Source organism: Acipenser ruthenus, chromosome 2, assembly GCF_902713425.1.
Source record: "Acipenser ruthenus chromosome 2, fAciRut3.2 maternal haplotype, whole genome shotgun sequence".
Lineage (NCBI taxonomy): Eukaryota > Metazoa > Chordata > Actinopteri > Acipenseriformes > Acipenseridae > Acipenser > Acipenser ruthenus.
In genome coordinates this window covers 78,652,503-78,940,860 of record NC_081190.1, presented here as the reverse complement: position 1 = coordinate 78,940,860, position 288,358 = coordinate 78,652,503, and the positions used below count along the sequence as shown (strand labels likewise).

Here is a 288,358-nt window from a genome sequence, read left to right as displayed (position 1 = left end):
ACTCATTTCTTAGCTAAATTTAACACATTTACTGCCCTTGCTTTAAATTGAAATAATTGCAGGCAAGACAAAAATGTTAATGATTATCTAAGAGTGCTAATGGGATGCTTGGAATTTGCACAAAAAAAGGTACAGAAGTCAAGAATAAAAAATAGAATGAACAACTCTGCAAATGCATTACATAATATGTAAAAGTTTTAATTTTACTAGAACTAGAACTAAGTAAACCAGGAATGGATGTTTTTGTGAACCATAACAAGCAATCCCTGTAAAAATGTAAGGGGAATAACATATTCAAAATATGAAGCCCAATGTGAAGATACTTTCAGGGCATGTAGTCAGTATTATTTATATGGTCAAAGGGAGAAAAATGTGGCAGTGAAACAATACAGTTATTACTGGACAACACCTGCAATAGAATTGAATGATGCAATCTATATTAATACATGAGTGGTAAATTGATATGTGTATGTCATTAACATAATAATACTAATCCAATTACAGGAAGGAGCCAGGAGTATAGCCAGGAGTCACTGGGTTAGTACATTTGGAAGCAATGCCTACCTTTGCAGCCTCAGTAAGGGTCTGGTGCTTCTCAGCTTCCTCACCAGAATTCTGCTGCAGCCTGAAACCCAGCTCTTAAAGCTGCTGTGCCTGTTCATTGAGCAGCATTTGGGCCTGCTGCTGTCTTAGCAGGGCATTGTTCAGTTCTTGGCACACATATTCAAACCTCTCTAAAAGGAACCATTGCCTAAAACAGAAGACATCCACACAGATTGTCTTCACTCCAAGAATAAATTATATATACATATATGTTGTTAATTATTGTGTATGAATAAATTACAGTGTATATTTAGGAAAGCAGTATTGAGGATATAAGGTGAACAAGTCAGTTTGCTAAAATTCTACTGAATACAGAAAAACTTATTGTTGTAGATTTACCTTTTCATCTCCTCTGAGCCTCATAACTAACTCTTCAGCCTCAAACTGTACTGACGCTTTCAGCGCTAAATATTTCAACTCAGCTGAATGCATGGGCTCAAATGGAGGCTCCATGAGTGCATTAAGCACAACGTTTAACCTTCAGCCTGGAACAATATTATTCATAGATGGCCGAAGCCGCCGAGCCCTGTTCAATAATTGTCCTGAAATGGCTGCCAGATAGACCTTTAACATTTCCCCTCGTCAAAAAGGTCCTGCAAAAATTGTAGTATTACTGCTATGGGACAAGTTGTGCGGTCGAACCCACAAGGCTGACACCACGTCTGAAAGAAACTCCAGTTGTACCCATACTGGGAACGTGTGGATGCTGTTCTGGCATTTTATAGGGTGTCAATAACCCTATTGAACAGACCCAGACGCCGCAAATGCAGCTGTTCAGCGGCCAGACCCAGAGCTGCAGGCTTGATGGGCTGGGATGCCATAAAAGTCCCCCATGCCTGACTGAGCAGGTCGGGGCACTTGGGCAGTCTCCACGGCTGGCGGCTCAGGAGCTGCATCAGGGTTGAAAACCAGTCTCCTTGGCCAATAAGGGGCTACTAGGAGCACCATGGCCCAGTCCTGCCTGATTTTCTCTAGACACAGTGGGAGCAGGGCGAGCAGTGGGAAGGCATATAAGTGTGCCATGATGGCATCTACTGCCAGCGGGTCCCGCCTCCTATTATGGAGCACCAGAGGGGACAGTGGGTCAATTCCTGGGAGGCAAAGAGATCTATTTCTGCTCTCCCAAACCTCTCCCAAATGAGGCTTACCACCTTGGGGTAAAACCTCCACTCTGAGGCGCTGGGAACTCTCCTTGAGAGGAAGTCCGCCGCCCAGTTTGTTACCCTGGGCAGATGTACTGCCCACAGTGAGAGGAGGTTCTCGTCTGCCCAGAGCAAAAGCTTGTGAGCCACACGATGGAGACTGGGCAACCTGAGGCCGCCCTGGTGGTTGATGTAAGCCACCACTGTTGTGTTGTACGGACAAGCACATGTCTCCCTTGAATCTCCTGCAAAAAATTCTGCAGGCCAGGTTCTCCAAAATATTGATGTGGAGACCCTGCCAAGGCGGGTTCCACACACCTTTCACACCCCTGCCATTCCACACAGCGTCCCAGCCCAGGCTGGAAGCATCCATGGTGACGACCTCCCTTCTGGTGACACTGCCCAGCACTACGCCGAGGCGTAGATGGGCAGATTGTTTCCACCAAGAGATCACCTTTAGACAATTTATTTTTTCCTCAAATTGAGGGTGGGAAATTTGGGCTGTGTCTTAAATAGGAAGAAATACGGTACTCTTAACATGGTCAGATATAATGATCATACCTTCATGGGTACAGTGGCAGGCATTCCTGCTTTAATATCCTTGAATTCAATTTGTGCAGCCCATGTCCCAGCCACCTCACCAGGGTTCCCTTCTTTAATGGATTTGGCAGATTCCCCAGAGCCATTATGCATTTCAACACTCAGCTGATCCATGAGCTTGGAAAAGGAGTTCTGAGCAGCGCTTACCAATATGTGGCTTGCAGACTGAGCCCTGGGATCTGAAAGATCAGTTATTTAGGTGATACAAAGAGATTATAAAATTGTGTATACAACTTCATTAAACAATATCAAGCTTGTCATTTCTTATATTCTTATACAATTTGAATTCTTAAGTACTACTCATAATAAACCTATAATGTTGTAATTTTGTAGGAAATTGTTGAATTATTTATTGAAAGTAGTACAGCGCCATGTGACAGGAATACAAGTGATAGTGTCTTGTTTGGTAGTGCAACAATGATTTTCATAATATAGCTATTGTACAATATTAGGAAATATGAACATATGTATGTTTTTTTACAAAAGAATGTAGCGAAACAACAAAAACCAGCAGAACCCGCAGTAACAAAATCTGGCATAAGAAATTGGGTGACTGCTGAATCTTACAGAAAGTGCATGAAAAAAGCATATTTATTTCACAAAGTTGAATTTAAAGTGCATACAAATGAAAACCTTGAATATGTGACAAGCCTATTCACAAACTGACAAAAGTTAAGTGTAGAGAGACTTCTAAAATAATCTTTATAGCAAGTCTGTGAACAACCAGTCAGTTTGAATACCTTTTTTGGGCCATTCTAAAGAAACAAAAAGGTACAGGAATTCAGACAAGATGAAACACTGAGACAGTGAACGTTTCGACCTTGAACAGTCATTGAATGTTCGTATTTCGGTTCAGGAAGAATCTTTTCATAAAGCTGTCCTGGTAACACACAACAGTATTCATATACCATTTATCTCCTAATGTTGGGGTTTATTCCTTTTCAAATACATTATCACTGCTTTATGGCTACTTTATTTATTAAATAAATAAATAAAATCAAAAAGTGGTCATTTCATAGTTGCACTACATTCAGTACATTTAGTACTTCAAGTCCAGAGTAAGGTACTTCACTACTTGGAACTGTGTCCCACAGTCCAGTGACTGCATTATATTTATGACTCCTGTAGTCCAGTGGAGAAGCTTCACAGTTTATGGCTGAGCAAGAGAGGCAAAAGTCTGCTTACAGCTTTTAATTTAGTGTCACAGAAAACAGGCTACTTGCAGCTTATGACTGGGCCCTACAGTAACAACACTGTTCTCACAGCTCATCATTTAGCTCTTCATCTCTGTTGCCATATATTTATGTCTCGAAACAAGGTGCTATAATTTACCTTGCATTCTGGGGCAATTAAAATTTTACAGGCACAATTACTTATTTCCCCATAGACATGGGTAATCATCTTCTGTGCATAATGGGTTTACGGATCCAACGTGCCAAACACGTCCTGCTTACTGCAAGGTCTGTAATTATTAATTGTGTTTAATGTTGATACATAAAATTGTCAGTGCTCTTAATACTAATTATTATTTTAGATAATTTTAATGGGTTTTATTTATGATTTCATAAAGACATTCATTTCTTGCTCTGAGACAGGTTCTTATCTGTCATGTTATCTTACATGTAATCTAGATGGGTTAAGAGACGAGAGACCAGCAAACCTGAAGCTGTAAATACTTTAAGTACTTAGTGGTACTTTGGGGTGCACGTATTACTGCTGATTTATAGGCTGCTTTTCTAAAGCAAAGATGTGCTATTTCACACACCAGGAAGTCCTGTCACAGAAATCCTGCATCAGCCAGTGAGCATTTTCAAAGTTAATGCATTTAAAAAGTACTTGTTGGCAGGTATTAAATAAATCAAAACACACCTATTTATTAATGTGCTGATTTCAAAACAAGAAAAGCTGCCCTACCCTCACATTTACAACTTAGTGTTTTAAAAGCAGACTGGAAGCAAATTTTCCTCTCATCCGGGGTACTGACATTTTTACTAACATACTGAGGCCGTAAACTGACAATGAAAATATGTTTAAAAACTAGCAAATGCAACTCATTCGTACATGCCCTCTTTTCTGGACCACCTGCAACCCCAACAACCTCAGAAGTAATCATTTATTACGTGTCCACCTCTGACATGCTGATTCAGCCTGCACCTGTTTTGAGGGTCAGACAGATAGGGCAAATGCATGCTGCTAAAGCAATAGGACTTGACAATAATTTAGGAGCATCTGTACATCATCTATAAGTCAGGAGACTCAAATATCTTAAATGTCAAATCAAGTCTAGGTGTGTGAATTATGGCAATTTTGTTTAAAATATGCAAGACTGATTTCCTCCCCAACTCATCTTATCTGTGGGGTAACTTGACAACCTTCTGTAAGACCAGAGAACACCACAGCGGTGGTCGCCAGTTAAGATATGTAAAAAAAAAGTCAAGATTCCTCACATGGAATCTTTATTCTAATTTTTGTCAACGCATTTTTACTTGGTGGATTAACTTATTTTCCAAAACATTAGGCTAGCCTATGTTGTTAGTTTCTCCGTTCAGATTGAAAGGTAATATTAAACATCAACAAAATGTGCAAGAAATGTTAACATTGCATTTGTTTATTTACTAAATAGGATTAAAATAGGCGGTGAAAAAATCTAGATATAGGTTAAAACATCAGGGTATATGTTGATTAAATCACCCCCTTAGTTTCTTGTAAATCTAACTATATTTTTGATTGAGTGTAAATAAACTGGATTTCAGAAAAATACTGTCTGTAAATTGGCTGAAAAATGGTTTGATTCCACTCTTTAGGGCAGGGGTGGCCAACTCTGGTCCTGGAGAGCTGCATTACTTGAACCAACTATTTTCATAATTGATACACACTAACATTTTTTCCAGGTCCTTAGCCCATGAAGATTTAAAGATACCCAGAAAACCTGCAGGATTGTGGCTCTCCTGGACCAGGGTTGGCCTGCTTAGCATCCTCGTGTCTTGGTACTTGTCCCTCCCAAGTTACGGAATTATGATTTCGTGTCTACCAATGGACTTATTAATCTTCTGCTAAGGTCACTGAAATTGATAACTGCATGGTAAGAGTTAAATGTCTGCAAATGTAGTTAATTCTGTTGCAAAGGAAGTCTTTTTTTTACTGTAAACCGTTCAAATAAAAAAAAAAAAAAAAAAAACAGCTTTCAGAGATTTATCTTAGGCTCCAGCTTGCACACAAAAGGCTGCTGGAAATATCTAATTCATTTTACTCCAAAACATTACAAGTATTTTTGTATTCACAAAAACAAATGTCTTGAGAAGGGATAACTTTCTGCCTAAGAGGTTGATTTTTTTGTCAATTGGCTATATCTATTCAAAAGTTTTTCTTGATGCCCACCATGAATCTGACATTTTTATACAGCAGTATAACTTTTAACTTTAATCCGCTGTACATAATTAATAAGTATGCCATGCTTTGTTCACTAAAGTACACTATATTTGTGTTCTATTGGAGTCCAGGATCACTTTGAAGGGAAAACAAAACAAAACAAAAATATCATCCAAGCAGACAAAGCAACATCTCTGAGAAACATAGTCCCAGGGACAGTGTGTAATTCAGCAGGTATCTGAGAGAGTGCACTACCTGGCTTCTGACAGTATAAAGACTTCTATAAATTCACTAAATTATTTATACTGCAATGCACATGTCAAAATTCCTTAGTCAGACAACAATAGAACTGTGTACAAATCAAACAATTAATACACAGACAATAGAAGAAACATGTTTGACGGCTACCTATCAATCAGGGCTGCTCTGATTAATAGATTAATCGCACCAATTAATCAAATAAAGAGTTCATCGTAATTACAATTTAATCATGCAGAATTTTATTTTTGTACATAAAACAAAATCAACCAATAGAAGATCTGCATTTTCTCCACGGCAGTCCAATCATAAGTGAGCGGAGACGGGACATAAACACTTGAAGGTCTTTAGAAGGTTTAACCAATGGGAGAGTGTGGCAGGGCAGAAGCCCTACACATGGGAAATATGTAGTTTTATTGTATATTTTTGCGTTATTTGTTGTACATTGATTTAATTAACTGTTTAACTGCCGTGGCGCTCTGCCGGGGACGATTACCTGTCTGCGTGGAGCAGCAGCTGAAAGCAATGAGCTGTTCCAGCAGGCAGGTGGGCGTGTCTCGGCAGAGCGTTAGTATAAAAACATAGCGATCACTGTGATCGGGGCTGCTGCAAGGCCTGCCGTTTTCACGGCACCTTTGATTTATAGTTTGTTGTATTGTGTTTTATTTTGAGTTTTTGTACAGTCATGTATCATCCTCTGTGCGCTACCATCGCTGGTAGCGTCACATGACATTATTGTTTACTTTTTGTTTATGTTCATTGATTAAATCCCGTGCGCCTGTGTCGGCATATCAACGTCAATCTCTACCTCAGTCTCGTCTGTGTTCTCCTCGGCCGCCTGAGGCAAGTATACCAGGACTCTACCACAGAGAGTCAAAGATGTCCAATCATGAGTGAGACATAAATATGCTAGGGTAGGGTGTAAGAATAGCTGAATTTTGCACAATACTGCTTCTTATAGAGACCGTTATTGAGAATTATATTGAGAACTTTGAAGTAATATTTCAAATTGCTTTTTAAAAATTAAAAAAAAAATGTCTTAAGACAACTGAGACATTGTAGCTGATTTGGGTACGAATCAATTTTCAAGAAGAACTTTCTCAGAAAAAAATGGAGGTATACACCACAAATATCTGAACTGACACAGGATGGGAAGGGATATGCTCACCATTTCCAAAATTGAAATTATGAAAGGTATCCATGGCTTACCGGTAGCTATCAATCAAAAGTATACTGCTGGAACTGTATTTTGTTCAGTACAGAAAAGGCGATATGGAACAGGACTGGCTACAGCAATCTAGGATGTCTAACCAAGTCAGCACAAAAACAGAAGTGTTCCCAAAGTCACTAGCGAACCACTGTTACACTCAAAACCTTTGGACAAACCCGGATTGATGTTCAACTGGATGAGCAAAAACGTAGGGATACAAATACATTATAACGAGCAAGAAAAACTGTAAGGTTCTTAAACGTTTGATTCATTCTCTTGTTTACCTTGGCAAGGTGGGCTTTCTTGAGTAATAGCTTCCTTCTTGCCACCCTACAATACAGGCCAGATTTGTGGAGTGCTTGGGATATTGTTGTCACATGCACACTTTGACCAGCCATAAAAGCCTGTAGCTCTTGCAAAGTTGTCGTTGGCCCCTTGGTAGCCTCTCTGATCAGTCTCCTTCTTGCTCGGTCATCCAGTTTGGAGGGAAGGCCTGATCTAAGCAGGGTCTTGGTGGTGCCATACACCTTCCACTTCTAAATAATCGTCTTGACCGTGCTCCAAGGGCTGTATTCAAGGCCTTTGATATTTTTTATACCCATCTCCTGATCTGTGCCTTTCGACAACTTTGTCCCTGAGTTCTTTTGAAATGCACTACCCAGCAGAAGGAACCTACAGGAACTGCTGAATTTATCCTGAAATCATGTGAATCACTACAATTTAACACAGATGGAGGCCACTTAACTTGGTGTGTGATTTTGAAGGCGATTGGTTACACCTGAGCTAATTTAGGATTGCTATTACAAGGGGGGTGGACACTTATCCAACCACGCTATTTCAGTTTTTATTTTTAATTAATTTTCTACAAATTTCTAGAATATTTTTTTCACTTGGAAGTTGTGGGGTAGGATGTGTAGATCAATGAAGATGCTGACCGAAGATGCTGTCTCTTCTTTTATGTTTCACTCTTTGCTTGTTTGATATTTTACATTTCACAATTTGATCAAAATAATATGATCAAAGACCTCAATAACCTTTCATTTCGTTCTTTGATAATTTGTAAATGCTTATATCGCGAAATGGTTATTTTTTTCAGGTGACTGACTGAATCCTGACTATGAGTGTAACAGTACATATATATATATATATATATTTATGAAACCTTAGATTTAGCTCAAAGAGCCATCTGCCCAACGTTTCGATATGTTGTACATATCTTTCTCAAGGGAGTCTGTGTTTGAATTAAAACATTGGAGGTATTTATAGGTTTTGACGGCATGACAACTACTTGTTATTGTTTATATTCAAATCCATGATTTATTCTTACATTATGTAATGGTGTTCTATATATTGTGACATCATTTTTACTTATATCTTTAAATCTGTATTAATTATAATTAACATTATTTTATATAAACTTATATTTATATTATCATGCAATGCTGGCTCTGAGGATCAGTCTTGATTTGGCCTCCCCAGCGCATCAGCATGCACAACTTTTGAATGAATTGTATTTATTTATTTATTTATTTATTTATTTATTTATTTAAATGTTATATATTTATTGAAGTTAATTAGTTCATTCTTTTCTGTTGAGTACCGCTGGCATAATTGTGTTCAGTCTATTTATCCATTTGCTTTCTTTTATTCTTCTATATGTCGCATTGTCTAATTTTAGCTGTTCTAAGACTTTACATCATTTATGTCATGTCCTTGACTGGTGAAGTGCTGTACTATTGGTTCATTCATTTTTTTTATTTCTAATTAATGAAAGGTGGTTCTGAATTATTTTATATAAAGTTGTTCCAGTCTCTCCAACATATTTTATTTCATCACATTTTTCACAGGCTATTCCATAAACAACACTGCTATTTTTACAGTAGGTAATCATTTTTAGTGGATATGTGGTGTTCTTATGTTTAATTACATTTTTACTTTTGTCCATGTATTTACACACTTTAAAGTCAAAGTAGATACTATAATCCACTGATAAATCAGTGAAATTGTCAGGTATGGGATCTGTAGTTTTTAATGTGTGATTAACACTGGCAGTGTACACCAATAAACTACATTACGATTGAGCTATGACAGTTTAGATCTGTGTTTTTTTTTTGTGTTTTATACTGTCAGCTAAAAAAAAAAAATCATGTTTATTTTTTATAGTCAACCTTTAGGAATTTCTAGTGGCACACGTGCGGCTAAATTAAAATTTACCTTTGCACAAGCACATTTTTTAGTGGCATATTGTTCTAGCATCTTCATGCACGGGAAATGAATGAAAACTTACTGTTGAATTGTACTATGCTGAAGCTAAGCACAACAGAACACAGCAGTTTCCTTCTCATCATTGATACATGCTTTTGTAGTTGTGCCTGAACTACAACACCTCCCTTTTCTCACAGAAATTAAACAAACAAGTAAAAAAAGGGGGGGAAAAGGATATAAAACAGGATTTCAAATAATCCGCTCGTTTGATGTAAATTGAGATACTGGTATCCTGAAATGTGAGGTCACTTGGTGCAAGTAGTGTATACAATGGTTAAATAATCCTTTAGTGTGTGGTGTTTGCCTACGAGACTGACCATGATTGGTACGTATAGGGTTTGTTGTATATTAATATAAAATAAACTTGATTATACTGCGTTTATAGTTTTAGTCGTACTAGCAATAAAAAGTGTATGTTTGCGAGCGTACGTTAATTTAAATTTTTAATCCCACGATATTGCGATATGGAAATTATCAATATCAAACGATAGCGATATCATATCAAAATATCGATCTGTCCATCCCTAGAAATTAGTAGGGCTGCAATGAAGGGTACATTTTGACCTTCGAAGGTTCGGAACACATTACTACTGTTATATAGAACAGTAATCATGTTTTTGTAATTTAAATAAAAATGCACGTTGTTTATTGACAAGTAATTGATGCTGTTTGTGATATATACAGGAAGCTTGCATTGCAGCAGCAGCTTACTGCGGCCAATTAAAATAACTGCAGCGGACTTTGGTAAAACAAAGCTTTAATTAACAGTCACCGTTCCAAGTAGCTTATCAGTCACATTTTACTACTATTAAAAATATTAATAATAATATGAACTTAAGCTTGTCAGGTGACCCCGTAGATTGGTTGTGCCTCCATGATACATCAACAGTTGCTTGCACAAAAAAAACCCCAAACAGCAGAGGATTTGAGACATTTCTTTTAATACAGCTTACGCTATACAACACTTTGCTGTCGAGATGGCAAATGAAGAAATGAAAGGTTTGCCTCTGGATAACATAAGCTGGAGGGGGAAGGGCAGACGGTTCTCAGTTTTCGATATTAAAATTATTAGTGTTAGCGTGTATTTTCTATGTTTCAAACATATTCTACCATAGCACTTCTCCTACAATGTCTTGTACACTAGGTACCACCCTAGTGCTTTGGATACTATACCCTGCTCCATACACGGCAGCGGTGCCATATAGAGTTGCTACGTATAACGATTTGGTAGCGGATTTTAATACAACAACTTTTGTTTACGTAATATGCATTATACAAATCAAAAGATCTAATTGTTGCATGTAAGTGACATTTAATGTGTGATTTATAGTATTTACACATTGCCAAACAGTTTCTGTTAAGAGAGAAAAATAATAATATAAAATAAAAAAAACAGTGCGTGTACACCACCTGAAGAGTCTTCAAAGGTTTAAAACTACCTTCAAATTCCTGACTAGTGAAACCATATAACACAGCCCTAGAAATTAGGTTTATACGTTTTAAGTAATGCAAGATATTTTATATCATTTAAATAGAATATCATTAAGTTATTAAAGTTATGTATGTACAGCAAAATAATGTAATAATTAAGTAAAATGTAAATATCTAACCAAGATGAGAACGCACTGAGATTTACATTTAATTTCTAAGGGGGTGCTGGTAGACAGCATGCATTCTGGTACTTGCAGCCCTTACTTATACAGACAACTGTGACAATGACCTTCACGGCTTGGCTGTCTATTAAGGAGCACGAAAGATGGTTGTGTGGATGGAAAGCATCGTTTTAGTGTTCAGTACCTCATTTATCTACTTTGGCTAGTGCTAGGACAAATATCTGAATGAACATTTTTTTACATGTATTCGAAGGCAAAAGAAAATGCCTGGGTTTGTCAGAAATTATTTTATTAAATTACTTTGTCTGTGTGAGATTGCACATATATATATATATATATATATATATATATATATATATATATATATATATATATATATATATATATGGCGGCGGGATTTACTCTGCTGGAGCCACAGCTCGCTCTCTCTTGCTTGTGCCCTGACTGTCAGCTAAGATCAGCCACACGCTCTAGTGGGTGTTGCTGTTCACTCCATTTGCTAAATAAAATTTGCTAAATGTATATATAAAGAAGCAGGTCAATGATATAGGTCATACTTTTAAAAGAAATGACTCATAGTAAATCAACAAATTTTCATGATTTAATGATGCAATCCTAGTTTTTGTTAAGTGGAATGCAAAAAAAGAGAAATAAAACAGTGAGTACATTTTTGTTTCATTGTACAACACCCCTTTTTCACAGTTATTTTATTTGAAGTGTTTATTCAATTTAAAACTAATGTTATTACTTCATGAAAATTTGTCTATGGCCACTTTGTTTATTGCAAAGACATAACGGTAGTGATTTTTTTTTTTTTTAAATGTTCTCTACTTTGTTTTTACTTACAATACACACAAGATTTAACTACTGTATTGCTTTCTTTGCTTTGTTTCATAGTTAATTCACTTGGGTAAAGTAAGGCCTTTCTTACTTCTGGGACATTTTTCAACTTTAATACAGTGTTAAACATAATGGCTTTGATGACGTTTTGAAAATGAATGAATATCCAAACAAATATTTAAATCTTGAACGAATATTCGAACATGAAAGTTCCGTGTTCGTCCCAGCACTAAGTTTGGCACACTTTCCAGTATTTAAATTAGATCTGGCCTATTGTTCTGTATCTTTAACCCATTACAACTCAGCATGCAATTCTCATAAGTTGTAACAGTGATATGGATAGGAATGCAGACCAAAAAAGTACATACTTCTTGATAGTTGAGTTGGCTTTGCTCCACCCATGAAGACAGTCAGGCCTGGAAGTTCCTGGAAGCCATGTGCCCATGAGAAGAGATATCGTGAAGCCTTCCCTAACCTCTGGAAGCGTCTGGCCGCGATCACAGCCAAAGCCTTTCCAAAAACTCTCATTAGTCCTTTAGTCTGCAGTCTTGTAATGTACTGCCCCACTTCTCCTCTTTTTTTGTCCTCCGAGGATAACACAAGGACCAGAGTCTCTATCTGTTTTTTAAATGCAAGGTGGCATTAACCTGCTCCAGCAGCATGTCCTTTTGGCTAGATATAGCGCACAGGTTACAGTAGAGGGGGTAAAGGGCCTCTGCTATCAATGCGCAGGCAGACAGGTAAGACCTGCTTGAGATGCAAGAGTTCAAGTGCCATCTGATGCCTGATCTTCTCTAGATTAGCCACTTTCTCTTTGGCTTTATCAGCTACTACCTGACAGTTCTGTAAAGTATCAGAGTCACATTAATGTTGAGACTGAAAATATTACATTGAATTACTAAACTTTTCCCCCATTTTCACCAACATGTTAAAATTGCCATCCTACATTATGTCAACTTGCAGATACAGGTTCTAAAAGTTATAAAACTCATCCCACATTTTCTTTTAGGGTTAGTTTCTTTTCCTCAGAGAGAATGGTTTAAATGTTGCTTTTCTGGATAGAGACAGCATGAGATATTTAGAAAATATCTGTCTAGCTGCCCCCCACTGTGCAAATATAAAATACAGCCAAAGAGTTGTTAGAAACATGAAAATGATTAGGAAAAAAGAATACCTGGCTGATATTGCTGCACATTAAACAGTACTGGTATATATACGATATACAAATGTATTTTGAGCCAAATTTACAGTGACCCAACATACATAAAATGTATAAGGTCATTTAACAGTGTTTGCGTTCTAAGCTTTGAGAAAGTTTTACTGCCATGCCTTAAAGTGAAAGTGAGGGGTTACCTAATCCCTACAAGAAATGCCACTTTTCTGACCTCCACTACAAATTTAAAAAATCAAAATTCGCCCATTACATATTTACTGAAACTACTAGGCAACCATTTCCTTTAACTTAAAGTTATCATCAATTTCAATGTCATCAACAATGAGCATTCAGAGCGTTAGTGTTTCAAATAACACAAGGATTTAAGTCACAGGGGTCTATTCAATTGATCTAAATGGTGGCAGGTCTAAATGCTGTCGTTCAGATCACTAAAATAGGGCATTCCTTGGTGTGTTAGATAGGTTTACTGACAGTAAGAGAATCACATGCACTGTTCGATTTTTAATTTTAAAATGGACCCTATTGTTATTTAGAGATGCCATAGAATAGATCCCAACATACATAGCCTTAGCATTATATAATACATAATATAATACATAGCCTTAGCATTATATAATACATAATATAATACATAGCCATAGCATTCTTTTTGGTTATTCTTTGCTTCATACATTTAAATATAAAAAGGCCCTGCAATTTTGAATGTAAAATGTTTAACAGTCTGCTCACTGTACCTGTTCTCTGGCATTAACTTCCCCAGTCAAGGCAGAATAATGCTGCTCCAAGTCTTTCTTCCGCTTCTGCCAGCCAGCTTTGCGCTCTTTGACTTGCTTTGCCTGTTTGCAGAACGTGTTTTCCTGGGTCTGCTGCTCCTTCATCGCATCATCTCTCTTCTTACAAGCATACTCTAGATGGGATATCTTAGAGAGAAGCAGAAAAGACCATCAATATTTTCGCTAAACCTAGAATGAGTGTGTGCTTTGAAAAAACTCTTCCCAGGCAATAGTTGTGACTGCATTCATCAGTACAGACCAGTGGTTCCCAACCTTTTCCAAGATAAGACAGCATTTGTGTTTAGTAAGGCTGCCACCTTTAAACATGGAAGCTCCTCAGTTAGATTACTCTCAATAAACCTTAAAAGAAAGAAAATTCCAAAACTCTAAATTAAAATTAATCTGACTAGTCTGTATCAATTATCTGTGGTTTGTTTTTGGATTGTGTTGCAATCACATGCCAACACTTACAACACTGCTTATTAAGTAGTAGTAAAATAGTTTTCTGAGTAGTAAAATAGTTTTCTCTAAAATTGATAGTCATGATACATATGGTTCCGTTTTAACAGCAAGGCATATAGATGGTTTGCCGATATACAGCATTACAGTAGAATTAGCAGATTAAAAGGCTGGATGTGTGGAAACCAGTAGCTGTTGGAATTATGGTAATTACTGAGGGACTACTCATTTGGTTACCTTTTTTTTTAATAGATTATAATTAGAATTTAAATAAAGAAAAAACACATTTTGGTTGTGGGAGTTTAAAGTTGGTATTATTAAACTGGGTCACATTGTTTTAATAATTGTGCACTTTGACACTTAAGTTGCAAGGCCAGCCTTTCATATAGTCCCTAAACACTGAAGTGAAAAAATTACACAAACATGGTACAAAAGAGCAATCATATATTCGCTGGAGAGGAACTGACACTAACGAAACCTGACTCGAGAATCTCAAGACACTTTTCAGGCAGCATTATTTAAAAAAAAAAAAAAAAGTCTATTAAAACTGTTAATTTTCAAAGCCTCCCAAAATAATAAAAATATTCCATTCTGAAAATTGGAATTAAGGGAAATAGGTAAAGTTTAACTTTTCCCCCAGGTGATCCCCAGTGATTATAGAGGGTGCTACATCCAGGTTACGACTCCAGTTCTGACAGCGTCTTAAAGTGGAACTATAAAAGGGGAACCAATCATGCTAATAAACATTGAACAGTAGCACACGTCATCACTATTGTTCTGCTTGGTGGAAACAAAGCATTCAATTCCATTATAAGAAATAGTAATTGTTGGTTTCCATGTGTTTGTTTAGATTTTTCTAGCTGTTTGATAACTATGCATTTGTTGCAGCAGTACTACTTAATGTCTTGAAGTCAAAGATGTGTTTGCAAGCACCAAGGAACGAAATAACTGACGGCACCGGCAGCAATTGCTTCAATGCCCAAGATACTTGCTGCAACGCCTCTCAAATTTAAAAAAAAACTTACGGCAAAAGTGCCAACTCAAAAACGTTTAAAAAGAAAGAAGGAAGAAGAGCTGTCTAAAGCAGCAGCTAAGTGTTCTAGGATTTACACAATGTTCAGGTAAGAAATGGGTGCACAACAGATAATAATATTAATGTGAACTTACATCAAGTACTGCAGAAATTGTTTGTGCCATCATATGTTAAGAGCCACTTGTACAGTTTGCATTCCACTGTGTTTGGATCATTTAGGCATTTCATAAAAAAATCCAGTTGAACTTGCTTACCCTAAGTTATGAAACACATGACATTGAGGTTTTCAAAAAAGCTTTAATTAAAGGACACAGACAAGCGCTATATTTAACTCTTGTTAAAAGTGTGACAGACTTTAGTAAACATACCCTGAATATATATGAGGCCTCCCTCTCATTCCAAAATTGATATGATAAATTTTGGTTTTATTTCGGCGATCGGGTTGTCTAATTTCATAATTTACTTCACCAATTTCCCGAACCACCTCATATGGCCCCTGCCACTTAGCATACAACTTAGATTCTGATGTGGGAAGTAGCAACAGTACTTTATCACCTGGCCAAAAAGTCAGAATACGTGCTTGTTTATTGTACTGTTGCTCCTGGCGATGCTGAGCTAGTTTTAGGTTCTCCTGTGCCAAATGACCAACCAATGCTAGGCGGTCTCTTAACATAATTACATATTTGACTATGTTTTTGGAGGTTTTTGTTTGCTCCTCCCACCCTTCTTTCACAAGATCAAGGATACCTCGTGGTTGCCTCCCATACAGCAGCTCAAAGGGAGAAAACCCGGTCGAACTCTGAGGCACCTCTATCACTGCAAACATTAGGTAAGGGAGGAGTTTAGCCCAATGTTTTTGCTCTTGGTTGACAAACTGCTTCAGCATCTGTTTCAAGGTCTGATTAAAACGTTCCACCAAACCATCCGTCTGCGGGCGATAAACGGAGGTTCGGATCGACTTAATTTGCAATAATTTGTATAACTCTTTCAAACATTGTGACATGAAGTTCGTTCCGTGATCAGTGAGGATTTCATTTGGAATCCCTACTCTCGATATAATGGTTACTAACTCTTTAGCAATGGCTGTGGCACTAGTGGATCTCAATGGTACTGCCTCTGGATATCTGGTCACGTAGTCCACCACTACCAAAATGTGCGTATATCCAGAATCAGACTGGCTCAATGGACCCACTATGTCCATAGCAATGCGTTCAAAAGGAAGTGAGATCAGGGGCAGTGGGACCAGCGGGGCCGGGCGAACCCGCCCCGGCGCTACTTGCTGGCATTCCGCTACATATCGCGCCACCTCACTAAAAACTCCCATCCAATAAAATCGAGCCAATATTCGTTCCCAAGTCTTATCGATACCTAAATGGCCCGAACAGGGGACATCGTGAGCCAACCTCATGATCTCACATCGAAAAGACTGGGGAATGAGTAGTTGTGTTACAATCTAGCTTGTGCTCGTGGCATGGGATACTCTATAAGTAAGTGCCCGACAATAATGTGGTGGGGATATGTAAGCGGCCGGCTATCCTCTACATCCTTCCCCTCGATAGACCAAACCTGCCCCCAGATGTGTGGCAGCGAAGGATTGTTCTTTTGCTCCAACGCTAGGTCCACATCTCGGTCCCACAATTTCGGGATATCGAGCGGAGCTAAAGTAGCTTCAGCACTAGGGGCCTCAGTAACCTGCCCCCGCAGGTCACACTGGGTCCCAACCCCCTTCCCCTTACATTTGACAGATCCTGAGGCTTCCCCCACCAAACCCCAGTCTTGTTTCATTAATGTTCCTTCCCATTTTCCAACCCTTCGCTCTCTTTTTGGTTTTTTTGGGCGAAATAGAGAGTGGAACAAATCGGTGTGCAGCGGGAAAATATTCCCAATAGTCTCCCCCGCTGCTCACATGGTCTTACCGACTGGCTTTACCGTTCTGTTAATCATGTTGTCAAAATGCGGCCATTCTCGACCTAAAATAACTGGATATGGCAGCTTCTCTGCCACAGCCACAATTACGCGGCGGGCATGACATCCAACTGTCAAATCTAATTTGGTGAGGGGGTAGTCCTTGTTATCCCCATGAATACAGGAAGTGACCACGACCTCTCGTGACCACCAAGGTACCCCCTTCAATAGAGCTCGTCTAATCAAAGTCTGCTCACATCCTGAGTCCACTAAGGCGTGGGTGCTCACCTCACCAACCCGTACATTAACAACACAAGGCCCCTCCCAATCATTACCCCAGGACTTACCTGGTGCTGTCAGGACATAGTGGGTGGTCACCCCACACTCCATGGCCGCCGGACAGTTCCGCGCCAGGTGACCGACCTCCTGACACCGTTAACAGGTGGGTCTAAAGGGTGCCCACGGAGCCTGCGTGTCCCGTTGCCGATGTGGCAGCGGGGAGGGGTACTCTGCTCTTACCTCGCTGGGGGTCGCCCTCGCTCTCCATGGGGTGACGCTGCAGTGCTGGTCCGTGGGTGGTGGGGGTGAAGCGTGGTGGTGGTGGTGCCGCCGCTCGCGGCCTATTGGAGGCAGGAGTAGGTAGGGTGACCACTGGAGCGGTAGGCAGGGCGTTCTCCTATCCTTCGGCCAATCTGACTGCCACATCCAGCGTGGTGGGACGGTGGCGACTGACCCAGTTCCGGGTGTCCGGCCCCAGCACCTTCACAAATTGCTCGATCGCGATGAGCTCAGTCACCTTTTCCGCATCACTGGTGCCGGGGTAGAGCCACCGGGTCACGTGGTCCACCAGTTGTTGCGCCACCACGTGGGGTCGCAGTCCTGGGGGTCGCTGGTATTCCCGGAAACCGGCGACGGTGGGTTTCTTCAGTGATGTCTAATCGCTGGAAAATGGCCTGCCACACTCGATCATAATTGAGGGCATCTTCATTCGTCAAGGCTTGTTAGGCTGCCTGGGCCTCCCCAATCAGATTGGGGCCCAACTGGGTAGCCCACCAATCCCGAGGCCACTGTGCTGCCGTAGCCTGCCTTTCAAAGGCTATTAAGTAGACCTCGGGATCATCCTCCAGCGACATCTTCACCACCCTTATCCTTGGTACGGATGGCGCTGGTTCAGTCGCCGGTCCTCCCCCCCGATTGGCCTCCAGAAACATGGCGTGCATCCGCTCCATCATGGCCGCCATTCCTTCCTGATGTCTGCGCTCCTGTGCCTCCAATATTGCTCCCAACGCGGCGGCGTCCATCCCGAATCCCTCTTCTGAACACCAACTGTGACAGGATGAATGGTGCAGTGCAAAAGATGTGGAATGTCCAGACTGTTGTCTCCCAAAGAATAATCCTTTTTAATAATTAACAAAAATATCACAAAAATAATCCAAATGAAAAATAATAATATATCCCGCTATCAGTGATGATATTGGGGTAAAACAGCAACAAGTCCCCACTCAAAAAAAGGTAAACAAAAGACACTCCTTAAACCACAATCCTCTGTGCACGAAACTGTGCTCTTCTCCTTCGGGGATCGTGGTGCGTGCGCTGTGCTGTGTTGTGCTCTGTGGTGAGGGCGTGCTCTGGGGTACGTGCTGGCTCCGCGGCTACAGCCTCCCATCCTCCTGCTCCTCTGACGACAAACACAAACAAACACGTAATACAAAATAGAAAACAAAACACCAGCTCCGGCCGGTCGTCTTTTAATTTCTTAGCGCAAGGGGAGGTTTTGACATAGCTGCTTCCCCTTTGTACCCAGCAAACTCCTCCCTGCAGTCAGCGCGTCACCATTAGTTTCTCCAATAGAGGGCTGCCCCGCAGCTGACCGCAATGGAATCGTCCTGAGTACTTGCAGCTACGCGCCCCTCCTAATATGGTCACCTTCCGGTTTCCACCTACCACCAAGGTGGCAGATCTAGGAGGCAGCATACCTTCCCCCTTACACAGCGCCCTTTCTAATCGGGAGGGAGATTTACAGCATCAATCCTTTCTCTCTCTATCACAGTGTCGTAATTACTTTTTGGATGTTTTTTAAATTATGTATTTATGGTATATTAATATAGGGGTTACCAAATGGGGCAGAGAACCCATTTATATAACATTCATATGGGGGGGTCTGCAAGCCAAGACAAATTGGGAACACCTTCATTAATGTACATTTCTAATTCTTCTGGACAATCATGGCCATTTTAGTCATTTTTCTTTCATGACATTTGTTTAAATATTTGAGATAGATAGTGAAATATTTTTAAAGCCTTAAATTATAAGTGTGACCCTCTGTGAGGGTTTCAACTACCCAGTGTTCCTTTCTGTGGCAGGACTTCTACATTTGAAATGTATTTGCTTACGATTGTAAGTCGCCCTGGATAAGGGCGTCTGCTAAGAAATAAATAATAATAATAATTGACTACAATAGCATTTGAGTTAAGTATATTGGAAAAATGATGTACATTTATTAATTATTATTTATTTATTTCTTTCTTAGCAGACACCCTTACCCAGGACAACTTACAGTTGTATACAAGAAATAAATAATCAAGAATTACAAGCTTTACAGCCTCGGAATAAATGTGTGTTTGTCATTGCCGTAATTATTTTATAAAGAAAGGGCTTTAAATTGCACTCGTGTAAAACTGGTCTATGGTTAATGGTAGTAATTTTTCTGTGAAATGCTAAGCTATCAGTGTTCTACAAGAAGAGAAAGGTCAAGCACCATGCGTAATATAATACATGACTTGTAGCCAGTGGCTGCAAATGAAAATACATCTACTGTTGGCACTTGTTTAGCAGACAAGTAGAGAGTCAATTAGCCAATCTTTTGATCAACCGTACTGTCTAATCAACCGAACGCACCTGTAATCACGTGATTAAATATGTGTGGTGTATTACGCACACAGCTTCTGCTAAAACGGCTATGAGATTTAGCTGCCAAAAAAAAAGGACCAGCAGACTGAGGCAAATGAAAGTTACAGAATTATTCAGACCACCAAAACCTTAGATGGAGCATTATGTGCTTTAAATTGTTGCAGTTAAGCAAATTATATCAGTCACCTTGTTCTTGATTTTTCTTCTATTTCGTCAGTAAGGGCTGAGGACCCTCTCTGGAGCTCTCTCCCCCCTCTAGTGCGTACAGCTCCCACAGTCGCTCACTTCAAATCAACTCTCAAAACCCACTTGTTCTCTCTTGCTTTCAATGCTCTTTAGCCTATATCTGTTACTAGGTGCTGTCTAAACTGCTATTTCAGGGTTTTCACTCTTACAATCTTACTTGTATGATTCTGTATGGCACACGCATCCGCAATGTTTAGAATTCACATCCTAGTCTTGTATCTAATGTATTATGCCTGTATTTAATGTATTTGCATTGATTTGTACTGTTTGTATTTAATGTACTATGCCCTGTATTTAATGTATTATGCATTGTTCCTCACTATCTTGTAAAGTGCTTTGTGATGGTGGTCCACTATGAAAGGTGCTATATAAAATAAATATTGATTGATTGATTGATATATCATCAGTAGGTACTCGTGTACTAAGTAAAGTACTTGTGTGTGTTAACTTTATTCTATACATTATTAAAGGTACAGCAGTTGTTATTAATATCTGTTTGATTATCCATACAAAATTGATTATGCAAACTAGCATCGGCCCCAATTAGTTCAGATAATTGACTCCCTACTGTACTTTTTGATTTTGGCATTTTTGGAATATATATTATGATTGAATTTGAGTGGTCATTCATTCAAGTGCACAACAATTAACATACTGATTAAATTTGGTGAAGCATGAGAATGGTGTGTGTAATAAACATTTAAGGGCCAATACACACCAGATGCAAACTGAACACATTTTTTTTAAGACAAGTTGCATTATTTGAGGAAAAAAGATAGGTAACTCCCTAAACTCATTCTGTCAGTGTATCCCTGTTCTGGTAAGTCAGTTACCATATTTTAAATCTATATTATATATCTATATTTATAGCCTGTTGTAGCCTGTTTAAAATTAAACATTCACATTCATGGTATTGAGATCATATGCAAAACCTGTGCGTGAAGCTTGTCAAAGCCGCAGTGTAAAACACGGAGATCAGGATTCAACCACTGTAAAAGATTTGAGTGAATTATTTGACAAATATTGTAATACTATACTTTGGTATAGATATAGATATAAAACCCAAATGGTGCTGCATCAACATCAGTGGCCAAGTAGCACCTACTCTAATAGATGCTCTTATCTAAATAACCGCCCAGGTAAAGACAAGATTGAGAAAGTAAGCACCCAGCTGCTATTTCGAGCAACTACAGTAATTAGAAGAACTGCTAGCCTGCTCTTTGCTGGTACACTTTAGGTATCCAAAACCAGTTTGTAAAAGTAAAAAATTGCTACATTATACCCTAGCACTCAAGGAAAACAATTACCCTCACTTTGCTAATTAGTTAAGTATCAGGCACCTTAAGCCTGCTGCTCATTACTTGGGAGGGCACAGATATTGTGCAATTGCAAATTGTGCAACTGCAAATTTTCACTGAATTTTGCACTTATAATATAAATGTTTATATGTGCTTACATTGCATGGGTTGCAAATACAGTGATCACCCTTTATGACGCTATAGTGGGGAGCCATAGTTACAAGACCGTGCTATTTGTGTTCCGCCTTATAAAACGAGTATAAAAGGGCTACTGTAATGGCATTATGGAGCAAATGGGAGCCACGACCCTACTGTGTTGTAACCGATTTCGCACTATAACGAGGCGTGTTATAACGTGTGAGCACTGTACATCATTTCTGGTTTTGTGCTGTGATTAAGAGCAGGTTTATTGCTCAAAATGAACGCCCTCTTTGATTGCTTCATCAGTACGCGTAATTTATGTTCCGTTAATTAGGTCCCTGTGGCTAATACTGGCTAGTAGCATTAGCAAGTCCGGTGCAAGAAAGTGGAGCGAAGAGACTTCATGCAGACATCAGTCACATTTACATGCCCACAGCAATGGCATCAAACTGAGTTGTGACAAGTCATAATTAATGCTACTAAATTATTAACAGACAAATCTGTTTTTAAATGAGCCAAGTGTCAGTCCTTCTTTATGATACAGGGATGAGTACAAATGTCATTAAATATAAATCGGGTGCCTGTCGTGCCCGCAAGGATGTTTTACCTTCTCATTAGCTCTGTGGAGGTCAGATGTCAAGGCGTCAACGTGCTCCTGCAGGACTGTGCACAGCTCTGGCCAGGAGAATCTCCCCAGCAAGCCCTCTGGTTGTTTTATTAACACACAGCCCACTGCCAAACGCTGGTAAAGATTATGGAGAAAGGTCAGCTTGTCCTGTGAGGAAAGAGTGGGATTGTTAGAAAACACCACATGAAAAAGCAGCTAGTGTTGTTATAGTATGTACTTTTAAAAAAGCAGTGCATGTATTGTTTTGTTTAAAAGATGCCTACTACATATACAGTCGTACAAAAAAACTTAAAAATAAGTAGCATCACCATTGCTCACATTTTTCTGGTCTTGAATATATTTTTATTCTTAGTTATTTGTTTATCATTTGTATATATTTCAAAGACAACATTACAGAATGAAGAAAGGCTGTGTCTTTACAGGTACATATTAAAATCCTGTGCTATCAGTCAATCAGATCAATCAGACCATGTAGCCTTCAGCACATGAAAGGATTATATATCGGGGAGCAATTAAAGGAAATATTTAATCTGTAGCGTTATACTTGAAAATAAAATCCATAAAATGAAAAAAACAAGGGGGGAAAAAAATCAACAGATTTTCATCACAATAAATGTTAATAAGTAGAAGGAAAATAGATAATTTTCCTGAGTAATGATCATACTTAAATGCCAAGAAGTGTCCATATTTGTTGACGTTCCAAGCTTAAAGTGAAAACTGTCAGACTTTGATGTTAAAAGTCCTGGTATGTGGTAGCTGATTCTGCTTATTAATAACAAAAACACATAGGCCTATAGCTTCTTAAATTGTTTTATTGATTTTTCCTCGTTTTTTACAAAAATATAATGGGTTATGAACAAAGCACATGGCAATATACTGAACTATCTGTAGATATAACCAGTGAAAAGGAAAACAGAAAATGACAATTAAACAAATAAAACAGATACATATGCATATAAACTAAATATAATAAGTAAACAAATAAACACCATTATTATAATAATAATAATAAAATAAAAAAACAAATAAAAAATAAAGAAGTGCCAGTGTCTTAACCCAGTCTCCCTGTGGTTCCAGATGTCTAATATCTGTGTGACGCAAGTCACTCACTAAAGTTTACAAGTGTTTTTTAAGTGGATTAGGTTGCCACTCTGTATGGGTTGGTACACTAAGGATGCCCAAGGAGGCCCAAATAACTAGACCACCTTTGCACAAATATCTCTATTTTGTTGTTAACTAGCCTATACGAAAGTAGCTCATAGGCTGCAATACTACCCAGCTGTGACTGCCAATCATGTAGAGAGGGGGCTTCTGTGGATTTCCACCCTCCCACCAAAAGTTTTCTCCCAATCAATAGCGCAGTCTGTATCCTGTCTGCTTTGTAGACATTAAGGTATGCAAATAAGGAGGGGTCCCCCAGAATGTGAAGTCTGGGGCAGTAAGGAAGGTCCATCTTAACCACATCCTGCAGGACTTTGTGAACCTCCAACCAGAATTTTTTATTTCGGGGACAAGCCCATATAATATGAACCAGTGTCCCCTCCTCTACTTGACACTTCCAACAATCTGGAGAATCCTTTGGGCCTAGTCTATGTAGCCTGGAGGAGGTCCAGTAAAATCTATTCCAAATCTTAAACTGGACAAGTCTGCTCCGCAACTCTCGACATTGTTTTTATAACATTAGACTTTTCTTTCCCAGTGAAAGAAATTGAAATCACGCTCCCATACAGATTGTAATGCTGAAACCGATGTATATGCCTTTGTAGGAGCAGAGCATAGTAAGCAGAAGCTGCATGTCCCTTGTCAAAAATCTCCAAGATTTTGTAAAGGGTCTCTGCACACTGTGCTGGGTTAGTACTTGAACCAAAGACTTTTCACAGCAGGTGTCTGTTGCAGTTACCTCCAGAAGTGGGACTGCGGCAAATCAAATTGTTGTTCTAATCTTTCAAATTATTTTATTATATTATTTTCATATTATATATATATATATGTATATATATATATATATATATATATATATATATATATATATATATATATATATATATATATATATATACAGTGCCTTGCAAAACTATTCAGACCCCTGACCAATTCTTTCATACTACTGAATTACAAATGGTACATTGAAATTTCGTTCTGTTTGATATTTTATTTTAAAACACTGAAACTCAAAATCAATTATTGTAAGGTGACATTGGTTCATGCGTCCTTCACAAAGACAAATCTGCCCGATTCCAGCCTTGCTGAAGCACCCCCAGATGAGTCCAATTTTCAGCTTTGCCCAACACCTAGTCGTCTAATGGTTAGACGGAGACCTGGAGAGGCCTACAAGCCACAGCGTCTCGCACCCACTGTGAAATGTGGTGGAGGATCGGTGATGATCTGGGGGTGCTTCAGCAAGGCTGGAATCGGGCAGCTTTGGCATGAATCAAGCCAAGTACAAGGTTGTCCTGGAAGAAAACCTGCTTCCTTCTGCTCTGACAATGTTCCCCAACTCTGAGGATTGGTTTTTCCAGCAGGACAATGCTCCATGCCACACAGCCAGGTCAATCAAGGTGTGGATGGAGGACCACCAGATCAAGACCCTGTCATGGCCAGCCCAATCTCCAGACCTGAACCCCATTGAAAACCTCTAGAATGTGATCAAGAGGAAGATGGATGGTCACAAGCCATCAAACAAAGCCGAGCTAAATGACAATATTTTTATTTGGAATTTGGGAGAAATGTTGTCAGTAGTTTATAGAATAAAACAAAAATGTTCATTTTACCCAAACACATACCTATAAATAGTAAAACCAGAGAAACTGATAATTTTGCAGTGGTCTCTTAATTTTTTCCAGAGCTGTGTGTATATATATATATATATATATATATATATATATATATATATAAATCAACAATTGCAATTTCATATTTAGAGGTGCCCTCAGAACCATACGTGTGCAGGTGTTGTGAATTCATGCAGATACAATGAAACGGTCATTAAAATTTCTAAAAAATATAAAATGTTGCCAAGTTATAATAACGTCAACCTTGATTGTACTGTGGGTGGGAATGCACAGTTAATTAGTACTTTATCAGTATTACAGTTCCATCAGCAGTAGCTGCAGCAAGTTGAAATCATCTGGATGCATGAGGGTTACAAAATGTGCCATTGCCATTTCTCATCTAATTAGGATGTAAACATTTCATATTGGTTGCCTAAAAAACTTTTACTGCTTGCACAAAATACAATTTTGCTTCACCTGTCTGCTTGCTGTTAACAGTGTGAGGTGGAAATACATTTACTTTTAGCCAAATCATACCTATTCATATTTGACTAATCTTTTATTAGCACTTGTGACTTGGCAGTCACCCCTGCATGTTTCTAAAACTATGCATTCAAGCTAGGGTTGTGTGTAATAGAATATCTAATTTAATAGAATGGAACACATTGGATTTTCTGGTGGATCAACACAGTAGATATTTGCGAAGTGGTGGGGTCATGGCTGCTCTCCAGCTTTGATTTATGTGCTCTCCCCACCCCCTTCCCCTTCTGCTTCTCACTGGTTGAAATTAACTAACTGTATCCAAAGTCTTGCTTTTTAAAAAACGTATCCACATGGTATAACTCGAGATATGTTGAGGTCAAAATATTGACAAAGTTTTAGGTTTAAGTAAAGTCATGACACATTCACTTCCCTGGATAAATGCAGAATGGTTGTTTGACATTTAATTGTTCCATTTCACTCCACTTGGACCACTTTCTTATATGTGTATATAGTCATTGGGTCTATCAAAGCATTTCTGCTTAAGAGGACAAGATACGGAACAGCAAGAAAAAAACATTCAAGCAACAGACTAACCTACTGACCATATACAATATTTTAATTCCCTTATTTTGTTGAAGATACACGCTGGGTTTTAAGAAACATGACTATTGTTTGTAGTGTCTGTAGTATCTGAATGTCCAACCCAGCACTTGAAAGCTCTAAAATGTGTAAAAAAAAAAAAAAAAAAAAAAAAAAACTCAATACAATTAAAAGGTCTTGGTGGGGTGGCTTGCGTGCCTTCGTGACCTTTTGAGCTATGCTGGCTGGAGTCTCCCGATCCTCCAGGTTGGGGGTTTAGAGTAAAACAACACTTGTTACATAAACTCTCAGAAGAAATTCAAAGGATTCATGCTGTCAGGGAAGCTTGAGGCAGAAGATAGCCAGTATGACTGGCGCAAGTGAAAGCCGGAAGGAAGCTGGAATGTAAGGACAATGCTGAACACAGCAAGAACAGCCCAAGTCCTGAAAGAAATGAAGACATACAAATTACACATTCTGGGAATCAGTGAATGCAGATGGACACATTTTGGGAAGTGCATCACCTTGACTGCGGAGGCAATCCTGTATTCTGGCAGAGACAACAACCATCACACCGCTGGAGTTGCCTTGATTCTTAAGAAAGGGATCGAAAAGTCACTGCTAGAATGGAAAGCAATCAATGCCAGGCTACTTAGAGCCAGATTTAATGGTAAGCACTACAAACTTAAAATCATCCAATGCTACTCACCAACCAACGATGCAGAACCAGAGGAGAAGGAGACTTTCTATGACACAATGCAGGCGGAGAAAGAGAAAGTACCTGCAAACAACGTCCTCATTGTCATGGTTGACCTGAATGCAAAGGTGGGGTCAGACAGTACTGGAAGAGAGAGAACCATGGGTACCCAGGGCTGCGGCACCATGAATGAAAATGGAGAAAGGCTGTGTGACTTTTGTGGTATGAACAGCATGGTGATAGGTGGATCTTTGAGCACAAAAACATCCCCAAGCTGACATGGATTTCCCCTAACGCCAGAGACCAAAATCAAATTGACCACATCATGATCAACAGTAAGTGGCGGAGATTATTGCTGGATGTCCGCGTCAAAAGAGGAGCTGACGTCAGTAGTGACCACCATCTACTCCAGGCAACGATCAAGCTAAAACTTAGGAAGATAGACTCATGCAAACAGACAAGACACAAGCTACTGCCTTCACAGTAAAAGTAAAGAACAGGTTTCAAATACTAGAAATAAAAACAGTCGCCTCTGAACAAATACACAAAAAGTGGAATAACATCAAGGAAGTCTACAATCAAATCAGCAAAGAAATGCTCGGCATTAAAACAAGACATCACAAAGACCGGATCAGCACCGCTACATGGGGAAAACATACAAGAAAGAAAACATCTTAAAAATAAAATCAATCAAACCAAGTCTGAGAGACTAAAAGAACAATTTCGAATACAGTACTGTGAAGTGAACAAGATGATCAAGAAGTCAGATAGAAGTGATAAAAGGAAATAAATGGAAGACCTAGCAAACACAGCAGAGACAGCTGCTGCCAGATACGAGATGAGCAAGGTGTATAAAATGACCAAGCAGATTTGTGGAGGTACACGCTGCAGGATAAACACCTCTGTCACAGGTAAAGATGGAAAGCTATTAACCTCTGAACAGGAACAAGAACGAAGATGGACAGAGCACGTTAAGGAAGTTCTAAACAGACCAGATCCTGAACATCCAGCAGACATCCAACCAGCAGAAAGATACCTAGACCTTGAAACATTTTCACTAACAAGAGAAGAAATCAGAGCTGCAATATCAATAAAAGTATTTTAAACTAATTTTCTCAGTATTTACAAATAAATATGTAGATGTATTATTTTTGAATAATTTACATGTTAAACCAGATCACATATAAACATTCACCACACATTTTTTTAGTGTGTCGTGTACCCAGACTATTTCTTTGTTTTATTTATTTTATTTTGTCTCCACAAAAGGAGGAACAGCAGACAGTATTTCCTTTTCATGAAAAGCCACAGTTGTGTTTTTTTTTAATGTACTCGTGCTGTATTCGTGTCGTTTGTTTCGCTCCCGGTGTGCATAGCCCTTAAGTCTAGGTCAGTGGCATAGCTATCAGCAAAAATCTTGATCCGTCACCAGCACTACCCCCTCCCAAAACAAAATCTAGTGGTCTAGGTCAAGGTTTTTCAGCAGGGGTCTCACTGGTGTGAACACTTGGGGGTTGACATGTCTGAACTGTTAGTATGAATTAACATTCGGATGAACGGTGTACAAAAAAACAGCAATACATGTACATATATTGCACTCTAAAGATTTATTTAAACATTAGCAAACCCCCAAACACTGTGTTTCCACTGTGTTACACTGAAGCATTTTATGACAAAACAGTTCAAACTCTGTTGTATCCGTGAGTTTTTCATTTGTTAAGCAATGCTGCCAGATGCCATGTTGTTCTTAAAAATCTATACAGCCATCCATCACTAGCTTTAAAACTTGTTCTCTGGTCCTGAAATTGGAGTGCCCTTTTCCCTATCTTGCATGAACCACATGTTCAAGCTTTTTCTCTTGCATCGTCTTGTCAGAGTTTCATAACAGTGCTGTGGCCATGCTTGATTCCATGGTACTTGAGCAATTTGTGCCAGTAATTGTGGACTTTCCCCACACTATACTCTTTAACAAGTTAAACAGCATGTTCTGCCATTTCCAACCATTCAGTAATTTTTCAGCTAGAGTAAGTACTGTCCGTTTTTGTTTGTCAGCCATTTGGAATTTGTTGGGAACATGCTTACAGTGCGGTTAATAAGGCGATTCGTATCAAAGGGGTTCGAAGTAATGGGCCTCTACTATGTGTATGTAATGTGTGTGTATCTGTGCATTATTTTATAATGCTCACATGCAGTTACACTGGTCGTACATGTCACAGGCGTAAACATTAAAAAAAAAAAAAAAAATTGCCTAAGTAGGGTAAGTTAACTCACTCTAAATTTGGCTTGCATAGCATGTTGATATACCAGTGGCTCCACAACAATCTTTCCACAGGTTCACATAATACTTTTGGTAAAAAAAAAAAATAATTAAAAAATTGCAATGCTGAACAAATGGGTGGTGCCTCTGCTGTTCTTTATGCTGTCAAGACTGGTACAAAAGTTGTTCTGCATTGGTAGTTAATGAATAATATTTGGGGGACCAATGCACTTGTGCTGTGAATTGCTCATTGAAATGAGAAACAATTTATACTAACCTCTGGCAAGCATTGGGGAACACTGGTTTTCCTGTATTTTGTTCCTATCAGATGCAACATGAAAGGATTAAAAGCTACTGTGCATTTGAGCTGCACAACAGAACCTTGTGGGTGAAATGGAGACTTCTTTTTCAGCCACATGCCTCATGCTTAACATCTTGGAAACATCATCTCCAGCCCTTCTTTACCTCAGATTATCTGAATCAGGCCAAACTATCTGGGTCACACATGGGACTGGACTTGAGCCAGACTTGAGCCACCCCCCTGTTTAGATTTCAAACCCCCAAAACGTAATCAAATATTCTATCATAATAGTAATAAGAAAAAGACTCAGGTTTAGGGTTCATTTCCATCTTGTTCAGAGCACTGAAACTGAAAAGGCTGAATGCTAATACCGCACTCTTTAAACTTTGCTTTAATGTTAAATTAGTTATCATTGCAATGTGTTAAAAAATATACTCTGTATCACCTACATTTGTTTTCCTATTATTTGTGTTTCTTTGTGATTCTGTATTGTTGGTTATGCCTAAAATCGTTATTTCCATACATACTACTGAAAAGAATCCTTGGTTGATTGTGGGAAGGCATATTAGTATTGCACTTTGCAGTAAAGTCCATAGGTGAAATATTGTGTACTGGAGCTTGTAAGTTGCTGATATACTGCAATTAAACAGATAATTAATTGAATATTAGAAAAATATAGTTTTAACATACATGTCATGTAATTTAAATGTACATATGTACTGTATTATTGAAAACTAAAGCCGAGTTATTATATTGGCAAGAAAAATAGCAATTCAAATGATACGCTTTATTTTGACAATTAATTTCACTTGTAGTTATACAGTATGAATGTGTTTGTAGTTTGAGATTTTCTTATTCTGTGATTTCAATATTGCTTTCTGGGTTACAAATATTATTAATAAAGCTCAGCTGTCATGCCATCAACTACAGGAATGGTAAATTAAAGTTGTTATTCGGCTAATTTCATTTATTAATTGCAGAATGTGTTTATTAACTTTATTTTTGTCAGTTTTCAATAAATAATTCTGTTTTTAATACAGTAAACCAGAATATCTGAAACCATTTTAGATCATTAAGGTTAACCAGTAGTTCATGGGATGGCAGTACCATGTTAGAAGTCTGTTTATTGCTCTAGTGATCATGACCAGGAAACAAATGATACGTTACTTTTGGCAAAACTTTAATAAAATATGCAACACATCAGTTCCATGCTCAGTACTTGAAGCGAAATTGAGGTATACTAGTAGAAGTACAGTACTGGGATGTTGCTTAACCATCTAAAATTGGTTGAAGAATGCAACTCTGAATACTGCAGGACAGATAATATGTTGCAGCTTAGAAAATAATTTGTCTGGAATAGTAAAGAGCATGCTGCAAAGAGAAAATAAATCAGAAATGTAATAGCAGAGATGATTACAAAGGCCACTTGGTGTGGTAGAGATAGAAGAAAAGAAAAATCCAGAAGTAATTCAGCTTTTTAACTTTTTTTCCCAGTCTGTTCACACTCAGCCCTGGGAATGTACAATACTAGAAGAGTAACTGTATTTTAACTGACAGCAAGTTTATACCCAAGTGTATAAACACATGCGCCTATATTACTAGTCTAATAAAGAACTTTTTTTTAGAACAAAACCCTAGAAGGTAAATGGAGTTCATGGTCCGTATAAAATATAAATCATGTTGCCTGTTGACACATTTTCTGAAACAAGGATGTCATTTCTGTTCTGATTCTTGTAACTGGTTTGTCTTTATTAAAAAAAAAAAAAAAAAAGGTGGGAACTATTAGGAGAGAAATTACATTATCTCAGTTTTTTTTTTATCCTACCTGACTAGACCACAAATGTATCATCAAAAACAAACTCAGTTTTTTTTAATTCTCCATCTTGATGTGATTGTTCAGACAACTCTTAATGCTTATGCCAACTGAGCTAGAGGCAGACATTCTTTCCACTTCTTATGCAATGTGGAGTTTAAATCTTGTCCATATGAATCTATTAGAATAGTTGTGCACATGAGCTATTGATTAAAGCAAAGGAAAAAAGAAGCCTGGGTATAATGTAAAGTCAGCATGTCTACAGAATGATGGTTAGGCTTAACATGTGTAAATTGGTTTTGGATATTGAAGTTTATGATCCAAAGGCCAAAGTGTGATTAGCATGCATGGATTCTCGCAGCCCAAGCAAACTGAGCCCAAATGGTGACGCTTGGATTTAGCAACAAGGACTGAACTTGTGTTCTCAATCTTTGAGTTCATACTTCATGAGCTCTTTCTGCTACTGGGTATTTTTGATAATACATACATGTTGAACATTTTAGTGTATATTTTGTGTATATTAGGCATACTTTTTGGGGCAAATGTTTGGATATAAATGAATCAAAAACAAATTCAGGCACAAGTGCAATGAAGAAAACATACCATTACCATGAGTGCTAGGTATTCCAGTTTTTATAAGTGAATTTGATGCAGTTTTACCTTTAAAATATTTTATGGAAAAAAAAAAAAAACACTTGATAAACATCAGATTTCCCTAGCTTTTTATGAAACATAACCAAACTAAATGGATGTGTTAATTAGAGTCCTGTTATTTAAAGAGATCACTTGAGTTAAACTGAAAATAAAAAAAGATTTTGTTTTAATTAAATTATTTTTTTTATCTGAGCTGATGTCTAAATAATTTATTATCTATACAGTATTTCAAAATATGCAGTGATTAGCAATTTAAATGTCTGCAGGCAATCTTATAGCTTCATACAAATTACAGTTGGTTTGCAAGACCCTCAATCAGATGTTCAACATGTTATTGAGTCCCTCTTGTATGAAGTAAGCTTATACATATATAATGCACGTTAATTAGTACTGTTTATTTATTTATATTACCATCCAAATGAGGTTTAAGTTGCCACTAGCTAGACCAAAGATGCATGTTCCTGGTACCACTTTTATTTAGATGGTGTTTATTCTATTTATAGATTTGGCTAGAAAATAATATATTTTGGAGTTCTTCCTTTTTTCTTTTTCTTTTTTATATAAAAGCCTGTGAGGTATTAGGACACAAGTCCCTTCACAGTAAACATCACCAGACCATCTCAAACCCAAGCAGAGGGAATGTAGCATATAATGTGAACCAGGTCTCTTCAAGATGGCATTTGGTTATTAAAACTGAGGTTAAACTGGCTAAATAAATCAGAAAGTCCCAATATCGTCTGCAAAATCTGTGTGACGACCCATTTAAACCATTAGGGACATAGCTAATGTGTAGGTATGGGGGCTGAACTTCTGAAGAAGGGACTAATATTGGCAGTGGCACTAATAATCAGATTATTTTCATAATTATAGTAATTACTGTAATGTTTTTAACAATGAGCAAAACCAAACACAATGGATGTATTATATATAAGTGCAATTTATAGTGCCCAAAGTATTTTAATACATTTACACACAACAATAAACAAAAGTATGTCCGTGCAGTTAGAAGCTATAGGCCTGGGAGTCATGTGTTGCAGGTGAGAAGATGGCTGCCTAACTTTGAAGCTCTGTGCCCCTGCATCGAAAATCTTAAAGCATCCTGATCAATAGAGCCCTAACATGACTAAACAGAATGCCAAAAGACAAACTAACCTCCTGAGATGCAATGGCTGACCGACATAAGTCAGACTGCCTCCTCAAAGAAAAAAAAACGACGAAAGAGAAAAATCCCCTTCAACCAACAGAACCAGAAACGGAACAAGATGGCGACAGGGCAGATGCACAGCCTGAAACAAACAATAACGCTAGGGACATTGCAAATATCTATGCGGTACTGTGGCAATGTGCCCCGCCCCTGTGTGCATTTGTGTGTTATATGTTGCATGTAGTGTGTTAATGTTGGTGTATTGTAGTTGGTACATGGGAGATAATGCGGGTAATGAGCACTAGTGTTTAAAATGTGTAATTGTATTTAGGCACGGGGATTGCAATTCACTTCACGTGCATTTAAAGTGTGTAATAATATGTGAGCACAGGGTTGCACAGAATTAGTTCACGTGCTGGGATTCAAGTGAATAACACTATGTAACACAATTTTTGTTCCTGGGTAGTAAGTGTTATTTCCTAATTGCTTATGCCTCAAAAGTATAGAAAATGGCTATTATTCCCCACAAACTTTGCTTTTGTAACCAGGACAGTGATATTTTGAAATTTACCTATTTCCAATGAGAAAATGGGCGAATTTGTGTCTTTTCGTTCACATAAAGTCAGAAAAAAACAACATATGAATCCAAATTAACATGTATTTATACTAAAGTAATACAAAAATGACTACAAAAGATTTAGAAGTGAGTAGTTTTTCGAGATTTACGATTATACTGTAAATCACTTTCACGAATCAGCCCCCAAATGTAGTCTCCCATCATGTTCTCGTTATACTGTCCTTGGTAGCGGCGTTCAAAGTCCAGTATATTCTGGTGGAAGCGCTCTCCTTGCTCCTCCGAGTACGCTCCCATGTTCTCCTTGAATTTAGCAAGATGAGCATCAAGGATATGGACTTTGAGGAACATCCTACAGCCCATTGTGCCGTAGTTCTTCACCAGAGTCTCAACCAGCTCCACATAGTTTTCAGCCTTGTGATTGCCCAGGAAGCCCCGAACCACTGCGACAAAGCTGTTCCAAGCCGCTTTCTCCTTACTAGTGAGCTTCTTGGGGAATTCATTGCACTCCAGGATCTTCTTTATCTGTGGTCCGACGAAGACACCGGCTTTGACCTTTGCCTCAGACAGCTTAGGGAAGAAGTCTTGAAGGTACTTGAAGGCTGCCGACTCCTTATCTAGAGCTCTGCCAAATTCTTTCATAAGGCCCAATTTGATGTGCAGTGGTGGCATCAGCACCTTCCGGGGGTCCACCAGTGGCTCCCACTTGACGTTGTTCCTCCCCACAGAGAACTCGGTCCGCTGTGGCCAGTCCCGTCTGTGGTAGTGCTCCTTGGTGTCCCTGCTGTCCCAAAGGCAAAGATAGCAGGGAAACTGGGTAAAACCGCCTTGGAGACCCATCAGGAATGCCACCATTTTGAAGTCTCCTATGACCTTGATGCCATCTCAGAAAAATGCAGATATGTATCCACTTAGGCAGCTGGAACTAAACTGAACTGGTGGGCTTAAGGCCCCTGTATTTATACTACTATTTATATTACTGGAAAGTTCTAGAAAGTTCTAGAAGTTACTCCAAGTTTACTCAGCACTGAATCTATCTGGAATGTTCTGGAAAATAGGTAAATTTCAAAATATCACTGTCCTGGTCACAAAAGCAAAGTTTGTGGGGAATAATAGCCATTTTCTATACTTTTGAGGCATAAGCAATTAGGAAATAACACTTACTACCCAGGAACCAAAAAAAAAAAAATAATTTGTTACACAGTGTAATTAATTAGTAATTGAATCCCAGCACAACAGTATATATAGATGCACGTTTTACTCACTCGGGGTTGTGTGTTCGGTGAGTGGAGAACGGGTGTGGAGAAGGAGAAAATAAAAAGTAAAATAAAGTAAATATAAGTTGTTTAGACTCACCGTGTTTGTTTGTCTGTTCGTCCACTGTTTGTTTAGTGTTAATCTGTGTTAATACGTCTATTTATTTTGGCCTCAAGTGCCGTGTCCTGTTTTCTGTTTAAACCTTTTATTTTACAATTAAACACTGAGCGCCGCAGCGTCTCAGTTTCACTGCAAGTACTGCCTGTCTGTGTGATACTTTCTGGTCTGACGTCACCACTAAAGCCAGCTTGTCACAGGTACTGAAAAATATGTCAGACAATCTATGCAGCGTAAAACTATTAAAGCCTCTATGGCCGCAGTAGAGGGGAAACTTTCTGATATAATGACATGAGTGCAGGGGGTTGAAAACAGGGTTGAGGCCCTGGAGGAGGCTCAGGAAGAAATGAAGGCTGATCCTTCTGCCTCCCAGTCTGAATTGGAGAACCTTCGCAGCAAGCTGGACGACACTGAAAATAGAAATTGTCTCAATAACCTCCTGAGGGGATCGAAGCTGGGGACAGGATTCATTTCTTAAGAAAAACTGGGTTTGGAGGAGGATTACGGGAAACTAGAAATGGACAGAGCTCATCGGTCCCTGTGACCGCTCCCTGCTCCAGACCAATGTCCGAGGCACATCATTGCAAGATTTCTGTGATTTTCAAGATCGGGAATTAGTCCTCCGTGCTGCCAGAAAGAAAGAGGAGATTCGCTGGGAAGGACAGCGAATATTAGTCTTCCCAGACCTATTAAGAGCCATACAAGAAAAACTGTGGAAACTTATTTCAACCAAGAAATTACTACATGAGCATAACATAAAATTTGCCCTTCTCTATCCGGCTACACTGAGGATTAACAAGAAGTGGGAACCCAACATTTTGAAGACCCGGAGAAAGCTATACAGTATGTGCGTTCCTTAGTCTAATTGGAACTGGGATACAAACACTTTATAATGTTCATGAACATGCCTACCCCTATCGACTTGAAACATGTTTATGTTTTGTTATGCTCAAATTGTTATTTAATTTTTTCATATTCTATAATGGGGTTAAGCAAAAAGAAAAAAAAGAAACACACATGTTTTATATCTGTACAGCTATAAGAATCTATTAATGAATGTTTTTTTTTTAATTATTCATTATTGTTGTTTAATTATTCATATTTGTTTACTTTATGGATTTGTGTTTTTCTTTTTTTTATCAGCCCTCAAATTTTGAAAAACTGGTTATTTATAGCGCTACAAAAATATAATTTCATTATTACTGTCATCATTAACAATGTTAGAATCTGCTGCATACGGTAACGACAGTGAATTGAAGGGCACAGTGGTGGTTTGCTAAGTGGCATCCAGAGTAATTTATTTAATCACTGGGCTCAGTCACTTATATATATGTACATAGGTTTGTGTGTTTATGTTTATGCAGATATATGTGAATATAGGCATGTATTTCTGTCTGGGTATGCACATTATATATATATATATATATATATATATATATATATATATATATATATATATATATATATATATATATGTATATATATACTTTTTTAACTACATTCTTTTGATTTGATTTATTTTATTTTAAATTTAAATTTAGTTTAGTTTAATTTAAAATGCTGTTCAATAATCAGTTAAAGTCTGAGGAAATGAGGGGGTGGGACAAATCGGTGGATACTAACAATGCTCAAAACATAGAGAGAGGTAGTAAAGGAGAAGAAAAATAGCACTGGAATAGATTGCTACAATAAGCGCTGATATAATAGCACTGTTCAAGTGGTGTTCAGTGCGATCTAATGTCAAAATATATATTGAGAGGTTCCAGAGATGATTTACAGTGTTTAACATGATAAGATTTACACTGATATGTACACATTATTAATGCAGTATTTTAACTAAGAGTTCTAAACTTAAACATATTGAAATACATTATATGAGTGATACTGATAGCTGGGATTAATAGTGGATCTTTTAAAAGAGGGGAAAAAAGTGGATGTCGTGAGGATCGATTAGGATGTGGGGGCACGGTTTGAGTGGTGGATCCCACTAGGAGAATCACGGACCTTAAAGTTTCACTAATGATTTTATTTTTTTTATCTAGTTGAATGTGCAGTTATTGTTTTTTTTTCCTTATCTTTTTTGTGCCAGTTGTAGTTATTATATTGCATATAGTCGGTTTCCAGATGTCTGTTTACCCTATGCAAGCCTCTAAAAATAATGGATTAGGTATTGCCTCGTGGAATGTGAAGGGCTTAAACCACCCTATTCAGAGAAAGGAGGTATTATCCAGTCTTAAGTCATCAAAGTGTGATCTTGCATTTTTACAGGAGACATTTCTTGGAAGGGGAGGCAAAGAAATTATGCAGAGACTGGGTCGGACATGTATCTTTTAGTGCGAGTACCAGCAAGAGCAAGGGGGTTGCCATTTTAGTCAATGGCAACTATCATACCAGCGGTGAGGGCTCGAGCGGGGAATCTTGTGACTGAGTCGTGCAAAATAAATCAAACTTTTAGGGATTATATTCTTCTGAGGCATCAGCACAGAAAGGTGAGGTGCAATCTTTCTTTGACAAGTTGGGTCTACCTGGACTAGATGACCAAGGAGGAAGTAATGGAGGCAATGAGGGGCTTGCCTTCGAACAAGGCCCCAAATCTACATGGTTTCACAGGGGAATTCTATAAATGTTACATCACTGAATTGGCTCCCATGCTATTAAACATGTTCACAGAATCATCTAGAAACAACTCCTTACCAACCACCTTGTCTCCAGCGCTTATTTCACTTATACTTAAAAAAAGGCAAGGACCTGCATCGGTGCTCAAGCTACAGACCCATCAGTCTGAATAGTAATGATGGGAAAATGTTATAAATTCTCTCTTGCTGTCTGGGCAAAATCATGACAAAATTGATTCACCCTGACCATGTAGGGTTTAGTAGGCTCTGATGCTCATCTGACAATATTAGGCGTCTGATTGGTATTATGTGGGCTGCACAAAAAGCTGACTCAATGGCTACTATGTCATTGGACACAGAGAAGTCCTTTGACAGGGTGGAGTGGGAGTATTTATTCTTTACTTTACAATCATTTGGTATTGGTCCTAATTTTATTCACTGGGTGCAATTGATATAGCAACACTCAACTGCAGCAGTTTTAACAAATTACTTAATGTCCCTGCAGTTTAACCTGGGAAGGGGCACCAGACAGTGATGCCCTCTCACTATTCGCTCTAGCATTGGAACCACTTGCTGCTGCTGTTCACATAAACCCCTCTTTCCCAGGTGTTCAGGCGGGAGGTTCAACACATAAGCTTATGTTCTATGCCGACGATATCCTGTTCATGTCCGACCCAGAGAACTCTAGTCCAGCCATACTTAAAGTGCTGAATGCATTCTCCAAATTCTCAGGATGCAGAATTAACTGGGCAAAGCCCAAACATCCTTCTCTCCCAAATATCTATTCCAGTCAGGCTCATTTCAATGACCAAGGAACGGTATAAAATACCCAGGCCTTACAATTCCACCCAAATTAGATTCATTAGTTTCATGCAATATTGAACCCTTGTTAGATGAAATTACAGCTGATTTTACTAGATAGTCTTCTTTGTTTTTGTCTCTATGGGGAAAAGCTAGTATTATTAAAATGAAAAGTGTACCTAAATTAAACTATTTATTGTATAATCTCCCTATTAAGATCCCAGACAAATACTTTTTTCAATTTGATATACTGTGTAACCAGTTTCTATGGAATGGGAAACATCCTAGACTTCATTTGAGAACATTACAAAGGCTTGTGGATGGAGGAGGGTTGGGGATTCCTAAATTAATATTATATCATTATGTATTTGTCTAAAAACATATAGCACACTGGTCCTCTCCCCCTGAGAGGGCACCCCCTTGGTTTAGTATAGAGAGGTTTGCCTCTGGCTCCCCCCCCCCCCATGCTCTGTTACAAGTAAATTATCTCCATTGGGCCAAACCCATACAATCTTATCATACTCTCAACAGATTTGGAGGACGATGGGAAGAATTATTTGTTACAACCCTTATTTAATTGATTCAGCAGGGATCTGAATTTTCTAGATTGTGTATTGGTAATTCTCCCTGTTTATGGAAAGACTGGTATCACAAGGGCATTCATATTATAAGGGATATATACAGTGCCTTGCAAAAGTATTCAGACCCCTGACCAATTCTCTCATATTACTGAATTACAAATGGTATATTGAAATTTTGTTTTGTTTGATATTTTATTTTAAAACACTGAAACTCAAAATCAATTATTGTAAGGTGACATTGGTTTTATGTTGGGAAATATTTTTAAGAAAAATAAAAAAAAAACTGAAATGTCTTGCTTGCGTAAGTATTCAACCCCTGTGCTGTGGAAGCTCCCAGTTTACACCGATGAAAGAAATTGCCCTAACGAGGACACAATTACCTTACCATTGGCCTTCTACAGAAGTTAGAGATAAAGTAATATAAATACATAGATTAGGGAAAGGGTACAAAATAATATCCAAGTGTTTGGATATCCCAGTGAGCACAGTTGGATCAATAATGAGGAAGTGGAAGCTGCATCACACCACCCAGGCACTGCCAAGAAAAGGCCGTCCCTCAAAACTCAGAGCTCAAACAAGAAGGAGAATTGTGAGAGAAGCCACAAAGAGGCCAACAATCACTTTGAAGGAGCTACAGAGTTCAGTGGCTGGGAATGGAGTAATGGTGCACCAGTCAACCATATCAAGAGCTCTGCATAACACTGGCCTGTATGGGAGGGTGGCAAGAAAGAAGCTGTTACTCAAAAAGCACCATCTGAAAGCACGTCTGGAGTTTGCCAGAAAGCATGAGAGTGACCCAGCTGCGATGTGGGGAAAAGGTTTTGTGGTCAGATGAGACCAAGATAGAGCTTTTTGGCCAAAACTCAAAGCGCTATGTGTGGCGCAAACCTAACACTGCCCATGCCTCAAGACACACCATCCCTACAGTGAAGTATGAAGGTGGGAGCATCATGCTGTGGGGATGCTTCTCATCAGCAGGGACTGGGCATCTTGTTAAAATTGAAGGAAGAATGGATGGAGCAAAATACAGGGAAACACTGCAAGAGAACCTGCTTCAGTCCGCTAAAAAACTGAAGCTTGGGAGGAAATTCACCTTTCAGCAGGACAATGATCCCAAGCACAAGGCCAAAGCAACATTGGAGTGGCTCAAGAACAAAAAGGTGAATGTCCTACAGTGGCCCAGTAAAAGTCCTGATCTCAATCCCATTGAGAATCTGTGGCACTATTTGAAAATTGCGGTCCACAAGCGTCGTCCAACCAACCTGAACAACCTGGAGCAAATCTGCCAAAAAGAATGGGCCAAAATCACTCCGACACTGTGTGCAAAGCTGGTACATACTTACCCCAAAAGACTTAAAGCTGTTATTGCAGCGAAAGGTGGCTCTACCAAATATTAATGTGTGGGGGTTGAATACTTATGCAAGCAAGATATTTCAGTTTTTTTATTTTTCTTAAAAATATTTCCCAACATAAAACCAATGTCACCTTACAATAATTGATTTTGAGTTTCAGTGTTTTAAAATAAAATATCAAACAGAACGAAATTTCAATGTACCATTTGTAATTCAGTAATATGAGAGAATTGGTCAGGGGTCTGAATACTTTTGCAAGGCATTGTATATATATATATATATAATTAGTTTTTGTGGGGAAAAAAAACTAACATGATTAACCAAACCTTCTGTTAACAGTAATACCTCTGAATCCTTCTGGTGAACCTTAGTAAGCTTCTGGATTTCATTTTCAGCTTTCATGGCACACATGTTCTCTGTATCCCAGTGGTGCCGCACATTCTGCAGCTCCATTTCAGCTTTGCCTACGAGGGCCTCTCTATCTGCGCATTCAGAACGCAGTACACTTAACTCCTTGCTGGCATCAGAAAGGTTCTGTTGCACTTCCTAATATGGTATTGGAAAAAAGAATGAAACTACTAGTAAAGTGACATATTTGCCCAGTGATTTTCTACCCAGGCAGTTCATTATTTATTATATACCAGTATGTAATGACTTTAGATGTGATGTAATATGCTGGACTGATAGCATAACAGACGGAGGGGCCTCTGCTTATCCACACACCAAGACAAAACAGAATCTTTAGATTTAGTGAAGAGAGTACAGCCAAGCCAAATATATTTAAATCTTCTCTCCATACATGGAAAGTGAGACGTTTTTCTTGATAAACAAAATATTCATTATTATTTGCTCCTACATTGGATAAGCCACTATAGCTAATGCTACAGGTAAAGTGGGACAATACCTCCAAAAAAGGGGGAGCTGCCACCGTATTTTAAGCTATCCAAAGACTTTCACTTTTTCTTTTTTGTGTTCCTCTTGGTTTCACATCTATAACATTTCCACAAAAGGAAAAATGAACATTCCTCACCTCCACCTCTTTGTTTTGTGCCTGAAACATCAACAATAGTGTTTTTTTTAATCGCTTTGTCAAAAATAAAAGTTGTTTACAAAATTAAGCAAAAACCTACACCAATAAAATGTTATTTTAAACAAGACCAACTAGCTGCAGAGTCTTAGAAAATTCAGTGATCTACAGTAATTATATGTCAAATACTGTATACTTCAAGAATACAAATCTAACCTGAAATGCATAAAATAAAACTGGAAATAACATTTTTCACATACTGTACAGGCCCCTACAGATTTGTATACCTACAGATTATGCTACATGCCAGTAATACTTAAGTATTATATTTGACCTTGGGGTTCATTTCCACGAGAGAGGAAAGAGAATGTGAGCTACTTTTACTGGCTGAAAAAACAACAACTCCAAAGCTTAACTTTAATTAGTCTAGTGTATCTGTTGCTTTACAAATAGTGCCCATATTATTCCCACAGTATTTCAATCAGGCAAAACACCACATACTATAATTAAGCTTCCCATATCTTCGTTATAGGTCATTACCACTTTCTTGAGTAAATGTACTGTTGTGAGTGAAATGCTGTGTGTATTTTTCTTTATTGTACAAGAAAGCCAATACTGCCCCATTTTTTATTTTTTATTTTCTTTTGTATCTGTGTAGGTCACTTGAGTGTTGCGCAGCCCCTTGCACAGTAGGACACAATTCCAGGGTCAGTCATTCGCTGTCCTACTAGGGAGTCATGTGGCAGGTCATCTGTGGGACCTCAACAGCTTGTGATTTATTTTCCTTGACAGTTCATTCTTCTTTCTGTCAAACAGTTCCCTTTACATTTCTTCAGAGCCACCCCCTTAGTCGTCCCACTGCTGTCTCTGGCACACATTCTCAACTAAGCACACTCCTTAGCCAAAGCCTGCTGAGTCGACCCTTCTACACTGCTGAGGATCATGTGACATTCATCTTCCCTAGTAACAATTCACTGTGGGCAACGTGTTCCTACTTACTCGGAGGCTTTCCTCTCAAGGCCTCAACAGAGACTTTTAAACTACCGACTCTGCTACTTCAGAGTCCTGTACAGGCCAGATCAGATAGTTCTTAGTACCTTTAGAGGCGTAATTATTTCCCTCAGTTACTTGTAACTGTGCTCGTTGCCCTGCCAAATCCCCCCGAGCACATAAGACATGGCCTTTTCATTAAAAAGTGGCTAACAGAGGCAAACTAGCACAAATTGGAGGCTTTTTGATAAATTGGCTTCCCCTGCAGCCCTGTGAAGTTGGAAAGCAACAGTCAGAGGACAAATTAAATAAGACTTTTAAAAGACTAAGGAAATGTGTTGGCAGTCTAGTATGCAACTACTGTATTTAAGCCAGGTACTCAGTTTTCAATGTTTAAGGAACTCCACTTACAATGTATATTTGATATACTTTAATTTGATATACTTTAATGTCATCATGTGTTGTTTTAAAAGGTTCCTTGTCCATTGATTCTCTATTGTGGTACTTCAAAGTTTCCAATAATAGCCCTGGTTATTATTATTATTATTATTTATTTCTTAGCTGACGCCCTTATCCAGGGCGACTTACAATTGTTACAAGATATTACATTATTTTTACATACAATTACCCATTTATACAGTTGGGTTTTTACTGGAGCAATCTAGGTAAAGTACCTTGCTCAAGGGTACAGCAGCAGTGTCCCCACCAAGGATTGAACCCACGACCCTCCGGTCAAGAGTCCAGAGCCCTAACCACTACTCCACACTGCTGCCCTTAGGCTGTGCGGGGCCCTAGGCAGTGATGATTAAGTGTGGGGCCCAGAACATCAAATGAATCCTACAGTAGCAACCGTATCTTAAAGTTAGTATATAGGTGCATCATGTAATCATATAAACTAATGTTAAGATATGGTAAACAATATTAATGCTATTAAAATGTTAATGAATACTTGTTTCAGTTTGTTTGTTAGACTTTATCATTTTATATAATCCACAACTTCAAAGCAATCAGAATTCCAGACTACCTCAAACATATCACATATTCACTTTTTCTAAAATGACTATGCCCCAGCAGGCTTATTGAAAAATACTGTAATGCCCGACTGTAAGTGGGTTCTGACAGGTTGGCAGCAAGAATAACCAGCCAGAAATAAATACATAAATAATAAAAATAACAAAAAAAACCTCTTTGACAGTCTATGTGCAATGCCACATTACCCCCTTCAATTAGTTTTTAGTATTTTGTGTTACAGTAAATATTTTTAACCAAATGTACCCCCTATCTAATCACACCCATATTTGTAATATTTTGTAAAAAGGAAATTCTGTCAGTGGTGTACCTCAGGGATCAGTATTAGGTCCTCTGCTATTCCTAATCTACATTAATGATTTAGATTCTGGTATAGTAAGCAAACTTGTTAAATTTGCACATGACACAAAAATAGGAGGAGTGGCAAACACTGTTGCAGCAGCAACGGTCATTCAAAATGATCTAGACAGCATTCAGAACTGGGCAGACACATGGCAAATGACATTTAATAGAGAAAAGTGTAAGGTACTGCATGCAGGCAATAAAAATGAGCATTAGAAATATCATATGGGAGATACTGAAATTGAATAAGGAATCCATGAAAAAGACCTAGGAGTTTATGTTGACTCAGAAATGTTTTCATCTAGACAATGTGGAGAAGCTATAAAAAAGGCCAAAAAGATGCTCGGATATATTTTGATGAAAAATGATGAATTTAAATCAAGGGAAGTAATGTTGAAACTTTACAATGCATTAGTAAGACGTCACCTAAAATACTGTGTTCAGTTCTGGTCACCTCGTTACAAAAAGGATATTGCTGCTCTAGAAAAAGTGCAAAGAAGAGCGACCAGAATTATCCCGGGTTTAAAAGGTATGTCGTATGCAGACAGGCTAAAAGAACTGAATCTATTCAGTCTTGAACAAAGAAGACTACGCGGTGATCTGATTCAAGCATTCAAAATTCTAAAAGGTATTGAAAATATCGACCCAGGGGACTTTTTCAACCTGAAAAAAGAAACAGGGACCAGGGGTCACAAATGGAGATTAGATAAAGGGGCATTCAGAACAGAAAATAGGAGACACAGAATTGTGAGGTTCTGGAACCAACTGCAGTAATGTTGTTGAAGCTGACACCCTGGGATCATTCAAGAAGCTGCTTTATGAGATTCTGGGATCAATAAGCTACTAACAAGTGAGGCTGTAACCAGGAGGTCCCTGGTTCAAATCCCACCTCAGCCACTGACTCATTGTGTGACCCTGAGCAAGTCACTTAACCTCTTTGTGCTCCATCTTTCGGGTGAGACGTAGTTGTAAGTGACTCTGCATCTGATGCATAGTTCACACACCCTTGTCTCTGTAAGTCGCCTTGGATAAAGGCGTCTGCTAAATAAACAAATAATAAGAAGAAGAAGAAGAAGAACCAAACAAGCAAGATGGGCCGAATGGCCTCGTCTCGTTTGTAAAATTTCTTATGTTCTTATCCATGGCAAGACTCATAGCAGCCTGTAAATATTATTATTATTATTTTTTATTTTTTTAAGAAAAATAATTTGTACACAAACATGTACTTAAAAATAGGGTATTTTAGATGTGGGTAGTTTAATTGTCATTATTATTATTATTACATTCAGAAATAGAGTATTTTAAAAGAAAATACTCTAATTAACAAAATGATGAACGGTATTAGCAACTATCATGCTATATATATATAATCTCTTAACACCAAAATTGCTATATTAAGAAACCTAAGACAGCAGACCTGAGTAGCCCAAACGCTTGACATATTAACAAAACAATAGCTTGTGAATTCAGCTTTGTATTAATTGATTAGATTTACATTAGCTGCAACAACTGATTTGGTTTTAACATACATCTGTGATTATATGCATCTAACCAAAGCATGACTATTTTTTAATCAACAAAATGTGTTTATAGGCTTACGAACACTAAACATTATTTTACAATGTATTGTTACCTACTAATCGCCCATATAACATGCACTGTCACATGTTTGCTATCACTTTCCCACATGACAAGAAACTTCTCTCCTGTGTATGTGGATAAGTGTGAGTGGGTCATGCAAGTAGTCCAGACCCAGTGAGAAACTATCTTCCTCTATGGCTGCTAAGGAATACTTTTTTTTTTTTTTTTAAATTAAACATGTCTGCCAGAATTTAATGTTGCTGGTGCTATATGAGGTACCCTAGTGCTAGAATCTAGCACCATATCGCTAAATTTGCGTGCACATAAAGAACACATTTATGGCAGTCCGGGTTGAGTGCGGGTCCCCCTAAAGGATGCCTAGGTGGCCGCCTCGCACACCTTGCCTAGAAATATAAAAATGCCATATTAGCTGCAAAAATATTAGGAAGGTGAAAACAAATGGGTTTTAGAACCTCTTTTCCAACTTATTCCTAGCATCTGCATATAAAATAATACTAGCTTTTAGTACTCATTACTGTTTTAAAATTACACAAAAAACTAGCAAGCTATAATTAGTGCTGGCTATATTCTCACAGCCTTTGATTTATAGCATTGGTCCTGAGGATAGGATTCCTACTGTAGTTTTGAAATTTCAAATTAAGCCACACAAGAGTAGAATACAAAAAAAAAACAGTTTACAATGTGTTAAAATTGGGAAAAGGTGTATATAGACAAGTGTTACTTGTCAAAATAGATGGACTTGGAACACCAGTTTTAATGTCCTTTTTGTTTAAACATGCAGGCCAAATTCTATGCCAAATCTAAAATTTCCAATTACACACAATCAACACTCAAAAAACACAGCAACAGACTACCTTGTAGACAAAGGGAGTACATTTGAATTTGTAAAAAAATATTTAAATTACAAATGTATACTGTACTGTAGCCACAGAACTGTTATCTGTCAGTTGCTTGGGATGCTTATGTTTAAGTAATGGTTCGGGTTTTGTTTCTTCCTGTTTCTATATTTCTGTAGTTCTTATGTTCTTATTTATCTCTTGGTACCTGCATCCAAGTCAGCCCTCTTGTTGCTGGAATTGTAGCACTGTTGCAAAGAAAGATGATTTCGAAGCTTGAGTAACTCTAACTGCACAGCTGCCTTGCCTGAATAAAACCGTTGTAAAGGATTGTCACAAAGACGGCCAGAGTGGGTGGTGTCAGACCAGACAGGAATACACAGACAGAGAGATGGGGTTTTGGTGAGGCTGAACGCGTGATCGCGTTCAGCATTTAATAAACAGAACAGAAAATAAAAGGTTGGAACAGACAAAAACACGGGACACGGCACTTCACGCCAAAATAAATAGACAAACAAAACGGACTACACACTTAACAAACGGTGCACGGAGAGACAAACAAACACGGTGAGTACAAACACTTCTAGATATTATTTTACTTTACGTTTCTCCTCCTTCTCCTCACCCGTTCTCCACTCTCGAACACCCAACCCTTAGTGCAAGAAACGTGCATCTATATATACTGTTGTGCTGGGATTCAATTACTAATTAATTACTCACTTGAATCCCAGCACGTGAATTCATTACGTGAAACCCCGTGTTCACATATTATATTTTAAATGCACGTGCGTGATGTGCAATCCCGTGCCTAAATACAAATATACAATTTAAACACACGTGAAACACAGACCCATTTATATCCCGTGTACCAATCTATACACCAACATTTACACACGCACGCATACACACAACACACAAATGCACACAGGGGCGGGGCACTTTGCCACATATACCCCCCCTTGTGCGCAGCACACATGGCCTCAACGGCCACCTCCCCCCTTAAATACCCAGCAGTCCAGGCCAAAGTCTCGGGCTGGGAAGGGAGGCTTCAGTGGGCCCATGGCTGGAAATGCTGTCAGCTCCCCTGCCGGTAGTGGCACGGCTGACAGCATGCTGGTCCCGTCCTGCAGCGAAAAAGCTGCGGGGGCAGGTGGTCCCCCGACCTCCCCCTTCTTCATAGCCGGCAGCTCCCTCCTGTGGGGCTCCGGCCACAAGAACTCCTGCAGCGAAACTGCTGCTGGGGAAAGTGGTCTCCAGACCTCATCCCCCTTCTTCGTGGCCGGCAGCTCCCCTTTCTGGGGCTCCGGCCACCGTACTCCCTGCGGAGGTACGGGCAGCAGAGGCAGCTCCAGCTCCTCTGCTCCAGGCGGTGGCGGAGGCAGAGGCAGCTCCAGCTCCTCTGCTCCTGGCGGTGGTGGAGGCAGAGGCAGCTCCAGCTCCTCTGCTCCTGGCGGTGGTGGAGGCAGAGGCAGCTCCTGCTCCTCTGCTCCTTGCGGTGGTGGTGGCGGAGGCAGAGGCAGCTCCTGCTCCTCTGCTCCTTGCGGTGGTGGTGGTGGTGGCGGAGGCAGAGGCAGCTCCTGCTCCTCTGCTCCTGGCGGTGCTGGCTCCCTCTGCTGTGGCGGCTGGGCATGTGCGCGCCGTGCTGCCTTCAGCAGCATAGCGAGAGGCTGCTGGGGGACACCAGCATCCTGCCCTTCTCCCCCCCAAAAATTTTCAGGGGGTTGAGCCTGTAACCCCTCCCCTTCCGGCTCTTGGGGCTGAACCAGCAGGCATTTTCCCTCTGCTGGTGGCTTGGGTCCCAGGGCTGTGGAAGCCCCGACTTGCCTCCCTTTGGGCTGTGGACGCACCGACTCCTCCCTTTTGGGCTGTGGACGCACCGACTCCTCCCTTTTGGGCTGTGGACGCACCGACTCCTCCCTTTTGGGCTGTGGACGCACCGACTCCCCCTCTTGGGCTGTGGACGTTCGGGCTCCCCCCACTCAGGCGTTGGACGTTCGGGCTCCCCCCACTCAGGCGTAGGACGTTCGGGCTCCTCCCACTCAGGCGTAGGACGTTCGGGCTCCTCCCACTCAGGCGTAGGACGTTCGGGCTCCTCCCACTCAGGCGTAGGACGTTCGGGCTCCTCCCACTCAGGCGTAGGACGTTCGGGCTCCTCCCACTCAGGCGTAGGACGTTCGGGCTCCTCCCACTCAGGCGTAGGACGTTCGGGCTCCTCCCACTTGGGCTGTGGACGCTCAGGCTCCTCCCGCTTGGGCTGTGGACGCTCAGGCTCCTCCCGCTTGGGCTGTGGACGCTCAGGCTCCTCCCATTTGGGCTGTGGAGGCAAAACCAGCAGGCATTCACCCTCTGCTGGTGGAGATGGGGACAGCAGGTACTCACCCTCTGCTGGTGGAGATGGGGACAGCAGGCATTCACCCTCTGCTGGTGGGCCTGCTACCTGGGCTGCTGTTCCTTTTATCGTTGCCTCCAGGTAGCTGAGGAGAAACTCCACACCTTCCTCCAAGGTGTTTGGGGTGTGTTCCTCCTGATAGGCCTCCCATCTCTCACAGTCCATCATCCACAGAGCCCGGACGACCATGGGCAGAGACTGGGCCTCCAGCCCAGCATTCTCCAGGAACCAGCACCGCAGTTTGATGGCGTCTTCTGCCATTGCCTCTTTTTTTTTTTTTTTTTTTTTTTCTAAACAAAACCCCTCCTGGTCTGACGCTTGGAGGCGCGGTTATCCCACGATGACACCACGTGTCACAAAGACGGCCATAGTGGGTGGTGTCAGACCAGACAGGAATACACAGACAGAGAGATGGGGTTTTGGTGAGGCTGAACGCGTGATCGCGTTCAGCATTTAATAAACAGAACAGAAAATAAAAGGTTGGAACAGACAAAAACACGGGACACGGCACTTCACGCCAAAATAAATAGACAAACAAAACGGACTACACACTTAACAAACGGTGCACGGAGAGACAAACAAACACGGTGAGTACAAACACTTCTAGATATTATTTTACTTTACGTTTCTCCTCCTTCTCCTCACCCGTTCTCCACTCTCGAACACCCAACCCTTAGTGCAAGAAACGTGCATCTATATATACTGTTGTGCTGGGATTCAATTACTAATTAATTACTCACTTGAATCCCAGCACGTGAATTCATTACGTGAAACCCCGTGTTCACATATTATATTTTAAATGCACGTGCGTGATGTGCAATCCCGTGCCTAAATACAAATATACAATTTAAACACACGTGAAACACAGACCCATTTATATCCCGTGTACCAATCTATACACCAACATTTACACACGCACGCATACACACAACACACAAATGCACACAGGGGCGGGGCACTTTGCCACATATACCCCCCCTTGTGCGCAGCACACATGGCCTCAACGGCCACCTCCCCCCTTAAATACCCAGCAGTCCAGGCCAAAGTCTCGGGCTGGGAAGGGAGGCTTCAGTGGGCCCATGGCTGGAAATGCTGTCAGCTCCCCTGCCGGTAGTGGCACGGCTGACAGCATGCTGGTCCCGTCCTGCAGCGAAAAAGCTGCGGGGGCAGGTGGTCCCCCGACCTCCCCCTTCTTCATAGCCGGCAGCTCCCTCCTGTGGGGCTCCGGCCACAAGAACTCCTGCAGCGAAACTGCTGCTGGGGAAAGTGGTCTCCAGACCTCATCCCCCTTCTTCGTGGCCGGCAGCTCCCCTTTCTGGGGCTCCGGCCACCGTACTCCCTGCGGAGGTACGGGCAGCAGAGGCAGCTCCAGCTCCTCTGCTCCAGGCGGTGGCGGAGGCAGAGGCAGCTCCAGCTCCTCTGCTCCTGGCGGTGGTGGAGGCAGAGGCAGCTCCAGCTCCTCTGCTCCTGGCGGTGGTGGAGGCAGAGGCAGCTCCTGCTCCTCTGCTCCTTGCGGTGGTGGTGGCGGAGGCAGAGGCAGCTCCTGCTCCTCTGCTCCTTGCGGTGGTGGTGGTGGTGGCGGAGGCAGAGGCAGCTCCTGCTCCTCTGCTCCTGGCGGTGCTGGCTCCCTCTGCTGTGGCGGCTGGGCATGTGCGCGCCGTGCTGCCTTCAGCAGCATAGCGAGAGGCTGCTGGGGGACACCAGCATCCTGCCCTTCTCCCCCCCAAAAATTTTCAGGGGGTTGAGCCTGTAACCCCTCCCCTTCCGGCTCTTGGGGCTGAACCAGCAGGCATTTTCCCTCTGCTGGTGGCTTGGGTCCCAGGGCTGTGGAAGCCCCGACTTGCCTCCCTTTGGGCTGTGGACGCACCGACTCCTCCCTTTTGGGCTGTGGACGCACCGACTCCTCCCTTTTGGGCTGTGGACGCACCGACTCCTCCCTTTTGGGCTGTGGACGCACCGACTCCCCCTCTTGGGCTGTGGACGTTCGGGCTCCCCCCACTCAGGCGTTGGACGTTCGGGCTCCCCCCACTCAGGCGTAGGACGTTCGGGCTCCTCCCACTCAGGCGTAGGACGTTCGGGCTCCTCCCACTCAGGCGTAGGACGTTCGGGCTCCTCCCACTCAGGCGTAGGACGTTCGGGCTCCTCCCACTCAGGCGTAGGACGTTCGGGCTCCTCCCACTCAGGCGTAGGACGTTCGGGCTCCTCCCACTCAGGCGTAGGACGTTCGGGCTCCTCCCACTTGGGCTGTGGACGCTCAGGCTCCTCCCGCTTGGGCTGTGGACGCTCAGGCTCCTCCCGCTTGGGCTGTGGACGCTCAGGCTCCTCCCATTTGGGCTGTGGAGGCAAAACCAGCAGGCATTCACCCTCTGCTGGTGGAGATGGGGACAGCAGGTACTCACCCTCTGCTGGTGGAGATGGGGACAGCAGGCATTCACCCTCTGCTGGTGGGCCTGCTACCTGGGCTGCTGTTCCTTTTATCGTTGTCTCCAGGTAGCTGAGGAGAAACTCCACACCTTCCTCCAAGGTGTTTGGGGTGTGTTCCTCCTGATAGGCCTCCCATCTCTCACAGTCCATCATCCACAGAGCCCGGACGACCATGGGCAGAGACTGGGCCTCCAGCCCAGCATTCTCCAGGAACCAGCACCGCAGTTTGATGGCGTCTTCTGCCATTGCCTCTTTTTTTTTTTTTTTTTTTTTTTCTAAACAAAACCCCTCCTGGTCTGACGCTTGGAGGCGCGGTTATCCCACGATGACACCACGTGTCACAAAGACGGCCATAGTGGGTGGTGTCAGACCAGACAGGAATACACAGACAGAGAGATGGGGTTTTGGTGAGGCTGAACGCGTGATCGCGTTCAGCATTTAATAAACAGAACAGAAAATAAAAGGTTGGAACAGACAAAAACACGGGACACGGCACTTCACGCCAAAATAAATAGACAAACAAAACGGACTACACACTTAACAAACGGTGCACGGAGAGACAAACAAACACGGTGAGTACAAACACTTCTAGATATTATTTTACTTTACGTTTCTCCTCCTTCTCCTCACCCGTTCTCCACTCTCGAACACCCAACCCTTAGTGCAAGAAACGTGCATCTATATATACTGTTGTGCTGGGATTCAATTACTAATTAATTACTCACTTGAATCCCAGCACGTGAATTCATTACGTGAAACCCCGTGTTCACATATTATATTTTAAATGCACGTGCGTGATGTGCAATCCCGTGCCTAAATACAAATATACAATTTAAACACACGTGAAACACAGACCCATTTATATCCCGTGTACCAATCTATACACCAACATTTACACACGCACGCATACACACAACACACAAATGCACACAGGGGCGGGGCACTTTGCCACAAGGATCATCTAAAAATGTGAAAGCTGCTAAATGTCTGTGAAGTGACTGTCAGATTGATCTTCCAGCTGTGATATGGTTTGTGTACACATTGGTAGGGAACTGCTCAGTTAAGTGCAGATTTTCACGTGTTATACACAACAGCTGGGGAAAATCTAAAGTCTTTGTTGTTTACATCATCTTTAAAAAGTTGCGATTTTGCTTTGTTGAAAACTTACAGGCTTTCAGATCTGCTATTTCTTTCTTTCTGACACTGCTGTTTTCAATGAGTTTCCTTCAGTCTTTACTGAGATAAACGCATGTTATTCCTTATGTATTGTGTTTTATGTTATTTGGTGTGGTAGCGTGAGCCTCTTGCCAGATTGTCATTGTAAAAGAGAATTTGTTCTCAACTAATCTGGATAAATAAAGGTTTTGATTGATCGATTGACCTTGAGTGCTTTGGACTTAGCTGTTGATTCATTTGTTATGCATGTCATGAAAATCTGCCATGTATTCTACAATGTATTATTATTATTTGTTTATTTAGCAGATGCCTTTATCCAAGGCAACTTACAGAGACTAGGGTGTGTGAACTATACATCAGCTGCAGAGTCACTTACAACTACGTCTCACCCGAAAGACAGAGCACAAGGAGATTAATTGACTTGTTCAGGGTCACACAATGACTCAGTGGCTGAGGTGGGATTTGAACCGGGGACCTCCTGGTTACAAGCCTGTTTCTTTAACCACTGGACCACACAACCCCCTGTTGGATGTCCATTTCGATTCAGATAAGTAAAATTGAATTTTTGGGGATTGCCCACATATTGTATCCCTCCAGACAAAGCATGCTGACTTGTCACATCCTCATTGCCCATCAGTCCCCGCATTCTATTGACAGTGTTATGACAGGTGAGTCTGTTGTGGTTAAAGCACTACCATACACTAAATGCAGTTGCCAGTAATTGTACATTCTGTTAAAAAACAACACTTTGGTTAATATACATTCCAGAATCTTTAAATGATTACAGTGTGAATAAACAGTAGAGTTAAGTTCCTAGCAGTTCTGGTAATTCTACATCTTGCAGGAGCACAAAATTATAAATATACCCATGGCCAATTTTCCTCATACCAATATCCCAGAAATGGGACTAACCCTATTCTGCAAGAAACACAGTTGGAGCTACTTTCCAATATGGTCATGTCAATGCATGATTTAAGGTAAACAGCATCACAAAAGAAGGTCTATAGAAATCAGGCTACAAACATTTAAAAGAACTATCAAAGATGTGTGTTATATCTTAATCATAATGCATTACTATTCCTGCACTTATTTGTCATGTCTAATAAAGCCAGGTTTTATCTTTGGAACAGGTATCTAAGTCAGCCTGAGCAGGGTAGAATTTCCATAACAATGAGTTTAAGAAAAAAAAAAACAGTGAGATTTGCAATGGAAAAGTTCCAACCAACTCATAGGAAGAAAACTTTACCAGTGCAAACCTATAGTGGTCATTTTTATACTAACCCCTTACAGAAAACTTGCACAAGACTTTATTAAAACATGGCAAATCTGTACAAGTGCTGACACTTCAGAACACTGAAATAAAAGTACACTACCCACTCGATATATCACGGGTGTCAGGGTCCAATATAAATCCACTATATTTCAAGGGCCACGATATAGAGTGAGACCCATAGAAAAACAAATAGGCTGACAAATAAATACTGTACAACCACTCCCTCGTTTTATCGGGTGCGTCAGGGTGCAGTATAAATCCTGTACGCAACCTGCTTTTTCTCATTTTTCGTTTAAAAAGCAGCACATCGTTTTAGTTCGTACAGCGGAGGGTAATTCCTTCTCATCAACTTCAGTCTCCAATTAATTTACACGAGTCTTCCTCTCCTTTCTCAAATGCACAAAACCACTGCATTGAAATAATCCATTCCCAACAACAACATTGGAGGCTTGTTGCTAGGGAGCTGACGTCACTGCCTTGTGACTTTTGCTAGTGCATTGCATTGCTGCCACATTTTTTGCTAGTGCATTGCATTGCATTGCTGTGTGTATATGATAACAGTACGATGTTAATGCTTTGTTTTTACTTTTTTGTATATTGTTGTTTGTCATGTGCATTACAAAATAAAACAAAACAGTAATTCCAAATGCCTCTGTATATTGCAGCTAAGGCATACGTAGTTAGATAGTAAAAATGGGGAGCCAACTCCAGGACCGCGATATATCCGAATCCGCAGTATAGCTAGAGGCGATATAAGGAGGGTGGGTGTATTCTGATCAGGATCAAATTCATATTTTCGTCTGAATGTTTTGCATTCTAAACACACTTTCACACAACATCTTCTAATAAACTATATGGCACAGAATTACAGAGAATGGGCAAAATTGGAAACAAATGCTATAACAGAGGAATAAGTGATCATTCCTCCTCTGCTTTTAAGGAAGTTTTCTATAACGGCTCATCACTTTTGAGACTCATAGAACATTATTAATTTGTACAGTCTTGGCTGTGAAAGAGCCTTATAAAAATCAAGAAACAAAAGTCTGGACTAATCAGACACCTGTGTGACTGTTATTAAAAATGTTATCATCACAAAGCAAACAAAAAATACCTTAGAATCCCTTTATCCAAAGATCGTTCAGACAAAGGGGAGCTGGATACCAGTGGATCATTTTGTGGGAAATTTTGGATAAAAGAGCAGTTTTAATATACAGTAGTCTGTCGCGTATCCGGCTGCGGTGGGACCAGAGTAAGGGAGGATATGTAAAAAGTCGGATAAATGAATCCTGTTTTAAATACCATTATACACAGCTGTAACAATTACTATATTCACACAATTATTGTTTTGAGATTCAGCTTTTATTAGGGAGCTGAGAGCTCCCCTAAATCCCTTGTTTAGAAAGATTCAAGGTATTAATGCTTGTGTCATGGTAGCAGTCTGCCGTGTGGGTGTGTGCATTCGCTGCTGAATGACATGCAGGAGAGTGAGACGGAGGTTGAAGTTGATATGCCCTGTAGGAGAAGAGGATTTATTTACATATCAACACACTGAACAGCTAATGTGACACTTCAACTACTCACCTGGCTGTCGGCTATTTCGACTTGATTATTCAGTCTGCGGTATCCAACACTGGTTATGGTTCTCTCTCTCTCTCACACACACACACACACACACACGTAGGCAAATTTCAGCTTCTTTAGCCCAACTGGCTTTGGTTTTGTAGCAGCCTTCAGGTGAATAAATGGAACCTTTTTATACCTAACGCCCCATTGGAACACACCTACCTGCTGATTAGATTCCACACCTGGCAATCACACACAGCAGGCAGGCTCTCCCAGGAGCGTCAGGTACTTCATTAATTAATTACAATAACTACACACTATTTACAATATACATTTACACAAAAGCCCCTCTTCATACACAGGGCTCCTGACCTGCCACAGCTGTATACACTTACATTAGTGTCGGGCAATTTAAACAGTAGCAAAATGGATAGGTTACAAAAAAAAAAAAAATCAATTGTAAGCACAACTCGCTTTTGCTTTCCTATAGCCATTCTGCATTAGCACTGTACACATGGGTGACGTTGCTGACTTTTCTACATTTTGTAGTGTTACAACCTGGAATTAAAATGGATTTAATTGGATTTTTACCATTTGATTTACACAACATACTTAACACTTTGAAGGTGCAAAATATTTTTTATTGTTACACAAAAGTTAATTAAACAAAAAAAAGACATTTGTTGGTTGCATAAGTATTCACCCCCCTGAGTCAATACTTGGTAGAAGCACCTTTGGCAGCAATTACAGCTGTGAGTCTTTGGGTAAGTCTCTACCTGCAATTTTTGCCCATTCTTCTTGGCAAAATTGCTCAAGCTCTGTCAAGTTAGATGGGGACCGTTGGTGAACAGCAATTTCCAAGTCTTGCCACATATTCTCAATCGGATTAAGGTCTGGGCTTTGACTGGGCCATTGTAAGACATTCAGGTTCTTATTTGTTTATTTAGCAGACGCCTTTATCCAAGGCGACTTACAGAGACTAGGGTGTGTGAACTCTGCATCAGTTGCAGAGTCACTTACAATTACATCTCACCCAAAAGACGGAGCACAAGGAGGTTAAGTGACTTGCTCAGGGTCACACAATGAGTCAGTGGCTGAGGTGGGATTTGAACCTGGCACCTCCTGGTTACAAGCCCTTTTCTTTAACCACTGGACCACACAGCCTCCTTGTCAGGTTATTGTTTTTAAACCACTCCAGTGTAGCTTTGGCTGTGTGTTTAGCGTCATTGTCCTGCTGGAAGGTGAATCTCTGCCCCAGTCCCAGGTCTCTTGCAGACTGAAACAGGTTTTCCTCTAGAATTTCCCTATATTTGGCTCCATCCATCTTGCCCTCAATCCTGACCAGTTTCCCAGTCCCTGCCGATGAAAAGCATCCCCATAACATGATGCTGTCACCACCATGCTTCACCGTGGGGATGGTGTTCTCAGGGTGATGAGCAGTGTTGGCTTTGCGCCACACATAGCGTTTTGCGCTAAGGCCAAAAAGTTCAATTTTAGTCTCATCAGACCAGAGAAACTTTTTCTACGTTTGCTGTGTCTCCCACATGCCCTTTGGCAAAATCCAAACAGGATTTTATATGTTTTTTTTTTCAGCAATGGCTTTCTTCTCGCCATTCTTCCATAAAGCCCAGCTTTGTGGAGCGCCCGAGTTATAGTTGTCCCATGGACGGTTTCTCCCATCTCAGCTGTGGATCTCTCCAGCTCCTTCAGAGTTACCATTGGCCTCTTGCTTGCTTCTCTGACTAATGCCCTCCTTTCCTGGTCACTGAGTTTTGGTGGACGGCCTTCTCTAGGCAGTCGCGGTTGTGCCATATTCTTTCCATTTTTCAATAATGGATTTAACGGTGCTCCGGGGGATGTTCACAGTTTGGGATATTATTTTATAACCCAACCCTGATTGGTGCTTCTCCAGAACTTTATCCCGGACTTGTTTTGATAGCTCCTTGGTCTTCATGATGCTGTTTGTTTAGATATGCTCTCTAACAAACTCTGGGGCCTTCAAGAAACAGGTGTATTTAATCTGAGATCATGTGACACTTTAATTGCACACAGGTGGACTGCATTCAACTAATTATGTGACTTCTGAAGGCAATTGGTTGCACCAGAGCTTATTTAGGGGTGTCACAGCAAAGGGGTGAATACTTATGCAATCAAGACTTTTCAGTTTTTTATTTGTAAATAATTTTGAAAAATATGTAGATTTTTTTCCCCACTTCAACATTATGGACTATTTTGTGTAGATCAGTCACAAAAAATCCCAATTAAATCCATTTTAATTCCAGGTTGTAACACTACAAAATGTGGAAAAGTCCAAGGGTTTTGAATACTTATGCAAGGCACTGTATATGATGGATTACTGTATATGTACAAACACACAATTGTAATTTATCTTAAACATAGTGGGCACGAAAGCTTTTTTTTTTATTTTGTTTCTTTATACACTGGGTAAGTGGGTGATTTGATCGTCCATTAGCATACTTCCCAAAACTGGACTGGGGAACCAAACAGGTATGGCAGTTGTCCTGGGATTACCTCTGAAAATACAATGTTGATACAATCCAGGAGGATTCACAAGATAAATAGGTTGATCAAATCAATTTCTAAGCAATCAATTATATCATTTTCTTTTGCACATTATTAGAAGTGTCTAGCATAAATATACTACAGTTTTTGACCAAATAAAACCCTGTAATGTATTGTGTGTTCAATAGTCCCAATCACTTTCTAGTTCCCCTTTAAAGTTAAGATTTGATTTCACATTTTCATTTATCCATTACAATCCCCTTTGGTCCTCTTAATTCCACTTTCAAACTTGAATACCAAGATATTCTCTGATCACATTCCCCTGTTAAGGTTTAATGTCCCATTTCCTGCAGATTTTATACTTTAGGCTTATTTAATACATTTTCTATGCCCCAGTTGTAATTTCCCTGTCCTAAACAAAAAGTCCTCTTTCACACTTCCCATCCAAATTACTTATTCAACTTTAAGCCCCAGATTTTTGTTTCCTCATCATATGGCAATCCTGTATGCCAACACAAAAAAGTCCCTAAGCCAGGCCTTTATCCAGTCTCTGCTTTATAATCCCTTTAGCAAGTCAAGAGAAAGGTTGAGAAAAGTAAAAAAAAATGCTGTGCTCCATTTTATTTTGAAGTTATAATGTATTTCTTGCTTTAAGGCCGAGGTCCTGCTTGCCAAACACAAGTGGCATTAAAGCACAGAGCAGTATTGTTGATTTGTTGTCATCATACAATTTATTACATATTATTATATTTTTAGCCCCATATAAAATAAACTCAAATGTGATACTGTCAGGGAAGTTAGAATAAATGGATCAGCCATACAAAGACTTGACCTAACAAACGTTTTTTGAATGCCATTCTACTTGTATTCCTTCCTGACACTAATACCGTGTTTCCATGACACTGTTGCACCATGCTGCCACAGTGCTGTCACGCTTATGAAAGCATGCCACATTATTTCCACAATTCTTTTAAAAAGCCATGCCATGGTGTGCCAGCACCGTGCCACACCAGCATCATTTCCTATCTGATGCTGGCAATGGCACGGTGTTGCCACTGAGTTCGGCACAAGCGGCGGGCAAGGGGTTATGTCACAAGAAAACTACCAGTATGGAGGTTAACAAACAAACAGCCCTAGGGAGGATTATGAAATAAAAGCATTGATACAATTATGGGGTGAATATAACATCCAAAAGCAATTGAACACCGCAATTAGGAACGTAAAGGTGTATCAACAAATAACTCAGATATTAAGAAGTAGCGGAATAGAAAGAAATGCCGTGAGAATTAAAAAAAAACTAAAAGTAGAACATAGAAAAGACAAAGATCAAAATGAAAAATGTGGACAGAGTTGTAAAGTTTGTAAATATTATGAACTTCTGGACATATACTAGGGCATCATCCTATTGGTGCTGATGTCGGGGCAGTCAAATCTACCGGACGTGGATATTGAAGGCATTGTGTATGGGGTTTCTACCGAAGATAAAACCACGGAGGACAACAGCAATTTCAAAAGTGACAGGAATCCCCTTACTCACATACTACTACTACGACTACTACGACTACTACTACTACTACTACTAATAATAATAATAATAATAATAATAATAATAATAATAGTGTTCATGCTACCTTGATATAAAAAGTATTTTCTAGTGTCGTGAATCCCTTTTCCTACCTTAAAAAAACTTAACTTCAGTTCGTATCACATTCGTTTTTGTTCTACTATTATTTATTTATTTATTTATTTATTTATTTATTTAACAGAATATGTCATTTTTCCAATAGTCACTGGTGAAGATGATGAGGGACTGAATAATAGCCGAGACTCTTCAGATGTTGTCTGCTCCTCGACTTTGCAGCATACATCTTCATCCTCTAACACTTTGGTTGTTAACAAAATACCTACTACATCGAGTAAGCATTATATTATATAGATAGAGAGGTTAAGGCTACTACTGAAATAACAAAGTACCCAGAAATGTTGATACATTGATTTTTGTTTTTATTCCCCCCAAGTAACTGCTGCTAAGTACCCAGTTTCATACTTAGTAGCAGTTGCTTGGGATAAAAGCTGACACGCACACAAGCTATCGTGAACATTTATCAACTACAATCCAAAATAGAAAGGCATCATTATTATATGAACACAGAATTCAGGACTTATTTTTGTTAGCTGTTAAAACTACACCTTGGGTTGTTACTGGATTTTGATTAGAAGCACAAAGTTGCCAGTATGTTAAATTATATTAATAATTAGTTATGGCATTTAAATATATACATTTTCTTGTTCCCAGATTCGTCCATTAAACGCAAAAGACAAGCCAAGACAAAGATAGATGCTCTTATTGAATATTTTAAAAAGAGCGTTGCGGATCATTTGGCCCCACTTTTCTTCAAAACCTTTGGCCAATAATGCGAACTCTTTAGGTTTCGGTTTCCGTAAGTACTTCGGCATTAATATTTCCACAATGGCCCCACAAACTTGGTGTACGCAACGAAAGGCGGATGTACGGTCGACCCCAAACAGGTGTGACATTGACCTGTATTCACAGTTTGTTGCTAGTCGCCACAGGCAGATTGCAACCCTTTTTCGCACTGATATTGGTGCTCGCCCTGCAGTAGTTTGGTGATCCAGATGTGAATGCATATTCAAACTTTGTCTTGGACATCCGAAAATGTTCCGCCCAATCTGCGTGTGTAAAATGATGATTAACAACTTCATCCTACCACTGCAGAGATCGAGGCTTTGACCACTGTGCTGCTCTTCTAAATGATGTAGTGTGGTCGCTGTGTGGTCCAGTGGTTAAAGAAAAGGGCTTGTAACCAGGAGGTGCCCGGTTCAAATCCCACCTCAGCCACTGACTCATTGTGTGACCCTGAGCAAGTCACTTAACCTCCTTGTGCTCCGTCTTGCGGGTGAGACGTAATTGTAAGTGACTCTGCAGCTGATGCATAGTTCACACACCCTAGTCTCTGTAAGTCACCTTGGATAAAGGCGTCTGCTAAATAAACAAATAATAATAGTCCCAAGTAGAGCAAACTGAAAGGAAAGAGTAAGTTTAAGAAGACTAAATCTAGCTCATAAAAAGTTAAACCTTTTTAAAATAAACAAAGTTAAAAGTGTTTTTTTTTTTTTGTTACAAGTTACAAGGATGAAACGTTATGGAACCGTACCTTTCTATTTGCGATCCTTCGTCTCTTGAGTGATAATGTAAACCTACTATACCGCGCTTTAAGTTGTCTTTTCCAATTTCTGAAGTCTTTTACATAAAATAAAATTTAAAGCCATCGCTAAAAAGAAACAAAACTTGACCTAAAATCTCCATCTTGATGCTTCTGTGATAACAGTAGTTGATACTATGTTACAGTCCATACCATGGTTATCATTGTACATATTGCATCATTTCTGTTCTCTACATGGATTTATGCATTTTGTGGGGACAACTTGCCATGCTTTCATTACTGGGCTGTTTCTGTACCACACTGACACACTTATGGAAATAAAACTCATGGAAACGAGGTATATAAGAATGCCATGTTTTAAACTGAATTTCCGCTAGGGGGTTATAAAGCCAATAAAACAGAAATAGGCGAAGTCAGCACTTCCTATCTGACTAGTCACAACTTGTTCAAAATGCAGCGGCGCAGGTGCTTAGTAAAAAAAGGAAGAAATAAATCTCAGGCAAAGCCTGGACTTGTCAAAAAAAAAAGTGACCACATAACTCCTGTGCTTGCTTCTTACACTGGCTTTTGACTTACAAAACACTACATTGCCTGGCATCTGATCTAAAAGAGCTTTTGTCACTTTTTGACTTGCAAAGCCAGATACTGTTGTATGAAAGGTGATATATAAATAAATAAACTTACTTACTAGTCAAAGGAGTGATATCTGACGAAAAAATGGTACATATTCGTCAATATACCCAGTTCCTTCGAACTTGACTCCCACATACTGTAATATCTTTCATCTCTGTATCTTTGTCCTTCGTCATAAAGTGGGTATTTTTCCATGGCAAGTGTTATTTTTTTCTCCTCTGTCACTCTGGATGCTGCTATAACCGGGTGGACCATGTGTATTGAAGCTGTTCTCTGGTTGCTCAATTCCCTAGTTATCGTTTGACAAAATTGCAAAAATAGACACCAATACTGTTTATTTCATGTTGCTTCAGTGTCGCCCCGTCACATCACAGGCAGTGCGAATGGTTTGTATCAAAACTAGATGTTATTTATTTATTTATTTTTTGTGTCGTGCTACATATTCACTTGTTTCATTGCGTCTGGTGTGTAGATGCCTTAAAGGCGCAACCTATATAAATCTACAACTTATGAAAACAGGGTTTACCTGGTATCCCGTTAATATTTCCTGTTGCAAAAACATGGAGGGCCAAGTATAACTTAGCCACTTCTGTATATTTATTCTAACTTACCTGTCCACAATTGACTACCAATTTACATATGCAGGAATTCAGAGTTGTTTCTGTAAATTGGAATACAAATGCTTCCAATTTGCAGCCATAGCCACAGAGTTGTCTTTGGCAATCAATCAAACTGGGAGAGGGTCGGAAATCTGATTTTGCAGATTCCTGTGTTTTTCACTTCTTCCATGTGTCAGGGTTTCTCTGTCTTCATTACAAGAGAACAGATTTGGAAAACGTGTCTTTTAAAATGCATGGTCCATGAACAGAAGCTGTGAAATACAAAACTGAAATGTACTAGAATTCATCCTGTTTTTAAAATCAATATTTGCTTCATGTGAATCTCTGAATTAACAAGTTACCGTAGTTTGGGGCCATCCAAAATTATCAGCATTTTCTGAAACCGTACTGACACTTCTACAATATTCACATGCCTTCCTGCAATAGTATTATAGCCACCAGACATGTCACTTTTGTCAGAGTTCACGATATTTTGGGTGAGAAGAAGTATAGGATTTAAAAGGCAATATAGAGTCAACAAGCTCATGTTATTTTTCTCAATGTTTGTTTCAAACTTTTCTTGGGCCTATCAAGTTTCTTTCTGATGAAATATGTTTTTCAATAAAACATAATAGTTTATATCATGGGGCAATAATTTGAATGGTAAATGGTATACAGTACTACTTAACATTAAATGTAAATACTATTCATTGTTCAATAGCAGAAAAGAGTGTATTCATTTGTTACACTATATTCCCCTAATATGTAAATATGTGCACAGTTTATTCAAATACAATAATATGTCAAAAAATGTGTTTGATGTACTATACCAGGGGTACTCAACAGACTCTGGTCCAAATCTGGACTGCAAGTACATCTTTTTTTTTTAAATTCAGTAGTCGCCAATTGTTTTTTACCATTTTTCTCCCAATTTAGAATAGCCAACTATTTTTAGGCTCAGCTCACCGCTACCACCCTTGGGCTGACTCGGGAGCGGAGGAGACAAACACACGCTGTCCTCCAAAGTGTGTGCCGTCAGCCGACCGCTTCTTTTCACACTGCAGACCCACATGCAGCCACCTCAGAGCTACAGCATCAAAGGACAATGCAGCTCTGGGCAGCTTACAGGCAAGCCCGCAGGCGCCCAGCCAGACTACAGGGGTCGCTGGTGTGTGGTGAGCCGAGGACACCCTGGCTGATCTAAGTCCTTTCCCCCCCCGGGCGACGTTACGCCAATTGTGCGCCACCCCCTGGGAGCTCCCATCCACGGTCGGCAGTGGAATATCCTGGACTCGAACTGGCGATGTCCAGGCTATAGGGCACATCCACGCGGAGCGCCTTTACCGGATGCGTCACTCGGGAGCCCCCTGCAAGTACATTCCTTAACCTTGCTGTAATAACTGAGTACCCCTGTACTATACAATAGAACCACATACAGTACAATACCATTCAAAAAACAAAAAAAATACAACTAAAACTAAAATTCTGCCTCTCGCCCAATACTACTCAGTTTCATAGTGATGTCGCACTAGAAAACTCAACATATGTTGTGCAATTTACACTACACTACAAGAACACAAGCCCTTCTGACATGAATAACATGTTGTTTCAGTATAAATAGAATACACACATAGGTTTTGTGGACATTTCTCCCATGAAAGTATTGTCATAAAATACAAATTTACCTTAAAATGACTTGAGCTGCCTCTCTTGGTGGATAAATGTGAATAGTATGTAAAGCAAAGTACTCACTGCCTTCCATGCACAGACAGTGATCAACAGAGAGAATTTTATTTTTTTTATTTAATCGCTTTGGAAATACACAGTCAGCCATAGTGAGAAAAAATGATTATCAAATTGTGAACATGTGCGCAAATTGTGTACCAGATAGACAACGCACCTGATATTACCTAAACGCCTATGTGGTTCTGCACAGTACAGGATACAGTAAACCAGCCATAAGTGTCTATTTTCACTTTCACTGAGTTCACTAGGAGTAACTACATTTTATGTAGGCTTTTGGGTCGGGTGGGGCTGGGTTTGCATTTATCAATGCATATTTTTAAAAACAGAGCTTTTTTCTGGTTAAACTTAAGCATTACAACAAAACTGACAATACGTATCTTAGGGCTAGCTTGGTGTTGAAAGGGTTCACTATATATTTTAAAAGAGACAGCTTCCCTTACCAATATTTCTATATGGTTCACAAATATATATTATATAAGAAATAAAAACTGAACACAATTATTATTATTTTTTTAAACTCAGACTTATTTTTAGCATGAATGTAGGCTGCAGATATTCATTACCTCCTTAACTCTTGTCACCTTCCTTGCTTGCACATACAGCACCATATGGCAGTGCATATCAGGAGGGTGGTTTGTTACAATAAACTACAGCCCCGATGATATTCTCATAATTAATTTGTTGTAGTATCAAACTTATAACAGTTGCTTGAAAATGTCTTGTATAACCCTTATTGAATACCTGACCTCCAAGTTGCTGAAGGTCGCATCAGAATTTGGCTCACTTCAAGTAAAACATCTGCTCCCCTTGCAGGCAGACTGTAAGGACCCCAGTCTCAGCTGGATTTACAGCCCAGCAAGTGAGCCCTTTCCCTGTCCTACCAAACTGACCCTGGCATTTATAAATCAAATTGTGGGCTGGCAACAGCAGGTCCACACTCCGTCACCCTTTTCAACCAGCTTGGTCACTCTACCGCTGTGAGGACTGCTCCTGTCTTGTCATCAAATCATAGCATGTTGAGAAGAGGGAATTTCAGAGGCATCTGCAGTATTCCCACAAAGCAGTGACTCTTGGAACACTGACAGAAGCATCTGCCATGATATACCTTCAAACACTAACCTGATGTCCGCAAGCCTGACACATTGCAATGGTACAAGAGTAGCTCCAAATAACTTTATTTTTTATACACATGTCCTGGGCTGTTAAAGACATTGAAGCTAGTAAAATAAGTCAATACAACTTCCCCTTCATATATCATATTATTATTATTATTATTATTATTATTATTATTATTATTATTATTATTATTATTATTATTATTGCAATAAAAAGAACTGTAAAATGTTCATTTTTACTAAAATGTGACACAAAACAATGGAGAATGACAGATAAAGGGTAAGTTTTATTGATTTATTAGTCTGTAAACAATTGTAACCCTGTAATCCACTTATTTCCCCAACACTCATAGTGTCTTAAAATAATGCCTGAAGATCATATTGCTGCATGCTTTTGTTTAACTAAAAGTTGACCCTATTTAAAACAATACAGGCAGTGGAGATAACATTTTATTTGCACAGAAGGATAAAGCAGTATAAGGCTGATCAGTCACGTTTTGAAAAGTGAAATTGCAATAGGGAACAATCCCCTAGTTCAGTGTTGCTCAAAGTTTTTAGTATACAATTTGTTGCGGCCCCCCCCATATTAAAACGTTAGACCATAACTTTATATTTTAACATTTTTTTCCCGATTTCGTGTAAATTGCATATTTTTGGTTAACCACAAAAAAGTCCAGATTTAGCTACAGTGCCTTGCGAAAGTATTCGGCCCCCTTGAACTTTGCGACCTTTTGCCACATTTCAGGCTTCAAACATAAAGATATGAAACTGTAATTTTTTGTGAAGAATCAACAACAAGTGGGACACAATCATGAAGTGGAACGAAATTTATTGGATATTTCAAACTTTTTTAACAAATAAAAAACTGAAAATTTGGGCGTGCAAAATTATTCAGCCCCCTTAAGTTAATACTTTGTAGCGCCACCTTTTGCTGCGATTACAGCTGTAAGTCGCTTGGGGTATGTCTCTATCAGTTTTGCACATCGAGAGACTGAAATTTTTGCCCATTCCTCCTTGCAAAACAGCTCGAGCTCAGTGAGGTTGGATGGAGAGCATTTGTGAACAGCAGTTTTCAGTTCTTTCCACAGATTCTCGATTGGATTCAGGTCTGGACTTTGACTTGGCCATTCTAACACCTGGATATGTTTATTTGTGAACCATTCCATTGTAGATTTTGCTTTATGTTTTGGATCATTGTCTTGTTGGAAGACAAATCCCAGTCTCAGGTCTTTTGCAGACTCCATCAGGTTTTCTTCCAGAATGGTCCTGTATTTGGCTCCATCCATCTTCCCATCAATTTTAACCATCTTCCCTGTCCCTGCTGAAGAAAAGCAGGCCCAAACCATGATGCTGCCACCACCATGTTTGACAGTGGGGATGGTGTGTTCAGGGTGATGAGCTGTGTTGCTTTTACGCCAAACATAACGTTTTGCATTGTTGCCAAAAAGTTCAATTTTGGTTTCATCTGACCAGAGCACCTTCTTCCACATGTTTGGTGTGTCTCCCAGGTGGCTTGTGGCAAACTGTAAACGACACTTTTTATGGATATCTTTAAGAAATGGCTTTCTTCTTGCCACTCTTCCATAAAGGCCAGATTTGTGCAGTATACAACTGATTGTTGTCCTATGGACAGAGTCTCCCACCTCAGCTGTAGATCTCTGCAGTTCATCCAGAGTGATCATGGGCCTCTTGGCTGCATCTCTGATCAGTCTTCTCCTTGTATGAGCTGAAAGTTTAGAGGGACGGCCAGGTCTTGGTAGATTTGCAGTGGTCTGATACTCCTTCCATTTCAATATTATCGCTTGCACAGTGCTCCTTGGGATGTTTAAAGCTTGGGAAATCTTTCTGTATCCAAATCCGGCTTTAAACTTCTCCACAACAGTATCTCGGACCTGCCTGGTGTGTTCCTTGTTCTTCATGATGCTCTCTGCGCTTTAAACGGACCTCTGAGACTATCACAGTGCAGGTGCATTTATACGGAGACTTGATTACACACAGGTGGATTCTATTCATCATCATTAGTCATTTAGGTCAACATTGGATCATTCAGAGATCCTCACTGAACTTCTGGAGAGAGTTTGCTGCACTGAAAGTAAAGGGGCTGAATAATTTTGCACGCCCAATTTTTCAGTTTTTTATTTGTTAAAAAAGTTTGAAATATCCAATAAATTTCGTTCCACTTCATGATTGTGTCCCACTTGTTGTTGATTCTTCACAAAAAATTACAGTTTCATATCTTTATGTTTGAAGCCTGAAATGTGGCAAAAGGTCGCAAAGTTCAAGGGGGCCGAATACTTTCGCAAGGCACTGTAAATACATACGCGTATCACAAATTCAACATTTAAAATCTATAGAAATCTTTTTTTTTTTTTTTTTACACTTTGAGTGTACATTTTGACATGTTAAACCTGGGTTTCTAACAAATAAATCAGTGAATTTAAATATTTTGTTTACACTTGGCAAGCTAACATTTCTAACAAATAAATCCGTTAAAAAAATACATGTAACTTAACTCTTTTTTTGTTTAATCCAACAGTTACCTGACAGACATCTGAAAAACATTATCGTTCAGCAATTAAATCTTAGGGTTTTCACAAAATACAGTAAGTCTGCAAATCGGGAGCGAAGCGAACGACACGAATACAGCACAAGTTCAAAAAAATTAGCTAGTCATGAAAAGAAAAGACTGTCTCCTTTTGCTCCTTTTGTGGAGACGAAATAAAATAAATAAAACACAGAGCATGGGAACACCACACATTAAAAAAGGAAACAGTTTTGGGAATACCACCAGCGTGTGAAAGAGCTAATGTGATTATTATTATTGGTCAACATTATTAAAACAAAGAAGGGTCATTTTACAGAAATACGAAACCAGTGTGTGGCGCTCCCCGTCACTTTGACTAAAATTAAGGTGAAAAAGAGAGATAGACTAGGGTTACCATGTGGCTCCAGATTAACCGGACGCTGTGAGACAGAACGGGATTTCAAACTTGCCCCTAAATTGAAATAAATGAAGGTGTAAATGAACCATCCTTAGCTACAATTAATAATGGTGTTTAAATACACGCAGGCGTCAAATAATTGTATTATACCAAGAATGAATTGCAGCCAGTCACTATTTTTTTCTGTTTGTTAAAATTCAATCGCCTATATTATTCTGCAAATACAATTTCATCATCATCTCGTTGCTCTATCGATAAATTAGCTATTCGTTCATTAAGATATGATCAGAAGCAGCTGATCAGTGTGAATTGTTTACTGCGCCCAAGCAATTCCACCACAGCAGGATTAATCTCAGCAAAGGTGGAGCTCATTTATACGTGGATTACTTTCAATTTAGGGGGAATTTTGAAATTCCGGTCTGTCTCAAAGCGTCCGGTTAATCTGGAGCCATATGGTAACCCTAGATAGACATACCATCAATTTCCATTGTTCTGCTATTTCTTGACATGTGGCGTCGTTCTTTTTATTGTCTTTATAACAATAGACACTGGCATCATAAAAAAACATTATATTTTTCGACTTTAATAATTAAATTCTCATTGATGTCGATTTTTTTTATTTGTGTGGTAATGTCTGCGTGAGCGAGACACTGACAGTCTGACAGCCACTACCTTTGACCTTTTTCTGATTTATCCATTGCGACGTGAACAGCGCGTAGCAAAATACAAATAAAATACATGTATTTATATTTGCTCGCTTCATTCATACCGCTTGCTTCGATCCCTTAGTGACTCTCCACGGCCCCCCAGTTTGCGCATCACTGCCCTAGTTGATTCATCACCTAGAATATATGAGTAACTTGAACTGATTGCTTCAATTATTAAAACTAACATTGTACATCTATTGTGGTCCCTTTCATTTCTCTTGAACACCAAAGGTTTATTTGATATATATATATATATATATATATATATATATATATATATATATATATATATATATATATATATATATATATATCCAATTTTATTATTTTTTGTTTTCGACTCTTAATTGTTCTATTTCTACAAACTAGCTTTTTATCTTAGTTTTTTCGTGTGTGTGTGTGTGTGTATCTGTGTGTGTGGTGTGTGTGTGTGTGTGTGTGTATCTGTGTGTGTGTGTGTGTGTGTGTGTGTGTGTGTGTGTGTGTGTGTGTGTGTGTGTGTGTGTGAAGCGCTTGGGGATCCTTGTGATGAAATGTGCTATAGAAATGTGAATTGTTATTGTTGATGATTAAAATGAATAGATTTCCAAATGTTGATTTATAAGAAGTGTGGTTAGTGGAGGTGTAACCACACTAAGAGGGAGTTTCATAGAAATCGACATCACAAAACCAAACTGCAGTCATCAGAACAATCAATCCACCACAAGCATAATACACATCACATAACTTCTGTTGGAATAATTGTCAAATACAACTTCCCAAATGGTTGGCATAAGGTTTTAATATCATTACAGGAGACAAATGGCAAACACTGTAAATCAAATACTTCACTTAATTCAAAAAAGTATGTTCAGCTTTTCCATTCAAATCCCTCTTAACAAGCTGAATGAGTGCCAAAAGTAAAAGGGGAAAGATGCCAATTGACAGGGTCTCCATTAGAAGCACAACTGCCAGGCTCAGCCTGAACCCTCCCAGCTGCTGAAGGACACCATCACTCATTGAACCCTGGGAAGGTGCCCTTCACTGAATTTCAAGAACCGATAAGCCTTAATGAGACATTCACTCCCACAGTACATGTACTTCAGGGAGCGAAGCAATGTGCCTCACTGAACCGAAGCTGCCATTGTCTGCTTAGGAGAAATTTTCACTGCAAGCATTCTTAAAGAAATGCTTTATTTCCACTCTTCCAAGGTATGTGGAAATACAATAATCATGATCAAATGCTCAGTGGGAATGTCAACACTAAATTAATTGTATCTTTTGCTCTGTTTAAAATACACAACACAACAAAAGTTAAAAGATCTTGAATCTGTCTTTCTGGTCTGTTGCTAATAAAAGTAAGTCATGGCATACGTTTGCCAGAGTGCCTGCTATAGCTCCTTTTTTGAATGTGTGTTACAGGTGGCTGATAATTCAGCAGAGTTACAAAAAATAGACCAGGAATCTCCTTTGGGCTTAAAATCAGTGTACGACATATCCGGCTGAAATCACAGATAAAATATGTGAAGTATGCGCTTGCCTGCACTTGTTACAGCTATTTTCATGTTCTAATTGCTACACTGCAGGTAACCAGCAAAATGTGGCCTTAAGCTAATATGTTGCATACAAAATGGTGTTATGTGCAGAAACACAGATAAAAATGGCTTTGTAGGAAACCCAGACAAAACCAGCTTGTTTTATCTAGCAGATTCTGTCAAGTCCACTCCCCGGTTTGAACAACCACCCCAACTTTTAGCTGAAAGTGAAATTTTCACCATTCATTTTTTTTTTTTTTTTAAGTACCATGCGCAAATAATGCCCGAGGGGAAATATCACGGCTCACATGAATAGAAAAAACTGCCTAGAAGTAGTTGCTCTGTGCATTGAATGATTCGGGGTTAGAGTTATCGAAGGGTTACGATTATAGATAACGAAGAACTGGAGTTCTGCGGTTTTGGATCAGATGATACAGACTCCACAGTCTGATTGATTACGCTTTACTGTTGTTATGCTACAATCCATATTTAATATATATATATATATATATATATATATATATATATATATATATATATATATATATATATATATATATAATGTATTTCTTAGCAGATGCCCTTATCCAGGGCGATTTACAATTGTTACAAGATATCACATTATTTTTACATACAATTACCCATTTATACAATTGGGTTTTTACTGGAGCAATCTAGGTAAAGTACCTTGCTCAAGGGTACAGCAGCAGTGTCCCCCACCTGGGATTGAACCAACAACCCTCCGGTCAAGAGTACAGAGCCCTAACCAGTACTCCACACTGTTGCCCTTATATATATATAGCAGTATGGAGTAGTGGTTTGGGCTCTATAATATACAGAGAGAGAGAGAGAGAGAGAGAGAGAGAGAGAGAGAGAGAGAGAGAGAGAGACTACAAGATCTTGTAACAGGCAACATTTTTTTACGTTGAACATATTTTAATGCTATAGTGCTAAGTTGGAAGCTAATTTATTATTTCGTTTCCTACTTGCAGAGCTTGTGTAAGCCCTTTATTTTAGTGGACTGAAAATGTCACATGTTTATATAATTTTTAAATGTTGCGACTTTTATTGTAGTGTTTTTCACCTACAAATGTGTTTTTTCATAATGTGGTTTTGCACGGGACACTGCAGCTATAAAGTTTAATGTTTGTTTTGTGAAAATATTTGAAATGACAAAACAGCTTTGAATTGTGTTTCACCTGCAGTCATTAAATATGTTAACTGCGCTTCTTGCTTCTTTATTGTGACTGTTTGCTGTACTCTACCTTTTAATTTTAAGCATGCCGAATTGTAAACGTAATCTACCTACCTAATGTTAAAAATACTCCCTTTGCAATACTGCATGTAATTTCACCCCTGCCCGAGTCAATTTATAAAAGAGGCGCTCTCTAAATGCATTACAGCGTTATTTTCCAGTAGTAAAATCATACTGAAGTGGGCTTCTGGACCGTGTAAACAAAAAAAAAGCACTTTGTTTTGATGACTTACTGGGCCACCTTACTTAGCAGTACCGGCTTGAAACACATTGGATAGAGGAGGGACTGACGTTCACTTCATGATAGTTTTTCATATGACATCACTGAGAGGGGCATTTAGTGTCTAAAGGGCGGAGAAAGTGGTAGGGGGAGAGAAAATACATCATAGCCTGCTTCAGAACTTGTAAGAAAGATAAGAAAGACACGGAAAAAACGTTGTAAATCCGATGACATAGTTATATTAAAACATTGATTCTGTCTCGTGTGTGTGTGTGTATATATATATATATATATATATATATATATAGTAGCGATTTCGGTTGACGCAGGCAGGCGCATCACACAGGGCTCTTTTTCGTACAGCAGTATCGGTGCTATGCTTTTGTGCGAGAGGTCCCGGGTTCCCGCCCTCCTCCTGTGCGTGGATTGCCTCGCTCTGTGTGATGCGCATGCCTGCGTCAACCGAAATCACTACATTGGTGTCAGCGTGGGATTACGTCACCTACCAGCCCTACTGCTGTTTTCTCCAATGCATGCTACAAATAGATAGATGGATAGATATCCACACACAGGCGGAGGACGGGCGCGAACCCGGGACCTCTTGCACTAAAGCATAGTGCCGATACCGCTGTACAAAGGAGCTAGCTCCTTTGCAAGGAGCGTATATCGGGCTTATGTCTTTGTGTGTGATTTCATCACCTACCAGCCCTACTGCTGCCTTCCCCCGTGCACGCTACAATATGTTTTTACAACATTTATAAATATCAATAAACAAATGGATATAAGCAGTACTATTTCATGAACTAAATGTATTAGGTACGTTTTTTTTCTCTTTTCCTTATTACTCTTTTCCTTATTATTACTTATTAGTCATTAATATTTGAATGAATAACTCATATTTTATTTATTTTGAGAAAGTAATTGAGAGTAGTGCCCATTATTGCTTATGAAGACCCTGAGAATAAACGTGTATTATGTCATTGCAATCACTCAGGTGAAAGAATGTCTTGTAATTTGCCCAAACATCAATATTTTTCAACAAAACTTTCAGGAGGTATTGTAAGATCACTCCGGTCATAGACTTTTATACATGTATCTCTAACCAAGCTTTGTTTTGTTTCTGAAGTACTTTATAATGTTCCCCAGAGTGTTGCACAAAGGACAGCATTTCCAAGATGCTACTGTAAAAATTACATTTCTAGTGAATTCTTATAGCAAAAGTCAAATACAGCCAAAAAACACCTGATCCTGGGGGAGTATCCCACTGAAAAATGCTTGATCCTGAAAGGGTTAAAATGCTAAATGATTTACAAATGCAGTAAATGTAATAAATATTTGCAAGCGAAACATCCATGTTTGATGAATTATGCATGCTTTAAAATCTGAATTACATTAGTCAGTTTTTTAAGGTTGCCTCATTGACCTCAAGGATAATCAAGTTATACTGCCAAAACTCACTTTGTGCTCACTAAGCTGTGCTTTTAGAGATGTCATCTTTTGAATCAGACCTCAAACAAAGGTCTTGTCTGCTCAACAATGGACATTAAGACCCCATTGTGTTAGCCATGCTGTCTTGGCTAAACTCCAATTAACAGGTCAAAAACTCTGGTCTGACAAATTTAGTTCAAAAGACCTTCAGTTCCCCACCAACATCAAGGGGCCATAGCATTTCTCTCAGTGAAGATATGAGAAGTGTTTGTGCAAACAACCACTGGAGTGCAACTGTTATTTACAGCCCAGTTATATTGTTGAATTTCTTTCTATAAAGTCTGCCTTTTTTATATAATTACACATCGAACAGAAGATCTATAATAAATGCATCAAATTTGGCTCCATAAAGGATATCCTGCTAAATGTACGTTTTAAGCCAATTGTTTCTTTTGAATGTTGTTAGGTAATTGGCTGCACCTGCAGAGTGCTTTTTATCATATCTGGCTAAACTCAAAGGCGTGTACCTGGTTTATATTTTACACACAATAATTTGAAATGTCAGCATCACACAGCACTGCCCATTACAGAATAAATCAGGTATCAACACCGCAGCAAGAGCAATAGCATCTCACAAGTTAATCTACATTGGGCAAGCCTTTCACAGTTTAAAGCATACGCAAGGGCAAATTGTCAGAGAAGAATTATTTATTTATATATTTTTTATGGAAATTAATGTATTTTCTCCTTTTTGCAACCAAGTTATTTCAGTTTGACATTGTTCAAATAGGGCCCATACAGTCCAATTGTCCATCAAGTGTCTTTAAAAGGTAATGTAGGTCACCTTGACCTATATATAAATTAGGTAAGATAGCCCATGCTTCGGTTCAATCCATTCAGCCGCAGAACGACTGGGCAAATGTTCCAAGTCAAGATGAGTTGCTAATAGAGGCAGAGATTGATCTAAGGAAAGTAATTCTCATAAACCAGCTGTTAAAAATATATGCAATGCTGTTAAATATAGGTTTAAAGAGGATATTCTTATTCATGGAATAAATACCATATTCTATGAACCACGATGGTTTATACTGTATGCCCAATCAAAGTCAACATAAATATTTCTGCCTCCACTACATCACCTGTGATATGATTCCTGCTTTGGCAAAAATGAATCTGCAATAGCTTAGGTGTTTGAGATAAGGCTGGAAACTGACTACATAATTGTATGTTAAAGCAAGTTAAAAAAAACTATAGCAAGTTCCTGACCCCAGTATGATTTTGGCTTTCAGTGGGAAAAACAGCTTCAGAAGAGAGAGGAGCACAGACTGGCAGTACTATTTTTATTTTTGCTTAAGAGATGGTTTGCTGGTGACATCACATTGAAGAGTTTAAACAATATTGTAATTAATGGATTTAGGTGATGTTTCTTTATACAACACCCATCACAAGGCTCTTCATACATTTGTATAATACTGTAGTTTTATGCTAAATAAACATAATTTCCATTCTTTTAAAACAATCTGTATTTCCAATTTCAATCTTTTTTAATGTGTTTCATTTCTCTTGGACTACACTGTTGCCAATTCTTTCTGCTACCACATTGACATACTTTTCCTTGTTTAGAAGCCAATCTCAGAGACTGCAATAATACTCAAAAAAAATAAGGAAACAAGATTTGTTAACACCACATGTGTCAGTGACATATCCACAGCATGCAGAATACCATGTCCTATCAAAAGCCAATGCATCAAAATATTCTTATTTATTTCTTAGCAGACGCCCTTATCCAGGGTGACTTAAAATTGTTACAAGATATCACATTATACAGATATCACATTATATTTTTTACATACAAGTACCCATTTATACAGTTGGGTTTTTACTGAAACAATCTAGGTAAAGTACCTTGCTCAAGGGTACAGCAGCGTCCCCCACCTGGGCCTGAACTCACAACCATCTGGTCAAGAGTCCAGAGCCCTAACCACTACTCCACACTACTCACGTTATTTCCAAACCTTAAGGTTAGTACCATGAAAAAAGTGACAGTGACCAAGACAAGACGGAATAACCCCCAACAAAGATTCACAACTCTAGGGCCAGAGGCTAGAGATGGAAAGAAGGCTGCCACTTTTATGTGCAACAATTCCAGGTTTTATTGAGCTTAATTAGACCAGGCATACACTTAGAAATATATTTTGAGGTTCATAAGCTCTTAAGTAAAACTTATAATGGCTTTTTTTTTTCATTGTTGCAGTCATATAAGTCAGTGACCAGGACAGATTAAAGATGAGGACAGTTTCATCTTAACTGGATGAGCAGTTATCATGGTTGCCAGAGAATAATAAAAGAAACTGGACTCATTTTTTTTTTTTTTGCTATTTAAAATACTAAAATGATTAAACATTTAGTTATTTTTTGTCACCCATTACCAAGACATGAAATATCACTTTATTATCGCTGCTCTATGAATCTGAACAGGTCTCCACACATTTTTTTTTAATGTTATAAATATTTTATATTAAAGACAATATGCTGTTCCCAATGTGTTTTTTAAAACATTACCAGGTGGGGTTTTTTTCTGTAAATGTCTTCAGGAATCAATGTAAAAATTGAAATCCACTTTTTAAATTTCTCCTTCTTTTAAGTTTAACCTCCAACTATTGCATGTAGTAACAGTGGTTACAAGAATTAAGTTGTCTGTATTAACATCCACTGCTGTTAAGTTCATATCTATGAAAGAATGTAGTAACAGACACCAAGGAATTTTATTCCAGTGGTAAATTGAACGGGATTGTTGCTGCTTTAAATTCATGGATATTTCTTGTGTTCAGTCTAGAGGGTCATATAAAACATTTAAAATGTTTGTTTTGAAAAGCTGCAAGAAGTCTTAGTCAGCCCTACTCATGCCCCAAAAAAGAAATAAACAAGACACTTGAAATACTTACCATCTCAAGTCCGGCTGATTCTTTCTCATGGCTCTGCAGTTTTTCAGACAAGTCTGCAATTACTTTCTTGTATTCTTCTATTTCTTGACTCATTTGTTTTGTTAAAGATTAACTGTCATTTTCAAACCTGCAAAAGTACAAATACATACCTAATTTGTGATTAATAAATTGTAATATTAGCTTTGTGTACTTACATACCTTTTATAAGATGTAATAATAAAATGTACATGTTGAAAAAATGTGGTTTTCTTAAAGCCTATGTTGAAGTTATTAGTATGTGTGTCTTTTTGTAAAATGTTACCTCTGCACAAAAATGCCAAGACATAAAACATGCAACTGTATTAGCAATTGATTTATTCCCCAGGTTAGTCACCCATCACATCAAAAAGCTCAGAACTATAAGGTAAAACTTAAGGAGACAAACATTTGCCTAGTGCCTTAATCAAATCTGTCTACTTGAGTTATTACATTTTTACCTTATGACTCACATTGCATATTGTTTTAATACCAAGGCCATAGCCAGCTATGAGGCACCCAAGGCACGGTACTGATAATTATTTATTTAGGCCATTTTGCACATTGCTTTGCCACAGATAAAAAACACATTTCAGCCACTTTTGCATTTGAAGTAAGTGGGATTTTGAAGTTTTATTTCAGACTGTGCGTGATTGACACTGGTAGTTGAGTTGAGGGTTGTGTCGAGTTCATAGGGCTTTCAACCAGCTTAAGCTAATTTTATTGTTGAATGTGATTTTGTAATTAATCACACAAAACATTATGTAAGCAAGCACGCTTGTCTTCTCGGTATTTGGATAATGACATCACTGTTAAAATGATTTGTTTGATAGATTAGGATTTAAAACTAAGTATAGTGTCTACAACACATTCTGGCATTGCTACATTTCTTATTTTCTTTTGTATTGAATTTGAATGTTGCAAAGAATGTTATAACCTCTTAATTAGCAGCACCATAATCACTTCCCACCACCACCACCTTGAATAAGCAGCCAGAGTTCACCACTGAGTGTGTAAAGAATAGATTTTAGTGACCCAGCAAATAGAAAAGGTTTTAATCAGGAAGTGTGCAGGAGAACAAAAGATGTGGCAGCAAAATTTCGAGTTGAATAAGTTGAGAACTGTGCGTAAACAAGAGAAAACAAAGAAGGATATATCTTTAGAATGTTCAATACAGTAGTCGTACTAAAGTGTGTGCTTACCTTTGTAGTTTTTCTATGGATTGTTGGGCCTTTTCTTTCTCTTGCTTGTATGCCTTTTCCACCTCTCTGAACTGTTGTTTAATCATTTCAAAATTGGACACAGTTTCGGCCTGGCTTGATTTTTCAACCTGCAGTGCAGCTTCAAGGTCACAGATTAGAAATAATAACCACAGTATTTTTAATCATCATCTCTATAAATCAATAAACTTTGTGGACAGATCTTGTCATTTGACACTAATAAAAACAGCAGTCTGGAAAGGCTGATGCATTGTTTTGCACATATTTTCTCTATTTAATTCAGTAGAATGCAAACTAAACATTCCTAGTTTAAAGGAGATGGCGGTTTTAAATTGTGATGTATTCATATTAAAGGGATCATTCATGAACTAAATGGGACTTCAAAAACATTTTCTTAGCTATCATTAGCATTAACACTTTCTCATAGAATCGCTTATTTTGCCGTAGTTTTTCACACGTTGATCCTTGTGAAGATTATTTAACCTGCCATCACTTGATTTCCTGTGCAAGAAGTAGGATCCCATCTGAAACATTAATTTCTAGGCTCACTTCTTATATCACATTTATAAGGAGGCTGTGTGGTCCAGTGGTTAAAGAAACAGGCTTGTAACCAGGAGGTCCCCAGTTCAAATCCCACCTCAGCTACTGACTCACTGTGTGACCCTGAGCAAGTCACTTAACCTCCTTGTGCTCTGTCTTTTGGGTGAGACGTAATTGTAAGTGACTCTGCAGCTAATGCATAGTTCACACACCCTAGTCTCTGTAAGTCGCCTTGGATAAAGGCATCTGCTAAATAAACAAATAATAATAATAATAATTATTATAGCACTGTGAATTCTATAACAGAAGTTGAGTTGAAGGCAAAATGTGGGAAGGTCATTATTCATGAAAATGTAGCCTGAATATGTTTTTGAGAACATCAAGAACTCTTGGCACACCTTTCAGACTTATTGACATGTACAAAAAAGGTTTTAAAAACTCGAGAAAGGCTGATTCATCTACCATTTTTCAGTTTCAATCTAATTAATTTGATCTCCAGACTGAATTGTCATAGACAATTGATTATTTAAAAAAATGTGTATCTTATATAATAGCCAAAGCAGCAAGAAAACTAAAGGGAAAAAAAGACAAATGTCTTAAAATAAATATCCCTAGAACCAGAATTTAGGGTAAATGGCATGTCTGCTGGAATAGTTTGTAAACATGAATAAAAAGATACAGCCAGTGGTTAAAGCATTGTGACTTTGAAACGTTTAATTCTTACTTGACATAGGTTAAAGGATGCCTTTAGATGTTGCTCGAGTAGTTTCCATAACACTGAAAATACGAAGTTTGCATCTGAAATGATTTGAGATATTAGCATTTGAAGTAGTGCAGGTAGAGGTATGGCAATTGCATTTAATCTCCTCACAGGGATGCTTAATTAAACATGGCAGAGAACACAAAGTTTACCTGAATGCTTTCAGAGTTGAATTTAGATTCTAAGTGGGCTGCTCTTTCCAACTCAACAGTTTCATCCACATTCTTCACCCTCTGCATAGCTTTCTGAAGACCAAATATAAAACTTTTTTAGTTTAATGCATCAACCAGAATATTACTTTTATCATCTACAGTAGATTATTATAACTATACTGTATTCTGCATCATCATTCCTCATTATTAAAAAAAATAAGCAGGAATTAAGTTTACCATAAATTCCTGTTATGGTCTTCCGTTGACAATGTAAGTCTCACATGTGCAATTTTGAATGCATGTTTGCTGTAACGTGTTGCTTTCAAAGCTTCATGTGAGACATGTATTGGAATGGAAGCACATGACATGCATGATATCTAGAATTATTTTCAGAAGCTACATCCACTTTAAGGTTGTATGTACAAGAATTCTAGTTGTGCACAGTTACGCATATCTTGCACAACCATGTATGAACACTCATGAAATCAGATTTCAAGAATTATAGTTGCTTGATCCATGTACATTTGAAAACGGAGAATTGAAGATGGAAATCAGGCCCCTATGGTATACTTTCAAAATACTTCTACAAAATCTACACAGGAATAGTAATTGCATTACTCCTTCATCCCACAAGAGGGCTCGAATGCACAGAAAATCAGTTGAAAAACATTTGATGTCATAGCAGCATTTCTATCTGAAGGGCACTGCACTGGAAGTTCAAATTCATTCTCAGTGAAAAACATTCTTACCTCTAAGTCTTTCTTTAATCTCTCCTCTCGTTCGGCACTGTACTCCAGCTCACTTGTTTGACGTATCAGAGCATCTGCATCTTTGTTTCGCTCCATTTCCAGCTCTGTCAGCTTTTTATGTAGGTCCGTTAATGTATCTTCCTGGCTCTGTTAAATGATTGTTATAGAAACCTCTTTATTACTGATTTCACATCTCCACCATGTGGCCAAATATATAAATAAGTGGACTTAATATCATACCACGCTCCCAGAGCCAGACTGCAAATACAGTGTTCCCTAGAACCAGACTGCCACTCCACACAGCTATGAAGTGAATTTGAAGGTGATTGTTGATCTATGTATATTTTAGGATACTAAATGATGATCAGCACATTCAGTGACCTGGAGAATGTGTTGAACTCTGCTGAACCTCCAGAAATGGGTTTCTGCAATGGTGACTGCCAAGGATGACAATTTTAAGTAAATGGATAATATTTGAGGCACCACTGGATTTGGATGTCTTGCTTATTTGAGGGGACCATTATTTATTCTTGCATGTGGTCTATGTCGGGTATATGGAATTCTCAAACATAAAATACAAGTTATTGAAATGAGCTATATATGCCAGTATAGTAATTACATCAGGAATTTTGCATATGAATGCCATACCAATTGCACACAAACCCAAAAGCCATTCTACATACATCTTGGGTTTGGTACCCCTGCTAATGATATAAAATTACAGAATATAAACATGGGTTTACAAACATAACCTTTTTAAAATACTGTATGTAAGCTATTTTAAAGACAAGGCACTACAGCTTTAATAGAATTTGACTCAAAAAACAGAATTACAGTAAAAGAATGTAATCATATATGACAAATATAATTTATAATCAGTCAAAAAAGCAGATTATATATCTGATCTAAATGTTTTGTTTAACTTTAGTATTCTTCAACATTAACTACTTTCGACTTATGCAAGCATTGCTGTTTTTAATATCATCTACCATTTACAAATGAATCTTCAGAAACTCAATATTGAAATGTTTTGCATTTTAACATTTCAGTTTGGCGAGAATTGTTTTTTTCTGCCTTCTCAAGATCTACAAAATGCAGTGTATGTTTACACAAGATTTATATATATATATATATATATATATATATATATATATATATATATATATATATATATATATATATATATATATATATATAATAGCAATTCCTCCATTGCCCAGCAGATGTCAGGCTTGCATTAAGGATATACTTTGAATTCTTAAACCAAAAATGGTTTATCACAGTGTATACATTGACATCATCATACACGCTTACAGGCACATACATACCACACACACACACACACACACACACACACACACATACACATATATACTGGACACATACAGTGGACTATATTTTTAAAAATCATGCATATAAATCAATGTGTGTAAAAAAGGTGTTCCTTTGATTTTAGCATCACAAAGCTCTAGCAGTAAATAACTAAATAACTAAGCAGTAAATAAGTATTCAAAGCTACAACTGATCAAAGCTTTTTAGATCCAGAATCATCTTCTAGAAGATTTCATAGGGAATGCTCCCAAAGGGGTTAAAACTGGTGAATTCAACTGGTGTTTGTCCCTGAATGATACACAGCATATTAATGGTATATGAGTGTGGGAATGTATAGATACAGCAGACTTCATTTTAAAATAATTTTTCAGGGAGCAACCAGGATTTGCCTGCGGACCACAAGTGTTTCTAGAAAAACAGGTCGGAAACCTTGGTTAGAAACTCCTTTTCTCATTAGAAATTGCTAATGCAACAAAAACGATCCAAACAGAAACCAAGAGTGTTTACAGTTATAAAAACAGTCAGACACCTATAAGAGAGGCTATCCTTTTAACATTCATTAAACCTCAGTTTCTCTGGTTATACCTGCAATACACTGTGCCCTTATGAACATTTTCTATGGCATTCTATAGAGATTGGACTGGAAAGGAGAATTGCTTAACTTAGAGGGAAGTAACAGGTACTTTTATGGTTATTCTATCTACACTCAGAATGCTAAAGAATTGGAGTTCTAAATTCACAGGAGGCACAAGCCATGCAAAATGTTTGGGCCAGAGCTGTAGTTAAAATATTCTAGAGAGACCCACGTTTGCTAATAATGAATAGCATTGCTAATATGTAGCATTTATCAGACTCCAAAGTCTGTTTCAAATTTGTTTGGTGTCTTGCACAAATACTGTTTCCCATGCAAAAAACATGATGGCCTTACAGCTACCAGGACATCACTTCATAAATGGCAGTAGTTTACATTTTTAGTTGTCTATCTCGGACTTAACAGATGATGGTTTCTTCCACTTTTTGGGATGTTTACAAACCCTTATGGAAAAAAAACATGTATTTTTAATATATGGTAGAAAAGTATGATACTTATATTTTTCATATATAGAAATTGGCCCCTTTTTTATATATTTAAAATATATGGGATATATTTAAAATATATTTAGTCTGTAATACATATATTTATTTTATATGTTGAATATGGTGCACCATATATTTTCATTAGTCGGTAATCCATATAAAATAAATATATTTTTAGATTTCAATAAATGTTTAGATTTTATTAAGTCTTCTGACGCACAAAGCAGAGAAAAAGTTTTATAAAAGTCGAGGCAAGACTACAGTCAAGTATCATTCAGCTTGGTCCATTCTCTGAAGATCTCTGAAAAAGATGGTTTCTGTGTGGTCATATTCAGAAGCCTCTGCCTTCAAAGACAGCGCTTGTCTATACTTATATTCTACACAAAACTTCCATATATTGGGAGGTAATCATAATTTTGAATTGATATCTCACTTATATTGAAGTATTTGCTATAGGCATAGGAATTATATTTTAGCTTTAGAGAGTGACATATTGGATACTTTAGGATTTAGCGGTGGGTGTTTGAGTGTTTTGCATGTCTGGCCTAAGGGTAAAACATGCGAGAAACATAATTGTATTGAAGTGTTAACGCTGTTAAATCTGTAAAGGCACTGGATTGCCTATTAGCTAGCATCCGATGTGGTCTGTAACCACTCAATCTATTTTTAAGCATTTAATAAACCAAAGGAGTACTAATACTGCTCCAATTCGTGTGTGATTTTCTTGATTACTTAAAAGTTGTCTGGATATATTGTAAGTCAGCGCACGAACAATCCACTTACAGGAGTCCAAAACATCTCTGTGTCCTCCTTAAATGTCTCCCCTGAGTTTAAGAGTGTGGTCAGAGCATAAAAGAAGTGCGTGGAACCTGACAAGCTGCTCCACAGAACCAGCTCTCTATGGAGTTTTTCTTTTTATAGCTATTAGAGAACAATTTTCCGGCCCCTTTTATGCAATCATGCATGACCCCTTGGTAAACGATTACAGCTGACTCTATTGCCTGCAGCTGCTACCTCATTTAACTTCTGGGTGAATACGTTCCTGCAGCTGAGCCCTGTCTTTTTCCAGGCTGACTGACTTTCCGACCCAGGAAGTGAACTGTCAGGCCAACCTGTCCAAAGCCTTTCCCTTTCGCTAAGCGCCCTCACAGGTCGAGAGGGAGATTTACAACCAGAACCAGAAATATTTCTGTCACACTACTGTAAAATATGGTGGTGGATCTTTGATGGGGGCTGTTTTGCTTCCACTGGTCCTGGGGCCCTTGTTAAGGTCAACGGCATCATGAACTCTACCCAGTACCAGGACATTTTAGCCAAAAACCTGGTTGCCTCTGCCAGGAGGCTGAAACTTGGCCGCAAGTGGATCTTCCAGCAAGACAATGACCCCAAGCACACATCCAAATCCACAAAGAAATGGTTAATTGACCACAAAATCAACATTTTGCAGTGGCCATCTCAGTCTCCGGACTTGAACCCCATTGAAAATCTGTGGTTTCAATTGAAGAGGGCAGTCCATAAGCGCAGACCGAAGGATATCAAGGATCTGGAAAGATTCTGTATGGAGGAATGGTCTAAGATCCCTCCCAATGTGTTCTCCAATCTCATTAAACATTATAGAAAAAGACTCAGTGCCGTTATCCTTGCAAGGGGAGGGTGCACAAAGTACTGAAAACAAGGGTGCTAATAATTGTGACACTTCATTTTTTTGGAAATACATTTCTAATTTGAGAAATGTGTAATTTTGGTTGATTCCAATGAATCATTAATAAAGTCAAATATATCCCACATGTTGGAAAATTATAATATAGTTCAGTACTGGTATTATTTATTTCATATAGTCTTTTTTGCTCATTTTTATCAAGGGTGCCAATAATTTTGGAGGTGACTGTATATATATATATATATATATATATATATATATATATATATATATATATATATATATATATATATATGCACACTGTTGTTATTTATTATTTGTATTATATGATTTATATATATATATGACGACAAAAGCCGCTATTATTTTGTATTTGATTTATTGTTTGGCCGGACGAGTGAGATGCCGTACGCCATGGTATTGTTTTGTTTTGCATTATTTGTAAAAAAAACCTCATGAGGATGCGTGACTGATCAACTACTGATTAACTAGCTGGCAATCACGCATCCTTACAAAACCCGTGCAGAATGTGACAGAGGGATAATCAGATAATTATAGCTGGTTAATCCCTCGGTCATGGATATAAAAGCCTGCAGCTTTGCTTGTTTGGAGAAATCAGGGAGTAGGTAAAAAGAATAATTACGTAAATAACAACTGCTAAGCGTGCTGGGTCTACACCAGCACGATACTTTTTTGTGTTATTGTTTGTTTGGCCAACTGGCCCTTTTTGTTTTTTAGTGTTTTGTTTTGTTTACACCTTTTATTTTATTATTTAATAAATGCACTGAGTGCCGTAGCGTCTCAGCTTTGCCCCGCCATTTCCTTGCTTTGGTTTTGTGTTTCTGGTCTGAGGTTACCCCTGCAGCCATCTCAATCACACATATCAACATTTAAAAAAGCAAATATCGATCCCCCCTATCAGCCTCATGCCTTTCTGCCCTGACGACATATTCATATGTGTAAGATGACCACTGAAACCTTTGATCCTGAACCCAGCATCCTTGACAGGGGTGCAAATGGTTTCGAAAGGTTAGCAACAGAGAGCCTAAATCTTTAAATTATTAAATACCACCCTAATCAAGCCCCCCTTACAACCTCTCACACACCATGAACCTTCTCTCCTGTGTATGTGGATGAGTGTGGGTGGGTCATTTGAGTAGTCCAGACCCAATGAGAAACTGTCATCATCTATGGTTGCCAACGAATAAAAAAAAAAAAAAAGAATAACAACAACAATAAATTAAACACATATACTGGTGCCAGAATTGAATGTCGCTTGCACTACATGAGGCACCCTGGTGCTAAAATCTAGCTCCAAATTTGCACCCCTGATCCTTGACATCCCATTGTTTAAACTGTCAGAGGAGGAGGTGGAGCTAGACAGCAACTTGGATAATGACCCCTAACCTAATGATAAAAGTTATGTTAACCCTGATTATATATTTATTAATGATGACCCGATCTTACAATATGAAGTCCAAGACCTCACTCTTCCAAACGTTGCCACTATTGTAAACTTTTTAGTTCCTTTGAGGTTATTTCTGGGCAGATCTAGATCAGGTGCACATTCTTAAAAAATGTGTGTTCTTACATCTTACATGCTTACATCATTATCTACCAGGCTTATTAACTAATGTCCTTTGTCAACCGCTGAAAAAGCTACATTTAAGTGAAGTGGATTTTAGAAAAAAAACACTATGGGTGGGCAACTGTAATTTCTACCCTCTTTGCAACCGTGTGATTATTAACTCTAAAATCTAAAAATGTAATAAGTGATTATTCATTTCTAAAACCAAAGTTGCATGGGCGACAGAAAATAAAGTTGTACACCCCTGATAATTTTTTTTACATCCATCTCAAAGAAAGGACATTAGCTAGTAAGCCTGGTAGTTATTGAAGCAGAAACATCAATACAGAATTATAGAGAACATAACAGAAAAGTATACAGGTAAGAAACTGAAGGTTGGGAAAATATAAATGGTATAAATCCCTTTAGTAAACTGCACACTTATTCCTGCTCAGTCGGCTAAGTGCACTGGACCTTGGCAATAATGAATGGCTTACAATATTGTTAACTTAATAAGACTTTCTGGCCCAAGGCCAACCTGAAGGCAAAAAAATCCCAAATGACCATAGAGTTTTCATTGTCTCTTCGGGTGCCAGATTAAAGTTTGCTCATAAAATGCCAAATACTGTCAAAGCTGTCAGTTTCAATACAAAGAGACTCACTAAAATGTTTGCTTTTGGAGATTTGTATTATTCAGGTTATTGCTGCTATACTGTAATAGGAGATTTGAGCTGGATTTAACCCTTTCAGGAGCAAGCATTTTTCAGTGGGATGCTCCCCCAGGACTAGCGGTTTTTTGGCTGTTGTTGACTCTCTTCCTATAAAAATTAACTAAAAATCAATTTTTTACAGTAGCATCTTGGAATGCTGTTCTTTTTATCAGAACACTCTGGGGAGTACTATAAAGTACTTCAGAAACCATATAAACTTTGCTTTTTTTTCAACATAGTATTTATTTTTATTTTTTTTGTTAAGTATTTTTTTATTGTGTATTCTGCTTAGAGATACATGTATGAAAATGCGTTATTCTATGACCCGAGGGACCTTACAATACTTCCTGAACGTTCGGTTAAAAACATGTTGACGTTTGGGCAGATTACAAGACATTGTTTCACCTGAGTGATTGCAAAGACACAGTTTATTCTCAGGGTCTTTATAAGCAATAATGGGCACGTAACAGGGCGAGAAGCCCTGTACGTATTTGTTTGTTTGTTTTTAGAGTGTGGTTTCCCCCTCCGCCCCTGTGCAGTGTTATTTTGTATTGTATTATTTATTTATGTGACAGCGTAGCCGTGTTTGTTTTTTGTTATTGTATTTGTTTAGTAGCGTGGATGGGTAGCCCAATCCACATTAATTTAAACAAAAACACACTGTGCTCGCAGAGCAAAATAAATATTTTAAATAAAACAAATCACGAACACAAAATAATACAACACAGGTCAAGCTGGGCAACTGCTGTCACTGTGCCTGTGTTACTTAAAGTTTCAGTCTCCCTAAGCCTCCCTCCTCACACACCCACCCCGAGCTGGAGAGCTGCAGGTTTTTTATACGGTGGCCGAGGGGTTTAACTAGCTAGCAATTATTCTATTACCCCTCGGCCACAATCTGCACGAGTTTTTTTTTTTAATTACTGTGGATGGGGCTAACCATCCACGCTAATAAACAAATACAATAACAAAACAAAAAACAAACAAACACGACTACGCCGTCACATAAATAAATAATACAAAACAAATACAAAATAACACTGCACAGGGGCGGAGGGGGAAACCACGTTCTAAAAACAAACAAACAAATACGTACAGGGCTCCTCGCCCTGTTACAGGGCACTACTCTCGATTTCATTTCTCAAAATAAATATTTATAAATAAAATAATAGTTATCCATTCCATTATTATCGGTAATAAAAAAAAATATACCTGATACATTTAGTTCATGAAATAGTATATTTGTTTCGTGATATTTATAAATATTGTAAAATTGTTTATATTAAAAACGAGTGATTGCAATTACATAATACATGTTTATTCTCAGGGTCTTTCTAAGCAATAATGGACACTACTCTGTTCAAATGTCAGTTTATTTACGTTTCAGTTGTGTAGATGCTTTATATGACGTTCCTGAATAAAACTACGACTTACATTCAATTGTTTGTCCTTTCATTATAACATTTATGTTGTTTTTAATACGTCGGTCAGATTGACCAGTCATGGTTGTTCTAGGTATGCCTATAAACGTGGTGGTTCTAGTGTTAATCAACTTTTAGCTAGCAAGAATTTATTTTTATTTTTCATGAAGTAAACAAATGTGTATTTCTTTTTTTTTTCTTTTATGCAATACATTCTCTATGAAATTTTTCCCCCTGGCAAAATGTTCATCCCTGGTATGTTTAACCTCAGCGCAGGGACAGCACTACCAACTGACTAACATTTATTGCGACCACTACTCCACACTGCTGCCCCGTATGAAATATTTAAGGAATGACTTAGCTTAACATTCACCATATGAAATATTTAAGGAATGACTTCGCTTCACAATCCCCATATGAAATATTTAAGGAATGACTTCGCTTCACAATCCCCGCTCTTCTTTTACATTTAGGGATTTGGTGGGCAAAGTGGGATAAAACTACTTCCTTCAGGTTTCTGTGAGTGCTCACATTCATTCTGTAGGTGAACAACAATATCTTACAGCCTGTTGAAGAACAGGGGAAAAGTATCATTAAAAGGAGTGATTATCAAGGTTTTAAAACCTTAATAGATTCATTTCATTTCTCATACTTTTTTCTGATTTTTGTAATTGTTCAGAGTGGTTCAGATTTCTGTTGTTCCAATATTTGTTTTTTATTGTTTTTCCTCTGGATCTGCCTTAATCTTGCTCGGAGCTTGAGCTTGGTGGTAGGGATGGGAAACTCTGTATAGTTTAATAATCGAATAAATTGCTGTACTATTTGACAACGCTTCAATAAGTAGCCTGTTGGCAGGGAGGGGGTTAAATTCCTGGACACTGGATTTCACTAGCAAAAACATACATATTATATATAAGAACATAAGAACATAAGAAAGTTTACAAACGAGAGGAGGCCATTCAGCCCATCTTGCTCGTTTGGTTGTTACTAGCTTATTGATCCCAGAATCTCAACAAGCAGTTTCTTGAAGGATCCCAGGGTGTCAGCTTCAACAACATTACTGGGGAGTTGGTTCCAGACCCTCTCAATTCTCTGTGTAAAAAAGTGCGTCCTATTTTCTGTTCTGAATGCCCCTTTATCTAATCTCCATTTGTGACCCCTGGTCCTTGTTTCTTTTTTCAGGTCAAAGAAGTCCCCTTGGTCGACGTTGTCTATAACTTTTAGGATTTTGAATGTTTGAATCAGATCGCCGCGTAGTCTTCTTTGTTCAAGACTGAATAGATTCAATTCTTTTAGCCTGTCTGCCTTTTAAACCCAGGATAATTCTGGTTGCTCTTCTTTGCACTCTTTCTAGAGCAGCAATATCCTTTTTGTAATGGGGTGACCAGAACTGAACACAATATTCTAGGTGAGGTCTTACTAATGCATTGTAAAGTTTTAACATTACTTCCCTGGATTTAAATTCAACACTTCTCACAATATATCCGAGCATCTTGTTGGCCTTTTTTATAGCTTCCCCACATTGTCTAGATAAGACATTTCTGAATCAACATAAACTCCTAGGTCTTTTTCATAGTTCCCTTCTTCAATTTCAGTATCTCCCATATGATATTTATAATGCACATGTGTATTGCCTGCATGCAATATTTTACACTTTTCTCTATTAAATGTCTTTTGCCATGTGTCTGCCTAGTTCTGAATGCTGTCTAGATCATTTTGAATAACCTTTGCTGCTGCAACAGTGTTTGCCACTCCTCCTATTTTTGTGTCGTCTGCAAATTTAACGAGTTTGCTTACTATACCAGAATCTAAATCATTAATGTAGATTAGGAATAGCAGAGGACCTAATACTGATCCCTGTGGTACACCACTGGTTACCTCACTCCATTTTGAGGTTTCTCCTCTAATCATTACTTTCTGTTTACTACATGTTAACCACTCCCTAATCCATGTGCATGCATTTCCTTGAATCCCCACACTTTCAGTTTGAGAATTAATCTTTTATGCGGGACTTTGTCAAAAGCTTTCTGGAAATCTAAATAAACCATGTCGTATGCTTTGCAGTTATCCATTTTCAATGTTGCGTCCTCAAAAAAATTGTTTAAATAGTTAGACACGATCTCCCTTTCCTAAAACCATGCTGACTGTCTCCCAGGATATTGTTACCATATAGGTAATTTTCCATTTTGGATCTTATTATAGTTTCCATAAGTTTACATATAATAGAAGTCAGGCTTATTGGTCTGTAGTTACCTGGTTCGGTTTTGTCTCCCTTTTTGTTACGTTTGCTATTTTCCAGTCGGTACAACCCCTGTGTCAAGAGACTGTTGCATGATCTTGGTTAGCGGTTTGTAAATAACTTCTTTCATTTCTTTGAGTACTATTGGGAGGATCTCATCTGGCCCAGGGGATTTGTTTATTTTAAGAGCTCCTAGTCGCTTTAACATGTCTGCCTCTGTTATGCTAAAGTTATTTAAGACTGGATAGGAACAGGTAGACATGTGGGGCATGTTGCCCGTATCCTCCTTTGTAAAAACTTGTGAAAAGTAATCATGTAGTATATTTGCTATATTTTTTCTCTTCGTCTATGATTTTGCCATTTGTATCGCTTAGACATTTTACCTCCTCTTTGAATATTCTCTTGCTGTTATAATATTGGAAAAACTTTTTGGAATTGGTTTTAGCCCCCTTAGCAGTGCTCATTTCTATCTCTCTCTTTGCTTTTCTAACTTCCTTTTTTATTTGAGTTTGCAGTTCCAAGTACTCTTTCTGTGTTCTTGGTCCCTTTTAAACACTCTGTAAAGTGCCTTTTTTTCTGAATATTTTTTTAATTGATCTATTAAACCATTTTGGCCATTTTGTTTTAGATTTTGATTTGTCTACTTTTAGGATGTAAAGTTTGGCGCCTCTAGTACTACATTTTTGAAAAACAGCCATCCTTTTTCTCTATTTTACTCCAATCTACTTCTGTTAGTCTCTGTTTCATTCCTTCATAGTTTGCCTTTTTAAAATTGTAAATCTTAGCTTTAGTCCTTACTTTTTGAGTTTTAAAAAGCACTTCAAATGAGACCATGTTGTGATCTGAGTTTGTCTTCATTATTTGAAAAAACTAAATCAAGGCATGCCTCCCCTCTAGTTGGTGCCTTGACAAATTGAGTCAGGAATGTCAGACATTGTGTCTTTTTCAATTGATAACATGGCTAAAGCATGTAATCGTTCGTTTTTCATACATTAAAAAATATACAGTATATATAAAAAGTGAGATGTTGAATAATACACATATTAAACACACCGAATGTACTCTGAAATTTTAAATGTGTTTTTATTTAAATGTAAGTGGTCCCTGAATCGAAATCAATCCCAAGTTCAAAGACCAAGAACAAGAAAAAATAAGACCTTAAATGGAAGTCACAATTAAGGCCAAAGGGGGAAAAAACACCACTGTAATTAACAATGAAGTAGATTTAATAAATGACCGATCAGCTACAAACAAACAGTAAAAAAAAAAAAAAAAAAAAATAGTAATTTAATTTAAAAAACAGTAATTTAAAAACACAAATAGAAAAAAAAAAGCCTGACAAGATTTTAAAAAAATCATATAAAATATTTTATAGTATGGTGTATTTAATAACTGATTACCCCAAACAGGCAGTAGTGGTCAGTAAATTAACAACAACAAAAAAAAAGAAAGCAAAATTGCCAAACACAGCAAGATATTACTGAGCTTATGTTAAAGCACTGCTGAAGAGCAGCAGCCTCGGGAGAAAAAGGGACAGATGGCACAAAATTTGGGTTCTCGCATTTCTGAACGAGCACAGCCCGGTTTCAGCCCATTAAATAGATGGGATGAATGGCATTGTTGATGCGCCAGTGTCATGTGACAGGGGGAAATGAAACGCACATCACCCAGAAGAAGGGAAGCGCAATTCATTAATAAGAGACTGGGGCTTCGGCGAACGATTGAGCACTGTTAACCAGCCGTTCCTGCCACAACTCTGGTCATATATAAACCTGTTTACTTGCTCCTTGTATGTTAGAAATGCAAAATGTGGGGTATCATATCTTTATAAATACTGTATGCTTTACTACACATCAGCATGGTAAGTTTTGACAGAAACATTGATACAAAGACAACATTGTAAGCCTTGTAACTAAATTTCTAATAGATTTTCACATACAAGCCCACGCTCTTATCTCACATATAAGCCACTGCCTTGATATATGTGCACCTATTTGCATGATTATATGGTATATACATGTAGTAGGTGGGGCTTTGTGCCAGTCTGGCTCGCAGTGGTGATGTGTGATGACGTCACGGACCAGGAAGTAACTGAGTCAAAACAGTGGATGGGCGGGTGAAGCTGAATGCAACGGCATTCAGCGTGTTTAATAAACAAAACAAAAGATTTAAACAAAAACAACAAAAAAGAAACCAAAGGGCACGAGGGCCAAACGAATAAACAAACAAACAAGTAAGTGTTGTGCTGGATACTCCAGCACGTTTTAGCAATTGTTTTTAAATGCTTCTTTCTCTCCGCTCCCCGTACTCTCCTCTCTACACTCCAACCCCGAGTGCAGAGAGCTGCAGGTTTATATACTCTGGCCGAGGGATTAACTAGTTGTTAATTATCTTATTATCCCTCGGCCAGAGTCTGCACGCGTTTGGTAAGGATGCATGACTGTCAGCTAGTTAAATAATCAGTAGCTGATCAGCCATGCATCCTCACAGGGTTTTTAAATATAATAATAAAAGACGCAGCGCTTTTACCTGCTCCGCAAACAAAAATACAAATAATAATACATAGGGGCGGGACACTCCGCCACAGGCTTGCAGGATCGAAAGGTTATATTGTCATATAACTTGAATGGCATGAGGGAGGCCGGGCACTTGGGATCTCCAATGAATGTCCATACCAGGTAAAGGCAGATTACAAGAAGATCAACAGTCAACAGAACCCAGAACCACTGAGAATGATTGCAAACATCATAAAACATTAAGGAAAATGTTGAATATATGGTGTACTATATGAAATATTGGCATAAAAACAAGAACATATCTTCAGCAGAATAAAAGGGGAACCAGTAATGTTGCTAATGCCAGTGGGAGAAAAAAAGGTTTGGTTATCACTTCTTTCTGTGGGGTTCCCCACACATTTGTTTTTCATAATTAGGATAGTTTCCTTATGTTGAAGATATATAGGTGATTTCTGAAAAATTATCTGTTTAATGGTCTGATTAAGTAGTGCACAATAAAAAAAAAAAATCCTGGACAGCTTTAATTTAATTGTGAATCCTGTACCTTGCAATTTCATCAGCAGAGCTCTTTCCAGATGTAGCTCTACTTTCTTTCTGTGATGCCCTCATACTGTGCTTCAGAATCTCAGTACTCTATAGCAGACATGGCCTTAATTTTTAAGGCGAGCATTCCTTCAGAAGGGGGTGTCTAAGAAGTAGACCTCGAATTCATTTTACATATAAATATTACATTTTTAGTAGTCTAAATCAGGTTTTAATCAACCTATACCCAGCTAGCTATCTTAAAACACACTTGGTGATATAAATTTATGTCTATTTAAACTTTCTCCAAACTACTTTTACAAGCTGATATACAATACTGTATTTTCTATACAAGAACATTTGAACATGCTAAGATAAAGAAAAATGTAAAGGTCTGTTTTTGTTTGTTTGCTTATACTTTGTCATCAAACATTCGTAGAAAAATCCAAAGAGGATTATGTTTTCCATATATCTCTTGTCTGAAACTTCCAGAGAAATGATTTAACTTGCTTCTTACAGTATGTTCATTACCAAAAACAACAACAAAGGATTCTCTGAATTTGTGTTACTTCGCATTGATATGCAACGTTATGAAAGCATTTGAAAAATACCCTTTTGTTTCAAGATACAGAAACAACAACTTCACATAACAGAAAGTGGTTCTATTTTTACCAAATGCACGTACCATTATTCGTCCCTGAAAATTGAAATGACAGTAATTTTTGATATTACTGTACACTGTTCTGTTCACAATGAATATAATCTCTGTACTGTGTGTAGCACACATATTAACACAGTCAGAACGAAATTGTCATTTACACTACAGCGTACACTGCTTCTTGAATACATCCGCCAGTTTCTGTTTTCTTCACAGCAGATTAAAATAACATTTTAAATCTAAAAAAAGCAATGAACTTGTTATCTTACCAGCCCGGTGAGAGGCAGTTTAAAACGTTAGGTTGAGGGCGACCAATGCGACCTCGCTGGTTGGTGGTCATCTTCTCTTTCAGGGAACCAGGGTTATGGTTAATAACCTAACGTTACCTTTCAATTCGAAGACGACCACCAAAACATTATGTATGGGAAATGTATACCAGAGTTGTTGCAAGGGAGAAGGAACGGCAGCATATGAGGGATGGGTCAGAACCGCTTAACCCAAGGTTAGGGCAGCAGTGTGGAGTAGTGGTTAGGGCTCTGGACTCTTGACCGGAGGGTTGTGGGTTCAATCCCCAGTGGGGGACACTGCTGTTGTACCCTTGAGCAAGGTACTTTACCTAGATTGCTCCAGTAAAAACCCAACTGTATAAATGGGTAATTGTATGTAAAATAATGTGATATCTGTATAATGTATAATGTGATATCTTGTAACAATTGTAAGTCGCCCTGGATAAGGGCGTCTGCTAAGAAATAAATAATAATAATAATAATAATAATAAAGGTTAGCGGTGTGAGCATGCAACCACAAGGATCCACATGCAAGGAAGGATCTATCACGTTAAGGCAATAGAACCTGGAGAATGTATGCGGCATAGCCCAGCTAGCCGCATTACATATATATTACATATATCAGACAACGAGGCCCCTCTAAAGAGGGCCCAAGATGTAGCCAACCCTCTAGTGGAGTGTGCGGCTACCCTCCCAGGTGGGGGCAAGCCAGCACCATCATACGCGGTCGAGACTGTTATTATATTTTATAATACATGGATACTCTTGTAGTGGTAATATTATAGAAGACGAGGTTCAGCAGTACAGTTGGGTTTTTTAAACATAGTGTTTCAGTGCTGTACAGACGTTCTATGTCATTATCCGTTAGTGCTTCAGCTTTATTTGGATGATTGCCTTTACCTTGTTTTAATTTCCCGTTCCTCTCCAGTTTCTCTGGGATACGGAAGTACCAGATTTACATCATATTTTTTTTTTTTTACGTGTTTCATTTTGTTGATCATTAATGAACATTTCTGTACTGTGGGTGTTGTCAAGTGATTGAAAACTAGACATTTTGTGTTTGAATTGAAAGTGATGGTCTCGAGGAGTCGAACAGGTCAAAGTTCAAGTATATTTTCCTCTAGAGGAATTATCACTTTTTGACGTCACTACTGTGTTATTATGCCTTTTTTTTAACGGCTCAGAATGCAAATATAGCCTTCATCCAGGTGTATATATATGTATATATATATATATATATATATATATAGTGACAAAGTGAACTATAAAATATATGGGAAAGTGGTGGACGGTGTGTACATTGGTCCAAGAGTGACGAGAAGCCTGTATCCTCTCCACTGAATCTCGGTCACACAAGTAAATTGTAGTCTTGTATGTCAGAAAAGACTACAATTCCCAGAGTTCCACAGGGGCGACCATTTTGAGACAAGGATTTTCACCTGTCTCCAATTAGGCAGCCATAAAAGAGCATGTTTTTTTTTCAAATGCAAGGTGTGTAAAGGGTACGACATACAGAGAGACCGATACTTGCTGGAAACAGATTAAAGGTTGGTGTTCTACCTAGGGGAAACAATTATTGCCTAGTTTAAGTTGTGTTCTGTTTTGTCAGTAAACAGCTTAGCTGTCTGACTTATAGAATGGGGTAGTTAAAAGATAATTAAAATGTTTAGTTAGTGCTCCTTACTAAAGAGCTAGATTTTTGTTTGTTTTATTTTGTTTACGTTATTGATATTTGATTTGTGTGATTCTGGATAAAGAGAACACCATAATGAGAAAATAAACATACAGGCACCGCCCTGTTTGCAGTAAAATACTGTTGTCCAGAGTGCTTGGTTTCCGTCAGACTGTGTTCAAGACCCGAAAGAACCGTGACAAAACACCCCAGTCTGTCACAATATATATAGTACATTTTGAATGATATGTAAATCACAACAGAAAAGTATATTTTCACCATGGGGGAAGCATGTCTGAAGTAAGGTGGTTTTAGAAATGACCACAAGGGGTGGGCAACTGTCATTTTTAGCCCTCAGTGACAATGGCAACTATGAGTTATTAAATAGAAAATCCCCATAAACAATCACACTTGCATTCGGGACATCATCCATAACTATTCAGCACTCAATTGTGCTGAATTTAGAAACACTTACATAGGCGACAGAATTCTTGTTGCTGGAACAATAAGCATGGTAAATAATAATCTACAAAATAATAGACTAGTAGGATAGAGAGCACATATAATATGGCATTAAACAGGTAAGAAATCATGTACACTGCTTACAAAAAGTTAAGCATATTACATTTTATTGGATTCTCAAATACTGAAATTAAAAATGTTCAAATGATTTAAAGAGCTTGCAGTTTCTGTATAGTCCATGCTACAAGGCCATTGTCCTTCTGACCATGGCCGGCGCAGAATCACAGATTCCTGACTGAACTATAAAATCAAAATGGTTGAGCGAAGGAGATGATCAAATGTGAGTGGTTGCTACGTTGAAAATGGGCACGAGGCAAGCTGTTGTTGCTCAGACATTTGGCATTGTGCAGTATATGGTTAGCAGATTGTGGATGTACTACAGACAGACTGGTCAGACAGCCAGTAGACCTCTTAAGTGGACCGCCAAAAGTGACCAATGACAGACAGGATAGAAAACATCAATTTAACCTTTAAAAATCACACTAGAAATGCAACTAAACTCCGTCAAGATGCTGGCTATAATGTATCAACCCAGACAATCAAAAATCGCTTACGCAGCCATGGTTTGTGTGTACGACGCCCCTACATCACCATCGTCAGGCTCAATTTCAGTGGTGCCGTGACCAGCTAGGGCCGTTGCAGAAACGTCACACTGACTGCAACATGCTACCCCACAACAGGTATGGAGGAGGGTTGGTTATGGTGTGTGTTGGGATCACCACGACTGGAAAAAAAGTGCTGCACATTCTAGAAGGGAGAGTCAAAGGACAGGCTTATCTTGGCAACATCATCAGACCAGTAGTTATCCCATTTGCGCAGCGCCATGGACGTGGTTGCATACTCATGGATGACAACCCTAGACCACATCAGGCTCAGGTGATAACTGATTTTCTCCTGTGGCAAAAAAATCAATCATTTACCATGGTCTTTGATGTCCCCTGATCTAAATCCTATAGAAAACCTCTGGGACACCCTGGGTAGACGTCCACGAGCCCGACCGTACATCCCTGGCAACATCCAAGAGTGGGTCTTGTCCCTGCAGAAAGAGTGGAACCGCATCCCCCAGAAAGACATTGGAAAACTTATCAGAAGTATGCATCATTATCTGACTGCCTGCACCTCTGCTAGAGTGGGTCCAACTTGCTTTTGGCTGATGTGTGAAAAATGATGCAACCCCCTACCTGCATAATGACTGGTATTCTTAGGACAATTTGATCCCAACTCCATTGAGATTCAATGTAAAATACAGATTACATATGCCTTTCAATGAATTCACTACAAAACATTATGGACTAAATTGGATTTTCACATGTACCCTTTTTGATTTTGGTTATACTTATCTTTTTGTGAGCAGTATATTATGAAAAAAATTATATTATATAGAATATTTTTTAAATTTTTTAACAATATGTGATCACGGCATTAAAAAGGGAAATTTCAGCAAAGAACAACCAGTGTTATTCCATTGCTAAAAGGTAGGAGGAATGAAGATTGGTTGAGGAAACTGGAAAAAAAGAAGGGCCAATGGTCATTATAGTGCAGCACAGAAACCAGGAGCAGAGCACACGGCTGGAAACTGAGATGAGTCAGACTTGGGACAGAGGGAAGGAGTCAATTTTATACACAGAGAGTGCTGAGCGAATGGAATTGGTTACCAAGCCTCGTTCATGTCGTTGAATTATATTGTGATCCTACAATTCTAACTTCTCTTATTTCTTATACAGTATTCTGTCCAATGAATGGTTGTCAGTGTTCATAAATGTCAACAAAATTATTTGAAGTATTGAGAAATGGTTTGCAAGGACAACCTCAACAACAACCATCATTCCATTATTCCTCGGGGTGCTTGGTAGGGTGTGTAAGCGCATAACCATAACTCTACTTCCTTCTGCCAAGAGAAAGCTGTTGTCTAGTACGTGGCTCAGACTAGAACTCAGAAAACACACAAAAGTTCAAAAAGATGCCTGGGTATGAAGACCGTATTCATAAAGTGTCTTTGACAGGCATTTAATCATTAATGTGACTAAGAGTTAGATATGTGCAAATCTGAGCTAAGCTTGTATGGCTAAAATGACTTGCAATGAAACTTCAATAGTATTCTTATAACGCCTTGAACAGCATTTGTGTAACATAGACAAACAGGCTATGCATGCATTAAGAGTTGCCTGCTCCCATAGTCACATTGCTAAAGGTAGCTCCTTGCTTTATTTAATCTTTCAGAAAGATATTAACCCTCTGTTCTTTTTTGTTGTTTAATACACCTTCACAGAGACACCGTGCATGCAAATCAATTTTGTCCCTGGTCTGAATTTAAGGCAAATCAGTTTTGAGGACAAGTCAAAGCTGAATTGTTATTTTAAATTGTGTCATGCAGCTTAATATCATATATATAGTATTAAAAAATGGTCTATACACAAATAGGAGAGGATCTATTAGATTGGCAGAAAACATAGAGAATTGTTACAAAAATCCTTGACTCAATATATCACCAGAAGAACGTATTCACACTCTTCAGCCATGTGATCAAACTCCACAAATGAATTACTCTATTAAGGTAGTTTCCCAGGGTTCATGTTCTAAGAATTTAATTAAAATTAACATGTCAGCGAGTGATAATTCTAGTAGCTCAGTATTGACCTCCCTCTCTGGGAAATAAATCTCTCCTAATCAACGATTTTATTTTTGAATCAAAACTAGATATCATAACTTCAGTTGAAACTTGGCTGAAACAGGACGAGACTACCACTAGTAGAGGCTTGTCCCACAGGTTTCTCTTTCTATCAGAAGGCACGTCCTATAGACTCAATAGACCTAATTGTCTTTATCTTACTGATATTTGTATCTACAATAATTGTCAAGCATGATGGGATTATAATTTTAGGCGACTTTAATATACATGTTGATGTGGATCGAGATCTCCTCGTAAAAATACACCAATTGCAGATCTTTTTACTTGTCTGGAAAGATAATATCTTGAAATATAAGGCTGCTCTGTCTTCTGCTAGATCAGCCTATTACTCAAATCGTATAGAGACAAATAAAGATAATCCTCGATTTCTTTTTAAAACAATAGCTAAATTAACAAACCAGCAGAAGGAGCCCTCCTTGGGTACATTGTTGCCAGCAAGCAGTGATGATTTTCTGAGCCAGTTTAATAAAAATCATTGATATAAAAAATCAGATATCTAATAGTACAGGCAATTTAAGAAATCAGATCTCTAATAGTAAAGACAATATAAACAAGCCGTCCGACAACTGACAAAACTACATCTCTGGGTCCTGCTACACTGGACCAAACCTTTGATTCTTTGAACTGGGGCAGAAGTGTGGAGTACTGGGTAGGGCTCTGGACTATTGACCGGAGGGTCGTGGGTTCAATCCCAGGTGGGGGACACTGCTACTGTACCCTCGAGCAAGGTACTTTACCTAGATTACTCCAGTAAAAACTCAACTGTATAAATGGGTAATTGTATGTAAATATAATGTGTAAAAAATAATGTAATTGTATGTAAAAAATAACGTGATATCTTGTAACAATTGTAAGTTGCCCTGGATAAGGGCGTCTGCTAAATAATAAGAATATTAACTGTTGTTTTCTGTTAAGCGCCTTGAGATGGCTCTGCCATGAAAGTTGCTATATAAATAAAGTTTGATCTGATTTGATTTCATGTTTTAAAAAATATATATGTAATTTGGTACAGTGCATTAACCCACTGTGACCTTATATCCAGGCAGCAACTGGTGTCCTATGGATGAGAGGGTGAGATTCAGAATTGCTTAGGGGTGTAGAGGGAACTGGATGCAGCTAGCAAGGCACACCAGGATGTAATATCCAAACCCACCTGTGATATATATCAAGTGGATCTTTGCCAAGGATCTATAATTCACCTCTGTTATGTCTATTTTACCATCAAAGCTATTGTTTTTAAATGAAGTCCTTTATTATTCTTAGTATTATTGTTATTTATGTATTTGGCAGATGCCTTTATCAAAGGTGACTTATAAGTGTTACAGGGAAATACAAGGTTAAATGCAAAACAATATTTAAAAACAGAATAGTTTATATAGTATAAGATAAGATGCAACAAGTTAGGATTAAAACCATTTATATGTACAATTACATAATAGTAGTGCATGATAGTGCTTCAGCTGAGAATCCAGTAACATGGTGCTTAGGACAGAGAGATCTACAAGTGCAGTCTAGGGTGTTGTGACAGAGAGTGAATGAATCCAAGTCACCAATCTCCCTCCCAACCTGTGAGTGCACAGTATAACAGGAACAGTGTGCACCGGACTGGATGGTTTGACAGTTCATTCCAGGGTCAGTCTGAAGTCAGCCATCCTACTGCAGTGTGGAGTAGTGGTTAGGGCTCTGGCTCTGCACCGTGAACTCTATCTGTGTGTTATTGATGGATCACCTCTACACCTGTGCACTACAAACTACTTTGCCACAGGTGTTTATCTTTAATTAACATAAGACAACCAGGTCACATGACCTTTTAGAAAAGAAAATCTCTAGTAACAGCAGGACACCAGTTTGCAAAGGCCCAGCTGGAAAAGGGAGCCATTGTGTCCTGCTGCAGCAGTACAATAGCCTGCGGATATTCAGTACTGTACCTTGTGACGGGGTACACCCTGCCCCTGAGTTTATTATATTATTTGTTGTATTATTATTTAAAATGTATTGTTTATGTTATTTTATTGTTAATTGTTTTGCAGCATGGATGGGGTTAAACTTCCCCCTCCATGCTAAACTCGTGCAGAATGTGACCGTCTCCAGATTGATTAATTTATTACTAATTTGGAGACGGTCACATGTATAAAAACCTGCAGCTTTGGCTGATCAAGGTTTGTGTGTTCAGAGGCGGAACGGGAGTCATGAGTAGGAGAGAAACTGAGAGAAATAAGCATTTGCTACATGTGCTGGGTATACACCAGCATGATACTTATTTGTTTTGTTCAGTGTCTGTTTGTCTGTTTATTTTGGCCACTGTGCTGTTGTGTTTGTACAAGCGTTTTGTGTTTGTTTAAACCTTTTATTTATTACTATTAAACGTGCAGCACTGCTTACATACCCCAGTGCTGTCTGAGAGTCAATTACTTCCTGGTCTAACATCACCACACAAGCCATCATGACACATATGGTGCTCAGAAGTGGGAAATAATGCCTCCACAGACTCAGGCCAGGAACAGTACTGCGGGGACACAGTTTTTTTTTTAAAGGATTTTGTTTTTTATTTTTGAAAAATGGACAAAGTGGAGGAGGATACGGAGAGGTGGCATGCTCATCAGAGGGAGTTGAAAGCCGAAGGAGCGCTGTGGTGCCTTGCATGCCTGGAGCATGGGCACCTCTTGCCCCTGGGAAGACCCCCTCTTCATGAAAGCCTTCAATCGGGGTGAGGTGGAGACAACAGAGGAGTGGATTCTCCTGAAGGTTGTACCATTGCCACAGATGGACCAGAACACCTGCCTCATCTGCCGAAAAGGGAAAGAGTGGTGCTTTGCCGTTGGTGTGGTCAGGCACATATCACCCGACCAACCCCCTCCATGGCAGGAGGTGGAACTGCCGGTCCCAAGGAGGAAGAAGGGAAGAAGCAGGGGCCAGCTCCAGCGCCCACAAGGGAGGAGCCCGAGCGTCTAGCACCCATGAAAGGGGGGAACAAGCTTCGAGCATCCACGAGGGGGAGCACGAGGGTCCAATGCCCTCGGGAGAAATCTTGGAATGGCTGATGGAACCTAAGGTGGACCTCATGGAGGCCCTCCCGATGGTAATCGACCTACTGTGGGCCAGAGATCACCCAGTGTCCCTCCCAGCCATTGCAGCCATGGTATGTAACTATCTGGCTGCAGATATGGGAATGCCCTCAAGGTTATTAATCTCATCAAGAGGGGCTCTGCTTAGTCTAGCTCCATGGGCAGTAGGCATGTCCACGCCAGAGCCCAGAGGGGAGCCGCATCAGTCCCCAGCGACTGAAGGAGAGCCACATTAGTCCCCAGTGACTGAAGAAGAGTCACACCAGTCTCCCACGACCGAGGGAGAGCCGCACCAATCCACAGTGATAGAGGGAGGCTACATGCTGCTCCTGCTTTCACCACAAGGGGGAGACTACCCGCTGCTTCCACCTTCACCACCAGAGGGAGACTACCTGTTGCTCCTGGCTTCACCACCAAAGGAGCTGAAGCTACCTCCCGAGGGTAAACTCCTGCCCTGTCCTGCCAAGCCTGCATTGCCTAAGGTGGCCACACCTGCAACGCCTAGGGCTGCCGAGCCTGCAACGCCTAGGGCTGCCACGCCTGCACCGCATAGGGCTGCTAAGCCTGCATCGCCTGGGGATACCCGCACAACACTGCCCGGGGATGCCTGCTTGTCAGAGGCTTTGGAGTATCCAGCAGCAGCAATTGCGCTGCTAGAAATTCTGGGTCTGAAGCCCAAAAGAAGGGAGCCGCCGGCTACAGAGAAGGGGGAGAGGTGAGGAGACCACCTCCACCCACAATAGTTGCACTGCCGGAGTACACAGCGACGGCGCCACTGCCGGAGTGTCTCACGCTGAAGGCAGCATTACCGCTGCCAGCTCCACCATCACTGCCTGAGTACGCAGCGCTGTCACCACTGCCAGAGTGTCCCGCACTGAGAGAAGCATGGCCGCTGCCAGTGCCAATACCACATTTGGAGTGCACTACACTGCTACAAGAACTGCCTTTGTTGGGGAAGCCAGCCTTGGAGCTGTCAACATTTCCGCTGACAGGATTGCCACTGTCAACACTGCAGCTGCCAGTGGCGCCCCTAGAGCATTGCCACTGCTGCCGAAAGGGCTGGAGGAGCCAGCCTTGCCGCTGTCAGCGATGCCATTAGCAGTATTTCCACTGCCGGAGGTGGCCTTTGAGGCCATATGTGCTAGGCACAAGGGGGGAGAAGTGTGATGGGATACACCCCACCCCTGAGTGTATTATAGTATTTGTTGTATTATTATTTAAAATGTATTGTTTATGTGTGTAAAAACATGTTATTTTATTATTAATTATTTTCCAGCACGATACTTGTTTGTTTTGTTCCATGTCTGTTTGTCTGTTTATTTTGGCCACTGTGCCATTTTGTTTGTACAAGTGTTTTGTGTTTGTTTAAACCTTTTATTTATTATTATTATTAAACATGTGGCAGTGCTTACATACCCCAGTACTCTCTGAATGTCAATTACTTCCTGGTCTGACGTCACCACACAAGCCATCGTGTCACATACCCATAATGGGCTTCTTCTGATAACAGGTTCAATCCTGAAAGCACAGGACCAAGAAACAATCTGCTAATTTAGACTCCATGGCAGCTACCACCCAAGGAAAAGAAAAATACCACAAATATTTTATACTCCTGATACTCTGTGTTTCTGGTATGTTACAATGGTACTGTGATGGCATTGGTTCATACCATTGTACTGTAATACCACTGGTATGCCCAAATATTATACCAATAACATTGTAACTGCTATTGTGCTACCAATAAATTCCCCCCATTGAATTGCCATTGAAGATATACAGTAATCCGTCATATATCCGACAGCTGGGACCAGAGTAAGGGAGGATATGCAAAAAGTCGGATAAATGAATCCTGTTTTAAATCCCATTATACACAGCTGTAACAATTACTATATTCACACAATTATTGTTTTGAGATTCAGCTTTTATTAGGGCGCTCCCCTAAATCCCTTGTTTGGATTTAGAAGGATACAGGGTATTAATGCTTGTGACGCGATAGCCGTCTCCCGTGTGGGTGCGTGCATTCGCTGCTGAGAGACAGGCAGGAGAGCGAGGTTGAAGTGGATATGCCCTGCAGGAGAACAGGATTTATTTACAAATCAACACACTGAACAGCTACGTTACACTACCAGCAATACAACACTAGTACATACAACACAGTGTATGAGAACTTTGGTAGGATCTACAATCTCTGGACTAATCTTCTCTGTTCAATAATAAACTAACGTTAATGATCATTGTGGAAAAAGGGTTAGGGCGGATGTGTGAAGGGCGGATATGCAACAGATTTCTGTATTTCGAATAGGCATGTTTTGAATCACTGCCATGCTTGTTCAAATTTCTGATGCTTGAGTTATTTTGTTGTGCATTTCCTTTCAGTTAATCAAAAGTGCAGGGTTAACAGAAATGTACGAATGCAGTTGATTTTTACTCATCTGGTAAAAACCACTTACAGTTTTTACCATCCTTGTGGTTACCTTGCAACACTTTTGTATAAAGTCCCCAATAATAGATACAGTAGTTAAAACCACAACACTCAGCTTTATTCTGCTACAAAAGCAAGCATGACCGGGAGTTGTATTTATTTGGGGAGGGTTAATCTGTTAATAGCAGGTGTTTTTAAGATATTAATCTCTTGCCAATATAAGTGCAGGTTTCTATTTGCAGATAAAGGGCTTTTTTTTCACACATACACAAATTCACTATTATTTACATGTATGGTTATGCTACAATTATTTTCAAGAAACATACCGTTATATAAGATTTAGGTTCAGCTGTCCCTCACATTGCCACATGTGCCTTTGCTCATAAGTGGTTTAAAGTCTTTACACAAAATAGTGTTTATGGTTATGGTTGCAGGCTTCAGTACAGTAGGTTCAGGGCCCTATTTTGAGATAAGTGTTTGTCACAAAGACGGCCAGAGTGGGTGGCGTCAGACCAGAAGCAGGAAGGAATACAGAGACAGTGGTTGTGATGAGCTGAGTGCAATGGCTGCACTCAGCGTTTATTAACAAAATAAAAGGTTTCAAACAGCACAAAAACAGGACACGGCACTACACGCCAAAATAAAAAGACAAACAAAACGACTAGACACTAACACACAGGTGAAACGGAGACGAACAAACACGGTGAGAATACACTTATTATATTTATAATTACGCTTTTACTCCTTCTCTCTCACCCGTTCTCCACTCTCTGAACACCTAACCACGAGTGACTAAAAATGTGCCTATTTATACTGTTGTGCTGGGATTCAATTACTAATTAATTATTCACTTGAATCCCAGCACGTGAATTAATTCTGTGCAACCCCGTGCTCACATATTACATTTAACCAGCACGTGAAGTGATTTGTGCCCTCCTCGTGCCTAAATACAAATCTACACTTTTTAAATACACGTGAAACACAGACCCGTTTATATCCCGTGTACCAATGACTATACACCAACATTAACACACACAACATACAACACAACACACAAATGCACACAGGGGCGGGGCGCATTGCCACAGTGTTAAAGCAAACATGTACAACCAGCAAGAAAAAACTTATTTGCACAATGGAGCAGTACAATTATGCTGAAAGAAAACAATTGTTGGATAAACAAAACCTACAATAACACTGTCAACCGGATATAGGATCACCATGGGCAGCCGTATGGTACTGATTCAACTTGTCAAGTCTGGAAGGTGTTTTCTGTTCTTCTCTCTACCATTTCTCAATAATTACTGTTTCTATTTCCTTCTGAGAAATTGGGTGAGGAAACCTTTTGCTAAGCTTGTTCTCCAGAATGGCCCATTGTTATCACTTTTGAAACCCCTGTTAAACATCAGTCATTTATGCAGTCATGGATATAGAAGTTAGAGTAAAACTACAGTGTTGGGGAAGGTACTGTTACATTTACTGTCCAGTTGTTTGAGCAAAATTGTAACTAGTTACATTAACTTATTTATTTTTTTTAAACTAATTAGTAACAAAGAGTCACTTCTCAGGCACAGTTTATATTTTACAGAGGTATTGTTTTCAGTTTGGTCAGGCTGCAGCTTTGAACTGTCCAATCAGGTGTGTATTGTTTTTCTTTATCATGACTTATACTGACTTGCAACAGCGAGATGAAACTTTCAAATGTTCATGAATAATTAATAAGGCTAGTCCACTAACCCCAGAAACCTCAGCTAAATTTCCACTTTGATGTCCAGTCCCTCAGAACTTTCCTTGACTGAAGTTTTGTGAACAGGAACATACACTAAAGCTGTTGTGCATTTGTCAACCAGAGGAAATACAAGGCTTTTCTACTGGACCAGTTTGGCCATAACAGTTGGCATACAGAATTTGGCTTCCTGAAATCAACGCCTTATGCTATTTAAAACAGGCTGCCATTTAAACTCTGCAGCTCCCCATCTGTCTTTCTGCGCATTTCTCAACCCATTGAGGTTTGCGGAAAAACCAAATAAACAAGGGGGTACGTACAATTTGAAGACACATTTCACCTCGCATGTTGCCAGTGCTTGGTTGTTTATGTGCAAAAAACAATACAAAATTCCTGTGGTAAATTTTGTATTTTTAAACTGCTCTCAAAGAAATTTAGGGAGACCCCCCCCTGACCTTAATTACAGTGGTATTTCCCGGCGCAGAGCTGCGCGGGAGTGCAGACTAGCCTAGATTGTGGAGGCAGTAGCAGTGCTGAAGGGGTTTTAGTCTGTTGTTGTTGGTAAGCTTGAATTTTTGGTTTTTTTTTTTTTTATTATTATTATTTTGTTTTCCCCCCTTGTATGGGTTTCTGTGTTAGGAACATTTAAAAATACTAAGAGCTCAATAATCATTTCGTGAGGGAATTGATAACATGCATATTTTGAAAAAGCCATAGTTCAGCTAACTGTTTTCTCTTCGCCCTGGGGATGGTGCGGTGAAATTATATATGTCCGCATGGCTTTATTTTCAGATTGGCTAGTTGCATTTAAATTGTGTAATGGTTGTATTTTATTTTATTTTTGTTAGAAAATCTTTGGTTATTTACGCGTGAGAAGTAGCTTGTTGGTTTTAGTAATTTTGTGTTCAAGATTGGGGGAGGGGTTGACGTTAAATGTATCCATTATTCTTGGGCCATTACCAGAGAACATCATTATCTATAATTGAAGCTAACGTTGTTTTTGTTTTTTTTCATAGCTTAAGGACATATATACACATGCTAAGTAACAAACTTTACATATTAGGCCAAATAGGAAATGCAAAATGTTTGCATGCAATTGTGCACTGTTCAAGCTACAGTTTTGTACTGCGTAGGTCCCTGTTCCGTTTAAAAAAAAATAAACTTTTTGTTCCTGCTAAACCGACCCTATTATGAACGATTGATGTTTTAAACATGGTGAGACGTAATGGTTCTCATACTGAGGACACAGGTCGGAGCTGGACTGTGTTTGGCCTGCTGCCTTGGAATGCCTGTGGTTTAAGGGTAAAATCGTGAAACTAAAAATAGAAATTACCGGTATTGAGACATCGTTGGCATTCGTGTGTGTAAAATTATGTATTTTAATTTGCTGTTACTGTTTAATGTGTGCACTGCAAATAGATAAGTAGTCATTACTTAGGTCGATCCGCTGCTTTTACTGTCTGATGTGCTTTTGTTTAAAGGAACCAGTTCATTCTGTGGGTTTGTTTTTAAGGTGACTGCGTGAATCAAGCAAACATGACTCGAGATTACAAACCAGGCGATCTGATTTTTGCCAAAATGAAGGGCTACCCTCACTGGCCAGCCAGGGTAAGTTACTGTGCTGTACGAATACATATTAACAGTTCTCCTTAAAACTGAAGTGTCCTACACAGTCCTCTTCCATTTGACATTTAATTTAATTGTATGTCTGTTATATAGGTCTACTTATGTTTATTTAAAACTTGTCAAGCACTGCCAGAAAATATGTTTTTTTTTTGTTTGTTTGTTTTGTTTTCTTCGGTACATTCCCAAAATGTATTTGCAATAAGGACACCTTGCACCTTAACCTGACAACCACACAGAGCTAAAATAGACACATTTCTACAAGGCCGCAGCAGGTGGTTCGACTTCTCAAACCTATAGCTCTGGGAGCAAAACAATAAATTAAAGGATGTTGTATTTCTGCTTGTTTGCATGTTATGCTGGTCTTGCAGAGATCATATGACTAAATGGGCTTAAATATGTAAGCACTGAAGGTAGTTACTGAATGTGGACATGCTTGGTGTATACTCATTACATCAGACGTTGCCTTCAGTTGTCTAATATTCACAAGTACAAATTGACAACTAAGTGGAAATACAGTAGATGCCGGTTATTAGTAGGGCTGTGTTCGAAGGTTCGTTTGCTAGCCAGGGTTTCGAAGATTGTTGAACCTTGGAAAGTTTGTCATAGGTTCACGCACTATGTTTTTTTTTCTTTTTCTTCCTATTAACAGAAACTGTTTGACAATGTGTGAATACTATGAATCACACATTAAATGTCACTCGCATGCAAAATTTTGATCTTTTCATTTGTATAATGCATATTACATAAACAAAAGTTGTTAATAAAATCCGCTATCAAACCATTGTACATTACGTACAACTGGAGCAGGGTAGTATCCAAAGCAGTGGGCTCGTACCTCTAGTGGCTGTATTGCTTCAGTAAAATATGTACTGAATACCTCGTGTACAAGACAGTGTAAGAGAAGTGCTATGGTAGAATATGTTTGAAACATACAAAATATGCGCTAACACTAATAATTTTGAAAACTGAGCACCGTTCTCCCCTCCCCCCTCCCCCCTGCGTGTTATCCAGAGGCAAACATTTAATTTATTCATTCGACATCTCGACAGCAAAGTGTTGTATAGCGTAAGCTGTATTGAAAGAAATGTCTCGAAACCCCTCTGCTGTTTAGGTTTTTTTTTGTTAAATGCCCACGCAACCAAAAAAAAATGTTGAATGCAAACTGCGAATGCGACGCGTATCATGGACGCATTACCAATCTCTGGGGTCACTTGACAAGCACAAGTTCCTATTATTGTTGGTGTTATTAATATTTCATATAGTAGTAAAATGTGACTGATAACCTGCTTGCAATGGTGACTGTGTTAAATAAAGCTTTGTCCGCTGCAATTGGTGCTGGTGCAATGCAAGCGTAATGTATAGATCGCAAGCAATCTCAATTACGTGTAAATAAACGTAGTTGTATTTTTATTTAAGTTATAAGAACATGATTACTGTTCTATATTACGTATTTTTAAACTACATGTGAATGTTGTATTCCATTTATATGGATTACCTGTAAAATAATAGGATTTTCAAATAAACAAGTAGCTATGGTGATGTAACCAGTAAATTATGCAAATTAGTACCATCGAAGGTTCGAACCTTCCTTGGGTAATGTGTTCCGAACCTTCGAATGTCAAAATGTACCCTTCATTGCAGCCTTACTGATTTCTAGGGATGGACACCAATATTGCTATTTTGATATGATATCAATATCGATCATTTCCATATCGCAATATCGTGGGATATTCGTTGCAGCCCTAGTTATTAGCAACCCTGATAGACAACTTTTGGTTATTAACAACATTCTCAGAAACCAGACCCGCCCAGTAGACATTAATGTTAATGGAATTCTGATATTAGCAACTGCACGCCGCTTATTGACAACTTTATTACTAGTTGCCAGTGCTACAGAGCGCACTTGCATGATTTACGTGGATACTTCATGCAGCTTTTATAACACACTGACTTCACAACTGCATATTTCTGGTGGACTGAGGCAAATGTCCTCCTTATGTTTTATTTTCCGGTTCATATTTGATGAAGAAGACTGGTGATGAAAAAGAAGAAAAGAAAACACTGTTTACATAATTACTGCTAATTTGTATGCAAATTGTATTTATTTTCAATCCAAGCACAAGAAATTGTTGGGTGAAACAGAATCTTAATAGTATGCACTGAACATCATATTTTGTAGATTGTTTGGCGACCCATCATAAACCTTGCTTTGACCCATATTTGGGTTGCGCCCCCCACTTTGAGAAACGTTGAACAAAATAACATAAGAAGAAAAACGTCAACATTATAAGCAGTTGCTTACTAATCAGTCTGGAGTGGCATGATGACAGTTACACCAAAGTAATTTGATTCTGAGATCCCAACAATTATTTTAATTTAGCCTTCTCTTTTAGTGGCTTAGTAAAAATGACTCTCTCAATGCAATACAGCCAGAGGAATTTAAGATTTCACTAATGATAACCAGTTTTTGTGAAATTATGACTTGATATAAAGAAATTGTCAAAAAATCCTGTGTGTAGTAAATATGTCTATACAATTTCATGTATAAGGAATATTAACCAAGCCTTTAAATAGTATTTCTCTCCTAGCACAACAGCCAATTTGTGTTTTGTTTATTTTTATTTGATGTTTTTTGTTACAAACTTTACGTCCACTTGCTCTCTAGTTGAGCCATGTAGTCTACCCCATCAACCATACTAAGAATTCATAGCAGATATTGGGTCTCAACATTTTGTCCCTCACTCTTAAATGTGAAGCTTAGGTGGGGTTGTATAGCTGCAGTAACTTTGCAAAAAAATTGTATTTGAGAATGTTGTTGAACTAGTGAGATGTGATCTTTGGTACCCCATTTGCTTTTATTTTTAAACACACTAAACAGAACATTACCACTCCTCTTTATGTGCCACAGTAAAAATGGAAACAACGTTAAAATCTTTTGTATTATTTTAAAAACATAACTGGATATAAGTATTTGATTGTTACAATCACAATGATTCAGTAAAAGCTGATAACAGATCTAAAAGACGGTAACAATATAGTGGTGAACAAAAGATTCAAGTTCCAAGCTGCAAGATCCCGTGACCCGATGCAAGTTCTACAACAACCCACGCAACAAGGAGAACTTTGCAGCTTTTTTTTGTCAGAACTTTGGTGTGATATTACGAGCAAAACTCTGGAACTTGGGAAGGGGTTTGTAATTGTAACCTTTTTTTTTTCTTTTTTTTTTTTTTTTTTTTAATAAGCTGACTGGGAAGTCTGTTAAGAGAGTTGCAGACATTCCAGAGTTCTATGCAACACATGAAGAGGCTGACGCATGTCTTTTCTTGCATGCAGCAAATGCTCTGCTTAACTGCCTGTGACTGGCTATATGCTTCCCAGATTCAGATGTTGGAAATCTTTGCATTGTGGCTAGGTAGCCAAGAACTCTGACTAAAGACAAGCAACCTTTTTTTTTTTTTTTTACAGCACTTACCCTTTAGGGCTGGGTATCGGCAGTTTCTTCGCGATACGAGGGTCGCTATACGATGCGTATTGCGATACAGTAAATTAAGCATGAAAAATAAATATCACAGTTGTCTCGTGCTTGTGCAAGTGTTTGCAAGAACACTGGTAAAACACTTTTGGTCCAATAAGCTTCATGCCATGTTTTGCTTTTGTTTCCTATTTGTTCTTTTTAAAATACATTTTAAAAACAAAATTACAAATCGGGGCTCCAGACAAAGTTTTTGTCTAAGATGCCAATGGCTCCAGGCCAAAAAATAACTTGTTAAGACACTAAAGTGATACTAAAACAGTAACTTAATGTCTGTACTCGCTTTTTGCCACATTCTGCTGCATGGTTAATCTATGCAGCTGATGACTGCAATGAACTCTGCATGTTTATTATAAATATTTTGCTAGTGTTGTCTCTGGAATTGGTGATGGCGCCTCTAATTGTGTACAGTGTAACATGGGAAATAGCATGCTGCAGCTCCAATTCTCTGTCAGTGAAGTCCTACAGGTTTGGTCACCGTCACAACTGTTGCATGAAACTGGGGTTATCGTATTCTGCTGGTATTAATACAGCACCTATCTGCACTTACAAGCATTTGTGTTCAACAAAATTGTTATTAGTATTAGTTTTCCCCCTTACAGATCGACGTCATAGCGCATTCATAAATATTGACACATGCTTTTAAAGGGAGAGACAGCATTTTTGTCTTACATGTGCATTTTCAGCCATTTTAGTCCCAGTCTGGAGCCCTGCAAGTCTGAGCGTTGCACATTTTACACACAGCATGACTCTTATCGAACATGAGGCGAGTCCATTTCGGCGTCACCGTGATGAGGTTATCAACATTAAGCCCGCCTCTCCTCTGCTTCTGCTTCACTCAGCTGCTGGCGGACTTGACAAAAACAGCCTTAACAGTGCATAATGATAATAAATAACTGTGGCAATGTGTCCCGCCCCTGTGTGCATTTCTGTGTTATATGTTGCGTGTGGTGTGTTAATGTTGGTGTAAAGAGATGGCTGCACGGGATATAAATGGGTGTGTGCAGCACGAGTTATTTAAAATGTATAATTGTATTTAGGCACGAGGATTGCACATCACTTCACATGCATTTAAAGTAATTAATATGTGAGCATGAGGTTGCACATAATTAATTCACGTGCTGGGGTTCAAGTGAATAATTAATTAGTAATTGAATCCCGGCACAACAGTATATATAGATGCACATTTCATTCACTCTGGGTTGTGTGTTAGTGAGTGGAGAACGGATGTGGAGAGGAGTTAAAAACTGGAAGAAATAACAATTGCTATTGCGCGCTGAAAGCACCAGTGCGGTACTTAAAAACCGATTGTTTGTCTGTCTATTTACTTTGGCCAACACTCTGTTTTGTTTGTTCAGTCTGTGTTTTCTGTTTTGTACAACCTTTTCATTTGCAATAAACCGGTGCAAGCAAGCGCCTTCATCATTTCACCGTCCTGTGTGTGTTTCCTTTCCTGGGTCTGACGTAATCACTCAGCCAGCCGTGTGACAATAACATTCTCCAGTTATCAGTGTAGACATAAGTGAATGCATGCTTATGTTTGTTAGCAGACATTTTACTTTAAAAATAAATAAATAAATAAAAAGTGTATCGATACAGGGGTCGTGTGGCAAAGTGGTTGAGTGGGTACAGGTGCATGTGTGATGCAGTGCGTAATGAAGCAGACAGATGTTTATAATCCAGTTTGGAAAGGGTTCTATTTTTTTTTATATCCAGGTCTGGTGACCAAATAATAATCCCTGGCAATACACAGTAATGTGTAGTGCACAGAGTAAATAACAGGATTGCAGTCCCAAATAATAACACAAATATCTGTCCCACGATATACTAACACCGTCACCAGTCCTGGGTACGTGCAGTAGTGCTCTTGGTGGGTGATATATGTTTATCAATGACAGTATTGCTGTGCTGTTCCGGGTTTTGTGCTGGCCCTTGGCGACAGCTCCTGAACGTGTTAGCCGTCTAATAATAACAAACAAGACGATTTTATAGACTAACAAACAAAATACTCATGATACGTATATTCCGGGTCAATGAGTTAATGCAACTGAATTCCACCCCCTTTCTAGCTGGCTGACTTCCCTTGAACCCTGGGAAATAACTGTCGGGCCAGCCCGTCCAGGGAACTCTGTTCTCTCTGCTTAGCACCCTCACAGGTCGGGAGGGAGATTTACTACCAAGAATCATTGTATTTCTGTCATTATCGATAATTGTATCGTCAAGAAAAATATCAAGGTTCGCCATGCGAGTCAGTGAATCGGCACACCCCTACTACCCTTGCAATCAAATATGGTCCAGACCTGTGCAATACACTTCCTGCACTGCATGCAAATACAGGGTGTGATTCATCAAGAGCACTAGCAGGTATTGGAAAAATAAAGCCCCTGAAAGTTATTACTGCAAAGCTTGCTTAGTTTTTTGATCTGAAGAGTTTGGGCACTATAATTAAGCTTTCATGGAAACTTACTGCTGTGGAGAATCTGATGACAACAATGTATTGTGGCAAGGCTAAAGATGGTGTGAGTCTTCTGCACTACAAAATGTTGTGCAAGAACCAAAAGAAGAATGAACAACTTCCCCCAACACAAGAGTCTACATCAACAAACTATCACACATACACCTGGCATAATGCTTTAGTGGCAAAAAACTGAAATACCTTCACCCACTGGTCATGGCTGGCAGTGGGATGAAGCCACTGGTGCCTTGGAGCACACATTAATGACATGGCAAACAGCACCTAATATGCTGCTACAGTTATTCACATGTGGATGCAGGAAATCGGTATGCAAAAGCAATTGTAGTTGTGTTAGGAACAGTCCAGCTTGCACAGAAGCATGTGAATACATGAAAGAAGTGAACTGCCAAACTCCTTACAGAGTTCATGTTCTGTGAATCTAATGGAGATTCAGATCATTAATAATTAATGGAAACTTACAAATTATCGCTGTGCTAAAAGTGTCCTTGCATGTCCTTTCCCAGTTGAGTAATAACATTGTAAAACCTTGGTACTTATCCTAGTGCAAATGTCCAATAATGAACAGTAATGAAGTAATAACTGCTCTGATTTCACCAAAAACACCACAAGACATTTTTTTGTAAGGATTCCACCCCTGCGCTGATTCGGGAGGGCAAAGGCGAACACACACTGTCCTCCAAAGCGTGTGCCTCAGCCGACCGCTTCAACACACTTTCCACTTTACATGAATTGCCAGTAATCACATTCTGTTCAACAAGTTTAAGCCCATCAGAAAGTTCTACGAATGACTGGTTAACCTTTTAAACCTCACAAAAATTCCAGAAAGTCACTGTGGGGAAACAAAAAAGGCCTAGGTAGTTACTGTTTGAGATTATCGGTTTACAAAAGATTGGTTTCATGAAGTGGACTAAAAGGTTTAAAGATTATACGCAATATTACTGTTATCAAAACCTCTATTCCTATGGATGTTGATTATTTTGCTTTCTTTGCAATGCAATTTGATTGCCCTAAAACTGAGTTACTACATAATATTGTATTGTCCACATATCTCTAGTTTCTAAGACTTTCTGTGTAGCTTTTTTCAGATTGACAGTAGCGACATTGTGTGTATTATGAAGTTAAAACAAAAAAGTATGGACGTGCCCCTGTAATGTTCATTTCATAAGCTACTTTCAAAGGCAAGATAAACAAAATAGTGTTAGTAATTGATTAACTCAATTTAAAATGAGAGAAGGCATTTTTTGTGTGTAATCATCCCTGCAGGTGAACACCAGCAGTATTTATATCCAACACTGTTCTAGATTATTAAAACAGGTACCAGTGCAGTAGTTTTTTTAAACATTCTGTTAAATTGTAAAAAAGGTTTTGTTATTTTAAATTTAGATCATTAAATACATTTGTGGTAGCATTGTGGTTTTCAAATGTCCTATTTGCGGAAATGGTACTTAGCTTTTTAATGCTACCCTTGCTAATTACGCCTGATTGGAATAACAAGACTAATAGTGCTTTTGAGGGTCTGTTAAACCAGCTGTAAGAGTATTTTGGAGCTCTTGATCAATATAACTCTGAATTGAACCTCATGCATCAGTTTCAATGTCTTCACTTCTGTTAGTTTTTTTTATGGCCAGAGCGCATAAAAAAATTGGGTACTTTCATGCTAGAGCAACAACTTTAGAAACTGCAATAAAAAAAGAAACTATAATTACTCTTAAAGCACTAAAAATGACGGATGTGAAAAAACCTGAAGCTGAGTTTTGAGGGAACTGGGATTTTCCTACATGTGTTGGTGCGTGGGGTGCAAAGTGTTTTGTCAACCAGATCCCTACTGGAAGTGGTTCATATTAGGGATACAAGTCAGTTATGATCATTTCAGTTTTTTTATTTCAGCTTTTTTTGACGTCAAGTCTGTTTTCAGTAAAACCAAAATTGATTTGTTTACCCAAGGGAACAGAACATACCATTATTATGCAAGTCGTGGTGGTTGTGTGTGTTTATTTTTGTTTTTGTTTTTTTATTTTTTAATTTGTTAAACTGACATGCATTAGTAAGACCTCATCTAGAATGTTGTGTTCAGTTCTGGTCACCTCGTTACAAAAAGGATATTGCTGCTCTAGAAAGAGTGCAAAGAAGAGTGACCATGATTTCCATTATACGAGAATAGATGTTAAAACTTCATGCTGATTTGAACTCTGCTCTCGCCAAGATAAGCACCAAGTAAGACGTAGCTTTACAGTAAACTAATGTGATCCATATGTGTCTCCATCCATTTGCGTTTCCTTCCATATGATGATGTAGATATCCTTCTGTCTGGTGTTAATGGCTGAAGTGTAATGCTGGCTCCAGGGATCAGCTTATTGCCTCCCTAGCGCATCAGCACACACAACGGCTGCGATGCTGGCTCTGGGGATCAACCACAGTGCGGTCTCCCCAGCGCATCAGCATGTCAGCCGTCTGGATCGGGCTAAGTAGGGTACATCTCTGGGGTCTTCAAGTGGGCACCTTCCATCCTCGGTGTTTCGTCGACTAACCCACGACACCTCAAGAGGGCTCGACGGTGATTTTGGCGTCCGAGCATCACCCCCCTCCGTCCCCCACTCAACTCAGCCCAGCTTACTTACCTGTACATCGGCGTTTCTTTCTTTCTATTGTGCTTGAGATCCCCAGCCAGAATCTTTCCGTCTCAACCACAGCCAGTTGCTGCTCCTCTCTGCTGCTTCAGATAAGTTCTTCACTGTACGACGCTACTCTTGGCCACTGAATCCGACGTCTCTGAGAAAACGGGTTGTAGAGTGTGCCACAAATCCTCGACAACCCACCTCCACTGGGTAAACCCGGACTCTCCATCCTCGCTGTTCCGCTTCAGTGGCTAGTTAAGCATACCGCAGTTTCTTCCTCTCATACTCTCCTCTCATAGTTTCTGTTTCATCTACAGCATCCTCCCATGGCACTGTTAACTCTACCAGGTGAACAAGGCGTGTTGATCCAGACCACAAGACAATATCTGGTCGAAGGTTAGTGGTGGCAATCTCAGGTGGAAAAATAAGCCGTTGACCAACATCTGCCAGCATTTTCCAGTCTCTAGCAGCTTCCAGTTGTCCTGGGCGAGGATTGGTTTGAACACCTTTTCTTGGTGGTCGCTCTCCTGGGCGAAGGAATGTTGTCTTTTGTGTGTAATGTTTTGATGGAACAGGTGGCAACTTATTGGTCATGTTATGTTTGTCTTCCAATGCTAAGGCCAAACATCGCAGCACCTGGTCGTGGCACCAAGTAAACCGTCCTTGGCTAAGAGCCACCTTGCATCCTGTCAAAATGTGCCTTAATGTTGCAGGTGATGAACACAAAGGACATGAGGGATCCTCTTCTACCCAGAGGTTTAGGTTCTGTGGTGATGGAAGAACATCATATGTTGACCTGATGAGGAAACTGATCCTGCTCTGTTCCATTGACCATAGGTCTTGCCAGCCAATCTTGCATTGTTCCACACTCTCCCATCTCATCCATTCTCCCTGCTTGGCCTGGGAAATGGCCTTTTATACACCTCATCCTCTCCTCCTGCTTTTGCACCTCGTTGACTACCAGATTCCTCCTTTGAGCAGGGGCTGCCTTGTGCCATGTAGGAAGAGCTGAACTGAGACCAAGACCCCCTCTTCCATGCTGAATTTGCCCCATGATATCACCAATTCGAAGGCAGCCTTTGCATCCTCCACAGCTTTCTTTGCTGCCCACTTTCTTCCAGTTTTCAACACAGGTGCTGCCTCTCTTACGCATTTGTCGCGTGACTCTACTAATGTCATTTCCAGTCGGACCTTGGCGCACTTAAACTCCTCAATTAGAGCGGAGACTGGTAGCTGCAGTATTCCTTTACCATAAAGTCTCACTCTGCTGAGGCAGCGTGGAACTCCCAACCATTTCCTGATGTATGAACTGATTTAAAGCTTCCAGCTTCTCTACTGTTGTCAAAGAAACCTCGTACACAGTCAGTGGCCACAGCAACCTCGGCAGTAGACCAAACTGAAAGCACCAGAGTTTTAGTTTGCCTGGTAAAGCGCTGCTGTCTATGCTCTTCAACCCTTCCACTACTTGTTGTCTAACTTCTCCCACACAAACTGTGTCCTTTAGATCCCCGTCGTAACATCTCCCAAGACTCTTCACTGGCTTCTCAGACACTGTTGGTATTGCCTCACCATTAATGAAGAACATTTTATCTACTACTTTACCTTTAATTATAGAGATGCTCCTTGATTTAGTGGGCTTGAATTGCATTCGTGCCCATTCAATGTTATTGGTTAGTTTGCCCAATAACCGATTAGTGCAGGCTACTGTTGTAGTCATGGTTGTCATGTCATCCATGTATGCTCGAATTGGTGGTAGTCGCATTCCAGAAGCCAAGCACTCTCCTCCTACAACCGATTTTGATGCCCTAATGATTACTTAATTTGCCATTGTAAAAGCCAGTGGAGAAATGGTGCATCCTGCCATTATTCCAACTTCTAGGCATTGCCATGTTGTGCTGAATTCTGAAGTTGAAAAACTAAATTGCAAATCTCCAAAGTAGGCTTTCACTAAATTTGTTGTCATCGGTACACTGAAAAAATCAAATGCTGCCCAAAGAAGTTCATGTGGCACTGAACCATATGCATTAGCCAAATCCAGGAATGTCACATGGAGCTCCTTCCTCTCCTTTTTAGCTGATTGAATTTGTTGCCAGATCATATTGATGTGTTCTAAGCATCCTGGGAAACCTAGAATGCCTGCTTTTTGTACTGAAGTGTCAATGAAGCAGTTCTTTAACCCTTTGCGGTCCATTTATTAATCGCGCGTCAGGCACGCCAGGAATAATTAATTTTCACACGCGCAGTTAATTTTATACGCGCTGTTTAAAAGTATTTTTTTTCACAGTCAAACGGGTTTAAATGGCCCTGCATATCAACAAAGCACACACTAGGCATCTCCAGCCCCTCCCCAGCCTTTTGTTTGCTATAGCGTTCAGCTGTGTAAGAAATAAATAATAATAATAATAATAGTCGTACATACCGATCGATCATCTCCAGATCACTCGTTTTATCACCAAACTCCTCAATAATGCGATCAAAGTCATTATTTTATTACTATAACATCTGAAAAAAGCTCTGCAAATGTCCATGATAGTCTCAGTGCGCTGACGCACTTAGCCAGCTTGTTTATTATGGACGCCCATTATCTGATACCTGATACCATGTATGACTATTCATGAAATACGCCTTTTTTTTTTTTTTTTTTTTTTTTCCGACTTGTCTCGGCTCCTGTCGCTCCCACTCGGCAATTGAATGGTTTTCTCGGCTTTTTCCGGAGAAAAAACGACTAAACACCCGTTTATTGCGTTGCTATAATGATGTCGGACCCAGTCCGACAAAGGACCTGTGAGGAATAATTGCAATGTCGGACCCAGTCCGACAATGGACCGCAAAGGGTTAATAAGTAAGTTTAAAAGGCATGTCGTATTCAGACAGGCTAAAAGCATTGTATCTATTCAGTCTTAAACAAAGAAGACTATGCAATGATCTGATTCAAGCATTCAGAATTCTAAAAGGTATTGACAATGTCGACCCAGGGGACTTTTTCAACCTGAAAAAAGAAACAAGGACCAGGGGTCACAAATGGAGATTTAGATAAAGGGGCATTCAAAACAGAAAATAGGAGGCACTTTTTTACACAGAGAATTGTGAGTGTCTGGACCCGACTCCCTTGTAATGTTGTTGAAGCTGACACCCTGGGATCCTTCAAGAAGCTGCTTGAGATTCTAGGATCAATAAGCTACTAACAACCAAACGAGCAAGATGGGCCGAATGGCGGCCTCCTCGTTTTGTAAACTTTCTTATGTTACATAGACAGCCCAAGTCTTCTGGAACTTCCTGGAGTCTCCTTGATCTGCAAAACACCCTCCCTCCTGAAAACCTCACAGAAATACAAGCATGGGTGAATGTCAAAATGGCCTCTCCCAAGTCCATTCCTATGATTAGTCTAGAAATACAAACATTGTACACCATCGTGGGGGGAGGGTATATGTTTATCATGGAAAACAGACGATGCCAGAAGTCTGACATTGATTATATTTAAAAAAAAAAACACACTTTACACGAACGTTGGTTTGACCCATAGTCCACACTGCACTATTTACAACAGCTAACGTTAGCAGTTGTTTGACGGCAACAGAAAATGCTTGGCAGTCTGTGGAGACTACAAAAAATGATTAATTAAATATAGGCTAGGTAGTTTGTTTTTGTTGGTTTGTTTTCGCTATTAATTAAATGAATCCATTGGTGGGGAAAAAAAGGCAAGCGAACCAGAGGTTCACATTGCTGCAGGGCCATGAATTGGTTAAAGTTCAACACTAACTCTGAATAAAATGTTGTTACTGTTATAAAGCTCTAGTAGTAATCTAAAGCAGTCCGGTTTTACTTTAGTGAAGTAGGCTAGAATGTGTTTTTATTTATTTATTTTCCCCATTAAAACTTATTGTTAATTGAAATTGTGATCTTGTACTATTCATTCAATCAGACCAAGCAGGAGTTTGCTTGATGTTTTTCAAGTCAAGTAAGCTTATTTGTATAAAAACTGACAATAGTCACAGTCCTTTCGCAGCCAGTATCATCTTACTTTAAAGGCACATACTGTACCTGAAATCAGCAGTATTTTAATTACCTTATGATTTCATGTGCAGTATGTGCCTTCTAAAGTAAGATAACATTGGCTGCAAAAGGAGGACTACGACTCTATTGTCGTTTTTGATAGTCAACCCGAGTTGAGTGAAAAGACTTGGTTTCCGTGCAATGCAAGTGTAGAATTAAAACATTTAAACGTTTTAATATTCTTTTGTTTTTCTGTGCATCCGTGAGTATAACATTATTGTGATTCCAAAACTTCATTGCAGCTTCAGCAAATATATTTTTTATTAACATAGTAATTGTGCTGGGAACTCCCCACCCAGAGCACAGGTTGAAGGGAGCCCACAAGACAATACAATATTTGAATTAATATTGGCTTCCCTTATGACATCACCCTTTTCTTCTTATCAGAAAAGACCATTTACAAGCCTCCTATAAACCAATAATATTATTGATTACGTGGGGCCCACTTTTATCTATCTCCTAGAGAACACCACTTCAAAGCATCCTTAGGTGTTTCACTCAAGGCAATAAAACTATAGTTGAAAAGAAAGGAAGAGAAGAATAAAGGAGTAAGGCATTTGCATATTTTCTTTGAAGTTTAAACTGTGGGAAAGGAATGTTTAGCCAAAGGTGTCCCTTCCCTAAGAATACAGTGCAATCACCTTTCAAGTTGTCATACAATTTAGGGTACACTAAAGCTTTCCTGCCATCTGGCTGCTTCCAAATTGCCTTCATACTAGCTATCTATGTAACCTAGCTAATTTTTAAACTATCTAGTTTTTCTAAAGTATATGTTCAACCAACAGCAAGTTTGACAGAAAGCCTTGTGGCTAAGGTCACATTGATTTGTTTACAGAACCAGAAGGATGGATACCTGCTTTGCTTCTGACCATCCTAATAATTCTTTTGAGCTTTTTATTAAAAAAAATAAACTTCACGAGAATATTTTAGCATGGAGAAACCAGAAGCTCACCCTGGATGTGGATTAAATGTTTACGCCCGCTCGTCACTTGATTGGTCAGTGTTGTGACCTACTTCTACCTGTTCTGCTTTGGTAAAGGGTCTGAAAAATCAGCAATGCTGGTTGGCTAAATTAATTAACATGAATACACAGTATCAGGGGCAGTATGCTTTTCAACCCGGGTTGAGTGGCGCATGGAAACGAGGTATAATTTAGCTTGTCAGGTAAGTAATTGTGGCAAAGTGGTTGATAGTGTGCAGGTGATCAATGAACAGACAGACAATTATAATCCAGGTGCAAAGTTTGTTTAACCCTTTGCGGTCCTATGTTGGACCAGGTCTGACATCACCGTTCCGTTTTTCCGTTTCCTGTCCGACATCATCAAAAAGACGTAAATGGCAGGTCTCTAGTTGTCTCGGCGCTATGCTTTTGTGTGAGAGGTCCCGGGTTCGCGCCCGCCCTCCGCCTGTGTGGATTGCCTCGCCCTGTGTGATGCGCCTGCCTGCGGGAACCAAGATCGCTACAATATGTTTTTATTAAATATATGCACAAACAGTTGACAAATTATGTCTGAACACCCCAATCTTTAAATTTGCACAAGGTGTTAAATCTTCAAAGGCTAGGGGACTTTGTCATCTTGGTAGAAGACATGGCCTTGGCTCACTTTTCCTTATTTGTGCTTTATTTTTTAGGTTGATGACGTTCCAGATGGAGCAGTAAAACCTTCCAATGCTAAATTGCCAATTTTCTTCTTTGGCACTCACGAGACGTAAGTAGGAAAGATAATGAATGTGTGTTGTTAAGTCCTGATGGTATTGCTAATCTGATTTACAGCAGCCACAGTCGGTTACTATTGCAGTTCTGTTGTGTTTTTAATTAATAATTAGCAACTTGAAGTCCTCCTACCAGGTATCGGTTAAGTTAATACAGATACCTGAGTTTTTAAAGGAAAGGACTTATTTATGAAATTAGAAACTACGCAGATTCAGCCGTGAAACTTTACAGCACACAATTTATCGATGGACCTTGACCTTGCCTGAATAATATTACTGTGGCTTTTGTTGACGATAAAATCATTTTATTTTGCAGTGCATTTCTGGGCCCCAAAGACATTTTCCCTTATGCAGAAAACAAAGACAAGTACGGCAAGCCCAACAAAAGAAAGGGTTTTAATGAAGGCCTTTGGGAAATTGAAAATAACCCAAAAGTTGAGCTCTCTGACCAAGAGGTAAGTTCTTCATTTCAAATCTAGAAATAATGCTTTTTTAAGTTTTTTTTTTCTTGTTGGTGAAGACATTGATGTTCTACTATGTGCAAACGTATAAAACAAAAGGTCATAGGGTAAGTTCAACAAGTACAGTGGAAGCTGAAGCTCTAGAATAGGAAGGCAGGAAAGTTTTACAAAGTATATGCAGCCTGTGTTTTGTAGTTTAGTATAGACTGCCATGCAAATCTTTAAAGGTGGCTGTATTCTGCTTTATGTACAAGAAAACTTGCTTTACCCATGAGCTTTTCCTCCAAAGTGGAGTGGATTGTCATTGTTTGTGTGCTAGTAGATATTAGTGTTGATACTGCAAGATTCGTTTCCTATGTAGATGCGGCCGGTGGAGAGTGTGGCAGACCTTGTATCAGACAGCAGCCAAGAACATGAGGAAGAAGGGGAGGCAAAGGCTGGAGATAAAAGAAGAAAATCTACAAGTGCCAAAGTAAGGAGAAAGGGCCTGATATCAGGCAGCAATAGCTCATTGGATCCCACATGGTGTCTGGCACCTTATTTATGAAATATTTGCTCCCAGCATAATCTCTGTATTTTGTGAATAGTTGTTTACCCTAAAACTGTTGCAAAAAAATGGATAACCCTATAACTTAATTATTGTAGAATTGCACATCATTAAGTTGCCTTATTGAGCTGCTTTGTAGAGCTTTAGGAAGTCTGCATTCAGCCATGTGGATTCTGACCAGGCTTTATTATGAGATTAGACTAACTACAGAGATGTATAAAAGTACTTTCCTTCAATGAAGGTATGCAAGTCATTTCTCTGTGTTAAGGAACAAATTGTATTCTGGCTTAGTTGGTTTTGTCTGACTATAATAAAGGGGAAATGCTTCCTAAGTAGGTATTTCTAGATACCTTTACATACGATTAATACATTGTCAAAGGGTAGATTCCTACTATTTCTGTATTTTAAAGATTAACGGAATTTAAAAGTGGTGAATTTTGGTTTCTTTAATGTAGAGTAAATAGTAAAGAACAATATAGAGTTAAATGATGAGATAGTCTGGGTATAAGGAGGCAAATAATTGAATGCCTGCTCGTCTGGCTGTCCTGACCCTACGCTTACTGCAGTGTTAACAAGTGCTTGGTTTTGCCTCAGGTATCTGCTAAACGCGTTCGCTTGGCTACTGCTGGTACTGAGGGAGTTCAGGAGGAGGCAGAAGGTGCAAACAAGGATACTGAGAACTTGCCAGTTTCTGATTATGTACGTATGTTGATGCTAGCTCTCGATTCCACTGCCCTGGGGGCACCTAAGTTGTACTGAGATGGAGTTTCACATTCTCTTTATTTATTGATTTATTGATTTATTGATTTATGTATTTATTTAGAGGTCATCAGCTGTTCAGTGGCTGAATATCTTATTGATCTATTGTACTAAGCCTCCTTCAGGTCGTGCTTTGCACCTCCAAGGGCCATTCTATGATGTGCTACCAAAGTGTGACACAAGTATGACAATTTCAATTGAACTGAATCCTAATTCCATTATTAACAATAACAAGAGTAACAAGTATATTCATACTTGCCAGAATGTGGGAGATGAGCATAATCACACAGAACTAAAAACCAGGTGTCCTCAAGAGGTGGTCAAAAGCGTAGAACGTATAGTAACCTCCCAGACGTGAACTAGTTTTCTTAAAGGAAAGTCGGTAAACTCAAAATGAAATGCGATGTTGTGGCCATTTCTGTCTACAATATGATACAGGCCAGGTACTTGTATAGTGATCAACGTTTCAGTTTTCTTTCATGATGCAACCGTAATTTTTGTTGAGTGGAATTAAATAAAATGGTGACATTTATTTTTTTTTTTCCACTGTACAGCGCCCCCTTTTCCACGTTTTATTTGAAGACTAAGTGTTTATTCAAGTTAAAAATTAATGTTATTACTTCATGAAAATGTGTCTATGGCAACTTTTATTGTGAAGACACAACAATGGCAGGTATTACAAAAGATCTGCTTTTGTTTTTTCTTAAATACACACTTTTTTGTTTTAATCGTAACTACTATATATTTGCCGTAAATTTCGGAGCAGTTTTGAAAGTGAACTTGGAAATTTTGTCCATAAAGGGACATTTAAAAAAAAAAAAAATCGTAATGCAGCCATTTTAAAGAACTGTTTCCTTCTAGTTTGGGGCTTAGGTCGGCCAGGCTGACGTTGGCTCGCCACACACCAGCGACCCCTCTTGTCTGGCCCGGTGCTTGCGGGCTTGCCTGTAAGCTGCCCAGACCTGCGTGGTCCTCTGACGCTGTAGCTCTGAGGTGGCTGCATGGTGAGTCTGCAGTGTGAAAAGAAGCAGTTGGCTGACGGCACACGCTTCGGAGGACACACTTCGCTGCTCCCGAGTCAGTGCGGGGTTGGTAGCGGTGAGCTGAGCCTAAAAAAAAAAAAATGGGATATTCTAAATTTGAGAGAAAATACAAAAAATTGACTACTAAATTAAAATAAAATAAAAAAAACTATCTGGTGTGACAATGTTTTCCAGACATTATAAGAAAAAAAAAAATACACGTTATTTTTCCTTAAACTGTCTTCTTACATCTAGAAACTGTCCTGCTAATATTAAAAGCATAGTAAAAATAAATAAGTTAATGTTTTAAATGTTTAAAATATGACTGACATGCAGTGTTAACGTGGTGCATTTTATTTAGGTAGGGAGTTTCCTTTTCGGTGCATTATGTTTACTATTTGTCATTTTCCCTACATAGAGATCTTGATTCAAAGGATACAATCCAACATTTGTCCACAAAGTGTTGGCATAGTTCGACATTTCCAGTACCCTCTTTAATAGTTTTTTGTTTTATTTGTTTATGTAAATATAAAGTTGGATAGCTTACAGATTGTCTATAGAGAAGATAAACCTTGTGTTTCTTAACCTCTTCTGAAATAAATCTGGTATGCGTTATCGAATCCCAATTAAGCATCCCTGCGGGGGGAGATTGTATGAATAGGCAAATACGGTGCTGTTTCTACAACTGCCAACATCTCCTCTCATAAACCATTTCAGCTTGCAGCTGTTTTATTGAATGGAAAATAAACTGTTTATGAACCGAGAATAAAAAAAACTCCACCATTCTGATAGCTCCAACACACTGCAGGCTGTTAATTCCTTCAGTACGCCTTGGTCTGGAAAGGAAATTGAATACACCTAATTATGTTAGCCAGCCATTTAACATGTGTTGGCCTTGGTGTTCATACTGCAGTAAAAGTTTATATATACAGTGCTACCCCGTTTTTATAATGTGGTTTTCGGGGTCCATAATTAGGAGTTACTTCTGTTTCGCCTTATAACTAGGGGTCTACTTAACTTGTGATTTCACGAAAATCAGGAAATTGAGGGGTCACTGCTAAATTCACCTCCTTTAGGGGCCAATGCATACCGGACTAGTATGGAGAGAGGAAACAAAAAAAGAAGAAACATAATTTAAATGATCTACCGCACACCGCAAGTGACACAAACTACGTATCTTAATTCTGTAGACAGGCTTTTTTATTTATTCCTTCGTCGTCCTGTGTGCATAGCACTTGGGCAAAAAAAAAAAAAAGACCTTTCAGACAAATAACATTTAAAAAAAAAATATACCCCAAAGCAGTTAACTTTCTTGTTTACTGTTCACGTGACAAAAATGTTTTAATCAGCCTATCGATGCATCTGTACTGGCATTTCTATGACCTGTACAGAACAGTAGGTAGGTGGGAAAAAGTCCAGTGTTGCATTGTTATTTTGATATAAGTTGCGACAATCTAGTTTTCAGCATTGGAGGTAAAATACTAAAAATGGACGACAAAGCAAAAAAAGCTAAGTATATTTTGGTTGTGGATCGTGTCAAGAAATTTCCAATATAAACTTACATGCAGATGGAGGTATAATGTTTTGCACATCTTGTAATGTGACTTTGGAGAAAATACGATCGGTCAGCTTCAGAATCGCACATAAAACGAAAGGCTACGACAGGCTGCTACACTGAATGTAAATCAAACAAAGTCAGCACAGATTAAAAGTATTCCTGTTGGTTGTAGCCAAGTTAAATCATTACTACAGGTATGATCTAGCACAGCCACCCAGCTTTTCAAACAACCTGATTTTTACTTTTTAACCCTTTAAGGACCGGGATTGTGTTAACATGATCATACTGAAGTGGGCTTCTAGGACCGTGTGGCAATGTGCCCCGCCCCTGTGTGCATTTCTGTGTTGTATGTTGCGTGCGTGTGTTAATGTTGGTGTATTGTAGTTGGCTGCACGGAATATAAATGGCTGTGTGCAGCACAAGTTATTTAAAATGTATAGTTGTATCTAAGCACGAGGATTGCACATCACTTCACGTGCATTTAAAGTATTTAATATGTGAGCACGAGGTTGCACGTAATTAATTCACGTGCTGGGATTCAAGTGAATAATTAATTAGTAATTGAATCCCAGCACAACAGTATATATAGATGCACGTTTTACTCACTCGGGGTTGTGTGTTCGGTGAGTGGAGAACGAGTGTGGAGAAGGAGAAACTAAAAAGTAAAACTAAGGAAAAAGTAAATATAAGTTTGTTGGACTCGGCGTGTTAGTTTGTCTGTCCGTCCACTGTTTTGTTTAGTGTTAATCCGTTTTGTTTGTCTCTTTATTTTGGCGTAAAGTGCTGTGTCCTGTTTTCTGTTTGTTTAAACCTTTTATTTATAATAAACAGCGCTTTCATCATTTCACCTCATCTGTCCTCTCTGTGTATGCATTTCCTGGTTACCACTCAGTTAGCTGTGTGACAGACCGCGATTGTGTAAACACAATTAAAAGAAGCACTTAGTTTTGATGTCTTACAGGGCCACTGTACTTTGCAGTACAGACTTGAAACACATATCGATGGATAGAGGAAAGCTGATGTTCACTTCCTGGTGGTGTTTTTTTTTTTTTATTTATTTATTTTTTTTGGACACTACTAAATTGGGGAGAAAATAACAAAAAAACTAATTGGCAACTATTACATTTAAAAAGAAAAAAAAATGATTTTTAGTGAATTTCTACAGCCAAAAATCACCGGAAAAATGCCGAATTGGCACGTTTCTTTCTTATGACTCGGAACTAATAAAAATAAATTCCTGGATGGGACAAATATGACAACAAACATGCTGCATATATGGCCTTTATTAACCCTTTGCAGTCCATTTATTAAGTGCGTGTCAGGCGCGTCAGGTCCAATTTATTTTCACACGTGCAGTTAATTTTAGACGCACTGTTTAAAAGTATTTTTTTCCACAGTCAAACAGGTTTAAAAGGCCCTGCATATCAACAAAGCACTCATTAGGCATCTCCAGCCCCGCCCCACCCTTTCGTTCACTATAGCTTTCACATATGCCAAGAAATAAATAATAATAATAATAGTCGTACATACCGATCTATCATCTCCTGATCACTCGTTTTATCACCAAACTCCTCAATAATGCGATCCAAGTCATTATTTTATTACTATAACATCACAAAAAAGCTCTGCAAATGTCCGTGATATTCTCTGTGCACTGATTCAGTAACAGCCAGCTTGTTTCCTTATGGCTGCTGTCATCTGATGCCAGGGGCAAGTATGACTATTCATGAGATACGCCCTTTTTTTTCGGCTTGTCTCGGCTCCTGTCGTTCCAACTCGGCCATTGAATGGTTTTCTTGGCTTTTTCCAAAGAAAAAACGACTAGAAACACGTTTTTTTGCATTTTTTTGACTGGATAGGAATAATTGCAGTGTCGGACCAGGTCCGACATAGGACCGCAAAGGGTTAAAGAATGCCAGATACCCTTGGGTAACCAAGTTCTGGTTTCTAATCGATTTCCGCATCTGTATAACTTGGCAAAGCACTTCCAACCAATTCAGTGTATGGGCAAGTCTTCACACCACAGAGAATGTCGGCAGCAACTGCTGGGGGATGTTGCATGCATTTTATTCCATAACCTATCCAGGAAAAATATGTAAATTCACTGCGATTTAAGTAGATCCCCCCCTTACTTATAATGAAGATTGGCATTTTTGTTCCCGAAATGATTTACAATGCCCCCAAGCCAAATTAATATTGTAGCGTACGGTGGAAAATGAAGGAAGGAGACCCACAATTTGCAGGTACTCGAAACCAAAGTTTAGCCTGAGCTACAAGATTTTCGTATTTGCTGTCTGCCATGCTTTGTACTGTATATCTAGAATGTTCACCCAACGTTTGAGTCTCAAATTACATTATGGGGGAAATGGGAGCCATAACCGTACCTTGTTATAACCGATTCCACACTATAACAGGTTGCATTATAACAGGGTAGCACTGTATTTGTCTTTCATAGACTTACATGTAGTGTTGTACACGTGCATGTACCAGTTTTAGTACTATAATTAAATTACAATTACAAACAGCCATTTTATATTAACTAGTATAAATATAGTATATATTTGCTTTCTTGAGTTGATATTTTTTTATATGTTCACAATGTTCAAACCCGGTACAAGAAGCATTAAGTTAACTTGTAATTTCTGTTCATTAAGGACACTGCCAAGAAAGGTGCACCTGAGACTCCAGTGAAAGCCAAAAGAGGAAGAAAGAAAAAGGTAAAGAAACCACTGAATAATTATTTTACATCAGTTTCGATGCCTTTTTTGTTTTGACTAGGCTGACTATATAAGAAAATAAGAGTTTACAAACGAGAGGAGGCCACTCGGCCCATCTTGCTCGTTTGGTTGTTAGTAGCTTATTGATCCCAGAATCTCATCAAGCAGCTTCTTGAAGGATCCCAGGGTGTCGGCTTCAACAACATTACAAAGGAGTTCATTCCAGACACTCATCATTCTCTGTGTAAAAAAAAAAAAAAAAAAAAAAAAAGTGCCTCCTATCTTCTGTTCTGAATGCCCCTTTATCAAATCTCCATTTGTGACCCCTGGTCCTTGTTTCTTTTTTCAGGTCAAAAAAGTCTCCTGGGTCGACATTATCAATACCTTTTAGAATTTTGAATGCTTGAATCAGATCACCATGTAGTCTTTGTTCAAGACTGAATAGATTCAATTCTTGCCTTTTAAACCCGGAATAATTCTGGTCGCTCTTCTTTGCACTCTTTCTAGATCAGCAATGTCGTTTTTGTAGCGAGGTGACCAGAACTGAACACAATATTCTAGATGAGGTCTTACTAATGCATTGTAAAGTTTTAACAATACTTCCCTTGATTTAAATTCAACACTTTTCACTATATATCCGAGCAGCTTGTTAGCCTTTTTTATAGCTTCCCCACATTGTCTAGATGAAGACATTTGAGTCAACATAAACTCCTAGGTCTTTTTCATAGATTCCTTCTTCAATTTCAGGATCTCCCATATGATTTATAATGCACATTTTTATTGCCTGTGTGCATTACCTTACACTTTTCTCTAAGTGGCATTTGCCATGTGTCTGCCCAGTTCTGAATGCTGTCTAGATCATTTTGAATGACCATGGCTGCTGCAATGGTGTTTTCCACTCCTATTTTCGTGTCATCTGCAAATTTAACAAGTTTGCTTACTATACCAGAATCTAAGTCATTAATATAGATTAGGAATAGCAGAAGAACATTTGTAAGTTTGTCCTGTAGTTATTGTAGAGACAGTAGTTATTGTCTTGATGTTTGGTAAACAGATGTATTCTTTTGATGTCAGTAAAATGATATCCATTTAGCAAGTGTCTCGTTAAATTGGAACTTGGCATAAGAATTTGAGACCCACATCTGAGTCCTAGCCATATAATATTTACCAACTGCAAATCCTGAAAAATGAATGAACGGCAAAAAATTCAGTTGATATTGTCACAACCGTTTTACATTTTCTTTTCTTTTTTAATTGTGCTATTTAGATTTTGGAAGTAGAACCAGAATCTGAAAAGGATGAAGTTATTGCCAGCCCTGTATTAAGCCCACCAGGTAAGACGTGGTGACTGATACATTTGCTTTACTTAATTTATTTTGTGTTTCATTTCCATGTATGGCAGGGTGGTGCTAACTAAATTGCAGTGTGGTTTGTTTACGTCAAATATCTAAATCAACCATACAATTTGTTTCTTTGTACTAAATGGTGTGGTTTCATGCCTAGTTATGGTAATTCTGCTATGCTGCCACACATTGTTTACATTTTAAGCATTGTTTAGTAACACGCACCAAAATTGTATTTAATTTTGTAGTTGCTGAGGTTGTGACTCCCAAACGACGAGGCAGGAAACCTAAAGCAGAAAAGCTGCTGTCTCCTCCTCTTCCTCCTACCTCTGGGAGTGAGATGTAAGTATATGTAAATATTTCTTTTGTACCTTCAGCACATGGAGAACAATGTGTGCAAAAGTTTGAATTTTGATCACCATTGTGCCAAGCATGCGAGACCTTGCTTGTGGCAGATGCTATGTAACATGGCAAATTGTCCCTTCATGTTAATATGCACCTGTGCAGGGAAAGATCCAAGGGGATGCATGACCACAAGATTAGTACAATGCTGTTTTTCCAGATAGCTTGGCCTCTAAAGCCATAAGGGAATATTTAGAATTGGCGAAAGGATGTATTCTATAAAATAATAATCTACATTTTAACCCTTTTGCGGTCTTATGTTGGAACCAGGTCCAATATTACAATTTTCCCTTTCCGGTCCAATGTCGGACCCTGTCCGACATCATCAAAAAGACGTAAAACACAGGTCTCTAGTCGTTTTTTTCTCCGGGAAAAGCAGAGAAAACCATTCAGTGGCTGAGTGAGACCGATCGGAGCCGTGAGAAGCCGAAAAAAAAGAAAAAAAAAAAAGGTGGCCTATCTGAGCAATACACATAGCCCCGGCACCACAGAGATAACATGGACATAAACAAACAAGATAGCTGCTTCTCCATCCAGCGCTCAAAGAATATCACAGACATTTGCAGAGCTTTTTGAGATGTTATAGTAATAAAATAATGACTTGGATCACATTATTGAGGAGTTTGGTGATAAAACGAGTGATTTAGTATGCATGACTATGAAGAGGTATGTGAAAAATACAGCAAACGGGGTGGGGCGAGGCTGGAGATGCAGTACTTAGTGTCCTGTTGATATGCAGTGCCTTTTAAACCTGTTTTACTGTGGAAAAAAATACTTTTAAACAGCATGTCTAAAATAAACTGCGCGTGTGAAAATAAATTGGACCTGACGCGCTGAATAAATGGACCGCAAAGAGTTAAAGTAATTGATCCCATAATTCCAATAAGCCAAAAATTATTTCTGATTGATAGTTTAAACATTATTATACCTGCACAATTGTTCGTTCCAGTGCTAATTTAATTGGTGGGCCAGGGAGTTCCTTCCCTTTCATATTTCCTGAAAGAAAACAGTTGTAAGGATTTAATTCCTTGTTATTCTGAAGGGATTTGAGTGAACCAGAGAAAAGGAGGAAGCGAGGGTTGGAGGAGAAACCTACAAAGCCACAGAAATCTGAAGAGGAAGACAAAAAAAAGGATGGGAGGAAGAGAAAGGATGGGGAAAAGCCCGTAGAGACTGGGGAGAAAGAAAGCATGAAAGAACCAGAGGTCAAACGGAGAAAAAATGCCAAGGGAGGATCCTCGTCCGACTCGGAAGATGACGGAGAGGTAACGGCATTGTGGTGTTCATAAATTAGTGACGGGTTATATGTTAACTCTTCTCAGGAAATGTATAGAAAGACTTGTCATAACTGGCTGATTTCACAGACCTTGATTAGCACAAATCTTGTATTACAGTACCTCAGGTAATAGTAGGTAAGTGCTAATTGGGTCTTTGAAACCAGTGGTCCCATAATAACCAACTGTTCCAATGAAAATAGTGTTATGGGCACAATTCTAATATTAGTTTACTAGTCTGTTTGTTTGAGTGCCATATGTGTTTCCTATACAGCTAGAAGTGTCTGCAGAGAGACTATAGGGTGAGTAATATAGCTTTTGTGTATATCACAGAGATTTTAATGCATTCATATTGCACTTTTTTAACTATTGTATGTTTGTAGAAGACCTTTTTGACAGTAAATAGTTAGTTATACTTTCTTTTTTATCAGACAGATGGGGATGGACTAATCTTATTACTGTAGGTAACTAACCTTCCCTTTCTTAAATGTAACAGAAGAACAAGAATGATGCCAAAAGGCACAACATCCTGAAAGCACAGCAAGATATGTTGGAGATGGAAAGGGATGAAAGGAGACGTAAAATGGAAGAGCAGAAGGCTTCAGAGTGAGTATGTTCTTCCACTTCCAGAAGTGTGTATTGAAAAGGCCTTTCTTTTAATTTGATGAAATGCACTCTAGCAGCCTAGCTTATTCAAGCAAGTTGAATTATTTATTTGTATTTATTTCTTAGCAGATGCCCTTATCCAGGGCGACTTACAATTGTTACAAGATATCACATTATTTTTACATACAATTACCCATTTATACAGTTGGGTTTTTACTGAGCAATCTAGATAAAGTACCTAGCTCAAGGGTACAGCAGCAGTGTCCCCCACCTGGGTTTGAACCCACAACCCTCCAGTCAAGTCCAGAGCCCTAACCACTACTCCACACTACTGTCCTAAACAATCTCTTAAGTGTTGAGCTTTTTTATGTAAAGTGTTTTATTTCTTGACTGATGGTCAGTCAATATTATTATTATTATTATTATTATTATTATTATTATTATTATTATTATTATTATTATTATTATTATTATCATTATTTATTTCTCAGCAGACCCTTATCCAGGGTGACTTACAGTTGTTACAAGATATCACATGAATGTTAAAGGCAGGTAGTTAACTTGTATGTTACTTTCATTGAAATACTGTGTAAATGGTGTTCTGCCACTAAGTGGTAATATTATTGGTGTAACATTACAATAAAACCAAGGTAAACTTAGTTTCTACTGTACTGTGTCTGTCGCAGTTTGTATTGCTGACTAGCTATGAATGTTTATTTTTTCCAATTCCTTTATAAAAGGCAAAGCAAAGATGATGGAAAGAAGCCAGAAGAAAAGAAAGTGGAAAAGAAAAAAGGTGAGGTTTGCTGCATAATCCTTGGTATGTTAGTTGATTTTAAAAGTTGTTTCTTTTTGTTGTACATACTGATATTTAACCAGTATGTCGGTGATACTGATGCTATTGCTGAAGGAATGTTAAAACTGACACCGATGTACCATTTCCCAAGGAAATTCAGCAATATAACCCCTTAGATATGTATAGTTTAATCCAGGAATCTAGATCCCTATTTCCTTTTGAGTTCATTGATCTCACTTTTTTTTTTTTTTTTTTTTTTTTAAGCAGTAGCAACTTGGTGTGGCTGATCAATTTTTTTATCCATTCTTCAATAAATCTAATGAATCTGATATCTGGAACCATTTTTATTATTATTTTTTTCATATATTTAACCCCCTCTAGATTTATCAACGGAATCAAGGCTTCAGAGGTTACATGGAGAAATCAAAATTTCACTGAAGATAGACAGCCCAGTAAGTTGTGACAGTTGTTGTCTGATTACACTATGTAACACAATTTTTGTTCCTGGGTAGTAAGTGTTATTTCCTAATTGCTTATGCCTCAAAAGTATAGAAAATGGCTATTATTCCCCACAAACTTTGCTTTTGTGACCAGGACAGTGATGTTTTGAAATTTACCTATTTCCAATGAGAAAACGGGCGAATTTGTGTCTTTTCGTTCATATAAAGTCAGAAAAAAACAACATATGAATCCAAATTAACATGTATTTATACTAAAGTAATACAAAAATGACTACAAAAGATTTAGAAGTGAGTAGTTTTTTGAGATTTACGATTATACTGTAAATCACTTTCACGAATCAGCCCCCAAATGTAGTCTCCCATCATGTTCTCGTTATACTGTCCTTCATTGACAGCTCATCCAGGAGCCTCAAAGCCGTGCTGCTCCATAATGGTAACAAGTACTCGTCTCTTCCCCTGGCTCACTTGGTGCCCCTCAAAGAGGATTACAACAGCATCAAGACCTTGCTGGACGCCTTGAAGTATGATGAGTACGGCTGGGAGGTCATAGGAGACTTCAAAATGGTGGCATTCCTGATGGGTCTCCAAGGCGGTTTTACCAAGTTTCCCTGCTATCTTTGCCTTTGGGACAGCAGGGACACCAAGGCGCACTACCACAGGGGGGAATGGCCACAGCGGACAGAGTTCTCTGTGGGGAGGAACAACGTCAAGTGGGAGCCAATGGTGGACCCCTGGAAGGTGCTGATGCCACCATTGCACATCAAATTGGGCCTTATGAAACAATTTGTCAGAGCTCTAGATAAGGAGTCGGCAGCCTTCAAGTACCTTCAAGACTTCTTCCCTAAGCTGTCTGAGGCAAAGGTCAAAGCCGGTGTCTTCGTCGGACCACAGATAAAGAAGATCCTGGCGTGCAATGAATTCCCCAAGAAGCTCACTAGTAAGGAGAAAGCGGCTTGGAACAGCTTTGTCGCAGTGGTTCGGGGCTTCCTGGGCAATCACAAGGCTGAAAACTATGTGGAGCTGGTTGAGACTCTGGTGAAGAACTACGGCACAATGGGCTGTAGGATGTCCCTCAAAGTCCACATCCTTGATGCTCATCTTGATAAATTCAAGGAGAACATGGGAGCGTACTCGGAGGAGCAAGGCGAGCGCTTCCACCAGGATATACTGGACTTTGAACGCCGCTACCAAGGACAGTATAACGAGAACATGATGGGAGACTACATTTGGGGGCTGATTCGTGAAAGTGATTTACAGTATAATCGTAAATCTCGAAAAACGACTTACTTCTAAATCTTTTGTAGTCATTTTTGTATTACTTTAGTATAAATACATGTTAATTTGGATTCATATGTTTTTTTCTGACTTTTTATGTGAACGAAAAGACACAAATTCGCCCGTTTTCTCATTGGAAATAGGTAAATTTCAAAATATCACTGTCCTGGTCACAAAAGCAGTTTGTGGGGAATAATAGCCATTTTCTATACTTTTGAGGCATAAGCAATTAGGAAATAACACTTACTACCTAGGAACCAAAAAAAAATAAAAAATTTGTTACACAGTGTTGACAGTGATGACTGATACCTGCACATGGAATTTCGGGAGACTTGTTTGCACACGTCTCTTTGAAACATTGAAGCCCATATGTCAACTGAACTCTTTACTGACCAGTTTGCTTTAATGCATCTTGGATACAGCCCTGATTGTTCCATCTTAAAGCCGCTGCTGGGCAATTTCACTGGTAATTCTTCTGGGTATGGACATGACCATATTATATGGTTAATGTCTCCCAGTGGCATCACAGTTGTTCATGTTTAGTAGTGGTGTACAGTTGTAGGTGGTTGTGAAATGAATGTCTTTCAATTTCAGGATGTGAAAAAGTGCATTGAGGCGTTGGATGAGCTTGGAACACTCCAGGTTACAACTCAACATCTGCAAAAGCACAGCGAACTTATTGCAACTCTCAAAAAGGTTTGGCTTTAGATGGGACTGCTCAAATGTGACACTTTAAAACCATGATATTTGACCAAGAGGTATAGTCATTACAAAAACTGTTATCTGCTCATTTAATGGGAAAGCATTCCTGTACAAGTTGTAATTACTGTAAAAACAAAGACGCTGTACCATGATTTGAGATATCTTAAACCATTTGAGACTGTTTCATGAACTGTTAGAATCCTGTTCATTTAAGAAATAAGTTGAGGATTAGGTAGATTGCATTAACCCTTTGCAGTCCATTTATTAAGTGTGCGTCAGGTCCAATTTATTTTCACACGCGCAGTTAATTTTAGACGCGCTGTTTAAAAGTATTTTTTTTTCACAGTCAAACGGGTTTAAAAGGCCCTACATATCAACAAAGCACTCACAAGGCATCTCCAGCCCTGCCCCACCCTTTCGTTCGCTATCGCTTTCACATATGCTAAGAAATAAATAATAATAATAATAACAGTCGTACATACCGATAGATCATCTCCTGATCACTCGTTTTATCACCAAACTCCTCAATAATGCAAACCAAGTCATTTATTTTATTACTATAACATCTCAAAAAAGCTCTGCAAATGTCCGCGATAGTCTCTGTGCGCTGATACAGTACCATTCAGCTTGTTTCCTTATGACCGCCCCTATGTAATGCCAGGGGCATGTATGACTATTCATGAGATACGCCTTTTTTTTATCGGCTTTTCTCGGCTTCTGTTGCTCCCACTTAGCCATTGAATGTTTTTCTCTGCTTTTTCCGGAGAAAAAATGACTAGAAACCCGTTTTTTGCGTTTTTTTGATGATGTCGGACAGGGTCCGACAATGGACCGGATAGGAATAATTGCAATGTCGGACCAGGTCCGACAATGGACTGCAAAAGGTTAAGAAAATCCATACATGGCAGCCATGTCTAAAACTAAATTTGTTTTGGTGTCTGTCTGTATCTGATAGATCCGTAGGTTCAAAGCCAGCCAGGATATCATGGACAAAGCCACTATGCTGTACAACAAGTTTAAAACCATGTTCCTTGTTGGTGAGGGTGATTCTGTCATCACTCAAGTGCTGAACAAGTCCCTTGCAGAGCAGAGGCAGCACGAGGAAGCCAAGAAAGGGGCCATCAAGAAAGCAGAGCAAGCCAAAGAACTAAGCACAGGTACTTTAAAGGTTATCCAGCCTGTGTGTACAAAATAATATTAATGCAACACCCCCAGTATACTGAGTTCAATGCAATATGGGGTTAATTGGGATAAAACAACTTCTATTGTTACAGGAGTTAAAAAAAAAAAAAAAAAAAAAAAATGCTAGTGCTAGAAACACTTAATGTGTCTGCCAACCCCACCCTATTCCCATTTCATTATTGTAACATCTTGTGATTTTTTAAATTTTTTAATTCTGTATTTATTTTGAAATCCCTGTTTTTGTTAAGACACCAAGGGAATGAATGGAGATGTTTGTGCTGGAGAGAGAAATGTATCCCAGCAGGACCAAGATAAAGAAGAGACCACTGGCAAGGAGCCTGGCAATGCAGAACAGAGCAGGTGAGGCACCAGGTTTGCGCCACTTGCCTGTTTTATATACAGTCGCAGACAAAAGTATTTGAGCAGTTAAATGAGAAACCACAAAAAGTGATTTCTATAATTTCTAATTGTTCTATTGAAAGATATAAATTAAAGAAGAGATTCAGCTTTATAATAAAAGAACACATTAAGCCATAACAACATGCATCAAATGAAAAATAACATACAAAAACTAATTTTGTTCATTGACAAGTATTTGGGCAATCGCAATCAACATATTTCGTATGAAACCCATTCGTTACTAATTATTGATATCATGACTGAAAACCAGCACCTGATAATTGTAGAATAAATACATATTTTAAGTGCTGAAAAATAAATTGGAAATTTGATTCAGAAAAGCAGCAAAAAGTGGTTAAAACTAAAGAGTACAGCAACAATCTCAAAATGGCAGTGATACAACTAAGTGAAAAATGAGAAACTACCAGAAAAATATCAGAAACACTCGGTTTACTGAAAAGCACTCTGTGGGCTATTGACAAACACAGGAGAGCAGGAACTACTGCAACTAGCTCCAAGTGTGGAAGACCAAGAAATATTTTTGCAACATATGGAAGAAAAATCATTCAAGCAGCCCGGCAAAAGCCTTGGATTACTGCAAAAGATTTGACACAAGAGTTGAGAGAAGATAGTCAAGAAATTCACGAGTGAACAATTCAGCAATAGCTTAACAAGATGAATGTCCATGAGTGAAAACCAAGATGCAAACAATACATAAAAGAAAGCGATTTTAAGTTTTCCATTGAATACTTGAAGCCTGATTTTTCTTCATCCAAATTTTATGGTCAGACGAATCTAAAATATAACTTTTTTTCACCAAGAAAGCAACAACATGTTTGGAGGAAGAGAGGAGAAGAATTTAAAGAAAAGTTAATCATGCCCAGTGTGAAAAATGGCGGCGCTTGTGTGATGGTATGGGCTTGCTTTTCTTCCTCTGGCGACCTTTGTATTGTAGAAGGAGCAATGAATGCTGCAAAATATCAGGACATTTTGCACTCATTTGTTACTCAGTGCTAGAAGGCTTATTGGATGGAAGTTTGTATTCTAGCAGGATAATAACTAAGCATTCTGCTAAGTCTACAGAGGAATATCTGGGGAAAACAAGGAAGATTACAGTTATGGATTGGCCATCTCAGTCCCCTTGAATCCCATTGATGTTGTGGATTGACTTGAAGGCTGCTGTTGCAAAAAGGAAACCAAATTTGATTGCAGGACTCAAAGTTGTTAGTGTTGGAGAATGGGCAAAAATAACTCCAGACAAATGCCAGGAACTGGTTTCAAAATACAAAAAAAAAATGACAAAGCTGTAAAGAAAGCAAAGGGTGGGCACACAATTTTTATTATAAAGCTAAATCTCTACTTTCATTTATATCTGTCAATAGAGCAATTAGACATTACTGAAATCACTTTGTGTTTTTTCTCTAACTGCCCAAATACATTTGTTTCCTGCCCATGAAAGCAGTGAATATGCATAGGGGCCTCTGTGGACAGGTATGGCTAATATTTAAACAGTCGATTCCGAAGGGGGCTTTACCGTCTGGTAAGGCCCACCTCGTGCCATTAACCCTTAGCGGTCCATTTATTCAGCACATGTCAGGCGCGTCGGGTCCAATTTATTTTCACACGCGCCGTTTATTTTAGACACGCTGTTTAAAAGTTTTTTTTTTGTTTTTTTTTTTTTTACAGTAAAACAGGTTTAAAAGGTACTGCATATCAACAGGACACTCAGTACTGCATCTCCAACCCCGCCCCACCCCTTGTTCGCTATATTTTTCAAATGCCTCTTAATGGTACATACCGATAAATCATCTCTTGATCACTTGTTTTATCACCAAACTCCTCAATAATGCGATCCAAGTCGTTATTTTATTACTATGACATCTAAAAAAAGCTCTGCAAATGTCTGATGTTCTTTGAGCGCTGGATGCCGAAGCAGTTGTCTTGTTTGTTTATGTCAGTGTTATCTATGTGGTGTCGGTTCTATCAGTATTCATGAGATACACCCTTTTTTTCGGCTTCTCTCGGCTCCTATCAGTCTCACTCGGCCATTGAATGGTTTTGTCGGCTTTTTCCGGAGAAAAAACGACTAGAGACCTGTTTTCTGCGTGTTTTTGATGATGTCGGACAGGGTCCGACATTGGACCGGAAAGGGAAAATTGCGATGTCAGACCAGGTCCGACATAGGACCGCAAAGGGTTAAATGCCAGAGGGATTCTGTTGCTATTAAATTAACAATTTAAAGTGTTTTTTTTTTTTTTTTTTTTCTAGTTTTAGTTGCTGATGAATACAAACATCTTCTTCAATATTCTGTTTAGTGCATAAATTATTTACATTTTCCGACAGATTGATTTGGAACGGCGATTAAACATAGTTAACAATACCATTCAAGGTCCTTTTGCCAGAGATTAGGGACCACATATTGACCAACCAGATTAAAGGAAACGTTTGATCCATTTTATAATTTTATACATTTACATATGGTGGGTGGCCAACAAAACCTTACAGGCCCATTACCCTCTCTGTCAAATAAACATCATTCCATTTTAAGTTCTGGCCCAAAAACTGATACCAAAAAACTATTTACTGCTGGACTGAACATGAGCTGTTGCACGATCATATGTCTTATTTGGTTTTTCACTGCAACAGTGAGAAGCAGCTAAGTGATTTGTATGGCCTCTATAGATAAAGACCTAAGGTCTTGTCCGAAGTGTTTTAGCACAACCACCCTGTGAAAATGAGTCTCCCTTTGTGTATTACCAGTGCTGGAAAAGAACAAACTGAAGAGGAATCTGAAAAGCAGCAGAAAGGTGGCGAGTCTTTGCCTGAAAACTAGACTGCAACCTGTTTGAAAAAGCAGAGGAAACTGTCACCACTGTTGAATATCGCAGCAACAGAACTGTTATGTTTTTGTTTTTTTAATTACAGATTTTATTTCAAGACCTTTTTCACTGTTGTGGTTGCACCCTATTATAGGCCCATATTTGACATTCAAAACAAAATAGATATTTGAAAGTTTTAAACCAAGTCTATTTTATATTAAAATGTTTTAAATCTGTGTTACACCTGTGCAGGGTTAGAAACTAACAATATTTTGGTACTAGTCCAAAGGACTAGTACCTTTTGAAACTTGCTAGTCCTTATGTGAAGTGCCTAAGTTGGAATCAACAACAACAGTTGGGGTCCCTAAAAATAGGCTTAGATTTTATATTGCTGAAAAAATACACTGTTATAAATTTAGATTTTTTTTTTTTAACAAAGCACCTTTGTAAATGTACATACAGATCGATCAGTCGCCTGTTTGCACCTTGTTACTGAGCAACTACTGTACTGTGTGGTGAGAAACTGACAGCACCAGATGGGATGATGGAGAAAAAAATCTCTCAGCTGAGTCACCTTGCCAACTATGAAGCTTCGCCTGAAATTGACACCGATGACACAAATAAGATGTTTATTTTGTTGTATATTTTACGTGTTGCTGTTTACAAAAATGCTGTTTGGCTTGAATTACTATCTACAATAATTAATGTACTCACGTACACATGCGGTCTTCACTAAAGTCCTAATTTAAAGACCGTATGTTTCACTGTAGCCCTCGGGATGAAATTGTTAGCAAGGTTTTAAGTACTTGCCCAGAGGACTACTGAGACACAGACATCAACTAGTCCGCATCAGATTTAATTAGCCGCTGGCGAGCGTGAGTTTCTAACCCTGCCTGTGTAACCCTTTCTCCAAAGCCTTGCATGTACAGTAATACAGATTTTGGTACATATGGTTGAAAGACTAGAAAACCAATGGCTGTATTTTTCAACATAAAAATTATTGCATACAGGCCAACTGCTGTCATGGTCCATTTTACAGTAAAAAAAAAAAAAAAAAAAGATTTTAGGAAATAGATTCCATGGTTTTATTCATAAATCTGGCTTTTTCAAAATGTATGAAGTATTTTTTTTCTAGTGTTTTTAGGAAGTTTTTTGTGACTTTACTCCTGATTTGAAGAATACAGTTCAGAGTTGGATTAATCTGCTTTCCCTTTCTATAAAGCTGTTTCTCAATATACCCCTTATTTTCTGGCACATTGAAACCGTAAACTTAAGGCACACCTAACTTTGAGAACTTAACTTTAAATCTAGGCCTGTAACTTTTGCTTGGGATACAAATACTAGTATGGTGAAATGTTAGCTGATTTCTAAGAAGTAAGTCATATTTTTTTTGATCTGTATCTAAACAACGAATAAACGCCATGCTAATTTGAAATTGGTACATCTGTGGGCTAGTCTTTTTAGTAGAAGCAGTAATGTTTTGTTCTCTTTGTAGTTGTACATATTTCCTAAATACTGCTCATTTGGAACTTTATTTTATTTTTTAGAATTTTGTATTTTTTTTTTTTAACAATGCACCAATAAAGCTACAGTAAACTGTGCCAAAGTAGTTTATTCTTTTGCTTAAAATGTATTTCCCGAAACAATGCTGCTGTTAAAGTTCTCATTATTAAAGTTGCATTAAATGTTTTGTTCACATGTTGTATTTTGCTGACACATTTATGTAAATACAAAAACTGTTTCCAACTATTTTTGTGCTTAAAATTCTTAATTCTGTTTTGCCACCAGTAATAAAGCAGAGGGTTCAAGTACAAAATGTACTTACAAATGTACTTACATACAAAGGGTATTTACCTCCTAAAGACCCGAAACCTGAATAAATATGTCAAAGCTGAGCCTCTGACGCAGTCATGCCCCCACCCCCAAGGGTATAAAGGACTGCACGCACAGATCTCGGCTCCATTTTGCCTTTCAAGAACTGACATTCGAGAGTATTCAGAGAAGTACTTGTTACTTTTTCTGTTATAGATTTTCCAATTTATTGTGTTTTACACATTATATGTGATATTACAAGTAATTGCTGTATTAGTTTTACTAATTACATGCATTTGTAATTTACAGCCTGTTTGTTACATCCTTCTGCAGCCTTGTGCCACATGAAACTGCCAGCTTGAGTCCACTAACCCTTTGTGCTCTCCCACCATGCTGCAATAGCTCCGGCTGGAGTTATTCTCGTTTTGACTGGCCAATATTACAAGACGGTTAAGACGGTTTGTATAATTTAAGTAATTATTGTATGAGATCAATTTCTTTCCTCATATTTCTGTTTTCACAGAGACTATGCGCAGGCTTGTCTGCATTGCGTGCTACGGCACACGTGTAGTGAGAGCAGCTGCTGGGCTCACCAGCACTGTGCCAGACCAATAGGCTGCTTCTTAATGCCGTTTTGGCAACAGCTTTCGCATCACCATTACGAGGGCTGTCCATTTACTAACAAGCAGGCTTTCCTCAGTCTCGTGTAGGTACTGACTGGTTTTGCCAGTAGCTTGCACAGGTGGGCATCCCTGTACATTGCTACCCACGGTAACTCCAAACTCAGCGGACTGGTTCCAAGGTTACCACACTGTTACGGTGCTGAATAAACTGTACCGTATTGACCCGGTTCCAGTCAGCTGTTCATTCTAACAAGCAGGCTTCCCTCAGTCTTGTGTAAGTACTGTCTGAGTGGCTTTGCAAGTAGCATGCACGGGTGGGCATCTCTGTACAATGGTAACTGCGGACTGGTAGACCGGTACTGTACTGGAACCAAGGTCACTGACCCGCTCCGTTCCCTGTACTGAACCAGGACTGAGGTTACCACCTTGGTGCTAAAGTCAATGAAACAGTACCGAACTGTCGTGGTACCATCCCAGTTCTGACCTGCTCAACAGCCCAATTAGTGTACTTTAAGCAGCTGAGGCAGCACATGTACAGTAATGCTGTACACTGCATTGCTACCTGCATAATGCCTGGGTTATATCCCTGCGAGACCTGCAAGGCCATTCTGCCTGTTGAAGACAAGCACGACAGATGCTCTTCCTGCCTAGGTCAGAGCATGCCAAGGAGGCACTGGTGAATTGCAAAGGAACGGTGCTCGCAGAATTAGTGCATGAGCATTCGCCGCAATCTGCTCTGCCTGTCCCCTAGGGGTCCCAGGGGGCTATGAGTGCAGGTTCGCAGCAGGATGGCGTGCTCTCCCTCGCCACCTCCTGAGGAGGTGGACGAACAGGAGCTGGTGTTCCTGTCTGAGAGCACATCCCCTGCGGTTAAGCTCTCCTTCTCAGCAGAGCTTATGCCACTGATCCAGAGGGCCACTGCAGTTTTGCAAGTGCCCTAGCCTACTGAAGATGAGACAAGGCAGTCCATTTTGAGGACAAGCCTACCACCTCTCCAACATCAGTTATGGACCTGCAAGATGCGGTGGTGGTGTCTCGGGAGGTAGCAGCTCTGCTGCAAAAGCAATCTATTTGTATGATACACCCCCTCCAGTTGGAGGAAGGGTTCTACTCCAGGTACTTCCTAGTGCCCAAGCAAGATGGTGGCCTATCCTTGACCTCACAGGTCAGCCTGTATCAGAGCCGAAGGAGGTTCAAAATGGTGGACCTCAAAGACGTCTATTTCCTCATCCACAAAAAATCAGTGCACATAATGTACCTGCAGTTTGCCTTTCAGGAAACAAGAAGTTCTGGGTCTTTCTATTTGGCCTCTTTAGCTCCCTGTGCCTTTTCGAAGTGCATGGAAGCTATCATGGCCCTGTTGTGACTCAGTCGGGCTTTGTGATGTATCAGACAAAGAGCCAGCTCACACCTTCTCAGACAGCCTCCTATCTAGGTGTGGTTTAGACTCCAGGTCCATGAAGTCTGCTCTGTCGGATGGCAGAGTGCAGAGAATAGCCGTCTGTTTGAGCTATTTAGCTCAACAGGGTGCTCGTGGTAGTGAAGTTCCAGAAACTTCTTGGCTTGATGGCAGCAGCTTCTCAGACCCTTCCATTGGGTCTTCTGCACGTGCCCTCTGCCAGCCTGGGTCAACAGCATGGTTTTTCAGCCCGCGTTGAGCCACGATCACCTATTGACAGTGTCTCGCTATGGTCTAAAGGCACGCTCTTGGTGGAAACAGCCTGCCCATCTGTGCCTCACAATTACCAAAACTTAATGTAGAACAAAGATACTTTTTTAAAACAAAAAATAACAGAAAGGGGAGATTACAGAGGCAATAAAATCAATGTCAACAGGGAAGGCACCAGGGGAAGACGGTCTGCCTAGTGAATTTTACCAGTAGTTCCGAGACATTCTTTCCCCAATCCTGTGATTTACAATGAAGTATGGGATAGAGTGCAATAACAACACTTATACCAAAACCTGGAAAAGACATTATGGAATGCAGAAGCTACAGGCTGATTTCTCTACTGAATGTAGATTATACAATTTTAACCAAGGTTATTGCTATAAGACTAAATAAAATTATACATATGTTGGTTAAACCAGACCAGGTAGGCTTTGTCACAGGGAGAAATGCCTCAATCTACAAAGGTTAGCAGAGTTTGTATGGGAGGTCAGGGACCTAGATGACCCAGTAGCAGTAATGTCCTTGGACGCAGTAAAGGTGATCTCCATCACACACTGGATACTTTTGGATTTGTCCCTCTCTTTCAAACTGTTTTCTCACTGGGTAAGGGCTGCCCTTTATCCCTCCTCATTTATACTGGCCTTGGAGCCTTTAGCGGAAGCTATATGATCTTGCAAAAACATAAGGGGCATTTCTGTGAGGGCCCAGGAACACAAAATAATGCTATATGCAGATGATGTATTCATCATCATCATGATGATGATTATTTATTTATTTATTTATTAGCAGACCCCCTTATCCAGTGTGACTTACAACTGTTACAAAATATCATAGTACAAAACATTAGAAAATATCACATTACAGGTTATCACATTAGAAAATATCACAGAATATCATAATACAGATAAGGTACAGATTGATGGGGTCCCATAGGTCAATTCCATTGTTGCTTAGCTTAGTGGAATCGTTTTCTGTGATATCTGGATACAAGATAAATTGGTCTAAGTCAATCTGGGGTAAATCAGTGTAATAAAAATGGTATGTGCACCACAAGTTAACTACTTACAACCCCTTTAGCAATTGAACCTCTTTTTTTTCCTGCAAACTAAACAAATACTTTTCACAGTGTATCATGGCTAGTCCTCACTAAATTACAAAGCCCAGTTAATAAAGGGGGTTTTAAATGATCAAACTTGAAATATTATGGTTTTGCTTTCTCTTTAACTCAAATAGCTTATTTGAGAAAGACAGGATGAAAGACCAGATTGGGTAAATATTGATGTGAAGATGCAAATACCCTTTCCCCTAAAATTGATTACTTGAAACAGGAACAGCCTAAGCAAATGTGTTCTAATTTTGTTATAGTTCATACTGTTTCATTCTGGGCACAGACACATGTATTGCTCAGAGACTCAATTGGAGTACATCAAGATTCTCCTATATGGAAAAATCCTAAAATTAAGATAGGAGGTAAAAGCGTGAATTGGGGAAGTTGGCAAAGAAGGGGTATACATTATATTAAAGACTTATAGACAGAAGGACATTTTGACACATTCAAATTAATACAAAATAAGTACAATGTTCTTGGGACTGACTTCTGGAGGTACCTGCAGCTACGTTACTGCCTAAGGGGTTTGTTAGGGAGCGGTCTGAAAATGCCACAGGTTTCTTTAGTAGTTCAGGTTTTAAATCAGTGTATGCATAAGCCCCACCAAGCTTATGGTATATATTAATTTTCAATACAACCCCAACCTGGCTGGAGTCAAAATAGCGTGGGAGCAGGACCTGGGAAAATCTCTGCTAATATAAATAGACCCATGAAAGAAGCACATCTTAAATTAATATAGTTTAAAATACCATAGGTTGTACTGGACTCCATTAAAAATGTATAGAGTGGGACTCGCCAACATGTTGGAGATGTACACAGTGTTGGAAATATGGTACATATGCTGTGGGATTGCCCAGTTTTAACAGTCTTTTGGATGAAGGTTCTTGAAACGATCAGCTCAGTGACTGGGATAAAAGCTAACGCTGACCCGGCACTGTGTCTTTTACACAAAGATCATTCTGAAGGAAGGGTGGAGTGGAAAATATTTAATTGGATTGTGCTGGCAGTTGCAACAGCTAAAAGAGTTATTTTGCGTCGCTGGAAAGATCAAACATAAATGTGGAAAATGTACAGTGCTGTATATTCCGTTTGATATATATATGTGTACAATAAAAAAAAAAAAGATTACAAAAAACTTGACAGCGGTATCACCCTCAGCAATTGGAATACGGTATCAGTCAGCGATATTTAAAAAGAAATAAAAAGGCCAAGAAAGAAATCCAAGTTTGCAATGGAGTCAAAAGGCAGCAAAGCAGTTAAAAACAAACGTATTGTACGCAAAGCTGCTGCTGCTGCTGATTTCGATACAGCACTTCGTCTTGGTGAAGGCAAATTTAGTGTACCACCAAATGTTTCCCGACAGAGGTGCAGCAGATTTCAAAGCAAGAACAGGCAATTTTCCTTTTTTTTTTTTTTTTACATGACTGAGCAAGCTGTATGAATGCATTTTGTTAAAAAAGAAATGAAAATATGAAATATGTTAACCCAGGTTTTCCTGGATGTTTAAATCTGTGTTTTTGCTGCAGTTACAATTAGCAATTTACTTTCAAACCATAACAATATCAGTATTGCGATGTGCTGTACTATCCTCTTATTATTCATCAGATTTAAGGCTGTAGATAGCAGGTGTACACTTTTATTAAAACCACTGAAAACTCATTTTCAGACTTATGAACAACCTCCATTTCCAAGGTGTTCATAACTGAGGTTCTACTGTTAATAAATTCCCCCCCCCCCCTACCCACCTCCTAATATTCTCTGTGGGCTGTCTCTACAGTCATTGGGGTTGATCTGCTAGGGCCACTTACATGCTTACATAAGTCTAGAGCAGTGCTATGCAACTCTGCAGTGCTGAAAAAAATTGTATTTGCCTAGACTGGAAAAAAAAAAAAGTAAAACATACGGAAACCCCAGAAACTTAGTCCAACTACTGAAAACCTAATTTATTAACCACATAAAAACCTTGTGAATTGTTTAGAGAAAAACATTTATTTTTACTGGAATCCTAAACAGACACATACATGTTAAAAATATGAAACTTGCACACAAAAAAAAACAAAAACAAAAAAAAAAACCCCACCAAATATCTGTGGCAACCATTCTCTTGTTTTGTAAATATTGTGGTTGAAAGTTTTATTTTTAATCTGTATTTTATCTTTAAAACACTTGTATGTTTTGTTATTTTTTGTATTCAGTGTATTTGGGGGGGTGGGGGGTGGGTACAGTGCATCAGCACAATCCTTCTTGGCTGACTGAACACTAAGCCGTTTTGGCTGGTTCTTTTGTTTCAGGATTACTCGTGGCTGAAACAATAAGTCTGCAAAAGTCCTCTGTTACATAACAAACCCTCTACAGATTTATATTGAAGTTTACGTTCAACGCTGTCATAAGACTTAACTGTTTCCCCATCACAGCACAAGAATGTGTGTAAAGCTTTGGAAAATGACTTTGTCCATGTTGCACAGTACCAGTCTTTCAGCATAACACAGGACTTAAGATCTTTACAGTATCTGGTACAACCGGATCTCTTTATTCTAGCACTGCTTAAAAATAGTGGTTAATTAGTTTAACAGTAACTATGCCTTATAATTTTCCCAACAGTGGATCTGGGATATGGCTGTATTAGTCTTTCGGTAGCATTTTGAAGTCAACTGATGCGTTAGTTGAATATTCCCGGATCCACATAAGGATATGCGAGGAACTCCCCCAGTTTATTGCCGTCACTGTCGTAGTGGAGCATTCTGAAGCACAAGTCACAGAAAAAGCAGGGATCAGCTGGAGCAAAGCAGTCGTCATTGGTCACCCACCTAGAGTTTAACAGGGGCAAAACATTTTTTTTATTAGAAACTCAGACAAACAATTGCAGTACAGAACCCTAAAAGCTTTTTACATATAATAAATATGCAGCATTTAAGCTTCTTTCCTGATGTAGCCTGGGTGAAATACCAGGAAGCACCTCCAGTTTCAACGTGTGCTTTCTTTAGAACATGGCTGAAATTAAAGGGGTACCTATCACTAATATCAAAGCTTCCCCTTATATGAAGCAAGCCTTTGTGCACTTATGTCTATATTCAAAGAGTACACAGGGGTTCACAGTTATTCGGACAAGAATATGTGCTTTACAGATTAAACTGAGCACATTATCTTAAAAAAAAAAAAAAAGGAAGGAATATTGTTTTAAAATGTAAACAGATTGGAAGTTGAAGCGATAAATTGTGTCACTATCTATCTATATTTATTGCAACAAGTCCAGCGTATTTTTTTATTGTAAACCACAGCAAATCACCATTTACACAAAGAGATTTAAATGTAAACGTACAGCTTTAGATACTTGCCACAAATACACATGGATGTAAAATAGCCCTTATATTTTACAGTGCTAGCCAGGTAACAAGGTAATGGAAATTAACAAATGAAGATTTTATTTACATACGTGGTTTATGATTGTGCTTTCTGTCCACAGCACAGAGAAGAATAATGACCCAGCATATGTCTGTCTTTGTCTAGTATTCCAACAATCTTATCTGTGGGAGACTAAGGGATTTTCTCAATTGACCTGAACAGTGGCTGATCTAAATACCATCACAATGTCAATGTTAAATTGTGATCAAGCCTGCATCATTAATTACACAGATACACTCGAGACTCACACGGATAGAGATTTATTTTGTGGAAGTCCCCGTCTTTAATTGATTTAAATTACGGAAATATTTAGGATATGTCACTATTTAGATAAAGTACTCTAACAATTAGGTAATGGATTATTGTCGGCCCCCCTAAAAGGATTAATTGTGCAAGCAATCATATATTATAACAAGACTACTAAAGCAGCTTTTACACATATGCTGACAGAAGTAAAAACCCATTTATAAAAAGCAACAGTTCAGTATTGTTGTACTAACCTTGCAATGTACATTTTGCATACTGCACATTTCCGGCTCAAAATCCAATGCTTTTTTCTCAAAAGTGGGTAGACTGTTTTATCAAGGCAATCATCCTGATGTATAATTCTGATGCAACAGAGAGAAAAAAAAATGAATTACCTACCACAGTATGGAGAGGAATCCATTGGCCTGGATGGTGGTTTTGGTTTGGCACTTGAACTTGGGACATTGGTCATGAATGCTATGTCAACAGACAGCTCTTTTATGCTGTAAAATGTCTATGAATTTTAAAGGTTATAGTGGCTTCTGAGAGCAGAAACCTGACGCAGGGTTTCAAATTAGACCCTTTTAAATTGTGCTTGCTTTGTTTGGTTATTTTATAAATAGATATTTGTATTGTATAACAGTGGACAAACCTAAATATTAAAAATATTATTTTAAGGTGCAAGGCCCTGGTACTCAATATGCACCTCGTCTGTCAAATGTAACCCACAGCTGACCACCTTTAAAATAATATGGGCCCTATTCACAAGACTAAGTCTTGTTTTGTGCATTTTTCAACTTTTTTCAGATGTAGCGTTTAGTTTCTTTTTGGCTATTTGAACATTAAAATAACAATATAACTCCTTAGCCTCCAACCACCCCAGTATTCTTCTGCAAGCTTTGTTTAGGTTTTAAAAACTGTGGTTTTACCTCCGACAATTTTCTGGTACACCAAAAAGGGTCCCCTGAATAAAATATGCTGAGCTCTTCAATACCGCAATCAATTTGACAAGGTAATTAATGTGGTGATTATTAGCTATATATGCAAGATTTTATTTGTAGATTAAATTGCATACCAGTTAAAAAAAAAAAAAAGTGATGCAATATATTTATACATTTTAGGGCTTTTCAACCGGGGGTATGCAGGAAATTAAAAGAAAATAATGATCTTGAATTTATTTAACAGTACCACTGTGGATAAATATTTAATTTATGAAGATTACAGTAGGACTATAGGTTTCAAAAGTATCAACCACCTGTAGGCATGAATGATTCAGATTGAGCGCGTTTCCACTCTGATTATCCTGTGCATCGTTTCGAGTCAAAAATGTTTCTTACTTGCAAGAGAAAAACAACGAAAGAAAACATGAGAGCCTTCAAGCGTAAAGCCACGGAAAGTTATACAGAGTCCCTTTGGAAAATGTTATGCTGGCTTTAATGAAAAGTTTTCCATTATTTGTTAGTATAGTTTTATCTCGAGGTTATTGTTTTTGATGTTGTAAACATTTTAAATGGCACACAACTATGCAGAGATGGGAAGTAAATGGTATTTATTTTTTTTATTTATTTATTTATTTTTATTTAGTTGTCGCCAATTATTTTACCCCGATTTTCACCCCAATTTAGCATGCCCAATTATTATCTGTATCCTCGGCTCACCGCTCGCACCCCCCGCGCCGACTCGGGAAACGGAGGCTGGAACACGCGTCCTCCGAAACGTGCTCCTGCCAAGCTATCATTTTTCGCACTGCAGATCCACAGCAATGCCACCAGACCTATAGTGCCGGAGGACAACACAGATCTGGCGGCTCCGCTGCAGAGCCACAGGCGCCCTATCGGCCACAGGGGTCGCTGATGCGCGGTGAGCCGTGGATTCCCCTGCCGACCTAAGCCCTCCCTACCCGGGCAGCGCTCAGCCAATTGTGCGCCGCCCCCTAGGAACTCTCGGTCACGGTCAGCTGTGACATAGCCTGGATTCGAACCTGCGATCTCCAGGCTATAGGGCACATCCTGCGCGGAGCGCCTTTACTGGATGCGCCACTCGGGAGCCCCGGGAAGTAAATGGTATTGTGATAAACATTTACAGTGCAGAGTATTTGGGATTCTTTTTAATAACTTTGCCCAATAAAAAGCCAGTATGTGTTTCCGAAGAGATTCCCAAATACTGTCTTTTGATTCTGTGCATCCAAAGACTTGTAATTAAAAGTTTTAAGAATTACTGTTTGGTATTCTGTCCCAAACCAGCAGATTGTCAATCCTAAACTAATGTGACATAAAGTATATATTAAATAAACAGAGGGTTTTCTAAATTTGTTAATCTGATTATTCTGCCTTTTATTGCAACTGTGGTGTCATTCAGTAAAGCGAAAATTGTAAAGGGGTACTTGAACTGAAACATTCAGACACAAAGGATACAGTTAAAAAAAAATAATAATTAAAACAAAAAATTGAAAACCACTTCTATCGATAAGATTTGTTGCATTTATGGTGTTTGCCAATATGCCTGATTTACTTGCATGGGACAGACTAGACACGTTTTGTTCAGTAGATTGTGCAAGGCATTTGTTCAGCATGAATGTAGGATATGGGGTTTAAACATGAAGAATGTGTACTCATGTGTTTTTGTAGTTTTATAGTGTGTCTTGTTTGGTGGGTTGGTGGCATATACAGTTGTTGACAGGTGCGTATAGTACAGGTTTTCATTGATATGTACAGACACACTTTATTACCTTTACTTTAAAACCATCCCAGCCTATTTGACATTTTGTGGTATTAAAAAGAAAACCTGCAATGTCTGGTCTCTTCGTTTTATATTTTCATTTACGGCCATTTGTAAATTGAAATTGGAAGCCTGGAAGTTGATAGAAAGTTCACTCAAGCTGTTCACTTTAACTGAACCCTGGTGACATTTTCAAATAACACTCCCCTATTACAAACACGCTGATGCTCAGCATGGTTGAAAGTGTGAGCTTTACTTGGGAGTAAACCAGAAATACATGACTTCAGTTCAGGTTCAGAGTGATCCCAGTGAAATGGGCTTCTGCTTGGACTGCAGACCCACAAGGATAAAATCGCAAGAATTTTCTTTTAAAAGATAATGCAAAGACAGTTACAGTAAGCAACAGGTTTGTTAAAACGCTGCTGTGTTCGAAACATTCTGTTCACAGTTTAGTCTGCAGTTGCCAGGTACAGTAGCTCACCTGATGTCTGTTATAACCACAACATGCTCGCAGTCTCCTTGATGACAGTACAGGTAAGGATACCCAATCTTTATATGCAAATCGTTGAATGTTGTATCTTCCATTTTAGCTGTCTGGAAGCGGTCATAGCCTCTCTCACGGGATTCTACCCACTCCAAGATAGTCCTAATGCAACACAATGAGAAGATGCTGATCTTTAGTCTGAATGACAAAAATGTTCTAATTAACTTAACAATTCACCTAAAATAAAACAAGACTCACAGAACTCCTGCCTTAGAATAATGGGTGGAGCAACTATGCTGACTCTGTACAAGACAACAGCATTGTTTAAATGCCATTTTACTGTACTTGTGTAGCGATCTAGACACTCACACCACATGTACAACAACATTTTACTATTGTTTAAAAATAAAAAATAATAAATCATTTTCATTTTAAAGCATTTTGTACCTACATCTGAAATCAAAGCTGTCCACTCCATTTTTTGTGAAAGGAAAACTAAATTTGTGCTTCTGTGCTTCCCCGACTGCAAGGGCTCGTGGATTCAGTTCCATGCTAATATTTGTATTTGTTTTTTGCCATGTTTCCTACAGGCTTTTTTTTTTTTTTTTTTTTAAATCAGGCTCATCTGTAAGCAGTACTGTTGATATCTTTTTTTTTTTTTTATTATTATTTTTTTACTTTAAAAAGTAAAAAAAAAATGTGTATATATATATATATATATGAAAAACTTGACATTAAAAGTTGAATTAAAAAAAGACAAAAAAAAATTAAAAAATGATCACACCACTGTACAACAACATTTTACTATGAACAAACAAAAAAAAAAAAAAAAAAGAAAGGCAGACTGCCACATGCAATGCCTCTTTCAGACGTGTGTGAACTTCATGGAGCTGAACTCTCCTACAATGGACCTTGAGCTTGTTTGGAGGTTCTAGGTTCTAGCAGGGGAGCAGCTACTCTTTCATGCCCATGGAGTGACGAGGGAAGGAAGGGGACACCCAACAAGCCAGATCAGCCGAACAAGTCTTAGCGATCAATGGGGAGATACAGATGCCACAGCCAGTTCAACCCTCACATCCAATGAAAGCTGAATTGAAGTTGTTCTATATACCTCTCGCTATACAGATACTTTCAAATAGTGGTAACAAATGTTTGGTGCTTAAACTTCGCATTTTCATATGAATTCAAGTCACCTTATGCTGCCAGTGTCTGTTCAATCAATGTGTTGCTTAAACATTGTATTTTTGTAGTTTAAAATGTATTATATTTTACATTTCCCAGTATCCTCTTCTTGGTATGCAAATTATCCTGGCTGCTGCTGGAGAAAACCATGCAGTCCTCTTTTTAGTGGTGGACTCTTTATATGGCTATGTATTATATTACTGTATACGGAAGATTAGGAAAATACAGTTTTTACAGGTTATAAAAATCTACAAATGTACTTATTTCATCCACAGTTTTCTCTTCTTGTAACCACAACAAACACTGCATTGGTTCTTTGCAATGGGGGGTTGAGTTTCTTAACACAACAGCACCTCAGTTAACAATGAAAGCTATTAGCACATTGTTTGATGTATTCCTGAGGTTTCTAATAGGATGGTAATTTTCTTACACATAACCAGGCAGTATTTTGTGGCGCAGTGGAAGGTTTTCAACTTATTTCTTTATATGAAAAAAAGAGTCAACATTTCATGTAGTTGGTTAAATACAGTACCCTCTACCGTATATATATAAAAAAAGAGAAATATAACCAGGCTTATTCACCTAGACCAGGCGTCAATGCCAGGAACATTAGCAGCTTCTGGTTTATTTCCATAATAAAAGGGCTAGTAGACAAAGGAAGTTAAGAGACAATCCAAGAGGACTTGGGGTACTGTACCTTTAGGTACAAGCAAATTAATCATAATATATACATTCAGGAATAGAAATGTTTGAAGCAGGGATAGTCAACTCTGGTCTGTGAGGGCCATTCCAGACCAGGTTTGACAGAAAACTACTTAAGGATCTGGATGGCGGTTTAATTGGTTCAAGTAAACCATTAATAACATGGTTGGAATATAGACCTGGTGTGGAAGGCCAAAATTGCTCATCCCTACACTAAAGAAAAGTTAACATTACACAATTTCACCTCGTATTGAAATGTCCACTCATAGCTTAATCAAAACCAGACAAATGGTTCCCAAAATGGAACTTTCAATAGCTAATGACATGGTCACAGGTATATGATGGTGAGGAAACAATGCAGCTTTTAGTCAACATATAGAAAACATGGACTGTATACTTTGCTTGTACCAGCACCTACAATGCACTTACTTGCTAAGGTCTTTGCACTCGGGGTATCTCATATCATTGTAGATCACGCCTTCAAAGTAAAAGAAAGCCGACTTAAAGTGATCCTTAAAAACAGTGAGAAAAAACAGAGGTTTGGTTAGTCAGATTTACTGTCAATCCCACATTCAAATGATAAACGATGCTGAGTACTCTGTAACAGACAGTTAAACACCAATTTCTCCCTCTTTTTTTTTTTTTTTTTTTTTTTTAAGTTCATGTCACAATTAACCAGAAACTTTGAGTTATCCAAAGGAATGCGATTAAAAAAAAATCAGCACAAAACCAGCTATCCGAGAAAAGGTCACAGAAACAGGAAAGGAATTAACTGGACGATGGGGTCACAGATCACCTATTTACCCAAAATCTCTGCGGCTGGAAAACTGTGTCTTATGACATGACTGTAACAGCAAGAAAATAAATCTGATTGATGCCAATACATTTATTTAACTCTTCAGTCATCGGAATGTACTTAAATACTAAATCTTGCATTGCAACCCTGTACTGCCCTGTAACACATGTAAGTTGCCTTGAATAATGGCACTTGCCAAATCAATAAATAAATAAATAAATAAATAAATAACAACAAGCCTTTAAGATGCCTTACCAATAAATAAATCAATCAATATTTATTTTATATAGCGCCTTTCATAGCGGACCACCATCACAAAGCGCTTTATAAGATAGTGAGGAACAATGCATAATACATTAAATACAGGGCATATTACATTAAAAACAAACAGTAAAAAAAATGCAAATACATTAAATACAGGCATATTACATTAAATACAGGGCTAGGATGTGAATGCTAGACATTGTGGATGCGTGTGTCATACAGAATCATACGAATAAGATGGAATGAAAAACTTGAAATAGCAATTTAGACAACAGCTAATAACAGATCAGGCTTAAAGAAAATTGAAAGCAAGAGAGAACAAGTGGGTCTTGAGAGCGGATTTGAAGCGAGCGACTGTGGGAGCTACAGCACTAAAGCTGGGAGAGAATTCCAGAGAGTCAGGGCCATGAAACTAAAAGCGCGCTCTCCGAGTGTGGTGCACTTTTGCTTGGGTATAACAAGCAAGCCAGAGTCAAGACGGGGTAATATGATCATGTTTTTTACATGTGGTAAGGATCCTAGCAGCGGCATTTTGAACCATCTGCAATCAGTTAATGACGTGTGACGGAAGACCACCATAGTTGCAGTAGTCGATTCAAGAGGAGATTAATGCATGATAGAGTATCTCTGCATCCAGGAGGGAAAGGTAGGGATGGACTTTTGAGAGCTTTGGGCATTAAAGGAGAGGTTACTATCCAGAAGTGCACCAAGGCTTCGTCCAGTGGGGGAAGGCAGCAGCAGACAGTTTCCGAGTTTCAAGGCAGCTATATTGAGATTTTTGAGTTGAGTTTTCGATTCTACTAGAAGTTCAGATTTGTTGGTGTTGAGCCGAAGAAAATTGGCAGACATCCAGGTCTCGATGTCTTGGATGCAAGCTGAGAGCCGGACCATGGCAGAGGGACATCCAGGGTCTAGTTTTAGGTAGAGCTGGGTGTCATCTGCATAGGAGTGAAACATGAGGCTATGTTGGCGGATGAGGTAACCCAAGGGAAGCATGTAGATGTTGAAGAGAAGAGGCCCGAGAACAGACCCTTGAGGGACATGTGACCGGGTTTGCGTGAGCACTGCTTCCATCATAGAAGACAAGGTCAAGAAGAATGCTATGATCTATGGTATCAAAAGCAGCAGTTAGGTCAAGGAGGACAAGGACAGAGGGAGCAGCAGCATCAACATTAAGCAGGACATGATTTACAATCCAGAGCAGAGCAGTTCGGTACTGTGATGTGGCCAGAAGCCAGACTGTAGAGATGTTTGGTCAGCTGGCTGGCTACAGCCCTTTCAAGAGTTTTGGAGAGAAAAGTAAGATTGGATATGGGATGGAAGTTGGATAAGACAGCCGTGTTAAAGGAGGGTTTTTTGAGCACTGGTGTTACCCAGGCAGTCTTGAGGGCAGCAGGAACCAGGCCTGAGATCAAGGACAGGTTGTGAGTGTGCACAATGAAAGGAGCAAGGTCAGAAGCACAGAGATCGATGAGATTGTTGGCCAGGGGTCCTAAGGGCACGTGGCAGTAGTTGATTTTGGCAGTAGGTTGGAGACATCAGTAGTGGAGAGAGGAGAGAAGGAAGAGAGATCAGGATGGGCAATCAGAGGGGAGTCAAGGTGGTCAACTACTATACTGGGTTTGTGGCAGGAGAGCGTAGAATAAATGGTGTCAATTTTGTTCTGAAAGAAAGAGGAGAAATCATGGCAGGTAAGAGAGAGGGGGGTGGATTTATCGATGGCTGGATGCAGGATTTGATCAATGGATTAACCAAGATTAATGTGTGTGTCATTTAGTTCAATGTAAGGTGACGGCCATCCCAATTGTATCTTGTCTTTAACTTTGTCCTTCTCACATGCACTTGACTCAGATGCTTCAAAAACAGACAGCTGCATTTCAAGTTCAAGGTGGTTAATCCATTTAATGGATAAAATAATCAGATATGATCAAGTGTGTGTCACCTTTACCGTTAATCCAGTAAATGTTTTATGTACGTGCAGGCCTGTGCAGGTGGAGGCTCTATAGCTCCACCCCTTTATGCTAATAGGGTACCAGAGCTTACACACACCCCATTGGTCCTCAGCCTCACACTAGGACCGATGGGCAGACAAACAACAGCCGATAAGGACAGACAAACAACAACCAATCACAGGGGAGACACAAAAGGCACTACACGCTGGCAAGGACCACATTATCATGATTGTAGTGCAGGCATAATTCATGATATAAAGCGGGTCATAATATAAAGTGAGTTTCACACTTGCCTATGACAGCACAGTATGATTGCGAGAAAAAAAAGAAAGAAAACTAAACGTTGAATTAAAGCGCAGTGTTTTAATACTGTACATTTAGTTGTTCTTTACATTTAAACAAATGCATATAGTTTACTACAGAACAAATATGTTTTGCATCATTAACTGGAATGAAACAGTTTGTGTCATCTAAAAAAGGCATGAATTGCCGACTGAGGAGAGCTATCAATTAGGCATTGCACTTGGTGGGTTTTTGTTTTGTGCATTTGTGTAAGACTGACTGTTAAAATTTGGTGATGTTGGTGTTTTGCAACTGAACTGTATCCCGTTAAGACTGCCCACGCAGCATGTGACAGGTGCACAAAATGTCAGTTTATCAGCCGAGATGATTATTGGTTGTTAGTTGGGTTGGAAATTAATTATATCCTGTGGTTACTTAGTAAAGCCTGGCCACGCAGCATTTGACAGGCTGCACAAAATGAATAAGTGGGGTTTGTGAGATGATATTGAGAGGTCATTTCTCAAAAGAACCTATGGTGCATTGCATGGTTTTTTTCAAAAATCGTGAAGCAGAAAGTGTTTTAGGAAGCACCTGCACACAGAGGAAGAAAAGAATACTCACTTAAAATTAAAAACGCCATAATCCACTCACTGATAACACTAACCCGACCCGACCCGAGCCCAAACCATAACATACAAACTACACCCGACACATATTGTCGGGTCCCGTCAGGCTCGGGCCGGGTAGCAAGGCTCTAGAGAAGCCCCATCTGGTGGGGGTACATCATTTAAGATACGCCGATTAGGCCATTTGAAAACTTCCCACGAGGGAACAGGTGGTTTAGAACGGAAGCAAAGCTTGCACGTAGCATAGAGTACACTGATATTTAAGTTACATGGACAATGCAAAATGAGCTAAAATGAGTGACACATTGAGAAACGGTACAGTAAATCTTTTCAAAGTTGGATGCCCATGGTGGCCCAAAACCCAAGATGACAGTGTTATGGCATGTATTTCTAATTTGTTTGTCCAAACTCTGGGGTTTGGTATTCTGCACTGCAGTGAAGCAGGTTTCCAGCACAGAAGGAATCTTACCTTGCTGACATGCTCCACAGCCAAGTCGGGGGTGTTGCTGAACTCTCCGCTAATCTGAAGGTCGCTCACACAGCAGAGAGCATCCCTTAGCTGTGTCAGTTTCTGACTGCCCAGAACCTGTATCGTCTGAAGGGGTTTACTCTCCTTGTACTTAAAGGAAGGAGAAAGGATAAGTTTGTAAAAAATATCTAGAATGGAGACATTTTATTCACAAGATGAAGAAGTAAACTCTGCAACTCCAAATAGAATAAAATGGGTGAAACAATGCCTTTCATTTAATGCCTTCATTAAGTCCTGGGGAAGGAAATACCCACTACTTATCCTTATAGCAGCAGGCCCAAAAACAAAACAATTGTGAAAAGGTAACTTGGTTTTAAGCAGTTCTTTTCAATTTTCAGTGCTGCACTTATTACTAATTGTAAAAATAGATTAGGCCTCAGCAATTTACAAAGTCTTACAAGCTTTTCCAAGATTACACATTACAAAAATTGTCATTTAATATTTAAAACAATTAATCTTTACATGTCTACATCTGCTAAATTTGAAACATAAGCCATCGTATTCCAGAATGTTAACATGTTTATCTTTAACATGCTGTTAAAAATATTGAGTATTTTAATGATCTAAACAGCAACCATGGACTTTGAAGAGCAAAGGACTGGGAGAAGTGCAGCACATTTCAATACATCCAAATAAGGCTGTTTCAGTTACAATTTCCATGGTGAACCTACTGATGCAGTTTAATTACTGACTATAACCACTTTCACACACAAATGCCACTACTAAGCTGTCTCAAATTCTTAAAAAAAAAAAAACCATTCACACAGCACGAAACAGCCAAAGAGATCATGCGAATACAACTTTTAAACCTGTCAGTCAACAGATCGTTTTCATGGCAACGGCAATTAGTCCATAAATTACAGCATCACGCACCGTCCCTTCTGTTTGTGAATTCACTTCCTCATCGGCCCGTAAAGTTAACAATTCCTTAACTTATTCCAGACTCCAATTACATTATTTTTTTATAGGAGAATAACAGCGGTAAAAGACTTTTGCACATTTATTTATTTTATTTTTTTTCTATAAAAGGTGCAGTTGCAAAGGAGAATTCCGTTCCCAAAGCCTAATTCCGCGATCGTGGAAAATCAGTAGCCCTAAAAATATGACAGCTTTGTGACGGTATAGACAATTCACAGAGAACAAAATGCCGCATCAGTGCCGGTTCTACGAAACCAATCTTCCAACACCTTCACCCAGTTCATGCTTGTCACAAAGAGAAGTTGAAACAATGTTGTCTTTCACTTAAAAAGTCTGGATTTACATGATTTATGGTGTAAATGCCATTTAACATATACAAAAATACATACACTACACGCCATTGTTTGTATTGTATTGCAATAGCATACTGACTGAATGATATTCTTGTAAACTACCCAGTTTAGTTTCTCCACAGACCTGTATGTACTTTCTCTTTACCAGTATTTTACCATGCTAAATACAGAACATTGTTTTAACAAGTTTTTTTAATCACACTATGACAAAACGTTTTCATAAACATAAATAAATTGAGCGTTTTACAGAATATGCATCCTAATTTCTTTGCAATGTTAATAACTGTCCACATTTAAATGATTTAGATTAAATACGGTTTAGATTATTGCACTTTAGCAAGTTCACAGAAATGTGTCTTCAGCAGTCGTACTGCCACGAATCTTTCAATTTGCACTAAAAGGAATTACATTTATTGTTAGGTCTCATAACTTGCTGCACTCTTTCCCTCACTAATATACTAGTTACATATGTCTTAAATAAACAGACCATTTCAAATATTGTTTGTTGATTTACAGTTTACCTGGTGTGATATGACCGGATACAGGATGTTCATGGTTAGGACGATCTCCCCCTCCTCCACTTGATCCTCTAGGTGTGCAGGTGTCTTGCCTACTCCTAGAGAATGCTGAAAGGAACATGCAAAGTTAAATGTCCGGAGAGACACCTCTTTGCAGGAGTGAATGTGTGAATCAAACAGCTATTTATAGGAATGTATTTACTTATGTTCTTAATATAGGTTCAATGCAGGTGCAGTGGACCTGTCCTATGGAGGTGGTAGCCAACCCAAAAAACACCTAAAATAGAAATGTTTTCCAGTATGACTACTGAAGAATTGTTCAACGTTTGAGGAAAGACCAACAGAAATTAAGGGAATTGATTACCATACTGATTAAGAAAAAAACAGATTATCTCAGCGGCTTGAAATACAAACGACAACTAGATATGAGATTTCTTGTGAATAAAAGCAAAGATAAATCAAAGGGCTGTGTCAGATCAGTTGGAATGATTTGTAAACATTAAATAAAATGGAAACGTTAAAAAGATTGTATCATGGATATATCGAGGTTGAAAATAATTGGTGGAACCAGCTACTGGAGAACTTCTGGACTGTTCCATCTTGCTGCCTTCCGCCTCCTCAAGACTCACCTGTTTAGACTGCACTTGTGGACCTCTTGATCTACCCCTCCTCTATGTAGTGTACTCGCCTGTCCTAAGCACCATGGTACTGGATTCTCAGCTGAAGCACTATCGTGCACTACTATTATGTCATTGCATATATAAATTATTTTAATCCTAACATGTTATCTTATACTGTATTTTAGTAGTACAATTTCTATTTACTGTAAACAATACTGTATTTAAATATTGTTTTGCATTGTAACCTTGTAAGCTGCCTTAGATAGACGTCTGCCAAATAAATAAATAAATAAATAAATAAATCTGACTACTGTACTGTGGTTTCCCTTAAGTGCCCTAATAGGGTAAGAGACAGCATTTACAGTCTTCCGCCAGACTTACTATCTCATTGGTGTAGGTTTCATTCCTGCAGATCCGATCTATAATGAGAGTTTCTTCCCGATAATCCAGTCTCTTTTTCCTCTTTCTAGTAAGAGAAAGAAAAATGTACAGAGGGTATTTTCAGAGTTTAATTTTAAAAAACTAAACCCGTTTTGCACACATTTACCAAAATAGCATAACTCTTAGGATAACAAAATAATCACACGTATTTCAGTTCATATACCAGTCTTTCTATTTGAGAAGGAACTTTCCAAAGACATTGATGACGATCAGACTACGATACAAAGTGCAAGACGGACAATTTTACACCAATTGTTTTGACAAAAATACATTTACCATAATCTTTCAAGTGTTAGGTAATATTTACTTTGTTTCATTAGCTCTATGTACTTTAACTGAGCAAAATAAGTTGAAGTAAAAAAAAAAAAAAAAGTAGATTTATACTTTTGAAAATGATAAAACATAGTACATTTATTAACATTCTTGCCAATTTCAAAATATTTACAAAACCACTTTTTTGTTGCTAAAGTTACAGTATTTTGGAAAACAAAATACTTGTAAATGGGTCTTTTCAATCTCACCCCTTTAAGATGTTAACACAGAAGTCCCGCAGTGGTCATTTTGGCAGTTTTTGGTTTTAAAATGTAATTTTCTCCAGTCGTGTAACACATATGGAGCTGTGTGTTCGTGTACCGTTCTGTCCGTATGTATTAAATATTCTCACAAAACGTGGGAGTGCAGAAATAAAGGAGATATATTACATTATACCTAAAAGCCCTGGGAGCAGTCACATTGACGGCCACACAGAAAACAATTGTTTTTTGATTATACAGAACGGTATTCTACTTTATTATTTTTATTTACCAGTCCGCAATGTGTTTAGCTGTAATTAGATTAGTCTCTACTCTCTGCCTGAGTGAATGACTGACAGTCTATTGTTTTTCAATCAGCCTTTTGAAAGGCTGGCATCTGCTTGCCAGCTGCGCTGCTTTGGTCCGTCAATTAGCATCAAGACTAGTGAAAACAAATACCAGAGACTGTGGAGTTTTACAACGCAACAAAATATGGAGTTGGAGTTTTGGATCAGATGACATGGAAGTATTCCGTGAAAGCTGGCTCCCGACAGTGGTCTGTTCAGGTGTTTAACAATGTATTGGACCTAGCAGCCATCAACTCCTGGGTACTTTACAAAGAATGCACAGAAAAGAATTTACCAAGGAGAGAATATATTTTACAGTTAGCACAGGAACTTCGCAAGAAGCATTTGGAACAGAGGGAGACTGCCAAGCATGTACCCACAGCTGAAGCTGGCAACCCCGCTGAGAGCCGCAAGAGACGCCAATGCCAGGTTCGCAAGTGCAATAAAAATAAAACTTTGGACAGCTGTTCCCTGTGCAGAAAGGCGACATGGAGAAACGCATTATCTGTGTTGATTGTGAACAGCCTTAGACTCAAGGTAAAGGAATACCCTTTTGTCGAAAAAAATAAAAAATAAATTGTTTTTTTCTAAGTATTTATCTACGTTGTTCAGTTGCTTTTGCTCGATTGTATTGCTACTGTTTCAGTTTTATAAATAGGTATATTGTAAACCGATGTCTGTTCAGATGTTTATTTATTTACATTTTCTGATTTGATTTGTAAAATAAATATTCATATTATATATATATATATATATATATATATATATATATATATATATATATATATATATTAGGGTTGGACGATAATTACATTTTCAGTTATCAATTATCGGCTGTAAATTATCACGATAATCATGATTATCGGCTGAAAAAATAACATATGTAAAATGTCTTGGAATTTATCAAATTTAAAGCTATATATACTTGAGCAATATGACAACTGCCTCTACGAGTTTAGAAGAAATAAAACTAGACAATTTTCAAAAAGACCAGCATCTTTAATAAAAGTTATGAAACAATGGTTGGTTACAAAAAAGCACAAATAATAACCAAATGTTTGTTTGGTAGCTTTTCAACTTTTGAAATATAGGCTACTTATTAAAAAAAAGTGTTTAAAAAAAAATAATAATAATTATAAATTGCGATTAAAAAATATCAGCTTTTCCACACTGCCTACAGACGGGCTTATTACCTTGTGGATCACGTTCTGTCACTCCAAAAAAACTGCCACACTGGACTGATGCTGTTTTTTTTTTTTTTTTAAATCTTTTCGGAAGGTTTGGTAGTTTCTGCAGTTGCCATCGCCATTAGCTCAAACGTTTGCCTTTACTTGGTGAATCTTACGTCACATGTTACAACTTCCCACTACGCAGCGTGCACAGATCATGTGTTGCGTCTCACGCAGACAGTTATTAGTCCTGTCTTACTGCTTCAATGCAGAGTTACTGTTACACACAAGCATATCATAGTGGATAACGGACGATAAAATGATTATCGATAATTATTTTTCAACGCAATACAATTATCGATGCAAAAACATTATCGATAATATCACGATAATCGATTATTGTTCCAACCCTTATATATATATATATAAATATATATATAAATATATATATAAATATATATATATATATATATATATATATATATATATATATATATATATATATATACACACACACATATACAGTACCTTGCAAAAGTATTCAGACCCCTGACCAATTCTCTCATATTACTTAATTACAAATGGTACATTGAAATTTCGTTCTGTTTGATATATTATTTTAAAACACTGAAACTCAAAATCAATTATTGTAAGGTGAAATTGGTTTTATGTTGGGAAAATTTTTTATGAAAAATAAAAAACTGAAATATCTTGCTTGCATAAGTATTCAACTCGTGCTGTGGAAGCTCCCAGTTTACAACGATGAAAGAAATTGCCCTAACGAGGACACAATTACCTTACCATTGGCCTCCACCTGTGAACCATTAAAGTTGCTGTCACATTTTCTGGATAAAAACCCCACTGTTGAAGGATCATTGGTCAGGCTGTGAATCTGAAGGAAAATGAAGACCAAAGAGCATTCTACAGAAGTTAGAGATAAAGTAATACAAGGGTACAAAATAATATCCAAGTGTTAATCAGGAAGTGGAAGCTGCATCACACCACCCAGGCACTGCCAAGAAAAGGCAGTCCTTCAAAACTCAGCGCTCAAACAAGAAGGAGACTTGTGAGAGAAGCCACAGAGGCCAACAATCACTTTGAAGGAGCTACAGAGTTCAGTAGCTCGGAGTGGAGTAATGGTGCACCAGTCAACCATATCAAGAGCTCTGCATAACACTGGCCTGTATGGGAGGGTGGCAAGAAAGAAGCTGTTACTCAAAAAGTACCATCTGAAAGCACTTCTGGAGTTTGCCAGAAAGCAGGAGAGTGACCCAGCTGTGATGTGGGAAAAGGTTGTGTGGTCAGATGAGACCAAGATAGAGCTTTTTGGCCAAAACTCAAAGCGTTATGTGTGGCGCAAACCTAACACTGCCCATGCCTCAAGACACACCATCCCTACAGTGAAGTATGGTGGTGGCAGCATCATGCTGTGGGGATGCTTCTCATCAGCAGGGACTGGGCATCTTGTTAAAATTGAAGGAAGAATGGATGGAGCAAAATACAGGGAAACACTGCAAGAGAACCTGCTTCAGTCTGCTAAAAAACTGAAGCTTGGGAGGAAATTCACCTTTCAGCAGGACAATGATCCCAAGCACAAGGCCAAAGCAACATTGGAGTGGCTCAAGAACAAAAAGGTGAATGTCCTACAGTGGCCCAGTCAAAGTCCTGATCTCAATCCCATTGAGAATCTGTGGCACTATTTGAAAATTGCGGTCCACAAGCATCGTCCAACCAACCTGAACAACTTGGAGCAAATCTGCCAAGAAGAATGGGCCAAAATCACTCTGACACTGTGTGCAAAGCTGGTACATACTTACCCCAAAAGACTTAAAGCTGTTATTGCAGCGAAAGGTGGCTCTACCAAATATTAATGTGTGGGGGTTGAATACTTATGCAAGCAAGATATTTCAGTTTTTTATTTTTCTTAAAAATATTTCCCAACATAAAACCAATGTCACCTTACAATAATTGATTTTGAGTTTCAGTGTTTTAAAATAAAATATCAAACAGAACGAAATTTCAATGTACCATTTGTAATTCATTAATATGAGAGAATTGGTCAGGGGTCTGAATACTTTTGCAAGGCACTGTGTGTGTATATATATATATATATATATATATATATATATATATATATATATATATATATATATATATATATATATATATATTACACATATATACATATATTTATATATTACATATATATATATATATATATACACACACACACACACACACACACACACACACACACGTCGGTTGTTCAGATGTTTATGTGACATACTCAGTAATAATAATAAAAAAAAAATTACATCCGACTGTTTCTCTTTTCGTTATACCATTTACAGTGTTTTGAATACAGTCGTCAGAAAGACTGCTGCGGGGCTTCTAGGTATGAGTATATCTCCGGTCCTTCTAGTGTTAATCATGCGTCTATGTATTTATTTATTTATGATCTTTTTTTGAAGTGAAAATCTATTACAAATCAAATTTCAAGGCTTTAACATGTTTATTTTTATTTATTTATTTATTTATTTTTTTACTAACGTTACTGTCACAACCATGCTTGTGCACAGTAAAGCACATTAAGTTAGGTCTTATATTTATACAAATCTTTAACCAAAGGTGCATGGGCTTATATATGAAACAAAGGAGCAATTGCATTTTCTCAGAAAACAGTGCATTCCCTAGAATAAGCCCACGCGCCCATCTGTGTGAATATGCAGATTGCCAGATAACTTTGGCTAACTGCTTCATCAATCCAGTCAAGTATTATATCTGCTTTCAGCAATTAATCAAACTGTTCAATTAAAGTTATAAATCGGATTACTAGGGATTGCTAGAGAGCCAGGGTAAGCAATTATCTCTGATTACATTCTTACAGTATGAATATGCCAATGCTAGATTTACACCATATTATTTGCGGTACTTTGCTCTTGAACACAAACTGTTCCAACACTATAAAGCTTGTGCATTAATTCTAACAGCAGCTCTGTCTTGTACTAGCATAATTAATATTGACTGGTCTGCCAGTCAACCCAAAATACTTATTTAGAAAAATATTTAAACAAGGCCACCGATTCTTTTAATACTCAAGCTGATTTGAAATTTAATGAGCAAGCCAACTCACAAGTTCAGCGTTGCCCCCAAAAAGACCATTTACTATCCATGTAAAATGACTGCAATATGATTTGTTTATCGATTTGTGAAGAGGAGTCGATTATTTAGTGATACCAAGATATTTAAAGGATAACGAAACAAGCAGAAATGTTTTTAATAAAATCCCTAACTATGATCATTTAGTTCGATATAGGGTGTACGGGTAAACTTGCGTCGAAACTGTGGTTAAATATTATGCTATTTTACTACAAAATAGACCGTTTAGAAACTCCTGCACAACATTCAGAAATAAAACTCTGTATCAAATGAATTATATTAATCTTGCTGTACACTAGAATTACAACAACGTGATCAAATTAATAAATAAATACACACTACTGTAGTACATTTAAAAGCAAAACAGGAGGCAATGTTTTAGAGCCCTGCAAGTTTCTTCAAAAACAGATTCTTTTCAAAAACAGAATTTTTTAAAATATGCGCATTTGTGCAGTAAACCAAGCTCATGGTCACAGAACAAAGCTTCTAAATAAATAAAATGTATATCAAAATCAACTTTAATGACAAATGAAAACAAACAACTTTTTATGAAGGCAATATTTATTTCTGTTGTACTAACCAGCTCATTTCCTAAGCAAGTTACATTCAGCCAGGCGCTGCAATCTGCATACAGGCTGTAGCGATGTATAGATAGAGATATTTGATCATGCTTACTTCAAGTAGGCAACACCAACACCGCTCGTCAGATACACCAGGGGTTCCCAAACTGTGGTCCGCGGCCCAAAGGTGGGCCACGACACAGTCCCGGCTGGGCCGCGGGAGTAAAGACATTCTATGTATTTTTTTCTATTAATAGCGAAAAGCAGGCGCCGGCAGCAGCTGTAACTATACAGAAATAAAGTGTAGCAAGGCACTATTGGCACTGTCAATCAAAGCAGAAATTCACAAATCAGAGCAAACAGATTGCCTACCTGTAGTTTAGTTTTTGCAATTTATTTTATTTACTAACATTGAAGTGTTTCAAAGAAATGTATTTTCAGTCAGTGCATAGTCTATGTGATTTCCATCTTTCACAATATATATTCAGATGAACAAAGGACAGTTTAGATTAGGTTTATTTATAATGTTACAGGTTTAAACATATAAAATGTTTTTAATTTGACATTTTCCCAAGGAGTGCTATTGGGCCGCAGTGCCTAATGCAGCTGAACAGGTGGGCCTCGGGTAAAGAAGTTTGGAAACCCCTGAGATACATGATAACTCTCAGTGGCTGAGCTCTTGTTTCCATACCCTTTAGTGTACAATGATCACCCTTCAGCATATGTTTAAAGAGTAAGCTTCAAATGTCATTTGAATTACTTTTTGATATATATTCCCTTACTATTAGATGGTGTTTGCAATCATTCAGAGGGTTCTGTAGCACCAATACTGAGTTACTACCATTATTCTCAATCTGCTTTGGAGAATCATCCTGTGCTGGGACCAAGATCCTTCCTCATTCCATTCACATAATGTGATTTGGTAACCATTCAACTGTCAGCCCTACCAGCTCCACGTAGAGTAGAAACGTCACACTGTCACATGATTTGAATCAAATGAGGTAGGCTGATTAATTCCAATACTTTCTCTAGACAAGCTCAAAAGCAGATCTGCTGAAAGCCAGGTAAAGGAAGATTTAAAGAAAATTATATGACAGTAACAGAACCCAGTATCACTCAGATTGATGGCAAACATTTGTTTTTAAAAAATGCACTCACTGGGACATTTAGGAAGCAAATAACTTGGCATCCTTCTAAAAGCTTTATTACATGAATGACTGGAAAAATGCACCTTACTTTAAACAAGCCAGACTTGTGTCATCTGGTATCAACTCCAGATCAGGAGTCTCTTCTTCTGAATGGCACTTCAATGTGTCCAGGCTGTTAGGAAATCAGTTATAAGGATACAACACATTACAAATCCAGGCATTAACCATGCAAGCAAAGCCATCAAGGAGTAACACAGCCTTCCTTTCCTGTTTGAACATTCTTCCAAATTTAAACACTTATGGGAATGTCCTTTCATTTTGAATTAGAGCAAAATAAAAAAAAGGCATCGCTGTGCCCTCCTTTGGAGCAGACCTGTCTTAGGAGATCTGGACCTGGGACAGCTGCATTTTTAAACAGAAATAAAAAGACCCAAGCCTCCTCAAAGCATCCCTGTAGCCTCTGTATACTGGAGCTCTCAATCATATCTTATTCTTAAATAGCATGTAACCATTAACCACAAGGGGCAGTTTGTTTATTGTGTTGCAGGGACACATTTAAGAGCTAAAACTCATTTCAATAACAATTCAGCTAGCGGCTTTTGAAAACAAAAATAGGCTGTGTGTGAAACCACCAAAGTCGTTTGTCTAAACATGATATGAATGAGCCCAGTGCTTAACCAAAGTGTCACATTTTGTTTTCTGGGGAGCTTCACCTGTATGGTTCCTACTGATGTAAAGGTAAACTTTACGGCACGAGAAACTAAGGGGTCAATTTCATTAAATAATAACCTATACCTGGGAAGGCCACAACTAGATTTTATGTAAGCATTTTACTATTCTTCCCTTAGGGCTGCATCAGCCACCTATGCAAGTTGTATTCCACTGTCTCGCTATACAATCCAGGGGTGGCGCTTATGCCAGATGGGTATAAATTGTTCAAATCAATCCTTAAATCAAGTGAACAAAGTTTTGACTTACACATTCATTCTCAAGTCAGAACCACCTCACTAAAGACAATACTATTGATAAATAATAAAATCAGGGTTACGGTACACTTAACTCACAAACTCAAAAATAGAAAATTCTGCCAATTTTTGTTGTTGTTGAGCTATAATAGGTAATTTAAAAAAAAATAATAATAAAATGAGGAAAATAAAGAAATTATGAATTTATGAAATATAGGTGAAAATGTAGTTCAGTTCAGGGCGACGAGCATGGGATGCAATAGCCACTAGAGGGTGCAAAACACTCTACCCCTAAACCCAACACATAAAACTGTCGCAATCAAACTGTATTTAAACCTCTACAGCCGACGCTCACCGCCCTGACAAAGGTAATACGCACTAACATTTGCATCTATATTTCATAAATAGATTAATAATTACTGTATTTTCCTCACGTTATTTTTGTTAATTACCTATTAAAGCTTAACGACAAAAAAATTAGCAGCATTTTCTATTTTTGAGTGTGTGCGAGTTAAGTGTACCGTACCCCAAATCTGTTTAAATAATAAAGCAGAAATATTTTTGATAAAAACAAGAACAATTATATAAACTAGTTGTGATTAAAATATTAGATTTAGAGACGCAATAGTCTATCCATTACGAATTGGAATTACGTGCTTAACAACTGATCAATAAACACATAATATAGGCCCACTTGTACTTAGTTAACTTTCTGGAGAAAAACGAATGCAATGGCCCCAGGCAGCGCAGAGAAACTGAACAGAGAATGAAAGACAGTATGTAAGAACAATCTACTGCTGTTGTACTGCTTGTTACCGACCTGCAAATCATTTTGATTTCATCCATAGTTTCTGCAGAAATGCCCATCTCTTCTCCAAACGCGGCATCCTCTTCTGTAGATGTGTCGATATCTCTCTCGTCAAAAGAAAAATACTTCCTGTTCAGCCTTTCTCTCCATAATCTTGCGATTGAACCGACATGAACAACATTACTGTTTATATCTCTAATTTCGTATGTCGGTATGTTTCTGTCAGGTTCATTGTTTGCTTCTGCTGTGCTGCACGCCGCCATGTCTGTTATTGTTAAGTGACAGCACAGAGGTCTGACACGTTAATGTTTAAAGGAATCCTGGGAGTTGTAGTTTTTTCTTAAAAGGGTCGCAGCGTGAATATGAAAAAATAACCTGTCGTTTATTTTTGCATAGTATTCAGTTTTACTTTATAAAATCGCTTTATTTTTCACTACCTGTCTTAAAAGGTAAAAATAAATGCAGGTGTTAGCATGGCAGAGAGATTTCACCTGTCACTTACACATCTGTGTTTTGTAATCCTGTTTCAAATCATCAAATTGGGCCATGGTGTGTCAATGAATCACTGGCATTGTATTAAAGCTGATGTTGGAGACCATTTTCTTTGCCTCATCGTGACCAAAATATACTGAGAGAATGTTTTTAGTATAAAAGACTTCAATGGCCTTACTCAGTGGCACACCAGTTTTTAAACAGTTGTCAATTATATTAATCCCCTGCCACATCTGTAAATTCAAAATAAGCTACCAGTAACTTGAAAAAGTAGATCATTTTGACTTATGCCCACTTTACACACATGTAAACATTTAGGTTTGAGACCAGACGAAGAGATGCCTTCATGTACTGCCACATTTTAATACTCTCAATAGCTTGTGCAAAAGCATTTTATTGAATCAGCAATTCTCTAAATACATGGACATAGGGGGGTTTGAGTGGTGCAGACAAACCCTCACCTGTTTTTTTTTTTTTTGTTTTTTTTAATACCAAGCAGTCATATAAATACTGCCAGCTCTAGCTTGAAACCTAAGTTTGACCTCAGTAGAATGTCAGCTCTGGTAATGGCCCTGCCTGCATCTGCTCTATAGTTTAGCAAATAAAGCTGATTTGATGTCGGAGTTAGAATGGCATCAGATTCCAAATCTCTATGTCACAGTGGAAGATTTTTTGGATGGTTTTGTGCATGCTCTTGACATTCATTGACCCACTTCTGTAGTAGTTTCTTTTTACTCAAAAAAAAATAATGTGGTGAGACCGATCACAACATTTCAGTATCATACTGTAAAGGGTAAACTTACAGTATACAGCTTTCTTTTGTTAAGACATAACATTATGTGGAACTGTCACACATTCCTCAATAGATCCCCTTGAAAAGACAGAACATTGAAAGAAGGAAACGCACAGGTTCTCATTCAGTTCACTGACACCAGGAGGTGACAAAGCCTGAAATAAAATTGGGCTTAATTTCTATTCATTTCACCAGTCCTAAATCGAAGATGACAAGCATTAACATGCTGTTTCATCAGAGTGTGTATTGTCAGCTTGCCTTTTCAAACACTGATTTCTTGGCTACAACTCTTATTATATCTCTTATTGTTTTGTTGTTGATCTTTTTGTTTTCTCTTTTATCCTTCTACAACATTATTAGTTCACTTCTGGTGCAGAATGCATTAGGAATCCACACTATTATTTCTTAATACTTGTTATTTTACAATCTCTTTCTGTGCTGTGCTGTGTAATAGGACGAAGGCGACCACGCACACCGAAAAGAGCCAGGGTGGTCTGCATTCGTGGTTTTAGAGCTTTTAATCTCACCTCACTGACTGGGGACACAATCCGTAACGGCAGTGTACCACACAACACTGCTCATTACATGTGCATGTGGCTCATATCTGTGTGGTATAATAAATAGTGTCATACTAGCAAGAAACAGTTTAGTAGCAGGAGGGAGCTGTGTGACACGATCAAATATTTTAAATCGATAATAAAATAAAGTATTAAAAAATGTAAATCTACAGAAAAGTTATAGGGCTTTTAAGAAAGTACTGTGAACCAGGAAATGCCTGCTTCATAGTACTTCAGTCTACTGTATAGATCCAGGAAAAAAAAAAGTTACATAACTAGTACCAAACAATGTAGGCATACATTTGAATGTAAAGTAACCTTGTTTGTTGCTTTTGTAATTTTACTTCTTGCACCCCCAAGACACAGTATGAGGTCACCTTGTGTATAAAGTGATGCATCGACCCTCTATACAGTAATCTTTTTTTTTTTTTGTACATATAGAATGTTTTGGTCAGATTCAAAAATCAAACTAACAAATTCTGAACTGCCAAGTTAATTGTGGCTGGCATCACTACACATCATACAGTAGTGCAGTGTTTCTATATCCATGCAGCTATTTCTACCATTATACATGTTATGCAACAGCTTTATCCTTTAAAATGTATCTTAGAACGGATGCTTGTTTGTCGTGTAACTGTTAAAGTATAAAATAATTGAATAATATAGCATTTTATAGAACTGGATAGACAAAGAGAAGGGTATGTGATACCTTTTATTGGACTAACTAAACAATAATTAATCACAAGCTTTCAAGATCGCACAGGTCTGTTCTTCAGGTGAAAAGTAGGAAAGAGAGATTGATGTTTACATTCGAAGGTGGCATCAGAACTTTAACAAAAAGAACCCATTTTGAATCACTACAATTCATGTCATCATACCCTGGAAATTTTCTTTTGAAAGACAACTTGTTTACAACAACAGCTTGTTTACAGCACTGCTTTTTCCATCCAGCTGAATAAGGACATAGTCTGAAACATCCTGATATAGTAGATTTGTGTGTACCTACATTACCTTTTTTCTTTTTGATTATATATATATATATATATATATATATATATATATATATATATATATATATATATATATATATATATATAATTTACCACCTCGTGAGTGCCACTCACTCAATTTTAATAATATTAACAAACACATTGCATAGATCGTTTCTCGTGTCAAACTCGAACATCTCTTTTTGTCCCTGGTTACAGTTGAGATTCAGTTCATAAGTTTAATTTTATCTTCAGAATTGATTCAAGTTATACGGTGATGATAACGTGAGAGGAGTGGTTATTTGGTAGGTGTGCCTGTAGCTGATACCTCGAGGAGGTGTGTTTTAAAAGTAATATTTTATAAGGAGGTGTGTTTTATGAATGTGCTTGTACCAATACTAAGGTTAGTGACTGAATCCGGCGGAAAGCAATCATTCCAAGGAAGGCAGAAACTAAATAACTACAGTACGTTCGTGCACCTTGCCGTTGAAGCTAAGATTTGTTCATGTTATTGTTATTATTTTAAATAATATATATACTTTGCTTTTCCACGTTCTACTTTCAGGCTATGGCTTACGTAGGAAACGGAGCAGGACATGATGTTGATGAGGTAAGTTCATTTGCACGTTTAATATTTATACTAGTACGGAGACCTGTATTACTCAAGACATTTAATCTATTTTTCAAGATGTACCGATTACTTTTACAGGTGCACAGTTTGGGTTGCAATTAACACAAATTATGTTGCCATTTTTAAACGGTACTGTACAAAATAGAGTATCACAGTTGTGACTATGAAGCTTGAATTAATAGTATTAAGGTATTTACCGTCTTTAATCTAGCTACAGACAGTAGCAGAAGGTTTTGTAATCCAGAGGCAAAACACTGAGTGAATGTTTTCTATTTTAACAGCAGCAGTAGGATTATCAAAGTGCAAAATTAGTGTCTTTGGATAAAATTTGAATTTTCCAATTGATCTTTGATTATTATACTGCACCGGTCGATCTTTCGCTCCATGTTTTGCGTGGTGTTGTTTGTTAATGTTATGCGGTCCGCCTGTCTAAAGGTTGGTTTATACTTCCGACTGCGACCCAATTTGTGGTCACTCTCAGTCAGTGGTCTCCGACGGTCGGAATGACATCATCCGCACTGCCTCGAGCTGCATCTTTTTTAAAAAGTCGTACGACTTTTTCTTGTGTGTCTGCGAGAGCAAAACGCACAGGACCGGGTTATGTTGAAAAAAATCCAACATTTGTCGCATGGTCGCAAGCCAGTGAAGCGCGATAGAGCACGTTTTTGAGGAACTCTTCTTTTGAGGAAGAACATGAACAGAACAGGATTTTAAACTTGCCACTAAACTGAATGAAATTAAAGCATAAATGAAGCTTTGCTAAAACAAATATTGGTGCTTAAATAACATGCGCAGCAAACACTTGTATAATAATAACAACAATAATGAATACAATGTATTTTTATTTGTATTATTGTTATTCTTATATATATATGTATTTGGAGTCACTGATAAGTTAACATCGCTATTTATTTTCTGTTCATTAATATCAAACCGCCAATAACATGCAATTACTCTCCCAATCAACTCAGTAATGTTGCTCAGCTGTTAAGTAAGTTTGATCTGAGGCAGCATGGAGAATGTTAGGTTACTCAGGTAACCCTGGTTCCCTGAAAGAGAAGACGACCACCAACAACATTATGTGTGAGATATGCCTGCCCATTGGGTAGGTATCGCTGAGCTCTCTATATCAGAGCTGCCAGTAGGCCCCTTCCTGGGATGATGCACTCGGGCCCGCCCACCGAGGGATTAAAACTGTCATACTGAGGAAGCCATTTCTCTTTTTCCATCAAACCCGTGAGGGCGACCGATGCGACCTCACGGTTGGTGGACGTCTTCTCTTTCAGGGAACCAGTGTTACGTGAGTAACCTAACGTTCCCTTTCAATTCGAAGACGAACACCAACGACATTATGTATGGGATAATGTATACCAGAGCCATCGTGAGGGAGAAGGAACGGCAGCATATGAGGGACGCCTCAGAACCCCAGGGTTAGCGGTGTGAGCTTACACCCTCAAGGACCCTCGTGCCTAACAAAGGCAGGGCAGGATCTACCACATTAAGGCGGCAGAACCTGGAGAAAGTATGGGGCGTAGCCCAGCTAGCCGCAGTACAAATATCAGACAGCGAGGCCCCTCTGAAGAGGGCCCTCTAGTGGAGTGTGCGGCTACCCTCCCAGGTGGGGGGCAAGCCAGCACCATCATACACAGTCGAGACTGTGTCCACAATCCAATGTGACAGACGCTGTCAAAGACCTGGTCTGACTGATGCAGAGCTCTTGTCCTATCCACGTAGCATCTTAATGCCCGTACTGGGCAGAGGAAATTCACTCTGTCATCCTCCTCCAAAGAAAATGGGTGGATGGAAGGACTCCAGTTCCACAGACTGATTAATGTGGAAGGCTGTGATCACCTTGGGGAGGTAAGCAGGGTTTGTACGCAGTGACACCTTGCTACCATCATCCCTAATACGCATGCAGGAGCTGTGCACCAACAGCACCTGCAGCTCACTGACCCACTTAGCGGAGGTGATAGCCACGAGGAAGACTACCTTCGTAGACAGATACTTCAACTCTATGGATTGTATGGGCTCAAACAGGGCCTTCGTGAGAGCCTCCAGTACAATATCAAGGCTCCATTCGGGGAGAACAGTCCTCCTGGGAGGACGTAATCACCATGCGCCTTTAAGGAATCGGGTAGCCAAAAAATGCACACGTGGAGATACCGAATCCACGGGGGCATGGCATGCAGAAATAGTCGCTAAATACACCTTCAAAGTGGAAGGTGACCTACTAGCATCAAGCAGTTCTTGCAGGGACTGTAAGATAACTGGCATGGGGCAAGAGACTGGGTCATGCCTCCTGGTCAGACACCAAGTCGGGAAATACTTCCACTTATAGGTGTACAACGACCTGGTGGAATCTGCCCTAGCATTCTGCAGTGTACCCACAACCGCATCTGATAGCCTTAGGGCTAACCAGCGGTCCCTTTCAGGGGCCAGACCCATAGCTGGAACCTGCCCAGTTCCGGGTGCCAAAGAGTGCCTCTCACCTGGCTGAGGAGATCCATGCGAAGCGGGATCTCCCAGGGGTGGTCTTGTAAGAGCTGGCACAGGGTTGAGAACCAGATTCTTCTGGGCCACCTGGAGCTCCAGGACCTGGTCCATTTGTGCCTTGAGGTTCATAATGTTTAGACCGCTTCACCCTTCACGCCTGTGGGGATGGGTAGCGGCTACGGGAGGCCTGTGCAGCGGGGATGTCCAGCAGGGGGTCCTGGGACAGTTCATGGAGGAGGGGCTCTGGGGCTCCAAGAACCACGGACGGTCCGGCCACTGAGGACGCAGAACTCACTCTCGTGGCCCTCTCCAAACTGTTCTCCTTCACTCTGGGCTGAAAAGCCGCACAGATACTGCAGGCCACCTCTCTCTCGAGGGCCAAGGTGGCATGCTAGACACCCAGGCGCCACGCACAGAGGGTGTGCCTGTCCTCCTGAGGGAAGTTGGCCCTGCAGGACGTACAGGCGTGGAATCTGGTCTTGCTTGACATCATATTGGCGTGTTCTGCACCGACTGAACACAGCATGCACCGAACACTGCTTGCACTGGGTACACCATGAGCTATAATATATATAGCACCACATGCACCGAGCCCCGCACCCCGCGTGCACCGTGCGTGCTGAGCACATTGTGCACCGAGTACCGTGAGGCACCGTGTGCCCGTGCACTAGCGCTGTAGACTGACTTGTCTTGTGCATCTGATCCACAAACACAAAAAACTAAAATATATTTATTGTAAAATAGGTCTTTGTGCCTTCGATGTCACCATTATTTATTTTTTTTGTCTGAAAATGTTTGTTTATTGCACCAAGGCAGGTCTGTCTTACAGCGCAGCAGTAACATTGCAAAACACTCGCATTCACGGCTCTCTCCTGACGTGGTTCAAAACCAGAAATACACAAATTGAACCTTGTTTTGAAGCTCTGACTCTTCTCTTTCGAACAGTGCATCGCCAGCAGGGCTGTCCCTTACAGTGCCTGAGTAAAAATATTTCAAGGGCCAGGTCAACCTTAAGAATAGCTGGGAGTTGCGGGGAAGTTCAACAAAGTTTGAAGATTGAGAGTGGAGAATAAATCAATTGTGCACCTTTTTTATTTATTTATTTATTTTTTTCGAAAGAAAACATTCCTACTGAATAAACTGAGACTGGTGTGCAATCAATCCAGTTCATTTTTCCATTCAAAAACTTGTTTAAAAAAATCCTAAATCATTTTATAGATTGCTCCAAGGCATGTAGATAATGTAGATTACGCACCATACACACATGTTAGCAGATAACGTATCTTGCATGTAAAGTGCCACATAATCAACATTTTACATGAACAACACATGTCCAGGATCTGTTCCTGCCTACAGTACATGTGCTTGTTGAATAATTTCGTAAAATATAATTCCAACTTGCTGCCTTTTCGTGCGGGACTCGCAATGACAGTTCTTCATTAAGGTTTGTGTTACAGAACACCTCATGTCTTCCTACAGTACATGCTGTACACTGCTGTTTTTAAAATATTCATCAGCACAGAAGATGGCCCACTTTGATATGAAACAATTACCCTTCAGTTGGAATATGTTGCTGCCCGCATGTAGTGCTGGCAGGTATTTGGCTAAGCTTACCTATGTTTTTTATATAGCTTTTTACATACTAATGTATCACAAGCTTTCTGCTTATGACTTCTCAACTAGCCCACCCATAAACCATCACTTTCAATCTGAATGTACATTCATTCAAATAACAAGTATGGCATTTTCCTGGAATTATTGATGTAAGGGGCAATGATAAGCAGTTCATTTTCAACCTGCATCCTTGATGCAGATTAATGAGCAGCCATGTAAAACTGCTGCACTGTCCTTGTCATAAAAACAAAGAAAGCGCTTTCCAATTTAAAAAAACATACATAAATTAAATAGTTTTTTCATCTTATGCCAAGATGTTATTATAAACTTGGGCTGTGGGTGACCTTTGGATCAAAACAGAGTGCTTGAGTTTTAATTCTAGATGTTGCTGTTCCATCAAGGCTCTCTTCATTGCCTTTGCATTTTAATGAATATGCAGCAAGGCTCTGGTCTGCTTTCCCGCAGCGTTTTTGTGTTTGTTTGTCAGTCTTGGTTTGTTAGTTCCAGATGACAAACGTATCATTATTTGGTGGGAATGGATATAGACAAGGGACAGTTGTATGTTTTGAAGCTAGAGCACTGCACAGTTTCCATGAACTATTTACATTTTACATTTAACTATACTTTTTTATATTTAACTATATATGGATGGGTGTATGTGTTTGTATGTGTGTGTTTGTATGTGTATGTGTATGTATTAGAAACACCTCATCGATATAGAGTGGCCCATTAAATTTGATATATTTTATATTACCGATATGTATATTAAAAAACATTTCAAATGTACATTTATATGAAAAGGTTTTATTAAAACCGTGTTGTTTTTAATTTGACACCTCCAGGTACAGTGGTTGCCATGTTGCCAACCTTTTAATACAGTTCTCACGTTTCCTGCTGCTTATTGCTAAGAGACTGCCGTGCCCGTAATAGGATCTTGAATACAAGAAATGTTCCCAAGTGTCTTCGTTCCAACATGAAATGTGAGCTAACATACGTACTGTTACAAGCAGGCCATGGCTTGCCTTTTGTAATAGTGTCTTTAAAATCTTAAAGGTAAAGTAGCATTTTGTGATTCCACTATTTATTTATTTTCTATTTTGCAATTAAGCTTATTATGATGTTCCTGGAAAATGTATGTTTGTTTTTGTAATGTAGTTTGTGACCTTGTTCCTCTTATTCCTGCTATGGAGACATCTACTATAATGTGCAGCTGCACAAGCATGGGACTTTTGAGTCCAGAGATGTTTTTTTTAAGCCCAGCCAATCGGATAAAATATCTTCTGAGGGCAGGCTTAGGCATTTCCAATGCCGTTTGTCTTGGTTGCCTAGCTAGGTTGCTAGAGAAGCTACAGACCAGAGAGAGAGACAGCGTGAGAGAAAGAGAGACCGAGTGAGAGAAAGAGAGACAGAGTGAGAGAGCTAGAGATAGTTGAGATTATGCTCATTTGTTAAAAGTGCTAATAAAACAGTTGTTTTTCACACAATGTGCTTCATTTCTTCCTCATGTTCATTTCATATTGAAGTTCAATGGTGCAGTGTTTTTTTTTTTTTTTTTTTTTGAGCCATCTATGATCACAAAATATATAGCAGTGACCAACCATGATTTTTTTGGGAAAGCGTTTCTTTTTTTTTTTTTTTTTTACATGTATTCTCATCTCTACCACATATAGTATGCCTGATCCTGTTGCAACCAGGGCCGCTGGAACTAGGGGTACCGCACCCCCTGGCTTTACATGGCTTCTATCATATACAGGGGTTACATTTTTGCTCAATGGCTTTCAGCACCCCCACTTTAAAAATTGTTCCAGTGCCACTGGTTGCAACTTATATAACATGCAAGGAAATTTTATGGTACGCATTAAAGTGTACAGATAAGTTACAAATAATTCCCTAGCTACACTTGAGCCATTGAAAAAGAGGAGATGCTTTGGCAGCCTTGGCAACTTACATAGGAGAGTCATCCACCAGATAAAGCAGAAGAGAGACTCAACCACAGTTCTGTGTACTGACTTCTACTTTAAAAATGATTTATACTAGTTTAAGTTTTATCCAAACAGTTTGTCATCCTAACCTATCAAATTAGCCGGATATATTAGTTGCTTGCAAACTATACCATATTCACATTTCATTTAAAACTGAATAGCCTAGTCAAGGAACTGTCTCACATTTGGCTTGTTTTGAGATAATCAAGCACGCCTTTAACCTAGAAAATATGTGTTGTGTTTTGAGTAGGAATGAATCAACAAAAAAATGATTTCTCTGTGGGTTACCACAGGACATGAGCCGCCTTCCATCACTAATTTTTTTTTTATTTTTTTTTTACGGATGATCCATTTGATCCTTAATAATTCTTTGAATAAAATGGGTGAGGGACCCCAGTAGCTCACGTAGTAAAGGGGACTAACAGTTGGTGTGCAGGGTGTGTCACATCACAGTGTTTCTAATGTGGCAAGCGGTAAGTGAGGGGGGAAAACAGTGAAGGGATCTTATACCAAAATATAAAATGTTCTACACTTAAAAAAAACATTTAAAAAAATCTGTATACACCAAAATGACTTTGAATAACCCTCTGCTGACAAGCACAGTACAATTAGTTTGCAACTATTTTATCCCTGTTCTCCTGAAAATCAATATTTGGAGCTTTGGGCATACTGTCAGAATGGGATGTCCTGAACAGTACACAGTCACTGAATGCTTCTGTGTTATTTGCAATGGACCCTTTCCCCGCAAATTGACAACCTACTTGCTATACCCTTTTAGTTGTTTGCTAAACAGATTTTATAACCTTTAAACAATTTAAAATCAACCAAAAAAAAAACAACACAGTATAAGTAGCGTATTTGTTACTATATTCAGGGCTATTTGCTAATTTTGAGATGGAAATAAAGACACCTGTTGCACTGCAGTTTGGGACGTTTCAGGTTTTGCTATACGCTTAATTAGCCACATAAATATTCTGTAAATAACTTGGCACAGTTAGGATGTGATCCCCTGACTCACCATTTTTGCCGCATGTAATATTTGCATTGTAGCCCCTGCCTTGAATACTCGTGGCTGGTTTCACAGCACCTGTAGCACTAGTCATGGACTAATTTACCTAAAGTAACACTAGGTAATCCACAATATGTGCTAATCAGGGTCTTTCAAACCAGCTACTTTAATGAATAAAACATATTACATGTTCTAAAGTAATGAATTAAAGAAGAAATAAATTAGTCGTTGTGGCAATGTGCCCCACCCCTGTGTGCATGTGTGTGTTATGTGTTGCGTGTGTTAAGGCTGGTGTATAGCGATTGGTACACGGGATATAAACGGGTCTGTGTTTCACGTGATATTTAAATTGTATAATTTAACTTCACGTGCATTTAAAGTATGTAATAGTATGTGAGCACGGGGTTACACAGAATTAATTCACGTGCTGGGATTCAAGTGAATAATTAATTAGTAATTGAATCCCAGCACAACAGTATATATAGAGACACGTAGCACTCACTCGGGGTTGGGTGTTCGTGAGTGGAGAATGGGAGAGAGAAAGGAGAAAGCATTAAAAAGAAAGTAAAGAATAACAACTGCTACAGCGTGCTGGAAGTGCCAGCACGGTACTTGTTAACGTTCGTCCACTTGTTTTGTGTGTTAGTACGTTTTTGTTTGTCTGTTTATTTTGGCTCCAGTGCCGTGTCCTGTTTTGTGTTTAAAACCCTTTTATTTCGTTTAATAAACGCTGAGTGCCACCATTGCACTCAGCATTACTCATCACCACCGTCTGTCTGTGTGTTTCTTCCGGGTTTGATGTGTCACCACTCAGCCAGCCTTGTGACATATGGTTGTCAGAAGCGGGATAACAGCGCCCCCCAGACTCAGGCCGGAAAGAAAAACGCAGTTTTTGGAGGAAAAAAAAATGACAATGGCCGAAGACGCCAGGAAACTACGGGACTGGATCCTGGAAAATGCTGGGCTGGAGGCCCAGTCTATGCCAGTAGCCATCCGGATCCTGTGGTTGATGGACAGGGAGCGATGGAAGGCCTATGAGAGGGAACACACCCCAAACACCTTGGAGGCAGCCCAGATAGCAGGTCCACCAGCAGTGGAGTACCTGCTGTCCCCATCACCACCAGCAGAGGAAGAATGCCTGCTTTCCCCATCTCCACCAGCAGAGGAAGAATGCCTGCTGGTTTTGCCTCCACAGCCCAAGCGGGAGGAGCTCGAGCGTCCACAGCCCAAGCGGGAGGAGCCCGAGCGTCCACAGCCCAAGCGGGAGGAGCCCGAGCGTCCACAGCCCGAGCGGGAGGAGCCCGAGCGTCCACAGCCCGAGCGGGAGGAGCCCGAGCGTCCACAGCCCGAGCGGGAGGAGCCCGAGCGTCCACAGCCCGAGCGGGAGGAGCCCGAGCGTCCACAGCCCGAGCGGGAGGAGCCCGAGCGTCCACAGCCCGAGCGGGAGGAGCCCGAGCGGGAGGAGCCCGAGCGTCCACAGCCCGAGCGGGAGGAGCCCGAGCGTCCACAGCCCGAGCGGGAGGAGCCCGAGCGTCCACAGCCCGAGCGGGAGGAGCCCGAGCGTCCACAGACCGAGCGGGAGGAGCCCGAGCGTCCACAGACCGAGCGGGAAGAGCCCGAGCGTCCTATGCCTGAGCGGGAGGAGTCCAAGCGTCCTACGCCTGAGCGGGAGGAGTCCAAGCGTCCTACGCCTGAGCGGGAGGAGCCCGAACATCCTACGCCTGAGCGGGAGGAGCCCGAACGTCCTACGCCTGAGTGGGAGGAGCCCGAACGTCCACAGCCCAAAAGGGAGGAGTCGGTGCGTCCACAGCCCAAAAGGGAGGAGTCGGTGCGTCCACAGCCCAACGAGAGGAAAGTCGGGGCTTCCACAGCCCTAGGACCCAAGCTGCCAGCAGAGGAAGCATGCCTGTTGGTTCCGACACCACCAGGAGCAGAGGAGCAGGAGCTGCCTCTGCCTCCACCACCGCCAGGAGGAGAGCAGCAGGAGCTGCCTCTGCCTCCGCCACTGCCAGGAGCAGAACAGCAGGAGCTGTCTCTGCTTCCCGCAACTCCACCACAGGGAGTACGGTGGCCGGAGCCCCAGAAAGGGGAGCTACCGGCTACAAAGACAGGGGGAGAGGTCAGGAGACCAGCATCCCCCGCAGCAATTTCGCTGCAGGAGTGGACCAGCATGCTGTCAGCCGTGCCACTACCGGCAGGGGTGCTGACAGCATTGCCAGCCATGGGACCACTGAAGCCTCCCTTCCCAGCCCGAGACTTTGTCCTGGACTGCTGGGTTTTTAAGGGGGGAGGTGGCCGTTGAGGCCATGTGTGCTGCGCACAAGGGGGGATATATCTGCAATGTGCCCCGCCCCTGTGTGCATGTGTGTGTTATATGTTGCGTGTGTTAAGGTTGGTGTATAGAGATTGGTACACGGGATATAAACGGGTCTGTGTTTCACGTGGTATTTAAATTGTATAATTATATTTAGGCACGGGATTGCACAGAATTAATTCATGTGCTGGGATTCAAGTGAATAATTAATTAGTAATTGAATCCCAGCACAACAGTATATATAGAGACACATAGCACTCACTCGGGGTTGGGTGTTCGTGAGTGGAGAACGGGAGAGAGAAAGGTTAAAGCATTAAAAAGAAAGTAAAGAATAACAACTGCTACAGCGTGCTGGAAGTGCCAGCACGGTACTTGTTAACGTTCGTCCACTTGTTTTGTGTGTTAGTACGTTTTTGTTTGTCTGTTTATTTTGGCTCCAGTGCCGTGTCCTGTTTTGTGTTTAAAACCCTTTTATTTCGTTTAATAAATGCTGAGTGCCACCATTGCACTCAGCATTACTCATCACCACCGTCTGTCTGTGTGTTTCTTCCGGGTTTGACGTGTCACCACTCAGCCAGCCTTGTGACAGTCGTACAGTACAGTACAGTAGGTTAATTGTTCTGTTGTTTATTTGCATGATTTTGTCAACCGGTTAAATGACACATGGATTGAGGTTCGCATCACCTCGACTGCTTGGTCTTCCAGTTCAGGTTTTGTTGTGAAACAAACCACCCGGGAAGAGCTTTATATTGTAAAGGGTAAGTTAAAGCAATCAGATTGAGGGGATGAGGAATGTTTCCAAAGTTTTTCTGTGTGTAAAGGTGTTAAAATGTATCATTTAATATATTAATTTGTTCTCCAAGTGCAAAAATATGGGAGTACATTAGAAAGAAAAGGGGGGATTTGAGGATAAATTTACTTTACAGTTGATAAGGCTATTTTAAAATAGTGCTGTATAATATGATAAAAAAAAAGAAAGTAACTATTTATGGATTAAGTAACAAGACAGCTGAGACACTGATCATTGTGTTATTGTAAACTGGGTGTAGGTGGAGATCATAAACAACTAGATAATGGGACCTCCACAGCAAATGAGTATTGAAGTACGACACTACTGTTTTTTTATAGGCTCTCTTAGTATCAGAGAAATGCTTCCTATCATTAGGCCTAATCCTTTAATGCACCTTGTATTTGTGCTCTCTTGTTACCATAATTTACAATCAAAATATTCCCCAGTTCCCACTAGATGGCCTAGTGGCTATTATTGTGGAAAGCAAATACAAAAATAATTTGAAGCACAAGTTACAGCAAAGCGAACATTTTTGTATAGATTTATTTTTATTTACTGTAGGTATATACAATTCACCCACTTCACCCAGCTTTTCCATATTCTGGAATTAGAAAGCCTGCAGCTGCTCTTTAAAGTGCAGCGGTGTCAGAATGCCGCTGCTGGTCTGGGATCTAGGACAGCCAGATACACCACCCACTCAATATATTGCGTGTGTCGGGGTCCAATATAAATCCACTATATATATATCGAGGGTCGCGATATAGCGAGAGACCCATAGATAAACAAATAGGCTAACAAATACTGTACAACCACTCCCTCGTTTTATCAGGGGTGTCAGGGTCCAGTATAAATCCTCTACACAACCTGCTTTTTTCATTTTTCATATAAAAAGCAGCACACCGTTTTAATTCATACTGCAGAGGGTAATTGCTTCTTATCAACTTCAGTCTCCAATAAATTTCATGAGGCTTCCTCTCCTTTCTCAAACGCACAAACCCGCTGCATTGAAAGAATCCATTCCCGACATAGGAGGCTTGTTGCTAGGGAGCTGACGTCACTGCCTTGTGACTTTTGCTAGTGCATTGCTGCCACAAGTGAACACCTCGTTGGCTAAAATAAAATTGTGTAATACGTGTGTATATGACAACAGTACGATATCAATGCTTTGTTTTTAATTGTTTTGTATATTTTTGTTTGTGATGTGCAGTATGAAATGAAATGAACAGTAATTCTAAGTACCTATGTATATTGCAGCTAAGGCATACGCAGTTGGACAGTAAATGGGGAGCCAACTCCAGGACCGCGATATATTTGAAGCCGCAGTATAGCGAGGGGAGCCATATAACGTGGGGTGGGTGTTTTTACCATTTTAATCAGACAGGGCCTGTTTTTCAGACTAAGTTGTTTCAAGCTCTGATGTGCACATACCCTTCTTTATTCCATGGGTGTTGCAACTCAGCTTTTTTAAAGTAAATTGATCACATGCCTGTCTCATGTTGATTGCTACAGCAGCCTGGGTGTACGTATTGTGAATTATGTCTACAATTTAAGCTTTGAGGTATGTGTATAATATAAATTTGGCAGAAGTGTTGTTTGCTGCATTGTCTATTATGGTTACATCCCTGTGTAATGGACTGCAGTGATATGGATCATGTTCTGTTGGACCAGTTTCCATTTACTTTGGGATGCCTGGTCTCCAATACATTTTGTGCAGTTATTGCTAGTTCAAATCTTTGTTGAGCTAAATGGGGGCTAAATGTGTCAAGATATCTAATCTGTTTTGTTTTTGTTTTTGCTGTTTTTCAGGAAAGCTTTGAAGATGCATATGAAAGTATCCCTAGGTAAGTCCATTTATGTGATTTTGGTTATTTGTTTAAGGTTTTTTCAAGAAATAATAAATATATTGATTAAAAGGTGTTCGATAAGGGCTGGTGCGTTTATTTTTAGGCCATGCATATTATGCAGTTTTCTGGCAGTTCCTGTGCTGCTAGGGGAAGAGGTAAATGTGCAGCTTCGAGGGAGCATGCCGAGCATCAAGGGACTTGTACTGCAGGGGTTTTGCCCATGTGCTCTCCAGCAGTGGCTGTGGATCTGAGCATCAGGCTTCCGTTCCTATGGTGACTTCTAATCAAGTGGAATGAACCTTCTTTCTGGAAAGGGAGCCAGCCACGGTTCCCAAGAATATTCACTGCATTAGCTCCAACCTCCTGTATGCAATTTGGTTTCATGCATAATATAATTCGTACACTGGCTTAGTGGTATGTTTAAACAGCAGTGTAAGGGTATCAAGTCTGCCGTAGTCCTAAAGTAGAATAGCCCTAAAGCAAGATATAAATGGTGCATTGTGGCAAAGTGCCTGCCCCGTTGTGTATAAATGTTTGTCACTTATTATTATTATTATTATTATTATTATTACGGTGCAGACTATGGCTGAGGGGTAATAAGGTAATTACTAGCTAGTTAACCCCTCAGCCAGAATATAAAAGACCTGCAGACTGGCTGCACAGGGAAGTGTTCATAGTGGAGAATGGTACATAAGAACATAAGTAAGTTTACAAACGAGAGGAGGCCATTCGGCCCATCTTGCTCGCTTGGTTGTTAGTAGCTTATTAATCCCAGAATCTCATCAAGCAGCTTCTTGAAGGATACCAGGGTTCAGCTTCAACAACATTACTAGGGAGTTGGTTCCAGACCCTCACAATTCTCTGTCTAAAAATGTGCCTCCTATTTTCTGTTCTGAATGCCCCTTTATCTAATCTCCATTTGTGACACCAGGTCATTGTTTCTTTTTTCAGGTCGAAAAAGTCCCCTGGGTCGACATTGTCAATACCTTTTAGAATTCTAATGCTTGAATCAGATCACCATGTAGTCTTCTTTGTTCAAGACTGAATAGATTCATTTCTTTTAGCCTGTCTGCATACGACATGCCTTTTAAACCCAGGATAATTCTGGTCGCTCTTCTTTGCACTCTTTCTAGAGCAGCAATATCCTTTTTGTAACGAGGTGACCAGAACTGAACACAATATTCTAGATGAGGTCTTACTAATGCATTGTAAAGTTTTAACATTACTTCCCTTGATTTAAATTCAACACTTTTCACTATATATCCTAGCATCTTGTTAGCCTTTTTTTTTTTTTTATAGCTTTCCCACATTGTCTAGATGACGACATTTCTGAGTCAACATAAACTCCTAGTTCTTTTTCATAAATTCCTCCTTCAATTTCAGTATCTCCCATATGATATTTATAATGCACATTTTTATTGCCTGCGTGCAGTACCTTACACTTTTCTCTATTAAATGTAATTTGCCATGTGTCTGCCCAGTTCTGAATGCTGTCTAGATCATTTTGAATTTCAGTTTGAGGATTAATCTAAAACTAAAACCTAACAATTGCTACGACGTGCTGGAGGACCAGCACGGTACTTGTTTGTATATTCATCCACTGTTTTGTTTGTCTATTTGCTTTGGCCCAAAGTGCTGTGTGCTGTTTTGTTTAAATCTTTTATTTATTTGTTTAATAAAACACTGAGCGCAGCCATTGTATCTCAGTTTCAACCCCAGTACTGCCTGTCTGTGTGTTCTTTCTGAAACGTTGTGGAACTTAATGTTGCGTGTAACACTGATATCTTTACCGTTAATTATTTATTTGGTAAAAGACCTGAATGTTACTGTTTAAACTATGTTTCCAGTTGGTGGAAGTAGATATCTCCTATTATTTGCTTTCGAATGTTTGGCGAGAGTGTGGTGCCTAATGGTAGAGGCTGAATGAGAACCGGATGCCATTGCTGATGCTAAATTGTACTCGGGCTGTGCTTGATGATTCTTTGCAGTGTGAGATGGACTGTTGGGATAGACAGCGAGATAGGGGAAAAACTGCCACTAAACAATACTGATACTGGATCCCACTAATATATGATTTAATTGGGGAGGGGCTGAGATGTAGTCTTCATAGAATAGTGAGAGCTCCTTCCAGTTTTTAATTAATAAATACACCTTTGATGACCTTCCTGGATTGCGCGGATAACTTTTCTGCACTTCCTGACTTGATGCTGTAGAAAAGGAGCGAGGAGACGTGAAATGAAGGTTCTAGCTTGCGGGATCATGCGAATTGCGTAATTGAAATGGCCCAGTAAGGTCCCGGGGTTTTTTTTGTTTTTTTTGTTAATAGAAATTGAGGATCCGAGGTTGCTGAGTGTAAGTTATTGAGCATGTGCGATGATACATTATGAAAACATCTTTAGTTCAGTAGCAGTGAAAACAGGAAGTGTACAGGATGGGAAAGTCCAGTACAAATAGCAATGTGAAGTCTGTTTCCAAAAATAAACTTGACAAAAACAATGACTCAGCCATTACTTTTAGTTCTTGCAAGTAGTCTTAAATTAGTACTTGAAAATGTTGTCTTTCAGAAAATAAATTAAAATGAGCTGGAATCTAGCCCTTAATGTTGCAAAAGTATCGAAAGTAGAAGCAATATATGGTTGCTGGACTTGATTTCTAACTACAGGGTGTGCTATGGACCATTGAGGGTGGCTGATGCCAGGTTGTAAGTGGGAACGTCAGCTGTGGGGGACCGGAAGTGCTGAGCCAAGACGGCAGCCATGACTGGAGTGGCGAATACTGGGCTTGATAGAGATTGCTGCAGCGTTGGAAGCAACCTGTTTGTCCATATCGTTGAGCTGTGTATTAATTAATGAGACTACGATGTGGTGAATGAGGACCTTCATGTCTTCGAAAATGTTGTTTATGAAGCTGATGGGTGGGACCTGTTTTGCTGGAGAGAGGCTGCCGACCTGTCCTGAAGCTCTGAGTGAGAGAGTTTGCGGAAACACGCTTGAGGAACAGGCAGCATGGTGAAGCAGATATAAAGGTACAATAAAATATTGAAGAACGCAATAGTATCACTTCCAGCTGGGATGTTGTTATTGTTGTCCTGCAGGGTTTTTAAGTTAGGTGAGTGGCCAATCCTTATAAAATAGCTGCTCCTGATGCTGAGCCTGCTCGCGTTGAAGTTTTGATCTCTGTAATTCTGGGGCAGCAAGTCTGGTTGCTGAGAGAAGTCTGCATTAGAAATAGACAGTACTGAGTGCAGGCAAGGAGTAAAGAGAGATTCAGCAGACAAAGCTTTGTGGTAGATTTAAACAGAGCTAAGGCAAGGCAATCACTGATGAGTGAAAGATGATGCCTTGTTGGCGAAGCTTTGAAAGTTTAGCGGAGGGCCAGTTTTTTCTAATGAAGACCCAGAGAAAGTTGAGTAATGAAGCTGCGCTTTGAACGTCGCTGTTGCTGGGCTGGAGACTGGAAAAGCAGGAAGGACCAGTGTTGGAGCTCCTGCAGCCAAATAGAGAAGCTGAATGATGAGAAGAATCACCTGTGCAGGTAGGAAAATGATTGATAATATCTTGGCAGCGCTGTGCATAGAAGTGACCTGCAGTGAAAGGAGCGAGGCAACAAAGTTTAGATATAGCAACGTTAAGCTGAAGCACAGATATCGGCGTCTGAGCGTTTGCTACAAAGCGAAAACACACGACAGGGGAAGTGCGTAAGATTGTGCCTTAAATGATAGACATTAATTAAAGCAGCCCCAACGCCCACCTCCTGAATCTCGCACAAATGCTAACATTTAGCATATTCATTTAGAGTATTCATTGACAGTGGCTTGATTATTGCTGCAGCCTACCGACAGCACCAGGCTTGAGCACCCACCTAGAGTTGAATAAAATCTCTTAAACCTAATTCAATGATAAAGATTTGTTTTAGAAGAACGAAAACATGGAAAACAACTGTTTGTTCCATTTTTGTATAATGCTATGTCTCGGTTTTTGTTTTGTTTCTCGTACTTTTTTAATTAATTTTTTTTGGTGGCCAAATGAGGCAGACTACATTTGCGGTGCTTCAACAGAAGATCAAATCCAGTTTAAGAAAGCTGCAAGATATCTGTAGTCGCTCAAAGCCAAATTGGAACTCAGACACAAACAATCAAACAATCCTACCGTATTATAATATTAACTAGGTTATTTTAATTTGGAAGGAGCATTTCTCTGGCTAAAAGAAAACTACAAGGAAACCCACACTACCCGAAAGGTACTACCAAAATAGCATGAGAAAAAGGTGAAAGTTATTTTTCTTTTTCCAGTGAAACCCAGCCAGTGTATGCTCTGCTGTACATTGTTTTACTTCACTGCTCCCTGCTGCCTCGGCTACACTGACCTTGTTTATTGCTGTAGCAATTACCAGCACTTTCAGTTGAGCTTTTAATAGCCAGCAGCCCCAAGTGCTTCACACTGCATGGGGATGATCGTTGCCAGGTCTTCAGCAATAAAATCATGCTGCATTGTTCTGGGACGTCCTTGTCTGAAGAAAAGGACGAGCAGAGCTAAAAGGGTTTTTATTGAGACAAATTAACACCAAGAGAGAATATCTCAAGGATCTCTTATATTTTTATATATATATATATATATATATATATATATATATATATATATATATATATATATATATATATTAGTGACAAACCAAGGGGCAGGGTGATCAATGAGAGGTATGTAAGGGCAGAGGTTTTAATCGGGTTGTGTCCTCTTGCGAAATGGCGTCTGTGAGAAGGACTACAACAGACAAAATGGCTGCCCAAAAAGACTACAATTACCAGAACCCAAGATAAGCACACAGGGTGTGATCAGCACAACTGCACGGGGTGTGGCCGGCCCAGATCAAAGGGGCCGGTTCACAACAAAATAGTGATAGAGGAGAAGTGCAATAGAAAGGTTGATATTGCTTTGTGTACAACTTTGGACCATTTTGACTACCCTGCCAGCTGTAAGACCCTGTTTGTGTACAAGAACCTGATTTGTGAACCAAGAACTGTATTCTGTTTATACGACGCTGGTCACTGGAAACAGTGGCAAATTTATACAAACAGGTACTGCACTGTTTGAAAAGAACTTACCTTGTGGGACTCTTGTGTTGTCTCCCGTACCGATCTGTGTTCAAGTCTGCCTACCCAGGCAAGATTTTGTTTTATTATGTATTTGTTAGCTGATGCCCTTATCCAGGGCGACTTACAATTGGTAGAAGATATCACATTATTTGTACATACAATTACCCATTTATACAGTTGGGTTTTTACTGGAGCAATGTAGGTAAAGTACCTTGCTCAAGGGTACAGCAGCAGTGTCCCCCATCTGGGATTGAACCCACGACCCTCCGGTGATACACACACACACCAAGGTGACATGAGTGGCCTACTCCTAAATTTATGATGACGATGAGGTGTTGGGAGCATGTGCATGTACAGCTGTATGAACACAAGAGGCCATTGAAACCCTCCAATAGAAATGTAGGAATGTGCTGTCATTCAGTAGTTGGGGCAGGTTTAAAGTATTCAGAACAAATCAATGATAGATGCAAGCAGGAAGGCTGGACATTGCCCAGCAGCACTGGGAAATGTATTTATTTTTATTTTTGTAGTAGGTTTTATTTTTTAATGGGAAAAGGGTAAAGTCAACGTGAATTGATTAACCATTTCCACAGTTTTTCCAGTGTTTTCCGGTGTTTATTGGCTATCTACCGATTTCATTTTTTTGTATCGGGGGTGTTTTATCGGTTAAAATTGAAAATCAAAAGCCCTAATTATATGATAATGAGTGTTTTTTGCGTATGACTCCTCCCATGTGTATGATGCGTATGTGTAGATTCACCTGCTCAGCAGTCAATGTATAAAATAACCGGTATATGTGTAGATTTACCAGATCAGCGGTCAATGTGTAAAATACAAATAAATAACAGGTTAATAAATAACCCAAATGCACATACAATTTTAGAATTGAGACATTTAATAAATATATATATATATGAACATAATTTATATATATATATATATATATATATATATATATATATATATATATATATGAACATAATTTAGATATTTTATTTTACATCATGTAATCAAAGAACAGAAGCCATAATAGTAGTACAGTATTTCATGTTGGCTTTTGAAATGTCACATTTTTCAGTTTGTCTGATTTTTGTTAAGTACAGTCAGCACTCGCATATCCGATGCTGTAAAATTTTGATTTCAGTGACAGCTCGCATATCTGATTTCATTTTGGCCCGTTCCAACCCTTGTCTGTTTTTCAGGGAACACAAAAAAGATACAATATCAAAAATACATATGTGAAAGGACTGTGTTTTAAAATAAGTAGCCTTCCATTTAAATGTACTGTACTTGGTTTTGTTGGTACAGTACTATATTTTCAACAGAAGTATTTTAATTCAGAACATTATGATTCTGAATATATCACTTGCCAAAAGAGACAACACAAGGACTGTAATACGTATTGTAGCAGTATGTAAAATTCCCCATTAACAACCCAACAGCAAAATGAAATCAAAATGTTACCCATGCACAGAACTGTGTAAAAAAGGCAACTTTGCAAAAGTTTAAAAAAAAAAAACAGTTTCCAGAATGAACAGTATCCAAAGTCAGTTTTCAAAATTGCAGAATATAGTGCTCAATATGGCCCTAGTGTCACAGTTCACCTGCAAATGAAAATGCAAAAAAAGCAACTAAAGAATAACAGATTTAAAATAAAAGTGTTTATTAAATCTAAAACTGTTTAATGATTAACTGTTTTACATTACAGTAGTTGGTCTCATTCACTTTGTTGTTGATGCGCTGCGTAACTGCACAATAAAGAGACGAGAAGAAAAAAAATGCAGGCTGTGACGGAGAATCAAATAAATTGTAACAGATGGGCTTTGTATCAGAAAACTGGTGATGGAGTCGTAAATTGCGTGTGATGGGTAAGTGCAATAATGTGTTACACAATGTGACAAATAAAGAGGTCGGTCTAAACTTGTGCACATTAAAGCAGGAGAGACGTACAAATATGCTCAAACACAACAAAGTTTAGTGTAAAACAGGGCAGCACCTGGTTTATTATTCCACAGTTCCCAAAACAGGTCAGTAAACAGGCAAGGGTCAGGTACATGTAGCAGGTTATCCACACAAAACAGGGTCAGGCCACAAATCAGGTAATCAGAACAGTCCAGGTCAAAACTCACAGGTATCAGTAACTCAGTCTTGCACTGGTTTTTCTGTCTGTCTCTGTCTGTCTGTCTGTCTCTCTCTCTCTCTCTCTCTCTCTCTCTCTCTCTCTCTCTCTCTCTCAGCACAATGCTGTCTCCTACTCCTTTACTATCTGAATGGTGCTGTCCCTTTTTGTATCATACAAACGCCCCATCACTGTGACATCATTTCCTTACATGGGGCTGTCTGGGAAATGCAGTCTCCCCGGGTTGGCCATCTTGTTTCCGGTAATGTGAGGCCATAGTTTGCCAACAAACTTGCCCTCACGTACCTCCCATTAATGATCCTACCCCTTGTTCTGTTACAGTATATATAATGGGGATTGATTTTATTCTTCATACAAGGATGGTAATACTCATCAATCCCAAGGTTTTTCAGCAGGGGTCTCACTGGTATGAACACTTAGGAGTTGACATGTATACATCATTGAGAAAAAGTTTCAAATGTTGAGGGACATTAAAGGTAGTAAATATACCCATTTTGATGAACTTTGGCCCCATTTTTTGTGGAGGGCAACCTAAACGAATACTGTGTCATTTTAAAGCATGTTTCAAGGGCGTTCCAACAAAAAATAACAAATTGATATACCGGTAAGTCATGGACATAAGAGGCAGAAAAAATGTAATTCTTATCAGCGGTTGATTCTTAAAAGTGGACCGGTATGATTACAGTGGTGAAGTGCTGCAGAATCAGTATGTTAGGGGCAGTAGTGTGGAGTAGTGGTTAGGGCTTTGGACTCTTGACCGGAGGGTCGTGGGTTCAATCCCAGCTGGGGGGACACTGCTGCTGTACCCTTGAGCAAGGTACTTTACCTAGATTGCTCCAGTAAAAAACCCAAATGTATAAATGCGTAATTGTATGTAAAAATAACGTGATATCTTGTAACAATTGTAAGTCGCCCTAGATAAGGGTGTCTGCTAAGAAATAAATAATAATAATAATAATAATAATGTTAGTTTGAGAATTAAAGCTTTGTTCCCTGCAGTGTAATGGGTTGACCACTAGATGCCACGTGTACCCACATGTATGCAGAGCCGTATATAGAGAGAGTTTGGCCAACCTTTGATATTTTTTGATCAGCGAACGGCAATCCCTTTCATGTGACCTAAATCGGTGGTACAGGTGCCAAGTTGTCACCACTATCTGCAGCACTTGACATTCATTTACATTGACAGTTAACAAAAACAAACAAAAATAGTTATTTTATTTATATATATACACATTTTTTTTTATTTTGCCGGTAGTTATTATGCCTTCCTGTGCAGCTTACATAGATTCCCTCGTCAAAAACATCAAAGTGAGACGTTTAAATTGGACACAGACCAACAATTATTTTCTATGTGAAGCAAGTTAATCGTGTATTAATATTATTTCTTAACAGTTTACTACACATGCTGATCTGCACTTGCAGTCTTAGTTTTAAATAAAATAAGGTTTTAATGTTAAGGATTACATTACATTTGTTTGTCTGCTGTTTACATATCACTGAACAGCATGACATTACAGGAGAACAGACACCTAGCATCACTGCTAAATTCTGATGAAAGACTTGAGCTTACTGTGTGTCATCCAAGCTATCTGCAAACCACACAATCAGTTTTGACGTTTCTAATCCCAAAGAAGCTTCTGCACTTTATCTAGCTCATTTTTTTTAAGGCATTATCAAAGTAGAGCAGGGGGAGTGGGAGAGAGTGAGGGTGGGTGCGCTATTAGCTGCAGTATTGCTGGCTGAGGAGTCTCTCCATCTCTGCAGTGGAAAGCTAACACCGGTAATGATACCTGCTGTTTCTTATCTGGCATTTCTTTTGAAATTGGCTATGCGCAGCTTCAGGGCCACTCACTGCTGCCTTGTGAACTTTTCAACCAGCTTGTTTTTGCTTTATAAGTAATTCATGAAAGATAGAGCTCTCTCTCTCTCTCTCTCTCTCTCTCTCTCTCTCTCTCTCTCTCTCTCCTCTCTCGCTCTCGCTCTCTCTCTCTCTCTCACCCTCACTGTGCTTGCTGTCTCCCCTCCTCTTTTTCTTCCTCCCCCCACCTCTCGCAACCTAGCTCTACCAACGTTTAAGCAAAGCTCAGTATCCTCTGTGATTTTTACATTGGACTCTTTCTCCAGCTTTGGAACAGGACAAGCATTGGACCTCTGGTCCTTTAAGAATCTGTCAAGCTGTAAGTATATCACCCAATCTTTAAGTTAAGTGATATACATTCCTGGTTACCTGTGTTCAAAGTAGAATTTGGGCTAGTAGACTCTTGAGGGATTGAGTGTGTTTTGTTTTTAAATGGGATAGACTTGGATGGCCATATATCTTTCCTATGCTTTTATACGAATTTAGGTGAAAAACTAAATTATAGGTGCTGTATTGAAGAGGAATTTAAGTTTTTAAAGGCTTAATGTTTAAATGACCTTAGACATTTTTAGTAATTGCACATGCCGTAACAAAGCAAGGTTTTGTACCAATGGAGAAAGGAAGAAGAGTAAATGTTTCCATAGTTTTTACAGTGCTTGTGCTAAGAAGCTTTGACAGTACGTTACTATCACTCATTTAGTTGTTTTAAGAAACTGAAGAGCTCCAAGCTATAATCCGGCACTGTAGAATATATTTCCTCACAGAGCTATAGCCATTGCAGAGGTAGCCGGGGATTCGGGAGGGAGTTTGTCTGACGTGAAGTACTGCATTATTTTTTTTTTTTTTGTGAAGCTATTTTTAGAGCTGGCAGAGTGTGGAGTAGATTAATAATGTGAAGTGATTTTGTGAAGTGATTTGTTCTGCTCCGCTCATACGAGGGGCTTCTTCGTGGCAGAGTGCTTTGGAGGTGTGGCTTTTAGGAAGTGGGATGCTGTCTAAATCTTTCAACTGCACCGATACTGTCTAAAATGTATCTTGTGGTGTCAATGATTTCTTAACATTAAGAATTGCTTAGAAATAGCTTGAAATAGTAAGTTTATTGGACTGTTTTGTTTTTTGTATCTATATACAGTGTCCGTACAGTATAGGATGTTTTTTTGTTCTCTGTGTGTGGTAGATACGTTGTGGTAATGTATATGTGTGTTTGTGTTGAGAGCCTGAGAAAGACCAGTGTGTTGTAAAAATACAGGTAGTGGACAAAAAATGGAAACAGGTGTGGCTCATGCGTTAATTAAGTAAATAACATCCCAGCATGCTTAGGGTCATGTATAAAAATATAAAATATAAAAACAGGCCTGGTTGCCTATAATTATGGCTAGTATGGCTGCAAGAGGAGACCTCAGTGACTTTGAAAGAGGGGTGATTGTTGGGGCGCATTTGGCAGGAGCTTCAGTGACCAAGACAGCTCAACTTTCATGTTTCACGAGCAACGGTGTCTAAGGTGATGTCGGCATGGAACTCCGAGGGAAAGACATCATCAGCAAAGGGCAACAGTGGGCGGAAGTGCATACTCCAGTATCGTGATATCCGTGCATTAATACGAAGGGCAAGGCAAAACAGGCGAGCAACTGCAGATCAATTGACTGCAAATTTCAACCTGGGGCGTGAGCAGCCAGTTTCATCAAAAATGGTCCGCCGAGAACTCCACAGAGTGGGATACCATAGTGGTCCAACGCCCTATTAAGTGACTTTACATTGGTGTTTCCATTTTTTGTCCACTACCTGTATCTGTGTAATATAATACTAATTTACTATTGAAGGAGCAAATTGGGATAATGTAACTAATCGCATCTATATTATCTGGCACAAAATTCCAATTAGATCCACACATAAAACATTTTAATAAAATCAAGGTCCTACTGTAAGTGACTCTTCAGCAGCAGTTGTTGATGCATGGTTCACCCCTGGTCTCTGTAAGTCGCTTTGGATAAATGTGACTGCTGAATGACTAATTCATAAAAATAATACTGGATTTGTGTTTAAACAGGGCTCACAAAAAATGACTTCTGACCTTTTCTTGTATTAACTAACGACCTCCAAAGTCTTCAAATTCCAGTGCCTATCCCGCTCACCAACTGAAATAGCTACATAAATAAAATAGTTATTTGTTTTTAAGTCTTAATATAAGATGAGTAGGGTTTTTTTTTATTCACAGTGTTTGTTTTGAGCAGACTGGGTTCTTCCTTGAATTACACTGCAGGTTTCACCACTTAATGTAACTTACAACAGTAGGAAAGCAAATGGTTTGGATGGAAATCATTTCTAACGCCCTTTGCCTATCGCCCATTTTCTAATTTTAATTTTATATATTCTTTCGGTGCAATTGTACAAGTAAAAACAAGCATTTTACAATTTACAGTTTTACTGTTTTAATTTCTTCCATGTTACAAAAAATATTATTGGCAATTTACTAAGGACCCATGGGGCTTTGAAAAAGTCAAGCCAGACAGGCGTTAGATGTGATTGATATCTTTACATCCCGGCTGCACTTACACACTATTCTCACTCAATAATACACAGTCCTCACAACATAGTTGACAATTACAATTTTATTGATGTTTCAGTAAAAAACTCCAGTCGAATTACAATAAATACTCGGCTCTAAAAGGCAATTCATGTAGTATGGTATTTTGTTTGCTCCTTTGAAATAAACACAGAAAAAGTGCACCTTCTAGTAAGGCAATGCAATGTGGAAAATAAAAGCTTGCAGGCTAAACTATGCCATGAAAGATTAGACATCAAATAGTTTGTTTTTAAAAGTACAATTATGCTGGGCAACCGGTCAGTTTTCCTTCCATGAAATTCGGAATTATTTTAGCAGTACAAATTAGTGGAAACGTAAACAACAGCAAACTTGGGATTCTTTTCTGTGCTCAACTCCAGCGTCTCACAACAATCTGACTGGAATTATGCAGCTCTATTTTACAATAGTCATCCGGGTGACGAAGAACTGAGTTGAACTAACATGAATATTTTTATTTAATTTTTTTTACAACAGGGAACTATTTGTAATATTTGAAGTAAAAAAAAAAAAAAAAAAGTTTATTTGTTTTATTGATTTAATTGCACTGGTAAGCTTGTAACTTGCTTAGAATTTTCAAGTGTAACAATTTGTATTTTCACTGTAATATTTCAATGCCTGTTATTGCAATTTATTAATGTTAGTCTACTGGTGATTAGAGCAGTAGTTTATTCTGTATCGTGCATGTTGTTGCACCCCATTACACAACATAGCATTGAGTCAAAATAGTCAATAATATGAGTGCAGGATGCGCCCTATAGCCTGGATGTCGCCGGTTTGAGTCCAGGCTATTCCACTGCCAGCCGTGGATGGGAGTTCCCAGGGGGTGGCGCACAATTGGCCGAGCTCCGCCGGGGGGGGGGGGGGTGTGGCTTAGGGCGGCCAGGGTGTCCAGCGACCCCTGTAGACTGGCTGGGCACCTGCGGGCTCGCCTGTAAGCTGCCCAGAGCTGCATTGTCCTCTGACGCTGTAGCTCTGGGTTGGCTGCATGGCAGGCCTCCAGAGTGAAAATAAGCGGTCGGCTGACGGCACACGTTTCGGAGGACAGCGTGTGTTCGTCTTCGCCGCTCCTGAGTCAGCGCAGGGGTGGTCGCGGTGAGCTGAGCCTAAAATACAATTGGATATTTCAAATTGGGAGAAAAAAAGAGAAAAATCAATTGGCGACTACTAATATATATATATATATATATATATATGATTTTCTTTAATATACATTGCTACTGCATTGAAAAAAATAATAATAATAAAAAACATCTGCTGGTTACTATATCCCAGTAGCTCTTCCATTCTAAGTGCAGGCTATCAATCCATAATTAAAAAAAATATATATAAGCAATTCGCCACATTTTAGGCCAGCTTTAAAGTCACATATGTGAATGCGCAAAGGCGCCTTAAACCACAAATGTGAACAGGGTTGCAGACCTAAATATGCGGTGGCTCTGAGGCAGCCACTAAGGCAGCCTCTAAGGCGTCTCTGGGCCAGCACAGTACTGTGAACAGGGTCTAAAACTCAGGGGTGGGTTCCTATTGCCAGTGACACTGAAAATATGGTCCCTGAATGGCAGAGCATGTGGAGTTACAACGGGAAATGTTTCTAGCAAGGAAAGCATGGGGGGATAGGAATGTGTGAAGCTAAATCTATGAGATGGCTGCTTAATTGTGCTGTGTCATCAACATTTTGTATATACATTTATCAGAGGACTGGTGCAAATCGTACTGAAGCAAATAAAAATGAGAAAAATGGCTTTTAAAACTCCAGAGACTTTACCATGATGGCCAAGACCACAAAAAAAATATGACAAACATTATTTGGATATCAATCATATTTGGTGTTCTGGCTAATCCAGTCCTTGAAGGACTTTAGTTGACCAGATTTTTGCTGGGGAGTGTGGGAGACTGTTATGAATAAAGGATGTTGTCTCCTGTGAGAATTGATGACACTGCTTGTGCATGCAAGGTTGAATGAATAGCTGCTGTATTGCAAAGCTCACACGTGTCTGCCACTGCACCAGAATTGCTCCATGTGACATTTGACATATTTTAAATTCTCCTGCAGCTATTTGCTTCATATTGCAATCAATTCTTGGGCTGTGAGGAAAACAATCCCCATCTAAAATTTATTTGGAAAGAGACAACAGTGCTGTCTGTGAAGACAGCATTATTTAGGCGATACAGCAAGAAGAGACTTTTAGTGCTGAAAACATGTGAAAGACAGTATATCACAAAATGTACTGAAAATCTACAAACTATATAAATATATCACAAGCCTAATCTTGCTTCCAGTATATTTGCTTTAAGGAAAGCTCCCTAGCTTGACAGTATATATGAAATCTAGTTGTTTGAATCCTGTTATATTTAATTCTCATGTGTCTTTGTGACTGGCATATTTTTGAAGGTGATGAACATTTGTATTTGGGAGTTTTGTATTTAGAATATTCTGTCAGACTAGTTTGATGCAGGTTTCTGGCTACAATGGTTTTTTGCTACCTTTTGGTTCCACACCTGATTTACTTTCAGGTCTACCAACAGTGTTATTTGGAAATCTCTGTACCCCAAACTTTACCAATTTAGCAAGACATTTTTTGTAAATGCTTGAGTCCTGTTCCCCTGAACACTATGGAGGATAATTTGTGCCAAAATTAAAAAATAAATAAATAAATAAATAAAATTCGAAATAAATAATTAAATAAATAAATAAATAAAAAACGAAATAAATACATACAAATATAAATAAATAAATAAAAATAAAATGAAATAAATAAGTAGAAACTGAAATATATTTAATAATGTATCTATTTATTTATTTATGTTATTTATTTATGTATTTATTTCGTTATTTATTTACTTATATATTTATTTATTTATTCCGTTTTTTATTTCGTTTTTTATTTCGTCTTTTCATTTTGGCACAATCTTTTCGAGCTACCGTCAATCATGCTCGATGGGCGGGACAATAAGTGAGTCGGTGATCTACTAACTTTGCCTGGTAGTAGTGTGGAGCAGTGATGGGCAGTTCGATTCCTTTTAGTGTCTCGATTCATTTGATTCAGTTCAGTTTGGTGAATCGATTCATTTCCTTCATTTGATTCACTGATTCAGTGACACAAAACCAATCAATGTAGACCGCATTAAGATTGTTTACGTAGGTTTATTTGAACCGGAAAGAACGAGTCGTTCACGAACTGCACATCACAAAAGCTAGGGAGAATCTATATTTGGTTGACTGAGTTCATAAACATTAAATATAGTTTGACAAAAAATTTATATATTTACAATTCTAGAGATAACATAACAGTTTGAACCATTAGCATTATTTAGCCATCAGTATCAATCTAATTTAATTTAATCTTTAAAAAAAAAAAGTCAATTGCATTTCTTACGTGTTTTTTTTTCTATACATTTGGAGTCACCCATTGTTTTTTACAACAACAAAAAAGAGAGGCTCGAACGAGTGGTATTTGTGCAACTAATCCGTGGTATTTATTCAGCACATAGCAAAACGCTGTTTGCCCAATTCCTCTTCTATCCAGTAAACCTTTGGGATTAGTCATGTGATCAATCGCCTGTTGAAGCACACCCATAACCGCAACATGTACATTTTATATAAACTGATATGTGTAAATATTAAATGTGTATATATTTAGTATTTACCACAGTAAAATAACATTTTAACAGTAAATAACAGTAAAATAACAATTTAGAAAATGTATATTTAATAATGTAAAATATAATAGACGTTTAAGAACGTCATCCGTTAGAATGCAATACCCTCCTAAAAGGTCATTGTATGTAGCTGATACTACGTGTCACCTTGTGGACTAGGTGAATCGCCGTCATTATTAAATTATAAAATATTTAACCGTAGTTGTAAATCGTCATGTAATCTTTGTAATCACAATATGTAATCACAAGTTATATAATTAAGCCTTGGGTACAATAACGTTACAATACCAATAGATGTTTGTATTTATTTATTTTGGAAATTAGGTGTATATCTCTATTATTATTATTATTATTAGTAGTAGTAGTAGTAGTAGTAGTAGTAGTATTATTATTATTTAGTAATTTGGCTGACTTTACTCAAGATGACTTAGAAGTATTAATCATAATTTGTGCAAAATAGTTAACTATAGATATGATTAATTTTTTATGTGTATAAAAAATAACAAACACACATAGGCGACAACTAGTAGTGATTCATTTTATTATTTATTTGTTTGGCAGACTTACACAAGGTTACGTACATAGTAAACGAAGAAGAACTGTAAGAAATTCTGGTGCACAAACTTGTAATCTGAGTTTCTGACAGCGTGAAGCAGCACTCTAGAAAGTACACACCGTCTGGATCATAGATATATAGCTATGGTCTGGAGGCTGTAACTGACGCCATTTTGGCTCACACAGAGTTCTTATCATGCACGAAGTAAGCGGGGATTTGGATCCAACGTGGCACATACGGTCTTCAGTTTCATAACACTCAACGAGTTGAGAGACAACCCGGTTTCCTTGTTACAACGAACAAATCAGCCAGACTCGAGAGGTAAATAATCACTTCATGAGCTTTGATAGGCTGGTAACTCGACTCCTGTGCGCCAGGCAGCTTGTTCATAGGGTTAATCAAAAGAACCGATTCAATGGGGACTGTGATTCGATTCCCATCGTTCACCTTAGTGAGTCGTTCAAAAAGAACGATTCATTCACGAACTGCATATCATTAGTGCAGAGAGGGCTCCCTGGGTAGAAATACCTTGGGACGTCCACATTTTCCCGTCCCAGTTTGGCCTACCGCTGCAGACTCTTTTGCTATACTGTCATCACTGGTACTGCGTAGAATTTGATGGCGAATTATCTGCAAGTTAGTTTCATCAGTACGTCAATATCTGCCCTTTTCTTTCCAACAGCCAATCTACTCGACACAAAATATAGTCATCATTTACCGACCCACATTCAACTTGAATTAAAAGCTCCCTAATCTTTTCTAGGATAAGACTCCTATAAGTCATATTGCACACATTTGTAACGTATGGAATATTCACAGCATTAAAACTGTACAACAACGACGTTGTAGCCCAGACTGCACACCTCTCCGCGCTACTATCAGGCAAAGTTAGTAGATCACCAATTCACTTATTGTCCCGCCCATCGAGCATGATTGACGGTAGCTCGAAAAGATTGTGCCAAAATGAAAAGACGAAATAAATAAAGAAATAAAAAACGGAATAAAAAAAGGAATAAATAAATAAATAAATAAATATATAAGTAAATAAATAAATACGTAAATAAATAACGAAATAAATAGATCAATTATTAAATATATTTCAGTTTCTACTTATTTATGTATGTATGTATTTATTTATTTATTTATTTATTTATTTATTTATTTTAATTTTGACACAACTTATCCTCCATAGAACACTACAGCGACCGACGCTTTGCTGCTTATTTAAAATTTATAATCAGAGCAGAAACAAGGGTCATGAAACTGGAGGTGAAAACAGTGGCACACAGTTCTGGTACGCAAGTGCAGGAAAATGTTGTGCCAGCCTGCAAAAACATCTAATAACATTGTTGGCGTCTAAAGAGGAGTAAGAGATTGATCAATGAAGCATAATTTGTAATTTTCCTGGTAATTCAGTTTAGTTTAATTTCCTTTAATTCTTTTCTTTCATCAGCATTTACATGGAAAAAGAGATCTGTCTCCGTGTGAGACCACTGCCATGTCTCATAGCTCAGCCTTGCATTGTGCATTTTCATGGATGAATGAAGCTTGCTGTCCCCAAGGTTCACTTAAAACCACTTCTTGTTGCCATCTTATTGTAACTTAATTCCCTTACGCTATCATTTTGTTGCCACTAGATCCCAGAATTTTCTTTTGAATATGTTCACCTGCAGTAATTATTCCACACTGCATTCAGCTCTTGCTTCGTCAGCCCGCCAGCACAGTGTGCCTGTATTGTTTTCATGCAGAGTTAGGAACAGAAGCAATCAGCCAGTCTGGACATTGGTAACAAAAAATCTCTCTGTACATTGACGTTGTGTGTTGTTGTACACCAACACCAATTCAATTATGCAGTAAGGAATCGGTGCACCAGTGATTACATTTGGGTCATGATGACAATAATGAATAATGATCTGAGCAGAACCTTTTAATGCTCTGTATATTTATTCTGCTGCTGAATTCCCCGGAAGTCACTTTATTGACCCCTTTTTTTTGACATGACTAAGACGGAAACGATATTAAGATTTAATGACTAGCTATTGAGGCGTTTCTGACCAGGTGTTTCATATCTGACTATTCATTGATCTAAACTATGGTTGATGTAAATACTGCCTCTCAGATCAAATTTGAGAATGCAAACTATGAAAATCAAACATCTGTCCGTGACAGTAGCCCATTGCTGTCTGTAAACATATTACAGAGGGCCTTATTGAATTAGGACCATCAAGTTTAGATCAATTGAATAAACCCCAGTCTTATAAATAATTACTTTCCTCATGCTGTTCTGATGAGTCATATAACATTAATAAAAGCAGAGATGCAAAGAAGACTCATACTTGTCTAACTCTTGTACTTGCCTATCGCTGCCTCAACCTTTCTGCACCCTCCTACCTCCACACTATTATTTCTCCCTACACCCCCTCTCACCCTCTCCGCTTCTCTACCACCAGCAGATTAGCTGTCCCCCGTCTCCAGAGCCTGCTCCTTCTCCACCCTTGCCCCTCAATGGTGGAACGACCTACCCACAGGTATCAGGACTGCTCAGTCCCTGACCACCTTTTGGCTCCTCCTCAAGACACACATGTTCAGACAGCATCTGTAAAGTTCACACTTTTGACAATACTGGACTCTATGGTACCCAACTGTATCAGTACTTGCATCAGCTTGTACTTGCACTTAACTGCTTCACGTTTTGCTGTATTCTACTATTGCTCTCAATCATAATATTACTTTATGTATCATGTACTTGATTTTACTTTCAAAGGTAACTGCAGTCACGTTTTTTGTAATTGCTCTTTAAATGCAATTATTTACTGTATTTATTTTCTCTCATTTGAATTTGCTCTTACTTACTGCTGATTTTATTGTATTCTATAACTTCTATTATCTGTAATATGGTACTTTATAATGTGATACTTTATAACAACTGTAAGTCACCCTGGATAAGAGTGTATGCTAAGAACGAAATAGTAGTAGTAATAATAATAATAATAATAATAATAATAATAATAATAATAATAATAATAATGCATAGCAGTTTCAGCTATTCCAGGTTTTAATACAAGCTTGATTAGCCACCTTGTATAGGTAACAAGCTCGGGTGTGTCTGATTAAACTGATGGTGAAACCAGGAATGGATCAAAGAGCTGTGCAATGGGAGTCTTTTTTCCATCCCTGTAAAAGGGTCTGGTGTATCTTTGATGGTGGAACGACCTACCCACAGATATCAGGACTGTTGATGGTGTTTTATGCTGTTAAACTCCTGGCTGACTTTTTTTTTTTATTTTTCTTAGGGCGTCCAAAATGGATTTGAAGACTGCCTTAGAAGAATGCACAATGGCACTTAACCTCTTTTTGAACAACAAGTTTTCTGAAGCTCTGGATCTGCTGAGACCTTGGTATGTTGGTGTTGGAGAAGTGACTAGTGGAGAATGATGTTGGATATTGGCAACTTCCAAGAGGCTTAAGAGAGCGTTACATTTTTACAGGAATAGCTATATATATGTACAGTGCTCCCTCGCTATAAGGATTTTGATTATAACGCTCCTACAGCATGTCCCCCAATTCCCTATACTAGTGATTCATGCAATATTTCTACAGTAAATACAGTACCGGTGTTGTTCAAACTGTGAACAACTTCTCAGTCTAACTTCTGTTTCTGTCTCTCCCTTTTGATACAGTATCTGAACTGATGAAAAGCTGCACTGGCACTTTATAACACAGACATGTTATTCAGCATTCGTTTTATACAGTGCCGAGAAAAAGTTTGTGAACCCCTTAGGATTTTCACATATTTCAAACCTAACATGTTATTAAATCTTAATCTAAGTCCTAATAATAGATAAAGATTAAACAAATGACACAAAAACATGATACTGTTTCAACATTTATTCCACAAATTATTCAACATTCAGTATCCATGTGTGAAAAAGTATGTGAACTTGTAGAGTCAGTAACTGGTGGCACCCCCTTGAGCAGCAATGACTTCAACTAAGCGTTTCCTGTAACTGTTGGTCAGTCTCTCACATCGGTTTTGAGGAATTTTGGCCCATTCCTCCTTACAGAACTGCTTCAACTCGGTGACATTTGAGGGCTTCCTTTTATGGACATCTCGCTTCAGGTCCTGCCACAACATTTCCATTGGGGTTTAGGTCCGGACTTTGACTTGGCCATTCTAAAACGCAGAATTTCTTCTTCTGCAGCCATTCTTTTGTAGATCTGCTTGTATGTTTAGGATCATTGTCTTGCTGCATGACCCACTTTCGGTTCAGCTTCAGCTCATGGACGGATGGCCTGTCATTCTCCTCTAGAATCTTCTGATACAATGCAGAATTCATGGTTGTGTCAATGATGGCAAGCCGTCCAGGTCCTGAGGCAGTAAAGCAGCCCCAAACCATCACACTCCCATCACCATGCTTGACGGTTGGGATGAGGTTCTTCTGTTCGAATGCAGTGTTTGGTTTGGAATGTTACCTTTTTTTTTTTTGCAAAAAATATAGCGTTGATTATATGGTGCTTTATGCATGGTTAATTCACGGAAAGTTACATTTTTGCTTCACTACATGTGCATTATAGAGAGGGAGTTATTTAAATTTGTATTTTAGTCAGATGTGTGTTATCTGTCCCATAACGCTCTTCGGTTATAACGCTCATATTATGTGTCCCCCGAGACCCGTGTTATAGCGAGGGAGCACTGTGTACAACATATTTAAAATGATAAATGTATGTTGCATCATTTTTACGCAAACTGACCGAAATCTCGGTCTAGCACTTCAGACCGTAAAATCAGTAGCACATAGTATTAACATGATTTAAATAAATAAATAAATAAATAAAAAGGAATGGAGTTTAGTTTCACTGGAGCCAGATCATAAAGTTAGGCTGTATAAAGTGGATCAGGCTCGGATTCCACTTACCCGTCATTGTCATCCAACAGTAGTGCTGTACGCACCGGAGCAAGGCAAATTACATACATGCCAACAGTCCCTATATGGTCGGGACAGTCCCGATTTCCTAGCAAATGTCCCGCGTCCCAATGCATAGAAAGAAAGTCCCGATCTTTACCAATAGAAAAAAATCATTTATTCTGCACAGTAGTTACTGAAAACCACATGCTGTGCTCTTCGTGCGGCTGACACATCTGCTGATCATTAACTTATACAAAGGTAAGAATGCTTCATTATGTCTATTGTTACTGTCATGATGGTCGTGTGGTGTTGAGTTGGGGGATACGTCTATTATATGATAATGTATATGATCAGCGTCCTGCTGAACAGTTTCCAAATGTTGGCAAGTATGACCGTATCCATAAAAAATAACTGCATTTATCCAACATTATGGCAGATTTGGCAAATGTGTGATTCTTAAAGATTTTTTAGCAGTTGATTCAGTATAATAAATAAGTAACTTACTGATTCTCTTAACTGTTTAAATTGTGTACTACAGATGTATCAAGGCTTGCCATGTTGTTTTGTTGTTTGTCTATTTTATCCCCCCCACTGGAAATTTGACAAATTGCTCCTTATATATATATATATATATATATTTATATATATAGTGTTTTGTTTTTTGTTGTTTTTTTAAATCCTCTCCCCCAGTATCCCAGTATGTTTGTACTGCCGGTACAGTATATGCAGTGTCTGTTATTCCAACAGGAATGGTGGAGGTCCTCAGAATACAACTTACACTTTCAATGGGAATGAAAGCAAGAGTGGATCAGAAATTATTTGCAAAGACCTAATACTGTTAAAGCCTTTAAAATAAATTACAGTAAATTATGTACAAAAAAAATGCATCATAACATTTTGAAGAAGAATTCTACTGTAGCAAAGCTGGTACATTAATTGCATATAGCTTAATGATAGTATCTTCAAGTGTTTCAGAAATGTTGCCTTGACAAGAACATTTAGTTACTGTAGATACAGGCATGTGGCGTGGCTCACCGGCTGACCCTTTGATGGAGTGCAAATGTATCTGTTCAGACATTTATAAATGGCAGTTCAACCTTAATAAATGAAATGTTATACAGTATATAGACAAAGCAAATGTCAGCATAAATACTTGTATGGGAGACAAAAGATGTGATTTTAAAGACAGTTGTGTTTTTTTGTATACTTTTTTTATTTATTTAAATATACCGTCTCTTTTCTGTTTGCCATCATACTGACTACTGTCACTTCACTTTGAGATGTATTAATTCCCACCACATGCACCTCTACATCTGTCTTTAGCTTGGCTAAATTCACCAATTTGGTTTATTGCTTAGTGCCCAGACATTGCATTTGATGACCACTCAAAACGTTATTTTTTTATAATATTAGTCTTTGCCATCTGCGTTTAATATACAGTGCCTTGCGAAAGTATTCGGCCCCCTTGAACTTTGCGACCTTTTGCCACATTTCAGGCTTCAAACATAAAGATATGAAACTGTAATTTTTTGTGAAGAATCAACAACAAGTGGGACACAATCATGAAGTGGAACGAAATTTATTGGATATTTCAAACTTTTTTAACAAATAAAAAACTGAAAAATTGGGCGTGCAAAATTATTCAGCCCCTTTACTTTCAGTGCAGCAAACTCTCTCCAGAAGTTCAGTGAGGATCTCTGAATGATCCAATGTTGACCTAAATGACTAATGATGATAAATAGAATCCACCTGTGTGTAATCAAGTCTCCGTATAAATGCACCTGCACTGTGATAGTCTCAGAGATCCGTTTAAAGCGCAGAGAGCATCATGAAGAACAAGGAACACACCAGGCAGGTCCGAGATACTGTTGTGGAGAGGTTTAAAGCCGGATTTGGATACAAAAAGATTTCCCAAGCTTTAAACATCCCAAGGAGCACTGTGCAAGCGATAATATTGAAATGGAAGGAGTATCAGACCACTGCAAATCTACCAAGACCTGGCCGTCCCTCTAAACTTTCAGCTCATACAAGGAGAAGACTGATCAGAGATGCAGCCAAGAGGCCCATGATCACTCTGGATGAACTGCAGAGATCTACAGCTGAGGTGGGAGACTCTGTCCATAGGACAACAATCAGTCGTATACTGCACAAATCTGGCCTTTATGGAAGAGTGGCAAGAAGAAAGCCATTTCTTAAAGATATCCATAAAAAGTGTCGTTTACAGTTTGCCACAAGCCACCTGGGAGACACACCAAACATGTGGAAGAAGGTGCTCTGGTCAGATGAAACCAAAATCGAACTTTTTGGCAACAATGCAAAACGTTATGTTTGGCGTAAAAGCAACACAGATCATCACCCTGAACACACCATCCCCACTGTCAAACATGGTGGTGGCAGCATCATGGTTTGGGCCTGCTTTTCTTCAGCAGGGACAGGGAAGATGGTTAAAATTGATGGGAAGATGGATGGAGCCAAATACAGGACCATTCTGGAAGAAAACCTGATGGAGTCTGCAAAAGACCTGAGACTGGGACGGAGATTTGTCTTCCAACAAGACAATGATCCAAAACATAAAGCAAAATCTACAATGGAATGGTTCACAAATAAACATATCCAGGTGTTAGAATGGCCAAGTCAAAGTCCAGACCTGAATCCAATCGAGAATCTGTGGAAAGAACTGAAAACTGCTGTTCACAAATGCTCTCCATCCAACCTCACTGAGCTCGAGCTGTTTTGCAAGGAGGAATGGGCAAAAATTTCAGTCTCTCGATGTGCAAAACTGATAGAGACATACCCCAAGCGACTTACAGCTGTAATCGCAGCAAAAGGTGGCGCTACAAAGTATTAACTTAAGGGGGCTGAATAATTTTGCACGCCCAATTTTTCAGTTTTTTATTTGTTAAAAAAAGTTTGAAATATCCAATAAATTTCGTTCCACTTCATGATTGTGTCCCACTTGTTGTTGATTCTTCACAAAAAATTACAGTTTCATATCTTTATGTCTGAAGCCTGAAATGTGGCAAAAGGTCGCAAAGTTCAAGGGGGCCGAATACTTTCGCAAGGCACTGTAGTAACTGTGTGTTGAACGGGTTTTTATAATACTTTTGATGTTGGTATTAGCTGATTCCCCAAATAACCATTTCTAGTCTATAAATAAGTTACAGGAAAAAAAATGCTAGAATGGACACCACCATTTTAAGAGTTTTGTTTGGTGAATTTTGCTTTGACCGTCTATCCAATATGGTCGCCTAGAAACCATCTTTGCATTTTTTAGAAATTGTGTCAGATTAATTGCTTTCAGATTTTATGGAGTTATGATCCATCATAGCAAACCTTTCTCATTAAATTCTATATATTGAGTTTCTTTTGAGTTTTACAGAGTATACCTTTAATTGAGTGTTTCAAGCAGATAGAACCAACAGAGATGGAACATGACAGCCATGCATGCCTTTTCTAGAATGAGGAAATTGGGTAGCAGTGGGTAGCATTTTGTTCAGCGTATTTAGTAGAAAGATAGTTAATGACCTCTGTAGTGGAAAGTATTTGAGCAACACAACTCTAAATCACTCTGCATTAAGTGTAAACTATCTTAATGGCAGGGCGAAGGATAGCATGTACCATGCTCTGGGATACAGCACGATCTTAGTGATGCAGGCAGCCATGACCTTCGAACACCAAGACATCCAGATGGGCATCAGCGTAATGAAAGATGCACTACAGACATGCCAAAGGTAAGGGATTAAAGCAGCATTGCTAACCAATAAGAACAGAGCAATATTCGGTAAAGGATGAATTGCAGGTCTTCATTTATCTTGGTACGAATATATGTTTTTCATTGATGGTTTAGGAGAAATATATTCTTTAATCACATATTAATGTGACAATGATGTGAATGTGTTTTTAGACTTGAAGTTTTATTATCGCTCACTAAATATGATCTAAAGTTTAATTTCAAATTCAAAACTTTAGACCATATTTAAAGGAAGCTGCATGGGGAGTCAATTACAGCAGTGATGTTTGCTGTTAGAACGCATCCCACATTAAGTTAAATTTTGGTAGAAATGTTAAGGCTTAATTACCTTAAGAGGTTTTCAATACAAGATTAGGAGCAGTGCTTAAGGAATATTTCAAATTTAAAAAGATTATTTGTAAAGAACTGGCAATATATAGTCTGTCTGTATTTCGGTAAGACATTTATTTTTTTTTATTTTTTTCTCTATCTTGACACACATTTTATCTTTCAGCTTAGGTACAGAATACCCCTTTTTATTTTGTGCAAGTTAAAGCCCTTTCAAAATAAAAACCTGTTAAATGAGATATTAATTATAGTTTATGTGGCTACAGACTCGGTCTATTTGCCATTTAGATTGATAGCTGGCATTCAGTTTTGTTTTATTAATATTGGGAAGTATGTAATGTGATATATTCTGTACTTCTCTAACAGTCAAAATCAATAGAGCGTGACATCAGAGTGTCACTGGTTTTACTGTGCAATGATATGGGGTGTTGACTTGAGCTTTTTGGTGAGGCCTCTGTAGTGGCTCCACCTAATGCATCAAAGAAAAACAATCTCAGTGCCATGAAATTAAGCAGAGAGATGTTGGTATATGTTTCATAACTTTCATTTTAACACAGGGAACTTTAACATTACATAGATGATGGCTCTCCATCCACAGTCTCCCCATATTCTCTCCATGCACCACCCCTTACATCTTCTCTCCACCCCGAACACATTGGTTCTAACCACTGATAGGTCCTTTCTAACACAGTCCAGTTTCACTACATATTCCCTTCTTTAGAGCTTGAAGGATTTATTCATTATTACACTTTTTTTTTTTTTTTTTTTAATTTTGAACAAACATTACCTAACTTGAACTTTGGGGTATACTGCCCTCTGTCCAACAGCAACTAGGGGATTATTCTGCCCCTGCTGTAGCTACTGTCTCTAATCTAATAAGTGTCCCTGAACCGCACTGGAGTCTTGACAATTCTTCCACTTGATGTTGTGCTCTCTTGTGGTTTTGGTGTTTCTGGTGATGGAGGTACTGTGAGGTTTGAAACAATTGTTGCCGACTCCTCCGGTTCCGCTGCGTTGGCTGGCTGCCAGACTTCGCAGTCGCTCTGGTGTTGACTTACTTCGTCTCCACTCTGGAATGATGGAACAAGTTGTAAGTGTCTCCTGTTTCTGCGCAAGGTGGCGCCATTCATTGTCTGCACTGTATACGACCTTGGTGTTGTAGACTTGCTCTTTACAGAGGCTGGTCTGCTTCATCGCTTCTCTCCATCCAACTTGATTCTTATGCAATTTCCAGGCTCTGTCAGGTAGAGCTCTAGCTGAATATCTCCAATTGAAGAAACTCTGATAAGCTTCTTTGGCTTTCTTGTCATTTTTCTCCAACAATCTGTGGCTTATCCACTTGGGCATCAGTTTTCCCTCAAGCATCGAAACTCCACAGCCGTAAATGGTGTCCCATTATCAGCAATTAATTCATCTGGGATGCCCCAGCGTGCAAACATGCTTTTTAGCCTGATGATCACCTGATGGCTGGAAATCACTAACAAATAGGTAAATTATATAAACCTAGAATAGTAGTCGACAACTACCAGATACTTTCGACTTTTACTTCGCAAAGGTCTGCAGAGATTTTCTGCCATGGTCCCTTTGGCAATGGTGTGGTTAATAATGGTTCCTTTCTCTGAGTAGGCCTGTTAGCTCGATGGAACTCACATGTCAACACTTTATCAGCAATATCTCTACTGATGCCCGGCCACCAAACTGCCATATTTACCCTTTCCCAGCACTTAGTCAGTCCTTGATGACCCTCATGAATCCTACTCAGGATCTCTTTCCTCAGTGAGGCTGGTATCACAATTCTGTCGTGATAGATCATCAGATCATTCGCTTCGGACAGTTCTCCACGTGCAGCATATAGTTATTTCATGTCCTCTGGGACCTGTATATATCTAGGCCAACCATGCCTAATGAACTTGACTGCCGTCTGGAGCTGTTTGTCCCTCAGTGTTGCTTCTCTGATGTCATCTAATTTTTGTCCTGACACTGGCTTGCAGGTCACCACTGCTTGTACATATGCTTTGACGTCTTCTTCAGTTTCAGTATCCATGGTGGCGGTCAGGGGGTTTCTCGACAATGTGTCTGCTACAATGAGCTCCTTTCCTGGAACATGCTCTGCCTTAACATTTAATTTTATTAAGCGCATCAGCAAACACTGGCATCTCAGCGGTGTTCTATTTAAATCATGGCTGTTGATCAATAGCACCAAAGGTTTGTGATCAGTCTGAAGACGAAAACTTTCTAAGCCCTGCAGGCAGCAAACAAATCTCTCCACAAGCCCAAACTCCTGCTAAACTCCTTTTTGATCGTGCATGTCTCTTTTCTGCCTCTGTTAGAGTTTGGGAACAGAATACTACTGGGAGGAACCTGTCTCCATGCTGCTGCAACAGTGCTCCTCTGAGACCAAAGCTGCTGGCATCTGCACTTACTACAGTGGGCTTGCTTGCATCATAAAATGCTAGAGCTGGAGCAGTTACTACCAAGGCCTTCACTGTGTCAAATGCCTGTTGCCAAGGGTAACCCCACATCCATGCTGCATCTCTTTTCAGTGGATTGGTCATCGGGTGTATTACAGACGATAAGATGGGCAGAAATCTGCCTAAATTGACCATGCCTAACTGTTGTCGAGGCTCTGTGGCATTTGTCAGACCCGGCAGTTCTGTGATTGCCTTCACTTTGTCTGGGTCTGGTCTGATTCCATCTCCACTGATGATATGACCGAAGTACTGTATCTCTTCTGTTCCAAAATGGCATTTGTCTTTGTTTAATTTCAATCCAGATTATTTCACTGTGTTCAGTACAGAGCACAGACATGCATCATGCTCTTTGTGAGTCTTCCCATACACAAGAACATCCTCCATCACCGCTACTGTTCCCTCTAGCTCCTCCAAAAGCTTACTCATTTCTCTTTGGAATATTTCTGTGGTAGACGTGATCCCAAATGGCAGTCTGCAAAAACAGAATCTGCCACAGCGTCAGCCCCGATTCCATTTGCAATTTCTGTGAGACTCCTTTGTCAGCAATGCGATTACAATTCTATCTCTTATTTGCTCATCTTCACAATACTCCGCCAGCTCATACAAGTTCCTTACAAAAGCTTCCACCGTTTCCCCTGCTTTTTGGCAGCGCTGATGAAAACAGGCCCTTTCATGTATCACGTTTAGCCTTGGCACAAAGTGGTCAACAAACTTCTTAATAATAACAGCCTAACCATTAACGTCTTCAGCTTTAGAAAAAACGAAAGCATTGAAAGTTGGCTCTGCTTCTCAGTTTCGTGGCGATCCGGACTCTTGAGAAGCACTGTTTCCAGGCAGGCAACAAGGACGGCTGGGTGAAATCGAAATGCTCCAGTGGATGGAATTTCGACATGCCGCTCAATTTTAATTCAGCTGTTCCTTACTTTGTTAGGCTGCTAAACACATCTGTTAACTTCCGATACCATGTCACGAAATTAAGCCTAGAGATGCTGTTTAATAACTTTTATTTTAACACAGGGAACTTTCACATTATATAGGCACTTGCTCTCCATTCACGGTCTCCCGTATTCTCCCTGTGCACCACCCCTTATATCTTCACTCCGCCCCTAACATTTCTAAAATGAGAAGACCTCCCCTGGGCAACTATACTGTTTGTTACTACAGAAAGAAACATACTTTTGACAGCTCTAGATCCAGTTTACTTAGTGAAACTAGCCAGGAGTGATCAAAAACCTTTTAAACACAGATGTACTGTAAATGATTACCCACGTTATATATCGTGGAAATTATTGATTTTGCTGAAACCAAGAAAACAAAGGTTGCCAAACAGAAATATTTAAAGAAACATCTGTCCAAACAAAGCTGAAGCATTAACGGATAATGACAGAACGCCTGTACAGCACTGAAACACTACATTTAAAAAACCCACCTGCACTGCTGAACCTCGTTGTCTTCAATATTGGCATCCAGTATGTGCTTAGAACAAAGGAGCACTACGACTTTAAAATGGGGAGATATTAAACTTAAAACTGACTCACAAGGGTACTAATATCCATGTATTATAAAAAATAAAGATGGACTTCAGTGAGTTACAGGAATATAATTCCATCTCTGGGTTCTGTGACAGTTTATAAACTACTCGACCTGACAGTCTCGTAGTTTATGACGTCACAGAAACCCTAGATGGAATTAATTTCCTGAACTCACTGAAGCCTGCATCTCTCTCTCTCTCTCTATATATATATATAATCTTGAATGAGGTTATGAGACTTGTACTGTGTGATGCATAACTATGTATCACTGAAATAACTGTAATGTGCAACAGTTGCACAAACACTGTAAAAAGAATGACATTTCCCACAAGTTAAAGCTATAAATAAGGGACCGAATGAAGACCTTTTAAGATACTTACACTTGCCTTTTGTCTTGTACAGGTACTTAAATGAACATCTAAATAAACATGATCTGCCATACAATCAGTAAGACTGATGGAGCGACAGCCTGTACCCCATAGACCTTTTATTTATTTTGTTTAGCACAATGACCTCCTTAGCAAGATTCATCACAATAAGACAAGTGGTTCAATGTTTTGTGACAGGAGTTCAGTTTACCCAAAGAAAGTGTGAGGGATGTGACTGCCTCCTTCATATTCTTTTAATTTGTATGCTCTTGTTTGCTTTCTTAGGTTTAGGAAAAAGAACTCAGTTGTGGAATCTATATCCAATTTAGTTTCCAAACAAGCAGCCGACCAATTCAAAGAAGGTAACAGATGAGTTAATACACCTATACTACTCTGTGTGTGTGTGTGTTTATTAAGTGATAAGTTGTAGTGTACGAGGAGGTAAACAATCTGAATTCTAATAAACAACGCAGCCTTTGGACTTTACCTGCAAGTTCACTGCACTTGAAAAATAAATTATCACTATTATACACCATTACTTTATAGAAAAAATACTTTAAAAGGTGTTCTGTTTACTTTCTGCAACTTTTTTTTATTTATTTTTTCTCAGATTTTAGCTTTTTTACTTTTTACTATTTTTTTTACAATTTGCACTCTTCTGTGGTAGTCTCTACAGTTGCCGTAGTGATGGAATGTTTGGTTTCTTTTTCAGTTTAAACTTGTTCTATTTCGTACACTGCATAGATCAAAAGCTGTAGTGTATCGTGACATCCTATGGCAAAAGAGTGATCTGATTGGCTGTGATGATGTATAATACACAATATACTGCCTAGGTTCTGCAATATAATATTTCATTTATATAGTCATTGTTTATCTTAATTGAAACTGCCTTACTTTCTGAAGTTTTTTAGATGATAAAGTGCCTTTTGTTGCAAATCATGTAGATCTATATGCTTAAGGCACAAATATGCAGTATAGCCAAACCAGTTATACAATAGAAAAAAATAAACACCAATGAGTAAAGACACCTAATGTACTTGTAGGACTGATGCAGGTTTGACAGACTGATACTGGTCTTGTTCAGGGTTGGGGCCAATTCCTTTTTTTCAATTCCAAATTCTGTTTCTAATTACAATTCCCGTTCCCGTTTAATCAATTACAATTCCTTCAGTATCTACATATAAACCTTTGTTTGTATGCTTGTTTTTTTGTTGTTGTTTTTTCCTTTAGAGGAAATGCATGCGGAGATCTGCTATGCAGAGTGCTTGCTACTGAAAGCAGCCCTAACATTTGTGCAGGTAAACAGTTCATCTAAGCATTCTGTTTTCCAAGACCAACATGATATTGAATTATATAAACTCAGAAGGTACAAAAATAATTGTACTGTTCGATAGGCATATCAGTTCTTTAGTTAACTATGGTTGTCACGAAACAGAAGGACCTGTCTACAATGTATTACTGTATTGTACAAAAATAAGATTGTATTCAGGAACAGCTATAAAGATAATGGGGCAAATATTCAAATTTTCTCATCTTTACGAATTTTTTGCGTAAAATCGCAAGTGAGTGAAACCTCAAAGGAGAAACTGCAATTATAGCAGCGCTGCAGAAATTAATAAATTAACATGAATTAACACAGGAAATCAACCGCAACTCTCTCGAGGTATATAACCATCGCAACTTTTTGCAAAAAATGATTTGGGCTTGACGAGGCATAGCCCCAGCACCTCTTCAGCTATGAAAGTTAAAAATGCCATTGAATGTTTTGCTCTCAAATGCGTTTTTCTACAATTCTCAACACAGTTTTATCCATTCTGCAAGATCTTGCGTGCGCTAATCAGAAACAGTCCACTGCCAGGGACATTTAATTACTTTACCATTTACATTCCATAAAGATGACACTGGCTGCGAAAGAAGGACTGCGACTCTATTGTCGTTTTTTATACACAATTGAAATAAGCTCACTTGATTTGAAAAACATCTTGAACAATACATGCAAATTCCTACACTACTTGGTTTGCTTGAATGAGTAGTACACATCAAGCTTCAATATGAAAGCTGAACATTAATTTCAATAAACACGTTTTTAATGAAAACAAATATTGTAGCTTACTTCACTAAAGTGAAAACTGGCTTCTGTTATTTTTAAATACCCCTGGTTCCGATTATACTACTGCTTAATAGCAGGAACAACATTTTATTTAGGGTTAGTGTTGAACTTAAACGCGTTCATGCCTGCCTGTACCCCTACCCCCACGCAGAAACATTACCCTGCTAACTTCCCCTATTCAAAGAAAATATAAAAACAATAATAACGGTCTGGTTCTCTCTTTCCTTTTTCAATGAATAGAATTTAATTAATAGAGAATACAAACAAACCAAGCTAAAAACTATCTAGCCTAAACAGAAATGTATGTATGTATTTATTTATTTATTTATTTTTTGCTATCTCCACAAACTGCTTGTTCTGTTGTATTCACAGCGCGAATAATGTTAGATATAGCTAGATATTACTACAGCGCGGACCATGGGTCAAACCACTGTTTGGGTAGGGTGCGTGCACGTTTTTTGTTGTTTTTTTTATCAATGTCGGCCTTCTGGATTCATCTGAATTCCTTTCCACTTCTTATTTCATTTTAAACCATTTAAATACCAAACCATAACAAAACACAGAATAATAGTGCATATACACAGAGGGAAAAAAGTGGACGGGCAAAATCCATGGTTAATTCATATTAAATAAATTAAATGTTCGAGTTGGAAATAAACCAAAATGTTATTGTTTAATCAAAGTATAAATCGACTGAGGACTTCTTCAGTAGACAAGTCAAGGAATGTTATATGTTGTCTGTATATTCTGCCTGCACGATATTTCCTCTTTTTATATATATATATATATATATATATATATATATTGTAAAAGGAACTCACCCACTCGGGTTCGTTGCCCCTTTAAGAACTTGACCCAGCAGACAGAAATTGAGTTTTCAGCGCTGACGCGCTATTTTTTTTAATGACACAAAATAAAACAAAACACAAAACAAACACCTAGCTCTTTACGAGCACTAACTGCACACGCAGGAACCTAACTACCACAGGACGGCTAAGCCGTTTCCCTGCCCAAAACTTAACCACACAGGTTTGCACTATACCTTTTTATCTCTGGACTGCCAGGAAGCAGAGCACTCCCTTCTGCCTCCTTCTCCTTAGCAGCCCCGAGCAGACTGCCTGCTCTCCTTTTAAACCCCGCACCTGGGCCTAATTTCCCAATAACGCCCAGGTGCGGATGATAATTAATAATAAAACAATTAAACAAAACAATAAGACAATTAACAAAACTGATTAACTGAAAAAGCAGAAACAATCAAACAAAAAGGTGCATTTCTCTCGCAGGGAGGTTTTAACCCCCTCCCTGCTGTCTCTCACAACCCTCTATCTCACAATATATATATATATATATATATATATATATATATATATATATATATATGTACTTAAGAATTGTTCAATGCACCTGGATTCAAGTCCAGGTTGAGATCAGTATTTGGCTCATGAGTCATTAGAGAAAGTGTCTTAATAATACAATGATGCAGTAATACCGTCTTTAAAAATGTTTCTATGACCACCATTTATCCTGCCATTTAAAATGAGAGTGAATTAAGAGGTGAGGATCAGTGAAGGTCATTAGAACCCATGACATGTAGCCACCGTTTTCCTTGTGAATGTAAGTGACAGATATTCCACATGTAAACAAATCGGTCCATTAACCAAATTTCATTTAAAATATATAAAAGAGATTGTCGGCTTTAACAAAAATGCAACTATTTCATACAGCAAGCGATGAAGGGATTACATTGTAGGGAGGGGTATTACCTGGAAATTAAAAACAAAAAAAAGTGTTTATTAAATATATTCAAGCTTAATCTATATTGCCAAGGTGGTGGCATTTTGAATACAGTGTATGCTAATCCGAAACATGGTAGTGTTGACTGACCTGTAATAAAGACAGTGCTATCCTAAGGAAATGCTGATAGTAGCTTTAGAAACCAAACTTTGATGTCGAAACGTTTACAGATGTTTCTATATTTATTAATAGGGATATAAGTAATGCATTATTAAATGCAGAAGTATCTCAAACATAGAAAAAAAAACACTAATCAAGGAATTTGTATTATGGTACAGATTGGGATCAGTACTAAACAAATCACCTGAACAGGGTCTTGTTCTTGTTAAGATGTTAATGAAAGAAGGTGGTATTTAAGGTTTTCCAAGAAATTTATTTGTATACGCTTTTTAGTTTAAAACTGTGATGTGTGTGTGTGTGTGTGTGCGTGCGTGCGTGTGTGCGTGCATGTGTGTGTGTGTGTGTGTGTGTTCTTTCCCCTTTATCTCCTACTAGGATGAAAACATGATCAACTTTATCAAAGGTGGGCTCAAAATCAGAACAAGTTACCAAATATACAAGTAAGCAACATTGCCTTTTCTTGTAATTTATCAATATGTAAATATCAATGTGGAAATTGCACTTGGAGAATAGCAATCAATTCTGTATTCACTAAGCTCTATACAACAAACATCGGAGACGGTTGAATAATAGTTTCAAAGGTTTTTACTCCAATGCGTAAATGACTGATTTATTTTAATGGCTGTATTTGTTAATTGTGTTTTAGTTAAATGCCATCTAATAAATGTTTGGAGTTCTGTGTAACATTTTTCTAATGGCTGCCAGGGAATGTCAGCAGCTTTTAAACATGACTCAGGATCTTACTGACAAGAATGAAACCTACTGCCAGTTTGAAGGGGGCGTGAAGTTAGGAATTGGAGCGTTCAATTTGGTATGTTTGGCATTGCTTTAAAGTTACATTGAAAACTGCATATGCTCTATAGCGGCTTTTTCACTGCTATTCTCATGAAATACTTTCAGGTCACTGTGACCCATGTTTCCATTGCAGTGACACCTAATAATCTGTGTATGGCCTTTTATGATATGCTGTCATTAATATTAATAAGGCCGGTGCACACTGGATTCATTGTAAAAAGATGTTGTCACTCGTAAATTCAGCACAAAGATGGCTGATTTTAAAAATCTGTTCAACAGCATGAAGGTCAGTTTAATGCATCACAATAAGACCTTTAGCAAGCCGCCTGGAGGGAGGGCAGTCTGTCTACCCACGGATTCCCAGAGGTTTAACTTCCCCTACTAACCTAGTTAGGGGGTTTTGTTTTTCCTCTTCTGAGTGCAAACGGACCACGTTGGCACCAAAACTAGCAGTTGGGCCAAATGGCCTTTTCTCGTTCTTGAATTTGTTATGTTCTTATTGGTCGTTGAAACAGATTGAAACACCATTATTTAGATTCCAAAAGTAATTCATTACTCTCGTACAACAGTTTCATACTTGATAGGCAAGGGACTATATAAGAAAAAATTGGTTTACATGGATATTTAATGTAAAATTGGGATGAAGAAACATACCCAGTGTGCAGTGCCTTTTAAAGTTATAAACATCACCTAGTGCATTCAGTTTAATCAGTTCATATTTCATTCTCAGTCATCATTTTGTAAACAACCATTTATAATGACAACTTCATGAGTGAAATAAATAATAGGTGAAAATAATTAAGATTTAGATTTTTTTTCCCAGCATTGTGTATATCCACGTCTACAAAGAGCTTTTATTAAGATATCTGATTGTTTGTTTTTTCCCTTTCATTTTCAGATGCTGTCCCTCCTACCTGCAAGAGTTCTAAGGCTTCTCGAATTTATTGGGTTTTCAGGCAATAGGGTACGACTAAATCATGAACATCGCTATGCTTTGAAATGTTTTGAAAGCCCAACTACCCATCAAAGTTGCTGGAATTTCTAATTTATATTGCAATTTTGTTCTCCATTTTGGTTAGTGAATATCCATGGCTACCAGCAGCTGGGCTTTTCAAAACAGTTCAAAGCACTTTCCAGGCTATACAAAAAATGGAAAACATTACCACATCAGATACTTTGTTACAAAGTGTATTTTCACAGCTCTTTTGTATGGATGCGCACGACACCCTGTAACCTTTTTCTCAATGTGTTTTATGTATAGTCAGCCACAAATGGAGTTAACGCATTTGGTTACAGTGATCATGAAATTACCCTATAGCAACAGTGCACAGTGAGGGGTATTTGATCCAAGATACTTGGTACAACCATACCCCTTAATTATTTAATTGAACCAATTACACCTCCATTCAGGTATTTGTCTGTTAATTATTTAATGGTATGAATTGATCAAATTTAAAACCTGATATAGAAAGGCCATCGGGATCGAGGGCACTCCTGCCCTATAATATGTGTGAAAATGTTTGTTGTACCCCGTTTGTTTTTGTTCCTCCCAGGATTTTGGGCTGTCCCAGTTACGAGAAGGGGCTTTTAGCCACAGCCTGAGAGCTATACTGTCTGTTCTGACCCTGCTGCTTTACCACACTTATGTTACTTTAATCCTTGGTAAGAAACCCCTGTCTTTCATTCGGTTCTATGACTTTGCATCTAGCGGGTTTCAAGAGAGTAAAGTTTGCGTCGCTACTGCTATGCCATTTGGAGGGTATGTAAACAAACTGGACGGCCAATAAGATATTAAAGTAGAACAGTTGGAATGTTGTAGAAAAAAAAAGAATAGGCAGTGGTCAGGACTGGTCCAGCAAGGCAAACAAACTAGTAGCAGTAGAACCAGATATCATATTTTAAAATGACAGTAGATGTTTTCAAATATCATTTGTTTCTTTTGATACTGTACATTTGAGACCTCTATAGTCAATTGAGTTGCATGACAGGTAAGATTTATTTTGTTGTTATCTGCAACTACTTTGAGGGACAGCATGGAACAACGTGATCTAACTAGCAGTGGCTGTCTATACCCCGGTCATTTAGATAAAATAAAGCTGCATAATGTGTTCCTAAGGTATTAAAAACCCAAATCTCAACATGCGTTTTGTGGGCACTATCAGTTGTGATTTATGAAACTTCTTTTTTTAGATCCTTCTGCTTTTCCATGAATGTTGCTGAATAGTTGCACACAACTTGCACAGCTTATATAGGTCAAGTGCATCAGATAACACATTGCATGACCACATACATTTGAATACATTGCAGGAGAGAGGATGATCTCATTTTGCTTGACTATTTCAGTCAGTGTATAGAAGGTAGTGAGCAATGTGCATCTTGTGAAAACGTTAGGAACTAAGTTAGAACTGAGTCAGCTTGACCTTTTTAGAACCGCATGACATCAGTGTATTAATTCTGTTGCCACGGTAGTTTTCTAATTTTCTGCAACCCCCTTTCTACATTAAATCTCCGTAGGTAGTGGTGAAGGAAACCTTGTAGAAGCCGAAGCCCTGTTGGAACCCTACCTCAAGAAATTCCCCAACGTACGTCATGTTGGACTTCATCATTTAATCTATAACTTCTGTGCCTGATTGCATTTTCAAATGTATAACTTATACCTATGTTTTCTCTTTAAAGGGGTCTATTATTTTATTTTATACAGCCAGGATAGCGGTACTTAAAGGAAACTTTGAGAAGGTATGTTTTTATTTAAGATAAAATCATCCCAACTACCACGAATCGTAGACAGACTTGCCTAAGGCAACATTAGGTTGTCCAAGATTACTGCTCATCAGGGTCTGTGAAACCAATTTAAAGGCTTCTTTAACTTGTGGATGCTTTATAAATTAACAACAAATTAAATTCCCACAGCTCCACTGTACAATACAAATGTAATAAACTGCCATGCAGACACTGCTTTTCAAGTTTAGATTGCCTCAATTAATTTGTCAATCACCAGAGGCATCCTGGCACAAGATGTATTCAAATTTTGCCTAAATGTGCTCAAACATATTGTAGGCCAAATATAAATGCCAGCCTTAGTATTAACATAGTAGTATGTGTACAGTTTAGGTAAAAAAAATTTATTTTATATTTACTATTTTTCATATACAATTAAATGCTCTACACATAGTCTTATACAAAAATACATGTTGCAATAATTAAAAAAAAATATTGATGGAAGTATGTCTTATGATGGTGACAAACATACACAACATATTTTTCTCTCATTCCAATCGAGTTCAGGATTTCTCTACATTCAGGATTTAATAGAAACTGGTATGTACAAGTTAATTAGTGGAATTCTCTCTTACAGACACACAAAGGACTATAAATGTCAATAAACAGGATTGTAAAGGCTGAAGAAATGCTTGTTTACCTTTGTTATGGCTAAGATAATTGCCTTGGCCGAGTTAGGCACCTGATGTGATAATATATAGCGTGGACTGTACATGTGTGTAGGTCAAGTTTAAGATAGCCCAGTGAATATGGGGTCATCTTATAATGTAAAAGACTGCTTTGCTGCTCTGCTCTCCCCCACACACAGGCTGAAGTGAAGTTTCAGGACTGCATTGCGTCCCAGCAGGAGTGGAAACAGATCCATCACCTCTGTTACTGGGAGATGATGTGGTGCCACACCTTCCAGCAGAATTGGCTAGAGGCTTACCGCTACGCAGACCTGCTCTGTAAGGAAAGCAAGTGGTCAAAGGTAAATGAACACAACCCAGTATGTCCAAACTAACCTTTTAGTGTTCCCTTTTTGAGCTTTTTTTGCAGCAGTTTATTTACAGATACCAGTAATTTTCAGCTATTATATTTACAGTTACAGATCAGATTATTCTACAGATTGCAATGGGTTTTCATACTTAATCTTCAATACAGCAATACACTAGTAAATCTAAAGAATTTTGGTTATGAAAGTAGACCAATATTTAGGCTATACATTCATGCAGTTCATTATTCTTCAATCATGCCTGCTCCAAGTAGTATGTGGTATGTGTCCTCACCTACTCAAGCACATCAAGTCCTTCAGCGTGTAGGTGCCGTCCTTCCCATTCAGATTCGCCACCATGGCGCAGCGTTTATTTTAAATTGCTAAAAACAGCTGCAGCGCCCATTCAAGGGCGGCAGTAATTAGTATTATGGTAAGTACTATGGTTTTCGAAAGGTGCAATTTCTGATTGTGTTTTTTTACAGTATTTGAGGGAGGCGTATATTGAAATTTATTTTTGCAGATACAACTTGATCAGGATGGGGACAACGTCCTACAACTTTAAACTGAAAGCTGTTGAGCTCGCAGATCTGATAAGTGAGGACACATACCAGTGTAGAAATAATAACAAGAGAGACATGTCAATTCAACACAGAGAAGGTCGGCTTATTTTCCCTTTATTTTCTTACAGCAGTTTCTAAGAGTCGCAGGGTTGAACTCTTTAATATATGGTGCATTTCTTTCTTCAACCAGCAAGACAACTAAACACTCCCGGTCTCCTGATCCAGGCAGAGCTTCGGAAGAGGAGTTGATCCCATGGCTATCCCCTAAACAGCAACGCCACAGCGAGAGCTACACTAGCTTTTGCTTGACACTCCAGAACACCTTACCCACCACTCTCCGAACTTCCTGTCTGGATCAGGATTCTGCAGCGTCTCTTATTAGCCAAAATACCATGCATACAACCAAAACAAATGCATTTAAGAAACTTAAATAATAATCATACAGCTCCTGCATTGCAACACTTGGTCATTACTTTTCTTGCTAATTCCTATATATATATATATATAATATATATATATATATATATATATATATATATATATATATATATATATATATATATATATATATATATATATATTAGTGCTGCAGTATTTACCCCTACACCAGTATCAGTACATAGTGCTGTGTACCTGTGCTATTCTTTTTTTTTCACAGTAAAATATTGATATGCTCCAGTGTGTGATTGTATTCTTTTAAATACATTTTATTCATGTTTATTCAATTAATTTTGTTTCTATTTGTAATGTTTTGCCATACTGTGTTTGGTATGCGTTTCTTTATTAAGTGCTGCATTTATTTGAGCTGGGGTAGGGAAAAAAATGTGCATGTTTCATTATTGAGAGCAGCGTTTATTCGAGGGTGGCAGTAATTCAAAGTAATACGGTAATATGCTTTGATCATAAATAACTGAGCCCTCTGCTGGGCTAATATAGGTATTGCTTTAGTTTGTCAGAACAGAAGTAAGCATGCCTGTCTTTTGTCTTTGCAGGCAATATATGTCTTTCAGAAAGCTGCCATTCTAAGCATGCTTCCAGATGAAGTTGTCAAACAGACTGGGGAGAATGTAACTGAGCTGTTTAAGTACGTAACTGATGAAGGCAACAATACTGTACGGTATTAGTGTTTGTGATCACAGTCAGAATTAGCAACTGATCTGTGTAAAGCTGTAAATGACACTGGTTATATCTGCACAAAAAAATATTAATATGTAATGGATGGAAATTAAGTGACGATAGACTCAGGACAGAGGGAAGGAGACACTTTTTCACATAGAGAATGTTGAGTTTATGGAATGGGTTACCTAATCATGTTGAGGCTATATCAATTGGATCCTTTAAGATAACATTTTGAGATCAATCGGCTACTAGGAACCGGATGAACATTGTCTTTTTTTTTTAAATCTTTTTATGTAATCATTCCTCATGGTACTTCATGGTGATGTACATTTGTGATATTGTACATTTTACACTACTTCTCTCCTAATTTGGCATTCACTGGATTTTTTGTGTTTTCTACTTTAGACAAGTTGAAGGGTTAAAGCAGAGAATTGCTGGTAAATCAATTCCCACGGAAAAGTTTGCTGTGCGAAAGTCCCGGCGCTATTCTGCTCCAAAACCTGTGAAACTGGTGGTGCCTGCTCTGGTATGAACAGATGTCATTTAATTTCTCTAGAAAATTAATTTATTCTTTGGATTTACCTTTTGATTTAAAATTGGCAAGTACATCTTAACTTTGTTATTTTAGGTTACTTTATCATTAACTTTCAAAATCTGGCTTCACAGACCCTGGATAGCGCCCATCTTGGACTACCTAATATTAGCTGTGTTACAGTAAGGTAGCCCAGTAAAGATTAAAGCTAATCAGGATCTGTGAAACTAGACAACAAGATACTTAATTACAGGAGACACATTTTTAAGCTAATGCCTGAAATGCAAATGAGAAATAAGTCTGAATGTCTCAGCCTAGTCCAAAATAAGCTTTTCTGTGATTGATTTTCTTTTATTTATTTTTTTTCAGGAAATGATGTACGTTTGGAATGGCTTTACAATTGTAGGCAAGAGGGCTGACCACACAGAGAGTCTTCTCATTACAATCGAACAAGCAGAAACTATATTGAACCAAGAAACCAGTAAGTATTGCAAATGAGGGACTGCACGCAAGGGCATGGACGTAATAACTTATGTTCTGGCACAATTCCAGTACAGGCCACATATTAAATTATTTCCTACCATACTGGCAGATTTTAAAAAATACATTTACATTTTAAATTGAAAAAGACTTCTGGTCAAAATGTTTGTCATTGAATTTTCTTTTCTTTTAGTATTTCATAAAAGGGGTCAATAGATCACTCCTGGAGATAAACACCAGCAGGATATCATATCTGGACTGATCCACTGCTGTGTGGTTTATTTAAAATAAGCCCTCCTTAAGTTGTTTTTTATGTAAATGCATTTGCAAATTACATTTAGAACCACAAATCTTTCATAGTTGTAAACCCTGATAATTTTATAAAGAGATCCTGCAGTAAGAAAGCCAGGGGTGCTGGGTCTGTATTTATGGCTGTGTGTGTGTGCATGTTTGTAAGCATTGGAATAACTTCTTATATGTGGTTAAAGACCCCTCAGAGTACCATCCCGATGACCAGTGCCTTGTCCAGATGTTGAAGGGACTTTGTCTGAAACATTTGGGTCGTCTTTTGCAAGCCGAACTCTGCTTCACTCAAGTCCACACGAGGTAACAGATGTTTACCGAGAAATGTTTACGTTGTTCATGTTAAAAAGGCTTTAGCGACAAAAAAAAAAAAAGCTATGTGTATTTATGATAGGGCCACTCAATGTAAAAATCAGTCCCTCAATAAGGTTTTGATGAAAGAAGTACTAAAGAAGTAACCCTCTAAGCAAGCCTGAGGTGAGTCTCAGCAAGACCAGTCTTTTTCAGTATCGACAGTTTAGTTATTTAATTAAGCACTGTTAAGTGTTTAATACTTCTGGATAAATGATTTTTCATTACAAATCCTAAAGAACCTGAACATCAGAAGGGGGGGTGTTACTGGAGCACATCATTATGCCCTTTGAGGGGTCATTTTTATTATGACCTCGTTACAGAAATCCACCTTTCTCAGGCTTGCTGAGTCCAGCAACTCATTATTACATTGAGTCATTTTTTATAACTTGTGCTGAGCCAAACATTCAAATTTCAGAATTGCTTAAAATATCTTCAGGGGCATATTTGTTTTCTATAACACATTTTTATAAATGACGGTATCAAAAGATATCCCAGGATATACGAACCAGCACTGGTACCACATATTGGTCCCACCTAGGATTACTGTGAAGGGGATCCATTTAAAGGAGTTTGCAACACAGATATGCAGGTTGTGCTGCCATTTTGTGGTCATATTGTGAATCTTTTTGTGTGTTTGTTTTTTGTCTCCTTTGTAGTGAGAAGAGGATAAAATATGATCATTATTTGGTGCCATTTAGTTTATATGAGCTGGGGCTCTTGTACAAGCAGCAAGGAGACTTTCAAAAAGCCAGCAGATTCATAGAAAATGCTAAGTAAGTATATTTTTCCTGGCTACCCTTCAACAGTACATTTTAAAACCTGACACACATTTGGTGCACTATTCTGTGTGGCTGCTCTTTATGAATTCCACAGCCCAACTTTAAGTTTGTGTTAAATCACTTTTCAACTGTGTTTTCTTCAGGTTCAGGTCAAGTCTATCATACATTGAGGGGGTTATTGGTAAAACGTAAGCCCCTTTCACACTGGCACTTCTACCCGTGTCCTGGGTCACAATCCCACGTAGTGTGAAACCACATACCAGGGTTGAACCCGGGTTGACCTGGGCCCCAGCGACCCACCCCAGGATGTGGGTCAACATGCTTTGACCCAGGTTGAGCGAGACAAAATGCATGACAGACATTCTTAAGCCGACTAATTAACAAACAGTTTCACTTCTGCAAGGAATGTTTTTGTTTATTCTGTTTAGCCATATTTTTGTTGCTTGAGATACACTATTAGCCACATTGCAGCAGGGATGAAGAAACATTTGCTCTAATCAACATTGGGACCGACGGTTCGATTCAGCCTTTTTAACATGAACAACGTAAACATTTCTCGGTAAACATCTGTTACCTCGTGTGGACTTGAGTGAAGCAGAGTTCAGCTTGCAAAAGACGACCCAAATGTTTCAGACAAAGTCCCTTCAACATCTGGACAAGGCACTGGTCATCGGGATGGTACTCTGAGGGGTCTTTAACCACATATAAGAAGTTATTCCAATGCTTACAAACATGCACACACACACAGCCATAAATACAGACCCAGCACCCCTGGCTTTCTTACTGCAGGATCTCTTTATAAAATTATCAGGGTTTACAACTATGAAAGATTTGTGGTTCTAAATGTAATTTGCAAATGCATTTACATAAAAAACAACTTAAGGAGGGCTTATTTTAAATAAACCACACAGCGGTGGATCAGTCCAGATATGATATCCTGCTGGTGTTTATCTCCAGGAGTGATCTATTGACCCCTTTTATGAAATACTAAAAGAAAAGAAAATTCAATGACAAACATTTTGACCAGAAGTCTTTTTCAATTTAAAATGTAAATGTATTTTTTTAAATCTGCCAGTATGGTAGGAAATAATTTAATTTGTGGCCTGTACTGGAATTGTGCCAGAGCATAAGTTATTACATCCATGCCCTTCACAGAAAGATTGCTTTGGGATCGAGCAGAATGTTCAATTTTGTCTTCTCAAAACATACAGTAGGAAACATGTTGCAGCACCTGAGCCAAAGCGGTGTGAAAGGTCTGCGTGCAGTCCCTCATTTGCAATACTTACTGGTTTCTTGGTTCAATATGGTTTCTGCTTGTTCGATTGTAATGAGAAGACTCTCTGTGTGGTCAGCCCTCTTGCCTACAATTGTAAAGCCATTCCAAACGTACATCATTTCCTGACAGAGGCAGAAGTGTTAAAGGGACTAGGAGCTCTTAAAATAAACAAATCCCCTGGGCCGGATGAGATCCTCCCAATAGTACTCAAAGAAATGAAATAAGTTATTTACAAACCGCTAACCAAGATCATGCAACAGTCTCTTGACACAGGGGTTGTACCAACAAACTGGAAAATAGCAAATGTAATACCAATCCACAAAAAGGGAGACAAAACCGAACCAGGTAACTACAGACCAATAAGCCTGACTTCTATTATATGTAAACTTATGGAAACTATAATAAGATCCAAAATGGAAAATTACTTATATGGTAACAATATCCTGGGAGACAGCCAGCATGGTTTTAGGAAAGGGAGATCATGTCTAACTAACCTACTTGACTTTTTTGAGGATGCAACATTGAAAATGGATAACTGCAAAGCATACGACATGGTTTATTTAGATTTCCAGAAAGCTTTTGACAAAGTCCCGCATAAAAGATTAATTCTCAAACTGAACGCAGTAGGGATTCAAGGAAATGCATGCACATGGATTAGGGAGTGGTTAACAGGTAGAAAACAGAAAGTACTGATTAGAGGAGAAACCTCGAAATGGAGTGAGGTAACCAGTGGTGTACCACAGGGATCAGTATTAGGTCCTCTGCTATTCCTAATCTACATTAATGATTTAGACTCTGATATAGTAAGCAAACTCGTTAAATTTGCAGACGACACAAAAATAGGAGGAGTGGCAGACACTGTTGAAGCAGCAAAGGTCATTCAAAATGATCTAGACAGCATTCAAAATTGGGCAGACACATGGCAAATGAAATTTAATAGAGAAAAGTGTAAAGTATTGCATGCGGGCAATAAAAATGTGCATTATAAATATCATATGGGAGATACTGAAATTGAAGAAGGGAACTATGAAAAAGACCTAGGAGTTTATGTTGACTCAGAAATGTCGTCATCTAGACAATGTGGGGAAGCTATAAAAAAGGCTAACAAGATGCTTGGATATATTGTGAGAAGTGTTGAATTTAAATCAAGGGAAGTAATGTTAAAACTCTACAATGCATTAGTAAGACCTCACCTAGAATATTGTGTTCAGTTCTGGTCACCTCGTTACAAAAAGGATATTGCTGCTCTAGAAAGAGTGCAAAGAAGAGCAACCAGAATTATCCCAGGTTTAAAAGGCATGTCGTATGCAGACAGGCTAAAAGAATTGAATCTATTCAGTCTTGAACAAAGAAGACTACACGGCGATCTGATTCAAACATTCAAAATCCTAAAAGGTATAGACAATGTCAACCCGGGGGACTTCTTTGACTTGAAAAAAGAAAAAAAGGAGATTAGATAAAGGGGCATTCAGAACAGAAAATAGGAGGCACTTTTTTACACAGAGAATTGTGAGGGTCTGGATCCAACTCCCCAGTAATGTTGTTGAAGCTGACACCCTGGGATCCTTCAAGAAGCTGCTTGATGAGATTCTGGGATCAATAAGCTACTAACAACCAAACGAGCAAGAGGCTGAATGGCCTCCTCTCGTTTGTAAACTTTCTTATGTTCTTATGTTCTTATGTTCTTAAGCTTGTCACCCAGGTCAACCCTGCTTTATCAAAAGCAGTGTGAAATCGCATGACACCGGGTCCAACCCAGGGTGAAGCATGCCAGTGTGAAAGGGGCTTTAGTAACAGGATTATCATTTCAGTATAAATCTTTTGTTTTGTATATTTAGTTGTTATAGTATTGCTTTTTTAAGTAATGGTGTTTAACTGAACAAAATGTGATGACATTGTTTTTTATTATTATTTTTAGTTCTTGTGAATTATTAGCAGACATTTTACTCAGACATTTTACTTGTTAGGCTTTAGAAATTACCCCCTAAGGCTAAACTAATTACTGTTTTGCTTTTTTTAAATTCTTATTTTAGACAAAACTACAAAGACTATTCAATGGAATCCAGGTTACACTTTCGTATCCACGCTGCTCTCAACAGCCTCAGAGGATCCCCAGCCTCCACACCTTGACAGGATTTTTCGGTCTGTTTTTAAACTGTCTGTAGCGGCAGGTTGTTCTTTCAGGGGTCCAAATAAGCTAAAAGATACAATGCAAGTGTCCCACAAAAGCATTTTATTAGCATAGTACAGAGAGCTGCTGATAGTAAATTTCAAAAAGCCTTTTAATCAATAAACAGCACTTGGTGTTTTAAGAAGCAGATATATCACAGAGTGTAGTTGCTGTTAAATCTATATCTTGATGTTGGTATTTTTAAAACGAACACTAGTACTGCTATAAAGAATTTTACTGGTCTGTACTTTAGTAATCAATCTTTGTAACTTTATTATTTATGTTTAATCAGTATATAAATATTTGTTCATGAATACCTCGCAGACCTATACTTGAAATACCAATATAAAGTATGTAATTTAATGTTTACTTGGGACACTGGATTTTGAAATGTTACTGACCCGTGAGTCCTAGGTACCAGTTTTGATTGTCTCTGCACTCTGTTCTAAACAAATCTCTGAATGTATTTTCCCTTTTCTAAGCTTTATGTTATTACAATCAAGCTTGTGTGTGTGCGCTGTGGTGAGTGTGTTAATGTCTTGTTTTATGGAAAATGGTCATGCTTTAATTTACGCACAAGACGCAATTCTTTGTGACGGAACACTGTTAGTGCAATAATTCAAAAAACATATACCGTTGTGTGTGTGTGTGTGTGTGTGTGTGTGTGTCTATTATTTATATTTAATTAATTTAAAATGAATTTATTTTTTTAAAAACATTTCTTTCATAAAATAGTTTGATTAAATTTCTTTGATTAAATAGTTCTTGTTCTGTAACTGATTAATTGTAATTCTGTGTTTTGTTTTTGTTGGTATGCTACAATGATCAGCCATTTTATATTGCATTATCATGGCCTTTTACTCACTTGCTCTAAAACACTGCAGTTGAGTTTCTAAACAGGGTAAATTTATAATGTGTGCTGTTTTTTTGTGTTAGACCAGGCATTCCTGTCATCAAAAACCCCTTTCCCTTATTGACGAATATACTGTATATGCTCTGTAGCATTGCTCCATTGACCTGGTCAGACAATGCGGTGGTTTGGCTAGACATTATTTCCATACTATATAACATCATGCTGACCTTTTAATAAAAACCCTTTGCTTGTTCAGCAGCATCTATTACATTTTCTGGCATGGTCATTATTTGTCAACTACTAATACATTATTGATTCTGCTCTATATATTTAGTAAAGTAAAGTGAATGCATCTGTTTTAAATGTGGAGAGTTGGATTGTGCAGTTGTGTGTGTCTGCTACTTGCTGCATGAAGTAGCAGACACACACAATTGACCTGAATACATAAAGATAGTAGGTATACAGTAGAGTTTGTATATTAAAATGGCTCAACATGACATGACCCTTATCAAAGGGCAGTGCTACTGGCTTAAAATACATAAATAAAATACCCTTTTAGTAGTGTTTTTTTTTTTTTTTTATCTGATCCATGCTGCTTCAATTTAAGTAAGAAGAATATATACCATAGTAGCCGTAGAACATGACAAAAAAAGAGTGGCAGAAAGTAGTGAGGGAAGCTTGGCTCCTCATCCTATAAAGGCACTGTCAGGCTGGAGTGCTGAATGAGTCATATGATCAGGAGCTGGCTGGTTTGGATCCTGTGGCAAGTTGTCAATCTTGACTGGGAGCCCACAGAAACCATTGAATTAACTGTTGCCTTCCCTTTGGGGAAGGCAACAGTTGGGTTGGGGAGGAAAATAGTTTGGGCACAAGTAACACATCACCCCGCACTTCAGTAGCCTACTGGTCATTAGATCGGAGATTTCCTAGTCTGGCTTCTTGCCTGCAGGGTTCAGTAGCTTGAGAGCACCCGTTGTTTTAGGTTTGGCGGGTGAGAAGAGGTGATTGACAGTGAAGTCACTCATCTGCTGTATATTCTTTGTGATCGGTGACTGGGTTCCAGTGGTGAAGTGGCATTCAAATTGGGCATTTCCAAAATGGGTGTTAAATTGATAAATAACGGATTAAAAAAAAAAGTAGGAGAGACAGTAATCCACCACAAACATGGAAACAATCTGTGTAATTTACTGTGACTATGGGATGGGCTCATGACGTGCTCCTATCAGTGTGCTTGTGGTGGGATTTTACATGGGTCAATTTTATAATGTGTATTTGACAGATTAGCTATTTACCCCTAACATACTGTAGAACTAACATAACATAAAGCCCCTAACATAAAGCTAGAACTATTTCAGCATCATTAACCATATTGAAGCACTGAGTTATCCTGTTTCTTGATCAGATCTGATGATACTGAGCCCTATTCAGAAAATTTTATGGACAGTTTTAAGGAATGTTTTAAGAAAAGCATCTTGTAAAGCCCATTCTGATTAATTAAAGTTGGCTTAAAGTTCAAGATACTAAAGTTTTTTGAATGACTCAGATTGTTCTCTGATTTCTTGTTTAAATTGACCGTTTTATGGCTTGACATTCTTCGTTCTTTAGTGTATTAAGGTGGATTAAACAAATGCCAGGTGGGTCTGCTGTGATTTCAGAAAGACACACTAGGCACAGTGGGGTAACTGAAAGTATGCACCAGTGCAGTCTTTCAAGCAACTGTTTTGTTTGTTTTTTTCTTCTGAACTGTACAAGATGTTTGAAAGCAAATGCGGTAACATTCCATTCATAAAAAAAAATGTAATGGTATTGTAGATGTACTTTTAAATCTGTTTACCGCTGTAGAGGGTGCTTTTTGTTTCTTTTTCCAAAAACCTTACTTGGTGAGGGAGGAAAGGTGAGTTTATTTAGAAAAGTTATTCTGATAAACATTTGATATAATATACATGTATTTTAATAGTAATATATATAGAGATAGATAGATAGATAGATAGATAGATAGATAGAGTATAATTATACATATATTTTCTTATTTACTTTATATCCTGTATAATTGTACTTTGGTGTATATTTGAAGTGCTCATGTTTAGCTAGATTTTTATTGTGAAAAATAATCTAGTCGGCACATTCTGTTTTATTGGTACTCAAGTCTTGAACTTCAGTTACAAGCAGTACATCCCCATAACTCTAATGCATATAAAGCACTATACTGTAATTAGGGCGTCTGTTTTTCGGGTTAAATTATTTTCCAAATTCGGGTGAATGCTTTTTTAAAAATCGGGTAGAATTATTTAATGAAAAAATCAGTGAAATCAGGTGTATTTTTTATATACAGTCAAGAAAGAATAAATATTCGGGTAGAAATTGTGTTTTATTCAGAAAGAAATAAACAAATGCTTAAGCACAAAGTGTTGACAACAAAGCTGTCGTCAACAGTTTAAATCCCCAACGTATGTATATTTCCACACATTGGGGTATGCAAACTTTTGACGACATCTATCTCTCTCTCTTTCTCTCTCATACACATTCTGCATATGGAGGCATTTCTCCGTTCCAGTCAAGTTTTATTTTGTAGTGGAGTTGCAAGTATAATTGCACACAGAACATACAGGAAAACTAAACAACTTTACTCCATGCTGTTTTACAAAGAGAAACGATCGACTGTTATATCTAAATGCTCTTGGCTAAAACACACACTCATAAAACAAATAACTGGGAAGAAAAGTGTGCAAAAAAAGCAAAAACCTTAAAGCTGTAGTCGGGGAGTTTTCGGGTTTTACCCGAATGCTGTAAAAAGCTTTCGGGGGGAGAAATCGGGTAAAACGCAAAAATCAGACGCCCTAACTGTAATACTGCTAAAGGTACACATATGGATTCTGAAGTAAAGTATAGTGAACAAAGTCAAATAGAAAAATGTTTTGGCTAATGCTTGATTCATAAAAATGAATGGAAAAAACATAAAGGATGAAATGCTGCTGTTTACACACTATTGCATTAGAGGCAAAGGGACATTTGGGGTTTCGATGAACAATAACTAATAGATACCCAAGAAAAGCCAACTTTCCATCACTTTCAAACACACCAAAACAATTGCTCTGCTCTGTGGCCCTGGAGCCAATCTGACTGGATCAGCATGTGTCTGAATTTGCCTGGTCTGAATCCCAAGCCCTGCCTGGAGGCGTGGCTGGCTTCCATGTCTCCACTGCATGTAGAAGTAGCAGGGAAAGGATGGGTGAATGGGTCTGTGATGCTTTCCTAAATACCAATTTGAGTGCAAGATCGTCCAGTATTTGGCTGTATATATTGGATGGAACAGAGAGCTGCTAGCCACAAGGTATACCTGCAGCTGCCTTGGCTCCCAGCAGGTGTCACTGTGGACACCAGAGAAAATTACAATTTTATTTAGTTCAAACACATACGGCGGATTTCACAGGCCCTTGCTAGCACAAATCTAGAGCTCGGTAATGAAAATATTACATTTAATCAGCAATAAGCAAATTTAATCAGGAAATTAATGTGTTAAAATATTACATTTAATCAGCAATCAGCAAATTTAATCAGGAAATTAATGTGTTAAAATATTACATTTAATCAGCAATAAGCAAATTTAATCAGGAAATTAATGTGTTAAAATATTACATTTAATCAGCAAATTGATTGTTATAGATGTGCTTTTGTTCTGAATATAAAGTGTATTTCTACCCAACTTCTCTTCCCCCTGTCTGCCTTTTGTGTGTTTGCTATTCATACTTCATATTTTGAAGTATGTTCTAAATGTGAACCTTATGTATGTACCAGAGATCTGCTGTGGTGTAAATGTAACAGAATTCTAAATAAAAAGCCATGTACTTCAAAACTAACACTAGTCTTGAGTGTGTTTTGTTATAATATAATAAGCAATATTGGCTGTATTACATATTGTCATTTGTCCATGGAGGGCTCAAATCTTTACAAACAAACTAATAGTGATAAAAACCTAAATTCATTATAAAAATGCATTTAAAACAAATTCACGCAGTTTTGTGTTCTTAACACAAGAACAGTACAGACTGATAAATACCTTTTATAAACATATCAAACCTTAGTAGTGGACGCTTTCCCACAAGAAAATAGTATTATCTGGCATTTATTATCCTAAGATTTCTTTTGGGGAACAATCAGGTGCAATTTACACATGTTTTTTGTGAAAGGAAATTAAAATGGTTAATGTTGTATATAAAACAGCCATAGTACTGGTAGCTGACAATTGTCTCTGAGGTACTTTATTACATTTCTCATTATTATAGCATTTACTTAATAATGAATAAACATTCTCAATCAAAAATCATGGAATGTTCTCCTTTAAAAAAATAAATAAATAAATTAGAAACAGTTCATTAGTGACTGGAGTAAATGCATTGCTTTGCACTTGCCTAAGTCAAGTAAACAACAGTTTGTGGCTAATGCCTTCATCAGTCAGAATGGCAGTGCTGTGTTTTTACTACTGAAGGCCCTTGGAGTTTTATTATCTTTCAATTCTCATGTTCTAAAGTAAATAAAGATGTAAACTGTACTAACAAGGGTGTCAGCAACATACATCCCGCCACTGCTGTAAATTCAAAATGAGAGCTACTAGTGTGATAAAAAGGTTGATGACCATGACATATATCAACAGAATTCACAGTAAAGTATAGAGTACGTATTAGCAATGAACTGCTTCATCTCAGTTTGAGAAGCGATTCTCCAGATGTGCTGTATGCAAACATGGGTGGCATGGATGTATAAATGGACAGACATACAGCTATGGCCAAAGGTTTAGCATCACCCTATAGAATTAACTAATTTTGCTTCATAAAGTCGAATGAAACCTGCTGAATAATGTTATGTTAACATAGTGAAATACATATGCTTTGTAGTTCTCCATATACGTAACAAAAAACTGACAAATATGACATTTTCGAAATCTAACATGAAATATTGTACTACTATTATGGCTTCCTTGAGTATGTGGTGTTAAATAAAAGATCAAAATGATGTTCATGTCGTTATTTTTTGTTAGAATTCTGTATCAATCCTAAAATTCTGGGTGATGCAAAACTTTTGACCATAGCTGTACACCTTCATCTCCTGAATCCAATACTCTCAACAACTGTCTTAAGCCTAATAATGTTAATACCAAGTTTCATGACATACACGGTTCTCCAGGTTTATGTAAAAATGTGGTGTCAACCACTTCCTCTTTATCCCATTTTCGTCTCCAGCAGGGGATAATGAATGCTTTATAAATAGTGGGCTGGAGTTAAACAGTCAGTGACTGTTATTCACACTGCCCCAACAGGAAACCTAACCCTGTCTTGGAGGCACAACTCTGGAGACAGTGCCGCACTGCCCAGCCAATCCTTTGTGCCTTAAACATGCAGGTATAGTCATACTAATTATATGAAAAGTAGAATATCTGCCTGTCGCTTCCATTGGGATGCTCACGATAACAAAAAATGATACAGTTTGGATAAACAAACATCACAAATAGGGTCCATTCACGGCAGCCTGTTGCCGAGCCAGATGATTGATTGCAAGCAGCACCTAACAAACTTTTTTTTTAATGAAATCAGGGAGTTTAGAAAAAGGAAAAACAAAAGCACTTGTCATATAATACCTGTAACGTATTTGGAGACAACCATCTCCCTCACTAATAAAAAGATCAATCCGTACCCTGGCAGGATGAACTAAAGTTGGATTTTCAGAGAGCATGTTACAGTACTGAGGATTCTCTTAGATTGCATCAGCCACCATTCTGTGGTTATTCTGAGATTAAAATAACTGGTTGGCGCAATCCTGGTGGGTTATAAAATGTGTACAACTCAATTCAAATTTTTAAAACACTCCTTCACAGACATATACAAAATTAAAAACTTAATACAAATAAATTGTTTATTCATACTCAATTAAGAAAACCTGGATAAAAGATACTGTAAATAAAGCAAGCACAGTAACATAAATGTGATTACTATACAACATCGTATTTATTTTTTTACCAATCAGACTATTGTCACTTACTATTGGCACTGTCATTATATGAACATCTTGAATAACAACAACAAACTTTGACTTATAAAGCACTTTTTGTGTGACACACACCTCAGAGCACTGTGCATATTGAGTACAAAGACAGACTATATAAATAAGTCTTCAAGTTAGTTTTGAAGCATTGAACAAAATCAATAGTCCCTAATACCTTGTAGAATTTAGTTCCAGAGTTTAGGCACATAGTTGGAAAAGGCACATGCTCCATTGGGCAGAGAGTCAAACTAATTAAAGACATTGTGACCTCAGGGCATGACTAGGGACATGCAGTATGGATGAACATGTCTGCAATATAAGCAGGAGTTGCAGTCTACTCATAACTCAATTAGATAAAATAATAAAAAGACCATTGCAATTATCAATCCAGGTCATGACAAAAAGATCCAATCTCTCAGTATCCACCAGGGTCAAGCATGATCTAAGTTAGGCTGCATTTCTGAGATGAAAGAATGACGTTCTAATAATACTACAAATTTGGACAACAAAAGTAAGATCCGAGTCCAAATTGACTCCCAAACTGCGGACTTCCTGTTCAATAGAAATACAATCCAACGTGAGATTTAGGCTGGATGCGTTCATCTTGAGACCACAGGACCATGACCTCTGATTTATCATCGATAAGTTGCAATAACATCAGTAATACAGACTGACAGCCGGATATATCCATATGATTCAGATGTTTTCATGACCAAATAAATATGTGTAACATCAGCATAAAAGTGACAAATTATTCCATTATCTCTGAAGATTATACCCAGAGGTAACATCTACATACCTGACAACTTTTGAAAATACCAAATCGGGAGATTTTTTTTCATGCGGCAGCGGGTGTTAAATTAAGATATATACATAATGATTGGAGGGGGGGCGGGGGGGAGTTTCTTGAGTCTCATCAGGAGACTGGAGAATCATGCTCTAAATCAGGAGACTTGGCAGGTATGCATCAATATGCAGAAGAGCAAAGGACCAAGTATGCAGCCCTGAGGGACCCCAGACGTTATTTCCCTGGTGTTTATTTGTAAGATAAGATGCAAACAATTCCAAGGCAGCACCTTTCACAGGAAAAAAAAATAGTACTATAGGCGGTGAAGTAAAATGTTATCATCAACTCTGTCAAAGGCTGCATTTAAATCGAATCAAATTAAGACAGAAAGGGAGCCTGAATAAGAGTTGAGCAACAAGTCATTCACCACCAGCTCCAGAACTGTCTGTTCTACGGTCAGCACAAAAAACAGTCACACTGTGGGACAATCCTGCGGCTGGATGACCATTACACATTCCAAGACCTTTGCCAAAAATGGCAAGTTAGGTATTGGCCTATAGTCACTCAAAACATCAGGCTTTTTCTTAAAGTGGTCAAACAACAGCTAATTTAAGGGATGATCTAAAGTAGATGATAAAGCACTATTGATAATATTCACAATGTGAGGTCTTGCAAGATTTAGAGACTTTTATATCCTTATTCTGATGTTCCTCCCAAATCTGAAAATGGACTTGAAGTCCAGTAGCTCTTCAGCCCTCAGCTGTAACCTTATCTGGGTCAAGATTTTTGACAGAGCAAAATTTTATCAGTCTTTGGATTCAGAAGGTGTGGAAAGGCTACGTTAAAGAGAACAGCGGAGTGATCTGACGAGTCAAAGAGAGATTGGAAATTGAAAGTCCCTTGAAATTACAAGATCCAAAATGTGTCCATTATTATGAGTGGAGTCCTTAACATAATGAACAATCTCAAAAGAATCGAGCAGAAGTCAAAACAAATTTGTTACTGGTGCTCAGGCCACAGCAATATGAACATTGTTGAAATTACCCAACAATAAAATCTTGTCATGATAGGTCCAGATAGCAGCTACAGAAATCAGAAAACACAGAAATAAAATCTGAGCAATAGAAACCAAAATTCCCCCAATGCAAGGGAATGGCACAGTCACCTTGAATATGCAGTCGCCTGTTTAATTAAGCAAAAAAGTTATTGGCTTTTGGGTGGCTCATGAAAAAAAATGGTTACATAAAAATGGTTTTACTCTTTAAAAAAAAAAAAAGTTTTATGCCTCAAAATAGGACCCATTGCTTTCTGTGGCTGTATATACTATTCATATTTTAAACACTAGAGGGCATTGTGAACTCAGATATGAAAAACAGCTATCAGTACTGTACTCTGTATTATAAAAAAAATTACCACAGCAAAACAGCCATAATCACTGGAGACTAGTATGAACTCAAATTAACATGTAACACAATTCAGTCAGAGTTCCATTGTAATGTAGAAAATAATGAGCTGAAATGTGAATATCAAAACCTATTTTACTAATAATAATAATAATAATAATAATAATAATAAGAAGAAGAAGAAGAATAAGAATAATACTACAATTGAAACACTTTGAAATAACATTCTCTAAATAACTGTGTTTTGTAAATAGGGACCAACATTTTAAAACCACCAATCATTAAAAAAACAAGACTGTGTTCCAGTATGTGCCGTGGTGAAAACATGAAAACACCCACAGGTAAATAGTGTTTATTTTAGTGGTTTATTTATGTAATAACTTATTGCACGTTTTTTTTTTTTTTTTTTTTTTTTTACCTTCACTTAGCTATCATGATAGGCACTATCTGCTTACTTTTGGTAGTCAATATTTTAAATCACACAACTGGAGGGCCTGGAATAAGCAGTTAAATTGAAAGGCCTGCCATCTGTGGTCTGCTCATCACATGACTGATAATAGCATCCCCTGACATCTCCATGTTGCAAGTCACTTTCTGTCATAATGGGTAAGACAGCAGTTCTAACTGTCCTAAAAGGCTGGCGTTAATTTAGGTATACTGATGAAGTCTAATAAGCAAACTGCAATAATCGAGGAAACACATTGCATCCAATCCACAGCTAAAAGCTAAAATACAGCGTCAGACCAAACCTAACATTAGCATTCACTAATTTTCCATGGGTCCTCTTTGACTGGCTGACTCAACAAAATACTAGCCTTCGATTCACCATTTGACTTTCCATTAAATAAAAAAAAAGCAAACTACAAAAACAGACAAATGAACCAATTCATTTTAATTAATAAAATTAATTGTATTAATTGCACGATTTGAAATCGTCAAGTGACATGCATTCCTTCTGACAACGCTCATATAACGAAAGTGCTGCGCTTGTTCGTGGCCCTCTGTGTTTCTGGTCTGCGCTGTGTAATCCGCTGAATTTGGCAGGGGAGGGCAAGACGAGGAAGAAATGGAAGGGAATAAAGACGAAGCAGAAAAATGTATCGTAATAGCGAGGAAAGCTCTCGAAGCTGGCGACAAGGAAAAGGCATTGAAATTTTTAAATAAAGCAGAGAAGCTGTATCCTACTGATAAAGCAAAAGGTAGGGTCGTAAAAAAAAAAAAAAATACAGTGTTCGTCTGTGCATGTGTGTACTTTGTGATTAAGAAGATTGTACGTACGTGATCTTGTACTACTGCGGTCTCCTATATATATATATATATATATATATATATATATATATATATATATATATAATTGATAGTAAACGTGTTATGTTCATTCATATGTGTGTTTGTTGTGTACATGCCCTTGCTTCTCTGTTATTCTGAGGTCGATAATGCCTGAACGTCTATCAGGAAATGAATGTTGTCTGTTAGATTTTCTCGGTACAGTCTACAATTTGAAATATACGTGACTGTGGATTATATAATTGATTGACATTATATATCATTGACTCACTGGTGATCGGTTGAACGTTTACAGCTGACACAATCATGATGATTAATGGGTGTGAAACCTAACTAAACGGTATATACAAGTTTATAACATATACCGGTACGTTGCATCTGTGGATATAGTAAATGCATAATACTCTAGTGTGTGTCTACCGGTAATTGAATAAAAAAAAAACCAGTCAGATTTGATGCCAGCGATGGTGCAAGGCCTGTCATTCTTTCGAAATCTTCTGAAATTTAAGGAAGACTGGGTTGGGGGGATAATGATTCTTAATCTTATTAACTGGAGACAGTGGAGTACCTGTACAATAGGTTTGAGGTTAGGTTTAATAAATGTTTTAACAAAGCTGGAGTCTCGTTTTAATGGTTATGCGTTTACACTGTGTTGCTTGCTTAGTAAACGTCAGTGGTATACAGACTTATAAGAAGTGTTTTGCTAACTGTACAGCAGGCCTACGTGTTCTTACGGTTATTATTCCACATTATATTGAATGTGTTATATATTCTAATCTCTGGGGAAGGCAGCAAGTTACTTACTAAGCTGGTTTATCCACTTTGTCTCCACAAAGTAGTGAAGATTTAATATATTTTAAAAAGTGATCTATCTTTGGTTAATTTGCAGCGATGTTAGTACAGTGTGACATAACACTACTGATGCTGGTGCATCTGTAGGGGACAGTCTTCTCTCAGGCCCAGATCCCTGTGCCCCAGGCTGGTGTAGGGGGTACTTTGCTGTTGTTTGGGGGATGGAATACAGGGATATAAAAGACTCCCATTGCACAGCAGTGTGATCCATTACTGTTTTTACTATAAGTATAATAAGACACGCCTGAGCTTGTTATCTATGGAGCGCCATTTGTGCCAAAACTATCCAGCCATTAATTTGTCAATTTTTTGGTCAATTCATGAATTGGTCAATTTGTCCAGCAATTCGTACATAAATTTGTCAATTCATACAGTAATTCTTAAACAAACATATTTGTTAATTCATCTAATAGTTCATTAATTAATTTGTCAATTCATTAATACGAAAGGCTGTATGGACCTGCAAATTTCCAATCAACCAGACTAACTTCCCTGCAGACTTCCCAACAAAGAGACAAACTTCCAACTGTCAACTGTTTCTGCGTATGTGCCACCGAACGGGACAGTGCTCAGAAAATAGTATTTTTCATAATAATTATGTATTGTTATAATTTGCTAACGTTGCTGTTTTCTTCTAAAGGCCTTGGACAGATGTGAAATCTACTTCAAAAGTTTGATGCATTGTTTTAACCAGCAATATTACTTACGCCTCCATTGACTCTCCATAGAATTTTTTTTGCTGAGCTCTCTGTATACCACAATGCTTTGCGCGCAGTGAGACGGAAGTCTCCATTGAAAATCAGCGGAGTCGAGTATCTTGTTATATAGAATATCTTTTGAAACGCCCTTTCTAATAAACTGCAATATTATTGGCTGAAGCAGTTTTGAGTGAGGCTGGATTTTCATTGGTTAAAATATTAGTTTGTGCTCCCATTGGCTAGAAAGGTTGCAGTGTTTTCGGCACAGTGTGAGATTGTGTGTTTGTTGGGAAGTTTGTATTAATCTAATAATATTCGTATTAATGAATTGACAAATTAATTAATGAATTATTAGATGAATTAACAAATACGTTTATGAATTACTGTATGAATTGACAAATTTATGGACAAATTGACCAATTCATGAATTGACAAATTAATAGCTGGATAGTTTTGGCACAAATGACGCTCCATAGTTATCTATACAAGTTGTATTAAAAACCTTGAATGGATGAAACTGCTATGCAGTTTTTCGCACTGCAGGGTTTTATGGTAACAACAGCTTTAAGCAAGCCTGTCCCTGGAACTCATTTAAGGGTTTCCCATCGTCCTGGTCTGTGAAGTCTTAATGCAGAGCACTGAGGAATTTCTGCAGCTTGCAGTGTATTGCCTGGAATAAGGCTTCTACTGTCTGCATCGCCTTTGAGAACTGTGATTGTTTGTTTTGGTCCCCTTTCATTGTGGTGAGCACTCTATTGCAGAAAAAGCATTACTAGGCAGTACATACTGTTGCTGGGACAATTATTCAAATATTCAACCAAACACTGAATTTGATGGCAAAAATGACCAATAAATGACTGTATCAAAAAGACATAATGAAACCAATAAACAAATCTTCTACTGTATAGAAGAGTGTCACTCTCCTACTTCAGATTATTTAATGAGGTACCAGGTTTATTTTACAACCCCCCTCCCAGAGAGATTTCTCTGTTATTTTGCTGTAGTACGGCCCCTTTCTGGCTAATACAGTATTAAAGAATGTACAAATATTTGTTTCAACTTTGTCAAAATAAAATAAAAACACAATTAAAACCCCTTGTTTGTCCCAGCACTAGTATCCCATGGTGTAGTTCTATAGCAAATGCAGCCATAAACTTGCTGAGTGGTGAAACCCTTGATTTATGAGCCTATTTCATATTGCTTTCTGTTTAGTGATGAATCTTGCTAACTTATACTTTGTTCTTGATGTCCTTTTTAAAATTGTATTTAGTTATTTGGTATTCTATGTAATATACACGAACTGGAAAAATGGGAAAGATTTCCATAATATTTGAGAACCTGAAAAAATACTTCAATTATATAGTGCTAGGATGAACACAGGATTAACACATCTTATTTACTGTACCCTTTTATATATATTTTTAAATGTTTTGCATTCATTTTGTGGCTCCACAGCTGAGTTTTAATATTTTTTTTCTCTGTAGCTATCTGTGAGCTGATTTGACATCTCTGTTATCTCACATGTGACCAGTGCTGTATTCTGTTTCTTTTACTTCCTGATTCCAAACGATTTCATGAGGTTTGACCACTGGAGAAAGTTCAAAGACAATGCATCATATGTCCTTTTCTTTTATTATTTTTTTATTATTAGTTTATTTAGCAGACGCCTTTATCCAAGGCGACTTACAGAGACTCAGGTGTGTGAACTATGCATCAGCTGCAGAGTCACTTACAATTACATCTCACCCGAAAGATGGAGCACAAGGAGGTGAGGTGACTTGCTCAGGATCACACAATGCGTCAGTAACTGAGGTGGGATTTGAACCGGGAACCTTCTGGTTACAAGCCCTTTTGCTTTAACCACTGGACCACACAGCCTCCTTTTCTGATCAGAAAGTGACATTCTGGTCACATATTAGTAAATTCAGCTAAAAAATGTTTTTCTAAGACTCAGTGCGAGGAAGGCACTTCTCTTTCACCACGTGCTCAAATTTCAACAAAGCACAAAGCAAAAAAAAATTGGGAAATTTAATCGTGCTATTTTCAAGAAATACAAACTGCTATATTACACAGTGGATTACTTTCAGGAAGATCAAAGGTTGCTTATTAGTACCAACACTTCAAACAAGTTCTCTGCTAGCCAGAAACAGAAGTTGGTCATCAAATGTCTTTCCTGTGATGATGTAAGGCGGGTGTTGCCTGGCAAGAGAGATACTATCACCTTGCGCAAAGTAAAAAAGAGAAAGCGACTTCTTTCTGCTCCACCGAAAAAGTTGTTCCTGCAGGTCAAACATGAAAATTCCAGTGTCAGAATATCACATGCTCAGTTCACGTGCTACAGACCATTCTGGCAGATAAGCAGACTTGCCAGTGTGTAAAGCACACAAATCTTCAAATTAAAGTGGATGCTGTTTTCTATAGAAAGAGCATAAATATCAGTGATGCTGAAGAACTTTCAAGTCGTCTGTTTCGTTCATCTGGAAATAAGCAGTGCTGTTACAGAGAGTGTGAACAACGTGGGGACAAGAAAATTGAAACAAATCCTAGCAATGAAGACCTCACAATGACAGAAATAAACTGGAAAGAATGGACTACACAAAACAACATAAAAGAAACTAAGAATGAAGAAAGTAACAACATTCAAGTGTACAGCATGGGGAAAGCTGGAAGAACTAATATTTATTTTTAAAATGTATAAAACGCAACAGGCCACAAGTGGTTACAGAGTGTTGTACAGGACATGAAAATACATATACAGAAAACCCCACACATCATGAAATATCAGTATCAAAACATTTGACAATACATTCTCCCGATTGAATTAGCGTATCCTGTGAAATATGCGCTACAAATAAGGAAGCAGCAAATATGTGCATTCACACATTCAATATTCACAATCAGTTCAAAACAACTCAAAGAAAACGAAGCTGTAATTCTTGTTGATTTTTTCATAAAATTACAATTGCAAATCTAATAGTCAGATTCAAGGTGCTCATTTTGGCACATCACACAAACAGGTGTCATGCCATACAGTGGTAGTCTATGTAGGAGATAAGCTGTTTAAGAAATGCTTTTGTCTGAAGAGCTTTGTCATTGTGAAGTGGCCATCTGAGCTCATATGACACCAGTCTTTAAATGGTTGAAGAAAGAGTTCCCCAAGGTGAAAAATCTACATTCCTGGAGTGATGGACCAACAACCCAGTAGAGCAACAGAGGCAACTTTTACTTGCTTTCGACTGCCTTTCTTCCATGGCTTTGTAAAAGTGTACTGGAATTTCATGGAGGTGACCCAAGGAACAGGTCCTCATGACAAATTAAACTCCACAGCGGATAGAACTGTGGCAGAGAAAGAGCATATTGAAGACGCAAAGGAGCTTCATCAAAACGTTCAACCACGCACAAGTGTTGCTATGGATCTCAGCACTACAGAAGACATTAGCAAAATAGAAGAACAAATGAGTTTTGTCGTGCTATTGTAAGATGCCTGAGTTTTGCTCCTGTTATTCGTCTGTAACGGTTAAAATGACTCAACAACCAGCAGAGTGTCATGTGGAAAATGAAGAGGAAGCAGACATACACACCAATGGTGTGTTGTGTGCTATGATGGAGATGTGTATCCTGGAACCATTACAGGAATGGCAACAACTGAAATGGGTGATTGCATCAAAGTCAAATGTATGAACAAATTATGCAAAGACAGGTTCTACTGGCCGTTCTACTACAGTTGGAGATCAGGACAAAATTTATTACACACTGAGAGATGTCCTAGGTCTAATCCAGTGGTTCTCAAACTTTGTCATAGTGAGCCTCCTGGAGCTATGACAAAAATAACTGCGCCTCCGCAGTTTACTAAAACAACATAAGAAACTGAAAATCCTATACGTTGCAAAATGAATAAAAAAGTACAAGGGATTTTGTCAATATAGAGCAGTATGAGTTTCAGAAGTATTAATTCAAAAACAGTACAAATGGAAGTAGATAAAATCTTTTTTTTGTTTTTTGTCCTGTTTCTTAGTGGGTTTTAATGTAACTTCAAAATTGCTGCTTTTGTATTATGTGTATACTGTTGTTTAAATCTGTTATTTAAATGGTCTGATTGTTGCAGTTGTATGTGTGCCCTAGAGACCTAGACTGACACCAAGCCATTTTCACTTTTCCACTTTGAATTATGCAGCCCTGACCTCCCCAATTTTATGTGCCCATTACGCCCCCAAAGAATGAGATACCCTGGCATAAGTATACATTTTAGTAATAGGTAACATAACATCTCCCTACAGTGGTTTGTTACCCATAATCCTCTTGGAACCCCAGCATTACCTGTGGCAGCGTTCAAATAAAATGCAGTTTGCTAAGCCTTGCCACTGTTTCTGATCTTTCTGTCTCTGGTATTTCTTGCATATCAAACACAAGACTGGAGGTCTGAAATTCCAGAAATGTGAGTGGATTCTCTGGTGCTGTACTTAGGTATACTAAATAGTGCAAAGAAATCTCGACCATGTGCATGCCAAGCTTCTTATACCATGCCATGGTCTTCCTTGCAGCATTGTATGGCTCCAGCATCTGGTCTGACCTATCCATGCCAACCATATATTTATTGTAGTCCAGGACACACTTTGGCTTGTTTGTGTGTGTGTCCTGACCTCACACAGGAACTGCTACAGTAGCCTCATCGTGGATGGTGGTGAGGAGGTACACAGGGCCTGATTAATCCATCACTGGACCTTAGGCAAGCATACACGTGCGGGCCCCCTACCCCTGAACAAACAGCCACACGCACATATACATACAAACACCTCTATATACATTATAGCCTTTATAACTAGCCCTCCACCCTTTTACAACAGGTGTAATTCTCAGTTTGAAGTTATTATAAACGACTAATCTGACAGAAAATTAAACTGTAGGGGGTGTGCTAAATACATTTCAGAATAAAACCGGAAAAAACTGAAGCCAGCGTTGAATCCTGTAGTACAGCTCGACAACGACTTACTGAATAAAAAGGCAACAGTTCAAATAAACAAGGAACACCATATGAAGTTGAAAAAGGTAATATGAAGGGTGCTCAAACTTTCAGTAACGGTAGCTGCACAGTAGTCCACAAAAATAAAAAGTACAAAACAAGCATGCCTGTACATTGATGTGTAGTCAAATACGTTGCAGTTTACTGCATGCAAAATCGTCAGTGTTTCCTTGTTTTTTTGTTGATTGGGTGGGTTTTGTGACTTGCTTCATTGAAGAAAATGCCCTTTTCTAAAGAGAAGAGAGATCGCCAATGTTCTGGTATACAAGCAAGTTTAGGTGTTACATATAGTAGATGTCTGTACCCTATAGAATTCTGTACCCTTGATGATTCCAGGCCGACACAGCTGCATTTTTTCGAAGACCGCTGAACGTGAACGCTTGATGTTTCTGAGCAGTATTTACATGTAATACAATGAAAATGTGTTTGAAAAAAAGTTGTATAAGGTTACTTTAATCAAGGGTTTCATGTATTGAGCGCAACTGAGGAGGCTGAGCGTACTGAACGTACTGTATTTCTAGAAAATCAGTGGCAAATGTGCTATTTTATTTTGCCACAGAATGAGTTTTGTCTTGTTTACAAAATTTGTTGCAGACTGCAGCAGAACTCAATGGCAGTACAAGTTTTTTCCAGTTAAATTTGTATATGTAAAAAAAAAAAAAAAAACATAAAACCCATTTTGCCCCTCTCCCCCACCACCCCCTTGAGTTCGGGCCCTAGGGCCTAGTTTGCCTATGCGTTACTCTGACCCTGGAGGTACCTCTGTTTTTTGGCTACCAATTCTGGCATGTTCCCATGCTGTGCCAGATATTGCAGGGCATACAATTTGGTTTGGGTTACCAAATGTTCAAAAAATTCATAGGCCCCTCTTCCGGACCACTGTTGATTGCCTCACTGGAGGAATTGTCACGGCTCCTATTCACTGCCAGAGTCATCTGCCACAAAATCACTCTCTGAGCAAGACTCCATTAGGAGGTTAGCAACAGACTGTGCACTAATGTGCCTTACTGCCATTCTCTCCTCAAAATGACCTCCACTGCCCAGTACAAAAACATTTATTTACATGATACAATTACGTGTTGTGAGAGGAGATAATTAAGTAAAAAAAAAAAAGTGAAATAACAGGAAATCCAGTGTTTTTTTTGTTTGTTTTGTTTTTTTGTTTTGTTTTTTAAAAACATGTTTTTAATTCGGACGTACCTGGTAAGTTAGGCAGTACTGAGCAAACGTTTTTCAGGATGTGCCAGGTATGTTAGGCAGCAGAGAAGGGGTTCATTTAAGTTTTTACCGAAAACCGACTGGAAGAGTTGATAAAAAATCAAACCGAACATAACCTAATATAAAGAGTAAAATAAGATTTGAAACAAAGCAGACAATCCATTCAAAATACCAAAGTGAATGATGAGTCTCACTTTTACTTTAGAACCATTAATACAATTTTTACATTGTTTAAAATAATAACAAAGGTGTTACATTTTTTTTGTCAAACTCAACTGTTCTACAGTTGCAATCATGTTTGGCATTTTTTTTGGTTCCTGGGTAGTAAGTGTTATTTCCTAATTGCTTATGCCTCAAAAGTATAGAAAATGGCTATTATTCCCCACAAACTTTGCTTTTGTGACCAGGACAGTGATATTTTGAAATTTACCTATTTTCCAGAACATTCCAGATAGATTCAGTGCTGAGTAAACTTGGAGTAACTTCTAGAACTTTCCAGTAATATAAATAGTAGTATAAATACAGGGGCCTTAAGCCCACCAGTTCAGTTTAGTTCCAGCTGCCTAAGTGGATACATATCTGCATTTTTCTGAGATGGCATCAAGAGGCTGCAAGCATCCGGCAGACGCATTTTGCTATGTCTGCGGCCAATTTATCAAGACGAGTGAAAAAGTACTCCGTGGAAGCATCTGCTAAGATGTGTGAGGCCTACAAGGCATATTTCGGCATGCCTGTCGGGGATCAAGACAAACCCTGGGCACCTCATTTCACCTGCGAGCACTGCAGAAAAACTCTGGAAGGTAAGATGGACAATTGTTGCTCGGAATTTTATGTTATAAAATTTGTTAATTTTTTAAATTGTAAAAGTTTTTATTTTAAAATGTTTTACAATTTTCACTGTTATTGAAAAAATATATCATATATGAAAAATGTTGCGAGAATCTCTTACACATTAGTCATGGGTGAAATAAATGTATTTTTGTAGGATGGTACAGAGGGGAAAAGAGAGCCATGAAGTTCGCTATCCCAAGAATTTGGCGGGAACCCACTGACCACTCAAGCAACTGCTACTTCTGCATGGTGGACCCTTCCAAACGTTGGACTGGCAAGAATGCACGTATCCGGACCTTCCTTCATCCATCGCCCCGGTGCCACACTGTCATGAGCTCCCCGTACCCACTCCTCCGGAGAGAGAGCAGCCGTCTTTAGAAGAGAGCAGCAAGTCAAAGAGCGAGGAAGACGTTGTAGATCCAGATGACAATTTCAGAGGTGGAGCTGAGGAGAGAAACCCATACTACCCCAACCAAAAAGACCTCAACGACTTGACTAGAGATCTTGGTCTCACCAAGTCCAATGCCAAGCTTTTGACGTCTAGGCTCAAGCAGTGGAACTTGTTGGATGAAAGTGTGCAAGTCGCAGATCAGAGGAAGCGTCACTAACCTTTTTCCAGCTTCTTCACCCGTCAAGATGGGCTCTGCTTCTGCCACAATGTGACCAATCTGTTCGAGGCAATCGGAATCGCCTGTAACCAGAATGAGTGGCGCCTTTTCATTGACAGCTCATCCAGGAGCCTCAAAGCCGTGCTGCTTCATAATGGTAACAAGTACCCGTCTCTTCCCCAGGCTCACTCGGTGCACCTCAAAGAGGATTAAAACAGCATTAAGACCTTGCTGGACGCCTTGAAGTATGATGAGTATGGCTGGGAGGTCATAGGAGACTTCAAAATGGTGGCATTCCTGATGGGTCTCCAAGGCGGTTTTACCAAGTTTCCCTGCTATCTTTGCGTTTGGGACAGCAGGGACACCAAGGCGCACTACCACAAGCGGGACTGGCCACAGCGGACCGAGTTCTCTGTGGGGAGGAACAACGTTAAGTGGGAGCCACTGGTGGACCCCTGGAAGGTGCTGATGCCACCACTGCACATCAAATTGGGCCTTATGAAACAATTTGTCAGAGCTCTAGATAAGGAGTCGGCAGCCTTCAACTACCTTCAAGACTTCTTCCCTAAGCTGTCTGAGGCAAAGGTCAAAGCCGGTGTCTTCGTCGGACCACAGATAAAGAAGATCCTGGAGTGCAATGAATTCCCCAAGAAGCTCACTAGTAAGGAGAAAGCGGCTTGGAACAGCTTTGTCACAGTGGTTCGGGGCTTCCTGGGCAGTCACAAGGCCGAAAACTATGTGGAGCTGGTTGAGACTCTGGTGAAGAACTACGGCACAATGGGCTGTAGGATGTCCCTCAAAGTCCACATCCTTGATGCTCATCTTGATAAATTCAAGGAGAACATGGGAGTGTACTCGGAGGAGCAAGGCGAGCGCTTCCACCAGGATATACTGGACTTTGAACACCGCTACCAAGGACAGTATAATGAGAACATGATGGGAGACTACATTTGGGGGCTGATTCGTGAAAGTGATTTACAGTATAATCGTAAATCTCAAAAAACTACTCACTTCTAAATCTTTTGTAGTCATTTTTGTATTACTTTAGTATAAATACATGTTAACTTGGATTCATATGTTGTTTTTTTCTGACTTTATGTGAACGAAAATACACAAATTCGCCCGTTTTCTCATTGGAAATAGGTAAATTTCAAAATATCACTGTCCTGGTCACAAAAGCAAAGTTTGTGGGGAATAGCCATTTTCTATACTTTTGAGGCATAAGCAATTAGGAAATAACACTTACTACCCAGGAACAAAAATGGTATTACATAGTGTAATGAATGCATGTTTTGGTTTTACATGTTGGAAATGAAAATCTATGGCACCTAACTAGTTTCCCCAGGCTTTTTACTTTGGGAAGTAGTCTGCTATGTGTATTGCCAGTATAATAAACATTAAGTGTTACTTTACACCCAAACATAACTTGCATAACTTCTGACACCTTTCAAGGATACTGTGTAAAGTGATATCACGCTTTTGGACTGCGTAAGGTAATAAGGTGAATGAGTGCATGTGCAGGTTTAAAATATTAATGGTTTATCAGATTATAGCCAAATGCAATCTGAAACATCTATACGAGGCAAGGAGTGTATAACAAAAGTTTGGTGAAGATTGGTGCAAAATTGAGACAGTTATCGTGTTCACCTGATATAGTGTGACAGATGGACAGACAGACATTTTTGAATGACTCAAACAGTTTGCATCTTTGCAAGTTTGTGATGGAGGATTAAATGAAAAAGCTTCTCAACTGAAGACCTACTTCTGTATAGTTTTAGTGCTGGGCACTGAAAGACATTGAGGTTATTGACCTGTTCAGAGTCACTCAGTCAAGTAAGTCTTGCTTTGGTTCACGCTTTCAATCATTATGGCTCAAGCCTTTGCATTTCCTCCTTGCAGTCCTGCTGGATGCACTGACAAGGAATGGAAACTCTGCTGGGGGTGGTGCTTCCTGCAGGAAGCCCACAGACAGCACTGCAGGAGGCAAGTCGGAGAAGGAGAGCAACACATCAGCCACCAAAGAGACTGCAAAGAGCTTCACTAAGGACCAGGTGGAGGGAGTACAAAGGTAGGATTCAATTTTTTGCTTCTGTATGATCGGTTGCATCAAACCTACAACATTTCAAGGCACTAGCTGTCTAAAAGTGGTCATACAGTGACTCTACAGTACGTCTTCAACAATTCCCTGCTGGTTAGTGGTGCTTGGGAGTTGAACTTTTCATTCACGTTTTCCCACATTGGGGGTGGTTTATTAATTGCTCATAAAACTTTACTTGGGTCTTGCAAAAGAAGGGGTAGATATTTTTTAAACGGGTATGGTTTGATGCTACAAATAAAGTACAAATAAAATATGTTAAAGCAAAGCTAGACAAGTTAAAAAAAAGCATATCTGTTAGACCTGCACTTCCTTGGGCATTTCACCTTAGCAGTGTTATTTGCTGAAAGAATGTCCGTAAGCTAGGGAAGCAGCTGGTTGGTTGATGACAGGAAAGAAGCCATAGAAGGGTGAAATGCCCCAAGAAGTGCAAGACAGTTCAAAAGCTTGTAAACAGATTTAACCCAAGTGTAGTACCAGGTATCATGTTTTAAAGTTAAAATACATGCTTTCTGTATAGTGCGTCTTTCAAAATTGGACATTTTGAGACCTAATTAACAAGTGAAAGTGAACAACAGGTGAGACTTATCGAACTATTTTGTCAACTACAAGTTATCACTTCAATCCTAGCTACCTAGGAGACTGAGATAACAAACCTGTGTAATTGTAGTGTAGTACAGTATTCTCCAGCTAAGAGAACGCCCCTCGGGAAGCAAGCGAACTGTTCTTGTAGCCATAGTGTTCTCTAAGACGGCATTAGCCACCAGACACAATATTTTTTTAAGCCTGTGAATCCAAGACTACATAAGGTTCTTCTAATGTAAAATCGGTATATCCGTTTAATCATGTTTCATCATATTTCATCATATATCTTACTCGGCGAACAGGGAGTATCTGTACGGGACATCTTGGGACCATATGTAGTATCACTAGGTTGTGGCCATTTTAATGCATTTTAACAACCTTTAACGCTGTTTAAACCTGTACACATTTTTTTTAAAAAAACAATGAATATAGTCCCGGAGCCCAGAGTTTAAATTTGAGTTTTTGTTGCACCCCCTTTTATTAGGTACACAAATTGTGCTGGTGAGGTCTGTTTTGGATAAATTCAAAATTGCTTCATCTCATAAGTCAGGAGGCAAAGACTGTTTGTAAAGGGCATAATATTACTGTATGTGCTACAGTGTCTGACTGCAAGTGGGCTGTTATATTGGTCAGTCTCCAATACCAAAAGTGGGAACACACAGTCAAAATTAAAGAATTATTTCATTGCATCTGTTTCTTTAGTTATCAACTGTGCAAGGTATGAATTTATATAACAAGTTTTAATAAAATAAGGTTTCATAATAAAGATAAACTTGAACAAATATTACAGTGCCTGTTGGTACCAAGTATTGGAGACTGACCTATATCCTTTATCAGTGTGGCAAACCTTCAGAAATACAACAGCTAAGCAGTCTGTATGCAGTCAGAAACAGCTATAACCATCAGGGGAAACCTCTAAAGTAATCAGAAAAAAATTAGGCAACTTCAGGATCTAGTTATGTAAATCCTGAAAAGCTGAATTTGTTTTATTTGATATTGTAACGAAAGCCAGAACCAAGAGACACCAATGTAATAAACTGTACGCATAGGCTGTAGTGCTTAGACACTTATTATGGCAATGAAGCAAGTCGATGCTAAATAAAAGTACACTTGGATAGACCCCTGCATTGTATGACAACGCCTGCCATAGCCAGCACAGTCCCCAGATCTGTGGGATGAACTCAATTTGACACCCACGCGCACTACATGTATAGACAAATACAATAGATGTTTATTGCATGTACAGTACACCCAACTGTCTTACAGCACTGAAATTCACTTGATGGCATACCAACCAAGTACTGAGGCGTGTTTATAATAAAGAAGACGGACACTTTGACACACATTTGGGGAGATTACAGGAAGAGGACACAAAGTGGGATTATGGACACAATTCAATTAACATTTAACTGAAAAAAAAAGTTTTAGGAAAATGGAAATTCAGACAATGAAAATTAGGGCATTTGCATCCATTTCTTTGATTTGTTGTTGATGTTAAATCGAAATTAAAATGCTTCCATATTTGCACTGTCAGTTGTATTAATTTACATATTTTTGTAATATTTTTTCCCAGCTCATTAATTGAAATGGGTCAAAGTAAGCCAAAGTCCCTCCTACTGTCTGTTTGACAGACATGTAAACAAAGCCTCAATGTTTCTTGTGCGACACCCACAACTGAATTTGAGCTTGGGAATTATGGAATAAAGATATCCAATATGATGCCAGCATCTCAAAACATTTGGTCTTTTTCCGGAAACAAAACAAATCACATGACCCCAATTTAGAAGCCGTATTAGGTCACAGGTCCATGTTAAAGTGAAAGGTACTGTTAGATTTTCCAAGAGGGGTATAGTATACAGAAAATATACAAAGATGGCATCCCAAATTGTTTGTTTTATGAGCTGTTGAAGCAGCAGATTCACAAAAAAATAACATTGGGCAATTGAATACGAAGCGACAACCAAGCTAAAAAAAAATATTGTCACCCATCGTAGATTCAGATACTCTTGACAAACCTTTTTCTGTAGGTGGGGTGCAACCAACTCGAAAATGAAGACTCTTTTTGAAACTGGCTAGACTAAGAATTGTATAACAATGTATCTTTGTTAGGGGAGTAGAGGAATCACCCTGGATTGTATCAACCATCTAACCATTGTTCTCCTAGGAATACCAAAAAGTAATCTTCTTATGTTCTGTAAAATGCTCTGAAATAAAGTATTGGTTAACCTTTTATTTAATATTTTCTAGAAGTTGTATTGGGTCTCTATTTCGGTGCCACTAAAAAACATTTTATATCTGTGTAAACTGTGTCTTTTAGTGTAACTATTTATAAAATTAGAATGGGATACAAAATAAAAACTATTTTAGAAACAAGTATATTGCTTACCAATTAAACACGTCCATTACGCGTTAATAAATATTTTAATGACTCTAAACAAAACATTTCTGTAAAAATGTGTCACTCAATTTTTAGTGGCTAAATCCCATTCATTTATGTACAAGTCCCTTAATGTACCCTGTTGTGGTGTGTGAAGAGCACGTTATTGTCCTGAGGATATCCCCCGTGGGAGTAAATTAAAAGAAGCAAATTGCAAAGGATTTAAGACGCAATGTTCCTAATCAGTTGCATAATTCATTTGAGGTGGAAGGGAAAGAGAGTCTGGGATGTTTGCTTGACTGCAGGGCCGGGCCTCTGAAGACACACACGAATACCACTGAAGACATGGTTTAGCAGTTCATTTAACCCCTTTCTCCAGGAAACTTCTATAACAAAATAGACATCCCATGTTGACAGCTGCAACAGAGTGGGATATTGTTTAGTTGTTGGGTTTCTTTCTCTTGTAAACATTGCACAGGTTTTTTTGTTTTGTTTTGTTTTTTTACATGTCACTGCCAGAGGTGCCCTTGCAGTGGTTGGTCTGTAGTACTGTAAAGGCCTTTTAGATTACATTTTTTGCTGTGTTATGTCATACCTTGTCATAAAGAAGCTTACAGCAACAGTTGGTTGAAGCTTGACAAATGCATTTATTAGTGTTATCCCACACTGTTTAACTGACCTAAATCTAAACAGCGGCTGATGTAAATACTTTTGAATCATTAAAAAGGGGCCCATCAGTTTTAATGTTTGTATTTAGATTCTCCATTGTCCTTTTAAAGTGTTAAATTGCTTGTTTGCCTTATTTTTAATATTTAAACAGTGAAGACTCATCAGAATGTGTTTTTCAAATAATTTTTTTAAGTTATTTTTGAGTACATCTCATTAAATAAAAAGCATTATATTATAGTTCGGTATAAGTATTTAAACCGTTGGTAGTATTTTGATCCACCTGCAAATACATTTATGGCCAGAAGTTCTGCATCACCCTATAGAATTAACACATTTTTGCCTCAAACTCGAATGAAACTTTTTCCAATATCATTTAGTAGTTAGATAATAATTAAAGGTTTATTTACATTATATATATATATATATATATATATATATATATATATATATATATATAATATTTTATTTATTTTTATTTATTTATTTATTTACTTATTTTTTTTTATTGTCTCGATCAAATTCTAGGTGATGCAAAACTTTTGGCCAGAGCTGTAGATTGAGATCTGATAACGGACTCTCAGGAACGCAAACCAGTTGGGAACAGACCCTGTTTGGATCAGTGATTTGTTTGTAGTGCTGATCGCAATCTCTACCAGCTAGTTCTGACTAGTCTTTGTTTTTGATGCATTCCATAACTTTTATATTTCATTAAAAAAGTCAGTAATAAACCTTTTGCGGGTGAAAATATTTAAATGTTTTTATAACTTTTATTATGCAAACGTACTTGTTTACATGTGCATACTGTGGCTGTACAGTGGGCCATGGTAATTTTACTTTGTGTTAATCGTATTAATTCTACTTGTGTACATATTTGGTAGTTTTTAGTATTTTCCATCCATAACTATGAAACACTCAGTTGTGGTAAATTTAGAAAGACTAAAATTAGACTAAAAATTAGACTAAAAAGACTAAAATAAATTTACTGGCAAACATTTCGACAAAGATGTTTGTAGGTGAAGTTTTTTGTCGTATTTATTTTTTGAAAGGCAACAAAGAGGATGGTGATTTTGCTGTTCATTTTAAAACCCCTTTTTCAGCCTCTTTTGGGTGTTAAGAATTGATACCATAGACACCACAACCACCTCTGGATGCTTGAGTGTTGACACACGTTGTCGCTGCACAGTGTGCAAACACTGTTTTATAGGAAGCCTGATTGCCGCTGAGTGGAAGCAAGGTGCCCATTTCAAATATATTTATTTTTCTTTTTTTCATACAGGATAAAGAAATGCAAAAACTATTATGAAGTGCTGGGTGTCACTAAAGAGGCCAATGAGGAGGAGCTGAAGAAAGCTTACAGAAAGCTTGCACTGAAATTCCACCCTGATAAAAACCATGCACCAGGAGCAACGGATGCATTCAAAAGTAAGTAGCGCCGCCTTTCCTTTGAGGGTGGTGGCTTAGATGAAAGCTGTAACTGATACTTGACATGCGGTTAAATCAGGACAAGCATTTGATCATTGATATCAGTACTGCATCAGTGCATACCTAATATGACTAGTTTAGCAGTTTGTTTTGCTTTTTCAAAGCAAAATTATTGTAAAGCACTGGTGTAAAACCTTTGTGAAATGTGACCCACGTGTCAAATTTAAGGCTGTAAAAGTTAAAACGGTAAACATAAATAAATCCCCAAAACAGTTGTCTGATAAGGATTGAGGATTACTTTATTTTATTGTTTTCCAAAGCAGTGTCTCCTGATACATCTTAAGCCACTGTAATTGATTATTGTATGTAATAATCAATGTATACGTTAAAATAAAGGTAAAATAAAAAGTTGACTCTAAATACTAAACCAAGTCTAAATGATAAAGCTTTATTTCCACAAAAGGTTCAAAGTTGCATATATTAAAGTTGCATATGAAACGTCTATATCTGATTTACAGCCTTAGTCATAATACAGCAGATAACTGACTGGCATTTCTCCCCATCTGTTACCTAATCACATTCTGTATAAAATGCTGGGGCCCGTTTCATAAAAGCGATTTGCGACGATTTGCAATCGCAAGCACCTCATAAATAAAAAATTGTGTTTCATAAAACTTTCGCAAGGTTGTGATCTCGCCGATTTTCACCAGAAACCTGCGAGTAGCAATTTTCATCACAGATCCATGACGCTCATACTCATACTACTAGCTCGCTGTGGAACTGTACACTTTATTGAACAGATTTCTCAGGTAAAACATTCTGATGTCTCTGTAGTTGGCTAACTGTCGTTGACTGTGTGTTTCAGAGATTGGAAATGCATACGCAGTGCTCAGTAACTCAGAAAAGCGAAAGCAGTATGACCTGACGGGGGGAGAAGATACCACATGCAGTCCCCAGGGCCGGGGAGGATTCGACTTCCACAGGGGCTTTGAGGCAGACGTCACGCCAGAGGACCTGTTTAACATGTTCTTTGGAGGAGGATTCCCTTCAAGTAGGTGGTTTATGTTTAAATAGGTATACTGTGGTAGAACCCCCTTTGATTGACCTATATGCATGTCACACACACACACACACACACACACACACACACACACACACACATATATAGGGCTGAATTGGAGGTACAACTGCAGTTACATTTTGCCTTGCCGGTATTGCAAATACAGTGCTGACACAATATATTTCTGCTTTGGAATTTTTTGGGTCTTCGTGTCATTTTGTGATACACAGTGTGCGAGCATTAGACTTTAAAAAAAAATCTGAACTACACTAAAGTACAATAATGGAGTTTGGACTGGTGAAAATATTGTAATCTGTTTAATTGAAAACACTGAACCCTAGTGGCCATTGGCACGTCAAGCAATTACAAAAAAAAAAACATACTTCAGTTCATGTTAATTTATACTGTATAATGAGATTTATTTAACAAAATGTACACTCATTTGTATCCCAGTAAGGATTTTCCATTTGTTTTTGCTATATATAAAAAAAAGCCTTAATGTGAAATAACTAAAAAGGGTGTCAAAGTCATGCTTAGTTAATGCACAAAACTCAACGTTTGGAGGCCTTGGTTCTAATGCAACTTTATTTTAATGCAAGGTTAAAGTAAGTCCAATCATACCCCTCAGTACACAGAAGTCCATATCAGAGACTAAACTGATAACACTCTACAATAGTGGTCTCTCCTGGACAGACTAGGACATGTTAACAGTAAAATGTACATTGCCACTGGGGGGGGGGGGGGGGGGGAGTACAGCAATGATAATGCTATAATATAATATAGTGAAGATTTTTAATTGTTTTCTTTTCCTTTCCACAGATAGCGCAAGTACATTTACAAATGGCAGAGCCAGATACAGCCCTCAATATCAGAATCAAACCAGACGAGAGAGGCAGGAGGACAGGGCTGATGTATGTATTGCCACCACCACTTTAGTAAATGCAGTATTGCATGTTCCCTTGGGGGGAAAGAAATGCACGTGGCAGCTTTCCTTACAGTACTGTGGTAGATTGAAAAAGTCAACAACGCTTGCCCAGTAAAAGTCTGACTACTAGTACGTGGGGGTGTATCTTATTTATATTAAATTATTATGACTGCGAGATGCATACATATATATCTGGAGAATGGATTATTGAATTGTGATGTAACTTGGTATAGGTATGTTATTGAAAGAATCTGCTAATGCTGTGTACGGAAACATTTTGTGTGTTTGTTCATACAAGCACACATTTCTGTAGGTTGTGGTGGGGGGTGTATGCTACTGACCTACTATATTTGTTTTAATGAAAATAATCCTTTTTTTTTTTTTTTTAAATGGCGCTTCTCTTTTTTTCTCTTCTATTACAGGGTGGGTTTTCAATGTTTGTTCAACTTATGCCCATTGTACTTCTGATTCTAGTGTCTGTTTTAAGCCAGCTGATGGTCTCAACACCACCTTACAGCCTGTATCCCAGACCGTGAGTACCCATTATGTATATAAGATTACATGCATCTGTTTCTTTCTCTAGCAAACATTGTTTATCCAGAACTGACCACTGAGACACTTTGTTCCATGTAAAATCACACATATATTATATAATGTATATTCTAATTAAAAGCACTTCAAACAGTGTACACCTATAATTTGGCACTTCAAAAACTTGTGTTTGCAGTAGTCTAAGTTAAGTAAACAAGCAGGTACACACACAAAAAGGCTACTGTTAGATATGACTAAATAAAACGTGTGTAAGAAGGTCTTTAACAGACTGCTTCTTTGGGAGAAAAGTAATAGAATCTGAGATTGAAAACTCAAACATATTGGCGTCTACCCTATATGTTTATCTTTGACAGACACTTTAACTTGCCACTGACTTCTCTGCGCATGTAATATTCTAGACAGATAGCAGCTAGGTAGGCACTCCTAAAAAACATTGGCTTAATACTTGGATAAAAACAGTCTGAGTGTTATTCTGTAAACTTGAAAGTACAAACACAGTTCACCAACATAACCATTGGGAGGGAAGTACGTTTGGCATATTTGGTACACTTTAAATTTAGAAAGACATTAAAAGTTCCCACCAACTTGTTTCTTTTGCAGGGCGACCGGACAGACCATTAAACGGCAGACAGAGAACCTTGTCGTAGATTATTACGTCTCAAAAGACTTCAGATCGGAGTATAAGGGGACAGCACTACAAAAAATTGAAAAGGGTGTGGAGGAGGATTATGTTTCCACTATCAGAAATAACTGCTGGAAAGAACGGCAAACAAGTAAGTGACTGACCCTTTTAATGCTTTGTTTGAAGCCAGCAAACAAGATTGTATTTAGCAGGATTTAGGGTTATGAAGATGTAACTTGTTTGAAAACAGACTATGCTTGTTACTGACATTGACAATAACCACCGTTGGCTTCTCTGACTGTTAAAAGTGCAACAAAGCCCTAGAAGGAGCCTTGACGTCTGATACGTTTATCCAGTGCATCAAGGAAGTTACATTTGTCAACTGATTGTTGCCAATGATACTAACACAAATTAAAAATAATACTATGAATGAAGTTTGTTAATACTTGTAAAAGTAAAGGCTTGTTTTCCCCCCTTATTTACCCAGATTTCCTAATGCTGCACAGCGAGCTAACAACAAAAAGACTGTGCAGTCAACATTTAAAATCAGACAATTTGAGAGAGGCCATTTTTGCATGTTGCAAGGTGGTAGTCACATGTGTATACAGAACTTCTACTTCTTAACACTAACACTTGATAAATCTGCATACCTGTTTTTTTTTTTTTTTTTGTTTTCATTGTAGAGTAGGTTGCAAGTTTCAAAACCAGACAAAAAATTTAATTTGCATTTCACTCAGTTGCTGCGCTGGGCTCCACTGCATTGTAGTGCAATGAAGAAAGCATTGTACACAGTGACAACACTGTGGCTAAAAACCTTGAGAGTGTGTCCCCTGTTGTCTAACAACAACCACTCTTCCCTTTGCTTATATATGTTACGGGCAAAGCTTGAAATTAAAATTAAAATCACTTATTTCGGGCTTTGCCCGGGCAAACTGCGGTCTGCCCACTGCTTCTCAGGCAGAGTCTGAATCACTCCCTCTGATCTTTCATTCCTGTTCTGAGTGACAGGCAGACCTTCGGAACAAGAAATTAACATGAGAAACCCCACGGACACTTGCCTACAAAAAGGACAGTATTATTAACATACAGTACACCCTTGCTATAAAGCCCTTCATTGTAACGAACCTTCGGCTATAACGAACCTGGCCCCTGGACACCAAATGAAAAAAACAAAAAAAGACAATATAAACACACACTGTCAACGTCCTGCGTCTGTACGCACGGGATGCCTCCTCCAAAATGAAGTCAACTCTATTGTCTTAATAAAAAGCGTGTGCTGTGTAACTATGCCTCCGAAATGAAAATAATTTTATGTTGCAACAAAAGCTGGAAACTATATTGATTATTTGAAAAAATTAGTAACGCAGGCATATCTCTGTCGTGAATATGGGTTGTCAAAAAACACTCTGTTTTTTGGCTTGTTCAGCAACAATGCGGCAAAGCAAAATTGATTCAAGAAAAAAACAATTGAGGATCTGATGAACTTCTCATGTAAAATTTTTCATGTCGGGTTGATTTGGAATAAAAGTTCAGCTTATTTAATGAACAGGCTAAAGCAAAGGCAGAATACTGCATACATGACACGAACAGGTACATGTAATTCTACTTTTATTCACAATATCATCTCATTCATTTACTCCAACAGTGTATCGTTCATTGTTGATTGTCCTTTTGCTATAACAAACCCCTCGATAACGAACAAAAGGCTTGTACCCCAACAGGTTTGTTATAGCGAGGGTGTACCCTAATAACACCCAATAATAATGAGGAGTTGTATTGAACTGTCCAATCGGAGAGATGGATGCAGTTACTGGGTGAAACATGAATGATTAGCTGATTCATGTTTGACAGTGTTTATAACAAGCGATCTAAGAGTTGGACAGTGTACTCTGCAGAGTGACAGAGTGTAAGTTAAGTACGTAATACATACACAGTAATTTGTTTAAAATAAATGAGTCATATCTCAATAAATATTTTATATTTATTGAGGTATGACTCAATAAAAATATATTCTACATACATCGTCAATAAAAAATACATTTATGTATATATATATATATATATATATATATATATATAGATATGCATGCCTATTTTCTGAAACCGGACTTCCTGTGTAGTTTTTATGAATGGAGTGACTGACTGACTGACACTACTCAGGTAGGCAGGTCAAACAAGCTCTTCAATCATAGATCTGTCTCTGTCCCCTGAAAGCATAAAATGAGATTAATTTTGGACTTTGACCGGGCATTGTTGGGCACTCCTAGATCTGCCCGGAGAAAACCCGGAATGAAAAGCCTTTGTGATTCATTTTGGATTTTGCCCAGGCAGTCCTGCGAATTGCACAGTTTCGGGGTTTGCCCGTAACATATACATTTGTGTATAAGTGCAGCTTCTGCCTTTATTCACACCCCATGTAACCCTCTCTTCTGCCCCTTTTCAGAAACAGACTTGCTGTATGCAGCCAAAGTGTACCGAGACGAGCGGCTGCGAAGAAAGGCTGACATGATGACCATGGACAACTGCAAAGAGTTAGACCGACTCAACGATCTGTTTCGGGGCGGGTGATCAGCCTGTCCTCCCCCATTTAATGTTATCAAAATACTTTCTTTATTTTGTATAGCCTTACTGTGGAAATCCTTGAAACCACCCCTAAAAATGCCTTGTTGCATCTTTTATTGACCAAAAAAGAGAAAGGCTAATGTGCACCAATGCTTTTTCCCTCTCGGAAGCCTTCAACCGGAAAGCGGAGCATAATAGGAGATAATGAGACACTGTACTAGGCTTGACTTGGTACAGCACTATGTATCTGTAGTCATCAGCTTTGTGCATTCTTGATCATTTAGGTAAACATATTCTTTATTTTATCACTTTAAGACACATTGATGCTTCATTTTCTTTAAATAATACATTTGTTCTTTTTAAATCAACCCATTGTAATATTACTATTTTGTTTTAATGATTTGAAAAACTTTTTAAAATCTTTTTTTTTGTTTGTTTTTTTTGTTTTTAAACTCCGATCCAATACACCCATAAGTACAGAAGAAAATATATTAAATATAGATGGAGAGCTGGAGAACTGTTATAATAATATATTAAATATAGATGGAGAGCTGGAGAACTGTTATAATAATATATTAAATATAGATGGAGAGCTGGAGAACTGTTATAATAATATATTAAATATAGATGGAGAGCTGGAGAACTGTTATAATAATATATTAAATATAGATGGAGAGCTGGAGAACTGTTATAATAATATATTATTGTCTGCCATTTCTGTATATAAGATATGTTTCAGTTTCCTGCTTACCTACAGTACTGTAAAGTTATTCTTTGCTTTCAGAATTTTAATAATGACTAATTTAACTGAGAAATAAATATGTACTTTGTTTACTGTGCTCAGATTACTACTGATAATGTGTGCAGATGTCTTTGTTCAGTTGTGCTTGCTCCACGCTCTTGGGTTTTTTTGAGCAAAAATTCCTTCTGAAAATACTCTTCCAAGGTAGATTGTGTGGGAGTGAGATGGGGGGAAGCATATCCATGTTACATAAGCTTCAGTGCACAATGCTTCACCTACACTATGGGCTTCAGCACACAGTGCAAATATTTGTTTCCCCACATCACTTTTATTTAGCACTGTTTGCAACAATAGTTAGTAAGAATTACAATGACCTAAGCAGAAGCAACAATAGACATTCCTACAGAACACACCTAATAGGATATTAAATGGGTAATCATATAAATATTAGGCAAATGTGGATGATATAAAGCATCCCTGTAACGTATAGGTCAATTTGGGGGTTAAGTGTTTCCTGCTTTGTTCATAAGAAACCTAGAACAACTAGTGAGCAATTTAACACTATCATTGTTTGTTTGGAAGCAGTTTTCTATGCTTAATCTGTTCAGTATATAGCAAACTTTGTAGAAAGGGCAATTCAAATAAAGGTTGAGATTTGTTGTCTAGTCAGATCCAGCCTTCCAATATCTGAATAAAACGAGAATCCCATTACCAGCGTTCCAAGACCTTCCTGCAAACACATTCTGCAGCCAACCTGGTAAATTGGGGCACATATATTCTTGTTAAAGGGTTTATAGTCCATGAAATAATTCCATACATCTTACCTTTAACCTGCAGTGTAAGTGTAAGGTACAGTGCAAGGCTATGTAGAAAGCTCCTCAATCTGCTTGCTGCATTTAAGTCTGAATTTTATGTTATTTAGTATCTTGGAGCTCCAGAGAGAAAATGATATTAAATTCTGGAGTAAGGAAGCACGAGAGCTAAATGCCTAGGCACTACAGCTTTTTGAATTTCTAGGTGTCAGTTATTGGGTAGTAACAAAATACAGACTGGAACATAGGCAGAAATTCTCACTCAAATAGGTTGGACCAGAACTATAGAAAGCCTTATACGCTATGAATTAAAGAAACATCAGGGTGGAAGCACTGTAAAAATGCACCCTTGGAAGTAATAGAAGTGTGTGTGTGTATATATGATGCCATAGTACAGTAGCTACTATTAGCACCTCAGTTATCCTGCATACCTGAAAGGAAGACAAGGTAGATAACCTGATTCTTAAGTCTTAATTCCTAACACTATAAATGTTGCACTCTTCTTCATTCCCTCTCACAAAATAAATACAGTTAATATATTTCAATATGAGATGCATTTTTGATGTACTGTATTTAGCCCGTTAATTTTGTTATAGAAAAATTACACTGTTGTCTTATAAAAAAAGGCTTATATTTCTATTTTATTCATAAGTTAAGATTCATTCAATTATGCTTTTTTTGTATTTATTTTACAGGTTGCACACAAGTGCTATTAAAAACATTAATTTGTGCTTTACATAAAATACCCCAAAACATTTTAGCAACAGTAACTAGGGAAGGGTACTAATTGCGTTATTCAGTAGTACTATTTATCTAGTAGTAGTATGCATCATTATTCACATTTGTTAAAATACTGGGAAGTAAATTCTTGCACTGATCAGATAGGGCAAATACCAATGCCAGTCTGTTAGCCAAGCCAAGATTCCATATTCTTTCCAGATTTGCGCAGTGGGATGGGGCAGAAGGACAACCACAACATTTGAGGTATGTATATATATATATATATATATATATATATATATATATATATATATATATATATATAAATAACTGTGTTACAGGTAAACAGACCCTCCCAACCTTTGCACATTATGTGGGTTTGTGTGGTGGGGTCCTATTGCCTTTAGAAAACAATTTCCTTGAATGGTAGAGTAAAAATACATGTTGTTTGCTTCAGGTTGTTCTTGTAATATAGACTTAATTGTATACACTAGATCCGTTTAGCTTGGCTTTGGTTTCTGAAACTGTATGGATGAGCCAAGAGAAACACCTAATTTGTGGAGACACCTGGAAGATTCCTGCTGCAAATGCAGTCTGCGGGGAGAAAAGTGAGTGTCCCATTGTAACACATGTTGGTTTATACAGTATCTTCAGTCATTATTTCCATATTTACAAGTAGTATCTTGATATCCAGAACTGTCTGAAACTGGCTGGGTTGATTATAATTTATCACGTTTTCCTCAATTTAGTAGCAGATGTGCTGAGCTAGAAAAGTAATGAAAATATTTACCAAGGATACAATAGTTTTCATTAAAATAAAAGGTAACATATAAAGTAAAGAGCACATTTATATACGGTCAGGTAGAACTATGTGTGCTTTTTAAGCCCATTTAAATGTACTCTTTTTTTATTGTAAGTGACAGGGTATACAATTTGTATGTACGATATTTATTTATCTGTTGATACCATTCTTACATCTTTCATTAAAATAATAATAATAATAATAATAATAATAATAATAATAATAATAATAATAATTAAGCCTATCTGCCACCAATATTATTTTGAGGAAACGTCCCAGACAACCAAACTATTTTGGCCCAACACTGGCCCAGTTCCGGCTGCCAAACTGGCCCAGGTTCCGGTGCCGGTATTGGCCCGGTGTCTTTTTGCACCTCGGGCCGATGTTGGCCCGTATGTATTGGCCCAAATGCGGCAAGCGGCTTAGAGCCATATGAAGCACATTTGGCCCACTCTCGGCCCTAATCTGGCATACGCATGGTACAACTGGCCCACTTACTGCCCAAATGCGGCAACCGGCTTGAAGCCATACGATACACATTTGGCCCGGTTTTGGAAAATTAACAATTATATTCCTAAAATTGCAGTCCTTCACTGGTAGCTGGGGTTCGAACTGGTCCACAGCTAACTTTTAAAAATACTGTTGCTTAAATGAATTAGCCCTAACCATATTATAGCTATTAAATGAAATTAAACTACTGCAAATGTAATAGTAGAGACTCACTTAAAGAGAAATGAACAACTTAAAAATAATATTAAGAAATAAAAGCAGATATATCCAACTTGATATGTCATAATAAACAGAAACCTAAAAAATAATTTAAAAAAAGATGCGCTGAGATTTTAAGAACACCACTACCTATGTTTTAAAGTCACCAACAATTATAGGTAGTCATTTTATTATGTGCTTTATTATACATCTTTAAAAATTTGAATAGCATTTACATAGTAAATGTCTCGATGTGGTGCCAGTTTCAGAGTCTCCCCTACTTTCAACTCCACCTCTGTTCTGGTCACCTTGTGGTTCCATTTGGTTGTTTCTACAAAAAAAAAAAAAAATTAATATAAATATATATATATATATAAATATATATATATATATATATATATATATAAATATATATATATATATATATATATATATATATATATATATATATATATATATATATATATATATATAAAATATACATTTATGTGAATTGGTATTATTTTGGCTTATGAAGTGTCCTGTCACTAAACATTACGCAAAACAATAAAATAATATGCACTCTATTGCCATGCTTCACATCTGTGAGACTTTGCAACCACTTTACTGGCTTTGCTATAATTTACCATTAAGCAATACAAAAAAATCCTTAAATTACCACAATTAAGACATTATCAGTCACCTTACAAAGGTTACAACAGCTTGAAGCCATTATGCCAAGGCCACCACTTGTGTAATCAATTTCCCTACAACTTGGTTTACACCACCCATCAGAGGCAGCTCGTAAGGGAAGGCAGAAGAGAATTTAAAGGGATTTCCATTTATTCTCCCCTGTAATCACCTCGTAACACGAGAGATAACAATTAAAACAACGCAGAAGCTGTGGAAATGCGTTAATCGCAAGATTACATTCCCGTCCCCTTGTTTTTCAATCTAACATTATTTCAGTACTATGATGGGTGAGAAGAAAAGCGTCTTCCAACAGTCTGAATCAGACAGCAACTCCACAGCACATTGTTACAGGTTCATTTATTTGCTATTTGTTTACATGTATTATTTTATTCTGTGGAATAAACAATTTTTGTCTCAATATTGAAATATGGAGATTCAGTTCCTACAGCCACAGAACAGCCATGCACAAATCAGCCCGGTTAGCATCAATCACGTTTAGGGGAAATGGTGACAGCCTTCCTTGTGATGAGTTAAGTTTCTGATTGTCACTGCTACTGAAACAACGTGTAGATTGGGAAAGCAGGGGATGTAGTCTTGCAATTAACACATTTCCACGGCGTCTGCAGTGGTTTAATTGTTATCTTTCCTGTTAAGATGTGTTTAAAGGGGAGAATAAATGGAATTCCCCTTAAAATCACTTCTGCCTCAGTTTACGTAACCCAGAGGTGTTTAGCATCAGATTTAGAATCATTGGTTACCTTTAGTGGAACCTCAGCTTTCCATTTCTGGCCTTCATGTTGTAGCGCGACATAATCTTGTTTGTAAACAGCTTGCGTATCATTTTCGGCACTGTTTCTCCCAGGTCAGTCCCTCCAATGGAACTCAGGTACAGGATCTAAGGAATAGTCCATATTAAAAGCTGATATAGTTACAAACTATTTAGATAATGGTAGCAGAAAATGCCATATATATATACAGTGCCTTGCAAAAGTATTCAGACCCCTGACCAATTCTCTCATATTAATGAATTACAAATGGTACATTGAAATTTCGTTATGTTTGATATTTTATTTCAAAACACTGAAACTCAAAATCAATTATTGTAAGGTGACATTGGTTTTATGTTGGGAAATATTTTTAAGAAAAATAAAAAACTGAAATATCTTGCTTGGCATAAGTATTCAACCTCCACACATTAATATTTGGTAGAGCCACTTTTCACTGCAATAACAGCAATAAAATAGCAATAAATAAGTCTTTTGGGGTAAGTATGTACCAGCTTTGCACACAGATTTTGGACCAATCCTCTGGCAGATTTGCTCCAGGTTGTTCAGTTTGGTTGGACGACGCTTGTGGACCGCAATTTTCAAATAGTGCCACAGATTCTCAATGGGATTGAGATCAGGACTTTGACTGGGCACTGTAGGACATTCACCTTTTTGTTCTTGAGCCACTCCAATGTTGCTTTGGCCTTGTGCTTGGGATCATGGTCCTGCTGAAAGGTGAATTTCCCCCCAAGCTTCAGTTTTTTAGTGGACTGAAGAAGGTTCTCTTGCAGTATTTCCCTGTATTTTGCTCCATCCATTCTTCCTTCAATTTTAACAAGATGCCCAGTCCCTGCTGATGAGACGCATCCCCACAGCATGATGCTGCCACCACCATACTTCACTGTAGGGATGGTGTGTCTTGAGGCATGGGCAGTGTTAGGTTTGCACCACACATAATGCTTTGAGTTTTGGCCAAAAAGCTCTATCTTGGTCTCATGTGACCACAAAACCTTTTCCCACATCGCAGCTGGGTCACTCATGCTTTCTGGCAAACTCCAGACGTGCTTTCAGATGGTACTTTTTGAGTAACGGCTTCTTTCTTGCCACCCTCCCATACAGGCCAGTGTTATGCAGAGCTCTTGATATGGTTGACTGGTGCACCATTACTCCACTCCCAGCCACTGAACTCTGTAGCTCCTTCACAGTGATTGTTGGCCTCTCTGTGGCTTCTCTCACAAGTCTCCTTCTTGTTTGAGCGCTGAGTTTTGAGGGACGGCCTTTTCTTGGCAGTGCCTGGGTGGTGTTATGCAGCTTCCACTTCCTGATCATTAATCCAACTGTGCTCACTGGGATATCCAAACATTTGGATATTATTTTGCATCCTTTCCCTAATCTATGCATTTGTATTACTTTGTCTCTAACTTCTGCAGAATGTTCTTTGGTCTTCATTTTCCTTCAGATTCACAGCCTGACCAATGATCCTTCAACAGTGGGGTTTTTATCCAGAAAATGTGACAGCAACTTTAATGGTTCACAGGTGGAGGCCAATGGTAAGGTAATTGTGTCATTGTTAGGGCAATTTCTTTCACCGGTGCAAACTGGGAGCTTCCACAGCACAGGGGTTGAATACTTATGCAAGCAAGATATTTCAGTTTTTTATTTTTCTTAAAAAATTTTCCCAACATAAAACCAATGTCACCTTACAATAATTGATTTTGAGTTTCAGTGTTTTAAAATAAAATATCAAACAGAACAAAATTTAAATGTACCATTTGTAATTCAGTAATATGAGAGAATTGGTCAGGGGTCTGAATACTTTTGCAAGGTACTGTATATATATATATGGCATTTTCTGCTACCATTATCTAAATAGTTTGTAACTACATCAGTTTTTAATGTGGACTATTCCTTAGATCCTGTACCTGAGTTCCATTGGAGGGACTGACCTGGGAGAAACAGTGCCGAAAATGATACGCAAGCTGTTTACAAACAAGATTATGTCGCGCTACAACATGAAGGCCAGAAATGGAAAGCTGAGGTTCCATTAAAGGTAACCAGTGATTCTAAATCTGATGCTAAACACCTCTGGGTTACGTAAACTGAGGCAGAAGTGATTTTAAGGGGAATTCCATTTATTCTCCCCTTTAAACACATCTTAACAGGAAAGATAACAATTAAACCACTGCAGACGCCGTAGAAATGTGTTAACTGAAAGACTTCATCCCCTGCTTTCCCAATCTACACGTTGTTTCAGTAGCAATGATGGTTCGGGGGAAAAAAAGTGTATTCTGACAATCAGAAACTTAACTCATCACAAGGAAGGCTGTCACCATTTCCCCTAAACGTGATTGATGCTAACCGGTCTGATTTGTGCACGGCTGTTCTGTGGCTGTAGGAACTGAATCTCCATATTTCAATATTGAGACAAAAATTGTTTATTCCACAGAATAAAATAATACATGTAAACAAATAGCAAATAAATGAACCTGTAACAATGTGCTGTGGAGTTGCTGTCTGATTCAGACTGTTGGAAGACGCTTTTCTTCTCACCCATCATAGTACTGAAATAATGTTAGATTGAAAAACAAGGGGACGGGAATGTAATCTTGCGATTAACGCATTTCCACAGCTTCTGCGTTGTTTTAATTGTTATCTCTCGTGTTACGAGGTGATTACAGGGGAGAATAAATGGAAATCCCTTTAAATTCTCTTCTGCCTTCCCTTACGAGCTGCCTCTGATGGGTGGTGTAAACCAAGTTGTAGGGAAATTGATTACACAAGTGGTGGCCTTGGCATAATGGCTTCAAGCTGTTGTAACCTTTGTAAGGTGACTGATAATGTCTTAATTGTGGTAATTTAAGGATTTTTTTGTATTGCTTAATGGTAAATTATAGCAAAGCCAGTAAAGTGGTTGCAAAGTCTCACAGATGTGAAGCATGGCAATAGAGTGCATATTATTTTATTGTTTTGCGTAATGTTTAGTGACAGGACACTTCATAAGCCAAAATAATACCAATTCACATAAATGTATTATATATATATATATTATTTTTTTTGTAGAAACAACCAAATGGAACCACAAGGTGACCAGGACAGAGGTGGAGTTGAAAGTAGGGGAGACTCTGAAACTGGCACCACATCGAGAGAAACAAAATCAGGTATGCAGCCATGACGCCTCCTTCACTTTCCTTCCATTTAGGTAACCAAGTAAGATATTATGCCATATTTGGTCAAATGGCCCATAATACATTATGGACTGGATTTAATAGGAACAAGCTGTTCTCTATCAACAAGTGGATATGTACATCATGTACATTGAGAACTAATATGTATCTATATATTACTAAACAACTTAAGTGACTACAATTAAACTTGAATTAAATACATACTGTTTTTCCTTTTAGGAAAGGCTGAACAAGTCCAAGGAAAGGGCAGAAGATGAGGTGGCCAGCGGACTAATGATGAATTGATTTAAAATTATATATATATACATATATAAAGATCATAAATAAAGAACATGTTGATGAAAATGAATAGTTGTTGCTTCTTTTATTTGCTCAAATTTATTGTTCACAAAGGTTCTCAGAAGGTTATTAAATAACGTTAGGAAGTAACGTTCTATGAACAAATAGAGAACTTTCCATATTAACGTTTTCTACGTTCTTGTAACATTCCGATAACATAAAATTGTTTGCTGGGTAGTTACGATTCTTTTTTTTACGTATATGGCTAAAAGTAAATAATTTAAAAATGTAAAATACAATGTGTTTAGTTAAGCATAAGTTACTATATAAATGCTATTCAAATTTTTAAAGATGTATAATAAAGCACATAATAAAATGACTACCTATAATTGTAAAATGACTTTAAAACATAGGTAGTGGTGTTCTTAAAACCTCAGCGCATCTTTTTTTAAATTACTTTTTAGGTTTCTGTTGTTTATTATGACATATCAAGTTGGGTATATCTGCTTTTATTTCTTAATATTATTTTTAAGTTGTTCATTTCTCTTTAAGTGAGTCTCTACTAGTACATTTGCAGTAGTTTAATTTCATTTAATAGCTATAATATGGTTAGGGCTAATTCATTTATGCAACAGTATTTTTAAAAGTTAGCTGTGGACCAGTTCGAACCCCAGCTACCAGTGAAGGACTGCAATTTTAGAAATATAATTGTTAATTTTCCAAAACCGGGCCAAATGTGTATCGTATGGCTTCAAGCCGGTTGCCGCATTTGGGCAGTAAGTGGGCCAGTTGTACCATGCGTATGCCAGATTAGGGCCGAGAGTGGGCCAAATGTGCTTCATATGGCTCTAAGCCGCTTGCCGCATTTGGGCCAATACATACGGGCCAACATCGGCCCGAGGTGCAAAAAGACACCGGGCCAATACCGGCACCCGAACCTGGGCCAGTTTGGCAGCCGGAACTGGGCCAGTGTTGGGCCAAAATAGTTTGGTTGTCTGGGGTTTTTGTTGTTGTGTATTGATAAGTTGTGTCAGGCAACACACTTTTTCATTACAGTATTATTTCCAAAACTCTGGTTTCTGACTTGTTCACAGCTACACCTAGCAATCCAGATAATTGAAAAAATACGAATTACATATTATATTTTTTATTTAATACGTATACTGTAAGCGGTATTTAGAGAATAGATCGCAGAAATGTTGGGACAGCTAATTAATTGCAGCCTGCCTTGGAATTGCCAAAAACGCGTGACCAGTAAATGCGGGTTTTCAGCAGTGTTGCCAACTGGGCGGTTTTTCATTCCGTTTTGCAGGAGAAAATTATGCTAGGTGGGTTGTCTATTTTTGGGAGGACGATACAATGGCTGGAAACGCATGTATTTTAATTTGTTTCTATCTTCATTTAACAAACACCCGAGCCGGTGTCGTAACCAATAGTGTATCCCCGTATGATAGTGTATTTTTGCTAACTGCGCATGCGCATAATTTTGAACCCTTGCGTAGAGCTGAACAACAGGGTAGGCAGTATTTTTCGGGAAAATGAATGGGATGATCTTTAGATATGTGCTGTTTTTGCATTTTTTTAAAATGTATATTCAGTTGAAAGGTTTTTTTTCTTTAAAAAAAAAACATAAAAACGGACTACCTCCAAATTTTTCAAAGAGACACCTCTCCACTCCTGTCGAGTTACACACACACACACACACACACACACTTAGGGCTTCTGGTTTTCGGTGCTTTCGTCCGACTTTTCGCCTCGCCTTTACGGATTAATTTCACACTTAACAAATTTCTCAGTTTTAATTCAGAAACCAAAACGCATTAAACAGTGGTTAGGCTCATTTTAAAAGGGGAGTAGTTGAACACGACGAAAACCAGAAGCCCTCAATATTATTAGGTACAAGTAGAGAAAGATGAATAAGGAGATGCATATTCAGAGCTATCAGAGTGTCTCTAAAAAAAAAAACCTATATATTGAATACCTCTACTTCTAAGACATTTATTATATGATAAAACTAATACAGTGCATAAATCACGATCATACCTCCGGTAGCACCATCCTACAGGAGGCAGTATCAGATAGTACTGCCTCGCATACAGTGCCTCCCTATTACTATACCTCCAGTAGCACGATCCTACAGGAGGCAGTATCAGATAGTACTGCCTCTCATACAGTGCCTCCCTATTACTATACCTCAGGTAGCACGATCCTACAGGAGGCAGTATCAGATAGTACTGCCTCTCATACAGTGCCTCCCTATTACTATACCTCCGGTAGCACGATCCTACAGGAGGCAGTATCAGATAGTACTGCCTCTCATACAGTGCCTCCCTATTACTATACCTCCGGTAGCACGATCCTACATCAGTCTTGCGATTAGGCGGCGCCGACATGTGTGCAGCAAATCCCAGGACTTCACATCAGTGACAGTAGCATCATCACGTGAGTCTGACTTAATGAACCCGGAACCAGAAAGGAGACTGTAGTAAATATTGAAACAACAGTGTGACTTTACTTGCGACATCTTTAAGGATACTAAACAAGTTTATTTGCATAGAGATGAATTGAATTGCCGTCACAAAAAAAAAGAAAAACTGTTTTGTGGGGTTTTTTTTGTTGTTGTTGTTTATAAATTCGTAGTTCTAGATCTTGGAAAAAAAGTCCTAGCCCTTGCTTTGGTACCGAAGAGTAAAAAAGAAGCAGCAACGGGTGAACTATGCACTACTTCTTCGTCTCTGTTTTTGTCGTGGTCGCTTCCTTTGGTCTTTTGAGCTGTTTGTGCGCCGGCGAGCAAGATCGGCCTGCTCCCGAGACCCCAGACTGGAGAATGACTTTGAAAACCATCAGGAACGGCATCCACAAGATAGACACCTACCTGAACGCTGCATTAGATTTATTTGGAGGAGAAGATGGGTTGTGTCATTATAAATGCAGCGACGGTAGGAACATAGGTTTTAATTATTTAATTGCTTAGTTCAATAACGTAGCTCTGTTTGAATCGTACTCTTAGAAGGGAAAGGTATTCAACAAAGTAACCCGCTGAAAAAAAGTCACATTTTCACAGTACTTACGTATTTATGTGTGCAATATGTGTTTAAATGACCTTACTGAAAAATTAACAAATATCCCACCAGTCATTACGCTTTGCTAGAAAAATTGGTTACATTTGGGGTACCACTGCACCTGTGGGATGGCTTGTTAATTAAAATCTTATAGGAGATATTAACCCAAACAGAGTAATAAAGAAATGTGTTACACAAGGTTCTGGTGAACCGAGAGGGATATTTGCTGCAGAACGCAGACTAGTACAGGCAGCGTACACAGGATGGTGCTGCGTGCGCAATTGTTGTTACTGAGTTAAGTTCTTATCAGAGCATTTTTATATAGCCCATCTAACGTAAATAATTATAATAAAAATGATGACTGGATTAGTACATAATTAGGCCATCTCAGTGCATGATTGTGTGCTAATGTCACCTGCATTCAAAAAGCTCTATATTAACATGCCCCCTGTAGCAACTACCCCTTAATAAAGTGACAGAACGGTTAAAAAAGAAAATACAAATTACAGGTCATTTACTCAGTCAACTAGCTAAACATACAAAGACCAACCCCAGTCCTGAAACCCTAACCCTAACCCAATACCTAACACTAAACCTAAATTACAAGCTGCGCACGCAGCACTACCCTGTGTGAGCTCCCTGCCAGAGCTGTGCAAGCCTTCGTTCTGCAGCGATATACTCTTGGGTGAGCCTGTGACCATGCAGGGATAAGAGATGAGAATTGAGACAAATATTTACTTTCTTCTTACAGGGCACCCAGCAGGTATATACAATCCCAGTCAATGTTTTCAGCAAATACAGTAGATGCATTTAGGAGCAGACACAAACTGTACAGTAAAGGGATTTTTAATGCACCTATTTTTTTTCTTGCACCTTAACCAGCTCCTCAACCAGCACCAAATCTGCTAAACCATCCAGACTAGCTGAAAACCTGAAAACCATCAACTCTGACCAGCATACACCAGTGCTGGCCATTGCTTGAATTAACATTAGGGCTGAGTGGGGTTAATCGCTCTGGGACAATATTTCCCAGATAGTAAAATGACTGACTGCCCTCCATTCTGCCAACATGTTTTTCTTTTGTGCAGTTTGAATTTTAACATCCAACTCGTGCGTCCTTTGCATTGGACACTCATTAAGTAACCTCTGCCAGCCTGTGATCCTGCTGTAACAATCCTACTAAAGAGTGTAATTGGAGTGTGTGACAGGGGTGGCAGAGTGGTGACGTCAGGCCAGATGCAGGAAGAAAACAAACAAACGCAAAAGACACTGTGGCGCCATTTATTTTTTTAAAGAACAAAAATAAATAAAATATTCAAACCAAAACACTGCTCACAGAGCGAAAATAAAAGTAAAAACAAAATAAAATCACAAACACCAAAACACAAAAGCCAATACAGGTCAGGCTGGGCAAACGCTGTCACTGATCCTGTATAATGTGTTACTTTTCTTGCTCTCCCGTGCTCTTCTCTGTACACCCACCCCACACTGAGAGCACTGCAGGTTTATATACTGTTTAACTAGCTAGTGATTATTATATTACCCCTCGGCCACAATCTGCACGAGGTTATTAATTATGTGTGACTGCCGACTAGTTTAACAGCGCACTAGCCGACAGCCACACATTACCACAAAGCAGAGGACGAGCTGCCAACCTCACCTCTGCCATAACACATTTAAACAATAACAAAACCTACGGCTTTGACGTCATATTTATAAATACATAATAATAATAATAATAATAAACAAATACAAAATAATACACCTGTACAGGAGCGGAGGGGTAAGAGTGTAATTGGAGTGTTAAAGAGTGTAATTGGAGTGTTAAAGAGTGTAATCACAGTGTTAAAGAGTGTAATCGCAGTGAGTGTAATTGGAGTGTTAGAGTGTTATTGCTGATCTGTATTTTCTTCCAGTGCAGGGTTCAAGCCTGGACCTCGGTATAACTTCAAACCACCCCCACCTAATGGATGCGGATCGCCTCTGTTTGGAGTTCAAGTAAAGTATACTTTTTTTTTCAGGCTGCTGTTGAAAGATATCATATTGTACATCACAGTCTAGTCTTAAATGTGTAGTAAATGTAATTTATATAATTTACATTATTGGTCCTGAGTGGTAGAAAATACACTGAGGAATACAGGCTGTTGGATGGAATGATTCAAATTAGTTTCTTTTGTCCAGTAACTTTCAAGTTAAGTTTTCAGATCCTGCGCAAACAAGTTAAAGATTAAATGAAGTATATATAAATATTGCAGGTTCAGGCAATACTTATGTATACCTAAGAAGGGTTTATGTGGGTTTGGTTAAGATAATTGGCAGAATTAATTTATTTGTTATTTGCTTATTTTAACTATTTAAAATATGATATGGCAAATATTGCTTATAGAAATATTGTTCATAAAAGATTTATACATTTCAAGGTGTCTGTGTTAGTGTTATATATATATATATATATATATATATATATATATATATATATATATATATATATATATATATATATATACAGTGCCTTGCGAAAGTATTCGGCCCCCTTGAACTTTGCGACCTTTTGCCACATTTCAGGCTTCAAACATAAAGATATGAAACTGTAATTTTTTGTGAAGAATCAGCAACAAGTGGGAAACAATCATGAAGTGGAACGAAATTTATTGGATATTTCAAACTTTTTTAACAAATAAAAAACTGAAAAATTGGGCGTGCAAAATTATTCAGCCCCCTTAAGTTAATACTTTGTAGCGCCACCTTTTGCTGCGATTACAGCTGTAAGTCGCTTGGGGTATGTCTCTATCAGTTTTGCACATCGAGAGACTGACATTTTTGCCCATTCCTCCTTGCAAAACAGCTCGAGCTCAGTGAGGTTGGATGGAGAGCATTTGTGAACAGCAGTTTTCAGTTCTTTCCACAGATTCTCGATTGGATTCAGGTCTGGACTTTGACTTGGCCATTCTAACACCTGGATATGTTTATTTGTGAACCATTCCATTGTAGATTTTGCTTTATGTTTTGGATCATTGTCTTGTTGGAAGACAAATCTCCGTCCCAGTCTCAGGTCTTTTGCAGACTCCATCAGGTTTTCTTCCAGAATGGTCCTGTATTTGGCTCCATCCATCTTCCCATCAATTTTAACCATCTTCCCTGTCCCTGCTGAAGAAAAGCAGGCCCAAACCATGATGCTGCCACCACCATGTTTGACAGTGGGGATGGTGTGTTCAGGGTGATGAGCTGTGTTGCTTTTACGCCAAACATAACGTTTTGCATTGTTGCCAAAAAGTTCGATTTTGGTTTCATCTGACCAGAGCACCTTCTTCCACATGTTTGGTGTGTCTCCCAGGTGGCTTGTGGCAAACTGTAAACGACACTTTTTATGGATATCTTTAAGAAATGGCTTTCTTCTTGCCACTCTTCCATAAAGGCCAGATTTGTGCAGTATACGACTGATTGTTGTCCTATGGACAGAGTCTCCCACCTCAGCTGTAGATCTCTGCAGTTCATCCAGAGTGATCATGGGCCTCTTGGCTGCATCTCTGATCAGTCTTCTCCTTGTATGAGCTGAAAGTTTAGAGGGACGGCCAGGTCTTGGTAGATTTGCAGTGGTCTGATACTCCTTCCATTTCAATATTATCGCTTGCACAGTGCTCCTTGGGATGTTTAAAGCTTGGGAAATCTTTTTGTATCCAAATCCAGCTTTAAACTTCTCCACAACAGTATCTCGGACCTGCCTGGTGTGTTCATTGTTCTTCATGATGCTCTCTGCGCTTTAAACGGACCTCTGAGACTATCACAGTGCAGGTGCATTTATACGGATAAATGCACCTGCACTTTGGATTCTATTTATCATCATTAGTCATTTAGGTCAACATTGGATCATTCAGAGATCCTCACTGAACTTCTGGAGAGAGTTTGCTGCACTGAAAGTAAAGGGGCTGAATAATTTTGCACGCCCAATTTTTCAGTTTTTTATTTGTTAAAAAAGTTTGAAATATCCAATAAATTTAGTTCCACTTCATGATTGTGTCCCACTTGTTGTTGATTCTTCACAAAAAATTACAGTTTCATATCTTTATGTTTGAAGCCTGAAATGTGGCAAAAGGTCGCAAAGTTCAAGGGGGCCGAATACTTTCGCAAGGCACTGTATATATATATATATATATATATATATATATATATATATATATATATATATATATATATATATATATATATATAATAAATTAGACTAATAAATGCACTCGAAATTGGCACCAAATTGGGACACTTTGACTGGGCATCGTTTATTACATCCAAAAAGTCCCCAATTTGTACATTTTTGTTATAGTAATATTTTAAACTAACAATTTATAATCATGTTAAGCATGTCAAGGATCTTTATTTGTAAGTGTGATGGTTGTAATAATAAAAGCCCGATCAGTAACTTTGTGTTAATAGCTTTGCACACACGCAATATTAATGTTACGGTAACTATTAATGGAACTAATTACTGCTATAATCTCTTAACTATAGTCTTTGTTCGCTTTTTTTCTGTCAAATTGTGGTCACTACACAATACCTAATAAGTAAATCGGCTTCATATTTGATGCATAATATTCTTCCATTAATCTGTAGGTCAAATTTGATTGTGGGTATTGTACAAGGAAAACATTTCTTTTTTACAACAGTTGTTTTACAAAGCTACAGTTAAAGCTTCATATCACAGACACAATTTGATCTAGTGACTTCATATGTTCAAGGTTGACATTTGCATTGACCTCTGACCCAACGTGGCTGCTATATTGAGCTCATTGTATCTTTTCAGGTATGATAAAGACAGCACCCTTTGAGATCCTCTTTTTGGGTATGGGGTTTAGGGTTATGATCTTATCAGTAAAGTTCCATTCTAGCTGTGAAAGCTTTTTCACTGCCACGTTGTTTTAGTATCAGTGGTACAAATCACATGCTTTGAGACACAATAGTGTCTTCACATTTGTATCACAACTGTACTCTATTATTCTTGTCCACCTTTAATTACTTGAACCTCCAATCAAACCACTAAAGATACTTGATACTTCTTTCACAAATACTAATTTATTTTCACACATATCCACTTGACTTCATGTTTATAAGCCATTTTATCAGATATGCCATTCCATGTATATTATGCCTATGTTTTGTTCATTTTCTTAATTGTTTTTAAGCTGAACCTGTTTGCATTTGTGATAAGAAGTAAGTTATTTTATGTTCTCAGTTTGACATTGGCATCCCCTCCATGACCAAGTGTTGCAATCAACATGACCGTTGTTATGACACTTGTGGGAGTAAAAAGCACGACTGTGACGAGGAGTTTCAGTTCTGCCTTTCAAAGATCTGCAGAGGTGTGCAGAAAACATTAGGGTTATCCCAAAATGTACAAGGTAAGCATCCTCTTTAACTTTCTGTGGAAGAACTCAAAAGCCTTTCATTATTGATGTGCACTCTGTTACAAAAGTACACATTATTATTAATTTTTTCTTAGCAGATGCCCTTATCCAGGGCGACTTACCGTCGTAAACAAAAAATACATTTCATGAATCACAGTACAATTTCAAGAATCACAGTACATTAGCACACACCTCTCCTACAGAAAGCCCAAATATAAAATCCCAGCAGTTTGACCAATTTACTTCCTGTGAATACTGTGAAATACAGTATAGAATTTATTCTGCAAACAGATTACTGTAAAAGCCTTATAGTAATCTACAATCGTTATCCGTTGATTTAAGGTACAAGTTATTGATGTTTCATGTTTCTCAGATCTGCTGTGTATTCTGATATACATTTCTACATACTTTGACACTAAACTTGACATGTTGTTAGAAAGGTCTTTTTTTAAGGAGCTATTGTGATCCTGTTCTGAGAATTTCACTTCAGCATTCATTGTTCTCTTTTTTGTTTAGTTTTTTCCAACGTCAATTTGCATGCCACTTCCATATCATTTCAGGGAGGGAGGAATGTGTTTGTTCATGATGATAGCAGACAACAAACAGCACTGACAGGCAGTTACAGGAGAAAGGGCCATGTCATTCTGCATAGTATTATAAAAGACATAAAAAAGACATTGACGTTAGTATGTTACTTTTAGGGTAAAAATCAGCTAACCAGACTGCTTACACACACCACTGGTTACTTGGTGTTGTACTATATGTACTGGACTTGAGCAAAAAGGCAAGGATTAGTAACACCTAATGGATAAGACTACAGCTTGAGAGAAAACAGATATCATGCTCAGTTGAACTATAGTATATGAAACTAAGGGGAATACCTTTTGGTGCCACTGTTGGCTTCTAGTGTGAAGCTTCTAATTAAGCATGTCGGCCTTTTTTTCAGCATGCGAGTCAGCTGTGGGGCTGCTTTTTGATGCTGTCATGCACTTAGGATGTAAACCATACCTTGACAGTCAGCGATCCTCCTGCATGTGTCGGTATGAGGAGAAGGTTGACCTTTGAGATGAAGCAAAACAGCATTAGCCAAGTTATGCGAACTGTTGACATTGTGCAGGAACTTGTCTTTTGAAGGAATCTGAATGTATGTTTGAATGCTGCTACTACCAACTCAAGTACTTGAATTCAGGAGTACTTTCTTCAAAGAACCACATTTGTTTTAATTAGTAATTCATTAAATACATGTATGATGTTCTGATCTATTGTACATTTTAGCTTGATCTTACAGGTTTAATTCTTTTGTTTTGTGTTTTTGTTTTAAGAATAAAATATTTTGGTTTATATTATTTTGGTTATTTTTTCGGTAGTCCCTTTATCTTTTATTTTTTGTCACTGAGCATATCATCAGATGGAGATCGTTGTATGCATTACATTATTTATTTATTTTTTTTACTAATTCTCCTGTTATGCAGACTCTTCAGCTCTTCACTTAATATGTTTCAGCATAAGTAGATTTTTCAAATACAACGCTATTGATAGCTGTAGGTCACATGGTCTTATGGTAGTGTGACTCTGACCTACAGAAGATGAAGTGATTAGGTACCAGGAACCAACAGTAAACTTTAATACATTTTCATATCTGCTTTAAAGTAAAATAAACATACAAAGAACCATTAGATGCTCCGCAAAAGAAAGGCGGCAATAATGATAATAGTGTTAATGCACTGAGTGGAGCATTGTCTGTTACTCTTTTAATCTAACATAAATTTGCAGGAAATGGGTCTGTTTATACCAGAATCTAATTTAATTGCTTCATGCCAAAATGACCAAAAAAGAACCATTAAGTACAGCATAAAAATAAATGAAGTAATTAATTAATTTTTTTAATAATTTTTTTGTCCGTTATCTTCCAAGTTGTCTGTGCTACAAAATATGTCTAGCAAAAGGCAAATTAGAATCTCTAGTCGAAATTCGTGTTCAGCCTGGCAATAGGTAAGTAAAAATGTATGTCTACTCTGCCTGGTCTTAATGAAATTCTGGATATAATTATTTCTTCTATGTCCTTTAAAATGATACTGTCCACAGTAAAATGCTTTATGATCTCTTGCAACTGGTTTATGGCTTCAACCCAGTAAGGGAAGGTAACATCTTTGTGTTATGTTGTAAATCAGTTTTACTGTTTGTTTTATTATAAAACATTTATTGAGGGTTTATAGTTCACAATTGTCTGAATGGAAGGGGTGTTCAGGTGTAGGCACTATGAAAGTACACAGCACAATACTGAAAGTACAGCATTGATCTGTAGTTATGAATTATAAACTAAAATTGTAGCTTGACTTTAAATGATCTTGCAAAACAATAGTTAAACAGTCAAACGTATCATGAACCCAGTATCATTATACCCTGGCACATTATAAAAGCTGAACTGCACAGGCAGCTGACGGCATTAGGGTAAAGTAACATAATGTACACGTAATAATTATGTTTTTGTTTATCAGGGGTGGAGTCAACCAAATACATACTTGCCTCATCCTAGATAACATTTTGTGATGTACATATAATACCCATCCATTACAATAACAATATACCATAGCATGACAGTGTGTGTGTCGTTGTGGGTCTTCAACCAACCAGAGAAGTGCCGATATCCCACAGTGACATACATGTTGTGTTATATCTTGTGATTATACAATGGTTACGAGGTTTTAAATTATAAACAGCTAACAAAAATAGGTTTCAGGAGAACCATGGCGATGTCCTGAGATATTGCCTTGTCTATGACATCACAAAGCATGTTAAAATGAACAGGAGGATGACCCTTGCTATTATACATAATAATGTGTAATGTCTACAGGGTGCTAAGTTGATCTAGACAAACTCATTTCACGTGTGACCTAAACTTGATTTGAAGCCAGGCTTCTAGAAGTGAAAGGCCAGCCAACAAGTCCACTACGCCAGGGGAAGTCGATTTTGGCACACCCAATTAATAAATTGAACCGTTCTGAGCAGATCCTAAAGCGCTTAATCTTTTTATTCCATCTGACAAACCTGTAATAGAACGGCACTCCAATACCAGAGTTGCCTGGGCCTGTACTGACACCTAGCTGAAGTGATAAGGTTACAGATCTTATAAACTGAATTACTTGTGTCAATATTTTCAGTCAAGATATCGGAGATTGGACATTGGAACCTTTTCCAGTAAAATAAGGTGTGTGTTTTGTGTTGTCCCTGCATTTGAAATCATTGATAAAGAGTTTCACAAGTGAAGGGAAATAGGTAATCACACTTGTAAGGGCAGGGTTCAGTGCATACTGGTTTTTATAATCCTCCCCAATAAAAGGTTCCAAACTGAAGTACCTTCAATGTATACCTCCTTCTAAGCCCTTCAAATCAAACAGCAGATTGCCTATGTGATATATGAAGATATTTGGAGTGTAAAAATGTACTACAGTCTTCAATTAGTGTAACCACTGTTGTTTTAATGGAGAAAAGGCCCTGTTCGTGGTATAAATAAACCAAATCAACCATTCATAATGTCTATGTATTGCAACAACATTAAAAAACACAAAACACTTCCCAAAGACACCAGGGCACTGCCTGTGCTTCAAAGCAGACAGGATACCAACTGCATAAGTGGGGAAACAGCTGTTCACAAAGCTGTAAAGGTAAACTTGTTGAAACAGCTCTGAATGTGTAACACGGGCTCATACAGTATTCACAAAGCTGTAAAGGTAAACATGTTGAAACAGCGTTGTATGTGTAACACAGGCTGATACAGTATTCACAAAGCTGTAAAGGTAAACATGTTGAAACAGCTTTGTATGTGTTAATGCAGGAGTTATTTAAAGAATGTTTTTTCAAAGCCAGTTTTAATTAGTTAAAGCTATTGTGATATCTTTGAGCTACCGGCCTCTGGAGGACACAGGCCGCTGTCTGCTTGGGCCCACCAGGCTACTGGCCAATAGGGGCCACGTATGTGACACTCCCTCTGGACTGTCCAGCGAAGACCACTGTCTTCGCACAGCCAGGATGCAGACATGCGCTCCCCTGACTATATCATCCTGAGCTGTACTACCTTTGCTATGTTTTTGCCATGTTATACAGTACCACAGTACATGTTATAACACAAGGAACAGGGGCTTGACTCATTAAGGCTGAACATGCTGGTATTTGTATGTGACTTAATGCACATTCTGTCAAAGGAATATGACTTTGAAAGTGAAAGTTCTACACTGCTATCAGGTGAATCTGCAATAAATGATTACCAACGCTTTGCTAGAAATGACTCATTCTGATAAGATTTATTTAGCTGAGAAAGTCAAACAGACTGGAAAAGAATGGGCTGCAAAGACAAGTCTTGTAATATAGTGCTATAGAGTTACAAAGAAATTGTTTTTTTAACTGAGAGTCCTCTGTTTTATCTCTTGCTCTGGTTACACAATTATTACAGGTGTTTTACTTGTGGTGTATTTTCTTAAATCTTTTGTCACTTGAAAACCTCCACTCACACTTTCAATATCAAAACTTTGTAAAAATACAATAAGCATATTCACAGTTGAAAATACTAAACAACAGTATATCCACCATAATATAAAAAAAACTATGAGGGTTTCACAAAAGGCAACTAAAAACATTTCCTAGCACAGTACTTCTAAATTGCATTTGTTCTTTAGAACCAAAGTTATTTCCTCAGCATGGCTCACCAGACTGCATTCCTCTGCATGGGCAGGGTAGTTAGTGACTACTTGATTAGTCTTCATTATTTTCTTGAATGAATTTAAAAGGAAGAATAGTAGTCCTAAGGCTATGCTAGACTTAACCCATTTCACCCAGTACAAATATATTTCAAAATAGATCAGCATTAAAACTTTACAAACAATAGGACTCCAGACTCCTTTTTCACACTCTATAAATGGCAGTTAGTAGTTTCCTTTGGCTGTACTATTTTTCCACAAGTACTGTCATTGTACTGTATTATAATGGATTGGTATCTCAGCCCATAGAATTCAATGGAAAAGTAAGGTCTGGATGGTCCCGACTCATCTCATCTGAGTTTGCACAGATTCTGCAATCAGTTGTGCTCAGTTTTGGTTTGACGTCACAAGTGAGTTTTTCCCAACTGGGTGTCGCACACTGCTAAGACTGAATTACTGACCACAACTAGATACTGGTGATTACTATGTATGCAAATTTAAATAATACTGCCCTGTACACATTTTTGTATTAACTTAGCTCAACATAGCGACCCTCATATTATGCATGGCATCGTATGCTGATTAGACGGCAGAGACATTAAAACCTGAGGAAGTCATTTCTCTTTTTCCACCAAACCTGTGAGGGCGACCGATGCAACCTCATGGTTGGTGGTTGTCTTCTCTTTCAGGGAACCATGGTTACGGTAGGTAATCTAAAGTTCCCTTTCAATTCGAAGATGACCACCAACGTGACTATGGGATTAGTATACCAGAGCCGTTACGAGGGAGAAGGAACAACAGCATATGAGGGACGCATCAGAACCACATAACCCAAGGGTTAGCGGTGTGAGCTTACACCCTCAAGAGCCCTTGTGCCTAATGAAGGTAGGGTAGGATCTACCACATTAAGGTGGTAGAACCTGGAGAAAGTATGCGGTGTAGCCCAGCTAGCCGCGGTACAAATATCGGACAGCGAGGCCACTCTGAAGAGGGCCCAAGATGTAGCTAACCCCCTCGTAGAATGTACAGCTACCCTCCGAAGCTGGATCCCCTAGGGCTGGCCTTGTAAGAGCTGGCATAGAGTTGAGAACCATGGTCTCCTGGGCTATCGAGGGGTCACTAGGAGAACTGTCGCTTTCTCTAACCGGACCTTCTCCAAGAAGGCCGGGAGCAATGGTATTGGCGGGAATGCATAGAGGAGCGTTCTGGGCCATTTGTGCGGAGATGGGAGGATATCCTTCACCATCTCAGGGCCGCTGTCGAGCTTTGGGTGTAAATGGAACGCATTGAGCCACGCTTTGAGCGGGCGCATGCGTAGCAGATCCTGCTCCATGGCTGTTTTTGGAACCGTACAGTTTTTGGAACAGTTTTTGGAACCGTACTAAGGGGACCTTCGATCCCTGTTGAACAGGGAGAGACAACCCTGAATAGCTGCTACTCTGTTGTCTGACAGGTATGCGTGCATCGTACTGGAGTCCCAAGTACGTCGTTGCACTGCACTGTTCAAAGCCGACTCCTTGCATTGCTGATGGTGCCTCACCATTGCCGTGTGAGTCACTGCTCCCTCCCATGACTGAGCACAGATTAGCCATTTGTCTAGATAGTTTAGTACTCTGATCCGCTGCAACGCAAGGGGGCCAGGATAGCGTCTACACATTTTAAAAACATACGTGGGGCCAGGGACAGGCCGAACGGCAGCACAGAGAACTCGTAACGCTTCCCTGAAGGTGAAGCGGAGATACTTTCTGTGCTCTGGACGAATGGGAATGTGATATACGCGTCTGTGGGTACTGGGACCTTTCTTGTGACTGTCCTCGTCCGAGGGGCTTGCCAATGGCTTGACTTACTTTGCGCAGGGGCGCAGGGAGGGAGCAGAGCAGCCAACTGGAGGGAGTGCTGTAGGATCTCCTCCACAGCTGGACCAAATGTATGCCCAGGGGATAGCGGCGCGTCTAATAACGGTGCCATATCTGCATCAGGTACCCTAGCTTGTGACAGCCATAGCTGTCTGCGAGCTACTAGCAGGCTTGCCAGGCTTCGGCCTAGAGCTTGCCCTTGAAGGCTGGACATCTGGAGCAGTGTACTAGATATGAGGCGGTGCTCCGTGGCCACTGGCTCTGGGAGCAGGGTCTGCGTGAGCATGCCATCCATGTAAGTGGTGAGAATACTCACTGTGTTAGCTAGACAAGTCGCCTGTGCTTCCGCTGCATAAGCCCTCATTAGGTGTGTCTCTGTAACCCAGCACACTCAGTGCTGATGGCTGGTCGGTCCCAAGAGGAGCGTACTTCCTGCATGAAGTCAGGAAACTGTGGGAAGTGTTGCACCGCAGGAGCCACTGCCTGTGTCTGGAATACGGACCAGCGGGGCTCTGTCAGTGTTGTCCAGGGGATCTGCAAGAGGCTTGCAGTGTGCCCCATTAGTGCCAGCATAGAGCTGGGTAACGGTGGCAAACTAGACTCGGGGGGCGGGACCGAGTGCATAATCGCAGGAAGGGGCCTATCGGCAGCTCTGGTATAAATAGCTCAGTAATACCTACCCGATTGGCAGGGATATCCCATAGTCACGTTGGTGGTCGTCGTCTTCGAATTGACAGGGAACCACACGCTGTGCTCTTCGTGTGGCTGACACATCTGCTGATCACTAACTTATACAAAGGTAACAACGATTCATTATGCCTATTTTTACTGCGATGATGATCGTGTTTTGTTGAGTTGGGGGGATACGTCTGTTGTATGATAATGAGTGCTTTTTGCGTAAGACCCCCTCCCTCCCCAGGGACGAGCGTCCCGCTGAACAGTTTACAAATGTTGGCAAGCATGTCATTGCAAGTCCCAGCTACCGTAAAAACTACCATGATTTGGTACATTAGAAGAAAATTAATTTTCGCTGGAATCGTTCTTTGTGTAACATTAGGCTTAATTGTAATTGTGGAACAATAACCTGTCCCAAACATTGCGGAAGTTGTTTGAGGAAACGCTGAGGAATTATTTGACTGGCATTTCTAACATCTAGGGGTGTGTTCTCAGAGATTATTCTGCGCAGATTCTGTGCAGAATTTGACCAATTTAACCAATGGGTGCGTTCACGGAGATCATTCAAAGAGATCATTGGCTAAATTGGTAACAGATTCTGCACAGAATGATCTCCGTGAACGCACCCTAGTTATCTCCAGCTGCTTTGTCCCTCAGCCAATCGAATTACCGAGGCGGAATTTCCGTCCACAACATGAGTCAGTAGATACAGTAAGTACTGCAGAGTAACTTGTAACAAAGAGGAACAGAAGAGAAACAGAAAACATCAGCAATGGCAAACTCGGAAAAGCACGACTCAAAAGGTAATGAAATGCATTTCCCTTGTCTTGAGTATATCTCCTTTTTGGCTTGTTTGTAACTCGACAAGTCCAGACAGCAGTCACAAGTAGCCATGTATTGTCAAGTGAAGTTCTTTTGTAGGTCCGCA

The 288,358-nt window shown here is 38.6% G+C and overlaps 7 protein-coding genes and 1 long non-coding RNA gene across 15 annotated transcripts in view; 6 read left to right on the top strand and 2 right to left on the bottom strand.

Annotated features, from left to right (window-relative positions):
• Positions 1 to 12,590: 12,590 nt before the first annotated feature.
• LOC117409115 (coiled-coil domain-containing protein 171-like) lies at positions 12,591 to 41,523 on the bottom strand. Its single transcript, XM_058985444.1, has 5 exons — positions 41,494 to 41,523; positions 40,809 to 41,009; positions 22,447 to 22,614; positions 13,809 to 13,994; positions 12,591 to 12,743 (listed from the first exon to the last, which is right to left on the bottom strand). The coding sequence occupies exons 1-5, from the start codon at positions 41,521 to 41,523 to the stop codon at positions 12,591 to 12,593; spliced, it is 738 nt and encodes a 245-aa protein (XP_058841427.1).
• Positions 41,524 to 105,629: 64,106 nt separating this feature from the next.
• Positions 105,630 to 141,531, top strand: LOC117409464 (PC4 and SFRS1-interacting protein-like). Of its 3 annotated transcripts, none has more exons than XM_059001967.1 (17): positions 105,630 to 105,756; positions 106,958 to 107,052; positions 121,379 to 121,455; positions 121,776 to 121,914; positions 122,282 to 122,392; positions 123,062 to 123,166; positions 128,461 to 128,523; positions 129,791 to 129,857; positions 130,115 to 130,208; positions 131,311 to 131,533; positions 132,039 to 132,148; positions 132,889 to 132,944; positions 133,326 to 133,396; positions 135,275 to 135,376; positions 136,338 to 136,539; positions 136,813 to 136,924; positions 139,724 to 141,531. In XM_059001967.1, exons 1-17 carry the CDS (start codon positions 105,651 to 105,653, stop codon positions 139,794 to 139,796), a joined length of 1,806 nt encoding a protein of 601 aa, XP_058857950.1. In that variant the 5' UTR covers positions 105,630 to 105,650; the 3' UTR covers positions 139,797 to 141,531. The 3 variants fall into 3 exon arrangements, with proteins under 3 accessions (XP_058857950.1, XP_058857955.1, XP_058857958.1); XM_059001975.1 differs by lacking the exon at positions 105,630 to 105,756 and adding an exon at positions 105,906 to 106,005; XM_059001972.1 differs by lacking the exon at positions 123,062 to 123,166.
• Positions 141,532 to 146,957: 5,426 nt separating this feature from the next.
• Positions 146,958 to 170,118, bottom strand: snapc3 (small nuclear RNA activating complex, polypeptide 3). 2 transcript variants are annotated; one of them, XR_004545517.3, is made up of 10 exons: positions 169,708 to 170,118; positions 168,011 to 168,094; positions 160,968 to 161,052; positions 159,970 to 160,074; positions 158,118 to 158,267; positions 154,158 to 154,240; positions 151,842 to 152,006; positions 148,897 to 149,004; positions 148,428 to 148,528; positions 147,669 to 147,801 (listed from the first exon to the last, which is right to left on the bottom strand). XR_004545517.3 is itself a non-coding variant. In XM_034015575.3 (9 exons), the coding sequence occupies exons 1-9, from the start codon at positions 169,956 to 169,958 to the stop codon at positions 147,654 to 147,656; spliced, it is 1,179 nt and encodes a 392-aa protein (XP_033871466.3). In that variant the 5' UTR covers positions 169,959 to 170,110; the 3' UTR covers positions 146,958 to 147,653. The 2 variants fall into 2 exon arrangements, 1 of the variants encoding a protein (XP_033871466.3); XM_034015575.3 differs by lacking the exon at positions 148,428 to 148,528 and having other exon boundaries at positions 146,958 to 147,801; positions 169,708 to 170,110.
• LOC117409463 (tetratricopeptide repeat protein 39B-like) lies at positions 169,198 to 231,721 on the top strand. Of its 3 annotated transcripts, none has more exons than XM_059001945.1 (20): positions 169,198 to 169,255; positions 173,092 to 173,136; positions 185,166 to 185,200; positions 204,390 to 204,494; positions 209,603 to 209,734; positions 214,738 to 214,814; positions 215,683 to 215,750; positions 218,852 to 218,916; positions 219,182 to 219,287; positions 220,170 to 220,235; positions 220,825 to 220,933; positions 221,786 to 221,853; positions 221,948 to 222,007; positions 222,858 to 223,019; positions 224,578 to 224,669; positions 225,110 to 225,230; positions 225,606 to 225,717; positions 226,205 to 226,322; positions 227,030 to 227,146; positions 230,462 to 231,721. In XM_059001945.1, exons 2-20 carry the CDS (start codon positions 173,095 to 173,097, stop codon positions 230,556 to 230,558), a joined length of 1,752 nt encoding a protein of 583 aa, XP_058857928.1. In that variant the 5' UTR covers positions 169,198 to 169,255; positions 173,092 to 173,094; the 3' UTR covers positions 230,559 to 231,721. The 3 variants fall into 3 exon arrangements, with proteins under 3 accessions (XP_058857928.1, XP_058857920.1, XP_058857935.1); XM_059001937.1 differs by lacking the exon at positions 169,198 to 169,255 and adding an exon at positions 172,899 to 172,991; XM_059001952.1 differs by lacking the exons at positions 169,198 to 169,255; positions 173,092 to 173,136; positions 185,166 to 185,200 and adding an exon at positions 194,474 to 194,615.
• An 8,920-nt stretch (positions 231,722 to 240,641) lies between these two features.
• On the top strand, positions 240,642 to 263,899 carry dnajb14 (DnaJ heat shock protein family (Hsp40) member B14). The gene is made up of 8 exons (XM_034015576.3): positions 240,642 to 240,876; positions 252,091 to 252,259; positions 257,194 to 257,339; positions 258,205 to 258,390; positions 259,219 to 259,310; positions 259,747 to 259,856; positions 260,477 to 260,649; positions 262,942 to 263,899. Exons 1-8 carry the CDS (start codon positions 240,744 to 240,746, stop codon positions 263,064 to 263,066), a joined length of 1,134 nt encoding a protein of 377 aa, XP_033871467.1. The 5' UTR covers positions 240,642 to 240,743; the 3' UTR covers positions 263,067 to 263,899.
• Positions 263,900 to 270,224: 6,325 nt separating this feature from the next.
• On the top strand, positions 270,225 to 271,817 carry LOC131705245 (uncharacterized). 2 transcript variants are annotated; one of them, XR_009310259.1, is made up of 3 exons: positions 270,225 to 270,333; positions 271,344 to 271,441; positions 271,688 to 271,817. It is a non-coding gene; the product is annotated as an uncharacterized LOC131705245 (long non-coding RNA). The 2 variants fall into 2 exon arrangements; XR_009310260.1 differs by having other exon boundaries at positions 271,344 to 271,482.
• A 2,299-nt stretch (positions 271,818 to 274,116) lies between these two features.
• pla2g12a (phospholipase A2, group XIIA) lies at positions 274,117 to 281,551 on the top strand. The gene is made up of 4 exons (XM_034015584.3): positions 274,117 to 274,686; positions 276,731 to 276,807; positions 280,034 to 280,199; positions 281,152 to 281,551. Exons 1-4 carry the CDS (start codon positions 274,464 to 274,466, stop codon positions 281,268 to 281,270), a joined length of 585 nt encoding a protein of 194 aa, XP_033871475.1. The 5' UTR covers positions 274,117 to 274,463; the 3' UTR covers positions 281,271 to 281,551.
• A 5,907-nt stretch (positions 281,552 to 287,458) lies between these two features.
• The window catches only part of LOC117409471 (caspase-6-like), a 9,519-nt gene continuing 8,619 nt past the window's right edge, over positions 287,459 to 288,358 (top strand). The window contains exons 1-2 of one of the 2 annotated variants that reach the window (XM_059001909.1): positions 287,459 to 287,554; positions 288,088 to 288,233. In XM_059001909.1, coding sequence (XP_058857892.1) covers positions 288,203 to 288,233 — 31 coding nt within the window. In that variant the 5' untranslated portion in view covers positions 287,459 to 287,554; positions 288,088 to 288,202. Of the gene's footprint in view, positions 287,555 to 288,028; positions 288,234 to 288,358 lie in introns of those variants that run through there. The other variant, XM_059001901.1, reaches the window with a different exon arrangement.

Coding starts and splice junctions, on each gene's coding strand:
- LOC117409115 (XM_058985444.1), bottom strand. CDS start 41,523: ATGTTTCAGGCACAAAACAAAGAGGTGGAG. Junction 13,995..22,446: donor TCCACAGAGCTAATGAGAAG/GTAAAACATCCT, acceptor CTTCTCTCTAAG/ATATCCCATCTAGAGTATGC. Junction 12,744..13,808: donor AAGTTAATGCCAGAGAACAG/GTACAGTGAGCA, acceptor GATACTTTACAG/AACTGTCAGGTAGTAGCTGA.
- LOC117409464 (XM_059001967.1), top strand. CDS start 105,651: ATGCTATTTAAAACAGGCTGCCATTTAAACTCTGCAGCTCCCCATCTG. Junction 105,757..106,957: donor AAAACCAAATAAACAAGGGG/GTACGTACAATT, acceptor TTTGTTTTTAAG/GTGACTGCGTGAATCAAGCA. Junction 130,209..131,310: donor CCTACCTCTGGGAGTGAGAT/GTAAGTATATGT, acceptor GTTATTCTGAAG/GGATTTGAGTGAACCAGAGA.
- snapc3 (XM_034015575.3), bottom strand. CDS start 169,958: ATGGCGGCGTGCAGCACAGCAGAAGCAAACAATGAACCTGACAGAAAC. Junction 168,095..169,707: donor GAAATCAAAATGATTTGCAG/GTCGGTAACAAG, acceptor ATTTCCTAACAG/CCTGGACACATTGAAGTGCC. Junction 147,802..148,896: donor TGCAAAATGTACATTGCAAG/GTTAGTACAACA, acceptor GTTAAACTCTAG/GTGGGTGACCAATGACGACT.
- LOC117409463 (XM_059001945.1), top strand. CDS start 173,095: ATGGCTTACGTAGGAAACGGAGCAGGACATGATGTTGATGAG. Junction 209,735..214,737: donor GCACTACAGACATGCCAAAG/GTAAGGGATTAA, acceptor TTGCTTTCTTAG/GTTTAGGAAAAAGAACTCAG. Junction 226,323..227,029: donor TTCACTCAAGTCCACACGAG/GTAACAGATGTT, acceptor TCTCCTTTGTAG/TGAGAAGAGGATAAAATATG.
- dnajb14 (XM_034015576.3), top strand. CDS start 240,744: ATGGAAGGGAATAAAGACGAAGCAGAAAAATGTATCGTAATAGCGAGG. Junction 252,260..257,193: donor CAGGTGGAGGGAGTACAAAG/GTAGGATTCAAT, acceptor TTTTTCATACAG/GATAAAGAAATGCAAAAACT. Junction 259,857..260,476: donor TACAGCCTGTATCCCAGACC/GTGAGTACCCAT, acceptor TTTCTTTTGCAG/GGCGACCGGACAGACCATTA.
- pla2g12a (XM_034015584.3), top strand. CDS start 274,464: ATGCACTACTTCTTCGTCTCTGTTTTTGTCGTGGTCGCTTCCTTTGGT. Junction 274,687..276,730: donor TCATTATAAATGCAGCGACG/GTAGGAACATAG, acceptor CTTCCAGTGCAG/GGTTCAAGCCTGGACCTCGG. Junction 280,200..281,151: donor GTTATCCCAAAATGTACAAG/GTAAGCATCCTC, acceptor CCTTTTTTTCAG/CATGCGAGTCAGCTGTGGGG.